The sequence below is a fragment of the Bactrocera neohumeralis genome, chromosome 4, assembly GCF_024586455.1.
Source record: "Bactrocera neohumeralis isolate Rockhampton chromosome 4, APGP_CSIRO_Bneo_wtdbg2-racon-allhic-juicebox.fasta_v2, whole genome shotgun sequence".
NCBI lineage: Eukaryota > Metazoa > Arthropoda > Insecta > Diptera > Tephritidae > Bactrocera > Bactrocera neohumeralis.
In genome coordinates, this window is record NC_065921.1 from 84,571,401 (window position 1) to 84,791,887 (window position 220,487).

General features: G+C 36.3%; 48 protein-coding genes and 1 non-coding gene across 62 annotated transcripts; 12 read left to right on the forward strand and 37 right to left on the reverse strand.

Annotated features, from left to right (window-relative positions):
* Nucleotides 1–19,884: 19,884 nt before the first annotated feature.
* On the forward strand, nucleotides 19,885–21,147 carry LOC126754871 (thioredoxin domain-containing protein 15). The gene is made up of 2 exons (XM_050467070.1): nucleotides 19,885–20,090; nucleotides 20,156–21,147. The coding sequence occupies exons 1-2, from the start codon at nucleotides 20,054–20,056 to the stop codon at nucleotides 21,043–21,045; spliced, it is 927 nt and encodes a 308-aa protein (XP_050323027.1). The 5' UTR covers nucleotides 19,885–20,053; the 3' UTR covers nucleotides 21,046–21,147.
* A 122-nt stretch (nucleotides 21,148–21,269) lies between these two features.
* LOC126754861 (myeloid leukemia factor) lies at nucleotides 21,270–31,736 on the reverse strand. Of its 6 annotated transcripts, XR_007666430.1 has the most exons (6): nucleotides 31,493–31,736; nucleotides 29,669–29,880; nucleotides 29,103–29,586; nucleotides 26,769–27,101; nucleotides 24,256–25,498; nucleotides 23,189–23,266 (listed from the first exon to the last, which is right to left on the reverse strand). XR_007666430.1 is itself a non-coding variant. In XM_050467050.1 (5 exons), the coding sequence occupies exons 1-5, from the start codon at nucleotides 31,543–31,545 to the stop codon at nucleotides 22,987–22,989; spliced, it is 1,362 nt and encodes a 453-aa protein (XP_050323007.1). In that variant the 5' UTR covers nucleotides 31,546–31,732; the 3' UTR covers nucleotides 21,270–22,986. The 6 variants fall into 6 exon arrangements, 5 of the variants coding, with proteins under 5 accessions (XP_050323007.1, XP_050323011.1, XP_050323009.1 ...); XM_050467050.1 differs by lacking the exon at nucleotides 24,256–25,498 and having other exon boundaries at nucleotides 21,270–23,266; nucleotides 31,493–31,732; XM_050467054.1 differs by lacking the exons at nucleotides 24,256–25,498; nucleotides 31,493–31,736 and adding an exon at nucleotides 31,212–31,342 and having other exon boundaries at nucleotides 21,270–23,266.
* A 1,873-nt stretch (nucleotides 31,737–33,609) lies between these two features.
* On the forward strand, nucleotides 33,610–34,507 carry LOC126754879 (trypsin alpha-3-like). The gene has a single exon (XM_050467081.1). The coding sequence runs from the start codon at nucleotides 33,666–33,668 to the stop codon at nucleotides 34,467–34,469; it is 804 nt and encodes a 267-aa protein (XP_050323038.1). The 5' UTR covers nucleotides 33,610–33,665; the 3' UTR covers nucleotides 34,470–34,507.
* A 928-nt stretch (nucleotides 34,508–35,435) lies between these two features.
* Nucleotides 35,436–36,601, reverse strand: LOC126754875 (trypsin). The gene has a single exon (XM_050467076.1). It carries the CDS (start codon nucleotides 36,548–36,550, stop codon nucleotides 35,726–35,728), a length of 825 nt encoding a protein of 274 aa, XP_050323033.1. The 5' UTR covers nucleotides 36,551–36,601; the 3' UTR covers nucleotides 35,436–35,725.
* Nucleotides 36,602–39,712: 3,111 nt separating this feature from the next.
* On the forward strand, nucleotides 39,713–40,861 carry LOC126754876 (trypsin alpha-like). The gene has a single exon (XM_050467077.1). The coding sequence runs from the start codon at nucleotides 39,890–39,892 to the stop codon at nucleotides 40,700–40,702; it is 813 nt and encodes a 270-aa protein (XP_050323034.1). The 5' UTR covers nucleotides 39,713–39,889; the 3' UTR covers nucleotides 40,703–40,861.
* Nucleotides 40,862–41,388: 527 nt separating this feature from the next.
* On the reverse strand, nucleotides 41,389–42,370 carry LOC126754880 (trypsin alpha-3-like). Its single transcript, XM_050467082.1, has one exon. It carries the CDS (start codon nucleotides 42,240–42,242, stop codon nucleotides 41,439–41,441), a length of 804 nt encoding a protein of 267 aa, XP_050323039.1. The 5' UTR covers nucleotides 42,243–42,370; the 3' UTR covers nucleotides 41,389–41,438.
* Nucleotides 42,371–44,554: 2,184 nt separating this feature from the next.
* Nucleotides 44,555–45,520, reverse strand: LOC126754877 (trypsin eta-like). Its single transcript, XM_050467078.1, has one exon. It carries the CDS (start codon nucleotides 45,487–45,489, stop codon nucleotides 44,680–44,682), a length of 810 nt encoding a protein of 269 aa, XP_050323035.1. The 5' UTR covers nucleotides 45,490–45,520; the 3' UTR covers nucleotides 44,555–44,679.
* Nucleotides 45,521–47,974: 2,454 nt separating this feature from the next.
* On the reverse strand, nucleotides 47,975–48,920 carry LOC126754874 (trypsin zeta-like). Its single transcript, XM_050467075.1, has one exon. It carries the CDS (start codon nucleotides 48,870–48,872, stop codon nucleotides 48,033–48,035), a length of 840 nt encoding a protein of 279 aa, XP_050323032.1. The 5' UTR covers nucleotides 48,873–48,920; the 3' UTR covers nucleotides 47,975–48,032.
* Nucleotides 48,921–49,418: 498 nt separating this feature from the next.
* LOC126754873 (trypsin zeta-like) lies at nucleotides 49,419–50,362 on the reverse strand. The gene has a single exon (XM_050467074.1). It carries the CDS (start codon nucleotides 50,353–50,355, stop codon nucleotides 49,513–49,515), a length of 843 nt encoding a protein of 280 aa, XP_050323031.1. The 5' UTR covers nucleotides 50,356–50,362; the 3' UTR covers nucleotides 49,419–49,512.
* A 1,491-nt stretch (nucleotides 50,363–51,853) lies between these two features.
* LOC126754891 (trypsin-like) lies at nucleotides 51,854–52,780 on the reverse strand. Its single transcript, XM_050467094.1, has one exon. It carries the CDS (start codon nucleotides 52,751–52,753, stop codon nucleotides 52,046–52,048), a length of 708 nt encoding a protein of 235 aa, XP_050323051.1. The 5' UTR covers nucleotides 52,754–52,780; the 3' UTR covers nucleotides 51,854–52,045.
* Nucleotides 52,781–54,537: 1,757 nt separating this feature from the next.
* LOC126754890 (trypsin theta-like) lies at nucleotides 54,538–55,408 on the reverse strand. Its single transcript, XM_050467093.1, has one exon. The coding sequence runs from the start codon at nucleotides 55,302–55,304 to the stop codon at nucleotides 54,594–54,596; it is 711 nt and encodes a 236-aa protein (XP_050323050.1). The 5' UTR covers nucleotides 55,305–55,408; the 3' UTR covers nucleotides 54,538–54,593.
* Nucleotides 55,409–55,986: 578 nt separating this feature from the next.
* LOC126754892 (trypsin-like) lies at nucleotides 55,987–56,836 on the reverse strand. The gene has a single exon (XM_050467095.1). The coding sequence runs from the start codon at nucleotides 56,771–56,773 to the stop codon at nucleotides 56,066–56,068; it is 708 nt and encodes a 235-aa protein (XP_050323052.1). The 5' UTR covers nucleotides 56,774–56,836; the 3' UTR covers nucleotides 55,987–56,065.
* A 4,937-nt stretch (nucleotides 56,837–61,773) lies between these two features.
* Nucleotides 61,774–62,614, reverse strand: LOC126754893 (trypsin-like). Its single transcript, XM_050467097.1, has one exon. It carries the CDS (start codon nucleotides 62,558–62,560, stop codon nucleotides 61,853–61,855), a length of 708 nt encoding a protein of 235 aa, XP_050323054.1. The 5' UTR covers nucleotides 62,561–62,614; the 3' UTR covers nucleotides 61,774–61,852.
* Nucleotides 62,615–68,298: 5,684 nt separating this feature from the next.
* Nucleotides 68,299–69,173, reverse strand: LOC126754894 (trypsin-like). The gene has a single exon (XM_050467098.1). It carries the CDS (start codon nucleotides 69,083–69,085, stop codon nucleotides 68,378–68,380), a length of 708 nt encoding a protein of 235 aa, XP_050323055.1. The 5' UTR covers nucleotides 69,086–69,173; the 3' UTR covers nucleotides 68,299–68,377.
* Nucleotides 69,174–74,684: 5,511 nt separating this feature from the next.
* LOC126754897 (trypsin alpha-3-like) lies at nucleotides 74,685–75,392 on the reverse strand. Its single transcript, XM_050467101.1, has one exon. It carries the CDS (start codon nucleotides 75,390–75,392, stop codon nucleotides 74,685–74,687), a length of 708 nt encoding a protein of 235 aa, XP_050323058.1.
* A 3,424-nt stretch (nucleotides 75,393–78,816) lies between these two features.
* LOC126754896 (trypsin alpha-3-like) lies at nucleotides 78,817–79,553 on the reverse strand. The gene has a single exon (XM_050467100.1). The coding sequence runs from the start codon at nucleotides 79,523–79,525 to the stop codon at nucleotides 78,818–78,820; it is 708 nt and encodes a 235-aa protein (XP_050323057.1). The 5' UTR covers nucleotides 79,526–79,553; the 3' UTR covers nucleotide 78,817.
* Nucleotides 79,554–82,478: 2,925 nt separating this feature from the next.
* LOC126754895 (trypsin alpha-3-like) lies at nucleotides 82,479–83,219 on the reverse strand. The gene has a single exon (XM_050467099.1). The coding sequence runs from the start codon at nucleotides 83,185–83,187 to the stop codon at nucleotides 82,480–82,482; it is 708 nt and encodes a 235-aa protein (XP_050323056.1). The 5' UTR covers nucleotides 83,188–83,219; the 3' UTR covers nucleotide 82,479.
* Nucleotides 83,220–85,794: 2,575 nt separating this feature from the next.
* On the reverse strand, nucleotides 85,795–86,532 carry LOC126754889 (trypsin-like). The gene has a single exon (XM_050467092.1). It carries the CDS (start codon nucleotides 86,530–86,532, stop codon nucleotides 85,795–85,797), a length of 738 nt encoding a protein of 245 aa, XP_050323049.1.
* Nucleotides 86,533–88,716: 2,184 nt separating this feature from the next.
* On the reverse strand, nucleotides 88,717–89,584 carry LOC126754878 (trypsin eta-like). Its single transcript, XM_050467079.1, has one exon. It carries the CDS (start codon nucleotides 89,572–89,574, stop codon nucleotides 88,768–88,770), a length of 807 nt encoding a protein of 268 aa, XP_050323036.1. The 5' UTR covers nucleotides 89,575–89,584; the 3' UTR covers nucleotides 88,717–88,767.
* A 1,833-nt stretch (nucleotides 89,585–91,417) lies between these two features.
* On the reverse strand, nucleotides 91,418–92,222 carry LOC126754881 (trypsin-like). Its single transcript, XM_050467083.1, has one exon. The coding sequence runs from the start codon at nucleotides 92,220–92,222 to the stop codon at nucleotides 91,425–91,427; it is 798 nt and encodes a 265-aa protein (XP_050323040.1). The 3' UTR covers nucleotides 91,418–91,424.
* Nucleotides 92,223–92,517: 295 nt separating this feature from the next.
* On the reverse strand, nucleotides 92,518–93,350 carry LOC126754884 (trypsin-like). Its single transcript, XM_050467086.1, has one exon. The coding sequence runs from the start codon at nucleotides 93,330–93,332 to the stop codon at nucleotides 92,568–92,570; it is 765 nt and encodes a 254-aa protein (XP_050323043.1). The 5' UTR covers nucleotides 93,333–93,350; the 3' UTR covers nucleotides 92,518–92,567.
* A 529-nt stretch (nucleotides 93,351–93,879) lies between these two features.
* LOC126754886 (trypsin-like) lies at nucleotides 93,880–94,697 on the reverse strand. Its single transcript, XM_050467089.1, has one exon. The coding sequence runs from the start codon at nucleotides 94,690–94,692 to the stop codon at nucleotides 93,934–93,936; it is 759 nt and encodes a 252-aa protein (XP_050323046.1). The 5' UTR covers nucleotides 94,693–94,697; the 3' UTR covers nucleotides 93,880–93,933.
* A 2,239-nt stretch (nucleotides 94,698–96,936) lies between these two features.
* LOC126754888 (trypsin-like) lies at nucleotides 96,937–97,759 on the reverse strand. The gene has a single exon (XM_050467091.1). It carries the CDS (start codon nucleotides 97,749–97,751, stop codon nucleotides 96,993–96,995), a length of 759 nt encoding a protein of 252 aa, XP_050323048.1. The 5' UTR covers nucleotides 97,752–97,759; the 3' UTR covers nucleotides 96,937–96,992.
* A 2,101-nt stretch (nucleotides 97,760–99,860) lies between these two features.
* Nucleotides 99,861–100,695, reverse strand: LOC126754887 (trypsin-like). The gene has a single exon (XM_050467090.1). It carries the CDS (start codon nucleotides 100,681–100,683, stop codon nucleotides 99,925–99,927), a length of 759 nt encoding a protein of 252 aa, XP_050323047.1. The 5' UTR covers nucleotides 100,684–100,695; the 3' UTR covers nucleotides 99,861–99,924.
* A 2,402-nt stretch (nucleotides 100,696–103,097) lies between these two features.
* LOC126754885 (trypsin-like) lies at nucleotides 103,098–104,016 on the reverse strand. Its single transcript, XM_050467087.1, has one exon. It carries the CDS (start codon nucleotides 104,009–104,011, stop codon nucleotides 103,247–103,249), a length of 765 nt encoding a protein of 254 aa, XP_050323044.1. The 5' UTR covers nucleotides 104,012–104,016; the 3' UTR covers nucleotides 103,098–103,246.
* A 1,538-nt stretch (nucleotides 104,017–105,554) lies between these two features.
* Nucleotides 105,555–106,413, reverse strand: LOC126754883 (trypsin-like). The gene has a single exon (XM_050467085.1). It carries the CDS (start codon nucleotides 106,396–106,398, stop codon nucleotides 105,631–105,633), a length of 768 nt encoding a protein of 255 aa, XP_050323042.1. The 5' UTR covers nucleotides 106,399–106,413; the 3' UTR covers nucleotides 105,555–105,630.
* A 3,638-nt stretch (nucleotides 106,414–110,051) lies between these two features.
* On the forward strand, nucleotides 110,052–111,105 carry LOC126754882 (trypsin alpha-like). Its single transcript, XM_050467084.1, has one exon. It carries the CDS (start codon nucleotides 110,149–110,151, stop codon nucleotides 110,923–110,925), a length of 777 nt encoding a protein of 258 aa, XP_050323041.1. The 5' UTR covers nucleotides 110,052–110,148; the 3' UTR covers nucleotides 110,926–111,105.
* Nucleotides 111,106–114,153: 3,048 nt separating this feature from the next.
* LOC126755876 (transmembrane protease serine 9-like) lies at nucleotides 114,154–122,054 on the forward strand. The gene is given in 4 exon segments (XM_050468592.1): nucleotides 114,154–114,389; nucleotides 114,392–114,940; nucleotides 117,686–118,513; nucleotides 121,170–122,054. Coding segments are annotated over 4 exon segments (2,409 nt in total). The 5' UTR covers nucleotides 114,154–114,187; the 3' UTR covers nucleotides 122,000–122,054.
* Nucleotides 122,055–122,091: 37 nt separating this feature from the next.
* LOC126754919 (coiled-coil domain-containing protein 103) lies at nucleotides 122,092–123,078 on the reverse strand. Of its 3 annotated transcripts, none has more exons than XM_050467125.1 (3): nucleotides 122,507–123,078; nucleotides 122,304–122,444; nucleotides 122,092–122,226 (listed from the first exon to the last, which is right to left on the reverse strand). In XM_050467125.1, exons 1-2 carry the CDS (start codon nucleotides 122,662–122,664, stop codon nucleotides 122,342–122,344), a joined length of 261 nt encoding a protein of 86 aa, XP_050323082.1. In that variant the 5' UTR covers nucleotides 122,665–123,078; the 3' UTR covers nucleotides 122,092–122,226; nucleotides 122,304–122,341. The 3 variants fall into 3 exon arrangements, with proteins under 3 accessions (XP_050323082.1, XP_050323084.1, XP_050323081.1); XM_050467127.1 differs by having other exon boundaries at nucleotides 122,299–122,444; XM_050467124.1 differs by having other exon boundaries at nucleotides 122,093–122,444.
* Trnastop-uca (transfer RNA opal suppressor (anticodon UCA)) lies at nucleotides 122,995–123,081 on the reverse strand. The gene has a single exon. It is a non-coding gene; the product is annotated as a tRNA-Sec (tRNA).
* Nucleotides 123,082–123,834: 753 nt separating this feature from the next.
* Nucleotides 123,835–125,632, reverse strand: LOC126754918 (death-associated protein 1). 2 transcript variants are annotated; one of them, XM_050467123.1, is made up of 4 exons: nucleotides 125,303–125,632; nucleotides 125,138–125,215; nucleotides 124,696–124,784; nucleotides 123,835–124,627 (listed from the first exon to the last, which is right to left on the reverse strand). In XM_050467123.1, exons 2-4 carry the CDS (start codon nucleotides 125,181–125,183, stop codon nucleotides 124,472–124,474), a joined length of 291 nt encoding a protein of 96 aa, XP_050323080.1. In that variant the 5' UTR covers nucleotides 125,184–125,215; nucleotides 125,303–125,632; the 3' UTR covers nucleotides 123,835–124,471. The 2 variants fall into 2 exon arrangements, with proteins under 2 accessions (XP_050323080.1, XP_050323079.1); XM_050467122.1 differs by having other exon boundaries at nucleotides 125,346–125,631.
* A 337-nt stretch (nucleotides 125,633–125,969) lies between these two features.
* LOC126754862 (uroporphyrinogen decarboxylase) lies at nucleotides 125,970–127,743 on the forward strand. 2 transcript variants are annotated; one of them, XM_050467057.1, is made up of 5 exons: nucleotides 125,970–126,156; nucleotides 126,384–126,668; nucleotides 126,723–126,881; nucleotides 126,952–127,251; nucleotides 127,312–127,743. In XM_050467057.1, exons 1-5 carry the CDS (start codon nucleotides 126,142–126,144, stop codon nucleotides 127,621–127,623), a joined length of 1,071 nt encoding a protein of 356 aa, XP_050323014.1. In that variant the 5' UTR covers nucleotides 125,970–126,141; the 3' UTR covers nucleotides 127,624–127,743. The 2 variants fall into 2 exon arrangements, with proteins under 2 accessions (XP_050323014.1, XP_050323013.1); XM_050467056.1 differs by lacking the exon at nucleotides 125,970–126,156 and adding an exon at nucleotides 126,182–126,332.
* LOC126754902 (transmembrane protein 234 homolog) lies at nucleotides 127,641–128,369 on the reverse strand. Its single transcript, XM_050467107.1, has 3 exons — nucleotides 128,281–128,369; nucleotides 127,926–128,228; nucleotides 127,641–127,864 (listed from the first exon to the last, which is right to left on the reverse strand). Exons 1-3 carry the CDS (start codon nucleotides 128,354–128,356, stop codon nucleotides 127,782–127,784), a joined length of 462 nt encoding a protein of 153 aa, XP_050323064.1. The 5' UTR covers nucleotides 128,357–128,369; the 3' UTR covers nucleotides 127,641–127,781.
* Nucleotides 128,370–128,595: 226 nt separating this feature from the next.
* On the forward strand, nucleotides 128,596–129,531 carry LOC126754916 (60S ribosomal protein L31). Its single transcript, XM_050467121.1, has 3 exons — nucleotides 128,596–128,660; nucleotides 128,956–129,216; nucleotides 129,286–129,531. The coding sequence occupies exons 2-3, from the start codon at nucleotides 128,990–128,992 to the stop codon at nucleotides 129,434–129,436; spliced, it is 378 nt and encodes a 125-aa protein (XP_050323078.1). The 5' UTR covers nucleotides 128,596–128,660; nucleotides 128,956–128,989; the 3' UTR covers nucleotides 129,437–129,531.
* A 246-nt stretch (nucleotides 129,532–129,777) lies between these two features.
* On the reverse strand, nucleotides 129,778–144,778 carry LOC126754854 (uncharacterized). 2 transcript variants are annotated; one of them, XM_050467040.1, is made up of 16 exons: nucleotides 144,628–144,778; nucleotides 141,591–141,745; nucleotides 140,806–141,528; nucleotides 140,572–140,746; nucleotides 139,989–140,155; nucleotides 139,820–139,909; nucleotides 138,954–139,742; nucleotides 138,261–138,748; nucleotides 137,560–138,191; nucleotides 137,105–137,505; nucleotides 136,877–137,043; nucleotides 135,131–135,903; nucleotides 134,846–135,043; nucleotides 130,492–130,820; nucleotides 130,222–130,433; nucleotides 129,778–130,163 (listed from the first exon to the last, which is right to left on the reverse strand). In XM_050467040.1, the coding sequence occupies exons 1-16, from the start codon at nucleotides 144,776–144,778 to the stop codon at nucleotides 129,854–129,856; spliced, it is 5,760 nt and encodes a 1,919-aa protein (XP_050322997.1). In that variant the 3' UTR covers nucleotides 129,778–129,853. The 2 variants fall into 2 exon arrangements, with proteins under 2 accessions (XP_050322997.1, XP_050322998.1); XM_050467041.1 differs by having other exon boundaries at nucleotides 138,966–139,742; nucleotides 144,628–144,743.
* Nucleotides 130,968–132,253, reverse strand: LOC126754864 (putative N(4)-(beta-N-acetylglucosaminyl)-L-asparaginase GD10667). Its single transcript, XM_050467061.1, has one exon. The coding sequence runs from the start codon at nucleotides 132,112–132,114 to the stop codon at nucleotides 131,023–131,025; it is 1,092 nt and encodes a 363-aa protein (XP_050323018.1). The 5' UTR covers nucleotides 132,115–132,253; the 3' UTR covers nucleotides 130,968–131,022.
* LOC126754860 (uncharacterized protein DDB_G0286299) lies at nucleotides 132,574–134,768 on the forward strand. The gene is made up of 3 exons (XM_050467049.1): nucleotides 132,574–132,924; nucleotides 132,982–133,123; nucleotides 133,180–134,768. The coding sequence occupies exons 1-3, from the start codon at nucleotides 132,792–132,794 to the stop codon at nucleotides 134,381–134,383; spliced, it is 1,479 nt and encodes a 492-aa protein (XP_050323006.1). The 5' UTR covers nucleotides 132,574–132,791; the 3' UTR covers nucleotides 134,384–134,768.
* LOC126754872 (RWD domain-containing protein 2A) lies at nucleotides 136,321–144,250 on the forward strand. Of its 2 annotated transcripts, none has more exons than XM_050467071.1 (2): nucleotides 136,321–136,419; nucleotides 143,245–144,250. In XM_050467071.1, the coding sequence occupies exon 2, from the start codon at nucleotides 143,264–143,266 to the stop codon at nucleotides 144,182–144,184; it is 921 nt and encodes a 306-aa protein (XP_050323028.1). In that variant the 5' UTR covers nucleotides 136,321–136,419; nucleotides 143,245–143,263; the 3' UTR covers nucleotides 144,185–144,250. The 2 variants fall into 2 exon arrangements, with proteins under 2 accessions (XP_050323028.1, XP_050323029.1); XM_050467072.1 differs by lacking the exon at nucleotides 136,321–136,419 and adding an exon at nucleotides 136,775–136,843.
* Nucleotides 136,321–167,691, forward strand: LOC126754863 (alpha-tocopherol transfer protein-like). 3 transcript variants are annotated; one of them, XM_050467059.1, is made up of 4 exons: nucleotides 136,321–136,419; nucleotides 162,382–162,809; nucleotides 162,884–163,250; nucleotides 164,261–167,043. In XM_050467059.1, the coding sequence occupies exons 2-4, from the start codon at nucleotides 162,511–162,513 to the stop codon at nucleotides 164,561–164,563; spliced, it is 969 nt and encodes a 322-aa protein (XP_050323016.1). In that variant the 5' UTR covers nucleotides 136,321–136,419; nucleotides 162,382–162,510; the 3' UTR covers nucleotides 164,564–167,043. The 3 variants fall into 3 exon arrangements, with proteins under 3 accessions (XP_050323016.1, XP_050323017.1, XP_050323015.1); XM_050467060.1 differs by lacking the exon at nucleotides 136,321–136,419 and adding an exon at nucleotides 161,996–162,165; XM_050467058.1 differs by lacking the exon at nucleotides 136,321–136,419 and adding an exon at nucleotides 167,576–167,691 and having other exon boundaries at nucleotides 164,261–164,518.
* Nucleotides 145,998–147,565, reverse strand: LOC126754920 (neuropeptide FF receptor 2). The gene is made up of 4 exons (XM_050467128.1): nucleotides 147,038–147,565; nucleotides 146,821–146,964; nucleotides 146,418–146,762; nucleotides 145,998–146,349 (listed from the first exon to the last, which is right to left on the reverse strand). Exons 1-4 carry the CDS (start codon nucleotides 147,533–147,535, stop codon nucleotides 146,080–146,082), a joined length of 1,257 nt encoding a protein of 418 aa, XP_050323085.1. The 5' UTR covers nucleotides 147,536–147,565; the 3' UTR covers nucleotides 145,998–146,079.
* LOC126755877 (uncharacterized) lies at nucleotides 154,002–160,453 on the reverse strand. The gene is made up of 6 exons (XM_050468593.1): nucleotides 160,026–160,453; nucleotides 159,588–159,960; nucleotides 159,259–159,507; nucleotides 155,009–155,430; nucleotides 154,573–154,945; nucleotides 154,002–154,313 (listed from the first exon to the last, which is right to left on the reverse strand). Exons 1-6 carry the CDS (start codon nucleotides 160,325–160,327, stop codon nucleotides 154,044–154,046), a joined length of 1,989 nt encoding a protein of 662 aa, XP_050324550.1. The 5' UTR covers nucleotides 160,328–160,453; the 3' UTR covers nucleotides 154,002–154,043.
* A 1,487-nt stretch (nucleotides 167,692–169,178) lies between the features above and the next one.
* On the forward strand, nucleotides 169,179–170,371 carry LOC126754898 (glutathione S-transferase theta-3-like). Its single transcript, XM_050467102.1, has 4 exons — nucleotides 169,179–169,430; nucleotides 169,499–169,601; nucleotides 169,651–169,970; nucleotides 170,034–170,371. The coding sequence occupies exons 1-4, from the start codon at nucleotides 169,316–169,318 to the stop codon at nucleotides 170,171–170,173; spliced, it is 678 nt and encodes a 225-aa protein (XP_050323059.1). The 5' UTR covers nucleotides 169,179–169,315; the 3' UTR covers nucleotides 170,174–170,371.
* Nucleotides 170,372–171,198: 827 nt separating this feature from the next.
* On the reverse strand, nucleotides 171,199–177,783 carry LOC126754870 (retinol-binding protein pinta). The gene is made up of 4 exons (XM_050467069.1): nucleotides 177,666–177,783; nucleotides 173,233–173,543; nucleotides 171,764–172,136; nucleotides 171,199–171,665 (listed from the first exon to the last, which is right to left on the reverse strand). The coding sequence occupies exons 2-4, from the start codon at nucleotides 173,529–173,531 to the stop codon at nucleotides 171,411–171,413; spliced, it is 927 nt and encodes a 308-aa protein (XP_050323026.1). The 5' UTR covers nucleotides 173,532–173,543; nucleotides 177,666–177,783; the 3' UTR covers nucleotides 171,199–171,410.
* A 4,045-nt stretch (nucleotides 177,784–181,828) lies between these two features.
* Nucleotides 181,829–206,192, reverse strand: LOC126755878 (uncharacterized). Its single transcript, XM_050468594.1, has 14 exons — nucleotides 205,838–206,192; nucleotides 205,389–205,761; nucleotides 205,052–205,300; nucleotides 201,499–201,887; nucleotides 200,654–200,849; nucleotides 200,477–200,608; nucleotides 200,183–200,402; nucleotides 197,281–197,626; nucleotides 196,313–196,685; nucleotides 195,996–196,233; nucleotides 191,814–191,881; nucleotides 182,669–183,102; nucleotides 182,232–182,604; nucleotides 181,829–182,089 (listed from the first exon to the last, which is right to left on the reverse strand). The coding sequence occupies exons 1-14, from the start codon at nucleotides 206,143–206,145 to the stop codon at nucleotides 181,835–181,837; spliced, it is 3,954 nt and encodes a 1,317-aa protein (XP_050324551.1). The 5' UTR covers nucleotides 206,146–206,192; the 3' UTR covers nucleotides 181,829–181,834.
* LOC126754859 (aldehyde dehydrogenase, mitochondrial) lies at nucleotides 185,249–195,005 on the forward strand. The gene is made up of 4 exons (XM_050467048.1): nucleotides 185,249–185,581; nucleotides 193,150–193,298; nucleotides 193,364–193,460; nucleotides 193,526–195,005. Exons 1-4 carry the CDS (start codon nucleotides 185,447–185,449, stop codon nucleotides 194,717–194,719), a joined length of 1,575 nt encoding a protein of 524 aa, XP_050323005.1. The 5' UTR covers nucleotides 185,249–185,446; the 3' UTR covers nucleotides 194,720–195,005.
* Nucleotides 195,875–197,697, reverse strand: LOC126754867 (alpha-tocopherol transfer protein-like). The gene is made up of 3 exons (XM_050467066.1): nucleotides 197,281–197,697; nucleotides 196,313–196,685; nucleotides 195,875–196,233 (listed from the first exon to the last, which is right to left on the reverse strand). The coding sequence occupies exons 1-3, from the start codon at nucleotides 197,586–197,588 to the stop codon at nucleotides 195,976–195,978; spliced, it is 939 nt and encodes a 312-aa protein (XP_050323023.1). The 5' UTR covers nucleotides 197,589–197,697; the 3' UTR covers nucleotides 195,875–195,975.
* LOC126754866 (alpha-tocopherol transfer protein-like) lies at nucleotides 199,954–201,934 on the reverse strand. Its single transcript, XM_050467063.1, has 3 exons — nucleotides 201,499–201,934; nucleotides 200,477–200,849; nucleotides 199,954–200,402 (listed from the first exon to the last, which is right to left on the reverse strand). The coding sequence occupies exons 1-3, from the start codon at nucleotides 201,804–201,806 to the stop codon at nucleotides 200,145–200,147; spliced, it is 939 nt and encodes a 312-aa protein (XP_050323020.1). The 5' UTR covers nucleotides 201,807–201,934; the 3' UTR covers nucleotides 199,954–200,144.
* Nucleotides 206,193–207,049: 857 nt separating the features above from the next.
* Nucleotides 207,050–208,998, reverse strand: LOC126754868 (alpha-tocopherol transfer protein-like). The gene is made up of 3 exons (XM_050467067.1): nucleotides 208,321–208,998; nucleotides 207,887–208,259; nucleotides 207,050–207,811 (listed from the first exon to the last, which is right to left on the reverse strand). The coding sequence occupies exons 1-3, from the start codon at nucleotides 208,626–208,628 to the stop codon at nucleotides 207,554–207,556; spliced, it is 939 nt and encodes a 312-aa protein (XP_050323024.1). The 5' UTR covers nucleotides 208,629–208,998; the 3' UTR covers nucleotides 207,050–207,553.
* A 2,296-nt stretch (nucleotides 208,999–211,294) lies between these two features.
* On the reverse strand, nucleotides 211,295–215,429 carry LOC126754865 (retinol-binding protein pinta). The gene is made up of 4 exons (XM_050467062.1): nucleotides 215,401–215,429; nucleotides 212,373–212,729; nucleotides 211,940–212,312; nucleotides 211,295–211,862 (listed from the first exon to the last, which is right to left on the reverse strand). The coding sequence occupies exons 1-4, from the start codon at nucleotides 215,412–215,414 to the stop codon at nucleotides 211,608–211,610; spliced, it is 999 nt and encodes a 332-aa protein (XP_050323019.1). The 5' UTR covers nucleotides 215,415–215,429; the 3' UTR covers nucleotides 211,295–211,607.
* Between the last annotated feature and the right edge of the window lie 5,058 nt (nucleotides 215,430–220,487).

Genomic DNA, 220,487 nt, shown 5'->3' on the forward strand with positions numbered 1-220,487 from the left:
ACAAAGTCCTCGCTGTATTGCTGGGAATCCTACCAGACGCCATCTGCAGAAGCTCTATCAAAGAAGATGAAGAGGAAACAATTCAACACTTTCTCCTGACTGTCCCGCATTTAGGAGGTCAAGACTTAAGCACTTGGGAGTGCATACCTTCAGACATCTCACCGAGCTGGTGGGAATGGAAATTAAACGCCTGTAGAAATTTGTATTGGCTACTAAGCGTTTTGTAAATTTATATTTTGAACACCCGAGTACTTCTTTTCTATGGCCTCACAAAGTACTACTTATAGTAGGCCACCGGCGATCTTTGATCAGCCATCTAACCTAACCTATGGAAGTCCATCTAACTAACCTAAGGAAGTCCAAAATCTAAACTAAAGCTTCTGTTATTCAATATTAAGCTCAGGCTTGAGAAAAAAAAATACTGAATCTGAAAAACATTTTTAAAGCCATGAATGAGATGAAAGAACATTTCTATTTCGAGCAAACTTAACAAATATTAATTTTTCTTACTTTTAAATACCAATAAATTCCCACACACATCTCAGAAATAGATATGAATCAAACAAATCTCAGCATTATTGCGGAAGCAGCATTGCCACATGTTCACAAATGATTCTTAAACATCTCCACAGAAATATTTTTAATAAACCGCTTAGGAGGCGACGTGTACGCGCAAAAGCGCTTAGCGTTTTAGAGTGTAAAAGTGCGAGGAAAAGAGGAACACAGGGCAAGAGGACCGCAGCAAGCAGCTTAGAGGCAGCGAAGTGGAATATGGGAGCGCACGAAGAATTAAAAACACTGCTGCCATACGCGCGGTATCTAAAATTATAAACGCTCTGCTTGGAAGACATTCAAGAAAAGCAACCGCTTGGAAGCGCGAAGGCGGATGGTTGTAAAATCTGCTGTAGCGACACGACAGAAAAACCATGCGCATTTAATGTAATTTAAACGGCAACTGTTGCAACACACGAAATGAATGAATGAATGAATAATTTGCATAAAAAGCGAAACTGAAAAAAATCCATAAAAAAATATTAAAAACTGCCAATTTGAAATGGAGAAAAAAAATGAGAATTTTGATGAAAAAACAACGGCAAAATACATATTAAAAACGTTTTATAAAAGCAAATTCAAATTTTTTATTTTTTTTTTTTTGTAAAAGCGCAAATGAAAAGAAAAATCATGACAAATATTGTATGACAAAGAGAAAAGCAATAACAACAAGACAATCTCTGGCAGCGCTTAACGTTAGCGACTCCATAGAAAACAAATGAACGCCACTAGCTGTGTCTGCCACACGCCGCCTCAAAAACCGCAGCCACCAGCGTCGGTGTGACGCTTTTAGCTTGTATGCAAATCTGTGGCAACACCCGCCGCCGCCGCACGACTGTTTATTAAAAAATGAAAAATGCGCGCTGCCACTGTGTAAAAAATCGCACGCGCAGACAAGCAGGAAGCCTGCAAGGATGTAAGATGTGTGCTAGTAGCTGCTATTTAATTCGAGAAGTGGCAAAATTATGCAGAAAAAACATAGAGATTTGCTACATAGACACAACCAGCTGTGCACGAGTGGCCTGTGCTGTGGCAGAAGATTTATTTTCACGCATATTTCTCGCTTGAGAAAAAAGTCGCGCAGCAGCGCACAGTAGAGGACAATCAAAAATGTAATAACCAGGAGACTGTAAGCAATTTTCTCTGGGAGTGCGTATGTGTGTGTGTGTGTGTGTGTGTGTGTGTGTGTGAAAAATGAATTTTAAATTCGAAGTTCGAAATAAAAATATTGCTGTTTATTTTCCACACCTTTTTGCTGATTTTATTTCAGTTCTTTTTGTTTTAGTTTTTGCATAAATTTCTTTAAGCCATTTTTCGCTTTATGAAAATGCGCTAACACCGAAATTAACGGTATGCAAAAGGAAGCATTCAAACTTATGCAATTATTTATTCAAAAGCTTTGAGCGTATATGCGTGCATAAAGCTTTTACAATGTGAAACACCAGGCGGAGAGTTGTGTATGAAATATATTGGCGTAGATGTAGCGAAAAATATAACTTTGTTTCTAGACACAAAGTTTCGTCGTCCAACCACCGACCAGACAATTAAACCTGTGGGCAATCACATCCAGCTGCATGTTAACAAATATTTAAATGCAGATTTATGGCTTGTAGTTTTTCAGTTAGTGCTGAAAAAATGCAAATGTATACACAGTGGCCTTGTAGGAAATATTTGCAGTCATGAGGTGCTCTATTTTCATTGAGAGTGAGAGAGAGAGAGAGAGAAAGAGAAAGACCGATATACAGATGCTTTAATTTCCTGCTCCTGGTGCTTATTTTGACACACCTATTTCAATGTCAGTATATACTCTCACGTAAAATAGCGCATTATTTCTATTTTCGAGATCGAGCTCAAAAGACTTAGTATCGAACGGCTCGGAGAAGTTCTTCCCGACCCTGACGGTGCCTTTGGTATTGCTCAACGTCAGCTTACACAGCCGTATTAGCTTTACAGGAATATTAAATTCAGACATAGCGGCATAAAGACAGCTCCGTTTTGTGCTGTCAAAAGCAGTTTTCAAATCGTCGAATACGTGGTGTGTGTGTCGATCTTCCTTTCACGGGTCTTTTCCAAGATAGAACCTTATATGCGATATTGATAAACCTCCCCACGATAGTTAGTAGGGTCTCCCTTTTTGTGGACTTGATAGAGCACACTTAAATTCCAATCGTCAGGCATGCTTTCGTCCAACTATGTATATTCAAGAAAGAATCTAATGCATGCTCCTTATCAGTTCGCCGCCGCCGTATTTCAACAGCTCGGCCGCAATCCATCGGCTCTGCCGGTTTGTTGTTCTTCAGACGGGTAATTGCTATTCGAACTTCTGCTTGGTCGGATAATGGAACGTCTGCTACACCGTCATCGATTGGGGAATCGGGTTGACCATCACCTGGTGTTACGCTTTCACTGCCATTCAGCAGGTTAGAGAAGTATTCCCTCCATAATTTCAATCTGTGCAAAATGCAGTTAAGTAGATCACATCAGCGGGTTTTACAAGAATCGCATCTTTTCGTAGAACTTCCGAGCTTTACCCCTATCGGCCAGCTTGTCAAGCTCTTCGTACTTAAGTATTTCGGCCTTTCCCTTTTTGTCTGCAAATGTGTCTCGCTCCCTTATTCAGCTCTCGGAACATATTCCATCCCGCACATGTTTCGTTTTTTCACTCCACTGTGACACGGAACTCCTCATTGTACCAGCTGTTGTTTTGCCTTTTCCGAAAGGCAATGGTTTCGTTTGCAGCTGTAGGTAAGGAGCTTGAAATGCCGTCCCACAATTCCCTTATATCGAGTTGCTGATGAGTGCTCTCAGAGAGCAGGAGTGCAAGTCGTGTAGAAAATCGTACGGCTATCTGTTGTGATTGCAGCTTCTCGACGTCGAACGTTCCTTGTGTTGGTTGACGTGCATTTTTTGCTGCACAGAGGCGGATGCGTATCTTGGGTGCAACTAGATAATGGTCCGAGTCGATTTTAGGACCTCGGAGCGTACGCATATCTACAACACTGGAAGCCTGTCTTTCGCCTATCATAACATGATCGATCTGGTTGATGATTTTCAATCTGGATACAGCCAGGAAGCCTGAGTAATTTTCCTATGCTGTATTCTAGTACCAAAGATAACTACATTTCCGCGTCCGGCGAAGTCGGTCAGTCTCAACCCATTTGGGATGTTTCATCATGGAGGTTGATTTTACTGACCGTTGTGCCAAAGACACCTTCTTTGCACAGCCTGGCGTTAAGGTCGCCAAGCACGATTTTAATATTGAGGCGGGGCCAGCATCTATAGGTGCGCTCCAAGCGCTCATAAAACGCACGTCTTTGGTTACATCGTCGTTCTCTTCCGTCGAGACGTGGGCGCAAATCACCGATATGTTGAAGAACTTTGCCTTAATGCGGACTGTGGCTAGACGTTCATCCGCCGAGGTGAATGTCCGGCCTCGGCGACGGAGTCTTTCTCCCACCACGAGTCTGTAGTAGTAAATGCCGAAAGGATCTACTCGTCTAAGTTCTTGTTCTGTCCAACGCACTTCTACAACTGCGGTGATGACAACCTTTACTCTTACGATGAAATCAACAAGCTGGGCAGCGGCACCTTCCTAATTTAGGGACCGAATATTCCAGGCTCATGCCCTTAAATGGTTACTTGGTCTAAGACCGGAAGTCGTAAGCTGCTTGATTAATATGTAAAATAATCGTTTCCGGTCGCTCCCTTGAATCTAACAACTTCTTATTTTACTCAAGTTCAAATATGCTCCATCAATTCCAACTGGCCAACAAACAATGAGAGAATACGCACAAACTAGCAAATCCATATCAACAGTCTCGCGCGACTACTGGATCCCTCTCACAGCCACTCGTACGCGTAGTATAACCGATGTAAGCGAGCGGCGAATTGAAATGGAAATCTACGCTTAATACCCGCTGAGTCTTTATAAGCATTTATGCTCGTATATGCCGGCGTCCACCCACACTTAACTTATCATAATGCCTAGAGCAATCTTATTGTCTGCCGGTGGATTTATGTATTTGCCTGTCTGAGAAGTGCCGGGACAGCGCTCGCATTGGCTGACTGTGTGTGTGTATGTGTCAAAGTAATTGTGCATGACGCTTTTCTGCGCTGCGAAGTGTTGAAATAGGATTAAAATGCGGGCATTATCAGCTTATGCATATAAATATGAATATATACTCGTATTTTTAGTATTGTGAGGTGTGAAATTATTCATAATCGCAATATGTTGACACTCTTTATTCTCTTGTTGTGGATTGAAGAGGGAAATTTAAATGTCTGTGGTTTTCAGCGGGGGAAAGAGAAGAAGAAAATTTTATGATTGTGCCAAGATTTTATGTGAAGGATTGGGAAGCGATCAAAAAAAAAAAAATAAGTGTAAAATCAGAGCATAAACGGATTCGAAGAATTGAAAACAGCATGTGAGGGTAAATCTGATATGGGTACCGGGAGCGAGTACCTTTTTGTTCAACCTCTATTTTATATAAATGACGAGAAATCATCTCTCTTAATGAAGCTGTCTACAGAACAACTTCAGACAATGGAAATGGTTTGATGTGATATCGATGTGAAAGATGCACCTCACTCTGGTCGACATAGCGTTGAAGAAGTCAATGAAATTATGGAAAAGATTGACCGGGACCGTCACATAAGCAGTCATGACATCGCTAAGGAACTTAACATTCATCATCAAACGGTTTTGGACCATTTCAAAAAGGCTGGCTACAAAAAGAAGCTCGATGTTTGGTTACCACATGAATTGTCTGTGAAAAATTTAACGGACCTAATCAACATCTGCGATTCTTTGCTGAAACGAAGTGAAATTGAACCCATTTCTGTAGCAAATGGTAACAGGAGACGAAAATTAGATCAAATACGACAATAATGTGCGAAAAAGATCATGGTCCAAGCGTGGTGAAACTCAACAAATGGTCGCAAAGCCAGGATTGACGCCAGGAGAGGTTATGCCGAGTGTTTTTCGGGATTGGAACGGAATCAGCCACTATGAGCTGCTCCAGCCTGGTCGAACGATTGATTCTACATTTTACTGATCAGATTGAGCAAGCAATCGAAAAAGACGGCCAGAACTGATCAACAGAAAGGACTTCGTCTTCCATCAGGATTACGCTAGACCACACACATCTTTGATGACTCGGAACCATATGGCGCAGACCTTGCACCATCGGACTACCATTTGTTTCGGTCAATGCAGAACTCCCTTAATGGAGTAAAGTTGCCTTCAAGAGAAGCCTGAGAAAATTACTGGTCGCAGATTTTCGCCGAGGAACCAGAAAAGTTTTACACTGACGGAATAATGTCTCTACTGGAAATAGTTGGTTCAATAAATAAAAAAAAATAAGTTGAAGTTTGATCAAAAATACGAAAAGACTTTTTCGACTAACCAATATAAGAGTTTATTTGCGTAGATAAACACATTAACATAACTATTTAAGAAACCATAGCAGAGAGAAATAGTATATCAGCACATGGATTTAAGGTTAGAAATCAAGCACGTAACATTCACTTTTCCACAAAGTTTACGGCAGTCGAAACTATGTAATGCCACGGATATTAGCTTTATGGCTATTAGTTTTCAGTTTATACCACAGTGATACACCTGAGTTCAAGAGTAACATTAGACAAACCATTTGTGCAACAACCTGCTTTTGTTACAACTACAACAGCGAGACACATATTGACTTGAGTGAAATTTGGCAACAATGTAGCGCGCAAGTTGTGTTAACAAAACAACCAAACATACCGTTATTGAACACTTTCGCTCGAAAATACTAAGCATTGCTTTTGTTAACGGGACGCCAATTGAAATACAGTTTGAAAACTTCAAATACACCATCAGCGTTGGCACAGTTAGGTACTTTACAACACAGCGAAAACTGGCAACAATGCTACAACGCCCACACCGCAAGCACTTTTCGACTGCTGCTGGCGAAATGGCTACTCTAATGCACTGCTGACTGATGCGTGTGCTAATGAGCTACTTACATGCGAATGCCTAACGAAAGTGCGCTTAAGAAATACAACGTCACGTGCATATTTACAGCGGCGCATTGAGTGGCGTAATTTTCACGGTTACACCAAATGCAAAGTTTCGGGCACACAACCGCCAAGCGCCATTATCTACAATGATGAGCATGGTGTTCTACAAATTTCCGGCTTACAACCGCTGATAATGATACTCTTCGCTGAGCGCTACAACGCGACGCTAAATTTCACCGCTGACCTAAATCGCGACTATGACTCTCTACAGTGCATACCGGAAGTGTTGGTTGGCTTATATGACATTTGTGCCGACTACAGTTGCTATCGAGCCTTCAATAAGCTGCAAAGCCAGCCACTATAGCTGGACATTGCCTACTTAGCTATGCGTTTTCAAAAGCCATTGGCGAAGTTTCGTTACTTTTTAGCACCATTTCAAGCGTCCACCTGGTATTTGTTTGTCGTCACCATTGCCAACATCACTTTTCTATGGACAATCAGCGGTAGATTTGTATGTGGCAATTGCAGAGTTAGAGTATAGATTAAGGTTCCAGATGGTTGGGGGTCCTATGCTTCTTTGCAAACACTCCCTCAAGTTTCCGTTTTTGCCCTAAAAACAGTATCGAACTTAAACAAACACTTTCATTTCTATGGATACTAACGGACACCCTAATATATAAGCATATCATGTGACGCTTTTCTTATGTTCAATGAAGTATAAACTTTGATAACAAACATGAGATCTCATTTTTCAAAAAATCATTTCATGCAAATATACGGTTAGCACTTACTAAAATATAAACCACTTATAGAATACATGTACCAAGCCATGTTAGCAACAAAATCTCAAAGTTATATACACAACCAAAGCTAAACTGACTAAACTCCATCAACTGCAGCTCGTTTGATGCGAAGTATATTTAGTCGCTGCCTGCAGATTTCGCCGCTTAATCGATGCGTCCTTGGAGTATCTGTTTTCTTGCGCCAGCACAGCACTCACCCTTTTGCGTCGTCACCTCAAACCCATTACGGAGATTTCAGATAATTTGCCTAACGATGTGTTTGCAACTCGTCGACGGAAAATCTTACCAACAACTGTTGTCAGCGCGTTGATTGGTTGCCAGCTGCCCGAAATCATATATTCAAGCGACACACGCGCACCTTACTTGCGCTCACCACACTTAGACGCTTAGACGGCGCCGAAGTTTGCCTGGCATTTATGCCATTTGCGTGTTGATTACAATTTGATTGCTACAATATTGAACGGTGTGAATGTGTTGGTGCTTACGTGTTGCACACACACACACACTCACACGCTGAGTTGTCTGCGGCAGTGCTCACTTTATCTTGCTAGTGATCTTCATCAATGTGGCAGCTGTTGCTGCTTAATGTTTGTCACACGCACAAACGTGAATGCACACACACACACACAGACAGACGCAAACTGCGAACTTTGTAGTATTAGTTTGTTGACACGCCTGGATGTATGCTAAAATCATGTAAATCATAAACTATTTGCTCTCCCGCTGACACTTGCCCTCTGCTGAGACGATGATGAATTTGTCGCTAGCGATTTGCTCATTAGAAAGTTATCAGCTTATTTGGCACTAAGTGCTATTGAGTGACTAGATAATTTGGCATTTAAAGTAGACGGTGTGTCATAGTTGGGGCATAAGGAGTTTTATGCATAGAACGTTGTATATATACATACGATTCGATTTAGAACTGTTTAGATATATAATATATAGAGATAAGTTTTTAGAAAATTCTTAAAGTAACGTAATATTGGTAGTCGAAAAAGTCTTTTCGTATTTTGTCAATAGTTGTCGTTTCAGTCGCATATCTCCCGTGCTACCCATCACATTGTGTCATACCATATAGTGTTGTAAAGGTGAGATTTTAAGCTTCATTTTACCAAAATTAAAAATTAAATTCGGAGAAGCTGAAAAAAAGCTACAGCTGTTGAAAGATGAGAGAAATTAATGAAAAAATTCGCTATATTTTGAAATTTTTGTATAAAAAAAGGAAGTATACTACGCCAGCCACCAATGAAATTTGTGAAGTTTACGGAGACTATGCTGTATCAGTTCGTGTGGCACAACAATGGTTCGCTCGCGTCTGTTCTGGAAATTTCGATGTGAAAGATGCACCTCGCTCTGATCGACATATCGTTGAAAAAGTCGACGAAATTATGGAAAAGATTGACCAGGACCGTCACATAAGCAGCCATGACATGGAAAGAAACTTATTATAACATTCATATTTAAACGATTTTGAACCATTTACAAGAGCTTGATGTTTGGGTACCACATGAATTGTGTGTAAAAATTTTAATGGACCGAAATAACATCTGCGATTCTTAGCTGTAACGAAATGAAATCGAACCATTTCTGAAGCGAATGGTAACAGGAGACGAAAAGTGGCTCAAATACGACAATAACGTGCGAAAAAGATCATGGTCCAAGCGTGGTGAAGCTCAACAAATGGTCGCATAGTCAGGTTTGACGCCTCGAAAGGTTATGCTGAATGTTTGGTGGGATTGGAAAGGATTCATACCCTATGAGCTGCTCCTGCCTGGTCAAACGATTAATTCTACATTTTACTATCAACAACTGATGAGATTGAAGCAAGCAATCGAAAAAAACTGCCAGAACTGATCAACAGAAAGGGCTTCGTCTTCCATCAGGACAACGCTAGACCACACACATCTTTGAAGACTCGGCAAAAACTGGGAGAGCTTGGCTGGGAAGTTTTGATGCATACACCATTTCGCGCTAAAGCTTGCACCATCAGACTACCATTTGTTTCGGTCAATGCAGAACTCCTTAATGGAGTAAAATTGGCTTCAAGAGAAGCCTGTGAAAATTACTTGTAGATTTTCGCCGAGAAACCAGAAAAGTTTTACACCGATGGAATAATGTCTCTAGCTGAAAAATGGAAAAAATTAGTCGACCAAAAGATACATTATTGTAACAAATAATAAAGTTAATGTTAAATATAAAAAAATAAGTTGAAATTTGATTAGAAATACGAAAAGACTTTTTCGACTGCAGAATATATTTTTTTCTACAATATTGCCTTCTCTTTTATATTGAGAAATAATTTACTTTTTTATACTTGAAGAATGGTGGATTTGGTTTCAACTGTTTTGAACTTAAAACCAAGATTACGACCTTTTTTTTATTGAAATTCAAAAAATGCAAATTATTTTCAAAAATGTAGAAATACATATATGAGTAGACATAACTGAGAATTCTTCAAAAAATTATGAAATATTACACGATAAATAATAAAAAAAAAACTATTTCGAAATTGAATTTCTAGCTTATAAATAATTGAAAATCAATCGGAAAAAATTGATTTGCTTATTTTTATGAATTTTATACTAAAAGTAGCTAAATTTTTAATATTGTAAAATTTTTATCTATCTCCAAGTCTCTTTAATAATTTTAAATAATTATCCATTCTTTAGCATTACTCTTCTAAATGTTTATGTATTATTTCTATACACCTTCGCATGTGAGACAAAAAACTAAAAACAAATTAAGCAAAAATAATTTTTTTTTTTAAATTTTTCTTTCGTTTCAAATCCCTGTGGTATTGCATTGTCACAAAAAATCATTAATTATTTTGAGTGCCAAACCGTGCTTTTATCCTTTTTACTTTACTCTTCCTTTAATAAATCATACCATGCTCACATCTTAACTCGCTGACAAATCACTCACTTAAAGTTAATCAAAAGCTTTCAAAATGATTGCCCTGCCAATGCCATCTTCTTTTATTTGTCGTAGTAGCTGTGAGGAAACTCTTTATATAATTATCTCATTTCTTTTTTGTCAACGCCCAGAATAACAATAAACACTGCCATAATTGGGCACCACAAACAATTCAATTTCCCACCTAAGAGCCAAAAAGGCGAAAAAAGAGTAAAATCAACCAGCCGACCGCATGCTGCCTGCGCAACTGATTACCAAAGTAATAAACGTCAAATTGCCAGAATAAATATTGACAGTGGCGATAAAAACAAAAGGCGCAAAACAATAAAATACAAAATAGAAGAAAAGACGTTGAAGCGCTCCTATAATAAAAAGAGACATTTGTAGTGATAAGCAGACAAAGCGAGGACAGATAAGCGTTGCAAGCGCGCCCACCGCATCGGTCAACAATATACGTATGTATGAGAGTAATGTTTGAGAAGGCTTGAAAGAGCGCAGAATTTGCGATTGATGTGGCCGGTCATATAGTATTTTTTTTGTTGCTTGCTGGCATGAAGAGGAAGGGTTTACAGCTGGATGCCAAGCGCTTTCGTGGACTGGCGGAAACACAAATAAACAGTGCGATAAACTCAACAAACGCTGCTGAGCCGTAGGCAATAATAGCAAGAAGATAAAAATGCGAAAAGCAAAGCAAAATAATGATAATATCACAGGCAAAAACGGCACACTCAGACGCACTAATGAAATAAAATGAAATGCTTGGAAAGTAAACAAAACACACAACGTGACAATATTGATGGGCAAATGTTGAAATAAAGTATAAATAAAGATGTATAGTATGAACACTCTCTATTAATGCAACAAAAGTGCGGGGCACTTACGCTGCCTATAGGCCTGACTGAGCTGTATTTTCGTATTTTCTTCCGTTAAAGCTGCGGGCAGCACAACTTTTGAAAACTTTTGATCTAGAACCACATTTACCGCTTTCGTTGTTTGCTTTTGCTGACCACACTCGCCTCTTTGTTATTGCTATAATAATAATAGACCTAAGGCAACAAGAAAACACTATATCTCAATATTAAAATAAACTAATCGTGCATGCACTCGTACAGATGAGCGGAGTACTGATGCGATTCAGATACTCTTGGCTTTAAAAATCAATAATATTCAATATCCTTAGGTCTTTTATAAAAAAAGAATTTATGGCGAGCAGACAGAACTATGTATCTTCTTTTTCATATATGAAAAAAGTTGAAAAAAGAAAATCAAATACCGACCGCTTTTATCGTTGACTTTGCTTTTGTTACACACTTTTGAAGTCAACATACACTCAAGATCAAATTTGACCCGGACTGAAAAAACTTCATAAAAAAAAATTACAAAAAAAATCCAATAATGACCACTTTTATCGTGGACTTTACCTTTGCTACTCAATACACACATTTCAAGTCAACATAGACTCATGATCAAATTTGACCCGCACTAAAAAAAATTCATGAGAAAATTGCAAAAAAAAATCATATACCGAACGCTTTTATAACTGACTTTGTCTTTGCTGCTCAGTACAAACTTTTGAAGTCAACATACAATCAAGATCAAATTTGACCCGGACTAGAAAAACTTTACAAAAAAATGGCAAAAAAATTCAATAATGAACACTTTTATCGTTGATTTTGTCTTTCCTATTCAATGCACACATTTGTAGTCAACATAAACTCAAGATCAAATTTGACCCGGATTGAAAAAACTTAACAGAGAGTCAAATCTGGCGAATAGAGTGGCTGACTGAATACTCTCTTTTCGTGTTTGACTAAAGACTCATTCACAATCATACTAGAGTGTGACGGATCATTCAGGAATTTTGGTGCTAGTCTAACATTAACTTGCTGCATACCCAAACATTAACTAAAATGTGTTGAGTTGATACATAAGAGACGTTGAGATCCTCTGCTACCTCTCCGATGCTTTCATGACGATTTTCAAGCGCTGTTTCTTTAACTTTTTCGAAGTTATCGTCATGAACGACCGTGTGAGACAAGTTCTCGATGACATCACGAGCTTCACTGAATGCTTTGTTCCACTGAAATACACACATTTCAAGCAGGCTTATTGCTCAATATATTTTTTCCATGATAAAAAACACAAAAAAAAATTTCGCGTCGTAAACAAGCAGATGCCGAACACACTATATTTGACAAATGGAGATCAGACTTCACACGAAACCAAAAACAAAAGATTGTACCAAATACGAGAAAAACTTTATCGATTCGGCATTTACGGCCTTTCAACTCCTGGACTATTTTGACTTTGTAACTGGTTTTTGAGTAGAATTAGCTCTATAGGATTTGATAAAACCCTGTGCTAGTGTCTGCGGCATTCTGGTACTTGAGTATGATGAGGTGACACTCATCAGAAATGGCTGACGGGCGAATGTCGCAACCGACCCCGTCCCGTTAAAATCCTGGGAGGCCTCAGAGTACGTTCCCTCCCGTCGTCGTTAAGTTGGCGTGGTAGGTGTAAGTTGAGATGACCCCTTCTTTACGCCGGTCGACTCTGAACGTACTGCCTCATAAGGACGTCAACCTTGGACCATAAAAGGCAATAACCTTTCCGGGTAGTAGTAACTGCTCTGAGTTGGGATCCCTTTTACATGGACAAGAGTACAAAAACAACAACAAAAACACAAATGTTGACGAAAGGTGACGAAGTGAGGTGAAGGAATGTCGAAACCGACACCTAGATCTCTCCCTAGTGGGACTGCTGCTCCTAGGGCAACAAAACCGGCGCTGGCGAACTGCAGCAACAAGACCAAGACCCCAGTAAGTGTCTCCCCATCAGGCAATAGAATGGGGAAAGCCGGTGAAAACCCGCCGACAGATGAAGTGATGAAGGGTGGAGTCTTCATACGTGGCACAATCGCCTGCACTAGCAGAGGAACTTCCCACAGAGGATCCCAAAAAAGCAATCTAAGCTAAATTTAAACTATGTTAGCGTAAACTATATATATTTAGAAGGTATTAGAGAGGTAGAGCTCTTAGTCAATGAAGTCAGGTTAAATAGAGAGCATTTTTGCAAATTTCATGGTCAGATATGCTCTCTACTCTCCATCTAATCTTCGCACTCAACATAGCTTACCTGATTTGCATTTAAATAGTAAAATATTAACTAAAAATATACAAAATAGTTTCGAAAGCTATCACCCACACAAAATTTCTCAGTCATAAGTACGAAAGTACTTTTTAACTACTTATAATTACAGCCGATTTGAAAAGTAGTCAAAAGCAGCTAATAACAACAACAATTTGGGTGATTTTATTTTAAAATGCATGAAGTGTAAAAGACAAAAACAAAAACAAAAGCAACTTTATTAATTGCTAGCTGGTTGGGCTTTAAATTAGACAAACGGCAGCAAGCAAGACTGCAATGGAGTTGAACACACACGCACACACACGCATAACAAACAACACATAGCTGCATGCAAATGTGCAAATATGCGAGCACATGCTGGCAACAATAGTACTTACTGTTATATACCAACATAAGTATGTATGTGTATATGCTTTTTAATGCAACTGTGTGTGTGCCTTATAATAATTGTTCATCTAGTCGATACCGAAAAGTTTCGAATCTCCTAGGCAGGCGTCTCGGCGTCTCGTCGCACAACACACTGGCAACTAAGCGCTCGAGCAGCTGCTATCTACCTGCTACCTGCCTGTCTAGCTTCCTGGCCCCCCTGCTGTTTGCCCGCCCGCCTGCGCGCTTGCTAAGGTGCTGCTGCCGAGGCAAGCACTCGTAATTGCAAAAGTATAAAATATTGAGGTGTTGCCGACAACTTTTCAATGCCAATAAAACGCCAGTAGGCGGCATGTGTACCAAACACCTGCTACATGCGGTCGCCCCTACAAGACTACCCACAAACACGTGTATACACACACGCATATACATGCATCAGCAGCTGTCGACCGCAAGCATATGAAATCGGCTCACACACACACACAAGCATACGACTCTAAAATAAAGTTGCCATTGGCTTTTGTGTCTGCCGACGAATTGACTAAGCATTAGAAAAGGGACGGACGGACGGGCGAACGCATGCACGACCGGGCATTGTCGTGACAGTGTGGTGGCGTAGTGCGGTGCTGGTGTGGAAAAAGAGGAAAATAAAATGTTAATTAAAGTTTATGGTTGAGAGCGCCGAGCAAGGCAGCGTACAAAGCTTATAATGCAACAACTACAATCATTAAGTAAGCATATGAGGAGAATGTGTGCTTGCGTATGGCAACAAATCGCTTACATACTTACAAATAACTATTTATAGTGCTATGCATGTGTGTGTGTGTATGAAAATTTGTGCATGGCTGCCGACAGCTCTGCCGTGTAAGGAAGCCAGCAAGTAACTGCTAAAATAACTGGCACACATACACTGACATGTGCACATAGTTCGGCTGCTGTACGTGTGTGTGTAGACACGTATTGCATGCGGAAATCGTTAAAGTAATTACAGAAATGTTTTCGTTAAATGTTGTCATATGTTTGTGGTTTTTTTATTATGCTCTGCTGCATACAACTCGACACTTTTGTCAGTATTTTCGGTTATATTTGAAATTTTGTTATTTTAAATTTCTCTGTGTGTGTGTGTGTGTGCATTAAGGAATATTAGGTAAGGTAATTGCTGCGCTGGAACAAATTTGTGGTGCTGCACAAGTCATTATATGTAATTAAATGTGTTGAAGGAAAAATATTCTTAAAACTAATAATGGTGTAGAACAATAGGACAGGTAAAGCAAACAAATGCGAAATTCAACAAATTTGAGTAAGAAATTTGTGCAATTTTTCTTTATTTAGTAACAAATGGTCTGCCTAAACTCGAAATAAAGAACAGCTTCACTAGTCGACTGGTAGAAATGTGTGAAAATTGTTAATGTAATGAATAACTTATTATTTTAACTCAACAATTTTCGACTTTTAATAAATTTTAAAAATAAAATTTTCAACTTTTAATAAAATTGCCTTTATTTGATTAATTAAAAATTTTCGACTTTTAATAAAAAAATATTTAATATAAATAATATTTTATTTAAAAATTTCCGCACTAAAAAGAACTTAAATAATTTCAACATTTACCTAGCTTGGGATATACATGGCGTATACGCTACCAATTTTATCATATGCGAATGCAATGCAAATATCACGCATACGCACAGTCACACGGCATGGTTTTCATTGAAAATCAAGCTTTTCAGTAACAACTATACACAGCTTAGGACCTACATGGCGTATGCGTAACCAAATTTTTTATATACGAATGCAATGCACATATGTATTACTCATACGCACTGGCAACGGCACTGTTTTCAATGAAAATGAAGCTTTTCAGTAGAAACTACAACTAAATTTAAGTATTTTTAGCCTTAAAGATATTTTTTAAAAAATTTCAGATTTTTCAGAATTTCGGAAAGCTTCAGACGCATAGTTTTGGATTTTTTTAAGGGGCACACCTGGTATAACAGCCTAAAAATAGATTATTTTTAATCTTCAGAATATATTCATACATATTTTAAAAATACATAGTAAAATGTATTACGAAAAAAATTTCATATTTTTAGAGTCCTTCACCACTGCAAGGACTCCAGCTTTCTACGTGAATGAAAAAAAAATTCTCTACTGGAAAAATATTGTCCATCTAATGACACACGGTCGAGAAAAAATTTAATTTACGTAAAATTAAAAAAAAATGAATTTACGTAAAAAGATTCTCCATTTTTTGGACTGCCAAAATTCGACTTTTGATCAAATCAGAAACAGGAAAGTCATTGTATGGAGAACTGTAAGCAGAACATGCAGGAAATAGGTAGTGTTTGGATTATTTGTCTTCGTGATAAACTGATAGCGCTGACTAAACTGCGGTTATAAGTTAAAAGGCTGTTAATAAAAAAACTTGACTTTCAATTTTTGTACGTTTTTAATTAAGTATAATCAATTGATACACAAAAAAATCGACTTTTTAACACTAGGTGTGTCTCTTAATTTGCTAAACTTGCTTTCTTATAAAATAAATCAAATTTTAATTAAGAAAAAGTTTCAATACCTTGTACCAATAAATAAATAAAAATATAAAAAAATAAAAAAAATAAAAAATAAAAGAAATAAAAAAATAAAAATATTAAAAAAATAAAATAAAAAATATTTTTTTTGTTTTGACTATTGTTTCTATTTTATTTTTTCAAAAGAAGCTTGCACTTCATAAATTTATGTAAAATAATTTTATTCAGAAAGTAGTAACAATTAAAAAAATATTAAATAAATTAAATTTAAAAACAAAATAAAAGAAATAGTAAATAAAAAAAAATAAAAAAATTATAAATAAAAAATAAAAATTTTTTTTTTTGTTTGGAATATTTTTTTTTTCTTTTGTAAAGTAATTTTATTCGGAAAGTAGTAACAATAAAAATAAATAAATAAATAAAATAAAAAAAAAATTTAAAAAAATATATAAAAAAATTGAAAATATTTTTTTTCTTTTGAATTAAAATTTTTTATTATTTTTTTTTCAAAACAAACTTGCACTTCATAAACTTATGCAAATTAATTTTATTCTGTAAGTCATTACATTGAAATATGCTCACTTTTCATTTCTGTATCTCTATCCAATACAAAAACATTTATATTTACCAAATAAAATTCTTTAGCTATGACCAAAACTTCCGAAAGCATAAAAAATTCAAAATCAATTAAATTTTCTTATCCTCACAACGCTAATTTCAACAAAACTCTTCATTTTGTATGCAATTTTCTACAATTTTCTCTAAACGATTTACCAATTTACAATTATACACCATAAATATTTATTTATTTTTATTCATAGAATTCTTACAACGCAAACTATTGAAGCAAAACAGCATAAAGCTGCAATGCCCGAGGGCTAAGCACATTAAAACACATCAAATTCGTGCAAAATAATAATAATAACAATCAACTGAAAATTAAATTCCAACACTGTTTACTTGTTGCAAAAAGTACAACAAAAACAATAAGCAAATATATTTGAATTAGTTACTTATTTTGAAAACAATGCAAGGACAATAGCCGGCAAATACTATGTAGTGCCATGGCAGCATCATGTCAGCACATACATATGCATGTTCATACATGTTTGGGATTTTCGTAAAGCTCACATTTATATGCGTTTACATGTGTACAAGTGTGCGATAATGTGCCTGTGTGTGCTGTTTGCAACGGTACATTCGCTTAATACTCGTACAAGTATGAATGCATTGCAGTGAGGCATTCATGCAACAAGCGCAACGAGCATGATTCCCTCGCTCAAATAATGCAACAGTGCGTAAATTGTAACACTAACACAACAATAATAGCAAATGCAACATAACATTTTGCAACATTTCCTGCAACAGTAATGAATTAAAATAATAATAACAATAATAATAATAATAATAGTAATGTAGTGCATTGTTACAATAACAATAAGCTCTATTATAGAGGCAAAGCCAAGAGCGTTTACAAGCCAGTTGAAGTGGATGGATTTATGGCAACGTGCTGGGATATATGTACATATGTATATACTATACTATATTAATAAATATGCATTCGTTTATGGAAAGAATTAAGTGAGAAGCAATTTGAATAGCATAAATTCTTCTCTCAACAAGTTTCAAGCCACCCCGCGACCTTCATCGAGTGTAATATCGCAATTCTCCATCCTTTTGTACTGTAAAATGTATTGTTATGCAATAAATAAAGGATTTTACGAGAGATGCTTAGAGATATACACGAAGGACTAATCGATTTTTGTCAGAATTATAAGGGTAAAACGAAATTCGATCCATAACCCTGCAATTGGGACAAACTTAATACTCACCGATCCAAATGGGGTTGTATCGACGAAAAAAACAGCCCTTGGCCGGGTAAAATCCGGGTCAATCCCAGGTACTATTGGTAGTGCGTATGTACATATATGTACATATATGTATGTATATTATATATGTATATCTCTTATGGGGTTATATCTGCTTGAAAATCAGAAAAAATATGTGTTTAATGAAAATGAAATATTTTTAAATCACAATATTTCCTTATTTGCCTTTCTTGAACGCAATGTTTTGCTTACATCATTTAGCTTGCTGCAATGTAAGACAAATCGCATGTCATTCTTGGCATAAACGATATACCCCAACTTTCAACTGTATAAAATGTAAATTAAACTGTTCCGCTTATATTGCTTATGAGCTAACAAACATATCACATGCGCCCGAGTATACAAGATCTCTATCAGCTTGAACTGGTTGCTTGTATATTAACACGCCTCACTGTGTCCATACAAGCGCGCACACGGCATGTCTACAATACGTATTGCATGTGCAACATGCCACATAACTGCATTGGACATTCGTAACACATGTTTACAAGCTATGCTGAGCACACACATACACACACACATCACATTTTCGCCATAAATTGATATGTGAAACGCGTACTGTCTTGGCGCATTCAATTGCAATGGGAGGATTCATATTACAAAGCCGAGACACACCCACTTGGCATTAGAGTCAGAAATGTAGCTCATTGCGCTCGAATAGTAATTGCATTAAGGCTCTTGAGTTCGTAGGTACCTATACATGTGTGCACGTGTATCGTCTTCATATACATACATACATATACATACATATATGTACAAGAGTACCGTCTTCATATATGTAAGTGCATGTGTACCGTCTTCCAAGGTAATATTGCCCTACATTTGCACCATTTGATTCAGCAATAGTTTTAAAACGCTGTTTATGCACTTTCATTTGCGTTTTGTAAATGGGTGTGTGTGGAAGTGCATGAATATGTATCGCTTTCTCAATCGAGTGCATTTACACGGAAATTAACACTTTGCCAAGCACATTTCCTTTTCCGCTACCCGCGGCTTATTTGCTCATTAAAAGCCTTGCTGGGCTATAAATGTCGTTCACGCCTTAGAAATACCAACAACCGTTTGTAGGTGTGCGCTTGTGGGTGTGTATGCGGTAGAAATAGTTTTAGTTTCACTTCATAAATTAATCAGTGTTTTCCATTTGCACCAAGATATTCTTCTACTCATTTGTCAAAGATGACAACCGCAACGCCATTTTGTTATGAAATTGCCACTTACTTGTATTTGAAATTTAGTAAAATATTTTGGGGTTGCTTGTTCAAAAGGTTGCCGAAATGCATTTGGTCTAATTATTTTTGTAATATTTGTTATTGTTGTAGTACTTAGCCGCGAAACTTTTAATTATTCTCATTAGCACACTTTCAGAGAAACCTCACTTCGAACACATAACCTCAGCAACAGAACGCACGGGATTACCTGACCTCTCTTACAAATTTAATTGGTAAAGATCACCAGTTTCCACTATTTTCTAACTTTTTTGAACACGTATGTTCGTTTATAATAAACTTTACATAGTTTCAAAAAACTCAAATAAATAAAATTAATTGTATTTTAAAATTTAACATACATAATTAACTGTTAGCACGCGCTCTATCGACCGTTATGTGTAGTTTTTATCCGCTTCAGAATTGCACAAACAACGGCAACACTTTTATCCGCAATATTTGTTTACGTTTGACAGCTGCGTAACAGCTGTTACTGTTGACAGTTGCTAAAAGTTTGGTCTGTTATAAAGTATTTGATTAATTTGTCTATATTTGTATTTACCTAAAAATTAATTAATTTAAACCAACAAAATAAACTGTTCGAAGCCGAAATTTACAACTCAGTGTTATTGCCTGCAGTCTTAACAATGAGCAGTAGTGTATTCTTCATCGCGCTGATTTCGGGTAAATATAAATGTTTCCGTTGAATTTGTTGAAAACTCAGAGCAATTTTTTTTGCCTCCCAATAGCTGCCTGCTTCAGCACAGCAACTGCAGAAATGCCAGCCTTTAAAACCATATTTAAGTTCTTTTCATATGGCGGCGCGAGCGACTATAACGGCAATGGCACACGCACCAAAGACATCTCACAGATGACACTCGAGGAATTGGGTATTTCACGCGGTCAGTGTCAATACGATTTCTTGCCATACATAACATACAGCGAACGTTTATATTGTGCACCAGACGATCACCACATATTACATCTATTACCAAGCAATATTACGGAAGCTGTGCGCAAACCACCAATAATGATGCGGTGCTTGCAGCCGGAGCGACATGAGAACGCGACACGCAATGACAATACACTATTAATTATGCAAAATCTTAAGGATATAGTGGCGCTACTCAAACCGGTGGGTAATGCCACTAAACGCCATGAGCCGGGCAGTTGTGTTATTGTGCTCTTCTACACCGAATCGAGTCTTGGCTGTGCACATGTGGCACCCTACGCCAACATGTTACCAATACTATTTCCCACATTGCGTTTCGCTGCTATTGATGCTTTCAAATTTCCCAGTTTCAATACAGAATTCGGTATAGTCGGTTTGCCAACGTTGCTGCTATTCCATCAAGGTCGACCGATAGTGAAATTCTATAGTGACATCGGTACGTTTCATGCATTCGTCACACGACATACCGGCATTAAACCTATTGAACCAATACCAAAGGATTTAGAAGTCACCGGACCGCTGCCACTACAGCCAGTACCGCAAGTCGATTACGTGCTCATACTTGCATGGGCCTTCATATTGCTATGTGTGGGCAATTACTTTGCAAAGTCGCAATTGTGCAAGCAAATTGTGGAAATGATCAAACGAAATTGGCGTGAATCGGAGGCGCGCATGGAACGAAATTAAAAATTTACAATTTTAAGTGAGTGATTTGTTGCAAAGCTGTGTCATCAAGATTCTCATCATGGTTTTTTTAATTCGAATAAAAATTAAAATAAAACTAAAAAATCGTGTTCACTTTCTAACAAAGCTTTGGAAAACACTACAAATTTATACTCACCAATATTGATTTATGCACGCAGCTAAAAAACCTGTGCGGTTTGCAAGTGTAAATAAAACAAAGTGACAGCTGTCTTGATGGTAGCATTTTTTTATTTATTTAATTATGCTTGAACTTTTCCATTTTCTATATGCTCCAAAAAAGTTTACATTTTTATCAGTTGAAATTAACTGCAAAATTATACACGATTTGCTTAACTTTAGTAAGAATAGAGATTTTAATTGATGAAAATTTCGCATATTGACAGCTACATACAATAACAAACTGAAATGTCATTACGACTGCTTTTTAAAAGAATATTCAATAACACATACATAACTGTTAAAAATTTAATAAATACCCTATTTCCGCAAATAGAAACCCGATATATAAGAAAAAATTCTAAAATAAAAATAACAAATTAAAATAGTATTTTTTATATTTCAAATTATTTTCTTTTAGTACATATTACTTTTTTAATTTTTGGGCTGTTGTTTCATCTATTCCATTATATGTAGGTTGCTTTTTACTTCAAGACATTGTTTATTTATTTATTATTTTTTGTTTTGATTGAATTTTAGCACATAATTACGCTGCCAGCGCAATTGCCGCTTGAATTTATTGTGAGCTTTTAAAGAAATTCTTTTAATAGATATTTTTCAATGGCAAATTTAAGGAAAATTTATTTTTGATTTACAACAAAAATTGTTTACGTTTTAAAAGCGAATGTACATAGCAAAAGAGGAGCATGAAATAATGCTTAAACGCTGTTATTATATGAAATTGTCGTCACTGCTCGCCAACTTGAGGTTTGGAAACCCGACTAAGTAGCGCTAACATTGACGCCAGCATTTTGAAACTATAATATGCAGTCTACAGTGGTTTGGAAGCTAGCTTTCTGTCATACAATTTGTATACAACATCTCAATTCATATTGCATCAATAGCTAAGATATATTTCATATTTCGTTAAGCAAACATTTTTTTTGTCGTTGTATTGCTAATAAATTCACAAATATACTTCATAATACATAGTTTAAGTTTAGAATTTATAGTATTATTTTTTCGATATATATGTATGCATATGTGTAGGTGGAAATCAAATAAGTTTTGTATATAGTAATTATGTGTTATAATAAAATTGTATTTGAATTAAAAGGTGCAGCAGCTGCGGTACAGCACAGCATAAGACTCATATAAGCATGTATTTATAAAATCAATCATACAAGTAATTTGACGTTTTCTTTGCATAAAACAACTGCTTTAGAATGTTTTTGCTTTTATGGGTTTTTTGTATTTTGTTTTTTGTTTTCGTTATGCGCAGCACAAACATCTCAAAAATTTTGTGTTATTGATGGGCACGCGCAGCATAAAGTGTAGATAATTATTTTTATACAGTACTAATAAATGTTAAGGGTTTATTAAGTGTTATCCTAAGATAGATTTTTTTGTTTGCTTATGTTTTGTTTTGTTTTGTTTATATGCCCCCACTACTTAAAATTCTATAAAATACGCACGAACAGCGTTGCATTTTAATTTACGCGAACTGCCAACGCGCTCCCCAACTCAACTACCAAACGTTTACTTCGACTATTTAACTAAATAATTAATTGGCGCTTGCTGCTGCGCACACCACCACTACATTTGCGCCTCGTCTCATTAATACCTCAACGCCTTGAACATTTCATTATTATCAATGTGGTCAACTACTTAAATTAATGCGTCCGTTCGTTCACTCATCAGCGTTACAACAACACATACTTCCACGCGCAATTAATATATGTATGTATGTAATGGATTTCAATGGTTTTAATGATGAGGTGATTTCTGAGATTTTGAAGCCGTTCTGTTAGCTGCTACTGCTGCGGCGGCAGCGGCTGGATTGATTACTGTTGCGGGTCCTGCATCATCTTCCACCTCTTCTACGATTACCGCACCGCCAGTTGGTTGCACCTCTTCATCATCGTCGTCATCGATTACCTCGGTTATGGTCAGCGTTTGTGGCTGGTGTGGCTGTTGATGTTGTTTGCTATGTTTAGAGCGGTAATTGCGGCGTGCGGCCGAAGCGTTATATGGATGGGGATGTACACTGTAAAAAAAATGTGTAGAAAATATATTTCAATATTAACAAATTTATAACGTAATTAAATTAAGCAAGCTTAAAAACTAAGTAATTGAAATTAAATAAACATAAAAAAATTAATTTGTTCAAACTTAAACTAGAAATTGACACACAAATAGTAATTCATGAATCATAATAACATTTACGAATATGTATGCATAATTGCAGAGCTACATATATGTATAAGGGGCGGCGTGCAGGCAAAACGAGGTTACAGGCAATAGGCAAGCAATGGGTAATGATGAAAATTTATGAGACGTCAAGTTATCACAAAAAAAACATTAAAATTCATGAGACGACTTCAAGTGATATCAATATTTTTCACAGACTAAGATATACCTTCAAAAATATATAGCAAAAAATAAAGCAAATATATTAACGATCGAATAATATATGAAAATTTTGAGGTTATGTAGGCTTTATATTGAAAATATTACACAGGGGAATCTAGTGGTACGTAGAAAAGCATTGGGGGAAATGCCGTATACAGTTGCAAAAATATTTAATTTAGAAAATTTATTATTTTTTAAAGCACGCAACTTATTGTGCATATTATAAAAGTAAATTAAGTATGAAATTCTTCAAAAAAAACAGGTCTACAAACGTACAACACCTTAGGTTACTATGAAAAGTTGTATACAAATCTGGGTCTGTTTCGGTTACACACACCCATGTCATGGCAACATATTTATGTGTGCTTGGACTGTGTTCACACAAGGACTCTTTCGTTGGCCATTTTGTAAACGAGGGGACGACGAGAAAATTTATACATAAATTTCCCTAAACCTTTAAAGCAAGCATTTCAAAAACTATTAACAATAAATGAGCCCGTTTACAAATAAAATATTAAGAGGAAAACGTGAGAGAATACCACCACCAAATATTTAGCGTACGTCCAATACCAAACAGTTTTGTTTAACAAATACCATTAATATTTTAATATTAGTAAGATTTACTCGCAGATTTGACGAAAGCATTCCGAAATTTAACAGAAAATCGTTGCAGGCGATAATCCTTTTTCCGGCTGAAAAAGCACTTGTCATCAGGGCAGTAAGCCAAGTGCGTTGGGTATAACCATTTGTTAAACTATTAATATATGTATTGATAAATATTTTGTAATCCATAGAATGACTTTCATTTGCATGTATATAGCACATTTGCGGTTTAATTAAACGCATTATTACAGCAGCGCGTATTTACATTTTTAAGCAGCAAAGTAAGCACAACAAGGACTTCTTGAAAAGACATGTCGACGATAAAAAGCAAATATTGATTTTTTCTATGCTTAGTTTTTTTTTTCATTTGCAAACATATTTACAGCTTCTGTATACAAATTATTATAGTGAACTGACTTTTGTTAAGAAATCGCCACCAGAGGATATACATTGCTTACACGTAAGACTGCGAGCAGTACATATAACAATTCATTAACCACAATGCTGGAACAGCTGATTTATATATATGACAGTATATATTTAGCGAACAGGGATGATAGGTAGTGAGAAAGTCGCTTTGGTTCTTTGTTTTTAAAAAGATTTGCTTTGAAAGATTGCAAAGCATTGATCGACTCATAACAGCTGCATAAGTGTCTCAAGTCTGCTTACAACGCACTCCAGCCGCATATGAAAAACAAGATTTGAGCTGCACTCAAGTGGAAAGTTGTGCAGCAAGCGTTTCAATGCATCTATATGTCTTCTTTGCTAAGTAGGCTGCATCGTTTGGTTTCAAGATCGTTTCTTTGACGCTTTGTTTGTATGTATGAAAAGTATGCCATTAATATTATTACTTTGTATGCCAATCAATTATGTATGACTGATTGATTAATATTTTTTTATTTTACTTATATTTTCAAAAATCGCTTAGTAGTTTTTCGTTTGTCGTTGTTTTCGTTATTCGTTTTGCTGAATCGTATGTATGTATGTTTACAAATGTTCGTAGTAAATTAATTAAAATTATTGCACATTTTTATTTTGTGTTTTGATTTTAGTTTTAATTATTTGTTGTTGTTGTATCTCCGACGGCTGCTCTCCAAACCAATTTCCATAAATGTGTTTAATTGTTGTTTTGTATTTTATTTACTTAGATAGGAGTATATTTTATTTCATCTTCACGATTTACTGTTGTTTTAATTTTCATTGTTGTTGTACTATTGTTTATTTATTTGTACGATAAAAACGTGGATTATACAAACGCCAATCTCTGTTGAGTGAAAATATTTTAATTGATATTGTGTCATTTTTTTGTTGGGCGGATATTTTAATTTAAGCAAAAGAAGGATAGACGCAAAAAATTTAGCAGAGGGTTATGTAGAATACATGTAGTTAATAATATGCAGTGGAATGAGAGGAAATTTGCTATTTAATAGCATTTTAGAATTTTTGAAATAAAACGTTAATCAACATGGTAAAAAGTAATGAAGAATTTGTTAGCTGAAGCAAATAAACTAATGTCAAATGGAGCTGAACTGTCAACAGTGAATGAACTAATGGCAAATGGAGTTGAGCTGTCAACAGCGATTTTCATTTACGAAAAGCATATGCGAATATGAGCGACTTTTAAGTTTAATGGGTAGAAAGGAATACATGGTATGTAAAGAGGCATAAATGATAAGAATTATTTATTATTAAGATTTCACTGTATTATCCTAATTATATAATTAATTAAATATGACTGGGAAAGATATTTTATCAGTATAATAAGATATTAGTAAACAAATATCTGTAATGTTTGTTATGTTACCGTTAAAACTATGAAATAAAGTTTTTCGAAATATACAATGTAAGGAAAAATGATACACGAAAAGAAAATTGAGAAATATTAACTCTGAAATGGGAATATTCAAAGGTTTTACGGTTGAATTAAAAATTGTTGAAAAAAAAATTATATAAATCAATTTTAAACATTTGAAAATAATAAGATTATGAGAAATGCGCAATTATACATATAGTCTATATATCTAATACTCAATTACATATATATTTTTTTTATCAGAGCTAAAAATTTATATAATTTAAGAAGCTCAGTTTTTAAAAGATTAAAACATATCAATGTTTAAAATTTGGAGAAAAAACAAAAAAAATTGCCTAAAAAATCAATTATCTGTTTCCGCACGGAAAATCGATAATTTGACTAAAATTTCAGAAACAACATAAGTTCAACGAAGAAAATATAATTGAGTTGCGCTGATACGGAGATTTTCCAGAAAAAATTTAAAATTCGCAGCAAAATTATTCAACGAAATATAAAATTGTTAGTGGTAGGGCTGTGACAACTTCCGAACTCATAATTCCTACGAATGTGGGTGGTGCGAGAGGTGGAAATGCTGCTTTGTTTTCCATTTTCGCAAGTTTTTCGTAAATTCGTAATTTGAACGCATTTTCGTGAGTTAATTTTTTTTTTTTTGATTCAGTGTTTCTGATTCTTGGCTTTATATGGTTCATGTTTTGTTTTGGTATTTTGTGACACAAACCTTGTCGTTGGCGCTGTGCTGTGACTGTGATTGGTCGGTGTGGTGGCTAGGGGCGACGACGATGGCGTACGTAATGGACGACGTGCTGCAATGCCGCGATGATAGCCGGCAGCGGTCGGAGAGCGAAGCGTTGTTTGCGATGTCAAGTAGCTATTGTTGTTGTTGGCTTTACTATTGCTGTTTTGTGTTGACGTTGACGTTGTGGTTTTGTTTTTTGTGGTGACGTTTGCATTTGCGCGCTCCGTAGACAAATTGTCGGTGTTGTTGTGGCTTTTGTTGTTCTTAGAGTTGGAGTTCAACGAATCGACCGACGATGAAGGGGACAATGTCGAGCTGTATTTGGAACGTAGTGTGAAAAGCGAAGAAAATTGCGATTATTCACATTTGAAGCGTATTTAATTAATATTTGGTGGTGGTGATTTGTTTGCTATTTTCCCCAATTTGTGAAAATGCAACTGTGAGTTTTAATTTGTTTTTTAATTATTGTTGGGCGAACACACAACAACATGTTAAAATTATTTTACCAACCACAATTTGTTTAGAAAAAGTTGTTAAGTTTTTGGATTTTCAGTAATACATTGAAGCAGATGTTGCTAAAATTCATGTATAATCGATAAATTATTTTAGGAAATAGACAATTTTAATTAAATCAAAATGAACCCTTATTGTTCTATTTATATATTTTTTTTTACTTTTGAGGTTAGTTATTGAATAACTTCGAAAACTAAGAAAACTTTATAATATAAATATTATTAAATCTATATGCATAACCCCAAAAAATGAAAATCGGTCACTTCTTCATGAACAGTTTCGAGCTACTCTACGAAACTTAACAGCACTTTAGAAATAACATATTTTTATTTTCTGTTTCTACTGAAATTGATATACGCGAAAATTGAACTCGAAAAAGTAAATATCTAACAGTTTTTTATATCTTCTTAGTTGTGGATATGAGTGAGTGGTATGAATGAACATTCACAATAGAAATACAATACAGAAAAAAAATCTTCAATATAAATATGCAGAAAATATTTTATGAAAATTAATTCTAAATATATGTTTTAAAACATTAATAGATGTTAAGTAATACAATGAAGTATAAATAAAACATCTAACTATAACACAATCAGTGACAAATAAATATAATTAAAGAACTCTAAAAACAATAAATACTATTTAATTTACAAAATGGCCTACCTCATATTTTTAGGGCGAATTTGTGAGTGTCGAAATATTTTCTTACGGGTCGCTTTGAATTTAGTAGTCTTTACGCTTATACTGTTAGTCATAATAAGTGAAGTGGAGTGGGAAGGTGTGAAATTTCAAACACTCGTAGGCTCTCATTTTCTTTTTTTGTTGTGACTGCTTTTATTAAAGTTAATTTCATTGTTAATGCTCTGTATATATGTATGTAGGCATATCAATCAATGCAATTGTTTTCTTTTTTTGGTTAATTTTTAATACTTTCAGTTTAACTATTAATATGCATTTTTTCGAAAAATCTGTTTGTGATTATTGCTTGCAGTTAAACGCGAATTCGACATTACATTATTATATTATAGTATTTGAATTCTGGGAATGATAGCAGTTGTAGTGGTTCTATATAAGTGATAGATATATGTATGTACATATATATTTTAGTAGTATGTAGTAGCTGTAGTAGTTATGCTAGTCGAAGTTAAATTCAATCCTTAATCAATCAAGTTTCTTTGTTTATATATATTTTTTTTATTTTTTATCATATCTGGAAGTAGATATAAAGCAACAATTTCTTTTCAGTAAACCAGTGAATTTTTGATTACGAAAGCGAAAAAAGTTAATAAACTCAAAATAAAATTACATGTGAATATTGTGAATATTGGAAGCATTAGTAAATAATAAAAGGACAATAAAACATAAATTACGAGGAGACGAATTTTGAAAGAAAAATTAGTTTTTACATAATCCAGCAAAAATAAACCAGGGAAGATAAGAATTGCAAGAATTTATTTGTATTTATTGCCACATTTAACAAATTACTCTTTCACTTAACTTATTTTGTGTTAGCCTTTTGTTAGAAAGCGGTACTTTAAAAAAAAAAAAAAGTACACCTAAAAAATATTTAATCTTCTAACTTAAGCAGTGTGTAAAATGCACTAAAACTTGCACAAATTTCATGTAGGTTTCTACTAAATTTCGCACGAAATTTATGCACCCACGAGCAGTTTAGCATTTAATCCGGAATAAAATTAAATTTATGTATATACAATTTTCCTACAACATACACACACCAATTCAAAATTGAAATGAACAAATTAATATTTGATAACAATAAATTGGTGTTCACGAACTTACCTATTCTGTTGTGGCGGTGCGGGCAAAGCTGGCAATTGTCTGCGATGCTGTCCACCACTACCGTGATGTCTGCTGTAATGACGTGGACGCACATCATCGTCATCATCAGCCGATTCAATGGTGATCATCTCTTGTGGACGCGCACCACGTACACTACCACGTGCCCGGTTGGTAAATTCACGATCGAAGTCCTCTGCATCATCTTCCTCTAAGTTTATAAACTCTTGACGCTCCTCTAACTGACCGGAACGCAAGTCTTGTTCTTTTTCAATAATATGCGCACGCTCCCCAATATGATGACCAATAGCCATTTTCTTCATGCCACGCCTTGAATCCTCAACGGTTTTACGTGTCTCACGTATGCCACCTGGTCCAGTTTTTGTACTAGTTGTTGCCTGATAAATTTGTGGGCGACCATCTGGACCAGACGACATAGTAATCACTGAGCTGGAGCAATATGAAGCGCCGTTTGGTGAGCCAATATCTAGTAAAACAATTAGCATAGTTTGAGTTAAATATACATATAAGTAAAGACTTAATTAAATGTGTAGAGAATGCGAACTCACCTGCACTAAGTAGTCTATTTATATTTGGCATTGCTGGAAAACCGAAAAGTCCACCCATTGGATTAGCGACATGTTGATTGCTACGCTCCATGAGCGCATTCTGTTGGAAGCCGGGGTCGAATGGTGCCAACATATTGAATGGATCGGGCATGAATGAGTTCATCAAACGATTCATCGAACGCATTTGCATGTTCATGGCATTCATGTGATTACTGAAAATGTGCGAAAATTAGCTAATTAAAGGGTTGTTCAAAAAGAAAATAAATAAACGGAAACAGCATACGAATGTGACCGTCGTCGTGCGCCGGCAGGCATTTTCACAAACAAAATTTTTACTTCAAAAAATAAGTAAATTATATAAAACAAAGCGCCCAAAACAAAATTACTTCTGCCAGAAAAAATACTTTTTTGTTTAAGCAAAAAAACAAAGTTACTGAGTTAACGGTAAGGTTTTCAAAGGTTGGTTTTCTAAACAATAATTTTCAATTATACATAAATTAATTAATAAAAATTCCCAGTTTATTGCCTTTGCTATTGTAATATAAAAATCGAATAGGCTTGCAAATTGTGATGATGTCATTAATAATTTTATTTAATTCTTCTTTTTCATTTATTTTTTGGTGGCTACATATATATGCACACATATGTATTATGTACATGTTTTTAAGATAAGCATCATTTTAAATGCAATTACAGTTAGGATTGGCAGAGAAAGATATTGAAAAGCATTACGTGAAATCTGCCCGAAGGAGTGCAAAAATTAAACAGAGTATAATTCATGAGTCAATCAAATTCAACAGATTAGACAAATATTGATAGGATTTCTAAATTGTATAACAAAGTGTTATTAACTATTTTCACATCTACAAACAGTAAAAATTTAAAATGGTAGCCATTTTGAATACTTTTTTTAAATATTGAATATTATCAATAAAATTATTACATTATTGGTCGCCTAAGATGAAATATTTTAAAAACATCTTTAATAACCACTAACCCAAATTCTAGTAATACCTACTTTTTATGCCACTGTGAATAACTCAATATACCGTAACTATCTTAAAAACCTTAATGCTCTCCAAGACTGAAAACGTTACTTTACTAATTCGTAATAAAAATATTGGTGTGTAATTGCTTAGAAATCTCTAGACTATAAAATATGTGAAGCGGGAGTATATACATGAGGAAATACATAAAATGCTACGGAAAGCGACAAGAAAATAATATTTATTGATTTTTCATTTGTAAGATTGTTGTTGCAATTTCACTATGGTTAACGTCACCGTTGACGTACATATACATATGGATACAAATATATAGAGCTTTGCATGGCATATAAAACCGTAATTGATTAAAGGAGAATCCGTTCACCGCAAATAGAAACAATAAAGCAAGTAAAAGGCATGGATAACAACATAAATCCACATTTATACAAACTGAATAAACGACATAAATTTGCAGACCACTTGTTATACATTTCGAAGTTTTAAGTCAATTCCTTAATAATTTTCACTTCAACAAGCTATTTGTATGTATTACATACTCAATCGTGCGCACTAAAATTTTACATTTCGATGTTCATCTCCCGTGACAGCTTGTAGTGAAAAAATTAAGTTTTTCCTAAACATCACATTACTAAAGTCTTTTTATTTATAAAATCTATTTTACACTCCCTAGTCGCGTAATTTTTTCCACAATGCATAACAATCACCTTCAAACATATGGGGTACACATGTTCTTGCAGTGTAGACGAAATACTTTTTTTGTCATCGGCAATAGCGGAGCACCCAGCGCCGAGTTGTTACAGCAGAATCACAAACTTACCCCATGAAAAGGTCATCATCGAAATCTCCCATTAATGAGCCGAATAGCGACATTTTGTTATGATTTTATTATTTGCAATATGTTCCTATGTGTTATTTCAATAAATTAGCTGTTTTTAAGCAATTAAAGGTGTTGGAAATCAATTAAAACACACAATTTTAAGCACTTGATTGTAAAACGCGTATTCACTTTTCAATGCTTCGTTTAAAATTCGACAAATTTCCTTCCCTTTGTGCCGAACACGAATCAGGTGTGTGTTTGTGTGGCGAGCCACAGGGTTGCACTTAAAGTTTTGTTTGGGTTTGCCATTAGCCATTGTCATTGAAATTATCTAAGCGTTCTACTTATATTAAGCATAACTCTTTATTTCATACATATAAAATTAATATAATTGATATTGCAACAAAAATAGTATTATATGTATTATTCAAGAACTTTTTAAAACTCTTTTAATTCACTAAAATTATGATGTTTCAAATAAAAAAAATCAGAAATTTTCTTCTATGAAATTTGAAATTGAACAGCAACCCTGAAAATTGGACTGCGTTTATAATAACTAAAATATACGTCAGTCTGTGGTGTGACAGAGACAACTATTGTATAGGTCAGCTAAAATTGACAGCGCATTCGAATTTTCCCGAAACATTTAGCTTCCACAATTTCGAGAAATGTCGAAATCCATATACGAACAGCAAGTACAGTAAGACACCTTCAATATATGTACTTATACACAGACATATTCGAAAAAAATTTCGCTCATAGCGAGCATTTTAAAAGTGTTACTTATAAGCACGAACCCCGATGATACACTATGATTGGTTAAATTGGGTTAGCCTGGTATGCTAATGAGCACCGTAAAGATCAGTATTATTCCATATAGTGACGTTCCTTCTTCAGGATACCAGCGCTTAAAGCGCTCATTATGGATACACTCTCGCTACGGATACGGCCTCACCATGAATACCTCTTCCAATGTCTCATACCGTGGGTTCTCCAAATGCTTGAAGCTTTACCTTGCTAATGCGAGGGAAATTCAGAAGAGATGCTCTATTGTTTCCTTGATAACTCTCTCTTGATATTTCCAGCAGTCATCTCGATCTGTCAGCCCCATTCTGCAAACGTTAAACTGTGACCAGTGAGTATTCTAACCTTGTTCTTAGAGTCCACTCTATCAGCAAGAATGACTTGCTTTGCACATGACTTTTGCAGTTTCTTATCCGGTTGGATCTTTTAATTGCACTTTGATCTTCTTTCCCATGCTTCTGACCAGATCGTCGCAAAGATAAACCATGTGTCCAAGGTCAGTCAGAATTTTGAATGACAGCCGTACACAACGCTTGCCAATCTCATCTAATATCTCATTATCATCGATGCCTTTGTGTATAGGGATTCACTAGAAGTGAAGTCGCTTGTTCCTAGCGTTCTTTCCACTACTGGCCAGCTTCTCAAGGCATACGAAACAAGGGTGGTGCCCTTATTGCTGCTCGTCTGTCTACATAGACCTTAACTCTGGATTGCTGGTGAAAACCTATGCTTGAAATATACTTTGGATCTGTCCGAGTTCAATTTAGATATAACAAACCCTTACCAAATTTATGCGAACTTCTCCAAAACATCTTCAGCACCACTTTGGAACCAACACTTCCGGAGAACAGGCCATTTGAATTGTACTGACACAATAATGAAATTGACTTTTGTTTTGAAACGTACACACCCTGACCAAACCTTATTCCACTTTTTTTTGGGATTGGGTGTTGCACAAAGTAGATAATTATATAGTACGTATGTATGTATACATATATACATATGATTTCATATCTATATACAGGTGTGTTTTGCTTTAAATAAGTGGTCATTAACATTTTTTTCCAATTATGAAAGTTAAAAACTTGATCTAGATCGTTATCGAGCGCTAAAAGCTTTGACCTCTCGCCTGAAGTGATTGCCTATGACGGGCGCCCCTGCATGAACAGAGATAATACCAACTTTTATTAGGTTTTAATTGCTTGTTGTAATGCAATTGATAACGAAAATTGTAAGTCACACATTTGCTTTGTGCGCCTATTACGATAAATTGGATATAAAAGCCCGATGCAACAACAGTAATGACAGTCGAAATCGTGATAACTCATACCAAAGTATTTGCAGAAATTAGTACGCTTAAACACTTAGCATGTTTCAATATTTTATTTTATTGCTAGGACTCCACGTAGTCATTACGAATGGTGCAACGTCGGTCAATCGGCTGTATCCTTTGGATGGACGCATCGTCGGCGGCACGAATACCAGTATAAAGGAGCACCCATATCAGGTTTCACTCCTCAAATACGGTTCTCATACCTGTGGTGGTTCAATATTGAAAACCGGTAACATTAAAACCGATGGGTTTTTCGTGATCACAGCTGCACATTGTGTTACACCCTACACACCACAAAATTACGCTGTGAAATTCGGCATAACCGCTCTCAATCAACTCAGTCCAATAGCGCTCGTCGATGTGATTGTACGACATGAGAACTACAACCCACTCACCTCAGACTATGACATTGCCTTGATTAAGCTACGAAATCAAATACCGTTCAGTACCTCGTCACAACCGATACGTATGTCCAGCATAAATCCGGCGGATGGCACAGCAGCTGTTGTCACCGGTTGGGGCAGCACCAGTGAGGGCGGATCATTATCCCCCACATTGCAGGCAGTCACTGTGAAGGTGGTGGATCCCATTGTATGTGCAACAGAGTATGCGCCTTATGGTGTCATAACGGAACGCATGCTATGTGCTGGTGTGCCTCAAGGTGGGAAGGACTCGTGTCAGGGTGACTCTGGTGGGCCATTGGTGGCCGATGGGGTACAAATCGGCATTGTTTCTTGGGGTCTTGGTTGTGCCAAACCGGGTTTTCCGGGTGTTTACTCGAGAGTGCCAAGTTTATATTCTTGGATACAAAAAAATGTTAAGATACTAGGAGCCCTATAGTACTATAATAAAATAGAATGTTTACAAAAAAAATAAAACGATTTGTTTGCTTTTTAATCGCTGGAGTTGATAGTAGCTTGATTAAGTAAACTCGGTTATGGTGGTGGATGTGTACGGAGCTCCTTATGTCAATAATTGTGTTATCTTTAACTTTTCATTACTCTTCAGTGTAATTTGGCAGTAAAGTTTCTCCCTTCGCTTGCCCTCCATCAATGATTTCTAGACTTTTGTTTGAACAAGCTGCACACTTATGATATCTGGTAATTAACTACAACAAGCCGAAGTATTAACAATTGCAAAGGGATGATTTTGTTAGTGGAAGATCGTAACTGTTCAAGGAATTGACGAATATGCCAAACGACGACATCGAAGTAATTCAACGCAACCGAAGAGAAAATCTAAAGTGATCATGGAGTATGAGATGAACAGCAAGGCAGAGTGGAATCCTTCCTTCTGGTGTTTTCGAGTTGAATAGTGCTGTCTCTCAGCAGTATATCGAGCGTGGAGTCATTCCACTCTGCCTTGCTGTTCATCTATCGCAATCAGCGTATCGCCATACTTAGAGACAGTCAAGCGGCACTAAAAGCGATCTCAGCGTTTGAGGTGAAATCGCTTCTGGTAGAGAAGTGTATAGGAAGGCTGAACCGCCTATCAGGGTGCAACCGGGTACACCTAATCTGGGTGCCGGGGCATAAAGGGGAAGCCGGCAATGAGCTAGCCGACGAACTAGAACGCTCTGCGGCAGTGTCCAGAACCATGCATCGCAGTTGGGTCCCACACTTTTAAGGAGCTGCTCACCTCCGTCGCGCCCAGCAGGCTCCTGGAACTGATTAGAATGCAGAACCTTGGTGACCATATGTGTAGACCGTTGGTCATAGCGCATTACCTCAATCTTCAATATCTATCTATCTATGAGATGAGTCTTGTATGCTCTAAGAATAACAAACAGATACAAATTTTCGAAAATTTGTATAATGTTGAGCACAATTTATTATTTTTATTTCTAGTAACTCCTTCACCAAAAAACTGGCATAAATAAAATAACTGAATAAAAAAACATATTTATCACAATATAGTAAGGTTAGTAATATACATAGTATCGTTTTGTAAAATATTAAGTAAATATATACATATAAAGTATTTGGAATGTTATTGCGTTTATATATTTGTTCACTGGCTTTTGTTCGCTTATCTTTTGATCGATTGTGCTTAGTTAAGCGTTTCTTTATATAATTCTCCGTCTACGTCTCTTCATCTCACAAGTAATCAGCCGCTTGCTGTTCAATCCATTCAGCATGATAGGATACACTAGCATACACGCCGGGATAGTCCTGAGCACAACCAATACCCCAAGAAACTATACCGGTCAATTTGCCATCCACTACAAGTGGACCGCCCGAGTCGCCTTGGCAAGTGTCCTTGCCACCATCCTCAGCGCCCGCACATATCATTTCCTCGGTGATGACATAACTCTTCGAGGCGTACTGTACACCACATTGCAGCGTATCGACAATTTGCAGTTCGACTGCATGCAATACGTTGGTCATTTGTAGTGCCTCCTCATCGTTCTTACCCCAACCGGTAGCGATGGCGTGGGCGCCCACCTCAGCAGTAGTGCGTGCCAATTGAATCGGTTGTACGTTGGCGTCATATATCAGAGGCTCTTTCAAAATGATTAATCCCACATCATTGGTGTGCGTCTTTTTCACGTAACCGCTGTGATAGATTAGTTTCTGCGCAGCCACACCCTGCTCCGACTGATCGGCGATCGTGGATGAGCCCGCAACGACACGTACTGTCGAAGCGTAGCGTCCTTTCACGCAATGCGCCGCCGTAACAACGACACGTGGTGCCAAAATCGAACCGCCGCAAAAGTGTATGAGCACAGAAGAGTCGAGCCGTATGGATACTTGGTAAGGATACTGCGTTATATCTGCCTGTTGGCCGCCCACAATTCGTCCTTCCGGTTGAAACGACGGCTTGGCTGAAATAGAATTAAGTGCTGGTGCTGGTATAGCGCCGGCTTGTAGGCCTAAAAAGCAAAAGCTGGCCAAAATGAGTAGCGGAAGTGCAAAACTCATGGTTTATACGTAATCCTTTTTGAAATGAAGTCGTAAGCGATGTGTCTTAGACGAAATATATTAACACTTTGATAGCGCCTCTAATGTGTTTATCTGCTTTTATACCAATTATGTTGGCTGACTAAAGTGCGAGCCGAGTGCGGCACTAAAAAGTTCTCTTGCATTCTGGCAAAGCCAAATTGCTGTGTCATAATATTATACTATGTTTACGACCTTAACAGTTAACTTTGTTTGACACCGAATAAAAAAATGGACAGAATTTCAAATAAGTTTAAGGTTAAAAAGGTAGGTGTGTGCATTGTTGATATTAAAGATCCTTGGCTTGAATTTTCCCACAACAGTTGTTTTCTACTTTTCAATGGAGGTGTTTTTTACGTGACGAGTCCCAAACCCAGTACATAACCCTAGGGAGGGACGTTTTGTCTTCTCACTTTAGTTTGCCTTCAAACGGATGCTTTTGGCTATCCAGAGGATACTTAGTCTAAGACCAGAAGTTGTGAGCTGTTTGAGTCATATATATTTCAGAACACTCCCAAGTGGTTGTCGCTCAGAGAGCATTCTTCTCTTGCGTGAACAAGAGATATCACCTACTGGATCCAAAACTTCTTTCCTGCTTAAGTAGCAGCAATTCTTCTTATTCCTCTAGCCTAATACTTTTCTACTAAATATTATCCTACAAGTTTTGGTTCATCAATTTGACTTTCTTTAAACCCATCGACCAACCTCCCATCGAACCGATTGAATTTATAGCGTTTTAAGCAGATAACACTGCAGAAATTATTCTATAATAAAGATATTATAACGGCATTAAAAAGTACTTGAAAATATTTGCAAAGTAATACTGATACCGTCGGTAAAAATGCAATGATAAAATTAGACAGAATTTTTTTTTTAAGAAAATATATGAGTAGGTAGCCACGATAATTTCCATATTTATATCCATCATAAAATTTCGGTAGTCTTTATGGCCAAATTAGCGCTAAATAGGCAATAGCTAATTAGGTATATAGTATAACTAAACATTTCTGTTAGCCGTGGCTAGTTTTTGTTCGAAATGAAGATTAGCATAATACAGGACTTGTCCGGAAAGTAATAGGACTGATTTTCTTCCGCAGCGACTGTACTTCGGAGCGTGCGCGCACCGACGGGATTCGGTAGAGGGCATTCCTAGCTAACGCACGAGCGGCTGGTTAGTTGTTTTTGAGCACCTGGAGCGTCAGGACGAACATTTTCGCGCGAGGTGTTTCTGTGAGTGGTGCAAGCCGAAAATGTTTTACCTGTAAGTCCTCAAGATACTCAAAAGAAGGACTCCGAGAAGACATCGCAGCCGATTGGAAGTTGCACCACGACAACGCCCGGCTCACACCGCCTTTCTTGAGAACAGCTACTTAACCAAGGCCGGCATCTCAACGCTTCCGCAGCCGCCCTACAGCCCAGATGTGGCCACCGGACTTTTTTTGTTTCTTTACCTGAAAGGCCGATGAAAGGGGATCCAAGCAGCATGCTCCTTGGTTCTCAAGACTATTCCAGAGTATGCCTTCCGTGCCGCCTTCAATGCTTGGAAATCGCGCTAGCAGCACTGCATCGACGCAGAAGGAGCCTATTTTGAAAGTTTTTAAAGAATTGTAACGATTGGTTTAATACATGTTTTTAAATCAACTCAGTACGATTACTTTCCGGTCAAACCCTGTACGCCTGCGATCATCTTACACTAACCAAAATCTTTGAGTTAACTTTCCAATCTCTAAATAATATGTGCTTAGCCGTGGTTAAGTTAAAAATAATAAGAGATCACGTGGACGGATTTCATGATAGATTGCGTATAGAATTACATGGCAACTATTAATATCTGTGGTTTGATTGATTACCATAAGTAGATGCCCACAGAAAGAATGGTCACTTATCTTAATTCGATTGTGCTGAAGTGTTTTTAAAGAACATTGGTGTGGGGAATATGCACGATGTCTGTGTGCTATCAGCCTCACGTTTTCAGTTTAGTGTATAATAACTATGACAAACTTTTTACAGTAATTTCACTAATCAACACGATAATGATTCATGATACTTCAAAATAATTATGAAAAAGTACAAATAGATAACGGTATGATGTAGATCGCGTGATTAGTTATTATCGGATTAGAAGTTCAACTTACTTTCTATTCTGTACTCACCAAGTTAGAACGTGTTTTAGTGTAAAATGTTTCAAGGAATTTCGATGAGATCACATGTGATTGAAATGTGTTTGCATGTACTAAGAGTATATCAACCTTAAACTTGAGCTTTGGTGAGACCTAAAACTTTACGGCCAACTTTGTCAGGTGTAAGTGTTATCTTTTAACCAGCCAGTTAACTAGAGTTGATTCTCTATTGGCGTTTTGCGTTCTACCACTTCTTTAACAGACGCTGGTCGCCGACAAGTTCCTCTGCGACTGCGAAGTTTGTCTGGCCTAGAGTGCAACGCAAATGATCTACTGAATTACTTGTCCTGAGCAGAGTTCATCTTGCCGCAATTGTAGGACACTGTCTGGTAAGCATTCATGCGACGCCAGTTGTCAAAGTTGTAAGGAAAATGGTTATGCGAACCAGATCTTTCCTAAACTATCGCTAAAACTCCGGCGAACCTTAAGACATTGTCGAAACCGATATTAGCCGTCTCAATAAACTTATGACACCTTCTTTGTCGATCTGTAGGGTTTTATGATCCGATATTAGGATCGACCTTTTATTCCCCATTCAGTCTCTATTCTATGTGTGAAAAAATATGAATTTTGATCAGGGAAAATAGAACTATTGGGTAATACAACTAAACGCCTCACAACCAAATAAGTGCAATAACCCTCATGCCTCGTTATTCCTTTCGAGTGTTTACTTAATTCATGTTTATAGCACAACTATACAACCCGAGAATGTTAATGAATTTAAGATTCTCTGATATAACGATCACTTCTATTACTACCGCGCCTAAAGGTATGCTTTCTTTCCCATAAATTCTCAATGAGTGGTTTTGGATGGAGAAATTACTCGGAAATTCTATAGAAAATGCTATCTATAAACAAATACACTCTCACCTACAAATATATAGGGGTTTTTCTAGCTAAAATCTAATCAAATACTTAATCATGCTACTTTATTAATCGTTCCTCTGTAATTATTGATAAGACCTCGAAATATTGTGTTAGCCGCTTGTGCACGTACATTTTTCTACAAAGCATTGATTTACTACACCAGCCGATTAGCTTTTGACATTTCTCGTGGTCAGACGGCGCAGCTTATCGCCGAATATAAGTGCTGGATAAGCGTGGTACTGCTTATTCCGCTTTAATCCTGCGCTTAGCGAAAATGTTACGCCACATAACGCTCGTCGCGCTCTTCACCATCGTCAGCTTTAGTGCTCTCGCCAGTGCCGACACCAACGCGTTGCTGAACAATGGACGCATCGTAGGTGGCTCCAATGCTGATATACGTCAATTTCCACATCAGGTGTCGCTGCGCTACAAAGGATCACATTTCTGTGGTGGCAGTATCTACTTGCCGAACATCATCGTGACAGCCACGCATTGTGTGTCTGATGAGGACGCTACGGGTTTAACCATAGTCGCTGGCTCAACAACACTGCTTGAGACCCCCGCCGTCGAAGTGGCGGTTGTGAAAGTCATAATCCACGAAAAATATAATCTACTCAACGATTATGATGTGGCTATTTTAGTATTGGAGAGTAATTTGACATTCAGCGAGTCCATTCAACCCATCGCACTGGCCAAGGAGCGTCCACCGACAGGCACTGAGGTGACCGTCACCGGTTGGGGTACACTCGAAGAAGGCGGCGCCTATTTGAGTAATCAATTGCAGCAGGTGCAGGTTAATTTGGTGGACCAGACAAAATGTCGCAGGAGGTATTTATATCTTGTGACAAGCCGTATGCTGTGCGCTAATGTGGAGGGTGGCGGTAAAGATTCCTGCCAAGGTGATTCGGGTGGCCCATTAATTGTTGGCAATGAATTGTTGGGCATTGTTTCATGGGGTTCTGGCTGTGCGAGCAGCATCTACCCAGGTGTGTACGCATCGGTACCCGATTTATATGCCTGGATAGAGGCGACGGCCAATGAAAATTCGAATTCTGTTGATGAAGTCGAGCGATCTTCATATTTGTAAATATAATGCAACCTTTGGAGTTACTACTTGAGATAAAAGTGTGATTATTTATGATTTCGCTTATTTATAACACGATCGATTATCGGAAATGTTAAATAATCTATAAATATAGCAAAGTCATACGTATAAGATCCAACCGTATACGTAATAAGTACTAAATATTGCCTTTTATTTCATCAGTCAGCCCTCGAATGAAGAAGATGGTGGCTTGTGTTAAGTTTAAAGGGATTTCTAAAAACTATCTTAATTTGAAGTATTCTCTAGTATATACATACTTCCGACCGTAGTTCGGTTAAAGCGAAGGTCTGGAGTATGCAGTTTAGGAAAAGTATCAGAGGATGTTGTATCTGAAGTACCTTAGATGATTTATTACCTCCTAAGCTTCCGTCGGGATCGATTAGGAAAATTTTAAAACCTAGATCTGTTATTATAAAATTCGATTCCAATCAGTAGCTCTTAGGAAATTTAGCACTGAAAGGATCAAAAGCAAGAAGACCTAGGTAGAACATGAGTTCAGACCGAGCGCTATGCAGTCACCATAACTCAATTGGAACTTTTATGTTATTTTTTTGTAGATAGATAGTCTCTGTTATTGCTAGAAAATAATTGGATGCTAATTGTAAGGAATTATATTTTTTATTTTTCAGAATACAAAAAAGTTATATACAAAACTTTGATTAGACAACTTCTATAATAGAATTTAAGTGTCCTATGTTCTTCAATTGCCCGTTTTCCGTTATGACTGCGTCTTCTGCAATTCCTCTACAATCCAAGACTTAAGACTGGCCACATCGGTGTAAACACTGGGATAGCCTGGACGCGCACAACCATAGCCCCACGAGACTAAGCCCACCAATTGTCCTTCATACAGCAGAGGTCCGCCAGTATCGCCTTGGCATACATCCTGACCGCCGGTCTTCACATATCCTGCACAAATCATACGCGCGGTGACCTCACCAGAACCATAGATTGAAACACACTCTGCGCGACTGACTATTGGCACTTTTGTCTCTTCTAAATTATCGGACGATGGACCAAATTCCACACGGTAACCCCAACCGACCACCGTGGCCAAACGGTTTACGGCCGGCCATTGCTCACGTATATTTATTGTACGCAATGACGGGTGGATAGCATTCAACTCAAAAGTCAAATCCACAAATATCAAACCAATGTCGTAATCAGCAGTGCGTGTAGAAAAGTTCGGATGTTCGATCCACTTGGTAGCTGGATATACATTGCCATCACCGCCAGTGCGCTGATTGGCAGCAGCGACGATCATAACGCGATCCGTTTCGATTTCACGAACACACTGTGCGGCGGTAAGCACTGCCTTCTCCGTGATTATAACACCCGCGCATTTGTGCCAATACGCGCCATCGGCCGGCAAGCGGTAGCGTATGGAAACGAGATAGGGATGCTTGATGATGTCCACTTCTTGGCCGCCAATGATGGCGGGTTGTATTTCTAAGGATGTAGTGGCCGCCAAGCAGCAAATGCACAAGAGCCAAAGCTTGATAGAGAAACTTTTACACTGCATGGCGATCTATTTTGAACCTATTTTTCAAAACGCACTGGAAGCGACTAATATTTACTAAGCTACACTGTGTGGTCTAAATTTGCGGATTATCTTATTTTATTGTTGTGTTTTTTGTGATAAGTTAAATGATAAGCTGTTTATTGAGCTTTTCTGATCTTTATTGATTACGTTTAATGGAACTCTAACCATGGTTCCTTTTATTTTTGTTTTAGTAGTTAATCTTTAATCTAAAAAGTAAACATTGAGTTTAACCTTTGTAACAATACCATCAAGCTTTATTCACTGCAAGCCGATAGAAAGCTTTTCACTTCCAATAAAGCTCCCTTAAGTAGCCAGTGTTACCCATTTGCTGTAAAAGTTGCTGTATAATAAGTAGCTTTTTTAAGGGCCAACTTGAGCTGAAATAAACTACTTTGTTAATTAAGAGACCTTTTGATAGATGTTATTGGTCTCAACAAGGTTCGCTTTATAATTGTACATGTTTTTTTTTTTTGCAATTTTGAAGCAACAGAAAATTTAAACAGTTATCAGTTCTAGCCCATGTCTCTGTCTGCATTTCGAAGAGTGATATGTTAAATGGATTGAACAATTTTCCAACAGTTTGATTGACAACTTTAACAAATAGATCTCCTTAGATCGGGATTATCAGATTTCTGCAGTTTCGGACTACTTCCGATTTCTTTGAATCTCTTCCAAGGAAAGTCTTTCTAAGGAAACCTTTACATACTTTCGTTCATTGCTGAGTATCAGAAGAGATTATGTAGCTTTAAGAAATCATTACAGAGTTTTCCAAGGTAGAACTACGATAAGCTTACCATTTACTTATTTAGATCTATAAAGGTGACTATGTTGAATGTGTACTTTGAAGCCATACTACTGTTCATCAACATCAAAAGCTTAGTATTATTGTATATTGGGTAGTCGAGAAAGTATTTTCGTATTTCCAATCAAACTTCAACGTATTTTTTTATATTTATAATGAACTTCAATGAACCAAATATGTACCATTTCGGTAGATCACTTTTTACCATTTTTTCCGCTAGAGACATTATTCCATCAGTGTAAAACTATTCTGGTTTCTCGGCGAAAAACTACGACAAGTAATTTTCATAGGCTTCTCTTGAACCCAACCTCACTCCATTAAGAGAGTTCTGCAATGGTAGTCCGATGGTGCAAGATCAGGGCTATATGGTGGATGCATCGAAACTTCCCCACCAAGCTCTCCCAGTTTTTGCCGAATCATTAAAAATGTGTGTGGTCTAGTGTCGTCCTGAGACAAAGCCCTTTCTGCTGATCAGTTCTAATCAGTTTTTTTCGATTGCTTGCTTCAATTTCATCAGTTGTTGACAGTAAAATGTAGAGTCAATCGTTCGACCAAGCTGGATCAGTTCATAGTGGATGATTCCTTTCCAATCCCACCAAACATTCAGCATAACCTTTCAAGGCGTCAATCCTGGCTTTACAACCATTTGTTGAGCTTCACCCCGCTTGGACTATGATCTTTTTCGCACATTATTGTCGTATTTGATCCACTTTTCATCTCCTGTTAACATTCGCTTCAGAAATGGTTCGATTTCATTTCGCTTCTGCAAAGAATCCCAGATGTTGATTCGGTTCATTAAATTTTTCACAGACAATTCATGTGGTGCCCAAACTCCGAGCTTCTTTCTGTATCCAGCCTTTTTTAAATGGTTCAAAACCGTTTGATGATGAATGTTATGTTCCTTAGCGATGTCATGGCTGCTTATGTGACAGTCCTGGTCGGTCTTTTCCATAATTTCATCAACTTTTTCAACGATAGGTCGACCAGAGCGAGCTGCATCTTTCACATCGAAATTTCCAGAATGGAAGCGATCGAACTATTTTTCATTATTTTCACTTATTTTAAAACAGCTTTAACTTTTTTAACTTCCCCGAACTTAATATTTTTTTTGGTTAAATGAAGCTTAAAATCTCACCTTTCCGACATCATATGGTATGACACAATGTGATTGGTATCACTGGAGATATACGACTGCAACGACATCTATTGACAAAATACGAAAGGACTTTTTCGACTACCCAATATATAGCGACCATACAAGCTAACCATCCAAATCGAATTCTTGTAAGGAACTTCTTGTATTTGTGAACGGTATTTTAGCTTCGACGCAACCTAAGTTAAGGGTTTTTCTTGGTTTTTACTGGATCATAAGTGTATTTGTTAAACACATATTTACGATTGATTTTAAAGTTGCTTATCTCAGACAATTCCATACATATCGTTGTAATATCAAACAGCTTATCTGTAAATTATATGAACACATGCGTAGTTTATTGTAGTTTCTAAGTATTTTATTCCATTGGCAAACTAGTTATTCATTTTCTTTCGCAAAAGTCAAAGTTAACATAATAACAGCGTTGAAATTACATACATATTATTTTTTATTATTTACTATTACAACGGCTCAATCGCTTCGCTGCTAATCCACTCATTGAAATGCACCAAATTTGTATAAACTCCTGGGTAACCCACACGTCCACAACCATTACCCCACGATACCAAGCCTACAGCCGTGCCGTTCGAAACAAGCGCGCTACCCGCGTCACCCAGGCACGCGTCCACGGCAACGCCATTTGCACTTTCACCACCGGCGCACAACATGGCCGCGCTAATGCGTCCGGCGCCATAAGCTTCTTTGCACTGCGCAGTGTCCACTATGCGCACATTGGCCTCTTGCAATTGCTCCTCAAACTCTGCATACTCGGCCGCTGCGCCCCAACCAGCCACTGTTGCCGCGCTGCCAGCTGCGGGCAATTGCTCGGCTAATTTGATTGGGTTAATCACTTTCACGTTTTGGCTGGTGAGCGGAAATTCCAAGCGCAACAAGGCCAAATCGTTATCGATGAACCAAATATCGAAATCCGGATGTATTGCAATTGATTTGACGAGATAAACATAACCGTCACTTTGTGAACGATAACTGCTGCCGGCTACAATAAGCAATTTTTGACGCTCCAAGCCGATGACGCAACGCGCGGTAGTCAACACGATATCCTCCGAATATATTGTGCCGGAACAACGGTGACTGAAGGGTGTCGAAGCATTGCGTTTGTAACGTATGGATACTAAATGCGGTGCGCTAGCAATGTCCACCGTCTCACCGCCAACAATGCGTCCTTGTGGTGTTGCGTACACCGTTAACGTGATTGAGGCACAGAGTGCCAAGAGGAAAATTTGTAGCGCGTTGTTAAGAAGTAATGCCATTGTTTTCTTGTGCGTCCGTAATGCAACAATATCGAACTTGTACTGTTCCCCGTGGCATAAAAAATGTTTAGCTGACTAATTTTATGTCATTTCGATAATATTTAAACTTATCGTATATTTTTGAAAAATCATACATATGTGATAACGCACTTCTTTGCTAGCACTTGAATTTAACTATTTTTCCGTTGTTAGTATTTGTCATATCTGGTCATGTATATGTCGTAAATTATACAATCGCTTGACGTACATATTAGTTTAGACCAATGGGAAAATGCGAGAGATAGTTAAAACGATAATTATAGTCGGAATTATGGAGAACGAGCTCTACGCGCTATAAGTTGTAGGTAAAACTGTGTAAGAGTTTTTGTAGATCTTCTTCTCCCTTTAATGCAGCCTTTCGAAGTCTTTAGCAGGTTATGGAACTCCGTATTGACAGCTATAGCTTTGCGAGATCTTTTGACGAGCTTTATCACCTTAAATATGGTGAATATATAATATTTATTTATATTATTCGACTCATAAGGAATGCTAAAAGGTGTGTGATTAACCTTAAGAGACGGCCGATTTCAGACACTTTTCTTGAACTCATGATGAGCATATACCTAGTATACCATTTCATAAAAAAAATATACATTTATTATTTCAGATAGCTTGATTTGGCACCACAATTCGTCTTCAAAATCAATTACGAGTAAATAGTTCCAATCCCCAATCGATGACGTTGGAGCAGACGTTCCATTGTCCGACCATGAACAAGTTCGAATAGTAATTAATCGTCGGAAGAACAGCAAAGCAGTGGACGATGGATTGCGAGACGAGCTATTCAAATACGGCGGCGAAGAACTGATAAGAAGCATGCATTTTAGAATATTATCGGACGAAACATGCCCGACGATTGGAATTTAAGTGTGCTCTGCCCAATCCACAAAAGGGAAGACGCCACAATCTGCGCCAACCATGGAGGGATAAGCCTCCTCAACATCACATTTAAGGTTCTATCGGGCGTATTATGTTAAAGATCAAAAGCCCACTGTCAACAAACTGATTGGACCTTATCAGTGCGGCTTTTGGTCTGGAAAATCAAGTGTACATCTGCTGGGCGTACACCGATGATATTGGTATACTTCGCCTCAACAACCGCGCCGTTAGCTCTGCTTTTTCCAGAATGGATAAGGAAGCGAAGCAAAGGGTGTGGTAGTGAACGAGGGTAAGACGAAATATCTCTGTCACCAAACAAACAGCGGTAGCACTCGCGGCTTGGATCCCACGTCTCTGTTGATAGTCATAACTTCGAAATCGTAGATAATTTCGTATATCTTGGAACCAGTATTAACACCAATAACAACGTCAGCCTCGAAATCCAACGCAGAATAACTCTTGCCAACAGGTGCAACTTTGAAACTGAGTAGGCAATTGAGAAGTAAAGCCCTCTCCCGACGAACAAAGACCAATCTCAATAAGTCACTCATTATTCCCGTCCTGCCATATGGTGCAGAGGCATGGACGATGGCAACACCTGATGAGTCGACTTTACGAGTTTTCGAGAGAAAAGTTCAGCGGAAGATTTATGGTCCCTTACGCACTGGCAACGTTGAATAATTCATTCGATAAAACGATGAGCTGTACAGGATATACGCCGACATTGAGATAGTTCAGCGCTGTCTAGGTCTAGGTCATGTCGACCGAATGGATGAAAACACTCCAGCTCTGAAAGTATTCGACGCAGTATCCGCCGGGAGAAGCAGAGAAAGACCTTCACTCAGTTGTAAAGACCAGGTGGAGACGGACCTGGCTTCTCCTGGAATGTCCAATTGGCGCCAAGCGGCGAAAAGGAAAACCGACGCGCGTTGTAAACTCGGCTATAATCACGTAAGCGATGTCTACACCAATAAAGAAGAAGAAAAGGTTCAAATATTTAAGTTCCATCATAGACAATTTGAGATTCGAGTAGGAATTTGGAATAACAAACGCATAGAATTTCCTCAAAATTACTGATCCATTTTAATTATATTAACCATTGCACTATATAGTTTAAAATGAGAATAGATTCGATTGATTTACCCTAAAGGGTCTTTCGAAAACTATTTATTATTTTATAGTATAATGGTTGTACAATACGTGCACGCTTCTTATCTACGGTAGCGGCAATAAAGACGCGATCAACTACCATAAACATAAGTACATATGTACTGATATTTATTTCTGATATGAATAATCAGTTATGTACCCTCAATTACATGAATATTAATTTTTTGATAAACCGTGTTGCCATATTGATAAAAAATTTAGTCTAGACATTATAGAATACTTAAGGTTTCGATTAATTTTGCTTCATTTATATTCCCGAAAAAAGCACACACTGTCATTTATTTATTTCAGCCAAGCTATTAGTACCTACGCGCTTAAATGTAGGCAACGAAAGTCATAACAGCATTGTAGCTACAAAAGATGAGAAAACCAATAAACGCACGGAATAAAACCAAAATTGTTACACAAGCCATTGATACGTGAAAGCACTATTTATTAGCATAAAATTTGAAACATTAGTACAACAACGTAGACTCTACTGCAGCAATCTTTTCATCCAACCACGACCGCAAATGCGTTACATTGGCATAAACGCCTGGATAATTTGCCCTTGCACAGCCACTGCCCCATGACACTATACCGGCCAACTTGCCGTCAACCAATAAGGGACCACCGGAATCACCTTGGCACGCATCCTTACCGCCAACGCCACGCACGCCCGCACACAACATAGCATCGGAAATTAGCGAGTTCCTATAATCCTGCTGACATATCTCATTGCTGACAATCGGCACTTTGACTTCTTGTAATAGATCTGGACTGGCACCGCCCTCTGTGAGCGTACCCCAACCGGTAACAACGGAAATAGCGCCATTCGCTGAGGGCTTGTCCGCCAACGGTATTGCTTTAATAGTCACATTATTAATCGGCAACGGTGCACCGAGTACCATTAGCGCAATATCATTGTCATAGGTGCTTGGAGTGTATTGTTCATGCATAATGATCTCCTTGACGGGCACAACTACACCGTTGACACTACGTTTTTCATTGGCACCGGCGACAATTTGATATTGACTTGCCACTTTACCGATCACGCAATGGGCTGCTGTCACGACCAGGTACTCGTTGTAAACGGAGCCGCCACAATTATGTGTATAACTGTTCTGCGATGCTAGTATACTCTTATAACGCATACTAACTTGATGCGGGTGCGCTGTGATGTCGACCGTGTAACCGCCAACGATGCGTCCATCCAACGCGACTTCGGCTGAATCCGTTTCGGCGAGAGTGCGCGCCCAAGCTGAATTCGTAAAGGCTATCGCCAATAGGCTGGCAATGATGATGCAGGCTTTCATTGCGAACACTTTAAAGTAAACTTATGACAAGAGCGAAGACTTGTTGACCAGTCGGTTGGTCAAAGACTGATTATTTCTAAACGCTTGTAATAAGGCCAAGGCATATCCAACGCTACGCTAATCGTGGGCTTATCGGTAATTATTGGTAGATGACGGCGTATGGCTTGATAATATGGCAACAAGGTTGTGCCATAATCTTATTAAAGGCCAATTAAAGGAATATAATTTATGGTGGTGCCCTGATAAAGAGTTTAGTCCATTGTATAATTCATTACGTGATCAAATGATGCGGAATGAATGACAGGAAATTTTAAAGTTGGCGCATTGCAATTATAGATTTAAAAACGTTTGAGGTTTTCGGTGCTTTGGGAATCGGCTTAAAGCAATCAGTTCATTACCCTTAAAGAGTAGACGACTCTTTCAACTGCAGGAATATTTTATATACAAAAAATCGTAGAAAATCTCCATTGTCATTGAAGAAATAATTTATTTTTATGTTTATAAAAGGGTACAAGTCATAAAACCTTCTTTCAGGGGTCTGTATCTATTAACACACAACATTTTATTTAATAAATTACCATTTCCTTATAACAATTCCAACAATGCTTGAAAAATGCACATTCTCATAAATAAGCTTCTTTCAATAATCTTCGTTCAAAAGCGTCGCTTCCACCTCGGCGATAGTCGCCCGCAGCCATGGTAATAAATACCAAACATTCGCGTACACGCCCGGATAGTTAGGTTGTCCACAACCGTTTCCCCATGATACCACACCAGCCAGTTTACCATTAACCAAGAGCGGTCCGCCTGAATCCATTTGGCAGGCATCTTTGCCACCAACATCCAACAAACCCGCACACAGCATAGCGTCTGTGATGCCACCCGCATAACGTTCCTCACATATCTCATTGCTGACGATCGGCACTTGCACTTCGTGCAAGAAGTCGGGAATCTGACCTTCAGCGTCTAGGCCCCAACCGGTTACTGTAGCGATGTCTCCAGCTTGCGGTTGCACTTCAGTTAGTTGAACTGATTTAATGGTGAAATTATTAATTGGCAACGCAGCGGCGAGTACCAACAGAGCAATATCGTTATCCACAAATTCTTCATCATATTCTTCGTGCATCAGTATCTCTTTTACAGGTACAATTACCCCGTCGGCACCATCGCGTTGATTCGTGCCTACAACAACCATAAGTTCGTTGCTCTCCAGATCATCAACGCAATGTGATGCCGTTATGACAATACGATCTGAATATATGCTGCCACCACATGAATGGTCGTAGGGGTCTTCCGGTACAGTGGCATTCCTTTCACGTAGACTGACCTGATGCGGATACTGTATAATATTGACCACTTTGCCGCCAACAATTCGCGAATCCGAGTCTTGATCGTTGACGAGATGAGTCATATCTGCGCTGGTCATGAGCACCAAAAGAAAGGTAAAAGAGGCACACAAAATATTACACGCGTAGTTAGCCATTTTGCAATTCATCCGGGTATTGCCTTCCCGACACGCGAGTGGATACTGCCGCACTGCGAATTTTGTGACAAAATCTGAGTAAAATATTCTTACTAAAGTTAAAATTTATTAAAATGAAATATACCCACTTGAGAATTAGGTAAGTTTCAGTGATAATAATATATGTTTATATTAAAAGCGTAGATAAAGTGATTTACTATTTTTGCGAAACTAATTTATTATCTGTTTCTTCAGTGTTGTCAACAATAATGAGTAGGACGGTAGCACTGACTGTAAACACATACCGTTATATTTGGATGGCCCAGGTATGGACAAGTTCATATCAATTTGGTACCAGATTACAATGCTGTCCGGTTGGTTGGTTGAAAAGGGCCACTCACATCATCATTAAATCCATTGTTCTCCTGGTGGTTACCAATTTAAGCCTTATTCAGCAGCCCAGTGGACTTGGTAAAAACCCTGCGGTGGAAAAGCACCGTAGCTACACAATGTCTCTTCAGTTGGAGTATTGAAAGCCGTGTTGAATGTCCCTTCTCATCCGGCTGAAGGCCGGGCGCTCGCATAGTTAATATTCGAGAATTTCATCATCTTCCGGTCATGTTTCGCATTCCGCCGAATCCACTTTTTCATTTTTTAAGGTATGACCTTAAGGGTAAGTGCCCTGATATGACCCCTACAATGTTACTAAGCTCTCCTCTATTGTTCTTTGCTTCAAACAAGTCAATATGGCAGCTTTGCGGAATTGTGTCTCCAGCTGTCCTCGAGTTACCTACTAAAAGTCCAGTTATTGCCTGCTTGCATAACCTAACGCAGTGAGACTTAGTATTGGCGCAACAAATAGCTTTAATTGCCGCTTAACTATCCACTAAAATGTCTTTGAACTGGCTGGTTAGAGCAGAAGTCCACTTGGCACCTTCTGTTATACCCACAATTTCGACCTGAAAGACTAAGTTGCAGTCGTTAAATTTGAAGCTACCTACGTTGTATGGATTACTACAGGATAAGTTTGATCCTGTTATTGTTTCATCCTTGGATTCGTCAGTGAATATGTAGACTTCGTCGTTGGAACTGTCATCACGGAACCATTGGTTTAATCTTCTCCACATGATATGTTTAGTTGCTCGTGGGTCTCCTTTACACGGTCGCAATGCCAGCTTAAACTGAGTTCATTAACAAGAGCGAGTATGATACCGTTTCCGTGCGATGTTTGGTCTGGCTCCAATGACCTAAAATCCGGGTGGCAGAAAGCATTGCCTCATACTACATTTGTGTATGTATTGGCCGGATGTCAAGCATAGACTTAGTTGACGTAGTTTTCATTGAGCCTGTATACAGTACTGTTTAAAATCAAATACTGTTTCGACTCTTAATAAAAAGTTTCCATGAGAATAACTGTGATTAGTTTGGGAACCATTTGCAAAATATTCTACAAAGTTATCTCAAGTTTCGAATTAAATTATAGTTTACTTTTCATGTTGATAAATTGAATATACATATATTTTCTTATTTCATTATTTGACATATTTCTTTACTGATTAATTAATATTTTAAAATAATCATTGTTGCTATTTTAGCTTTCTTGGTTGACAATAGATAAGATTAAGACTACCTTCAAATACTTTATTAATAAACTTATGAAGGCAACACTTTGCTGTTTTCGTGTAGGTATATCTATACATAGAAGACGATTTTACAATTTCTTAGCAGTTTTTGTAATCCATGATTTTACAGATGGTATATCAGTATAAATAGCTGGATTCCCCTTATTACCACAGCCGTTACCCCAAGAAGCCAAACCGACCAATTCATTGTTTACAACCAAAGGACTACCGCCTAATGCGCCGCAAGCATTGTTACTCTTAGCCAGGCCGCATACCATGCTCGTCAATACATCGTCACTGCTATATCTATACTTTCCAGAAACGCAATCCTTTCGGCTTATGACACTCACAGTCATGTCCACCAAGTTATTTTTTGCATCCCAACCACTGACTACGCCGCTAGTACCTGTCTTCGGCAATTTGCTCGCTACATTAATAGTACCCACGTTCACGGACTCTGCCAACTTCAGAAGAGCCACGTCATACGCATTAGTTTCTGGATCGAATTTTATATCAAAAGTACTGGCGGCAATTTTTACTACTCGACCACCGTTATTGACGGCAACAACCAGTTGGGAACTATCGTAGAAAGTCAAACACTGAGCAGCAGTAACAACAATATTGGAACTGATTAGAGCGCCAACGCAGACGCGTGTGCCATCGGTTCCCTGTATGGAGACGAGATAAGGGTGGGCCTTAATTGTAGTGGCTACGCCACCTTCAATTCCATCAGCGTACGTACTAGTGGCGAACGCTGAAATCACGAGCAACAAACGACAAACTAACGAAGTATACATCTTAACAAACACTGTTTTAACTCCACTCCTGACAATTAATAGCTTTCGAAGCTAAAATGTTTCTCTTTTTTTAGGCACTAACTTTTATAATTTGAAACAGTTAATAGCAATGATTTAGTACTAGTTTCAATAGCGAAAGAGTCACGACAAAAGTCTAAAAAATAAATGCAAGTTAATGAACTGATAAGAAACCAAAAAAATCAATGAACTTTCAACAAAATATCGCCCCTGCGTGGAGGGGGAAGAATATACCCGTGGTAAGGCACGCTTGTCGTAAGAGGCGACTAAAATCCACATGCACTGTGTCCGACATAGCAGGTCTTGTTTTAAATGTCAGCATGGTCTAAGTCAGAAATAGTGCTATAATATTAGCTAGAAATGATATTATTGACTTTATATTAATTCCTAAGATAAAGACATTTGTTGTTCAAGCGACAAATGTCACTAGTCACTGAGTTTGGGATTTTGGGAGCTCAACTGGTAGTAGCAAAAGCTACAAAGTCTCACCAGAGACTATAACCTGGTTTACTCCAATCTGCTCATTGGGTTTGGCCCTTTGTGGAGATTCGTGGTGGCTGTGGTTTGTACCTAAGTGCAGGCAGGGCATTTTGTCCAATGTGGAGTCGCATTGCGGCCGGGTGCCGGACCCAGAGTAAGGCAGAGGTTTTAGGTCGGCCTCGTACCCGACCAAGGCGGCTAGGGTGTCCCTATCCACCCGAACCAATTGGAACCAAGGTATAAGTGCAGAATGCATTCATACTTTGGTTCTCCAAGGTATGAGTGTTGAATGCATTTATGCTTTGGGGCGCTGATCAACGCATTGTATTGATCTACGTGCTTCTAGAAATAGAAAGCACCGTGAGGTTAGGTCTTCGCAGGCAGGTACTCACGTTAATCATAACGAACACACGGGCTTAGTCAGACAGTCAGGCCAACATCGTTCCTAATAATCGAACCGACTCAGAAATGACTGTCATTTAAACCCACCAAAACCTGATATGGTGTAAGGATAATAAGGATTTCCTCCGGATTCGGTAAAGGTAGTTCCTACATAACGAACGAGCGGCTGGTCATTTTGTTCCGTTGGCACCAGGCCTTTTTGGAGGGTCGGGAAAATGTCGCTGATAAATGAGCAAATCCAAAGTGAAAACGATGCTCAAACAAAGGGTCAATCGAGTCCGACAAGACATCGGAGTCGATTGGAAGTTGCATCATAACAACGCCCCGGCTCACACCGCCTTTCTTGTGCACAGCTACCTAACCAAAGCCGACATCACAACGCTTCCGCAGCCGCCCTACAGCCCAGATGTGCCCCCCGGCCTTTTTTTGTTTCCTTGCCTGAAAAAGCCGATGAAGGTAAAGCATTTTGAGACGACAGAGGGTATCCAAGCAACATGCACCTCGGATCTCAAGGATTTTCCGGAGAATGCCTTCGGTGACGCCTTCAATGTTTAGAAAATGCGCTGGCAGCGCTGCATCGACGCAGAAGGAGCTTATTTTGAAGATTTTTAAAGAATTGTAACATTGGTTCAATAAATTTTTTTAAATCGATTCGGTCCTCTTAATTTCCGGACAAACCCCGTACATCCATTTTAGTGATCAAATATAGCGATTGATAAAAACCGGCATATTTGTTCCACAACAGATGTTTAACGATAATGCGAATTGCTTAATAGACTTACTGCAACTGGCTTACAACTCTAGTACAGACCACGGAACAACTCACAAAACAGGCCTAATTTCGATACAATCATTAAGTTTAACTATCACAATAAAATACAGTCTTCTGCTTCAATCATAACTGTAATTTATTAACTAAATGTATAATAATACAATAAATTTAAAGTTGATTAGCGGTTTCAATGATCCACGAGCGCTCGGCTGCAATATTAGTGAAGACAGCCGGATTGCCCTTGTTGCCACAACCGTAACCCCAGGAAACCAAACCGACCAGCTGTTTATCAACCACTAATGGATCACCAGCTTGACCATTACAAGCTTGCAGATTACTAGCAAGGCCACACAACATGGTATTCAACACTTCATCCTCGCTGTACTTATAGTCGCCGGAACCACATTCCTCGGCGTCAATTGTTCTCACTGCAACATCAACGAGACTGTTGTTGGCTGCCCAACCGGTCACCACACCTTTGGCACCGTTTGCCGGCAGTTCGCTGGCTAACTCAATGGAACCACTTTCCACTGATTCGGCTAATTTCAAAACGGCCACATCGTTCTCCATGGTGACAAAATCAAATCGCGGATTGAAACTTTGCGCCGCGATTTCAACAATTTTTTCGCCATTATTTACACCGACAGCCAGTTGGGAAGCATCGTAGAAAGCCAAGCATTGCGCAGCAGTCACAACGGTATTTTCATTAATCAAAGCACCACCACAGATTATTGGTGAACCATCTTTACCTTGTATTGAAACGAGGTAGGGATGCGCTTGTATGGTCGTCGGGACACCACCTTCAATATCGGAGGCGAATGTATTACTAGAGTATGCTAAGATCACTAGCAGGATAGTACAAGCAAATAACTTCGCCATTCTTTTTTTTTTTGACAGATAAACTATTTTAAAGCCACTATAGTTAACTTCGAGGTTTAAGTCTGTTAATTATGGTGTTAAATGTTCAACTATGCCCTACTCGATAATCGTGTGCCTTTATATACCATCAAAAGCGTCCAATATTTATTATGTGTGCTGTATTAACTGTTTACAGAGAATGCAGTTAATTGAGAACAAACCTATTTACTGCAATTCGATGCTTAATTGATTGTTCCAAACAAGAGTCGTAATATAATACATCATCTCTAAGGCACTAGACAATAGTTGTATGGCAACATTGTTGAGTCCAGGTGTTCTATCGCCTATTACGTAGTAGCTAAAGTTGAGTTTACTTGCTTGAAGCCTACGTCAGTTAATTCTAATATAGATTCTAAAGTTGTTGTTTATCATAAAAGCAACGAAAGCACAATTGGGGAAAAATACACTTATGTCAGATACCACAATCCGCATGATCTTAAAGCCGCAAGGTGGAATAGCATGAGCTTATTAAATAATTAGTAGATCGGCTTTCGTGGAATTTGAGTTATAGAAACCATTGTCAGCTTCAAAGCAACATTGTCTACATTAAATTAATTTAATCTGTTATGTGGCCCTTGAGATACTCAGTAGCTCATATTACTGGCAAGCTTTTAGCTGAATGATTTAAGAATCAGGTAACAAATGAATTATAAACAACATTTATTTTAGATATAAACTCATTTTATTTAATTAAATTTTATATGGAGAAAAGTAGCTCCATATTACAAGGACTTTGCCGAGCTGGAGATCCACGATGCTAAAGATGGAATATCAGTGAAGACAGCTGGATTACCCTTGTTGCCACAACCATAACCCCAGGAAACCAAACCAACCAATTTCTTGTTTGCAATCAAAGGACTTCCGGGGAAAGCGCCACAAGCATTTGCGTTAGTCGCAAGTCCGCACAACATTGTGGATAAGATTTCATCTTCACTGTAGCTGTAGTCACCTGAACCACATTCCGAGGTGCCAATGACAGTCTCCGCAATATCTACCAAGTTGTTGCTGGCGTCCCAGGTGGTCACCACACCACTAATTCCATTTGTTGGTTGTTCGCTGGCCACTGCGATGGTACCAACGCTCACTGCTTCAGCCAATTTCACTAGGGCCACATCATTCTCCATGGTGGTGAAATCAAAACCTGAATTGAAGGTGCTGCTGGCAATTTTCACGACTTTAGCGCCATTGCTGACACCGACCACCAGCTGTGATACATCGTAGAAATTCAAACACTGTGCTGCAGTGACAACGGTCTTTGTATCAATTAAGACACCACCACAGACTTTTGAGCCGTCGGTACCCTGTAGCGAGACGACATAGGGGTGTGCTGAAATCGTGGTGGCTACACCACCCTCAGCTCCATCAGCGTTGATGTTAGAGACGCAGGCAGCGATCACGAGCAAAACACTAGAAATGTATAACTTGGCCATCTTTATATGAACTGTAGTTCTCTTAATGGAGCTCAGCGATTAGTTCTTAATTTCTTTGGTGTCGAAATCTCAACTATAAACTATTCATACTTTCATGCCCTTATATACGCTCAAAACCTGCTGCGCGCTTCTAAGCATTGTTTATTTTGTCTGCCGAAGGGAGAGAGGATGGTAGAGTTTGGCTCAATCGGTAAGCAATTATAGCGTTATCTGTTAAATTACTAAAAGATTGTAGAATATAATTGTTTATTTTATTCTAAAAAGAAAAATAAGTTAAATTTCGCAGTAGAATAAGAGGTACATACATTCATACTATGGTAGTCGAAAAAGTGTTTTCGTATTTCTAATCAAACTTTAACTTTTTTTTTATATTCATACTAACAAATAAATAAACAAATAAATATGTTCCATTTTTTGCCATTTTTCCGCTAGAGACATTATTCCATCACTGTAAAACTTTCAACAGTGTAAATCGAAATTTCCAGAACGAAAGCTAGCAAGCTTTTGTTGTGCTACACGAATTGATACAGCATGGCCTCCGAAAACTTCACAAATTTCATTGGTCGCTTACGTGGCATTCCTTCCCTTTTTTATACAAAAATTTCAAATTATAGCGAATTTCTTCATTATTTTCACTCATTTTTGAAAAGCTGTAACTTTTTTTCAACTTCCCTGAATTTAATTTTTTATTTTTTTTGGTTAAATGAAGCTTAAAATCTCACCTTTCCAACACGATATGGTATGATACAATGCGACTGGTAGCACTGGAGATATACGAGTGCAACGACATCTATGGACAAAATGCGAAAAGACTTTTTCGACTACCCAATATATGAGGTTTTAGTCACTTTTCATAATAACGGGTGTCAATTTTGTGTATAATTTTTTTTATCAATAAGTCTGCCTTTTTTCTTCGTCAGGACATACATATGTTTTTTTTATTTTTGACTATTTCCTTTTAATAATAAAAGCAACAAAAGTAATAAAATGAAATAGAAAAACATTAATAATAATAAAACTTCTGATGCCACAAATTAAAAGTCTAGATAAATTTTGTAAAGAAGTTTTAAAATGGGGACTTCCATCATATAATATAATGTAATCGCTCAATCTGGGTATTTTTTTTACTCAATGTTTTTCATTATCCAATCGCATAAAAGTGTTTTCCTGTGCCTGCCGCCGCTTTGCACACCCGAACATATTATTTATTACTGACATTATTAATATAGAACTAGCAGCCGAAACTTATGTTACTAAATTTTAATTATTTTTGTTAAATTTTGTCTGCAAATAACAAGGAGATTTCGTTTCACAAATAACCATAAGCACTTTTCCTTTTACTTACCCCGAACTAACGACATACAACTGTGCAAATAATAACTCAAACCGTAATTTGTGTGTCTATTCAGCCTGAACTAGCTAAGCAATTAATAATCAAATTATTTGAATATCGTTTTGTTTACTGTCTGTTCGCCCGCCCGTGCTAGCGATAACTTGAGTAAAAATTGTGTGTTTCTTGGATAATTGCTACGTGCACAAAATGCCGTTAAGCGGAAATTTTTAAATAGGTACAGTCATACCAAAAATTAAGATGCAAAACTGTATTTTGGTCTACCATAGTGAAGTATGGAGGGGCATTTGTAGATTAAATTTTTTAAAAACTAGGATTGAATCTACCAAATCTACCAAAATCGACTTTTGCACACAAAAAATGATAAAATCGATTGATAACCTGACCCATACTCCATATATCGGTAATCGGACTAAATCCCCTCCTACACACCATACATTACAATTTCAAGCACCAATGAAGTTATCGGAATAAAATTTTACACAAGCAATCCTCCTTAGGTTGTGCTATCTCTCGACTAAAAAATGTCAAATTTGGACCATAACTGTTCAAGCCCCCACATTTCGAATATATGCACCTTAGTATATATACATATATATTTTCACGTAGTTCCTAGGTGGAACATAGGGCCTCAATAAACAACTTATAATTAATTTTATTTACAGCTATAAATTTAATTTCTTTCCAAGACTTCTTCTCTGTGCTTCTGCTTCGACTTCCCGTCTCCAGGTGTTGGCTGGTGTCCCGCGTCTTCAGTAGATTCCAATCTAGCGCTGTTCTGCTAATGTCGTCTTAAGGCTTTCGTATAGTGTGGCCGATCCATTTCCATTTACGATGGCGAATTTCGATACGGACCGGTAGCTGTTTAGTTACGGTCCAGAAATTAATATTGCTAATAACGTTAGGCCAGAATATCCGCAAAATTTTTCGAAGACATCGATTACAAAAGGATTGCAGTGATTGTAAAACATTCGCTGCAATATTCCACGTCTCGCAGCCATATAAATCAACGGATTTCACGCTTGAATCGAATATTTTAAGCTTCGTGCGTATGGATATATGTGTTGATCTCCAGACTTTATCCAACATTCCGAAGGTAGCGCGACCTTTGGATATACGGTTTCGTATATCGGCTGCTGGTCCACCGTTTTTAGATATGCTGCTACCTAAATAGCAGAACTCGTCGACTTCCTCGAGACATGTTCCAGCGATCTGTAGGTTTGGCTTTTCGGTTGTGTTGATGCGCGTGAATTTGGTCTTCGCTATATTAATTTTAAGTCCAGTTTGTGCGGCGAGATCACTAACAGCTTCTAGTTTCAAGGAAATGTGCAAATATTTATGGGACAACAGACAGAGCTACCGCTTAAACCCCAAGATATTCCTCTATTAGTCGCACACTATTGACGCATCACCAAATCCAATACCAAATTGAATAAAAGGGGAGATAGCACGCACCCCTGCCTGACACCAGTCCTGACTTGAATTCCGCTACTTAAAATATTTCCACACCTTACTCGACAACTAGCTCCTGAGTACAGCTGTTTTATTAGGTTAATTAATTTTTCCGGAACTCCTTTGCATACAAGGGCTCTCCAAATCGCATCATGTTTGAGAGTGTCAAACGCTTTCTCAAAATCGATAAAGCAAAGGTAGAGAGGAGTTCGCCACTCTACCGACTGCTCTACAATCACTCGTAAGGTGTTGATGTGATCGACACATGAGCAATGGGGTCTGAAACCAGCTTGTTCTTTACGTAGCCCATGCATCAGCGAATCAGATAACCTTTTGTGAATTATATGCGTTATTATTTTATTCACCATACTTAGTAGTGTTATTCCTCTCCAGGGCTTAGTGCTTATAACTGATTTTTACCGAAAATGTGGTTAAAACTGTGAGATAATATTTTTCCAATAATTTTGTGCTCTTGTGTTAAAAATTGGTTAAATCGAGTTAATACTTCCTATAGTCCCTTACATTTACTTACTCAACATGATAACTTTCGAACTTCTGCTTGACTTTATACCACATATTTTGGTCAATATGTTAAATCTCTTAGCAAAATTAGTTGAACTTGTTAGCATAACGAATAATGCCAAAATTTAATGCAATCAGTTCAGACCATACCATAACCATAGTACAACAGATATAGTGATTTCCAAACTTCCACCTAAATTTTATGATAGCAACCAACAGAGGTAAGGAATATAATTGACCATGTATTATTAAACAAAATATTGTTTCGCTTTGAGTATGCGTGAAATCGGTCTAGACCTTGGTCTAAAGCTCATATTCTTGATAAAATTACTTCCGACTGTCTGGTTGTCTTTTCCTCATATATCCAATATATTAAATTAAGATTTTTACTTTGTGTATATGAAAGAGTATATAACTCTTGCGACATGTTGCAACACAGTATAATACTCGTATAGTTTTGTTCACCTAAGCGAGGTAGATATAGGATTGTATAAATATAAATGATCTGGATGACCAAACGAGTGGAAATGAGTATTACTGTCTGTCTGCCCGTCCGTCCAAGCACAAGCTGTAACTATTGAATAGGTAAAAGGAAATAGGTTTAATGTATACAACTCCTAGAATACCAAGGCTACAATAACCACTAAGAATAAATCCCTTAAGCACCCCTACCGACAATGTAAAAATGGTAGAAATCGGAAGATAACATCCGGGTGACTTTATTCCATATGGTTGGTGATGGCACCACGGTAGTTCCCTGACTTTGAATCTAGTAAGTTGCAAGAGTTTAAATTATTCGTACACCACCTTACTTAGTCCTTCATTACTTGGTAATATAGTGGATCGTTCACTACGTAATTTCGTTTGATGAGAACAGCTGATCTTATTGAATTTTTTCGCAGCCAACTTCACACTTCACCGCCTTATGCTTATAGATTTGAACATCTGATATAATAAGGCTTGTTTGTAAAAAAAAAATCTTAAATTTTTAAGAATAATTTTTATTTGGTGCCCTGTCGATGATGAAAAATCGAGAAAAGCTATTTAATTATATAATGGAAAAAATACAATTCAAACAAGGCGAAAATTATGTGATGTGTGCGGATAAAATGTGTTGACCGAACGCCAATGTAACAATTGATTTGCAAAATTTCGTTCCGGCAATTTCGATCTTGGAAGGACTTTTGAGGCCAATGTGAATAAAATAAAATCATTGGTCGATGTAAATTGGCGAATAACAACTCGAGAGATTTCTGAAAATTTTAATTTGTCTAACGCGACCGTTTACAAACACATGAAGCGTCTAGGATTGATTTCAAAGCTTGACATATGGGATCCTCACGTTCTTACATAATGAAATTTGCTACGTCGCATTAACGACTGTGATTTTCTTATCAAACGTCAAAGAGTGACCCATTTTTGGAGCGCATTGTTACTGGTGACGCACAGTGGTTTGTTTACAAGTATGTACATATGTAAAACACAAAAGATTATTGTCTTAAAAGAATGAACCAGTTCAAACCACTTCCAAGGCCGATAATCACCAAACAAGGTTATCTTGTCTGTTTGGTATGATTTCAAAGGAATCGTTTTTTGAGCTTTTACCCCGTTAAGTGTTGCTCACATTACTTACTGATAAGTTTTCTGCTGAATGAATTAAGAATCAGGTAAGAAATGAATTATAAACAAATTTTATTTTAGATTTAACCTTATTTTATTTAATTAAATTTTATATGGAGAAAAGTAGCTCCATATTACAAAGACTTTGCAGAGCTGGAGATCCACGATGCTAAAGATGGAATATCTGTGAAGACAGCTGGATTACCCTTGTTGCCACAACCATAACCCCAGGAAACCAAACCAACCAATTTCTTGTTTGCAATCAAAGGACTTCCGGGTAAAGCGCCACAAGCATTTGCATTAGTCGCAAGTCCGCACAACATTGTGGATAAGATTTCATCTTCACTGTAGCTGTAGTCACCTGAACCACATTCCGAGGTGCCAATGACAGTCTCCGCAATATCTACCAAGTTGTTGCTGGCGTCCCAGGTGGTCACCACACCACTAATTCCATTTGTTGGTTGTTCGCTGGCCACTGCGATGGTACCAACGATCACTGCTTCAGCCAATTTCACTAGGGCCACATCATTCTCCATGGTGGTGAAATCAAAACCTGAATTGAAGGTGCTGCTGGCAATTTTCACGACTTTAGCGCCATTGCTGACACCGACCACCAGCTGTGATACGTCGTAGAAATTCAAACACTGTGCTGCAGTGAGAACCGTCTTTGTATCAATTAAGACACCACCACAGACTTTTGAGCCGTCGGTACCCTGTAGCGAGACGACATAGGGGTGTGCTGAAATTGTGGTGGCTACACCACCCTCAGCTCCATCAGCGTTGATGTTCGAAACGCAGGCAGCGATCACCAGCAAAACACTAGAAATGTATAACTTGGCCATCTTTATTTTGACTTTAGTCTAACGGAGCTCAGCGATTAGTTCTTAATTTCTTTGGTGTCGAAATCTCAACTATAAACTATTCATACTTTCATGCCCTTATATACGCTCAAAAGCCTGCTGCGCGCTTCTAAGCATTGTTTATTTTGTCTGCCGAAGGGAGAGAGGGTGGTAGAGTTTGGCTCAATCGGTAAGCAATTGTAGCGTTATCTGTTAAATTACTAAAAGATTGTAGAATATAATTGTTTATTTTATTCTAAATAGAAAAATAAGTTAAATTTCGCAGTGGAATAAGAGGTACATACATTCATACTATGGTAGTCGAAAAAGTGTTTTCGTATTTCTAATCAAACTTCAACTTTTTTTTTATATTTATTCTACTAATAAATAAATAAACAAACAAATATGTACCATTTTGGTCGACCACTTTTTGCCATTTTTCCGCTAGAGACATTATTCCATCAGTGTAAAACTTTCAACAGTGTAAATCGAAATTTCCAGAACGAAAGCTAGCGAGCTATTGTTGTGCTACACGAACTGATACAGCATGGTCTCCGCAAACTTCACAAATTTCATTGGTCGCTTACGTGGCATTCCTTCCCTTTTTTATACAAAAATTTCAAATTATAGCGAATTTCTTCATTATTTTCACTCATTTTTGAAAAGCTGTAACTTTTTTTCAACTTCCCTGAATTTTATTTTTTATTTTTTTTGGTTAAATGAAGCTTAAAATCTCACCTTTCCAACACGATATGGTATGATACAATGCGACTGGTAGCACTGGAGATATACGACAGCGAAAAGACTTTTTCGATTACCCAATATATGAGGTTTTAGTCACTTTTCATAATAACGGGTGTCAATTTTGTGTATAATTTTTTTTATCAATAAGTCTGCCTTTTTTCTTCGTCAGGACATACATATGTTTTTTTTATTTTTGACTATTTCCTTTTAATAATAAAAGCAACAAAAGTAATAAAATGAAATAGAAAAACATTAATAATAATAAAACTTCTGATGCCACAAATTAAAAGTCTAGATAAATTTTGTAAAGAAGTTTTAAAATGGGGACTTCCATCATATAATATAATGTAATCGCTCAATCTGGGTATTTTTTTTACTCAATGTTTTTCATTATCCAATCGCATAAAAGTGTTTTCCTGTGCCTGCCGCCGCTTTGCACACCCGAACATATTATTTATTACTGACATTATTAATATAGAACTAGCAGCCGCTACTTATGTTACTAAATTTTAATTATTTTTGTTAAATTTTGTCTGCAAATAACAAGGAGATTTCGTTTCACAAATAACCATAAGCACTTTTCCTTTTACTTACCCCGAACTAACGACATACAACTGTGCAAATAATAACTCAAACCGTAATTTGTGTGTCTATTCAGCCTGAACTAGCTAAGCAATTAATAATCAAATTATTTGAATATCGTTTTGTTTACTGTCTGTTCGCCCGCCCGTGCTAGCGATAACTTGAGTAAAAATTGTGTGTTTCTTGGATAATTGCTACGTGCACAAAATGCCGTTAAGCGGAAATTTTTAAATAGGTACAGTCATATCAAAAATTAAGTTATTAAACTGTATTTTAGTCTAGTGAAGTATGGAGAGGCATTTGTAGATGAAACTTTTTAAAAACTAGGATTGAATCTACCAAATCTACCAAAATCGACTTTTGCACACAAAAAAGGATAAAATCGATTGATAACCTGACCCATACTCCATATATCGGTAATCGGACTAAGTCTCCTCCTACACACCATATATCACAATTTCAAGCACCAATGAAGTTATCGGAATAAAATTTTACACAAACAATCCCCCTTAGGTGTGCTATCTCTCGACTAAAAAATTCAAATTTGGACCATAACTGTTCAAACCCCCAAATTTCGAATATATGAACGTTAGTATATATACATACATATATATTTTCACGTAGTTTCTAGGTGGAACATAGGGCCTCAATAAACAACTTATAATTAATTTTATTTGGAGCTATAAATTTAATTTCTTTCCAAGAATAACCACTTCTCTGTGCTTCTGCTCCGACTTCCCGTCTCCAGGTGTTGGCTGGTCTCCCGCGTCTTCGGTAGATTCCAATCTAGCGCTGTTCTGCTAATGTCGTCTTAAGGCTTTCGTATAGTGTGGCCGATCCATTTCCATTTACGACGTCGAATTTCGATACGGACCGGTAGCTGTTTAGTTACGGTCCAGAAATTAATATTGCTAATAACGTTAGGCCAGAATATCCGCAAAATTTTTCGAAGACATCGATTACAAAAGGATTGCAGTGATTGTAAAACATTCGCTGCAATATTCCACGTCTCGCAGCCATATAATACAACGGATTTCACGCTTGAATCGAATATTTTAAGCTTCGTGCGTACGGATCAGAGAACTGCAACGAGTAATAAATTTTTGTGTATACTTAAGTACTGATCCGTTACTCTGTCTGATTCTGTCAGTTCAGTTCATGTACACGAAGCGAACTGTTTGTCTTCAAATCAGCGATAGAGAACAACTTTGTATCACTAGCGATCGGCTTATACCTGATTTGTTTATGAACATTCGTATCAGCAGAAAATACCCAAAGTGATGCAAACTCATGCTTCAATGATTGAAATGATCGACAGCGTTCGGTTTGTATATCATCCCCTAAACACTGATTTTCTCTAGTGCACTTCTGTTCTATTTCAACTACATATGTATGTTTGTATACACATGTATGTATGAATGTATATATGTTATATGTAAAATGGAAATTCCATCGAGTACATACATACATACAACAAATGTATGTATATATGTATGTACATACATATGTACGTATTCGATGCAATTTCCATTGTTTACGCTTCGAAAATTTGTAACACGCGAACATTTTCAAAGCTGATACATTTTTTGCCACACATGATTCAAATCAGTGACACATGATTCAAATCAGTATCATATGATACGATTGCAACCGAAGCCAGCCATACGTTTACACGATCGTGATTGCCGAAGAACAGATTGTTTGTGTTGCATCAGGTCAGTTGACGCTGGCAGATACACGAATTGATTAACAATGTTGTCTATGCTGAACTGAATTGATTTGATTGTGTTTTTGGCACGACTGTTTGTTCTGATTTTATCATACTCGTTGCAGCTCTCTGGTACGGATATATGTGTTGATCTCCAGACTTTATCCAACATTCCGAAGGTAGCGCGACCTTTGGATATACGGTTTCGTATATCGGCTGCTGGTCCACCGTTTTTAGATATGATGCTACCTAAATAGCAGAACTCCTCGACTTCTTCGAGACATGTTCCAGCGATCTGTATTTTTGGCTTTTCGGTTGTGTTGATGCGCGTGAATTTTGTCTTCGCTATATTAATTTTAAGTCCAGTTTATGCGGCGAGATCACTAACAGCTTCTAGTTTCAAGGAAATGTGCGAATATTTATGGGAAAACAGACAGAGCTACCGCTTAAACCCCAAGATATTCCTCTATTAGTCGCACACTATTGACGCATCACCAAATCCAATATCAAATTGAATAAAAGGGGAGATACATAGCACGCACCCCTGCCTGACACCAGTCCTGACTTGAATTCCGCTACTTAAAATATTTCCACACCTTACTCGACAACTAGCTCCTGAGTACAGCTGTTTTATTAGGTTAATTAATTTTTCCGGAACTCCTTTGCATACAAGGGCTCTCCAAATTGCATCATGTTTGAGAGTGTCAAACGCTTTCTCAAAATCGATAAAGCAAAGGTATAGAGGAGTTCGCCACTCTACCGACTGCTCTACAATCATTCGTAAGGTGTTGATGTGATCGACACATGAGCAATGGGGTCTGAAACCAGCTTGTTCTTTACGTAGCCCATGCATCAGCGAATCAGATAACCTTTTGTGAATTATATGCGTTATTATTTTATTCACCATACTTAGTAGTGTTATTCCTCTCCAGGGCTTAGTGCTTATAACTGATTTTTACCGAAAATGTGGTTAAAACTGTGAGATAATATTTTTCCAATAATTTTGTGCTCTTCTGTTAAAAATGGGTTAAATCGAGTTAATACTTCCTATAGTCCCTTACATTTACTTACTCAACATGATAACTTTCGAACTTCTGCTTGACTTTGTACCACATATTTTGGTCAATATGTTATCTCTTAGCAAAATTTGTTAAACTTGTTAGCATAACGAATAATGCCAAAATTTAATGCAATCAGTTCAGACCATACCATAACCATAGTACAACAGATATAGTGATTTCCAAACTTCCACCTAAATTTTATGATAGCAACCAACAGAGGTAAGGAATATAATTGACCATGTATTATTAAACAAAATATTGTTTCGCTTTGAGTATGCGTGAAATCGGTCTAGACCTTGGTCTAAAGCTCATATTTTTGATAAAATTACTTCCGACTGTCTGGTTGTCTTTTTCCTCATATATCCAATATATTAAATTAAGATTTTTTCTTTGTGTATATGAAAGAGTATATAACTCTTGCGACATGTTGCTACAGAGTATAATACTCGTATAGTTTTGTTCACCTAAGCGAGATAGATATAGGATTGTATAAATATAAATGATCTGGATGACCAAACGAGTGGAAATCCGTATTACTGTCTGTCTGTCCGTCCGTCCAAGCACAAGCTGTAACTATTGAATAGGTAAAAGGAAATAAGTTTAATGTATACAACTCCTAGAATACTAAGGCTACAATAACCATTAAGAATAAATCCCTTAAGCACCCCTACCGACAATGTAAGAATGGTAGAAATCGGAAGATAACATCCGGGTGACTTTATTCCATATGGTTGGTGATGGCATCACGGTAGTTCCCTGGCTAGTAAGTTGCAAGAGTTTAAATTATTCGTACACCACCTTACTTAGTCCTTCATTACTTGGTAATATAGTGGATCGTTCACTACGTAATTTCGTTTGATGAGAACAGCTGATCTTATTGAATTTTTTCGCAGCCAACTTCACACTTCACCGCCTTATGCTTATAGATTGAACATCTGATATAATAAGGCTTGTTTGTAAAAAAAAATTCTTAAATTTTTAGAAATAATTTTTATTTGGTGCCCTGCCGATGATGAAAAATCGAGAAAAGCTATTTAATTATATAATGGAAAAAATACAATTCAAACAAGGCGAAAATTATGTGATGTGTGCGGATAAAATGTGTTGACCGAACGCCAATGTAACAATTGATTTGCAAAATTTCGTTCCGGAAGGACTTTTGAGGCCAATGTGAATAAAATAAAGTCATTGGTCGATGTAAATTGGCGAATAACAACTCGAGAGATTTCTGAAAATTTTAATTTGTCTAACGCGACCGTTTACAAACACATGAAGCGTCTAGGATTGATTTCAAAGCTTGACATATGGAATCCTCACGTTCTTACACAATGAAATTTGCTACGTCGCATTAACGACTGTGATTTTCTTATCAAACGTCAAAGAGTGACCCATTTTTGGAGCGCATTGTTACTGGTGACGCACAGTGGTTTGTTTACAAGTATGTATGTAGAACACAAAAGATTATTGTCTAAAAAGAATGAACCAGTTCAAACCACTTCCAAGGCCGATAATCACCAAACAAGATTATCTTGTCTGTTTGGTATGATTTCAAACGAATCGTTTTTTGAGCTTTTACCCCGTTAAGTGTTGCTCATATTACTTACTGATAAGTTTTCTGCTGAATGAATTAAGAATCAGGTAAGAAATGAATTATAAACAAATTTTATTTTAGATTTAACCTTATTTTATTTAATTAAATTTTATATGGAGAAAAGTAGCTCCATATTACAAGGACTTTGCAGAGCTGGAGATCCACGATGCTAAAGATGGAATATCTGTGAAGACAGCTGGATTACCCTTGTTGCCACAACCATATCCCCAGGAAACCAAACCAACCAATTGACTGTTTGCAATCAAAGGACTTCCGGGTAAAGCGCCACAAGCATTTGCATTAGTCGCAAGTCCGCACAACATTGTGGATAAGATTTCATCTTCACTGTAGCTGTAGTCACCTGAACCACATTCCGAGGTGCCAATGACAGTCTCCGCAATATCTACCAAGTTGTTGCTGGCGTCCCAGGTGGTCACTACACCACTAATTCCATTTGTTGGTTGTTCGCTGGCCACTGCGATGGTACCAACGCTCACTGCTTCAGCCAATTTCACTAAGGCCACATCATTCTCCATGGTGGTGAAATCAAAACCTGAATTGAAGGTGCTGCTGGCAATTTTCACGACTTTAGCGCCATTGCTGACACCGACCACCAGCTGTGATACGTCGTAGAAATTCAAACACTGTGCTGCAGTGACAACCGTCTTTGTATCAATTAAGACACCACCACAGACTTTTGAGCCGTCGGTACCCTGTAGCGAGACGACATAGGGGTGTGCTGAAATCGTGGTGGCTACACCACCCTCAGCTCCATCAGCGTTGATGTTCGAAACGCAGGCAGCAATCACAAGCAAAACACTAGAAATGTATAACTTGGCCATCTTTATATGAACTGTAGTTCTCTTAATGGAGCTCAGCGATTAGTTCTTAATTTCTTTGGTGTCGAAATCTCAACTATGAATTATTCATACTTTCATGCCCTTATATACGTTCAAAAACCTGCTGCGCGCTTCCAAGCATTGTTTATTTTGTCTGAGGAAGGGAGAGAGGGAGGTAGAGTTTGGCTCAATCGGTAAGCAATTATAGCGTTATCTGTCAAATTACTAAAAGATTGTAGAATATAATTGTTTATTTTATTCTAAAAAGAAAAATAAGTTAAATTTCGCAGTGGAATAAGAGGTACATACATTCATACTATGGTAGTCGAAAAAGTGTTTTCGTATTTCTAATCAAACTTCAACTTTTTTTTTTATATTTATACTACTAACAAATAAATATGTACCATTTTGGTCGACCACTTTTTGCCATTTTTCCGCTAGAGACATTATTTCATCAATGTAAAACTTTCAACAGTGTAAATCTAAATTTCGAAATATCCAGAACGAAAGCTAGCGAGCTTTTGTTGTGCTACACGAACTGATACAGCATGGTCTCCGCAAACTTCACAAATTTCATTGGTCGCTTACGTGGCATTCTTCCCTTTTTAATACACTTTTATTAGCTTTACTTGTATGTATGTATGTTTGTTTGTAACTTTTTTAAGTGGTACTGAAACCTGGAATATTTGAGCGACACTGTAGGAAGGCGATAGTAAGTTTAAGCAGCTCACCAAAAAGATGCGCTTAAAAGTATGCAACATCTATATAAAACTAGTTTTGGTGATATTTGAATAGCATACTGAGTTGGGCGTCGACCATTCATTAGATTCAAGGTTGTACCAGAGAACGTATATTTATAAATATACGATATATATATATTTATATATTTATATAATATCAGAGAATAAATATACGTTCTCTGATAATATTTATAAATATACGTTCGCTGGTTGTACAGTATATCATGCAGTAATTTATCTGGGCTCTCGACCGTTTGCTGCTGGACAAGCTTATGTAGCACTTAGTCGTTGTAGTTCTTTGGACGGTATTCGAATTGAAGAACTAGACTGTTCAAAGTTGACACGTAAAACCCCATGTAACAGTGAAGCTTTAGAAGAAATGATTCGATTAAGAAGTAATAATTCGTAAAGTCGTCAATAGAACTTGGTAGCAAATAATATAACAATTAGTCAATATATCGAGCATTCCACGCTTTTCTCAAAATAATGCAGGAATTATTTTTCACTTTTTAGTTTGATATGTTTTAAAAGCGTGTTTTTTTAATTTTATAAACTATATTTATTTATACAAAAATTTCAAATTATAGCGAATTTCTTTATTATTTTCACTCATTTTTGAAAAGCTGTAACTTTTTTTCAACTTCCCTGAAATTAACTTTTAATTTTTTTAACTTTTTTTTAATTTTTTTTGGTTAAATGAAGCTTAAAATCTCACCTTTCCAACACGATATGGTATGATACAATGCAACTGGTAGCACTGGAGATATTCGAGTGCAACGACATCTATTGAGAAAATGCGAAAAGACTTTTTCGACTATCCAACATATGAGGTTTTAGTCACTTTTCATAATAACGGGTGTCAATTTTGTGTCTAATTTTTTTATCAATAAGTCTGCCTTTTTTCTTCGTCTGGACATATAGTTTTTTTTGGACTATTTCCTTATAATAATAAAAGCAACAAAAGTAATAAAATGAAAAGGAAAAACATCAATAATAAAACTTCTGTTGCCACAAATTAAAAGTCTATATCGTCACCTGAAATGCAAAATAACGTAACAACATTTTCGGAAATTTACAGTGGCATGAATGAAACACGAAATAAAATGGAACATGAGTGAAACAAAATTTTAATATTGGTTAAAACTAGTTTATATTTGATCGGAGAACCAGAAAATGTTGAACATATGTAATATTATGTAAGTAATTTGAAGTAGTGAAGCGTAATCTATAAGACATTCAATTTCGAATTTTTTGATGATACGTTATTTTGCATTTCAGGTGACGATATAAATTTTGTAAAGAAATTTTAAAATGGAGACTTCCATCATATAATATAATGTATATCGCTCAATCTGGGTATTTTTTACTCATTGTTTTTCATTATCCAATCGCATAAAAGTGTTTTCCTGTGCCTGCCGCCGCTTTGCACACCCGAACATATTATTTATTACTGACATTATTGATATGTATGTATGTATATGTGTATTATGTTACTAAATTTGAATTATTTTTGTAAAATTTTGCCTGCAAATAACAAAGAGATTTACTTACTCCGAACTAACGACATACAACTGTGCAAATAATAACTCAAACCGTAAATTGTGTGTCTATTCAACCTGAACTAGCTGTGCAATTAATAATGAAATAAATTGAATAGCGTTTTGTTTACTGTCTGTTCGCCCGCCCGTGCTAGCGATAACTTGAGTAAAAATTGTGTGTTTCTTGGATAATTGCCACGCGCACAAAATGCCGTTAAGCGAAAATTTTTAAATGGGTACAGTCATACCAAAAATTAAGTTATAAAACTGTATTTTGCTCTAGTGAAGCGTGGAGGGGCATTTGTAGATGAAACTTTTTGAAAAGTGGTTGATCCAACTACCACCACTCACCTAAATCTACCAAAATCGTCTTTTGTACCAACTGTGTGAAAATTAATGAAATCGTTTGAGAACCGGATCCATAACCCAAATAACCGTTTTGAAAATTTTGCGATTACTAATTATATAAATACATGTATGTGCGAAAACCAATTTCACAAATCTATATGGTGCTTATGAGAAATCGGTATAAAAATTGAACAATGAGCGTGGCCCGCCCACCTTTGGTTGAAGTCCCATATCTGATGTACATACTACTTGAATTTACTGTATAGCAATATCCTATTATTATTACAAGTATACATATTACTTACTTCTCCAAAACTTGCACACACCGTACCATTCACAGTAAGCAATGACTCAAATAAAGTTGAACCGCGTACAATAATCAATAGCTTTCTTTGGTGATGAACTTGCAAACGTATTTGATCGATTTCATCAAACTGCAATATTAAACATTGATATAAGTTTTGAATGTGAATTAGACAATAAGGGTGAATATAGTACGATCCATGTGTTGTCAACTTCGATATTCACTCTTCTAAGTTGAATGCTGAATGTTCTGTTATCTGGCGAGCGACGCCGATAGAGTTGATATCCATCATTTCCAGTTTGTGTTTTCGAAAAAAAAACACGTGGATAGTGTTTCGTGCATTTATTGTCAGACATACAAACCAAAGAGATGAACCATATTGGTTTCCACAACTTCGTATAATACTGGATTTTTCTCTACATGTGGAATTTCCGCAGAAATGATTTCATCAATTTGATCTGGTGTAACCATCATCCTAAAAGGAATGTTTGCGTGTTGCATACCTCTCTTTTGCCACTCAACAAAGTACATCTAGCATCCAACAGCACCACATATACGTTGCTTCAAGATAAAGTCAATCAAACATCGTAACTGTTGTTTGAAAAGTCGTGCTGTGACATCGTGACGATCGCTTGGTGATTGGCCGCGATTCATAATTCCGCACATACATACATATGTATGGGAGTACTCGGTTATGTGCCTTGGGCTGCCAATGTACATATGTATGTTGACGCCAAAAAGAACGCCGAGCGATATTAGCGCGACCTCTTCGTGGCATCGTAACATATTTCAATCTGTAATTGAGCACTTTGTGTGAAGCACAAATAACGTTTTCACTGAATAAATTTCAATAATTTTTTTTTTTTGAATAACCGGAATAAAGAAAGCAAACGACAGATTTGACAATTGAAAAACAAAAAAAAAAAAATTGAGAAAAAAAATGTTGTATGTAAAGTTACTTTTTTGGAATTGTCCAATTTTCCGACTTTTCCTAACGAAAAGCATACGGTTTTTTTATTTCTAAACTTTCCCCGATCCACAGCGAACAACCTCTGAAAATTTAATCAAGATTGGTTCAGTCGTTCTCGAGCATTAGCTTTACTGACAAACAAACATTCACTCGTTTGTATGGAAAAAAGAAAAAGGCTCTTTTTAGGGGCTTTCCGGAAATTATTCGAAAAAAAACCTTCTTTGAACCTCAATGAACATTAAAAAAAAAGAATTGGCCAAATTGGTCCAGGCGTTGTTGAGTTATGCGCTTAGCAACACATTTTGCGATTCATTCTTATATATCTATAAGATACATATCGTCACCTGAAATGCAAAATAACGTAACAACATTTTCGGAAATGTACAATGGCATGAATGAAACATGTAATAAAATGGAACATGAGTGAAACAAAATTTTAATATTGGTTAAAACTGGTTTATATCTGACCGCAGAACCTGAAAATGTTGAACATATGTAATATACGTATTATGTACGTAATGTGATTACGCTTCACTAATCAATAAGACACTCAATTTCGAATTTTTTGATGATACGTTATTTTGCATTTCAGGTGATGATATATATGTTATGTGTGAATGACCAGGATGAGGAGACGAGTTGAAATCCAGGTAACTGTCTGTTTGTCGGTTCATCCGTATAAGCTGCAACTTTTAAAAAGGTGGCATGGCCCCGCCCTCCAATAGGTTTAGTGTATATAATTCCTAGACCATTAAATCTACAATTGCCAAATTCACTCAAGATAAGTCCCTTAATTGCTCCTGCCGAAAATGTACAAACGGTACTGTTAAAAACTATTAGAAGGGTGATAAATCATTAACTAAATACGGCAGAGGCTTTCAATAAAGTTACATATCTTAGGACCTGATAGACCGGTTTCAACCAAATTTGCTACAAACATTCCTCTAACATTCTTACGTTACAATACTAAAATTACAACCACGCCTCCTTCCATATAACATAATTTTAAATTCCATCTGACTCTTTCCTTTCCAGTGTACAAATCAAAAAGCAATTAATACAACGCGATAAAACTTTACATGAATAATGCCTGTGCAAGACCCTAGGTACCCATTACCTATAGTTGACTTTTTACCGCAATTATCAGTCAACGCGTGAGATATACTATAATTGAAATACAGGGATAAACTTCTTCTGATAATAGCATGTCTCTGTGTCAAAATTGGTTTGAATCGTATCAATACTTCCCTTCGAACTTCCAACTCGAAGCTTGACTTATGGAATCCTCACGTTCTTACACAATGAAATTTGCTTCGTCTCATTAACGATTGAGATTTGATTTTCTTATCAAACGTCAAAGAAGTGACCCATATTATGAAGCGCATTGTTACTGGTGGCGCACAGTGGTTTGTTTACAAGAATGTGAAGTACCAAAAATCGTTGTCTAAAAAGGATGAACCATTTCTATCCACTTCGAATACCGATAGTCACCAAAAAAAGATTATGTTGTCTGTTTGGTATAATTTCAAAGGAATCGTTTTTTGAGCTTTTTCCCCGTAAAGTGTAGCTCACATTACTAACTGATAAGTTTTTTGCTGAATGAATTAAGAATCAGGTAACAAATGAATTATAAACAAATTTTATTTTTGGTATAAACTCATTTTATTTAATTAAATTTTATATGGACAAAAGTAACTCCATATTACAAGGAGTTTGCAGTTGACACTACCCACGATTCTAAAGATGCAATATCAGTGAAAACAGCTGGATTACCCTTGTTGCCACAACCATAGCCCCAGGAAACCAAACCGACCAATTTATTCTTTGAAACCAAAGGACTTCCGGGTAAAGCGCCACAAGCATTTGCGTTAGTCGCAAGTCCGCACAACATTGTGGATAATATGTCATCTTCACTGTAGCTGTATTCACCTGAACCACATTGCGCGGTGTCAATGACAGTCACAGGGATATCTACCAAGTCGCTGCTTGAGTCCCAGGTGGTCACCACACCGCTAACACCGTTCGTTGGTTCTTCCGTGGCCAGTTCAATGGTTCCAACACTCACGGCTTCAGCCAATTTCACGACGGCTACATCATTTTGCATGGTGGTGAAGTCAAAACCGATATCGAAGGTACTATTGGCAATTTTTACGACTTTAGCACCATTGCTAACACCGACCACCAGTTGTGATACATCGTAGAAGTTCAAACACTGTGCTCCAGTGACAACGGTCTTTGAATCAATTAAGACACCACCACAGACTTTTGAGCCGTCGGTACCTTGTAGTGAGACGATATACGGATGTGCTGAAATTGTGGTGGCTACACCACCCTCAGCTCCATCAGCGTTGGTGTTATAAACGCAGGCTGCGATCACCAGCAAGAAACTAGAAATGTATAACTTGGCCATTGTTATATGAACTGTAGTTCTCTTAATGGAGCTCAGCGGTTAGTTCTTAATTTCTTGGATGTTGAAATTTCAACTATAAACTATTCATTTTTTCTTGCCCTTATATACTCTCATAAACCTGCTGCGCGTGTCTGCCGAAGAGCGAAAGAGAAACAGATGTTTGCCTACAATGGATTATATAATTGTTTATTTTAATCTAATTGCAAAAAAGAATGCCAATTGCACAATAACATATTAACCATAAGAGGCGTTAACCAATTTTCATAGTAACGGGTGTACAATTTTGTCTCAAATTTTATGTTTCAATAAGTTTGCCTCGACTTTACGGTAGGAAGTATTGTTGGCTTAAAGCTTGCACCTGTCCCGGCATGGCACCCCTTAAATATGGTCTTTATTTTTATACTCTTGCAATATGTGGCTACAGGGGATAATGGTTTTGTTCACCTAACGGTTGCATGTATCACTTAAAATTAATCGAGATAGATATACACATGGTTATTTATATAGATGATCAGGATAACGAGACGAGTGACTGTCTGTCTGTCCGTCCGTCCGTGGATGAAATCGGAAGATAATTCCGTCCACTCCCCATATAACAGTACTGTTAAAAACTACTTAAAGTGCGATAAATAAATGACTAAATATGCCAGAGACATTAAATTTCCACCCCAGTTGGTATGAGAGTACTCTGTGGGAGCCTATGAAAAAATTAACTATGGGCCTGGCACCGCCCACTTTTACATAGATGAAATCATATATATCGAGACCCACACAACCGATATCGGCTGAATTTAGTCCGTAGCATTCCTTTACATTGCTTTATTGCAGTGTAAAAATAGTCGAAATCGGACTACAGTCACGCCTACTTCCCATATAAAATAATATTATATTCCATTTGAAGCTTTCACTTTCAAGTATACAAATCAGGAAGCAATTGATATAACAGAATAAAACTTTGCACTAATATTTCCTTTAAGGTTGACACCTTATGACCAAAAATTGTTCTAATCCAACCAAAACTGTTCAAGCCCCTCGGTGACGAATATATGGACTCCAGTATCAGAAAATGACTTTTGACCAAAAAATCGACAAATTCAGAGAGAACTTTTCCTAATAATAGTATTTCTGCATCAAAAGTCATCTGAATTGTGTTAATACTTCCCTGAACCCCCATATACATATGTTATATAAAGATTTTCGAACTTCTGGGTTACTTTATAACGCATATATCGGCCACAATGTGATTAATCTCAATGAAAATGAAAGAGCATGAAAATTTTGGTTTTTCTGGTTACTTCGGAACTTAGCCTTTCCTTACTTGTTATACCTATAATCAGCTATCGCTCATGTTCTTTATAACAATTATTTTATTTACAGTTTGTCTGCATTGTGTCCAAAAATAAATTTTTGTTTTATTAGTAAATTAATAGTAAGAAATAGGAATTAGTATTTTGTTTATTTTTCTACACTTCTTAGTTTTCCGGTTGACTTTATACCATATACACATCAGGAGCTGATCCAGAGGAGAATTTTAGGGGGGGGAACTATACAAATTTTTACTTGAAACTCAAAATTTTTTTCTTCGCAGATTATCTCATATGTTGGAAATAATGTATAATTTTGAACTTTTGGGGGAGGAACTCTCCGCCCCCTGGATCCGCGCCTGATACACATTCTATTATTGATCTATTTATAAGCCTAGCCGTCCTAGCAAAATTAAAAGAACTTATTCGTATAACAAGTAATATCGAAAGTTAATACCATCAGTGCAGACGATGCTCTAACCATAATATATATGGTTATATAGTGACTTCCGAATTTCCACCTAACTTTAAGCCTTTTGTATTGGTTACTATGAGTGGTCTGGTGGAGAAGTATTTTGTGGTTTAACTTTGAATATGAGTGAAATCGGGCTAGACCGTGCTCTAAACCTCATATTATTTATAAATGTCTTTATTTTCTCTCTCCTCATATACCCAATATAATAAATTCAGCTTCATTGCTTGATTTGAATATAAATATTTAGAAACGAAGCAAAATATAGTAATGAAAGAAAGTGAGCCTCTGATCTATAATTATTAATCTTATTGATTTTAAACAATTTACAGTAAATTTAAAATTTATTAATCTTAATTTTTTGTTTTTTATACTCTTGGAACGAGCTACTACAAAGTATAATAGTTTTTCGAGATAGATATAGATTTATGTCCGTCCTGGATCAGTCTGCCCTGTGTCTGTCTGTACAAGCTGTAGCTTGAGTAAAAATTTATAATCGTAATGAAACTTAGTACTGAATACGATACAGGACTTCATAGGAGTCGAGATAAAAACTGGACGATGGGACGATTTCATCAAAATTTGGCACGTGACATACTTCTCACATACCAACAATCACGCCTACTTCCCATATAACCCAATTTTAAACCATATTTTATTCTTCAAATAAAGCAAATAAAGCACCAATTAGTGTAACGTGGTTAAACGTTGCCCGAATATTGCTTTCAAAATATGCCACCTAATGACTAAAAATTGTCCATATCCAAACAAAACTCTTCAAGCCCCGTACCGAATATATGAACCCGAGTACCTGTAATTGAATCTTTACTGCAAATATCGCTCAATAAGTGAGACATGTATATAATTGAAATTCAGTGAGAATCCTTTCCTTATAACAGTATATCTGTGTGTCAAAAGTGAGCTGAATCGCGTGAATACTTTCCTTTGTTTCCATGTACCACATAAAGATTTTCGAACTTCTTGTTGACTTTACACCGCCTATATCGACCAACATGCGAGTTATCTCAATTAAAATGAAAAAGCGATTTTACTCATAATAATCTAACGTTGTGCCTAAAATGTAAGAAATTAGGGGAAAACTTAACCTACTAATATCAGGATTTTCGAACATCCAGTTGACTTTACACCTGATATGATTGGTGATGGTACATAAGGTACCTTGATGTTCCCAGGGTACATTTTATTAGTATGTGGTATGTTAATAGTATGTAGTATTGGCAAAAATAGGTAAAATCGGGTCGATACTACTAGCAACTCACATACACCACATACCATATGTATAATATACATACCGATTATGTCGGTCAGTGTATGAGTTACTATATACGTATATATTTTTTTTTCAAAGAATATTTTTCTGAAACAGGATTTGAAAACTTTCAAATTGGACAAAGTTCAACCTTCCAACTGTTGGCAGACTATACGTTCTGAAATAATCAGTCGGTCTCAAACTCCTCTTTTATGGTTAATAAGGGAAAGGTATTTGTTGCTAGGAGACCACTCCTGAATTCAAGAAATTCCTATAATTTGAATGACATGAGCTATTCAAGGAATAATAAAACATTTTTATTTTAGTTATAAGCTCAATTTATTTAATTAAATTTTAAAATGCAAAAAATTGCACCATTTTACAAAGCCTTTGCAGTTGACTTTACCCACGATTCTAGAGATGCAATATCAGTGAAAACAGCTGGATTACCCTTGTTGCCACAACCATAGCCCCAGGAAACCAAACCGACCAATTTCTTCTTTGAAACCAAAGGACTTCCGGGTAAAGCGCCACAAGCATTTGCGTTAGTCGCAAGTCCGCACAACATTGTGGATAATATGTCATCTTCACTGTAGCTGTATTTACCTGAACCACATTGCGCGGTGTCAATGACAGTCACAGGGATATCTACCAAGTTGCTGCTTGAGTCCCAGGTGGTCACCACACCACTAACACCGTTCGTTGGTTCTTTCGAGGCCAGTTCGATGGTTCCAACAGTCACCTCTTCGGCCAATTTCACGACTGCTACATCATTTTGCATGGTGGTGAAGTCAAAACCGATATCGAAGGTACTACTAGCAATTTTTACGACTTTAGCACCATTGCTAACACCGACCACCAGCTGTGATACATCGTAGAAGTTCAAACACTGTGCTCCAGTGACAACGGTCTTTGAATCAATTAAGACACCACCACAGACTTTTGAGCCGTCGGTACCTTGTAGTGAGACGATATACGGATGTGCTGAAATTGTGGTGGCTACACCACCCTCAGCTCCATCAGCGTTGGTGTTATAAACGCAGGCTGCGATCACCAGCAAGAAACTAGAAATGTATAACTTGGCCATCTTTATTTTGACTGTAGTCTAATGGAGCTCAGCGGTTAGTTCTTAATTTCTTGGATGTCGAAATTTCAACTATAAACTATTCGTTTTTTCATGCCCTTATATACTCTCACAAACCTGCTGCGCGCTTCTAAGTATTGTATATTTTGTCTGCCGAAAAGCGTAAGAGAAACAGATGTTTGCCTACAACGGATTATATAATTGTTTATTTTAATTTAATTGCAAAAAGAAGGCCAATTGCACAATCACATATTAACCATATGCAGTTTTAACCAGTTTTCATAACAACGGATGTACAATTTTGTCTCGAATTTTATGTATCAATAAGTCTGCCTCGACTTTTCGGCAGGAAGTATGGTTGGCTTAAAGCTTGCACCTGTCCCGGCATGGCACCCCTCAAATATGGTCTTTATTTTTATACTCTTGCAATATGTGGCTACAGGGGATAATGGTTTTGTTCACCTAACGGTTGCATGTATCACTTAAAATTAATCGAGAAAGATATACACATGGTTATTTATATAGATGATCAGGATAACGAGACGAGTGACTGTCTGTCTGTCCGTCCGTCCGTGGATGAAATCGGAAGATAATTCCGTCCACTTCCCATATAACAGTACTGTTAGAAACTACTTAAAGTGCGATAAATAAATGACTAAATATACCAGAGACATTAAATTTTTCACCCCAGTTGGTATGAGAGTACTCTGTGGGAGCCTATGAAAAAATTAACTATGGGCCTGGCACCGCCCACTTTTAGATGAAATCACATATATCGGGACCCACACAAAATATTTCGACTAAATTTAGTCCGTAGCATTCCTTTACATTGCTTTATTGCAGTGTAAAAATAGTCGAAATCGGACTACAGTCACGCCTACTTCCCATATAAAATAATATTATATTCCATTTGAAGCTTTCACTTTCAAGTATACAAATCAGGAAGCAATTGATATAACAGAATAAAACTTTGCACTAATATTTCCTTTAAGGTTGACACCTTATGACCAAAAATTGTTCTAATCCAATCAAAACTGTTCAAGCCCCTCGGTGACGAATATATGGACTCCAGTATCAGAAAATGACTTTTGACCAAAAAATCGACAAATTCAGAGAGAACTTTTCCTAATAATAGTATGTCTGCATCAAAAGTCAGCTGAATTGTGTTAATTCTTCCCTGAATCCCCATATATGTTATATAAAGATTTTCGAATTTCCGGGTTACTTTATACCACATACAAGTATATCGGCCACAATGGGATAAATCTCAATGAAAATGAAAGAGCATGATGATTTTGGTTTTTCTAACAAATCTTATCCCGAATATGTCGGTTAGTGTATATATCGCAGTTACATACATATATATCGTATACGTATGTATAAAAAATATACATATGTATAAAAAAATCTCTAGTTAAAGGTATAAAATGTTCGGTTACTCCCAAACTTAGCCCTTCCTTACTTGTTTCTATTATATTAACCGTTATTATTGATATACCTATAATCGGCTGTCACAATTATTTTATTTACATTTTGTCTGCATTGTGTCTAAAAATAAGTTTTGGTTTTATTAGTAAACATTAATAATTTTTGCCATAGAATTTTCTATACAACTGAATTAGCGAAGTAATTAATAGTAAGATATAGGAATTAGCGTTTTGTTTACTTTTCTATACTTTTCAGTTTTCTGGTTGACTTTTTACCATATACACATGGGCCAATATGTCAAAAGTTAATGCCTTCAGTTCAGACAAATCCCTAACCCTAATATACCGGTTATAGTGATTTCCGAATTTCCACCTAACTTTAAGCTTTTTATGTTGATTGCGATGAGTGATCTCGTGGAAAAGTAGTTTTACTAAAGTGGTTTAATTGTGGTTTAGCTTTGAATATGAGTAAAATCGGTCTAAACCGTGCTTTAAGCCTCATATTATTAATAAATATCTTTCTATTATTTCTCTTTATTTCTTTTTCCTTGTATATATACATATTGAAAGTCTGACCTATCTGTATATATAAAAATTATGTGTCACGTTGTTTGTCCGCGATGTACTCCTAAACTATTGAACCGATTTTAGAAGATAGGATAGTAAAAACAATCTATAAATAAAAAATACAGTGAAAGCTCTATTGAATGGGCGCTCTATTAAGCGGATATCTCCATTAACCATGCACATTGGCCGGTCCCACAATTTGTTGATGTTTATTAAGTACAATCTATTAAGTTGACAACTCTATTAACTGGACAGAAAGGCTGGTAACCAGACATTGAGAAAGCAACTTTAAATTCGTTATTTTTTCCAATGAAATTTATTTGTACGGATATACATTTTCAAAATTAAACCTCAAGTGCAATCCCTTGGATTCTTATACCGACAATAGAACTAATATCAGGATTTTCCAACATCCGATTGACTTTACACCATAAGCTTGGTGATGATGATACCCAGGGTACGTTTTATTGGTATGTGGTATGTTAATAGTATGTGGTATTGGCAAAAATAGATAAATCTGATCCATACTACCCCCAACTCACATACACCACATACCTTGTGTATAATATACATACCGATTATGTCGGTCAGTGTATGAGTTACTATATACTCATATATTTCTTTTCAAAGAATATTTTTCTGAAACAGGATTTGATAAGTCTCAAATTGGACAAAGTTCAACCTTCCAACTGTCAGCAGACTGAACCTATACGTTCTGAAATAATCAGTCGGCTTCAAACCCCTCTTTTATGGGTAATAAGCGAAAGGTATTTGCTGTTAGGAGACCACTCCTAAACTCGACGACACCTAACTATAGTTTTTTGAAAAGTAAAAATTGATGATTCGACAAATTCATGTCAATTTGAATGATATGATCTAACCAAGAAATAATAAAACATTTTTATTTTAGTTATAAGCTCAATTTATTTAATAAAATTTTAAAATGCAAAAAAACGCACAATTTTACAAGGACTTTGCAGTTGACTTTACCCACGATTCTAAAGATGCAATATCAGTGAAAACAGCTGGATTGCCCTTGTTGCCACAGCCATAACCCCAGGAAACCAAACCGACCAATTTCTTCTTTGAAACCAAAGGACTTCCGGGTAAAGCGCCACAAGCATTTGCGTTAGTCGCAAGTCCGCACAACATTGTGGATAATATGTCATCTTCACTGTAGCTGTATTTACCTGAACCACATTGCGCGGTGTCAATGACAGTCACAGGGATATCTACCAAGTTGCTGCTTGAGTCCCAGGTGGTCACCACACCACTAACACCGTTCGTTGGTTCTTTCGTGGCCAGTTCGATGGTTCCAACAGTCACTGCTTCGGCCAATTTCACGACTGCTACATCATTTTGCATGGTGGTGAAGTCAAAACCGATATCGAAGGTACTACTGGCAATTTTTACGACTTTAGCACCATTGCTAACACCGACCACCAGTTGTGATACATCGTAGAAGTTCAAACACTGTGCTCCAGTGACAACGGTCTTTGAATCAATTAAGACACCACCACAGACTTTTGAGCCGTCGGTACCTTGTAGTGAGACGATATACGGATGTGCTGAAATTGTGGTGGCTACACCACCCTCAGCTCCATCAGCGTTGGTGTTATAAACGCAGGCTGCGATCACCAGCAAGAAACTAGAAATGTATAACTTGGCCATCTTTATTTTGACTGTAGTCTAATGGAGCTCAGCGGTTAGTTCTTAATTTCTTGGATGTCGAAATTTCAACTATAAACTATTCGTTTTTTCATGCCCTTATATACTCTCAGAAACCTGCTGCGCGCTTCTAAGTATTGTATATTTTGTCTGCCGAAGAGCGTAAGAGAAACAGATGTTTGTCTACAACGGATTATATAATTGTTTATTTTAATCTAAATGTAAAAATAAGTTCAATTTAACTATAACAAATTAACCAAATGAGGTTTTAACCGGTTTTCATAATAACGAGTTCTATATATCAATATGTCTTTCTTGACTTTTCGCCAGGAAGTATATTAACCGTTATTATTGACATATGTACCTGAAATCAGCTGTCGCACATGTTCTTTAACAGTTATTTTATTTACATTTTGTCTGCATAATTTCTAAAAATAAATTTTCTTTTCATGAGTAAACATTAGCAATTTTAGCCAAAGCAATTTGAGTACATTTGTACGTAACTGTAATAACTCAAAGCGTTAGTTATGTCGCTATTCAACCTGAATTGGCAAAGTAATTATGAGTAAAAAATAAAAACTAGTCTAATGGAGACCCTTTAAAATATATTTGTATGTATATAAAGAATCAGCATGGCAAGCTGAGTCGATTAAGCCATGTCCGTGTGTTCGTCTGTATACGCATATGCGTACTATTCCCACATTTTTTGAGATATTGTAATTTTGCGAAACGCTGAAAAGGACGAAATTGTTCAGACCGGATTTCTATAGCGTATAGCTGCCATATACAATAAACTGAACGATCGAAAAAAATGCTTGTATGGAAAACTTTTTCATTTGACGAGATATCTTCAAGAAATTTGGCTTGGAATATTGACTAAGGCAAGGATGTTCAAATCGAGCCACTATCTACCTACCATTCAAAATAATCGATAAAATCAAGTACTTGTGAGAAGTTATCGTATTTGTAATGAGTATATATGTACATATGTAGGTTCGGTGCAACCGAAATTGGTGCCGTCATAATAACTAATCAAAATATATAACATTAAGTTAATCAAAAGTGTAGAAATCCGAATATTCGCTAAATGACAATGACGGCCATAGTATTGCTTGCCGATGTTTCATACTACTGTCATTAAAATAAGGGACGGGGCGTATGAGTGACTTTTTACGTAAATAGATTTTAAATAAACTGGGAGAATTTAAGCAGAGAACGTAAAAGAATAGAGAAGGTTCACGGCGCGGAGAGCGTAAAAAATATTTTTGGCTAACAAAATGCGATGAGCGTGTTTCACCACAGCAAGATCAGAAGGAGAAATCTTAACAGTGGCGCGTGAACAGAGCTGAGCATTCAATGAAAATTATGCTCAGAAATATACATTGCTATTACAGACGTATGTTGGCCTTTTGCTTATATTTTTATACATATGTACGTTTGCATGCCATCATATTAATTGATATGATTATCATTTGATAACATTATGATAATATACGTTCTCTGATTTAAGTAATATTGTTCAATGTCACATCTTTTTTCCTGAATGATTCCAGTGCTAACTATTGATATTCAAACAATTTCTAATTATTGCGATTTTAATAATGAGTGATTCATTGTGTCTGCCAGGTAATATGTATAGTAGACAATAAATTGATTTAAGAAACTTCCTAAAAGTATGCTTAGCAAATTGTTGAATATCAATATTATATTTTAAAATATAGATACATAACACTGGCCTACACTCATTTTGGTGCCTAAGATTTTATACCTAATTTTGGATGTATTTTGTGAGTTGATACGAGAAAACAAGTCACATTTTCCATATCAGCTCTTGTTCATAAGAAAGAAGAAAAAAACATCTAGTAGCGAGAATGTAGTTCATCCTACCTACTATACCGACTACTGATGTGCACAGAGCTGCACCAAGCCAAAAAATTTTTTTTGTAGGCCGGTGTAATTGTAAGCCATCTAAGAAGAAACGAGTTAGTTTCTACTAGAACACTTTGTTGTATTAGCGGGTACTACTAACTCTCATTTACATATTTATAGTACATATTGACATGCAGCGGCATTACAAATTATAATAAATATACATAAATACATGTATGTAAGGAGTTCGCTATTGTTTGAGAGTCCGCAAACGAAACATGACTTAAATTTGATATTCGGTACAGGTGCTAAATAATAAAAGTTTTAATAAAACTCAAACATTGATTTATGGAAAAAATAAACGAAATAAGTTTTTACGGTCCAAATTAGGTACAAATACGATACAAATCAGGTAACAAATTATAAAAGTTTTCAATAACTCGTCCATGGACTTATGGAAAAATAAACGCAATAAATTTTTACGGTACAAATCATGTATCAAAAAATTTTGCAATAGCTCGATCGGAGTTTTTCGGAGAAAATAAACGCAATAAATTTTTATGTTTTTATTATTTTTATTATTTTTGAATGTAAAACTATGTAATATATAACTAAGTTTTTTTATTATCGACAATATTACTTTTAAATTATATATACATACATACATACATAGTATATTTTCGCATTTATTGGGATTTTTAATGATTTATTTAATCCACTGCATTCAAGAGAAATCGCAGTCTACAGCTTTTTTATCGTCTTTTTGATCCATTTTCGTAGCTTATTTACATTTGTGTATACGGCTGGATTGCCTACATTGCCACAACCATAACCCCATGATACCAAACCGATCAACTTCTTCTTATACACCAAAGGACTACCCGGTTCACCACCGCAAACGTACCTATTATAGGCCTGAGCGCAAAACATGTTATCCGTTATATCGTCTTCATTGTAAACATATTCCCCGGATCTGCATTTCTTTGCATTAATTATGCGCACAGTCACATCTTCCAATTGTCGACTTTGACTCCAACCGGTGACCACGCCACTTCTGTCGGTCTTCGGTTTTTCTCCAGCCACCTTTATCTCACGCTTCGCTGATGATTTTGCCACATTTTTCACCAACTTCAATACGGCCACATCACTGTCCATGGTGGTAAAATCGAAATTCTCATTGATTATATAAGAACTAATTGATATGAGTTCGCCATCAGTAGCATAATTGCCAGTGCCAAGACGTACATAAAGCTGGCTGGGATCCTGAAAAACGAAGCATTGTGCAGCTGTGACGGCAATATTCTTCTTAATTAGAGCACCACCACAAACATGTGTGCCGTTGGCCAATTGCAGAGAAACCACATATGGATGATCCGTAATAGTTGTCTTTACACCGCCAATAACTCCAATGGCATGTGATAAGTTGATTTGGTACACGACCAAAAGCATTAAAATGCGACAGCTGAAGGTTTTAAACATTTTTAATATAGAGAAATTAGACCCTTTTCGTCGAACCGTTATATGGAAAATGTGCTCAAAACTGTTGGTGCTGTTATAATATTTATAGAAAAGCTCTTTGAAATATTATTTACTTATCCTAACAGCGGATATTATTCATAAGTTAAACAGGTGGCAAAGTGTTTACTAACCAAATAAATAAATGTACCCTTCGTATTCGCTGACGCTTTTTAGTTCCATAACGTCAAGCTGTAGGCGATGGTTCAACTACTAGCTCTGAAAGCTAACGGTAGATCCAGGTGTTTTTATGAAGATCAATGAAACGTTACAGGAAATCTGAGCTTCCACAAGCAGCGCCAGTCAGCGGTAGAACTGTTTTACGTTTTTATGGCTGAAAGCCCGGCTAAAATATAGTTTCAAAATATGGTTTAGACTTCAAACAATATCTGATAATCTCTTTTTATGTCATTTTGTTAAAATTTGCTTAAAACCTTTCGCTTTTCATTTCGTCTGTTGCAGAACATGCTTTTCAATTATCTTCCATAACACAGTGCGTTATGGATCGCCTTTCAGTTAGATGAATATCAGTAGAATCCAATATCCAACGAGCGTCGTTGTTCTCAAAATATAAACCAGTTCGACGCGATCTCAAAAATTGCTGTGAAGTTCCCTTTTCTAATCCTATTACTGCTACCTTATTTGAATACATACCGCTTACATACCGGTTTTGTGGAAATTATGAAAACTAATAAATACTCAAACTATATTTAAGGGAAAGTCGGCCTAAACGAATTGTGCTTATTATACTGAAACGTCAAAGTTAATTTTTAATTTGGTTGCCAAAAACAAGCGGTTAGGTTAACGTGACGATATTCTATGTTTCGATTAGATACTTTATTTGAACAGTTGTCAAGAACAATATTATGTTGACGCATAAAATATTCCGTTGACTTCAATTGAGAACTTGTTTTATGGCATATAGCGTTAGTAAAAAAATAGAACGCACTTTTGTTTGAAACTTTCCTATATTTATGACGATCTTGAATGAATTGCATCACATTCATATCAAATTGAATGCTAAGATGGAAGAGAGGAAGGATTCTGAATGTGAATAACAAAGAAATTAACATGCATATAAAGATCCGAACAATTTGGTCCAAAACACTGCCATATGTATCTCGATTTCTTTTTCATGGCCATCACGGGCGCGCTGTTGAAACCACATATTACCCAAGTCCATATCATCCCATTCGGACCAAAAATATTCAGTTGTCATTAAGCGGTAGCGATTCTCATTCATAATAACGTGCCGGCCTTGATTATCCCGGAAGAAGTACGGCCCAATGACACCGCCGGCCCAAAAACCGCATCACACCGTAATTTTTTCTGGATGCAATGGTGACTCATGGTGTACGTGTGGCTTGCGGTCTTACTAATAACGCATACTTTGCTTATTGACGAAGCCATTCAGCCAGAAATGAGCCTCATCGCTGAAGATAAATTTTCGATGAAAATCCGGATCGTTTTCAAATTGTTGCTCAGCACAATTCACGAAAGTACAACGATTCAGGTGGTCAAGCGCTTCAGTTTTTGCGTTAATTTGATCTTGTAAGGATGTAGGCCAAGATCTTTTCGCGAAATTCGCCATAACGACGTCAAAGCGATGCCCAACTGATGCAATAGCGGCAGCAATATTTCGACACTATGAGCAGTTCTTCGTCTCACTGATACGGGAACTTTTTGAACTGTGCCTGTGGATTCAAATTTTTCCACTAGACGCTCAATTGTGGATGTGATAAAATGGACGTAGCGCTCTTAAAGTTGAGGCCACTGACTCCGAATTTCGGTAGTAAATTTTAATAATTTCGGCTCGTTGTTGGATTGTATGTACATCTTTCCATGATGAAATGGCAAACCTTACTGATGGGAAATGACAAAAGAGCGCGAAAAAATATGGCGTCGTTTGCTGTCCCTTTCGATCTACATTTGTAAAGCCGTTTTGAAAAAACTCTTTATATACATATCACAAACCTTTCTAATATCGGACGCCCTACGCCAAACAACGTTAAACTGTCACATATAATTTTGATGCACAAAATGTATCGTATTCAAAGACGGTTGCGTTTTGAGCAAGTTCTATCTATATTTTCTACTAGACATGCTGAACAATTTTCATTTTATTAAATGCAAAATAAAAATGGCAACAAAAACTGTATTAAAAATTGTTTTATAACTTTAACACTACACCGACACACATTAAAACTTATACAACGAGTTAGCTGCCACAGTTAACTCGATCCACTGACGCACATGCGACACATTCACGTAAACTCCTGGGCTTTCGGGCCGTGCACAGCCTATGGCCCACGAAATTATGCCGGCCAACTGATTCTCCACCAATAATGGGCCACCCGCATCCATTTGGCAAGCATCCTTTCCACTGTCCTTCGCAGCGGCGCACAGCATAGCAGCTGTAAAACGATCGCCATACGCCGCGCTGCATTGCGCACGCACGAACACATTGGCAGCCTGCAATTGCAGCGCAGCCACACCACCTTCAGACAGCGTACCCCAACCGGTGATGGTGGCCTTTGCACCAATCTCTGGCGTGCTCTGCACCAATTGTATCATTGTCGTAAATACCCCATCCAATGTCAACGGTGTGGCAAGGAAAAGTAAAGCAACATCATAATCCGTTATGGAGGCATTGTAACGTTCGTGTGTGACAATTTTTTCTATTAGCATAACAGTGCCATCACCACCGGTGCGTTGGCCGGTACCAGCGACCACGGTGAAGTTACGAATATCACGATCGATCACACAATGCGCAGCTGTCAGTATAGTGTCCTCGTTGAGTATGTTGCCGCCACACAGGTGCAAATAAGCGCATTCCTGGCAGGTCTTACGGCGCAGCGAGACCTGATGCGCATAATGTACAATCGATACATCATCGCCGCCTATGATGCGGTTTTGATTTAGCTGTAGACGTGTGTTGTCATATGCTGCGCCAAAATCCACGATCATGAAAGCGATGAAAATTAGTGATATACTCGTATGTGACATTGCTGGTCCAAAGTTTTAAATATGTGTGCTATCCGCTATGCCTGCAACGAGCACTTAATGAAGACTAAACTGTGGCTCACGTGCTGGTAATTTGTGGAATTCTGGTTTATTTTTGCAAAGTAATATATGGCTTTTAGCAAAGTGTATTTGTATGTGGTTCATGGCACTATACAGGGTTTGTCGGGAAAGTAATAAGACTGAGTCTATTTAAAAAAAAAAAAAATATTGAACCAGTCGTTACAATTGTTTAAAAACTTTGAAAATAAGCTCCTTCTGCGTCGAAGCAGCGCTTCCAGCGCGATTTCCAAGCATTGAAGACGTCGCGGAAGGCTTTCTCCGGAATAGAGCCGAGGTGCATACTGCTTGGGTCCCCTCTGTCAAAATGCTTGCCTATCATCGGCCTTTTCAGGCAAGGAACCAAAAAAAAGTCCGGGGGGGCCACATGTGGGCTGTAGGGCGACTGCGGAAGCGTTGGGATGCTGGCTTTGGTTAGGTAACTTTTCACAAGAAAGGCGATGTGAGCCAGGGCGTTGTCGTGGTGCAATTTCCAATTGGCTGCGATGTCTTGTCGGACCCGATTGATCCTTCGTTCGAATCTCTTGAGGACTTCCACGTAAAACTTGGCGTTGACGGTTTGTCCAGGAGTAACAAATTCATGGTGGATGATGCCTTTGATGTCAAAAAAGACAATGAGCATCGGTTTCACTTTGGATTTGCTCATTCATCAGTGACCTCTTTCCGGCTCTCCAAAAAGGCCTGGTGCCACCGAAACACACCACATTTGGGTAAGTCTGCTTGATCATATCAAACGTCTCTGTCGCAGATTTACCGAGTTTTACACAGAATTTAATCGCGTAGCTCTGCTCTAACGAACGCTACATTTCGGCTTGCACCACTCACAGAAACATGTCGCGCGAAAATGTTTGTCCTGACTCTCGAGATGCTCGGAGACAACTGACCAGCCGCTCATTCGTTAGCTAGGAACGCCTTCTACCGAATCCAGTCGGTGCGCGTCTGAAGTACAGTCGCGTCGGAAGAAAATCAGTTCTATAACTTTCCATACAAACCCTGTACATAGTAGTCATAAGTTCGAGACATAAGACCTATTTGGAGTATAAAATATATTCTTGTGTTAGGTAATTCGCTAGAATTTGATAATATCGGCCATAGCTCATCGTCCGCTCCGCATTATTATGATTATGGTATATGACCGACTTTAAGTGGCTGCTTAATCGGTAAGCAAAATTGTTTATAAAACAACATTGCAGTCGAAAATTTTATATAAACACGTGCCTCAAATACAATGCATAATTCTCTGAGTAAATAAGTAATCGATAGTTAATTGGGTATACAAATGCTCTCTCCTTATACTATTTGTAGCATATTTTTTGCTTATTTAGGTAGCTATGCCAATTCATTGTAAAGGCGGTTGATTACCCTTCGATCGATTAACGCAATAAATTTGAGTCCAAAATAAAATAATAAACAGTAGTATACCGTGTACACATTTATCAAGCAATAAAATGTCTTGGAGGTGGAGATAAAGCTATACATATGTATATAGAGAGCATGAATAGGGTGGCGCATTTCATTTGAACCCTAAAAAATTATTAGCAATAGCTTATTATTCCTTACTCCTAAAATATATGTGTATCGGTTTTGGCTTCAGTGCTGTTCTTAGACCTTATCGACTTGGAGGGACCTACCGGTCATTGTAGCAACACATACTGAACCCTCTCATCGCGAAAAGACAACAATTCTAGAAACATTTCTTTGAAATAATAGGCCTTATACTTTTTTTTAGTTTTCTCACGCCGTTTTAATGTGATTTTTAACTCTCTTAACAAAAATTACAAATAAGAAACTTTATATGCCTCCTCACTCGATAACTCCGCTATAGCGCTAGATATCCACTGACGTAATTCTGGTACACTGGCATAAACACCAGGATAATCCTTTTTGGCACAGCCTTCCGACCACGAAACAACACCAACCAACTTGCCTTCAGCCACCAACGGACCACCCGAATCACCAGAGCAGGCATCCTTCTTCAATGCATAAGCACAAACCATAGATTCTCGAATTTGGTCGCCATATTTATAAGTACTTGAGGCACAATCTTCACGTTGTACAATATTGACATCTACAGCTTGTAAGATAACTGGCGTTCTAAAGCACAAGCTACACTTGACACCCCAACCGGAGACGACAGCAGGTGTGCCGGTGGCTGGTACCGTATCGGCGAGATCGATATAGCGAATGCTATTCGTCTGAGCCACCGGTTTTGCCAACTTCAACAAACCAATATCATTCATTGCGGTAATACCGCTAAAACCAGTGTGTGTCTTTATAGCGGCTACTTCGACTAAGAGACCGCCATTAGTTGAGTTCGTCGAACCTAAGCGTACACGCAGTTCGTATGGTTCAAAGCCGAGTAGACAGTGAGTAGCTGAGAGCACAAAGTTCTCACTGATAATACTGCCACCGCAGAAGTGCGCTTGTTCTTCAACCAGCCATATTGAAATCTGGTATGGATGTTGCTCTATAGTAGTGTCCACACCACCGACAATACGTCCACTGAATTTATCAGAAATGAAAGAGCACAAGCCCGTGCTAAGTAGAGCCCCAAACACTAAAAACCGTTGCATGACGAAGAAGGCTATCAAGTAAACTGTTTGACAATGAGTATATGAAACATTTTTATAACGATGAATTGTGAGAAAGAAAAAAATACCGAAAAATTTAATCACTCGAGTACATTTATAAACAAATCTATGACGTTAATCACAGTCTACTTATGTAACCATAAATTATAATAAAACCGCGCACGGCACAAAGAAATACATATATAAACAGTTACTCCCAAAAGTACTGATAGCAAATATATGACAAAGAATAAAACATCAACAATAAAAACATTCAATCAATAAAATCAACACCAGATGTTATTCAAAAAGTATTTTATTCCGCATCATCGCTTCCTTAAAATGTTCTTAAATTTCCGTTATTGCATTCAATATCCAACTGCGAAGTGTGGCAACGTCGCTATAAACACCCGGATAACCTTTCTTAGCGCACGCATAACCCCAGGATACGATACCAACAAGTTTGCCATCCGCCACTAAGGGACCACCCGAATCGCCCTGACATGAGTCTTTTTTCAATGCATAGGCACACACCATACTCTCCTTGATCAGATCACCATACTTGTAGGCGCTGGAAGCGCAATCTTCACGCTGTACAATATCCAGCTCGACGGCCTGCAAAATGGTGGGCGGTATCAAGCACCAACTATAACATTTGGTACCCCAACCCGTTACCACAGCTGGCGTGCCAGTAGGCGGGGTCGTCTCAGCCAACTCTATAAAACCAACACTCTCGGATTCTTGGATTGGCGTCGCTAGTTTCAGTATGCCCACATCATTTTCAATTGTACTGGGATTGTAAGCTGGATGATATTTAGCAGCCGCAACATTTATAACTTGGCCACCTCGTCTATTGTTGGTCGCACCGGCACGTATACGTATACTGGTGGCTTTGAAGCTCTGCAAGCAATGTGCGGCAGTGACGACGATATCGGCCGCTATTAAGCTGCCGCCACAAAAATGGCCGCCCAACTTCGTAGAGAGTGAAACTTGATAAGGATGCTCTTCGATGGTAGTGGCGACTCCACCAACAATACGTCCAGCTAGTTCGGTTGACATGTACGCACCGAATGCAGTGCTGAGCAATGCACAAAGAATCGTAAGGCGTAACATGCTTTTGCTTTACTAAACTCAGGTTACTTGTGAGGATCAATATTTATAGTGTCGGATTTTGATGGCACAATAGATAATGTTCTACATTGTAAAGTCTAAACTTATCTGTATTATCAGTACGTTCGTGCGATGGATAGAAGTTGTAAATAAACAGAGTTAATACAGGCCAGAAATCAAATCTAATTCAATAAGGTATGTTCATATACAAAATATGCATTCTGGTATCATGCTTATGGTCTCTTTGATTCGAACAATTACAAATATTTTCGATACAAACAATCTACTTCATACAAAACAAGCCGGAATATGTATATACAGAAATGCACAAATTATACAGACCTACAAAAGAATTCTCGTACAATCAAAGAAACTTTATGAAATCCTAAAGCAAACAATATAAACGGATTTAATTAGTTTGGAAATTGATCAAAATGTAATGTACATGTGTATGTACGAATAAAGCTTTACATATACTCGAAAACTGCAGATAGACCTACCATAATATCACCATAAATCGTGAACAATCGTAAACAAAACTTAGACAAACTTTATGACGGTAGTTCTTTTTTATTTGTTGTTATTTCATTCCAAATATTTAAAGTTAAGCAGTAGCTGCCACAATCCATGAGTAGAGTGAAGCCACATCAGAATATACACCAGGATAACCCGATTTGGCACAACCATTGCCCCAAGACACCACACCGACCAATTGGTTGTTAGCGACCAGTGGACCACCGGAGTCACCTTGGCAAGCGTCCTTGTTCAAAGCATAAGCACAGACCATGGTGTCCAAAATTGATGTACCATATTTGTACTGGCTAGAAGCGCAATCCAGTTGATCCACAATATCCACGGAGACCTCTTGCAATGTTGTCGGCAAAGTCAAGCAGGTAAGGTAGCATTTAGTGCCCCAACCAGTGACCACAGCGGAGGTTCCAGTTGCTGGTGTGGTCTGCGCCAATTTAATGTAACGAATGTTCGCCGATTCAGCGACTGGTGTAGCCAAACGCACAATACCGACATCATTGACCATAGTTTTGCTGTTGTATCCTGGATGGTAGGTGAATGAGCTTACAGCAACCAGTTCACCGCCGGTCTTGTAATTGGTTGAGCCCAAACGTACGCGTATTTGGCTAGCTGAGTAGGATTGCAAGCAATGAGCGGCGGTGACGATGGTGTTCTCATTGATAATGCTACCACCGCAGAAGTGTGAACCGCTAGCAGTTTGCAACGACACCTGATAAGGGTGCTGAGCAATGGTGGTGTCTACACCGTTAACAATGCGCCCATCTAAGTCATCGGGCATAGCGGCACCACAGGCCAGGCTAACGAGTGCGAATAAGGCTACTAGACGAAACATTTTCAAAACTTGACTGATGTCGGTGAAGAATTGGCAAACGCTTTATATAGTCTAACATGAGCCATGTCAGTAAGGAATGCAGCACTATCTCTGAAGTAAGCGCAGACGTATGGACTTTTGACATTTTAATACTTGACGTTCGATAGCATTGCAAATGCGATGATTTTATCGGAGACATGATGAATTTATGCTTTATAGATACTAAGTATAAATAGAGATTTTTATAGTTTACTAAATACATAAGAAATCGGTTAGTTTACAGTAAAAAACTAGCATTTGTTCATAAAGTTGCTTGAAACTGTTTCAATGTCGTATTAATTCTGTTCAAATTCTTCTTTTTCTTTACTGACGTAGACACCGCTTACGCGGCTATTACTGAGTTTACAAAAGCGGGTTATTCGTTCTTCCTTTTCGATGTTTCACACCAATTGGAGATTCCAAGTGTTGCCAGGTCCTTCTTCGGCTGGTCTTTCCAAAGGAGTTAAGGACTTCCTCTGCTTCGGGTTAATACTGGTTCCAAGATAGATGAAATTATCTACGACTTCGAAGTTATGACTATCAGCAGTGGCGTGGGAGCCAAGTTGTGAAAGCGGCGACTGTCTGTTTGATGACAACTGATATTTCGTCTTGCCCTCGTTCACTATCAGACCCATTTTCTTCGCTCCCTCATTCAGTCTGGAGAAAGAACGGATGTCAAGGATCATATGATATGAATATCGATCGGTACGAAGAGGTCCTTCCTGATGCTGACGGAGCTTCTGGTATTGTTCAACATCTGTTTACACAGCCGCATTATTTTTACGGAAATAATTCTGTTCTGTGGTTCCACGAAATACGTTTCTTGGCAATATGTTAAAACGATTTTTGCAAAAACAAAAAATTGTGCTGTCAGCAATCTAGAAAATTACAATTTTCGCAGCAAAAAATCGTTCAAATATTTTGGAATTAAATATAGTTTCACTGGATGTATGCATATATAGTATTATACTTCTTTCTACTAATTAGCAGCTCAAGTGAAACTAGGCTCTTCTCCCATCGCCTTTACGAAGCTGAGTGAGTATCTAGCTTATTCAGCACACTGAATACCTCAGAGATAGAGACAACCATGGCAAACATTTACCCTATGATCCTTAAACATCCATTAACACTTCATGAGGAAATCTTATTTTGTATTTATTATTTACAAACGTCTTTAGTCTATTTTTGAACCCATTTATATAGATATTTCTTTTGTCGCCTGAAATTATAATTGATCTAAATAAATTTTATTTGTTTTATAGCTTATAACCTGATTGAATAGGTCAATCCAAACCTGATCCTCCTTTGATAGCGAAGCACGTCAGTTGACTGTGATACCTTAATACTGCAAAGTATTGATTGAGAAGGCCCCTAAAATTTACAAATTTTATCTTGCCACAAATATGTTAGGTGGCTAACATCAGTTCCGACTATTTCGCCATGTTCACCGAATATACGGGTGTCGTGATGTTTCAACCTCAGTCCTACAAAAGCTAGACATTTGAGGAGAAAGTTCCTGGATGTTTTCACCTCACTCTCCGCCAGGTAACTTTTTCAAATATTGTCCAACAGGAATTTTAGTTTTACATTTGAACGCCTTTGGAGAAATATCCAATATCCCACGATTGCGTCAAAATGATCTTGCTTAGGGTAAGAAGTTCAGTGGATCTCCTGAAATCTACTCTAGAACAGAATGACCTCGCAGTCGCACAAGAGCTAGTTCTTGACCAGCGCATGCTAAGTTCGCGTGAAGTACAATAGTTCGTTCCCAATCTGATATAATAGGAACAAAAGTGACCTTCTTGCAAGCACATTCACATCATCATAGTGATTGCACTATGACCAAGCCTCCAAATGATTCTGATAATGCAGTAGCGTGATGCTATCAATAGTGAGTACAGGAACTCCTTGACTAACTTTGAGCGCAGTCTGTGATTGCGAAGCTACATAGTATTGCCGCACTGCTGTGGGAGTAAATGCTATCCTCCCTACTAGAGGCTGAACTTCAGAGCCCCACCACTACTGCTGCCTTAGTGAAAGACACCTCTGCTTGAAAACCGCTACAATGATCCGTGGTCTAAAACTATACTTGACGGAAAGTATCTTTCAAAAACCTCCTGCTCCAACTTTCCTTCTAAGCCTCGACTCAAGAATGAAATGGCTCACTGTAACTCTCTCAAGCAACTTCGCCCATATTACCATAATTCATAGGGATAATAACACAACTTTTATTAATTTGAAATTCTCTTTATTTCATGTTATTTTATTGAAAATATTTAAAGTTAAGCAGTAGCTGCCACAATCCATGAGTAGAGTGAAGCCACATCAGAATATACACCAGGATAACCAGATTTGGCACAGCCATTGCCCCAAGACACCACACCGACCAATTCATTGTTAGCGACCAGTGGACCACCGGAGTCACCTTGGCAAGCGTCCTTGTTCAAAGCATAAGCACAGACCATGGTGTCCAAAATTGATGTACCATATTTGTACTGGCTGGAAGCGCAATCAAGTTGATCCACAATATCCACGGAGACCTCTTGCAATGTTGTCGGCAAAGTCAAGCAGGTAAGGTAGCATTTAGTGCCCCAACCAGTGACCACAGCTGAGGTTCCGGTGGCTGGTGTGGTCTGCGCCAATTTAATGTATCGAATGTTCGCCGATTCAGCCACTGGTGTAGCCAAACGCACAATACCGACATCATTGACCATAGTTTTGCTGTTGTATCCTGGATGGTAGGTGAATGAGCTTACAGCAACCAGTTCACCGCCGGTCTTGTAATTGGTTGAGCCCAAACGTACGCGTATTTGGCTAGCTGAGTAGGATTGCAAGCAATGAGCGGCGGTGACGATGGTGTTCTCATTGATAATGCTACCACCGCAGAAGTGTGAACCGCTAGCAGTTTGCAACGACACCTGATAAGGGTGCTGAGCAATGGTGGTGTCTACACCGTTAACAATGCGCCCATCTAAGTCATCGGGCATAGCGGCACCACAGGCCAGGCTAACGAGTGCGAATAAGGCTACTAGACGAAACATTTTCAAAACTTGACTGATGTCGGTGAAGAATTGGCAAACGCTTTATATAGTCTAACATGAGCCATGTCAGTAAGGAATGCAGCACTATCTTTGAAGTAAGCGCAGACGTATGGACTTTTGACATTTTAATACTTGACGTTCGATAGCATTGCAAATGCGCTGATTTTATCGGAGACATGATGAATTTATGCTTTATAGATACTAAGTATAAATAGAGATTTTTATAGTTTACTAAATACATAAGAAATCGGTTAGTTTACAGTAAAAAACTGGCATTTGTTCATAAAGTTGCTTGAAACTGTTTCAATGTCGCATTAATTCTGTTCAAACTCTTCTCTTTCTTTACTGACGTAGACACCGCTTACGCAGTTATTACTGAGTTTACAAAAGCTGGTCATTCGTTCTTCCTTTTCGCTGTTTTACAACAATTGGAGATTCCAAGTGTTGCCAGGTCCTTTTTCGGCTGGTCTTTCCAAAGGAGTTAAGGACTTCCTCTGCTTCCACCGGCGGGTACATCGTCGAGTACTTACAGAGCTGGAGTGTTTTCATCCATTCGGACAACATGACGGAGCCAGCTTAGCCGCTATCTCTTAATTCACTGAACTCTGTCAATGGCGTCGTATATCTCGAACAGCTCATCCTGCCATCGAATGCGATATTCGGAGTTGCCAATACGCAAAGGACCATGAATCTTTCGCAGAACATTTCTCTCAAAATCTTGTAACCCCAACTTATAGAGTGTGGTCTTTGTTAGTCGGGAGAGGGCTTTACTTCTCAATTGCCTACTCAGTCCAAAGTTGCACCTGTTGGCGTTGGATTTCGAGGGTGACGTTGCTGTCTACAACATCGAAGTTATGTCTATCAGCAGTGACGTGGGAGCCAAGTCGTGAGTGCGACGACTGTTTCTTTGATGGCAGGAGAAATTTCGTCTTGCCCTCGTTCACTACCAGGATCAGTTGCTCCCTCATCCGGTCTGGAGAAAGAACGGATGTTGAGACCAATGATATCAATACCGAATGACTTGGAGAGGTCCTTCCCAATCCTGCCGCGGCTTTTGGCGTATTAGTTTTGTGGGGATAATTCTGTTCAAGTTGGTCCCTCGAAATACACACGTTTCTTGGCGATATGTAAAAACGTTTTTAGCAAAAATAAAATTGTGCTGTCAGCAATCTAGAAAGTTAGAATTTTCGCAACGAATGCAACAAGGAATCTTTTAAATATTTCGAAATTAAACATAGTTTTATGGGATGTATGTGTATACAGTATTATACTTCTGTCTACTAATTAGCACCTCAACTGAAACTAGGCTCTTCTCCCACTTCCTGTACAAAGTTGAGAGGGCAACTAGCTTATTCTGTTGTCAACAGCACACACAATTTTATTTGTTATATAGCTTCAATTTAGTCAGGTTAAAAAGGTCGATTCAATCCGATCTTCGACAGCGGAGCACGTCAGTTCACTGTGATACCTTAATACTGCAAAGTATTGACCTCAGTCTTAGAAAATATGGACAATTGAGGAGAAAGTTCCTGGATGTTTTCACCTCACTTTCCGCCAGACAACTTTGACTAAAATCGTTCGACAGAAGATTTAGCCTTACCCCTTGAACGCCTATGGAGAAATATAATAGATGAAAATTGCTAAGAGGAAGAAGTTCATTGGATCTCCTAAGTTTTACTCGAGACAAAATGATGTCGCAGTCGCACAAGAACGAGTGATTGACCAGCGCCTGCTCAGCAATAGCTCATTCCCAATCTGATATAATAGGAACAAAAGTGACCTTCTTGTAAGCATATCGGCTTTGAAATTTCCAGTGATTTCGCTATGACCACGCTTCTAAATGATTCTGATAATTAAGTAATATGATGCTATCCTCTCTACTAGAGGCTGCAATTCAGAGCAATACCGCAACTGCTACCTAATGACAGCCACCTCTACTTGAAAAATGCTACAGTGGTCCATGAGCTAAAACTATACTTGACGGAAACTATCTTTCAAAAAATTCCTGCTCAAACCTTCCTTTGACCCAAGAATAAAAAGGCTCACTGTCACTTTTCTCAAGCAACTTACCTCATATTACCATAAATCATGAGCATTAGTAAACAAAACTTTTATAAATTTTATGATAATAGTTCTCGTTTATTTGCTGTTATTTCATTCCAAATATTTAAAGTTAAGCAGTAGCTGCCACAATCCATGAGTAGAGTGAAGCCACATCAGAATATACACCAGGATAACCCGATTTGGCACAGCCATTACCCCAAGACACCACACCGACCAATTCATTGTTAGCGACCAGTGGACCACCGGAGTCACCTTGACAAGCGTCCTTGTTCAAAGCATAAGCACAGACCATGGTGTCCAAAATTGATGTACCATATTTGTACTGGCTAGAAGCGCAATCCAGTTGATCCACAATATCCACGGAGACCTCTTGCAATGTTGTCGGCAAAGTCAAGCAGGTAAGGTAGCATTTAGTGCCCCAACCAGTGACCACAGCTGAGGTTCCAGTTGCTGGTGTGGTCTGCGCCAATTTTATGTAGCGAATGTTCGCCGATTCAGCGACTGGTGTAGCCAAACGCACAATACCGACATCATTGACCATAGTTTTGCTGTTGTATCCTGGATGGTAGGTGAATGAGCTTACAGCAACCAGTTCACCGCCGGTCTTGTAATTGGTTGAGCCCAAACGTACGCGTATTTGGCTAGCTGAGTAGGATTGCAAGCAATGAGCGGCGGTGACGATGGTGTTCTCATTGATAATGCTACCACCGCAGAAGTGTGAACCGCTAGCAGTTTGCAACGACACCTGATAAGGGTGCTGAGCAATGGTGGTGTCTACACCGTTAACAATGCGCCCATCTAAGTCATCGGGCATAGCGGCACCACAGGCCAGGCTAACGAGTGCGAATAAGGCTACTAGACGAAACATTTTCAAAACTTGACTGATGTCGGTGAAGAATTGGCAAACGCTTTATATAGTCTAAAATGAGCCAACGCAGTACGGTAGGTCTCAACATTTTTAGAGTAAGTGTAGTGTACTTAGGTCAGAGCTTTTGTTTTGACTGAGTTTTGACATTTTAATTCTCATCGGTCGATAACTTTATCAGCTATGCGATGAATTCGCTTTTTAAAGATATTTGGTATTTCCAGTACAAGAGGAATGTATACAATTTTGAATTATGACAAAAGATAATTTGAACATAACTGTCTGGAAAAAGATTGTTGAATGACGCAACCCTCAATTGGTATTTGAATATTAGTTGTACGAGGGAGTAAGTTAAAGTTTGCAGAATGCGTGCTTTTGAACTGTAATAAAAACATATATATTTTTATAATTCAATAATAAATCGTATAGTTTACTTTAAAAACAGCTAACAAAGCGTAGCTGTTGTTTGATCTATTAATCCTTATTCTATTCAAAATGGTCCCAGAAAGATAGTTTCTTGGGGTAGTCGAAAAAGTCTTTTCGTATTTCTAAGCAAACTTCGACTTATTTATTATAATAATAAATAAATAAACAAATATGTACCATTTTGGTCGAACACTTTTTGCCAGTTTTTCGCTAGAGACGTTATTCCATCAGTGTAGAAATTTCATCAGTGTAAATCGAAATTTCCAGAACGGAATAAAGCGACCCATTGTTGTGCTACACCAGTTGATACAGCATCGTCTCCGTAAACTTCACAAGTTTCATAGATGGCTTGGATGGCATTCTTCCCTTTTTATACAAAAATTTCAAAATATAGCGAGTTTCTTCATTTTTTTCACACATTTTTGAACAGCTGTCACTTTTTTCATCTTCCCCGAATTTAATTTTTTTAAATGTTTAAATGCAGCTTAAAACCTCACCTTTCCAGCAATATATGGTATGACAAATGATTGGTAGCATTGGAGATATACGACTTCAACGACATCTATTGACAAAATACGAAAAGACTTTTTCTACGACTACCCAATATGAAAACGTTTTTCAACTGCAAAAAGCTGTGGCGTCTGCAATCTTAGAAATCAAATTACACCTTTCGCCGAGCAGCGAATGCAACAAAAATTCTAACGAAATTTTCAGAATTAAATATAGTTTAACTAACTGCATATAATATACTGCTTTTTACTGATTAGCACTGAAGCTAAGGCCATCTCTCGTTTGCATTTACAAAGCTGAAATATGCTGTTACTTATTCTGCTGTCAACGGCGCATTCAATGCCTCCGAGTAAGGGAGTTGGTATTCACGATTATACGCTTTAGCCAAGACAAACACCTATTTGTATAACCCTCAAACATTAAAGACCTTTACCTTTCTACGAGGAAAGCTTTTTTGTACTTATAATTAGAAAACGACCTTTATCGATCTATTTACCAATCTAGATGGAAACTTCTTTTAGCGCCCAAAATTATACTTCACCTATGTAAATAAATCTTAATAATTATACAAGTACTACTTATTTACATTTTCATAATTATGTTGCTCTCTTATTGGTTGTGTCGTAGGTAAGTCAATTGGCAGTTAGTGTTCAAAAATCAACTTATGATAAGAGCAGTAGGTAAGCTAATTGAGATCAACAAAAATATGAAACGAAAACAATACTTGGTACTTGCTACTCATATAACCACGCATTAAAAAACTAAACAAGCAAGCCCAGCACATATTCCCGCCGAACAGAAGTATTTGGTATTTATTTCACAGATATTAGCTAAATGGCAACTGGTATAAAGTGTAACTAGACTACCAAAGTCAGACATAAACCGGCTGAGAGATGCACACATTTGGGGGCGTCGCAAAAACATATGTTTGAAATGTATTCATAGAGTTAGAAGAGGTTACTCAAAACTATTCTTCAACTGAACGAATAAATGTGAACTAATGTCAGGCAGGATTGAATGAGTCACAATCACCCCACTTTATGAAATCTTCTGCGTTTATCAATGATAATTTGAAAAAAATATTACCAAAATCGTGCCCATGTCTGGTAAATGGAAAGTATTCATATCCGGTTATAGGAATCAGATTTTTATGGAAATATTATTGAAAACGTTGTGTTCATCAAATTTGCTCGGTAATGGGAAGTGTTCGGTTATAAGAATTGTCCATAATGGGAAAATTCACGTTCCATTTAACGACCATGAAGAAGTGCGAATAGCACTTACCTGTCTGAAGAACAACAAACAAAGGACCATGCATCAGCTTTTTTGTAGAATATGATCAGACAAAAGCATGCCCGACGATTGGGATTTAAGTGTACTCTGCCCAATCCACAAAAATGGACCCCACAATCTGCGCCAACTACCGTGGAATAAGCCCCCTCAACATCGCGTATAAGGTTCTATCAAGCGTACTCAGTATATTTATTGATACTTTTTATTTTATTTTGGAAGCTGTGAACAAAACCTGAAACAATTTTTACTTTTAACAATGCAATAAAGTGACAAACTGATTTAGTAAAGAGTAAATAGTGGCGAATTTCACGTTTACATATTTCACTCCTTGCATAGTTTATAAACTGGCAGCAATTTCCAAAATCCAAGAACGTAGCTCAGCCACATCAGCATAAACGCCTGGATAGCCTTCCTTCGCGCAACCATTACCCCAGGATACAATACCGACCAGTTTGCCTTCTGCCGCCAATGGACCACCAGAATCGCCCTGACACGCATCACTCTTGGCTTCATAAGCGCATACCATTGTTGGTAAAATTTTTGAGGAACCATATTTGTAATCCTTAGAGGCACAGTCTGCCCGAGATACAATGTTGACGTCGACCTTTAGCAATGAAGTGGGTAGTGAAACGCACCAAAAGTAGCATTTGACGCCCCAACCACTAACAACCGCAGTCGTACCAGATACCGGAGTTTCTTCAGCCAATTCAATGTAACGTATGCTTGCCGACTGAGCTACGGGTTCGGCCAATTTCACAATGGCAACATCGTTTTGTCGTTGATTCTTGTTGTAACCAGGATGTGCGTAAAAAGCACGAACATTCACCAATTTACCACCACTCTTGTGACTGGTGGAACCCAAGCGAACTTGCAACTGATCGGCCGTAGTAGTTTGCAGACAATGTGCTGCAGTCACAACAGTGTCCTCGTTGATAATGCTGCCACCGCAAAAATGTCCACTCTTGCTTTGCAATGAGATCTGGTAGGGATGCAAATCAATAGTGGTTTCCTCGCCGCTGACAATGCGCCCATTGAAATCGTTTATTAGGATTTCGCCAAAGGCGACGTTGAAGAGCAGAAAAATTGCTACGAAGCGAAACATGTCTGTTAATTCGTTGATTGTGTTTCTGAAAGATTTTGCTAAAGCTTTTATAGTCATATATGAACCCGCTAACACCCATGGATAAGCAGCGTCATTGGTAATTTCTGTGTTAATATTTCCCCAAGTTGTAAATTATGAAATGAGAATATCCCTAGGTAATAGGTCAATTTGGTAAAACCATCAAAATAACAATATTTCATAAGGGAATTTACGTTTAATATTGTACTTAACTTAAACCTTTTAATGATTTATTGATGGTGCACGCGATATGATATTGATTATATGTTTTATGAACTTCTTACGAGTTCATATGAAATCACAGCAGTTATATCAGATTACGGATACTACATTTAACGAGGTGTTAGGTAAATACCGATTTAAAAAAATAGTCAAATAATACCATCCTATGACCAGATTGGTATATCATAAAGACGATACGTTCAGCTTTCCCCCACGACTTATCGAAAGGTTTGGATTGAACTTTGCTTTTATAAAGTTTTCTCTCTAAAGTTAACCCTCCTAAAATAAACAGAATTTTTCCATCTACACAGCAATACTCGAAACTCCATCAGTGCTTTCCCTCTTTACATAAATTCAAACAGATTGAGCGGCATCTCGTCCCAGATGTGCTTATGTTATGTAGCAGGACATGCACCTTACAGACGGATGTAGTAGTTGAAGCCACTTGAATTTGACCAACTCTATCTATAGGTCAAAATAATCAACAATTGCGATTCAACTGCTACCGGAAGGCAATCTTTCGAGTTCATGTGAAGGCACCTGGCGCACCTGAAGCAGCATGTGCTGTTTATCAGTCAATTGATAGATAAGTTATAAAATAATGCGCACCAAGCACGTTGGACGATAAGTGCGCCCGAAAAGAGTTTAATTATTAAAAAGATATAAAATATATAATCATGATTACCAAACATTTTTATATTCTTGTAGGGCAAAAGTTCCCCTTTTTTACAGAACAAAAAAAATTAAAGAAACTCAAGTACCTTAAAATAGATGCTCCTTGGTTTTTTTGTAACCAAATCAAATCAAAGCAACTTCAAGAACAAAAAAATCCATTAATAAAGAGGGATAGACTTTTCTTCGACTACGAGGTAGACCTCGTGACTGCGAAAGCATACTCGTACTATAAGTTTACTTGTGTCACAACTATCCGTCAAAAAACGGGAACTCACATTCACTCTTAGCTCGGTGAAAACTTTCTATACGAGTAGAATGGTCTTCCTTGCTAGCTCAATAGCTACAGAATTTTCAGCGCTTCTAATATGACCCGTAAGACACCGCTTTTTCTTGCTAATTTTTTATGTCTTTATCCTCCGAAAAGAGGAAAGTACCACAGTGCATTTTTCTGTCTAATAAGCACAAGTGTTTTATGAAAACTGTTGGCTGTAATTTGAAAAGACTTGCGTCAATGGGTTGCGAGATTATGACAGTGGCTTAGTGATTGGGAGAGGTACTGTGAATGTGATTGAACCCTAACCGAATAACTCCATAAAACACATTTGTATGTAATTTTATAAACTCAATATCATTAATTTATTCATTAGGTAATAAATTAAAATATATATTGCACATCGAATTTCTATAAGAGAACTAAAAACGCCTTACAGAGAGCGAGCGGTTTCCTCGATCCAAGAACGTTCATCGGCAACATCACTGTAGACACCTGGGTAACCAGCTGAACCGCAACCTCTGCCCCAAGACACAACACCGACCAATTCGTTCTCAGCAACCAATGGGCCGCCGGAATCGCCTTGACATGCATCCTTGCCGAGATCATAGGCACATACCATGGTATCGCCGATTTCAGAGCCGTATTTGTATTCCTTGGATGCACAAGCGTTCCTGTCAACAATGCCGACCTCAACTTCTTGCAAAATTTCCGGAGACTTGGTGCACCACAGTGAGCACTTAACACCCCAACCGGTGACAACAGCACGAGTACCAGTGGCTGGAGTACGTTCGGCCAAACGAATATAACGGATGCGAGAAGTTTCAGCGACCGACTCAGACAATTTGATTACAGCAACATCATTAACGTGAGTCTTGCTATTATAGCCAGGATGATTTCTGAAAGCACGAGTGCGCACGGTACGACCGTCCTTGTTATAGTAGGTGGAGCCAAGACGCACCTGAATTTCATCAGCTGTGATTGATTGCAAACAATGAGCTGCTGTTACAATGGTGGTATCATCGATGATACTGCCACCGCAAAAGTGGAAGCCATTCAGTTTTTGCAGAGACACTTGGTAGGGATGCGCCTCGATGGATGTAGCCACACCTTTTACGATACGACCATAAAAGTCGTTACTGGGTACGGTGCCGGCAAAAGCCGCGCTCACTAGAGCAAACAATGTAATGAAACGGAACATGTCGCCGAAACCTTTTTAAATTTTGAACTGTGCGAAAACTTGTCACGACATTTCATTTATATAGCCCACTAAAGTCCGTTGTCCTATGACTACGAGAGATTTAGACAATAAATTGATACATTCGTAAAGTTATCTTGTGTGTACTTATGTAGAGAGATACATGTGAAAAACCCGATTCTGTACAAGTAAAAGAACAATCTACACAAGCTTCTGAAATGGTGATTTTCAAAATCTCTTATCAATTTTAAGAAAGTATCGATCCATCATTAGATAGGCCGTAAAATAATTAACTACATGAGTGGTAAATTATCGGAAATATGAACATACATATCTACATATATATGTATATACATATGCATATAAGGTGGTATATATATATATATATATATTTGTTTAATCAATATAAAAATGTGATATGTCATTAACACTGGCAAGTTGGAAAAACCCAAAATTTATACGCCTGTCATACTTGAGTGGTCAGTTAAAATAAAATGTGTATTAATCAAAAATAATTCAATAAGACTTATAGTACTCGTATATGCTTGTATTTTATTGTTTTGAAAGAAGACCCTCAGCGCTTCTGTTTCTGTCAGATGGTACATAAGTATTGTGTAGAGGAATGTGATTACTCAGGGCTAAAAAAAAGGATTTAAGATTATTTAACATATTGTTAGGATATAAATAAAAACTGATTCAATTTCAAAAATATTTATTTTATTGGCATATCATTTTTCCTTACATCCTAAACATATTAAATCCGAAGGGGCCTTTACGATAGGAATTAAGCGTAAACCGCTTCTGCCACGTTTCACGATTGTCGACGATTCATGAATCCATTCGTAGACATGAAGCCTATTCTATAGGCAGAAAGTTGACCATCTTCAGGAATTCACAACTACTGTGACATCCTGGATAAGATTAAAACGATCACCAGGCTCTACTGTTTCCGAATCATTGGGTCGATTTAACGACGAGTTCTAGAAAAAACGTATACTTTTCAGACCTTCAAAAATCGATATTTTTCAGACGAGTTAAATGAATTGTGACAACGCTAAGTCAAATGCATCAAGTTAAAGCAGACTATGTTGAAAAATAAATCGAAATTTTACAAACGCTAAGAACTTAACTGACCATCCTCCTACTTACATATATTTATTCAATACGAAATTTAAACAAATTAAACTCAAGGGTGTGTGGTAATACCTTCCTAATTATGAAAATGTTTTATTTTAAAAATATAGTATACTAAATAATAAAAAATAACACCAGTTTACAGTTTTGTGACTATGATGTTAGAGACTATTTGTAGTCAAGGCGTGTAGGAGTCAAACAACCACCGTTTACTAATATGATAAAAATAGCTGTATAGGGTTTTTTCCGGAAAGTAATAAGACTGATTTTCCTCCGCCGCAACTGTATTTCGGGGCATTCGCGCACCGACTGGATTCGATAGAGGGCGTTCGTAGCTAACGAACGAGCGGCTGTCTCTGAGCAACTGGAGAGTCAGGACAAACAGTTTCGCGCGGCATGTTTCTGTGAGTGGTGCAAGCCGAAAATGCAGCGTTCATTAGAGCAGAAGTACGCGATCAAATTCTGTGTGAAACTCAGTAAATCTGCGACAGAGACGTTTGATATGATCAAACAGGCTTTTCCAGATGTTGCTTTAGCAGGAAGTGGCAACAGGCCTTTTTGGAGGGCCGGAAAGACGTCGCTGATGAAGATCGTGCTGGGAGACCTGCGACCAAAAAAATTTGAACATGTGTGAAAGCGACATCCAATTTTTGAATAATGTAATCGCAGGTGACGAGTCATGAATCTTTAAGTATTGTCCCTGAAAAGGCCGATTAAAAGCAAGCATTTTGAGACGACAGAGGGGACCCAAGCTGCATGCACCTCGGCTCTCAAGGCTATTCCGGAGAATGCCTTCCCTGACGCCTTCAATGCTTGGAAATCGCGCTGGCATTTCTGCATCGGCGCAGAAGGAGGCTATTTTGAAAGTTTTTAAAGAATTGTAACGATTGGTTCACGAAGTTTGTAACACCCAGAAGGAAGCGTCGGAGACCCTATAAAGTGTATATATAAATGATCAGTATGTTGAGCTGAGTCGATTTAGTCATGTCCGTCTGTCTGTCTGTCCGTCTGTCCGTCTGTCTGTCTGTATATATACGAACTAGTCCCTAAGTTTTTAAGATATCCTTTTGAAATTTTGCAAACGTCATTTTCTCTTCAAGAAGCTGCTCATTTGTCGGAACGGCCGATATCGGACCACTATAACATATAGCTGCCATATAAACTGAACGAACGGAATCAAGTTCTTGTATGGAAAACTTTCACATTTAACAATGTATCTTCACCAAATTTGGTATAGATTATTTTCTAAGGCAACAATGTAATATCCGAAGAAATTGGTCAGATCGGTTAACTATAGCATATAGCTACCATACAAACTGAACGATCAGAATCAAGTTCTTGTATGGAAAACTTTCACATTTGACAATGTATCTTCACGAAATTTGTTATGAGTTATTATTTGTAAAAATAATGTAATCTCCGAAAAAATTGTTCAGATCGGCTTAGTATAGCATATAGCTGCCATACAAACTGAATGATCGGAATCAAGTTCTTGTATGGAAAACTTTTGCATTTGACAAGATATATTTACGAAATTTGGTATAAATTATTTTCTAAGGCACCAATGTAATCTGTGAAGGGTATATTGGCTTCGGTGCAGCCTAACGTTAACGTTTTTTCTTGTTTTAAATCAACTCAGTCCTTTTACTTTTTGGACAAGCCCTGTACATGATGCAAAATGTTGTAACTCAGATTCGTAGTTAGAACGTTTCAAATACCCTACAGGCCCTTAGTACATTAGTCGCAAATTTTTCCTTCAGATTTGTTGAGTATATAATTGATGGAAAAGTCAGCTGAAAACCTTCAAATGACAATATTTAAAAGATATTCCAAAATAATATATCTTTATAACCTTTAGAACCTCAGCTATGTTTCTAAAGTCTTAGAAACCAGAAAAATAATAAACTATATTAAATAAATTCCTTAAATAAATTAAAAAAAAACTGATTATTACTCACAGCTATTGTTTTTGTTTTAATATATGCATTAATTCTACTGGTAAATGCCTACTGTAACCAATTATTTCCGTCAAGATAATGCTATCATTTTCATAATTAAAAATTAAACAAGCTTTCTTGGTAAGGCTACAAAAAGCTCTCGTAAGCTGTACCTACAAGTGAGTATTAGGCAATGGCGGTTGTGTGCGATTATATGATGGGTGTAAGAAATTTCATACGGACAACGATACTGTCTCTCGTTCTTTGCAACTTTTCGTTCGACTTTTTGCACAATGAGAACACCCTAGCCGACTTTAACAGGGACTAACTGCTACCATTATCAGTCGCGCGAAGCATTCAAAATTTTAGAAACCGCTTTTTCTGATAGCGTGGATTTCCAACAGAAAACCCAAACTATCTAAAACTTAACAAGAAACGCTAGCCGCAAAAAGTGATATCAAACTAGTTGAGTTGGGTGATAACATATTGTATGTATATTTTATTTGCCATCGCTCCAATAAATCTCTCATATACAAATTTGCTGATAATTGCTTTGGTTACATTTCACAATCAGAAAACTCTTGACACGGCGATCGTCTAAAATCAGTCCTCTTTCGTACGTTGTTAAAGGTGGAGCGCTATAAAAAGTCCATCTACTTATATTCATCACACACATTCCAAAATGTTGAAAATCGTTATCGTATTATCGATATTTGGCTGCGCGCTAGCCGCACCCAAACCTGAAGGCCTGCAACCACTTTTGGATGGACGTATTGTCGGCGGTGCTGCGACTACAATCAGCTCTTTCCCATGGCAAATATCTTTACAGCGCTCCGGCTCACATTCATGTGGTGGCTCTGTTTACAGCGAAAATATCATTGTGACTGCTGCACATTGTCTTTCTGATAATCCATCACTTACTACACTAAGGGTACGCGCCGGTTCCTCTTACTGGAATTCTGGCGGTAAACTTTCTGAGATTTCCGCATTCAAGGTACACGAACTGTACGGATCGAATGGCATGGCCTACGATATTGCTTTAATACGTTTAGCCAGTCCACTTACGTTTAGCTCGACCATAAAACCAATTGCTTTGGCTGTGACAGCGCCAGCTGATGATGTTGTAGCGGTTGTATCCGGTTGGGGTACTAAACTTTCTGGTTCACAGACGTTACCCACGCAATTACAGTATGTGAATTTGGAAGTTGTCAGTTTGGAAAAGTGTGCCTCGAATATTTATGGCTATGGTAGTCAAAATATTTTAGAAACTATGATCTGTGCCTATACCGTGGGTAAAGATGCATGTCAAGGAGATTCTGGTGGTCCAATGGTTGCGGGTGGCCTCCTGGTCGGAGTTGTATCGTGGGGTTTGGGTTGCGCTTATCCCAACTATCCGGGTGTATACTCAGATGTGGCTTCCCTGCGCGTATGGATAGAAAGCACTGCTGAAACTATTTAAGTTCTCTAAAGTAAATATTTGTATCTTTGCTGTTAAGTAATGCCTCACTGTTTAATAACACAATAAAATATTAAATAAAAGAGAATTTATAACAATAGGAGCGATCCCGAATTTAGTACAATATTAAAAATCGAAGTGTTGTTTTGCATTTTGTACACAAATAAAAATATATTATTGTTAGCGACTTTTTATTTATTCATATAATATAGGATAGAATATTGCTGTTGCTTATTGTGTAAGATAGTTGGCGGCCAGTTAAGTAAAGCAAGCACGGTGCTGGGCCAGTGCTTAGGTGACGCTAGCACCGCATTGTGATGTGATTTAACAGTCACAATGTAATCTCGCGGGAAGCTGACTGTTAGCTGACTCTATAAAAGAAAAGCAGGCACCATAGCTAGCCAGTGCTTAGGTGACGCTAGCACCGCATTGTGATGTGATTTAACAGTCACAATGTAATCTCGCGGGAAGCTGGCTGTTAACTGACTGTATAAAAGAAAAGCAGATACCATAGCTAGCCAGTGCTTAGGTGACGCCAGCAGCGCGATGTGATGTGAGTAAGCAGGCACCATAGCTAGCTAGTGCTTAGGTGACGCTCGCACCGCGATGTGATGTGAGTTAACAGGCATAATGTAATCTCGCGGGAAGCTGGCTGTTAACTGGCTCTATAAAAGAGAAGCAGGCACCATAGCTAGCCAGTGTTTAGTTGACGCTAGCACCACGATATAATGTGAGTTAACGGTCATAATGTATTCTCGCGGGAAACTCTCTGTTAACTGACTATATAAAAGAAAAGCAGGTACCATAGCTAGCCAGTGCTTGGGTGACGCTAGCACAGCGATGTGATGTGAGTTAACAGGCATAATGTAATCTCACGGGAAGCTGGCTGTTAACTGACTCTATGAAAGAAAAGCAGGCACGATAGCTAGCCAGTGTTTGGGTGACGCTAGCAGCGCGATGTGATGTGAGTTAACAGGCATAATGTAATCTCGCGGGAAGCTGGCTGTTAACTTACTCTATAAAAGAAAAGCAGGCACCAAAGCTAGCCAGTGCTTAGGTGACGCCAGCAGCGTGATGTGGTGTGATGTGAGTTAACAGGCATAATGTAATCTCGCAGGAAGCTGGCTGTTAGCTGACTCTATAATAGAAAAGCAAGTACCATAGCTAGCCAGTGCTTAGGTTACGCTCGCACAGCGATGTGATGTGAGTTAACAGTCATAATGTAATCTCGCTGTAAATTTATATCAGCAATACTAAAATTTTTCCATATCCTTTGCTTATCTAGTAAAATCAATGTACCAAGATCCACCAAAGGTGTATAACTTTTGACTTTCGAAAACATTTCCAAATACTTCTAAAACTTGTATCTATTTCGGAGAGTATGTAATGCCCGGTTCTGGCAAAACTCATAACTTCCTTACTTCTTTAAACTCTCAAACTTATTCAGTTCTGTCAAGACTTCTCCAAAGATAATCAAATAAATATTAAAACTCATGGTCTTGGTATATATTTTTCTTTAATTAATCACATTTTGTTATGATGCAGTCTTTCACTGTTGATTGAAAGTAATTTCTGCCTTAAATAGATGAATGATATAGGAAGTTCTGGCTCGAGCTGGTTTCGTTGATAAAAATATAAGATAGCATTTATTTGTATGCATAAAGGTACTTTAATATGTGCATATTTATGTACCCAGCAGTAAAACAACGAAACAGTCGAAAAAAAAAGTCTAGTAAAGTCTTAAATTTTCTCGCTTAAATTAATCACCTCGAAAAGATGTTAACTTTTGCCAATTAAAGAGAAATTTATTATATACCATGACAATATTTTTTATATATGTATTTATGTTAGTTTTGTGTATAAAGCTATTCAAATTCACAAACATTTTTACAAGTTCATTTATTGTTTCCTTAATATATCTTTCTTACATGAATATATCCATATATGAGTTCAATTTCTGACTGAAGTCTGACTATTGGCATCGCCTATGGCATCAACTAATAAAAAATAACAATGACGGACTAGTGGTGCTTCTGATTTATACTAGTTGCAAAGTAAATAATGAATGGTTGGTTTCATTGGAGGGTTCATCATCAATATTTATATTTAATATAGTTAATTCATGTCTGCAAATCTTCAATATACGCAAAAGTGTGAATGAAGGCCAGATAAGAAATGATTCGCAAAATTTTAAATTAAATTACCATATATGTATGTATGTATACACTCGTTTTTGCGATTTCAGCTTATTGATTGAGAAATGTAGGGTCTCGAGTTACGGTCTCAATCATCTATTTTGCGGTCTCTACTCGACGTCGTTTTTGTCAAAGTTTCAGGTCTCTTAATGGGAGTACAGCATTGGCATGCTGCATAACCAAAACACTAACATTTGTTGAGTCGGTCCATAAGAGCTATTGACATCCTCTGCTTTCTTTCTGATACCAACGACGATTTTCAAGTACTGTTTTTCGTTTCAAACTATTTCGATGTTATCATCATTAACAGAGATGAATGGACAACAGGCAACTTTTCGATGACTTCACAATCTTCACTATTAAAGGTTTAATAAAACTCAGAGTCAAGAGTTTGTCTAAACCTGATCACCAGGAAAATTCTATGTCCATGAGGATTTCCTATGTTCCGTGATAGCTAAGCTTGTTCACTGCTTCCGATCAACAAAGCCTAGACATTGTCAACAATTAATAGATTTTTATTTAAAATGGAATTTCATCCTTGCTGGCAAGCTACGTAAAACATTTAAGGAATGACCAAAGGGCAACTTCTTCACCATTCTAATGTGTATGCTAATGTTATATGTAAAATATAGACAGATTTTCTTACTTTATTTGGCCCAAAATAAGCCTAACGAAAAATTGAAATTTATGTCATGGGTTTTACTAAGCTTGCCAACTTAATCAGTAAATGCTATTTAAGCAATATATAAACAATTTTAAATATTTAAAGATATTACAAAATTAAGAGTCCAAATAACGACATTTAATAGTGCTGACTGCCTATCAAGTCAACTAACTTATCTAACTACTATCTAACGATACAAATTCTACTCGTAAGTGCCAGTCAATATCTTTTAAATCATCTGCACACGGATGCGCACACTCGAAAACGACATATTTTGGTAAAAATGGACGTCACACGCCAATGATCTTTGCTTACTGATTATATGGCTTATACTCTTGTGCTAGGTATAAAATAAGCTAACCATTTCGGTCAGCAGCAGTTGTTTGCAACTATCTGTAAAGGAGCAATGTTGAAATTCGTGGTAGTCTTGTCTTTTGTGGCTTGCGCCTTGGCTGGCACCATACCCGAAGGTATGGTCGGTCTTAGCGACGATTTGAGTGGACGTATTGTAGGCGGTACTCCAACCACCATCAGCTCATTCCCATGGCAGGTATCGCTCCAACGTTCCGGTTCCCACTCATGCGGTGGCTCCATCTATAGCAGCAACATTATAGCATTAGCGCTTCGGTTTTGAGAATCCGTGCCGGTTCTAGCTACTGGAACTCTGGTGGTGTTACCATCTCGGTCTCTGCTTTCAAAAATCACGAAGGCTACTCCTCATCAACTTACTCCAACGATATTGCGATCATCAAGCTAGCCTCATCTCTGTCCTTTAGCTCTACCACTAAATCAATTGGCTTGGCTACCAGCACACCCGCAACTGGCGCCTCCGCAGCAGTATCTGGTTGGGGTACACTGACATCTGGATCCAGCAGCATTCCCAGTCAATTGCAATACGTCAACGTAGACATCATCGATCGTAGCAAATGTGCTTCCAGCACATACAAATATGGTTCTTCCATCAAATCCGGCATGGTCTGTGCTGCTTCCAGTGGTAAGGATGCCTGCCAAGGCGATTCCGGTGGCCCATTGGTATCCGGTGGTGAACTTGTTGGTGTTGTTTCATGGGGTTACGGTTGTGCTGTTGCTAACTATCCCGGTGTTTATACCGATGTCCCCTCTTACCGCTCCTGGATTGTTGAGAAAGCAAACTCCATCTAAGGTACTCGATATTATGGAAATAAAAATAATAAATCTTGCGATTTGAAAATATAAATTTATCTTTATTTTGATTTGTCGAATTTGAAATCATCGATTGGTTGGCATAGAGAAGGCGACTTCCTCTTACTACATCCTGAGAAATGATTTGAGTTCGTGACTCAAATTTCTCAAATCTACAGTGTGTTCATAAAATTCCGTTTTCGTTTTCCAAAGTGTACAAGTACAGCGTTTGTTTGTTGTTTTGTTAAAGCTGACTTCTTTCAAAACTTCCTCCAATCTCTCGCCTTGCCTGACAAATTTTATGGCAACTTGCAGTATATTTTACAGGTATGTTGGAACATTCTCTATTGGATTGGCGTACGCTGACTAAGGTGACTGAAGTAACAATATGGTATTCTTATTTCCATTGAGTATATAGTCTGCTCTTAGGTGTATTCTTGCAGTATCGAATCCTGATTATTTTCACCGCAAAGCATTTCAACTGCATTCAGCAAACATCAAAACCTCAAATCCATGAACAGAAAGAATCCATAAACATGCACCTTTTGGGGTTGTTAAGCATGCCTTTTAATAAATATATGGTCTTTTCAAAAGGTACAAAAGTTGACTCATCAGCAAATATTATATGGCTCCAGTCACGGTTGATGTTTTCCTGCTTATGTAATATTTTTTAATGTGTGTTTTTAAATGTCGGGTTTAGATTACAGTATGCTCCATTTGATCGCAGATTTCCGAAGTCTATCCCATATTGTATTTAAAAATATATCTAATCCCAAAATTTCTTAAGCTTCCCTTATACTGAACAGTGGTTTGTTTTCAAAAAGGAGAACAATATAGCTTCGTCCTAACTTTTAGAAATGGCTAAGAACGGCCTGAATTGTGTTTAAATTTGTATTTTAGAGACAAGAGACAAAAACACACCAAAATATCAGTTTAAAGTAAATATTTAAAGGATTTTAATAAAGATGGAAAAAGGTACGAAAAAGTATCACGCGTTTTTATTATCGGTTCATTTACAGGTTTGCACTGATTTGAAGCCTTACCGCGAGATTGTCTCTTGGACAATGTCCAGTAAGGACTCCTACAATTGCAAGATGGACTTTGCTCAGGGTATGCAGTTCAGTAGATCTTCTGCGTTCTACTCTAAGCCAAAAGGATCTCGTAGTCGCACAGGATCCAGTGCTTAGGGCACGCTAGCACCGCGATGTGATGTGAGTTAACAGTCATAATGTAATCCCGCGGGAAGCTGGCTGTTAACTTACTCTATAAAAGAAAAGCAGGCACCATAGCTAGCCAGTGCTTAGGTGACGCTCGCACCGCGATGTGATTTGATGGAAAAGTCACGAATTGACTACGAATTAATATTGTGTAACTAAAATTTTTCTATATGTTTTGCTTATCTAGTAAAATCAATGTACCAAGATCCACCAATGGTGTATAACTTTTGACTTTCGAAAACATTTCAAAATACTTCTAAAACTTGTATCAATTTCGGAGAGTATGTAATACCCGGTTCCGGCTGAACTCATCACTTCCTTACTTCTTTAAACTCTCAAACTTATTCAGTTCTCTCAAGACTTCTCCAAAGATAATCAAATATATATTAAAACTCATGGTCTTGGTATATATTTTTCTTTAATTAATCACATTTTATTATGATGAAGCCTTTCACTGTTGATCAAAAGAAATTTCAGTTAATGAATGGTTGGTTTCATTGAAGGGTTTATCATTCATATCTGTAAATCTTCAATATACGCAAAAGTATGAATGAAGGCCTGATAAGAAATGATTTGCAAAATTTTAAATTAAATTACATTATGAAGTTTTTGGTTTTATCATTCATATCTGTTTTGCGGTCTCTACTCTCGTTTTTGTCAAAGTTTCAGGTCTTCTTAATATACAGCATTGGCATGCTGCAAGTATCGATCCATGAAGAGCCTGATAAGAAATGATTTGCAAAATTTTAAATTAAATTTTCACCATATATGGAACTATTTCGATGTTATCATCATTAACAGAGACGAATGGACAACAGGCAACTTTTCGATGACTTCACAATCTTCACTACCAAAGGTTTAATAAGACTCAGAGTCAAAAGTTTGTCTAAACCTGACCACCAGAAAAAAGTCTATGTCCATCAGGATTTCCTATGTGTTCCGTGATAGCTAAGCTTGTTCACTGCTTCCGATCAACAAAGCCTAGACATGAAAATACTCAACAGTCAACAATTAATAGATTTTTATTTAAAAGGGAATTTCATCCTTGCTGGCAAGCTACGTAAAACATTTAAGGAATGACCAAAGGACAACTTCTTCACCATTCTAATGTGTATGCTAATGTTATATGTAAAATATAGACAGATTTTCTTAGTTTATTAGGCCCAAAGAAGGTCTAACGAAAAATTGAAATTTATGTCATGGGTTTTACTAAGCTTGCCAACTTAATTAGTAAATGCCATTTAAGCAATATATAAACAATTTTAAATATTTAAAGATTTTACAAAATTAAGAGTCCAAATAACGACATTTAATAGTGCTGACTGCCTATCAAGTCAACTAACTTATCTAACTACTATCTAACGATACAAATTCTACTCGTAAGTACCAGTCAATATCTTTTAAATCATCTGCACACGGATGAACACACTTGAAAAACGACATTTTTGTTAAAAATGGACGTAATACAACAATGATCTTTGCTTACTGATTATATGGCTTATAGTCTTGTGCTAGGTATAAATAAGCTAACCATTTCGGTCAGCAGCAGTTGTTTGCAACTATCTGTAAAGGAGCAATGTTGAAATTCGTGGTAGTCTTGTCTTTTGTGGCTTGCGCCTTGGCTGGCACCATACCCGAAGGTATGGTCGGTCTTAGCGACGATTTGAGTGGACGTATTGTAGGCGGTACACCAACCACCATCAGTTCATTCCCATGGCAGGTATCGCTCCAACGTTCCGGTTCTCACTCATGCGGTGGCTCCATCTATAGCAGCAACATTATTGTGACCGCCGCTCATTGCTTGCAATCGGTTAGCGCTTCGGTTTTGAGAATCCGTGCCGGTTCTAGCTACTGGAACTCTGGTGGTGTTACCATCTCGGTCTCTGCTTTCAAAAATCACGAAGGCTACTCCTCATCAACTTACTCCAACGATATTGCGATCATCAAGCTAGCCTCATCTCTGTCCTTCAGCTCTACCACTAAATCAATTGGCTTGGCTACCAGCACACCCGCAACTGGCGCCTCCGCAGCAGTATCTGGTTGGGGTACACTGACATCTGGATCCAGCAGCATTCCCAGTCAATTGCAATACGTCAACGTAGACATCATCGATCGTAGCAAATGTGCTTCCAGCACATACAAATATGGTTCTTCCATCAAATCCGGCATGGTCTGTGCTGCTTCCAGCGGTAAGGATGCCTGCCAAGGCGATTCCGGTGGCCCATTGGTATCCGGTGGTGAACTTGTTGGTGTTGTTTCATGGGGTTACGGTTGTGCTGTTGCTAACTATCCCGGTGTTTATACCGATGTCCCCTCTTACCGCTCCTGGATTGTTGAGAAAGCAAACTCCATCTAAGGTACTCGATATTATGGAAATAAAAATAATAAATCTTGCGATTTGAAAATATAAATTTATCTTTATTTTGATTTGTCGAATTTGAAATCATCGATTGGTTGGCATAGACAAGTCGGCTTCTTCTTACTACATTACTAAGCGACAACAACGGCCTGAAAAATAATCATGAACTCAACTTTCAAATCCACAGTGTGTTCAAAAAATAATGTTTTCGTTTTCCAAAGAGTAGAAAGCGTTTAATGGGAATAATTTTGTTTTTATAGAAAATAAATTGTTTTGTTAAAGCTGACTTGCTCCAATCTCCCGTCTTATCTGTTACAGCCTGACAGCTTTTATGGCAACTTGCAGTTGAATTTTCCGCTTATTCTACAGGTATGTTGGAACATTCTCTATTGTATTGGCGTCTGGTGACTGTGATGGCCAATATGAAGTACCAGTATGGTTTTCTTATTTCTTTTGAGTACATAGTCTGTACCTAGGTGTCTTCTTGTAGTATCGAATCCTGATTATTTTTACCGTAAAGCATTTCAGCTGCCTTCAGTAAATCTTTTTATATAATTTTATCATTTTAACGGTGTTCAGGTTTTCTGTGAAACCTTTGAAGAAAGTATGGCCTTTTCCTAACCAAACACATTTCAAAAGGTAGAACGATACAAAAATTGTTTCCTTGCTTACGTAATCTTTTTTAATGTGTGTTTTTAAAAGTCGGGTTTGGATTACAGTATGCTACGTTTGAAGTGTGTCCCGTATTGTATTGGGAGCGCAACTAAATTCTTACTGTTTGTCAATAGACTGCTCCAATAATTAGTGGTGATCGATCGAAGCATGAAGACGGTGAATTAGAGTAACGTACTCGATGAGGATCCGTATCAAACGCAAGAAGAGCTTGCTTCCGCATTGGAAGTCCACCACCAAGCCATTTCAAAGCAAAAACATACGCTGGGATTCAGAACAAGGAACTTGGGTTCTTCATCACTTCAATACCAGGAGAGGCACTTAATTGCACACCCAATATTTAATGATATATCTAATACGCAAAATTCGTTTTTAGCTTTTTCTTCACGTTTCGATGTCACGTGATGCCTCATTCTTCCTGGTCTGTCATCTACGTTTCTAGTTTGTCCATAATGGTCAGATCACCTCTTCATAAATGTACAACTAGTATTTAAATACTTCCCAATTTTTTTATAGTTCATTTGTTTCCAAAACGTTTTTTACATTGAGCAATAACATCTGATAAGTCGACATTGCGAGTTTTTGAGAGAAAAGTCCTGCGAAAGATTTATGGTCGTTTGCGCGTTGGCCACGGCGAATATCGCATTCGATGGAACGATGAGCTGTATGAGATATACGACGACATTGACTTAGTTCAGCGAATTAAAAGACAGCGGCTACGCTGGCTGGGTCATGTCATCCGAATGGACGAAACAGGACCTGGCTTCGCTTGGAATCTCATCTTTCTTATTTCAGGACTTGTCGTTACACATTAAAAATATCGAAAAACTAGCTGTAAACTGTCCGAACTCGGTCGATTTCGTTCTCTAGTCCTGCGACCCGTGTAAGTTGATGCTTTTTCCTTCGGCAGCTTGAGATATCGATCCGAAATGTGTTGCACATTTATCAGAACCGTCAATATTGGACCACTCAGCATTTATCTGCCATACAGATCAAACTTTTATATGTTTTTATTTTTATTTTTGAATGCTATTATAGTTTCGGTGTAACCAAAGCTAACGGGTTTACCTGTTGAAGCTTAAATTTTAGCAATCATTTAGAATCAGCTTTGTAAAACCACAACACACAATACCGAAGCAAAGCAAACATCAAGATATGTAAAAAAAGATTTCGTAAACAAGAAAAACCGTTAACTTCGGCTGCACCGAAGCTAATATACCCTTCACAGGTGCATTTCTTTTAGTAACTATGTGTCCAGTTTGTATGGAAGCTACATATATGCTATAGTAATCCGATCTGAACAATTTTTTTCGGAGATTATATTATAACCTTAAGCAGTAATCCATGTCAAATTTCGTGAAGATACTACCTCAAGTGCGAAAGTTTTCCATACTAGCCCTAGATTCCGATCGTTCGGTTTGTATGGCAGCTGTATGTTATAGTGGTCCGATATCTGCAGTTCCGACAAATAAGTATCTTCTTGAAGGGAAAATGACGTTTGCAAAATTTCAACACGATATCTTAAAAACTGAGGGACTAGTTTGAATATATACAGACAGACGGACAGACAAACGGACGGACAGACAGACAGACGGACATGGCTAAATCGACTCAGCTGAACATACTGATCATTCATATATATACTTTATAGGGTCTCCGACGCTTCCTTCTGGGTGTTACAAACTTCGTGTCAAACTTAATATACCCTATTCAGGGTATAAAAATGCAAAATCAGATTCCATTTGCTGAAATAAAAATAATGAAAACGCTGACTGCCTATCAAATCAACTAACTAAATTATCTAACGATACAAATTCTACTCGTACGTGCCAGTCAATATCTTTTCAATCGTCTACACACGGATGAGCACACTTGAAAACGACAAATTTTGGTAAAAAAAGACGTCATACACCAATAATCTTTGCTTACTGATTATATGACCTATACTCCCAGTAAATATTGTGCTAGGTATAAATAAGCTAACCATTTCGGTCAGCAGCAGTTGTTTGCAACTATCTGTAAAGGAGCAATGTTGAAATTCGTGGTAGTCTTGTCTTTTGTGGCTTGTGCCTTGGCTGGCCCCATACCCGAAGGTATGGTCAGTCTTAGCGACGATTTGAGTGGACGTATTGTAGGCGGTACACCAACCACCATCAGTTCATTCCCATGGCAGGTATCGCTCCAACGTTCCGGTTCCCACTCATGCGGTGGCTCCATCTATAGCAGCAACATTATTGTGACCGCCGCTCATTGCTTGCAATCGGTTAGCGCTTCGGTTTTGAGAATCCGTGCCGGTTCTAGCTACTGGAACTCTGGTGGTGTTACCATCTCGGTCTCTGCTTTCAAAAATCACGAAGGCTACTCCTCATCAACTTACTCCAACGATATTGCGATCATCAAGCTAGCCTCATCTCTGTCCTTCAGCTCTACCACTAAATCAATTGGCTTGGCTACCAGCACACCCGCAACTGGCGCGTCCGCAGCAGTATCTGGTTGGGGTACACTGACATCTGGCTCCAGCAGCATTCCCAGTCAATTGCAATACGTCAACGTAGACATCATCGATCGTAGCAATTGTGCTTCCAGCACATACAAATATGGTTCTTCCATTAAATCCGGCATGGTCTGTGCTGCTTCAAGCGGTAAGGATGCCTGCCAAGGCGATTCCGGTGGCCCATTGGTATCCGGTGGTGAACTTGTTGGTGTTGTTTCATGGGGTTACGGTTGTGCTGTTGCTAACTATCCCGGTGTTTATACCGATGTCCCCTCTTACCGCTCCTGGATTGTTGAGAAAGCAAACTCCATTTAAGGTACTCGATATTATGAACAGAAATATAATAAAGCTTGCGTTTTGAAAATATAAATTTGGTTTTATTTAAGAATTGATTTGCTTATTTTTTACTAAACGGTAAACTAAGATTTGCTATTTTATTATTGTTTATTGTCCAAGGTAACGGTACAATCCTCGAACAAATTATTTACATATGTATATCGGACCACTATAACATCCAGCATCTAGAAGTTTAAGCAGCAATTCTAAAAATTTTAAATCAAATTCTATTTTTTTGTAATTGTCGTAGAAATGTTGAATTTATTTTCTTCTCGGACCTTACTTCAAATGTTCTACATCTGTATGCTATGACATTATATATTAGTTTTCCCGTGCAGCTGAATTCCACAAACGACTCTTCGTCTTCGCGTTCATTTTGTCCTGTTTACTAATCGGTAGTAAATGAGCCGCATCCACGATGTCCCTATTAATAAGTGCGCACATTTTGTCTATCTCCATGTTTTAATAATAAATATCGGCACTTACTTGAATTCATCATAGGTTTGAGTTGTATTCACTGCCCGCAGCTTGGCATCGTTTCGCAATTCATAGAGTTTGGCCTCTCGTAAGCGCTCCATACATTCTGTACGTAATTTCATTAACTCTTCTGGTGTTATTTTATCTATTTGTGGTGATGTTGACATTTTTATTCGGGATTTTGGTTCGAAAAAATTTTTATTAATTTGAAATTGTTTATTTATTTTTCTTTCCTTTCAAATGCTAATCACCTTATAAACAAATGTTTGATCGATGCAACTTGTTTAGAAACTATATTGGCTGTCAAACTGTGAAACAATACTGTTATACATACATATATGGTAGGTATGTATAAGCGTTTTACTTATACCGGAAAATATGGACGAATATCAGTTTTCATTACCATTTTTGAATATTCGAAAATACCATTTGTGTGTGTTTTCCTGTCAGTTGAAAAAATATTTAAGAGATAGGGTGTGATTTGTTACAGCAAATTTCGCCCCTCAGGTGGAATCGAACCACTTCGACGTTAATCGACTACAGATTTGAAGTCTGCACCCCGGACCACCGAAGCTCAGAGAGGCAAATAATTAGGTATACTTACATCAACTTAAGCTGACATTTTAACGAAAATGCATCTGCGAATTGCATATTCTTTAGTAAGGAATGAATTGTACTGAATTCTCACGATGTCACAAACTAAGATAAATGACATTGTAATGAACTATGATCTAATAAATCAAGCTCTGTGGCGTTTTCCGCTTGCAAATGCAAAGATAATGATGTGATAACCGAATAAGATAAGTTCGCTCGAAATATATTTACATATATGCATGTATGTACATATATTTGAGTTTGCCGTTGACGTCAGCTTATGGCTTACTGGGTATATTTTTTCATAACATAATCTCACAAGTGACCTTGACTCATTTACAATATATAAGGTTGTGTCGATAGGGCAAAAACAACAATTAGTCAAATGTCAAAATCAGCCGTTTTCTTTTGTATAATTTTATTTTTATGATTCAAAAATAAATTTTCAAATATTTCAACCAATGAAAATACGTTTATTGTGTGATAACTCAATACGAATGGATTGTAAAATTCACATAATCATCATAAGATAAGCAGAAAATTCATGAGGAAGAAAAATAACAACTAATTTTGACAACTTCTTTCTTAAGAGGAAGCACGTTCCATATGGACACAACCTTCTCTAATTTAATCATGCAAGTGACTCACTCTACAAAACTCTTCGAATTTGAAAGTAATTAATGCTGAGCAAAATAAGAAAGTACTTAATAAAATTTTCCTATATAACAAAAATTTTGTGACAATATTTTTTATAAAATCACATTTTATTTGTTTTTAATTATTGTACAAAGATATGTATTCAAAGAAATAAGTGCAAATAATTCAGCTTGGAATGAAATTGATTCAAAAAGCTTTAGTTACAATAAATATGCCACTATTAGATAGTGTTTACAATTCTAAGCATTGAAGTGCAAGCAAAGATAATTTTTTCCCTGGTACAACATATTATGACACTTATAGTGCTACATTTAAATAGTGCATATTTGGAGGCAAAGTGCGTGAAATAATACATATGTATGAGCATAAATTCGTGGCAATTTGAAGTTACGATTTTAAATTGCAATAATATTATAAGCTTTATATATATTTTAACGAATGTTATAAAAATTTCATATGGATGAGTACATATTTTACAAGTGTTTTAAACTTTTAAGCATATGTATGTTTGTGTTGGTTTCACAAAGATATATAATAATAAATTTACGACTCCTTATGTTTCATATATCCTTTTTCTACTCGTATCTTCTGTTGGCTATTTAAAATGGAATGTTTTTTTATATTATTGCAATGGGTGAATCTGTTATTTTGCTGCTGATTATGTTATTGTTGTTGTTGTTGTCGTTGCTGTAGGTTTGAACGGCTGGAGCGTGTGGCGTACACTCATTTACGGGGTTGTTGAATGTTGATTTGAGGTTTTTGTGCAACAAACGCCGGTGGCTTGGGCGAGTGTGCGACCTGTGCTGCCTGTGGCGTATAATCTATATTTCCTTTAACTGGAGCACCACTCACTACGCCACTATTAACAGCAACTGGTTGCTGCAATAATAGAAGAATGTTTTTATGGTAGGCAAAAAAATATGCATATGTTATTAATGTATGTTTACCGTCAATCCGGTACAATCTTCTGCATCCTTAGCTGGACGCTCAGCTGCAGGAGCTTTGTGTTGTACAATGCGCATGCCACCCGCTTTAACTACAAATAAATTCAAACATATGTTGGTTACATTTAAATGCGTAACTTATAAGAAAAAAAACTACGCTGCAAGCTATTCGGTTTTTCTTATCAGTGTACTGAAATACATATATATTGGGCATACATATGTGTGTGTATTTGTAATGCAGCGGCAGTCGGCGCACCCATTCGCTTACAGGTGCCACAAACAACGTAATTCAGGGACATTTTCGTCACATGTTTTCAATATTTAATATTTCTAATTCGTTTATAAAGAAATATACATATGCATGTATACCCGGTGTCCCTTAACCATAGCTTGTAAATACAACATATATCTATACAGTAATTATCTTAAAAATAACTGTACGTACCTGCTGGTGGGTGTCCAGCAACAAGATTTGGTTGTTCGTCAGCCATTTTTCGTCTTCTAAATATCTTTAAGTTTCCTCCTTACAATTTATAAATACGTATTAGGTTATTATGTATGCATATGTAAAAATTATAGCAATTAATACTTCAAAACAAGTTATTCACACCTATTTAGCTTTTGTAAATTACGCACTGGACTTTTGGTCTTACCTTTCCTACTGTTGATCTCTTTATGGTTATTTTTCGATTTTTTCTATTCACAGCGAGTTTTCTGTGGAGTTGTTTTTGGAGACCATATGTATATATATAAATATGCGCTCTCTGGTTTAGTGTACACAATTGTTTGTTGTTTTTTACAACGTGTTCAGCTTTTTAAGTGACACGAATGCACTTTTTCTTTCGTGATTTTAATCACACCGCTTTCGTATTCTTTCTCAAAAATAAAAATATAAAGATAAATATGAATTTGTACTTTTTGTTTTTGTCTTCCTACGTGTTCGGCTATTATGTTATGTTTCCATTCTTTTATGCGTAGTATTCGTTACAAAAACAAAGTCTGTTTCTTTACTTTTTAATAATTTGAATCGAGCTTGATAATAAAAGTTTAAAACTTGTTATTCTTGCAAATTTTTAAGTATATGTAAATATCACTTTGTAATCCACATTTTATTAATTTTCTGCTATAATCGAAATGTTTACAACCTATGTAAAGAAGGTTAAATATGTCACATCTAAATGAAAGTTGTTTCTCAGTCTGTGTACATTCGCCAATATTTTCCTATTCGAATGCAACCCTACACTTCTCATTAAAAAAACTGCTGATAAGCAAAGTCGTGTTTTCAAGTGTTTTCAATTTCATGTATGCTATTTACCGGTGAGCGTTCGGCAATCCAAATTAAATATATTATATTAAAGTTAAATAAAGCGAAATTGCGAATTGAAGTAGTTGAAGCAATCAAACTCGTTTCTAAATCATACAGGATAACCAAACAGCTCTCAAACGAAAATGAAAGACACAAAGGCAAGTGGTGACAGAAAGGTTAATGAGACCAATTTCAAAGGTTTATAGAATGACTTACATCATTTAATTATTAAAATCGATTGATTCCTCCAAAAATCTACTTTAAAGAAATGTATTGTTTTAGCAACGAAATAATATGTTTATTGATAATTGTGAAATTGTCTGTTGCAGAACACGTATGTTAATCAAATAAATCAGTACAATGAATAATTATAAATACTCTACAGAATTTCCCAATTTTAAAAAATGACAATCTTCTGCGTGCTGCGCGAGGGGAAGCTGTAGACCGTGTACCTGTTTGGGTGATGCGTCAAGCGGGACGTTATTTACCTGAATTCCAAGAAGTGCGGAAGCAACATGATTTCTTCACGATTTGTCGTACACCCGAATTGGCATGTGAGGTGACAATGCAGCCATTGAGGCGTTTTGATTTGGATGCATCAATCATATTTTCTGATATTCTCGTAATACCGCAAGCCTTAGGAATGACAGTTGAAATGCACCCGGGAGTGGTAAGTTACGCAGTTTATAAACCTTTACTTAATTAATTTCCTGCTTAACCCTAGGGTCCTGTTTTCCCCGAACCGTTACAAAGCCCTGCAGACTTAGCTAAGCTCACGCCAGAAGGAGCAGTGGGACGTTTGACATATGTTGGTGATGCTATTACTATGATGCGCCACATGTTGGATGGACGTGTGCCACTTATTGGTTTCACGGGTGCGCCGGTTAGTGTTTTAAACCTTATATGTGTAATTGTTAAAGTGTTAACGATATACCTCTGAATTTGTCTCTTAGTGGACTTTAATGGGATATATGATTGAAGGTGGCGGCAGTAAAACAATGGCCAAATCTAAAGCTTGGCTGTGTGATTACCCAGATGATTCTAAGAAATTACTAAGCATGTTAACAGAGTCTATCGTTGACTACCTAGAAATGCAGGTGAAAGCAGGCGCACAGTTATTACAAATATTTGAATCTTCGGCGGAACATTTACCGAAGGAAGATTTTCTAAAATGGTCTGTGCCTTATATTAAGGAAATTCGTGACAAATTAACACAGCGACTGAAACAGCAATCGATACCAGTAGTGCCTATGGTAAATACTGTCACGTGTGTATATATTTTTAATCTAATACATTTTTCCCCTCCTTCCTAGACAATTTTTGCAAAAGGCGCGGGTCATTCGCTGAAGGAGCAGGCTGCTTTGGGGTATGATGTTATAGGGTTGGATTGGACTGTGGATCCAATTGAAGCAAGAAAGGAGGTAGGACCTAATATTACCCTTCAAGGAAATCTCGATCCCCAGGATATGTATAAAACGCCCGAGGAAATACACGCATTAACTACTGAAATGGTGCAAAAATTCGGAAAGGAACGTTATATTGCAAATCTTGGTCATGGCATTACCCCTCAAACTCCTATAGTAAGCATGGAAACATTGGTCGAATCTGTGCATAAAGCACTATAAAGATATGTACATACATATTTACATGAGAACAAACTAATCGTATTGTTTATTTTTATAAAGTGGCTTATTGTTTCGCTAGAATAAAATGGTTGGTTGTTAAACTGCTACAGTATAAACAAATGCTTTTATTAATATGTCTATCAGTAACAATATGATCTTTAAGCTTTTCCTTCACTACGCACTTTGTCATACAACATCAATGTAGTTCCAAAACACACCATTAACGTGCCAATTAGAACCGCTGCAAAATGAAGAAATAAGCATTAGAATTGTATTTCAAACACATATGGTTGTTTACATACATTTTCCGGGTAATCTTTCTCCTAAGCAATAACCTGTCACAGCAGTAAACGCGAAGCTTAGCGAATTTGCAATTGGCACAGCTAGAGTTATATTAGTACGTTGCAGTGTCCACACATAAAGCACACTGCCTAATTGATTTAATATAAAAGGAATCCAGTAATTCAGTCTTGATCCTATCATACAAAGCTCCGCCCAAAGATTGTGCCATCTTGAACCGGTATCGATTGTGTCAATACCTGCGCTACCACGACGTATGAAAGGATTAGTTGCGCCCCAAAGCAATCCAACTCCTAACAGAGAAACTGCTCAAAAATGTGTAAAAAATACAACAAATAATAAGTAAATAATGCTTACAAATAATGTTTATCATTCTACTGATTTCCACAAAAACACATTTGCATTGTTTACATCTATCAACTGTAAGCTTCATATTTGACCACAAGATGGTGCTGCGCTTTGATTTTCATAAATTTCTAATGATCAAAGTATATGATAAACATACATTTATTCAATAATTATAATGGAACACAATATAAATATACTGAAAAGATTTACATTTCAATAAAATTTTTCTGAAAACTTTACATGTTTATATTTCTCAATAATCTCATCCCTTGATGTCGCGCTGCACATTATGCGTTTAGGGTTAAAATGTCAACAAAATGCAAATTGGTATTGACGTTTCTTTCTGACGGCTGTCATATTCTTTTACGTCAGGCTTTCATTTCCGATAGGTTGGTTTTACCTAAATTTCTTTTTAAAAATCGTAAAACATCGAGAAATTCTGCAAATTCTAATTCAAAATATGTGTGAAATTCCTTGTGCGAATCACTTTTGTGTCAAAACATGCACAAATTTTTACATTTCATGTTGCCTTAGTAGGCGAAAATTAAAATATTGGAAAAGTGCAGAATGATCGGTGAAGAAAGTGTCCAAACAACTAATGGTGGCGCTTTAGTCTTTAAAAAATCTAATAATTGCAAAAGTTGTGCAATAATTTTTATAAAAATTCTGTTTTTGAATTTTCAGGAGTTTGTTAGCAAGCAAGAAATTCCAATAAAAAATGGCGAAAACAAAAAAGGTTGAAAAGCGCAACAAATCTGCCATCAATGAGGTAGTAACTCGCGAATGCACCATTCACTTGTCGAAACGTGTGCACAATATTGGTTTCAAGAAGCGTGCTCCACGCGCCATTAAGGAAATCCGCAAATTCGCCGAGAAGGAAATGGGCACCAATGATGTTAGAATTGATACCCGTTTGAACAAGCATATCTGGTCCAAGGGTATTCGGTGAGTTGTATACACAAATCTAATACTATGAAATATGTGTTTAACTGTTTACTATTTGATTTTTTACAGTTCCACTCCAGTCCGTGTGCGTGTGCGTCTTGCTCGCAGGAGAAACGACGATGAGGACTCACCTAACAAACTATACACATTGGTGACATACGTGCCAGTTTCCACATTCAAGAACTTGCAAACAGAAAATGTAGAATCCAGCGATGATTAAACATAAAATTAATGAAATGTTGCATGTTTGAATGCAATTAATTAATTACATCGTCCGGGTTTAGAAGTTTATTAAAAATACATAACGTTAATAAATTCATTTTTTATTTGCAAAAACGTGAACTGAACCAAAATGAAAATGGAATTATCAAAAATAGATTTAAACGTTGAAGGCGCTGTATAAATCCAGATTGCTCGCAAGCTCTAACTTTGTTACATAGACCTGGTTTTTGGGAAACATAGGTGAGCACCTAAGCACGAAATCTCATTTTCTTTTGTCTAGGGATAGTGTATATCGGTGGTCGAATAGCAATTTTTATGATCAAATGAAATGAAGGTATATTCAAGTAATTGATATACATCAATTGTATTTACCTGTAAACTAAACACATGCAAAAAATCTAATTTGACAATTGTTTCAAAATTTTCTTAACACTATTTCCACAAATAACAATCCTTCGCTGGTTATTAGTGCAATTATCTGTTTATCTGCATTTTCTAAATGCAACAACTGATATGCGCGTATTGCTGGTAAAGTGGTTGCACCTACAATTTGTTGGAAGCCCAATACGCCTTTGTACTGATATATTGTTAATGGTGCATCAATATTTCGTCTCAAAGTAAATAATAGTAAATCTCCAGTTCGCACAATTTTTCCGAATGATATCTGTATAACATCCGAGCAGTCCAAAGTTTGCAGATGCCCAAAATTTGTGGAATTTATAGAACTAAGGAATACAATTTATATTGGTTATTAACAGAGGTAATTGTATACAAAGTTTTTACCTATAAATTTCTAATGTTCCACCATGCAAGCTGTTGGCTTGTTTTTCGCACTGAATAGCTAGAAATGTGTTGTTATTGAACACCGTACTTGCCATTTTCATAGCTTTTGAAATAAACAAACTTTGTTTAAGGTTTAAACTTGGATGTGTTGTCCATATTTCAACGGAATCGGTTAGCAAAATTGCTAATGTATCCTTGCCTACTTGTAGGAGCTGAAAGTATTTAAATTTCACATGTAAATACAGATAGTACAATTTTATAACTTATTACCTCTTGAATACCATTCCCAGGAATCACAAACTTTTCGTAGATGTGAAATTGGGGACCAATTTCCTCCTTGATACAATATATCTTAGTTAAATCATTGTTTGTTATTGCTTGAGTGGCCAAACAGTGTTCTCCTTCTATTGTAAGCCGTTTTAAGTTTGGAAAAAATTGCTTTCCATCTAGCATATTTTCTAAATTTAATTTTAGATTTGATAATAAATAACTTGAATTATGCTTATTTAAAACTGCGACATTATATTCATCATCAGCCTGGCTAAATAAAATCGGTGCTATGTCAATTAGCTTAGCCTGTTTTGGAAGCCAAGAGTAACCTGAAATTTATTAATTGTTTAAGTACTTATGTTCAAAATATTTATAACAATTATTTGATCATATTTTAAAATATTTTTTTTTCTTTTAATATAACTTTAATTTGCGTTGTAAAAACCTGCTAATTCTTGCGTTGATATACAAAAACATTTTACAAGTGGAATAGTAATTTTATTAGTTTTGTTTACACAATTTTTTCTTCAGTCACAAAAATGTTGGACCAGTTTTACAATACTTATATTCTACTCTTGTCTTTTGCGTCGCATCACCACTCACAATTGAGTATGGGAATTTTAACATCCCTACGCAAGCAGCACCATAGTTTCCAAACCGGTCAACTACAACCAAACCTCCACTGAAATCTGGATAGTAACGTTTGATTCGTTGCATTGCAGTTTCTGCTGCTGCTGTGGGCGTCCTACCCGCACGTAATCCTTCTACCGCCACCAACGCTGGCAAAAACCGCATCATTATATCACCATCACCTGTAGCTACAGCTGCACCGATTTCATTATCTGCATAAGCACCTGCACCGGGTATGGGAGAGTCTCCAACACGTCCAGGTATTTTATGTTTGGCACCATTAGTAGATGTTCCTGCATATATTTGACCACTTTTATCAATGACAATCATGCCAATTGTGTCATGATTCCAGCGTCCAATTTGGTATTCATAGCGATAAACGTCTTCATTGGTCAAAACATCGAAAGAGATTGGTTTGTATGGACCACAATTTTTGGTAGGGTCCGGATATACGTTTAACCAGTAGTTGGGTTGACAACTATTTTGACGCCATGTTTTCCATATATCGATTGAATTGTTCGTGGCAAGTGTTTCTCGTCGAAAACCCATTTTCTCAGCAAAGTTACTTGCTGCATCACCAACCAACAAAGTGTGCTTTGTATGCTCCAGTACATGCCGTGCTACACTTATAGCATCCTTTATTTGTTTTAGGCCAGCAACTGCTCCAATGTTCATATTGCTGCCATCCATAACCATAGCATCCAGTGTAGTTTCTCCATTTTCATCCGGCGAGCCACCATAGCCGACAGTGCCGTCACATTGTAGGCGTTCACAAGTGGCACAGCCTTCGATAAGCGCATCTAAAGCATTACCACCTGGTTCTTGATTCAGTATGAACCAAGCTGCTGTATTAGCTTGGGTGAACTCCCATGTATTGATAACAAGCGGTAAAGACCTGTTTTTAGTTATCGGGGTTGGACTTTCAGAAGCTGCAGTTATAAGTGCAAGAAAGCTCAAAAGTATACCAGGGTATAAAATGTTATTGCTTTGCATTTGGAACAAACATTAAACATAAAACTGGAAAAATTGATTGTCAATTTCTATAATTGTTGAACTGAACTTTGCTTTTTTCAGATTTTTGTTTATCACTACAGTTGCTAACAAACTGTCGACATTTCCGTTTGCAGATTTCATTATAGATATTTTCACAATTACTCCACTATAGTTACTATTATTAAAAGCAGTTATTATTATAAAAATTAAATAAATTGTTTAGATTTAACTTATTGATTCATGTTTTTTTTTTTGTTTTCTATTATCATATTTTAATTATTGTCTTTCAATACAACCCGTCAATTTACATACTTTCCAAACATTTCCTTTTGTAACGGCCTTGAGTTCGATATATTGCGCGTCAGTTCGCACCATACGCCCTTTAAGTCATTAATAAAGAAAAGAGATAGTTATACCGCCAGAGTAGTTTGCAAAATATATACATTGCGCGCCGTTTCATTTCGTTGCTCGGTCGCCGCTTTGTTTTGCAAGAAGCGCGTTACTGCATTCATAAAATTACACACACATAAAACAAAGCAAAGCAGTGTAGAAAGCAGATGAAAAAGTAGCAAAATTGGCATACAAAAATTTCTTGACAAATATTTTGTTTAAAACTGCAAATACAAATAACTAATTAATAAAAGTGTGTGGTAATCTCTTAGAAATATCGCTATATAATGCCCATTCAGCTCGATAAAATATTGGCAGATATAGCCGAGGAAAAAGTATTACATCCCAATTATCCGCCAGCAGGCAAAAAAGAAATAGACGATGCTTGGGCGCGCGTAGGCAAAAATAATAAATTGTCCGGTAAATATGTTCCGAATTATTATATTTCGCCTTTTTAATTTTGTTAAATGGTTACAGTGCATGAGGCTCGATCGATATTTAAAGTACTCCAAAAGAAATACGAGCAAGAGAAAACCAAACGCACTCCATCATGGAAACTATTTGATCTAATGGAGCAAATTCATCAGCCTATTCAAGAAGAAGACCCAAAGCAGGACGAGTAAGTGGTATATCCATTTTTACATTATATTTTTAAAGTTGAATATATATTTTAAGTGATGGTATGGTGTCTATGGAGGAAGATGAAGAATATGAGATGTTAGAAGTACAGGAAGAAGAAGAAACAGCCGCACAAGGAAAAAATACAGCAGCTACATCAGATGGTGAAAGTCCATCGAAATCTATAAAATCTAGTGGATCTACTGAATCAACCCCCGAAAAGGAGGAAAAGCCTTTGCTTAAACTACAAACAAAATTAACCGCCGCTAACCAGAGCAAATCCTCATCACCAGCAGCAGAGGAAAAGAAGGTGTTGAATTCCCTAGCCCACTCATCGCGTCCAGCTTCTAATACAACATCTAATTCCACGCCTACATCCAACGCATCGGCCGCTGCTACTGCCGCTGCATTGCATAAGAAGGGAATAACCATGAAGAAAACATCATCAAGTGCAGCAGCTGGAAATACTTACAGTGGTACGCCCCGGGTAGGTCAGTCATCAAGTAACAGCGGTCAGCAGAAAAATTCGACTATACGAGTAGCGGGTCAAGTATTGGGTGTCGGCGAGAGTATACCATTGCCTGAATCAATTAAACGTAAATTAGTGGAAACACAGCCAGGATCCCAACCTGCTAAAAAACCAAATAACAATCACTCAATTGCGACAGCTTCAACAGTCCAGACAACAACAAATGCTCGAAGTACATCGACTGCTAACAGTGCTAATCCTAGCGCATCTCTTCAAGAGAGCTCTCTTTCTTTAAATAATGATTCAACCATTAATATCAAACAGGAGCCAAATGATGACGTTAATCAACCAACGGGTATAAATTTAATTACAATAACAGGGAATCCTCGAGTTGAGTTAACGAACGGTGGTGGTGGTGGTCCATCTTCTTCAACAGCCGCTACAGTAGCTTCCACATCAACGAATGGATATTCACCACGACTTGAAGAGATAGACTTTCGTAATGACATTATATTCGACTCTGGCAATGGTGCCATTAATGGCGCTGTGGCTGGAGCAGTTAATCATCCAAATCATACAAACGCGACAGGTGGTATCATTAATTTAGGAAATTTTGACAATTCACTGCCGCCGACTTTCTTCAAAAATCTTTGTAATTCATCACGACATGAAGCATTAGGTCTTTACGTTGCAAACGTTATGAATCGTTTACGACCGCGATCGGCTCAAAAATTAGAGTTGGGCATACTACGCGCAATAATTGATGTCCAAAGCGATGAATTGGAACAATAAGTGAATAACTTTTGGTTTTAAGACAAAAGAGTAAGCAACACTCTAATTTCGTTTCTTAAAAGTATTTTAAACTATATTTTGTACGCTGATTACGTATTTAACTAAATTTGTTAATATTGAAAATTACGTCAACGACGTACAATTTAATACACATTTTATACGTTTTTCGATTAAACAAAGCACGGACAGTAGTAATGTTGGAAAATGTTTAAACCTACTTTGTACGCGAATAATACATATGTACATATGTATGTATGTATTTAAAGCCTTTACTTTAATTTTTGACATTTTTTGTAATTATTCGAATACTATTGGACAAAATATGCCCACGCAATTTGAATGCTATTTAAAATAAAGTAATTATATCTAGTATATAAATATATAACGGTGTTTGTGATTTAATTCTTTTCAAAACCATTTTATAATGTTTCTAACAAAAACAAAAATACATCTTTTACGTACCTTTTAAGGGTTGAAATTGTTCTTCTGTTAATGACCATTTGTAGTACATTATGGGGGAATGCTCATTATTTTCATTCACTATTCCAATAACATCAATGGAGTTTTTGTCTTCTTCCTTCAATTTGAAATGTACCATTTTAGTAGTATTAACGGGTATTCTTTGGCGAATTTTAAAAGTGTTCAAGATATAGTAGGAAGCTGTTAGGAGTTACAGATGTATTCTTTTATATCTTATATTTATTAAAAATGATTTAAAGGTTTATATATGTATTTGCTATGACTTACCATCTGCGAACCCTTTTAACTGTTGCACGCTTGTAAGAATATTCTTCCAGCTGGGCATCTCAGTCATTTCATTGCCCACAACTTGGTTTACTGCAGATATATTACGTTTCCATTTGCTTCCACTTGTATCGCGATTATGGTATTCTTGTACTACCAACGGCTGCAGAAAGACCAAATTCCCGTCAACGCTTACTACTTTAGAAATATTTGCGATTTGCGCATAGAAATCGCCTAGTTGTTGTCCATTGATGTTATTAACGGACAAATTTTCAAAACTATTTACTAATATACCACGGTTCTTGGATAACAAACTATTTATGTATATATCTCCGTGTAGTATTTGTTTTCCAATGTTACGTAACAATAAAGTATGTTCGCCGAAATTGGATATGCCATTGACGGTGCCTAATACACTCAGATCTTTGTACATGTTAACGGTGTTAAGAGTGATGTTACCATTAATAGTCTGATTGCCTTGCACATAAACCGCCGTTTGCATCCAATCATTTATTGGTATACCATTTATGGAACTGCTTGTTGTGGTATATAGTTTTCGAATATTAGTTGACTTTAAGTGTTTTGGTGCCGTTACAGGAGCACAAGGTGTGTCCAGGCGCAATACATCATGTGCCAAATTCAAATTGTTTATTTGTACATTCTCCAAATTTTCTTGTATTAGTGCGCTTACTAAGCTCCAGCTAGCGCGTACTTCATGAGGTCCATCTGTTTTCAGTGTATTTGCGACGAATTCGTCGAAATTCATAGCTGAATTTCTGAAAACGTGTGAAATTTTAATAAAGGTACATTTCTTAGCAAAATTAGTCTTTATGAAAAAAAGAATAGTAATATTTAAAGAATTGGCGTTTTTTTATATGTATAGCTATCTCAAATAGTTTAGAAGCTTCTGTAATAATACTTGTCTCTCGGAACTAGCAGTGTTACCATGGTCGTATATTATTACTACTTATTTCTGCTACATTACACATTCAAACTAATATAATAGTATACTTATAAAATATTTTATGAATATAAAAAATTTAGAGTTAATATAACCTGAACATATATTTTCTTAATCATATAATTTTTGAGGAATTCTATCTCCCTTTGACGTTAAATTTTTTTATTTATATAAGTAGATAACAGAGAGTGGCCACATTGGTAATTCTCTGACAGTTTTCATGTTTTGTTGAAGTAAATAGTGAAGTGTGTCTCGCGTGTGGCCTTCGATTTTACTTTTTGTGTAGAAAATTTGCAAAATTAAATGTGCAAAATATATAAATAACTAAAAGGTAATGTACACAACATGAAATTTGTAAAATAAATTGTGAAATGTACGCAATCATTATAGTTGTTGGTTGGTTATCGTCTGCGCATTGATTTGTGAATCATCTGTTTTTGTTTCTCCCCGTTTTCGTCGCTTTGTTCAAGTGACTAATTACAGTGGTTTTCAAATTACGCAGTGAATTGATTTTCTCTTTATCGTTTTCTATATGATACAAGCAATGTGCAAGGTAAACGACGGTTATATTGCGCTGAACTTTTTGTTCGTGTATAAATATTAGAAAAAAAATATTAAAATTAATGCTAAAATAAATGAGTAAACTAACAAATATCTATATGTAGATATATGATTTTTTACTTTACTCACTTACATTAAACTCGTTAAATTATCAAGTGTAGGAATATGCAAAATATAATTGATTATTGTTTATGGTTAGTATTCTGAACACCTGATACATTTCATACCTGTTATTTTCCACTAGTAATCCAGCCAATCGTATGTTGTTGGCAGACAATTCACCTTCGAACTTTGCCTCACTGGCCAGAATCAATTCGGTGCGCATATCTTGTGGTCGAGATAAACTCAAATAATTTTCTTTTAAATATTGCAAATTTATATTATTCACTAAACCCTATGAATGTGTGTAATTATTTTTCTTTTTTTTTTACCATTACCAATGTGTATTAAATTACCTCAAATTCCAACAGTCCCTCAAAAGTAGCATTTGCCAATTCGATATGTTGACTTAGGCGTACGTTTTCATTGGCCAGCCAAACTTTGTCTAGCAACATTGACAATTCGTATCGGTTTAAAGTGTGATAAAGTGGCGTCTGAGCAAAGCTCGCATGTTCCACATGAAAAGTATCATCTCCAACACCACTCAGAAATCTTTCCAATTCCCGCAAGTTTATGCCATTCAGGGTGGATACATTGTAAATACCAACAGAACCTAATACATTAAGCTGGCCGAGAATGGATGTGCTGGCATAAAACCTTTGGGGTGCAGTAGAGTTGGCAATAATAATATCCAGAGGTACATGTATACCATTTAACGTGGTTGTGCTAAGCATCGCCTCCATTTGAATAGGGTTTTCTAAATTAAGATGCAAATCCATATAATTCGTTTATTATTTAGAGTTATACTTACGAAAGTCCATAGTGTCAATATACTCATTCCGGTTTATCCAGTAGGTGTTTGTAAAGAAATCGTCTATTCGGTGACTATTAAGTGTGCCATCAAGCTGCATTTCTTTTAAACAGTTTACTTCCGACAAGCTTTGTGGGGAAGTAAAGACTTGTCTGCCACTTTTCTGCAACCAACTCTGCCCAAATTCCATTGCAGGTATGTCATTAAATTTACCTTGAAATGTTAAATGACTTATATTCATATTGTAATTGAATTTGTAGCTCCCCTCAAAATGTATATCTGCATTTAGATGCTGTAGCTGTTTTTCTATTGCCTGAATTTTGCGTCCATTAATAATACCATCACTCAAGCGTAAATTGCCCACAAATATAGTGTGCGGGAATTTTTGCCTTGGAGTTAGCAAATCAATGCCTTTTGTCATGTTAGACAATAACTGCGCCATAAGTGGTTGTTCGTAGGTAGAGTTCACCGGCTTGCCGAAAATATGTCCATTAGTATGCAATCGTTCGATGTTCAAAGATCGTGCACTTAACTCTGCCACTGTTAGTGTGACAGGCAAATGCTGGTGTCCGTTGTTGGTGACATATGCTTCAATTGGCCTATCCTTTAGCTTTAAATTATGTGCAGTAACACTACATAAATATAAAAGAATGCAATATAAATATGCTATTTGCTTTATTATTGTGTTATCATTCACATACCTGGACGTTTGTATGCTACCCAAATGCATTGGTGCGCTGATAGTTTGGTTTGCAGACTTAAATAAAAAACGTTCGGACAATTTTTCAATATCCACACCATTTACACTTTTCACTTCACTGAAACCTCTGCGTATTTCGAGTGTCTGCTTGAAATGTTTCTCGCCCTCAATTAGCTGTAGGCTTTTAAAATTTGTTTTAATTAGTTGCTGCAAGTCCACTGTATTGATGAATGTTAATAATGTATTATTTGCTTCCACTGGTTGTTCAAATTTAATATTAACATTCGCCAGCGTCTGCGTTATATCGATACTATTTTCCAACGTCTTTTTCGTACTAATTTTGGTTTTTTGATCTAATAAATCGCCTACGCTCAGTCGATTGGATATAATTGCATCGCCTTTTATCGTAAAATCTCCATTGAGTACAAGGTCATCGTGTATGATTTGTTGCGAGGACAAGGACTGTAAACTTGAACCCAACGTCCTACCCTAGAGTGGAAGTATGAAATAATTGCAATTAGCAGTATAATCATATTTATATTGTTATTTCAAATTACTTTATTTTTTTATGAAATTTATCAAAAAATTCAAAAAGCGTTGTATTTATATAATTTATTATTCTTCTTTACTGGCGGTGTCGCTTACGCGATTATAGCCGAGTAATTATTCGATCTAATAGAAGTGCACTACTCACCCCCACACTTACCGCCATTGTAACCGGCTGCAAAATGCGCACATTCTCAAAAGCCTTCACACCCTCTATCAGCTGTGTTACATTCGCCATTGGCTTCAGCAGCACATCAAGTTTATTCTGTTGCACATTGATATGATTTAAACGCTCATGTATAATCAACTCCTTAGCTTTTACAGGTGCTTCAAACAGTATCGATTGATTAACCATATATGTATGATCGTCAACCGTTCCATCGCCGCCATCGATTGGTATGAGATAATTCAAATTATTGCCATCAATATCAGCGCTTAACACACGCACTGATTCCGCCACTAAATTACCTATATGTGCCGACTGTTCAAGAAATTGCATACCCTCACGCTTCAATGTATAATTTAGCAAATCGTTCCATATATAATCATTCAAATGTCCATTGATTTGCAAGTTGTTGACTGCCAATGTGGGCGCCACAACTGTTGCTGTCGTCGCAGTGGAATCGTGCTCCTGCAATGTACGTTCCGTTGCTTGATACCTACCCGTTACACGCACTTTTTTAGCTTTGATACGTTGAAATGTGGGTCGTGTTGCCTTAACACCGTTCACTTGTTGCGCCTCGAGTTTGTGCTTAACAATAAGTGAGTCGACTCTAATGTTGGCATATTCTTTGATAGCATCAGTTGTGGGCGTGGCACGTTTAAGACGCGCTTTAGTCGCTGATTTGAGCTCAGCCTCTATGCCATTCACTGCTTGTGTGGCGAAATTCAACGCCTGCCAATAATGACTGGTAAAATGACGTTTCGGATAAACGAACTGCGTGCATTAAGATAGCGAAACGCGATTTAACAGTTAGGATTTGCTATTATTTTGCACTTGTATGCGCTACTTACAGTATTGGTGTGTACAGTTTGTATGTCGGCCTGAGGAATAATTGGCACATGCGTGTTGATGTTCGGCCGTTGGCCTTGTGACAATTTTTGCTGAAAGTGTTACAGTATGATTGTTGTTGCCAATTTGTCTTATGATAGACTAAATGTTATTGCTTTTCTCAAATATTACCTGTACGTCCTGTTGCAGTTTACTAATATCGATTTGCGCTAAACGCTCTATCTGCGTTTTAGTCCAATCGATAATCTGTTGGCGTAATGCATTGGCGTGTTCGTCTTGCTTGAAGATCGGTAGAAAAATGTTCGTATCATTTTCGGTCATTTTCTCATTTGCGATGACTGGAATTACATTATACGAGCACAATTAAAAAAAGCAATTTTTCTGATTAACTGTCGATCTTTAAATGATAAGCAATCAGAAATTGAGTTTTTTCAATGTCGTAGATACTGTGTTGAGCTCAGCATACAACTTTACATTTTCGATATTTTCGATGATACATGAAACTTCGAAATGGAGTAATAAACAAAAGAGTTATGAAAGGAACTCGTTTTTGACGCGGCAAGGGCGAATGAGTTATGACGCATTAAAATCAGTTTTTGGCAGATTTTTTGAAGTGTAGGAACTAATTTGATTTTTTCCCCCTTCTGAAATATTTGCTTTTAATATGTAAAAAATATTGAATGGGAAAACAATACCCGAAACTCGCCTTTTATTTACTTCTGGTAAATATTATAGTCTCAACTGCAAAACTTACCTAAAAAGCTTTTTTCGTTCTCTTGATGAATTCTCATCTTCGATACGCCCCGCCCCAAAGCGCCTTCGGTAAATTGCACATTTGACGGTTCGAATTTCCAATCGTTCAGATTGTAAATTTTTGTATCCTGATCCTTGCAAGCCACGAGCAGTAAAAACTTCTCCGCATCAACATTCTTTGTTTTTTTCGACATAAAATGAATTATTGCAAAAATTTACAGACTAAACAACTTACCTGCACTGGAAGGAATTGTTCCACCGCATACAGCGATAAACTCTGATACGGCACGAATTGTCCCTTATCGAAGACGTAAAAGACTGAATCCGCCTCATTGGTGTCCTCACCGCGCACAGCACTCTTACTTCTGCTCACCGAATTGCCATAGACCAGAAAGTGGCGGCGCTTCACCTCATCCAACGGTGCACTAAAGTAACGCACATCCACCGCACCATAGGTGCGTATCTTCTGGAAGAGCTGAAAACGTTTCTTTTCGCGTATGAATTTATAAATTTCCGAATATGTTGTGGTGCGTCCCTTCTGATCGGCATAGTTCGCCAAAGCCACATAATTCTCATAGTTAATGGCGAACGGTTCGACATGACGCGCATTACTACACGGTATACGCGCGAGCAGCGTAAACGAAGTGCCCGACCACTTGTAATAGGGACAGTGTGGGTTCGGTGCATCATCGCTGCTGCGCAATGTTTGCAACATAAACAGATCATTCGCCGTGGTGCGCAAATAAATCGAATACAAATTTTTAGTGCCAAAGAACTGTACAGCGCGTAGGCGATCATCGGCGGTGAGCACGTAAATCGGCGAGCCATCTCGTGCATTCTCAATCGTTTGTGTGAGATTAAAGGCCAACGCAATGTAGCCCTTTGAAGCGAGCGCTTTGCAATCCATGGCAATTGCATTGGGCATTGCAATCTTGTGCAGCTCATTATAGTTATTGTTCTGCAAAACACCGACGTTAACGCATAAATCGGTTGTGGAACGTATTTTACCAGAATACATACCACATTTTTGTAAACTGTTAAGTGCCGCACACCATTTTTGTTTCTATGCAAGGAGGCTGCATATTTTACACCTTCCAATGCGAGTATACAAATATCAGTCGGGAAAGAAACCGGCACCGACTCGATTTTACTGAGTCCATTGAAGGAATAGGCAGCTACAAGCGTATATATATTAATGTGTTTAAATATCAGTTTTATCTTAACAAATGTTTTATAATATAATTAAAATTTCAATAAAAATTTTTCATAATTAAATAAGAAGTTGTTAAGCAAACAAGCCATATGATCAAATTTGATCCGGACTATCTAACTATTTTCACATACGCGTATTTTATTACAAAAATTTATTAACGCCTTCAAAATAGCCAATCGCATCCGATTTTTCAAATTTTCCATATACTTGTTATAATATAAGCCTCGGCTAGGATGGCCTTCGGCGAATTTGGAGTTTTCGGTTTCCGCTCATTTTTGACAGTTTTAATGTATGGGGGGTCCACAGCTACATTGTAAAACAACTTTTTTGCGATTTCTACTCGACGTCGTTTTATCATAAAGTTGAGGTATTTTGATACCAGTCTACCATTGACACGCTTCATACCCAAAACTTTAACCAAAATGTATTGGGTGATCCATAATGTTGAGAACCTCTGCCAATCTGATCCAAGACAATGATTTTCAAGCACTGTCTCTATAACTTAACCGATGTTATCGTCATTAACAGAGGTGAATGGATGATAGACGATGCTCAAATAGTTGTGTTTCCCAAAACACTTTGCAACATTTTCAACAACTCCGTAGCCGTGATTCCATTGGAAACGTAACATTTCAAGTAAACTCATTGTTCATCTTTTTTCCATATCAATTTCGCATCATGAACAAATAGCTGTCCAACACAAACTAATTGAATTATGGAGATCAAGATTCATACGTACAAAAGAAAGAAGAAAATAGACCAGTCCGTGTCAAATTTGATCAGATGGTAAGCCATTTTATAACCAACTATGACGATTTCTATCTGTATATAACCGAATTGGTACCGAAGTTTTTGAGATATCGCTCTGAAAATTTGCGTAGATCCTTTTTTTTCCCAAAAAAGCTGTTAATTTGTCGATATTGGAGCACTTTAGTATATAATTGACATATAAACTGACCGATCGTAATCAAACCCTTGTCTGGGAAACTTACAAAGTAACTATCTTCACGAAATTTGGCATGGATTTTGCCCAGTGCTATGCTACACTCTCCGAATAAATTGTCGCTCAGATCGGACCACTTATAGCATATAGCTGTCATACCAACTGACCGATAAAAATCTTTTTATAGCCTGTTATGCTATAAGAAATGTATTTCAAAGGGCTTCATAGTTTCGGTGAAACCGAAGTTAACCTTTTTTTTCTTGTTTTTGTTCTGCTTATACCATTTAGTAACGTATGTCTCTCACCAAAGTCTTAAATCTTCATACACAAGCTTATCAGATGCTCACATACTTATACATAACTGTTACCTGCTTACAAATGTAAATCGTTAGTCAAAGTGAAGCACAGAAATATTTACTTATCTATCGGTATATAATGTATTTGGGCATAATACATTTGTAATGTTTATGTGCCCATTTATTGTATACCGATCTGATTGAAAATTTCTGCTCTTACAGCGAAAAATAAACATAAAACATGGACGCCGATCAGCCAACATTACAACTCGACCAATTGAACGAACGCGAGCTATATGTACAATGTATTACGAAGCAACTGGAGGAGGTCGACTTGCTCTCATCGATCTACTGTACGCCCGGCGAAATGCATATACTCGATGCGAGCGTCATCAGCGACTTCAATGATTTTCTCAAGACGCCCACTGTCGTGCCCACCAACGTGTTAAAGGCACATTTGGATTATATAATTACTGTGAGCGTACTGCATGGCAAGTCCAAGGAGAAAGTGGATATACGCATTGAATTGCCGAATCTCTATCCGCTGCTGGAGAATGCGATTGTAACGATATTTAGCACGCTTTTGGGCAAAGCTAAAGAACAGCATTTAAAGCGTGAAATTGAAAAGTACATAAACACAATGGATAAGAGTGAATGCTATGTATTTCAGGTGGTATCCTGGTTACAGGATGAACTGAATGACCTAATCACGCGTGATGCTGGCGAATTCGAGTTGAAAAAGCAGGTGGCGGCCGATGAAAATGAGAGCGCATTGGAATGTGAGCGCCTATGGATTTACTCGCATCACATTAAATCGAAGAAAAAGCGGCAAGAGATTCAAAGAGTGGCACGCAATATGGACTTGAGTGGATTTTCGCGTCCCGGCAAGCCGGGCATTATATGCGTCGAGGGCTTGCGTGCGCACACCCAGGAGTTTTGGCGCATAATTAAAGCTATGCACTGGCAGCACATCACTATTTGCAAGAGCGAACTGTGGCAGGGTAAATTGGAGCAGCGGCGGCGTTTCGATGGTTTCAAAGAGCAACTCTTCTGCGACGATCTGGATAATGAGGAGGGTGTAATGAATATGGCGCTATTTATAAAGTATTTGGAAACGCACAAATCGGGTTATATGAAGAAAGAGCTCTTCGGTTTGGAGTAGATACGTGTGTGCGTTGAAGGAAAAAAGCAAAGAGGCTGACAAAGCACACCTAAAAAGTAGGAGAAACGATAGCGAAAACTAAAACTGCCAACGTGGGAGCGAAAACTTTATTTTTGTTTCAATATGTCCGTCTTGTAATTGAAGTTTTATGCATATATTTTTAATATGTATATATTTTTTAGCAAACTTAAATTTCTTTAATTAAAATTCGAAAGAGTAAAGCTTAGAAAATACGAAAAGAATATTTGTTTTTGTTAAAAAAAATATTCCATTATAGTCATAGGCACCTTTTTTTGATTCACACGTTTCCAATTGCATTATTCTAAATTATGCTAAATTATTAATTTTCCTTGAACAAGCCACCATTGTTTTGTTGTTGTTTCAAAATATAATTAGTTTTCTACCTAAATTTCCAATTTCTCTACTTTTCTATTTTAACATACCTTTATCGAAAAACTGCGCCATTTCACGTTTTTGCATTTGCGTATTAAACGGTTCGAGTTGTGCGCCATAAAATGCATTAAAATTCACATGAAAACACAAGCATTTACTTACACAATTCATAAAAATCAATATAAATATATGAACAAACATTTTATATATGTATGTATATATTTTTTTTGTTTCTAAATATTTTATAATTTTTTTGTTTCTAAATATTTTAAATGTTTTTTGTTTCAAAATATTTTATATATAAATTTTATTTTATTTTATTTTTTTTTAAGGTTTTTAAATTATTTTAGTTACTTCGCAGAAAATTATTATAATTTTTTATGTTCTAAACACACGCTTGAACGGCTAATTACTATTACTCCCAAATAATTATATTTAAAAGCCTTATATACCTTTCTATGTATTTAGTATATGCACGATATATGCTCGTATTATTGTAAAATCGCCTCGCCTAGTTAGGTAATACAATCGATTTTGTAACTGTTAATTGGTGATCAGATGAATATAGTTACCAATATACAAACAAGAGATATTCGCAAGAGAGAAAAATGTAACTTAACCCGTTAAGCGAGCCAGTTGAGAACATAATGTATTGAAGGACCATAAAATAGCATGAAAAAAGAGGCTTCATAATTTTTCTTGCCTTATATATGAGAACATATGATTTATTAACCCTTTATGGCATTTGGTTGACAATTTAATACTTAAACATTTATTTTTATTGAAGACATATTGGTAGTCGAAAAAGTCTTTTCGTATTTCTAATCAAACTTCAAATTATTTTTTTATATTAATATTGTACTAATAAATATATAAACAAATATGTACCATTTTGGTCCACCACTTTTTGTTATTTTTCCGCTAGAGACTTTATTCCATCAGTGTAAAACTTTCATCAATGTAAATTGAAATTTTGAAATTTCCAGAACGGACGCGAGCGAACCATTGTTGTGCTACACAAAGTGATACAGCATCGTCTTCGTAAACAAATTTCATTTGTGGCTTGCGTGGCATTCTTCCGTTTTTTATACAAAAATTTTTATAAAACAATTTTCACTAATTTTTAAACAGCTGTAACTTTTTTTTCAACTTCCCCGAATTTAATTCTTTTTTCGTTAAATGAAGCTTAATATCTCACATTTCCAGCACCATAAATTATGACACAATGTGATTGGTAGCACTGAAGATATATGTATGTACGTTTTCAACGACATCTATTGACAAAATACGAAAAGACTTTTTCGACTACGCAATATAACGCAATGGCCCTCCTCATTAACTCCCATCTTTACTATTTTGCGTATATTTTTCATGAAATATTAAAATTTTAGGTTATTTTATACAACAGCATCAAGAAAAAACAACAACAAAAACGAAAAGTATTAAATATACTAAATTCAACATATTTGATAATCATAGTTTCTTACATAAAATACAGTAAATCATATAAACCCTTCGTCTATAACGTTATTATGGTAACCCTCATTGTCGAAACGATTATACGTTGTTTGTACATCGTTCACATTCGTCTCTTTCGACAGCGCTGGCGTCACCACTATTGACGCTCTTGCACTACGTGCCACCTCCGTATTCTGCACCTGTTGATCACCAGTAAAAGAGAAAGTTTTTTTCGCTCTTAAACTGAAACAGCCACAGATCAGTTTAAACCATTTGAACATAGAGCACATGCAGCCGCTGCAGCAGGAAGATTTCTAGCAACAAAGAAAAATATAAAATCTAGTAATTGATATTTAAATAAGTGCGGCCTAATTATACTCACATTGGACTGTATTTTGTTGGTATTACGTTTAAAGCAGTTACACAGTGGTGTCTGATCGTAAGCGCGTCTAAAGTTGTCATTGTTAAAACCATAGATCAGTGGATTCACAGCAGCATTCAGGAACATTAGATATTGTGATATATACCAGAAGGTGCGAAAACTAACATTTACGGAACTATCATTTGTGGCTATGTATTGGTCACGTAAAATGACCAAAATTGTGAATGGCAAACGCAGCGCAATGAAAACGATCACCACAATGAAGAGCGTTTTGGCCACAGTTCTCTTATAGGATACACTCAGTGGATGTTCACGATTAAGCACACGCTTCTCGTAACGATCGAGCTGTGTGTGAAATGTAGAATTTGACAAAGAATTTTTTTTAATGGAACAGAATGCTTACCTTGAAGAAAATCGCTGAATAACAAATTAGCATTACGCTCAGCGGCAACCATACCATAACCGTAATTAAAAAATACCAATATTTGGGTAATATTTGGGTATTCTCTTTGCAATACATCTCTTTGAAGTTCTTCCATACACGTACCTTAAAAAGTTATAAGAAAGTTGTCGTCTCAAAGAAATTATTGATTTTTTTAATTAAAAATTTTCAAGCTTACCTTGTACGTTCTATATATAGCCAACGGCAAAGCTATTAAAAATCCACCCAACCATGTGAAGGCAATCGCAAATCTCACGCCCCACATAGTTAAGCGTGTTTCCGTCGGCAGTACGATAGCTGTTAGCCGATCGTAACTAACAGCCGATAAATTTAAAACGGCTGTTATAAGAAAAGCCACATCCAAGAAACCCTCCATTTTGCAACCTATCGAACCCAGTTGATAGTTCTGATAAAAATCGTTGATCATGAACATAGCAGGACATATTAAAAGTGTCAACATATCGGCTACCGCCATATTGCACACTAGCATATTCGTTGCCGTTCGTAGCGGACGATTCATTACGATCAGCTGTAGTATGACAAAATTACCGTATAAGCCGAAAATTATAACCGGCACAAATGTGGAGATCTTAAGCGTTATCTCCCAATTGGGAAGATGTGTCCATATGCGATCTTCGGGAAAATTGATTTGACTGTAGTTGAGCTGTAAAAGCATAATACATACATACTGTGTGCGTCAAAAATAAGTAAACAGCAGTTCTATCAATATTAAAGTGTTTATAACAACGCAGTCTTTAATGCAACAATAAAAAGTTGTATTACAGAATTCAAGGCTTATATAAGAGTTTAACTTAGTATAAATAATAAACAAAAATTAAAAACAGCCAAAAATAATTCACTTAAAGTAAAAATACTCTCGTTTTTTCGCGTCAAAAAAAAGTAAACAGTAGCAACGACCGTTGCTTGTTTTTAATACTTATTTCGGGGAAGCACCAAATATCCTTTGGAAACAGTTATTATTCAAGTCAGATAGTAAAATTATGTAAAAGCATAATATATGGAAACTGTTTTCATTTCGTAAAATTATAATATTTGGAACCTGTTTTTTTTTACTTAACGGCAGTAATTTTTGTGAGTTTTTGATAAGCTTTCGAAAACTTAACATATTTTTCGGCATAACGATTTCTTTGTTTAAGAATTTTTTAAAAAAAATATATATCTTAAAAAATATTTTTATATAAAAAAATTTAAAATTTTTTTTAAGAAAAAAATTCATGGTTCAATATTTTTTATTGAGATACAATTTGTTATTGTTTATCTTATTATTTTTTTGTGCTTTTGGTTTTATATTTTTAATTATCATAATTTTTTTAATTTTTTATGTTTTTTTAATTTTTGCTTAATATTTTTGGTAATAACAACATTGTTTTGTGCCTGCTGTCGAGTTAAAATTGTTTGGTTATTTATTTCTAGTTATATATTTATTTATTATTTTTTTATACATACATATTTTATTTATTTTTATTGTATTATGTTTTTTATTTTTTTCTTTTTATTTTAGTTTTTTATATTTTATTTTTAATTTTTTTGTTTTTTAATTCTTTTTGTATATTTTTTGTTTTAATGTTTTTTTTATTTTTGTTTTAATTTTATTAGTAACATTGCTAAATTTTTTTGACTATTTATAATATTTCTAGTTATTATATATTATTTATTTATTTTTTATTATTTATTTATATTTTTATTATATATTTTTGTTAATATTTAATTTTTATTTTTTTAATGTTTTTTAATTCTTTTAGATTTTTTTTTGAATATAAAATTTTTTTTTTAATATTTTTTATTTTTGTTTAATTTTTTTTAAATATTATTACTATATTATTGCATTGTGTTTTCGCCTGCTGTTGGAACTTAAACATTTCTTTCGGTAAAAATCACTTTTATGAAAAGCACCTCAATGTCTTTTTTATCCTCACCATATTTGCATCCTCTTCCGAAGACATTTGTACATTATTTAACTTAAAATTTTTTGTTAAAAATATATTAACAATATTTCATTGTTTTTAGAAATTTTGTTTTGAAAACTCCATGAATGCCAATAGTGTTCACTTAGTACAATTTAATATATTTTGAATATTTGTTCAACACCCTCAATAGCGGAGGTTTTATTAGTGGCAGGTATTTAGCGCCACTTGCTACTCTCTTGATTGTTCTGATACAACTGTTCGCCAAATTAATTTGATTAAAACCCAAATAGTGCAGCTACCAATACTCTTTCAACGGTTTGTTTTGCGTATTAAAGGCATTTACGTTGGTTCCGGAAAGTGTCACACTTACATTAGGAGCGCGGTTGAACCAGTGCTGTGAGTGTGAGTACTGCAACCATGCGCAAGAGGGTCGACACATACGAGTTAATAAGGCCGTCCAGCCGTCCATTTGTCTCGTTTGATAAAACTTAGTATGGTTTTAAAAATACCTCAACAGGTATGGTTCATTAACTGAATATTTTTGTATGCTTGTGAGTGGGCTAATACAGGGCTTGAAACATTTTAAAATTGAATTAATATGGATCTGACAAAAAACATATATTTTTTGGCTTTTGCTCCTTCACAGGTAAGTTCAAATCAACTAATGCATTTCCGAAGTGGCAACACTCAAAATCATCAGTCGTAAGTTCAAAGTCCACTGGAAACTGTAGTATCCTATATTTCTGAGTTAATATTTACCTCAGTTATAAACTGTGCGTGCGAAAATTCAATTTTTTAGGCGACAGTATTAAAGTTCTGACTTAATAATTGAAAAATGGCGAATACTTACATATATTTAAATTATTATTGCCATAATTCTCGACACAACCCTGTAGTTATGTACATTTTTAGGGATGTACTATACAAGCATGTATATAGATAAGGTCTATTGACGCCACCAACATCATTTTTAAGTATCCATTTAATGTCAACAGTACGTATTTAACAGCATGTTACACTCATATACATTTATGCACTTGTACATATGTAAATTACTAAAAAAGTATTTTAGATATAACAGTACAAATTGGTTATCAGCCATTGTGATTTGGTTTTTATCTGAAATATAACCATTCTTTTTAATCGTAGCTTCAGTTTCAGTTAAACATGCATTTTTGTTGTTGCTGCCATTGCTATTGCTCATTGTGTCAATTGTCTGTCTGTCAAATTTGGTTAAAAGCATTATATTTTGTTTGCATTAGCAATCTCGATAAATATAATTGTGATGTGTGGTATGGTATGGTTAAGTATATGTTTTATTCGGGTATTACGTTTATTGTAATATTTAACGTACGAAAGCAGTTATTTACGTCTGACGCCTGGAACTCCCCATAAAATAAGTAAAAAACATTTATTAATTTATCTGTTTAACAGATGTTTTTATGTTTTCTTTTGATAAACATCACAATAATAGTTTTGCAACGCATTTAACCTTCAGTTGAGCTATTTTATCTATATTTGATAGGATCCTTAATGGGAGAATCCACAATTTTAGGTCTTTAAGAGTGATTGTGAGCATATGGAGAAGCCATGAATCAGAGTTATTTGGAAATATAAAACGTCAGATTCTCCAGAGTAACTTACACATCTCAATCTTCATTTTTGTAACTCCACAAGGTCGGGTTATGGCAGCGTTTATTTTTTTAGGTTAATTTAAAGGTCACCGGCCTGACACGTAGATGGCGCTAATAAAATGAAATCCATATGATCTTTAGTTAGCCCTACCATAACCCTAACTCGAAAGGCGCGAGCATAATTTGAACAGTCGGATCATTAGTTTGTGAATTATGTCATTTTGAGTGAAGGTACTTTTATTATCGTGAAAAAAATTGCTTAAAAGGAATGTCGTGTGTTGATAAAATATTCCTTTTTGAAGGGAAAAATACAGTTGATGCAAAAACTTGGCTTGATGACTAGTTTCCGAACACTACGCCTGGAAAGTAAACCATCAAGGATTGGTCTGCTAAGTTTAGACGTGATGAAATGAGTACCGAAGACTGTGGACGCCCAAAAGAGGTTTTTACCAACGACAACATCAAAAAGTCCACAACATAATATTGGTTGATCTTAAAGTGAAGTTGTTCGAGATTGCAGTTACTGTAAAGATATCAACTGAAGGTCTACGTCATGCCATTCATCAATATTTGGATAAGAGAAAGGTCTGTGGAAATTGGTTGCCGTCTGAGCTTACTTTTGACCAAAAACAACGAAGAGTTGATGATTCGGAAGAGTGTTTGGAGATCTTTAAGCGTAGTAAACCCAAGTTTTTGCGTCGATATGTGACAATGGATGAAACATGGTTCCATCATTTCACTCCGAAGTCCAATCGACTGTCATTCGAGTGGACTGTATACGATGAACCCGTTCCAAAGCGTGGAAAAAGGCAACAGTCGGCTGACAAGGTTGAGACGTCTTTATTTTGGAATGCGCATGGAAACATTTTTATTGACTAACACATCATTATTGGGCCGTTTAAGTGAAAGCCAGTGAAACGATGTCAAAAATCCATGAATTGGGCTTCGTATTGCTTCCAAATCCTTCGTATTCTCCAGATCTATCCCGCAGCGACTATTTTCTGTTGTCATTTTCATCCAATGAAGAGGAGATCGCCAACACAGGCCTATTTTGAAGCAAAGGACAAATATTACTACAAAAATAATTCCGAAAAGTTGGAGAGTCGCTGGAATCAGCTTAACACCCTTTAAGGGAATTGTGTTGAATAAAAAAGATCAAATTTTGCCAAAAAAATATGTTTCACTATGATAGGCCGAGGACTTTTCAATTGCCCCGTTGAAATTTACATATATAAAAAATTTAAAAATAATTATACATCGTAACATTTCAATACTTAAAATTTTAGTTGCAATAGGAACAGAATCCATTCATCGTAATATTTCGTAAAGTGATTAATAATGTGCTTGTTATATCCTTTATGGTAGTATTTATTCAACCACAATTTCTAATTTCTATTTTGCCCCTCTTTAAACTCAAATGCTTTTATCTACAAGTATATTACCACTTCTTTACAAGGCAGTTGTTTTTCTTAAATTTGCCAAATATTAATGTAGTATATATTTATAAAAAGAAACAATTTCAGGTTATTGTATTAGCGCGGCAAATTAATTATATTGTATTTATTTGACTAAAATGGGTATACTAATGCAACATATCAAGTTGAGTTATAAATTTCAAGTACAAAAATTTGCCACCCACATTTTACTTTGTTGTGTAGTACATATGTACTCGTACCTCTTAGCAATGCCAACTGAGCAATGGCTAGAACTCGCACTGTATTCTCCTTGTCCAGGCATAACGAAATATTCTGGAAGCGGTAAGCAGCAAGTGGACGGCATTTGTTGCCAAGCACAGTTTCGACGCTAATACACAAGCGTGTACACCACTTTTCTTATAATATTGCACCCTTACAATCGACCTTATCGACTAGCCTTCGATTATGCCACAAACAGGCATCTTGTTATTATTGGAAGTAAGTCAGTCAACAACTTTGTTATATAGTATGTCGTCGAATAATGAAGAAATTCGCTATATTTTGAAATTTTTGTATAAAAAAAAGAAGAATGCCACGCAAGCCACCAATGAAATTTGTGAAGTTTACGGAGAGGAAACTGGTACAGCGTTCGTCTAGCACAACAATGGTTCGCTCGCTTCCGTTCTGGAAATTTCGAAGTGAAAGATACATCTCACTCTGGTCGACCTATCGTTGAAAAAGTCGATGAAATTATGGAAAAAATTGATCTGGACCTTCACATAAGCAGCCATGACATCGCTAAGGAACTTAACATTTATCACCAAAGAGTTTTGAACCATTTACGAGAAGAAAAGGCTGGCTACAAAAAGACGCTCGTTGTTTGGGTACCACATGAATTGTCTGTGAAAATTTTAATGGACCGAATTAACATCTGCGATTCCTTGCTGAAACGAAATAAAATCGAATCATTTCTGAAGCGAAGTGGTAACAGGAAACGAAAAGTGGATCAAATAAAGGATTGACGCTTCGAAAGGTTATGCTGAGTGTTTCGTGGGATTGGAAAAAAATCATCCACTATGAGCTTCTCCAGCCTGGTCAGATCATTGATTCTACATTTTACTGTCAATAACTGATGAGATTGAAGCAATTAATCGAAAAACTGATGAACACAAAGGGCTTCGTCTTCCATCAGGACAACGCTAGACCACACACATATTTGATGACTCGGCAAAAACTGGGAGAGCTTTGCTGGAAATGTATCCACCATATAGCAATGTAGAACTCCCTTAATGGAGTAAAGTTGACTTCAAGAGAAGACTGTGAAGATTACTTGTCGCAGTTTTTCGCCGAGAAACCAGAAAAGTTTTACACTAATGAAATAATGTCTCTAGCGGAATAATGGCAAAAAGTGGTCGACCAAAATGCCACATAATTGGTTCATTAAAGTTCATTATAAATACTATAAAATATAAGTTCAAGTTTGATTAGAAATAGACTTTTTCGCTACCCAATAGGCAGTCACGTTGATATGTTATATGTATACATATAATACTTTATAGGGTTTCAAACGTTTTCCTGTTCAGGGTATAGTAATCTACTAATTAAGACAGAAAAATAAATAATATACTTACATATATGCATATGTATTTTATTATAATACAACCAAGAAAAAAATCTCATCAAAGATTGCGTTATAATTTCTTAACCGAAAAGAAGCTGCTTAAAAAGTCGATCAAGATAGAAACTGAGTGCTGCTTATACAAGAGTTTTTCTTCATATACAAGTAGTATCTATGTACATATGCATATATGTATGGGCGTTTAACTAAATTTGCCAATGTACAGAGAAAAACAAAAAACTCTGTAGCTGGCATTAAGTTTTTGCCAATATAAAGATGTGTCTGTGTGGCCACCAACTTCGACATCAAATTACAAAAGTGCAAATGCTGTGAGGTGGTTAATTACCGCGGATACGCGGTAGCAGTGAACAAAAAAATATATTACCGAAATTTTGTTGATTTTTATACTACATACATATACATTTTACTGCTAACTGTAAAAAATGCACACAATTTTTTTAATATTGTATTTTTTTATTGCTAACATTCATTCAAATGGTTTTAAATAAGTAAAATTATGAAAAAATAAATTTATTATTATGCTAATTGCTTTGGTTGACCGTCTTGCGTTTAGTGAGCCGTAGAGTCTTTAATCGAATTCCAATTGGCGGAACGAACCTTCGGTGCCTTGCAGTACACTGGTATCTTCGATCAGTTGTTTCACTTGCTTCAGCTTTTCGTAACCCTCAGTCACGCCATATTGCTCCTCATCGTCAAAGAATTTTTTATAATCATTCAATTTTTGCCACCATTCATCAGCCAGACTTTTTAGATCACAATCACCGCCATATTCCTTGGGTAGCACATGTTTGGGTACGTGCTTGTAGAGATCCTCGAAATTGTTGCCGTGCACATAGAACTGTGTGAAGAAATGCAAAAGTAATAGATGATAAAAATTAGTAAAAAAAAACTCGAAGTTTTAAGAATTTTTCATTATACTGGAGATATACGACTGCAACGACATCTATTAACTGAATACGAAAAGACTTTTTCGACTACGCGATAGTTGAATTTCAAGTTATATTTAAATTTTAACGGTTATTTCAAGAACCAAAATTTCTATTATAATATTTTTCAAAATATTGTGTGCATGGCAAATAACAAATCTTTCAACTCACCCTATCTTTCAACTTGGCACTTATCACACTCTTCACCATGCCGAATAATTTTTCGAAAATCGGCAGCACATTGATGAAATGGAAACCCTTCATGCGTGTGGGCGCCGCTTTATTGACCAGTATGGTTAACTTGCGCACGAATTCCGGTTCGAAATTCATAAGCACAGCTTTTGAAATGTTACCCAGATCAATGATGAACGTGTAGCCAGCAATGAAAACGCGATCGTTCTCCTGCATTAGTATATCAATGATCATTGAGCCGACTTTCAGCACATCATTGATCGAATGTTGTTCCATATTGAACTCGCTGGGTCGCATCAGCACCACCAATGGGCCACCCTCACAAACGGGTTCAGGCAAAAAAGATACAGCACTATAAGAAATTATTCAAATTGAACAGATATTCGAACAAATTCAGTTAACTTAAAGAACGTACCCGGCTTTAGCGATCGCCTCAAATTTTGGTTCACTCAGATTGCGATTACGAAAGATTTCCGGCATGGCGGCGCGTAGTATATAGAAGTTTTCCAATTTCTGTTTCGCCTTTTCCAGACTGAACTTGGAACCGCGCAGAAAGGCCATCAGGAATTGATCGTCGGTGCGCGCGCGCAGATGTGGCTGCTTTTCGGCCCATTCGCGCAAAGTATTCACAAAGTAGTCATTGTCGTCGGGCTTCTCATTCAACTCTTCGATGGCTGTCTTCGCCAAATCATCGGGTAGTGGGCGTAATATCACCATGCTGCTATATATTGGTTGTAATGAGGTGTGTGGATTTGTTGTTAAGCTGTTGCGGCTGCTTGGCGGCAAATGTGTGATGTGCTGTCTGCGAAGCAACTGAAATCGTTCGACACTGGTGAGCTGCTATTTATTTATTACGGCGGTTATGAAGAAACCTTCCTCTGTTTTATTTTCGGTTTGCTGCACTGTTCGTGTCTAAGCGCTCATCACTCACTGTATACATTTGTGCGTACGCCGCCTTTAAGTGTTGCCTGTGCTGCAAATTGCAAGTTTTTGACCATTTGAAGATGCCGTTAGTAGGGTTTTTATGTACACGCATGCGCATAAAGCGCTCGAAGAAGTGCATATGAAATATAAAACTTATGCGGTACATACATACACACATACATAAACTTAGTTCAATGTAAAACTTGCGTTTATTAAACTTTTCTGTCTGCTATTTTTTAAGTAAAATAGAAATAAAAATAATAATTTGCATCGTTCAAGTGCTGAAATTGAAAATTTCTCTAAAAAAACAAAAGATAATCTTTCGTGCATTACGGCTAGTCATTCATAATTGTAACACTTTCATTGAAGCGTTGAGTTTTTAGTATTTCACTCTTCTGACTTTTATTGCTACTGTTTCGCATGCTTTACTGTTGGTTTTCAGTGTCATAAAACTTAACAGAAATCACAATAAATGTAGTTTAATTGTTGCGCTGTGGTTTCACAAACATATAACACACAAAGATGAATGCTTACATACGAGGGTGACCATGTAGGACTCGAAAGTGAAAATGAAAACGTTAAAAATTCATATTATATTGGGTAAAAAAAAGAAAAGAAAAAGTCTTTTCGTATTTCTAATCAAACTTCAACTTTTTTTTATATTTAAAACAATAAGTACCATTTGGTCGACCACTGTTTGCTATTTTCCGCTAGAAACATTATTCCATCAGTGTAAATCGAAATTTCGAAATTTCCAGAACGAAAGCGAGCGTGTGCTGCACGAACTGAACGTCTCCGTAAACTTCACAAATTTCATTAGTGGCTTGCGTGGCTTGCATTCTTTCCTTTTTTATTCAAAAATTTCAAATTATAACGAATTTTTTCATTACTTTCACTCATCTTTCAACAGCTGTAGCTTTTTTTCAACTTCCCTGAATTTAATTTTTATTTTTGGTTAAATGAAGCTTAAAATCTCACCTTTCCAAAACTATATGATATGACACAATGTGATTGGTAGCACTGGAGATATGCGACTGACACTACATCTATTGACAAAATACGAAAATATTTTTTCGACTACCCAATATAATGTATTATTTATAAATTTATAAAAATATTCCAACAATATTCGGTGACCTCGAAAGTGTCTCAGAACTAGTTTTAAAATTAAAAAAAAATAATAATTTTCGAAATTAAAATCTGCTGAATATTTCATCGCATAAAAGAAAATCAAATTTTAAACCATTAATTTCCCTAGTTTTTTTTTCTTTATTTTTGTGCAATTATTTCACCCATTTTGTGCCTATCCCACTTTCTCTTGTGGAATTTTTTCTGCTATAGCACATACTTTATAGACTTATACTTTGATAAGCGTATTGCAAGTTGCCTCCCATATTGATTTGTGTTGGGCCATGTACTTTTTAGGCCACCCTAGTATACCATCTGCAAATACGTAACTAACCGGTTCTCTGTGTTCATAATTTTGCCCATTTGCATGTAAAAATATATATGCATATGCATAATAGCCAAAATGATTAACTACCCCCGTTTTAGAGTAGTGTGGCGGTTAGTTTGCAGACATACATACATATCTACATACATATTTATAGTATATATAGTACATGCTTATTTGTGGTTAAACCTTTTTTTTGTTATTTATTCAAGCGTTGTTAATGTGCTCAAAAATGTGGCGCATCTTTCAATATTTTTTTTTTCTATTTGATACCCTCAACAGCGTATACCAAGATTGCCATGAAGTTTGTAGCACCAGAAGGACTCCAAAGACTCAAATTAGAGCGGATTGATTAACAGAGAGCCAAAAAAATGGAAAAGTGTGTATGCGGGAAATGTTCCACGGGTCATTCTGAACAACTTTGCCTAAGAAACTATAGTTCTAAAACGCGTTTCGAGCCAGAGATTTTTAAGGCGAAGTTGTTTAGGGATAATAAAAATTTGTTCGTTAGTTTTTGAGACTTGTGAAGGGTATTATAGCTTCGGTATAGCCGAAGTTACCATTTTTTCCTGTTTTATAATAATTAAATTTGTTATTTTCGCGCACAAATTGAGTGTCTAACGGTTTCTTCCATAATGACCTATGACAACACATCCGCCCATGCTTGCTTTTCAGCCTTTTATGCTTACAAACAATTTTATACTCTTGCCATTTTAGCGTTAGCGGTTATCTTAAAATGGCAGCCGCACTTATAAAGCAAATAAAACAAATAAAGCGACACAGTATTTAGTCATTGCTTTCATTTAAATAAAACATACACACATGCCTAAAGAAATCTACAAAAAAAAGCTTAAAAAGCAGAGCAAAAATGTAAACAAGCCGAGAAGAAATTTTAAATAAACTTAAATAAATAATTATTTTCATAATAATAAAATAAAAAAAAATTGGAAACGGGATGATTCACTTTCCTTGCTTCTTTGCCTCGACGCTTTATCACTCTTCAACGTAAAGATGTGTAATTCAATTAACTACGCTTTGGTCGAGCGAAGTGCTTTTGCACTAGATCAAAGATTAGATAAGCGATTCCCGCAGATAGCACCAATAATTGCTGACATATACATACTTTATATAAATAGTATAAATGTATATTTAAAATTGTATATATTTCTGAAGTTCTTATCAAATTGCCCAACTTAAGGGTAAATATAATATTATAACAACCCATCGTCAACTTCAAACAATAGATCAAATATTTTTCGAATCTACTTGTCAAAAATGATGTAGAGTTATTTTTTAGAGGAAAATTATTTTCTTATCAAGTGAATTTTTCAATCTAAGCCGTTCTTGTGACGTCACTTTAGGCGAACATACAAAAGGTATAGGCCGAGTTGCCGCAATTCTATTATAGATTCATATCGTCACCTAAAAAGCAAAACAACATATCATAAAAATAATTGAAATTGAGTTTTTTATTGCTTACGATTCACTACATTTTATTATATATGTATATATATATAATAAGATTTTCAGCTTCCGCTGTCAGATATAACAAATGTATAACTTCTATATAACCATTTTATAACCAAAACTCAAATTTTGTTTCAATGTAAGTGGTTTCTATTATATCGGTTTTCCTTCGCCTATGAGCTTATGTTGCTTTATTTTGCATTTTAGGTGACAATATACTAATATATTGGGCAGTCGAAAAGTCTTTTCGTATTTCTAAACAGGGCTATTTGGTGGATGCATCAAAACTTCCCAGCCAAGCTCTCCCAGTTTTTGTCGTGTCATCAAAGATGTGTGTGATCTAGCGTTGTCCCGATGGAAGACGAAGCTCTTTCTGCTGATCAATTCTGGCCGTGTTTTTCGATTGCTTGGTTCAATCTCATCAGTTGTTGACAGCAAAATGTAGAATCAATCGTTCGACAAGGCTGGAGCTGCCCATGATCATCACATTATTGTCGTATTTTCACTCATTTTTGAACAGCTGTAACTTTTTTCAACTTGCCCGAATTTAATTTGTTTTTAATTAAATGAAGCTTAAAATCTCACCTTTCAATCACTATATGGTATGACACAATGTGATTGGTAGCACTGGAGATATACGACTGCAACGACATCTATAGACAAAATACCAAAAGACTTTTTCGACTAACCATACAATGTAGTTCTACCAAGAAAAAATTACACTACATCCGTTAGCTGTTTTTTATTTTTCGAAAAAAAAATACCGAAGAATATTTTGCTAACATAAATAATAATAATTTTACATGCTTGTCCATCTAATCAATATCAAGCTTTCGGAATGTGCCCTCTAAACCGAATATTGAGTTCATATCCATACTTTGGCCTTGCCTTAGCTTCTCGTCAACGCCATATTTATCGTTCTCTTTAAAATAGTAATTAAAGTCCTGCAAATCGCCTACAAGTTTATTAGTCAAATCGGTTAATGAGCCATTAGAGCCACCATATTCGATTGGCAAATACTGCTTAGGCACATATTTATACAATTCCGCCATGTTGCGGTGTATAAAGTACTGTAATAAGAAAGTAAGAGCAGTGGTAAATGAAAAACGTGTAATACTAGACTAGTTTAGACTAGACTTCAATGGCATACCCTCTCTTTTATGTTGGCCGGAAAGAGATTGCGTATAATATTGAGTGCGGTGTAGGCCTCTTTGGGCGCATTTATAATATGTATACCCTTAATGCGTATAGCAGAGCCCTTCATGCAATATGTGCTGAATTGTTTGCCTGTGACCGGATCGAATTTCGACATTGCACTCATGCCGACTTTGTCGACATCAACAATTTCCATGTAACCGCCTATAACGTAAGCATCGGCGCCGACTATAGTCTTGTCCGTTACCATAGCAATGTATCTGCAGTAATCCTTAACGGTAATTGGTAAATCATCGATTATTTTATAACGCGAGAAGCCAATAACTGGACCACCGACACCTAATGTTTTTGGCAATGCAACAATGCCGCTGCAAGAGAAATAAATTCGCAAATAAACACGACAAAATTAAATGCGTAAAATGTGTGAACTCACCCTGATCGTGCAATAAGCAAGTTCTTCGGATCTGCCAGTGTATTATTCACGAAAATATGTGGCAACATTGTGCGTATTGTGTAGAAGTAATCTATTTTCGATTTGGCCTTCTCCAAACTGTACTTGCAGCCGCGCAAAAAGCTGACCAAAAATTGATCGTCGGTGCGTGCACGCAAATGCGACTGCTTTTCGATCCATTCGCGTAATGCCGCTATATCCTGTGGCACACGTTCGGGCACCTCGTTCAGCTCTTCAATGGCGATTTTCTGCAATTCAGCGCTTAAAGGACGTATGGCTGCCATTTTATTTTAAATTGTTTTGTATTAGTGCTTTTTTTTCGAATTTTTCCGACGGAATGCACGTGTTGTGTGAGCAAGTGAAGTCCCGCTCGGACTGTCCACTATAGAGATTTAAATGCTACTGACTGTTTTATGCGTTAGTCAAGCATTTCATTGCGTTGTTCAACGAAAAAAAATTATATCGATTTATAATAACAATAATACTGATTTAAATAGATATGTTAACGTTTTTTAATTGTGATAAAATGGTGCACAAAAAGTATTTCTACACAATTTCAGCAATTCCATGTAATTTGCATCGATTAAATATCTAAAAAAGATAGTCTATATGTATATTTGGTGCTTGTTTTTGTTGTTGCTGTTCGCAAAAACGGATATACAATATATCACGCTTGGCAAAGTCTTAAATACATTTTGTCATTTACGGAGAAAATCCGTTCATTGATACTTCCGCAGCCGGCTTTTAACTAGAGATAATGTTATCATCGGAATTTTAAAAGCAGAGATGTTTTTTTATTCTGAATCTTTGCTCACATGGTATCCTGCTTCTTTACCGTTTTTTAAGATCTTAGGTTAGATAATTAGGCTGATTTCTCGAGAAGCAATGAACAATCAAGAGGTCAGTCCTCAACTACGTCGACGACATCAAACAATACGCCGACCAGACTTCGGACGCAAGCACTGACCGCCATTCACAGTAGAGCCATCAACACCTTCACCTCTCCGTCTCCGCATGACACTGGCCACTCTTTGCATGCCTCACTAACCCTACTCATCTGACACCGCTCTCCCTTTTGTCCGACCCCGTCAAAACAGCACGTTTCGAGGGCCTACTGTTGGCTTTACAATTTTCGACGATTCTACTGTGCCCTGACACCTAGAAAAGTTTAATGTGGAAGTAGCTTGCCACTCCTTGGCTAGCTTTGCGCTCATTTTCAAAAAATCTAAATCATCTGACCATTTGGCATCACCGAAAAAACCGACAATAACACGACTATAAAAATGAGGGTACCAAAAGTTGAACAATCTAATGTTTTCGTTTTTTGTGTAAAAAAATAAAAAGCTCCATAGCGTACACTGGTTTTAAGCCCACAGAATTCGCATAAAAGTGGACCAAACTTAATCTCAAATGTCCTTCGAGATGCATTCGATATTCAATGAAATCATGTGGGGTTTTTCAACGCTGTTCTCATCACACTATAGATATTAACCATTCGGAGGCAGCCTAAAGGTTTTAAAGCCTTAATTTTACGAATAACATCAAGGCGCCTGCCTAAATGAAAAAAAGTTCTACGTGCGAATGTGCTATTTTCCTAGATAAAGTCTTAAATGAACAAATAAAAGGGTTTATTTCAACTGAAGTTTCTATTTTTATATTACAAAAGCGGCTTAACAAGACAAATTTATTTCATGATTTTATATTACAAATGTATTATATGTACTTACATACATTTGCATTTATTATAACGCCATAAATTTGTGTTCGTATATGTAGACAACATGTATTTACATATCTTATCAGTAGAGAAATATATCTACGAACCATTAATCGACAATAAAGTATAAAGAAAAATCCATGTTTTGCTGGCACGGGGGAATGTATTAGTTTCTAATCAGGAAAAGGGTAGTGACGAGTGTGCGGTACATTTTATTAGCGCATTTTGCGAATGCGTTTTGCAGTTAGTTTGCATTTACGTTTCGAACATAATGTTGGCATTATTTAAGAAAACACAAACATCAGGGAGAAAAAACCACAGTTAAGACTTTAGAAAAACAAAAAACAGGCAAGATTTAAAAGAGAGGGAATTTTTTTAAAGTATTTGCAAAAGAACCCCTTTGAAGTAAGTGTAGTGAATGAAAGTATTTGAGGCATATGAGAAGCTGGTGATAACTCTACATATCGGTTGTTGATTAACAATTGTTATACATACAACTGTGTCATTTGTCTGAAAATCTGTAAAAATTTTGATTGAATAAAAAAAATAAAACGAAATAAAAACACTTTTCATTTCTATTTATTCAAAATTCTAAATATACTCAAAAATGTCTCATTGCAGTTAAATAACATTTTAAATCACCGTCAATCAGAAAATCCAGAGCAAAAACATTTGAAAATTTCTTTTGGCCCAGCAAAATTGTGTACTTACGAACATTTCCGGCACGCGTACAAATTCTCCATACATATAATGTCACAAATTCGCCCACTGGCACCCGAGCTGGCTGCGGTCGCGCGCACCGAACTCAATGAAGTCGAAACAGATATTGCCAGCAAAATTATAGAGCTGCGCCGGTGGATTGAAGAACAGCCATATTTGACGGCGCGGACCGATGATCAATTCCTTGTGGGCTTCCTGCGTTTCTGCAAATACAATATGGATGACGCGAAGAAACGTATCGACTACTATTATACATACAAAACAACAGCTGGCGATTTACTTAAATCTCGACGCATTGACGATAAAGTATTTGGCATTTGTCGTGCGGGGTTAGTTTCTTATTAATCCCAAATTTATTGTATATATTATAAATTAATCTTCTGTGTTTTCGTCTATTCCATAGCATATTCGCCACACTACCCAAACCAGTGGGTCCAGGCGGTCCGCGCATACATTTCACACGTATGGGTCAAATTGATACCTCCCTATATACGGCCAAAGATATCTTCCGTTTCATAATGTTTCGTTCTGAAATTGAGGCCAACACCGATGATAATTGGATTATTAGTGGTGTGCTTGAAATAATCGATTTTTCGAAAATTCCATATGCATTGTTGCGTCAATTCGAAGCGAATTTATTCAAAAAGATGGCCGCATTCTTAGAATATGGCGTACCCACCAATCTGGTGGGCACACACATCGTAAATGCTTCCATGGATGCCCAAATCATATTGAATTTGGTGCGTCTGGTTATGAAACAAAGAGAATTGGTGAGTTGAGATACATACACACTAAAGTGTAGCAGTTTGAAATATTTATTGACATAAAAAGTTAAGACTACCAGAACAAAGGTGTTTAATACATTTCCACTTTTTTTACATTAATAAGCTTTTTAGATAGATACAACTTAAACTTTACTTTTAAATTTCGAGAGTATATGCAAATTATATGCAAAGTTAGAGCTTTCAAATTACGTGAGAATAAGCACAGACATGAAAATAGTTTAAGGGGGTTTCTGGGATAAAAAAACAGCCTTTTTATACAATCTTTTTTCTCATATAAAAAATGAAATATTTTATTAGAATTTTTATTGTTACAAACATACACTATTAACAAAGAAATTCTGAAATTTTTGAAAAAATATATTGTTAAATTGCCTCGCCATTTCCGGTGACCTTTCAGAAAAAGATGCGCCCGCGTTGGCAGTATAACTATTTACAGCATCATCTAAAGGGAAAAAATATGTGTTCTAGTTAAAACCTTAACTTATAACTTGGATGAAAGAGAAAAAAACTGAAAATTGAATTTTTGGCAAACATTTTTACAAAAAATTAAAATTTCGCGACATTTTTTTTTTCAAATAGTTGTAATCGAAAAAAATCCTTCGTCCAAATTTTTAAGAATTATAACTCAAAGATCTGTTTCATGAAGATCGGTTGAGTAGTTCTCGATAAATCTTGCCAATCGACTTCAAAAACACAGTTTCGACAAAAACGCGTTTAAAGACGGCGCACTTAGCCTAGCTAGCCTTGAGCGCACAAGTTCTCAAGACTGTATCTCCGAAACTATTTCTCGGATCAACTTAGGAATTTAGGGCACTATACTAGAGGTGTTGTAGAATTTAATAAGAAAATAAAACAAATCGTTTTTTTTTGAAACCCGTAAACCCACTGTAACCCCTTAATCCCTTAATTTACAGCAGAGCTCTTTTTCACCTTTATACGGGTTTACATAATGATTCAATTGAATTTCTAATACTTATCATATATCATTTGCACAGCTCCACATACACTCTACGCTGGAGTCACTGCAGAAGGCCATTGGCAAGGAGTATCTGCCCGTCGAATATGGTGGTAATAATGGCACCTACGAAGAAGCCATGACAAATTTCGAACAACAGCTCAACGATTTTAGCGATTATTTCGATGAGGATGAAAAGTATGGCGTCGATGAGACATTGCGACAAATTGAGCCAACAGTTGGTCCGGCTGCTAATAAGACGCCGCCCACACCAGTCTCGCCGCCATCGCCTAAATGTGTGAGTGTACCTGAAGAGTCTTTTCGTAAATTAAATATTGATTAAATTAAAGCAAAAGTTATAAAACGGAATAAACTAACTAATACAAGAAAAGAACATTATAAAATTAAAAAAAAATAAATAAAATAAAATAAAAAGCTAAAGTATAAATATAAAAGATAATGTGAAATAATCCAGAACCAAATTATTACAGCTGCATGAACAGCAACGAAAATAACTTTGCAGCATTTTGCGTTTTTTGTGCGTTAGTTAAAAAGTGCAAAAAATAAAAACAAAAGTATAAACTAAAATTGAACAAACTAAAAAGCAACAGTTCGTAAATAATTTACTGCGTAAATATTAAAAAACAAAATGTTTTAAACGAGAATATGCAATTTATTTAGCGACTTGTTATATTTATAACAAAGTTTTCATGCACGAAGGCAACAAACAACATAACGGCACAGCCAACACGAGCGATAAGTTAACAGTAAAAATCTGAAAGTAACGGTATATAGAGCTAAAAGCAACGGAACAAATGCAACTATTGCAATTATTTTCTCGAATGTTGGCGTCGTAATCACATAACAGTTGTATGTAGTAGTATATGGTATATGTATATATAAAGAAATATGTATACTATATATACCTACATAATACATAGAGAGAAGCTATATATTATATACTGCATATATGAAAATATAAACTAATTTTTAAAAGCTTCATTTATATTAAACAAAGTTATTTTTGGGAAAGATTTTTCATGGATGTATGTATATATTTAAAAGTGAAGCTATTTATGTATATGGTGTATGTTTTTGGAAATGGTAAATAACGAGAGAAATTAAAAATTTTGAACAAAACGAAACTATATTAATACAAATGCAGACAACATACACATATTATATACACAAAAAAAAATTGAGAAAAGAAATGTGAAAGTGTACATTGTAAATCACTCATTTTAGATATATAGTTATTATATACATATATATATTGTGGTGTGTTTATCATTACCATTTTAAGTAAAACTAAAAAACTAATTAACAGTTTAAATATTAATTGTATGCAAATACGCGAATTCCATTTTTTGTGTGAAAATTGTCTTAAACCACTAGGCATTTAATTGTTAAACGTGTTCGAAATATTGCCTATATATATAAACTTACAAAACCGTTGAGATTTTTAACTAAGTTAAATATTTTTCCCTCTGAACCTTGGGTACAATTGTGCGTGTTTTTTTTGGTTTTTATTTGGACCAAATTGGTTTTGATTTTCATTTATTTCGTATAAACAAAATCATTTAATGTGCATAGCATCCACATACATACATACATATATGTGATTTTTGATATTCTGTGAACGAAATTAAAGAAATAAAAATTTAATTTAAATTTTTTTGGTAAGCAAAAATATGCAATTTACGAGTAAACAGAAAATTAATAAGTATTAAATACTTTAAAAATTAAAGAAATAAAAATTTAATTTAATTTAAAAAAATTTAATGGGAAAAATTTAATTTAATTTTCTTTTGCAAGCAAAAATATGCAATTTACGAGTAAAATAGTTTTAATTTTTTTTTGCAAGCAAAAATATGCAATTTACGAGTAAAAAGAAAATTAATAAGTACAAAATACCTTAACACTTTTGATGTATTTAAAAATGTGTTTTCTTAAAATTTATTTGTGGCTTCTTTGCGATTTTTTGACTGTCAAATATCTTCAATTTTTCCAAAATAATTTCTAAGAACGCTTTCGATGTATGTATTTAACAATTTTTTTGATTATAGCATAATATTGAACTTTTGCAATATTTATAATCGTGGATTAAAAAACTTTAACCACAAATAATTTTTTAATATATGTACTATATACATATATTTTTTATTTCATATATTTGACATATTAACAGATTTAAAATATTTACATTACAAATATACTTACATACATAACATGTATATTAATAGTTAATTTCATTAAGAGTGGTATTCGTAATTGCAATTTTAGTACGGTTTACGGGCCTGAACCATATTCGACCATATATACATACATACATATGTACAATTGTATTTTTTGTACGCCTTATACTATGAATCACACCTTATCATTATTATAATAGCTTCTGGAAATAATGTAGCTCTTTTGTTTTAATCTGTGTATACACGACATACTAAAAATACGTACGGTACATACATACATACATACAAACATATATATACAAGTATATAATAAAAACAAACGTATTTTGAGGCCTTTCGATTAATTGCCGTTGAAAATAATTCGCGTTAAACTTTAGTTCGCTAATCGCATTCTCGAACCAAGCAAACACTAACAAGTGAGACACTTAAAATTTCAATCGATAAGCATGAATTGCTTTCCTAGGTAACAAAAAAAAATATTTGAATTATTATTGTTTAAATACATAAATGACGAGCAGTCTGGCGCGGGGACTACTTTCTTATCTTTTTTGCTTGTAAGATTTAACAGTGCTATAAAAATATTAAACTGAGACTTAGATTAAATGAAGGTGAATATTTTATGCCAAAATCGGCGACATAAGAAACCCTACAATAGTTCCAAATAGCAATTGCTTATTTTATATATTATACTGAATGCAAATTCAAAACAACAAAGAAAAGTTTGGTAAAAATGACACTCGAAACATTCAATTTCATATTATTATACAAAATCGAAAATATATTTTTCATTATTTAAAGTCACTTATGGTTCAGGCAACTCCATACTATTCAACGCTCTTCCGTCATTTTTCGCACACATCAATTGTCAAATTACTTAATTTTAGTATTGAAAGCAATACATGTATTATGCATTTCGAATTCATTTTTTTTACTGTTGAATTTTATTTTACTTTTAATATTTGTGCACACGTTATCTTAATTTTTGGTTAAATATATTTAAAAAGCATACTTTTAAGTTATGTTATGTTCATTATTTTTCATATATAACCGTTATTTTTTTATATTATATTTTTTCAAAATTATTTAATTTTAAATAGCAACACATCCGCTCATTACCCTGCCATCATTTTTAATTACAAATTTACATTATTTATTTTCAGAAATCTTCCTTCAATATATGGAATTTATTAAGTTCATAAAAATTGTCATTCAATCACTATAAATACCTTACATAAGTAATAAAAGAAAAAATTGGAAAATATATTACAATTTGAAAGCAATGAGTTTTTACTTTAAGAAATGTACTGCGATGCAATTTGGAAAGGCAAGCATAAAATGGGTGGCAAGTAAGTATTTTTATTTTACAAAGTTTTTAAGGATTGTTCTTTAACGGGCACCCCTAGTGTGACAGCCTATAAAAGGCGATTTTTGGGGAAAAACAATTCTTTATCCAATTGCTTAAAAAATTTAGGGGTATATTTATAGTTATTTTAAGAACACACAGTAAATTTTTCGAGTGCTGCAGTGATTGAATGAAATCTGAAAAAACTTAAGGTTCAGATTGGTTGTCATACTAAGGCTTACCGATCTAAACGGTGTTAGAACTCCGAAATAAATCCGGGTCAATTCCGGTGCGTAAAACCGGCTGTTGTGGGAATTGATTGGTTGCAATCGAAGTCATCTAACGGCAGGCCTAGGAAATGTGCTGTTGACGCATAAGGGCTTCGCTGTGTAAGTATTTGATGGGAGAGATCAATAGGTCTGGAATGCAGTGTTCTGACAGGTGTAAAGCTTCTTCGTCTGCGTTTCGCTGCATCCAGGCGATCATATTGGTGCGACGTAGTTTAAAACCCACCGGCCCATGAGTTTGTATATGACCAATAACATTTCTTTGGCTTTTCCCCATGAGCTGCCGGAAAGCGACTTGCCGATTTTGTTGCGGCTCTGCACTTTGGCAGTTATCGCGGTCGTATGAGGAGTAAAGTGACACAGACTGACGAATGGTACACCTCAAATTTTAGGATTACTAACCATCCATCAGTTTGTGAATATGATCGCTTTGAGAGTGCTAGGCTCCGTTCTGAGAAATCATTTACCAAAACAGCCGGTTCTACGTTACCGGAATTGACCCGGATTTCATCAAAAATTTCAAAATGGCGGCTTTGAAAATATAAAGTTGAATTTTATCCAAAATTTTGATAGTTTTCAGCCTGTCAAAGTCGATTTCTGATCAGTTTAAAAAGGTAGTTCGTGTGGAGGTGTATTAAAAAGAATATACAGAAAAAAAATTATTGGGATTGGATTCTTTGTTTTCGAGTAATCACTCAAGTAAATTGGAAAAATGTTTTTAAATTGTCAAAAAAATACTATTTAAATATAAAATTATAGAGCTAATTGAACAGAGCGGCTATAATTTCGAAGGCTGTAACTCAAAAACTGTTTGAGATATCGATTTAAAATTTTAGAAAATATTTTTGAAGGTGTTAAACTGTCGAAATATTATAAAACTAATTTTGTTTTTAATTCCACAATATGTGTGCGCTTAAAAATGAACTTTTTTTTTCAAAATTAAAGAGATTTTAAAACCTATTCTATCGATCAGGCAGCACGTTTCGTAACGAAACTATTCCCATCCACTAAGCTTTTATTTAGCAAAAGCTTTCTACACGCAATTATCACTTGATTTAGTTATGCACTAATTCGTAACACAAGCGCAAAATAAATAACAAATTGTTATCGCAAAGCAAACATGATAAAACAAAACAACAAAACGGAGTTGGTGGATTGCATGGAAAGAGGCTGCATTAAAAAGCTTTGAAACCTGCGAACTTTAGACTCTACTATCTGGAGGTGCGAAAACTGACATCTAGGAAAATAAATTATTTAAAAAAAATACTACAATGGCGAAGTTCAAATATTACTATGATTTAATGTCGCAACCCTCACGCGCCTTGTGGATTGCATTGCGATTGGGTAAGATACCATTTGAAGACTGTCCTGTTTCATTGAGGAAGTGTAAGTATATATGGTGTAATATTGCAAGAAATGTAAACATAATACAACTATTTTTTTAATGAACCCAGCTGAACAACTGAAACCGGAGTACAAACAAATAAATCGCTTCCAAAAAGTGCCGGCGCTCGTAGATGGAGACTTTCATCTTGGCGAGAGTGTAGCGATGGTTAGGTAAGCTGTTAGCTCCATTGGGAATAAAAAGTTATAATTATTGTTTTAGATACCTCGCCGATAAGGGTCAATTCAGTGAGCTGCTCTATCCCAAAGCATTAGAACAGCGTGCGCGCGTTGATGAATTTCTCGAATGGCAGCATTTGGGTGTGCGTTTGGGCTGTACAACATATTTTCTTGATATGTGGCTACTTCCCATTAACGGGATAAAACCGAAACCTACCGCTGAAAAAGCGGCTACCTTAAGTAGAAACATGGAGTCACAATTAAAAATTTTAGAGGAAATTTGGTTGAAGGACACACAGTTTGTGGTGGACAATGAACTAACTGTGGCAGATTTATTTGGTGCTTGTGAAGTGGAGCAAACGAGTGAGTAAAGCATTTAATATAAATATATTAAAAAATGAATGGTATATGCTTTTATTCTTGTAGAATTAGCACACTATGATGTTGGTAAGAAGTTTCCGAAAATCACCGAGTGGATGCAACGTGTTCGAGAGCAAGCAAGTCCACATTATGATGCCGCACATGAATTTATATATAAAAAGTCTGGCATGAAACCTTCTAATTAAAAATCGTGATGTTAGGTATTGAATATTTATCATTTAATTTTTTTTTTTGTATAAAAGAAAAGGTAGCTTTTCTTGTTCCCAACCTTGTTCATCAATATACGGTGACATTTTATTTTAATCATTATCAAATGCCTCGTAGTGCCTTGTAGTCTAATTGAATAAAATTTATGCCGATGATACTAATATCTTTGCCTTCAACACCCGTGCCGTTAGTTTTGCTTTCTCCAGACTGGATAAGGAAGCAAAGCACCTAGCAGTGAACGAAAGCAAGACGAAATATCTCTTATCATGAAACAAACAGTCTTCGCACTTGCGACTAGGCTCTTATGCCACTGTTGACAGTCATAACTTCGAAGTCGTAGATAATTTCGTCAACAGGTGCTACTTCGGACTGAGTAGGCAATTGAGAAGTAAAGTCCTCTCTCGACGAACAAAAACCAAACTCTATAAGTCACTTATTATTCCCGTCCTGCTATATGGTGCAGAGGCATCTGATTAGTCGACGTTACGGGTTTTCGAGAGAAAGGTTCTGTGAAAGATTTATGGTCCTTTGCGCGTTGGCCATTGCGAATATCGCATTCGATGGAACGATGAGCTGTATGAGATGCACGACGACATTGGCATAGTTCAGCGAATTAAGAGACAGCGGCTGCGCTGGCCAGGTCATGTCGTACGTATGGACGAAAATACTCCAGCTTTGAAAGTATTAGACGCAGTACCCGCCGGGGGAAGCAGAGGAAGAGGAAGACCTCCACTCCGTTGGAAAGACAGGTGGAGAAGGACCTGAATCTCCAATTGGCACCACGTTGCGAAAAGAAGAAACGACTGACGTGCTGTTGTTAAGTTGGCTATAATCGCGTAAGCAATGTCGAACGCCAGTAAAGAAGAAGAAAAAGAGTTGTTGCTGTTATTGTTTTGCATTTTTAGTGGCCGAAAAATGTTGATGTCCGTTCGTGTTACATAGACCCGACTTTCGTGGTTGTTAAGAAAGCTAATGCTTCTAAAGCGCAATGTTGTTATAGTAATTCTCAATTGTTTTAAAAATTTATATTTAAATATTTTACTATTTTTTGTTTTGTACATTCCTTATATGTAAGTATGTATTCTTCGGCAAATATTGCGAATTTCACAAACTGTTGGAATTATCTTAATTGTACATATAACATGTGCTATATATACATACAATAATGACAAGTAAAAATCTCATTTTATTTAATTATAAGATAACAGAAAAACACTAGTCAATATCTAATTTTCTAAATGAGCCTTCAATACCGCCAAGCGATTCGATGTCAATTGGACGGCCACGTCTTAATTTTTCATTCGTGCCATATTTGACCTCCTCTTCAAAATATTCCTTATAGCTAAGTAATTTCTTTTCCCACTCTTTGATGCCATCATCCAGTGTTCCATTGCTGCCGCCATATTCGGCCGGTAGACACTCTTTGGGTATATGCTTGTAGAGGGATTCGAAATTTGAATGCACGTGGAACTGTTAATGCAGATAAATAATAACAATTATTTAAGAGAAAAATATATACATATGTACAATATGTGTGTAGAGATGACTTGCAACAAGTTTACACTTACACGCTTCTTAATCTTATCACTCATCAAACTCCTTGCGATGTTCAAAAATTTCTCGCAACTCGAATTGACGTTGACAAAATGGAAACCTTTGGGACGATAAGGCCATGCTTTGTCGCCAAGAACGGCAAGTTTTTTCACCAATGCAGCATTGAAGTGGAAAATATGTCCCGGGCCGACACCTTTAAAGTCTAACACCTCCAAAAAGCCCATAACGATTGCATTATCATCTTCGCGAAATTGTATATCGCCCAGCATTGAGCGCACCTTCACTACATTAGCCAAAGAATATTTACTACTATCGAAAAGGCCATAACGCGAGATATGAATACGTGGGCCATCGGGTGCTATGGGTTTTGGTAGGGGTAGAAAAACGCTGTAAAGACATAGAATGTTTTATTTAGTGAAACAATTTATAAATAATTTCTATTATATTTGATCGATAATAAGAGAAATTCCACCAAATACGTTCGGAAAGTAATAGGACTGAGTCGATTTAAAAAACATGTATGTATTGAACCAATCGTTACAATTCTTTAAAAACTTTCAAAATATACTCCTTCTGAGTCGATGCAGCCTTGCCAGCACGATTTCCAAGCATTGAAGGCGTCACGGAAGGCATTCTCCGGAACAACCTTGAGAGCCGAGGTGCATGCTGCTCTCTGAGTGTCTTCAGGCAAGTCCGCGGCCACATCTGGGCTGTAGGGCGGCTGCGGAAGCGTTGAGATGCCGGCTTTGGTTAGGTAGCTGTTCACAAGAAAGGCGGTGTGACCCGGGACGTTGTCGTGGTGCAACTTACAATCGATTGCGATGTCTTGTCGGACCCGATTGACCCTTCGTTTGAGTCTCTTGAGGACTTCCACGTAAAACCTAGCATTGACGATTTGTCCAGGAGGAACAAATTCATAGTGGACGATGCATTTGATGTCAAAAAAGACAATGAGCATCGTTTTCCCTTTGGATTTGCTCATTCTTCTGGCCTTCATCAGCGACCTCTTCCCGGGCCTCCAAAGAGGCCTGGTGCCACTAGATGTGGTGTGTATCTTGCTAAAGCAACATCTAAGTAAGCCTGCTTAATCATATCAACCGTCTCTGTCGCAAATTTACCGAGTTTTCCACAGAATTTAATCGTGTACCTCTGCTCTAACGAAACTGCATTTTCGGCTTACACCACTCACAGAAACACGTCGCACGAAAATCTTTGTTCTGACTCTCCAGGTGCTCGGAGACAACTGACCAGCCGCTCGTTGGTTAGCTAGGAACGTTCTCTACCGAATCCAGTCAGTGCGCGCACGCTCCGAAGTACAGTCGCGACGGAAGAAAAATCAGTCCTACTACTTTGCGGACAAGCCCTGTAGTTCTGAGAAATACTAAGTCGCACTGACTTCTGAAGACTTTCTGACTTCTGTTATTTTAGAGCCCTTTGGATGAATATCTTAGCTTCCCTTTGAAAAAACTTTTTATCTACTCACCCAGAATGTAGAATGTCAATAGCCGCGTCGTTAACAAAGCGATCTTTATACAATTCTGTCACTACATTACGCATTGCATAGTAGTTGTCCAGTTTTTGCTTCGCCTTCTCTATGCTATATTTGCAGCCGCGCAGGAATGCTACCAGAAACTGATCGTCTGTGCGTGCTGTGAGATGTGGCTGCTTCAGTATCCACTCGCGCAGTTGTTCTATATCGGCATCGATGCGGTCGGGCACTTCGCCCAATTCCTCCTGCGCCCGTTTGGCCAACTCTGGTGTTAAGGGACGTATATTAGACATGCTTTAGCGATACTGAAACAAAAAAGAAAAAAAAAAAGAAAAAAGAAAAAAAAAAAATTAATTGTAAATTTTTATTGACTTTACATGTCTTTTGTTTGTTGTTTATCTCATTTTCGTTGTTGTTATTGTCGCTTCTGCCGCCAGCTATTTGCCATAAGCGTTTTCGTAAGATCTTCATTTTTTTCGTAAACAATTGGCTTAAATGAATCGTTTTATTGCGCTAATGAACACCTGTTTGTCGTTCGTGTACTGATTTGCAAGACTCATTGCCTGATCTGATTAGATTATTGATTTCAGTACGCACTAGCAATTTCTATAGATTTCGATTAGTGGGTCTTGTTTTTATACATTTACTGCTGTTAAGTATTAACTTTTTTTAATTTTTAACATTTCACTGTTATGCGTTTTAACGCCTTGCTACCTCTTTATCAGTTAATCCGTTGATAGCTTAAATTTTTACGTTCAGCCCATATAAATTCCTCAAAAAAGAGCTTGTGGCGCACAATGACAACGTTCTAATCTACCGTTATAACATATAATGTTAATTATACAGTTAATACTCAAATTTGTACATTTTTTTAAACCTTAACGGCACTTTAAGTAGATATTGTAAATTTATATAATTTATGCAAGTTACTTTTATTGAAAAAATCCTCAATATAATTATATATTGGTTGGGTAGTCGAAAAAGTCTTTTCGTATTTCTAAGCAAACTTCAACTTATTTTTTATATTTATCGGCCACTTTTTGCCATTTTTTCGCTAGAGACATTATTCCATCAGTGTAAATCGAAATTTCGAAATTTCCAGAACGGAAGCGAGCGAACCATTGTTGTGCTACACGAACAGATACGAGCATCGTCTCCGTAAACTTCACAAATTTGCGTAGCATTCTTCCCTTCTTTATACAAAAATTTCAAATAATAGCGAATTTCATCATTATTTTCACTCATTTTTGAACGGCTGTAACTTTTTTTTTTGCAATTTCCCCGAATTAATTTTTTTTGGTTAAATGAAGCTTAAAATCTCACCTTTCTAACACTAGATGGTATAACACAATATGGTTGGTAACACTAGAGATATACGACTGCAACGACACCTATTGACAAAATACGAAAATATTTTTTCGACTACCCAATATATGTTTGAGTTGCGAGATTATCTAATATTTGGTGATGCCCGAACTTAGCACTTCCTTACATATTTTTTATTTAGCAAAATTCACATAATACTCATTATACTACAATTTAAAGCAATTAAAAGCAGCACGAAATTGTAGCAAGTTCAAGGTCCCATGAATTGACTGCCTGCCATAAAAGTTCAATTTGAATAACTTAATTCAATTACATGCCGTTCAGGGCTGTGTGAAATCGTGATATTTAATAAACGTGTATGCAAAGAGTTTGTCGATAAAATATATATGTATACTTATGTTATCTAAAGCAAATAATGAACATACTTGAAGTGCAGTGAGCCTTTCCTTTTTAGTGCCTAAAATATTCATTATTATATAAATAATTGGAATATCCGTAGTTAATTTAAAAATTGTTATATCTTAGTTTATATATGTATACATACATATGTATACCCTGTTCAGGTATACTAAGTTTACTATGAAATTTGTAATACACAGAAAAAAATGTCAGAGACCCTATAATAAATGTATATTGGGTAGTCGAAAAAGTATTTTCGTATTTTAATTTTCATCAGTGTAAATCGACATTTTGAAATTTCCAGAACGGAAATAACCAAAGCAGTGCTGTGCTACACGTCTCCGTAAACTTCAAAAATTTCATTGATGGCATTTGTCCGTTTTTTTATACAAAAATTTCAAAATAAAGCGAATTTCTTTATTATTTTTACTTATATTTGAACAGCTGTAACTTTTTTTTCAACTTCCCCGAATTTAATTTTTTTTTGTTAAAAGAAGCTTAAAATTTCAACTTTCCATCACTATATGGTTGACACAATGTGATTGGTAGCACTGGAGATATACGACTGAAACGACATCTATTGTCAAAATACGAAAAAACTTTTTTGACTACCCAATATAAATTAACGGCGAGATCAACTAAGTCGATTTATCCGTGTTTGTCTGTCTGTTCGTCTGTATATATGCGAATTGGTACATAACTGACCAAGCGAACTGAAGCCTCGTTTATTTGATATTATCCAAGGCATCGCTATGAAAAAAGCTTTAAAGCGTTTTTTTTTTTTATTTTCAGTTGTTATTTTATATAGATCAGGAGATCTCTGGCTTTCACAAACGAAAAAACTCATTTTACTATATTAGAATTAAGTTGGTCGTTTGATTTGTAAGCAATTATGGGATTTTGCAAGCCAAGTGCACGTTGTTATTTTTTATCCCATAAAATTTGTATGCCTTGCCTATTAAGCTGTTGTCATGTTCTACACATAAACAAGATAAGCAATTGCTTTATCTGTTAAAGTGTTAAAAATTATATTTACTCACAGTTACAAAAAACTGCTTTATATTGTTGACCTAAAAAAAGTTGTAAAAAAGCTATGTATTGTGCATTTTAAGTATATACACATATGTTTATATACTAATTATATATGTACGTTTTTTTATGTAAAAGATATTTGTACATTGAACCACTCATCATAAATTTTTCAATTATTTATTAAAAATTATTAAAAAACAAATTGAATGAGTTTGCTTATTTTTGTGCATACACCTTTGTATGTGCATATACATATGTACATGTATACATAAGCGTAACATACAGTTGTGTCAAATGCGTCAGCTCGAAGATATCAAAAAATGATAATGAAAATGAATAATAGCAGTGATAAGCTGCACAGACATACATATGTGAACATGTGGGCGGTAACACATAGCTGTGTTTGAGCTATAAAGAAATATATATAGTATACATACATACAAACATACATACATAAATGCAGTTGAACTTTTATAACTCGAAGTTCTCCATAACTCCAATTCCAATTCAAGAGAATTGGTTATAGAAGTCTAATTTCATACAAATTTGCTTCCATGACTCAAAGTCTCTTCAACTGGAAGTTTTTTCTGTGTATTATAGTGAATCGAGTTAGAGAAGATCAACTGTATATACATATATACATGCATATAATACAATACATATTTAGGTTTATATACAATATAAAAAAATATATTGAAGTTTGATTAGAAATACGAAAAGACTTTTTCGACTACCCGATATTTTTGCTACTTTAGTGTGACAGTTAAGTGCATAGAACTTTAGGCGCAAGGTTCAGCTGCTTTTTTTAACAGCAACAAGTACATACTGTACAAAGATAACACATATATGTATGTACATATGAGCAGATTACTCATACGCCCTGTGCGTTCGTGGAAGCAGTTAACATGCCTAACCGAACTTTAAGCAGATTTTTCTTCGATCATATCAACTAACGCTGACATTTAGCATACCACCATGAGTTATAGTTTATTAATATCAACTTTTCCACTTAATTGAATTGAGTTTAAGCATTTACACTTAATTAATTTGTCATAGGGACCACAAGCACACGCACGTTTCTTTGATATAACAACGATAAGCCAACACACACTCATATTTCGGTTTATTATCAGTTGCACTATTAAGTTTAGCTGCTGTTATACGCGATAACAATAATTATAATTATAATAATTAAGTAATTAAGTAATTATTTTTGTTGCATATCCGTAGGAAGGATGAACTTATTAAGCTTTAAACTCACATCCATACGAACGTTGAATTCAAGAAAAAGATATTTTCATATTTTATGCACTTTTTACATTAAAATATGTTAGCTTATATAGGTTGTACCCAATATATATTCATATATATTGTTAGCTGCTTTAATTAATTAACTTTTTGAATAATAATTTTTTATTTCATTTAAAACAGATTTTAATAAGTAATTACTTATGCGTTGATTGACTTTTTTCTTTTTACAGCTGCATTTATATACACACATACATACATATATGCCTATGTATAACACGCAGACAATGAATTGAGTTTTTATTAATTAAATTTTTTTTAATTTAAAATGGTTTTTTAAATTATTTTTTCAATTAAAAATTGTTTTTTATTTATTTATTTTCCACTATAGCTAAAATATATAATCGTTAAGGCAAACTTACACTACAACCGTTCTTTTTTCTACCGCACTGAGTTGCCCTTAAACTGACACTTGTACTTGAAACAGTTAGGCTTATTGAAGTTGTGCTCAACTGCCAGCGACTGTAGTAGGTTGGCAACTGAGCGATATTAATAAAGTAATTCTGCCGGTATCATACAAATTGAGTGATAGATAAAACAAGGTGCTACAAACAGTGACACACAAATGTATGTATGTGTACCCGATAGGAAATTCGTTGCGAAGATTAGGCGGCTCAATAGTATACATATATACATATATACGTATACATATGCAGTTTTAAACTCGGCTATAACTTTTTTTCTCTTCTTTTATGTGCTCTGCATTGACAAATAATTGCATGCGTACCCAATAGGAACTCAATAGGAAATTCGATGCGAAGATTTGACGGCTCAATAATTTATATTCATGTATGTATGTATGTTAGGCTGGCCCCAAAAAAACACCATTTTTTTAGCTTAATACTCTCAAAAATGGGTTCTTAGACACCTCTAAAAAATATCTCTCCAAGTAAGGGTAACGGGAAGGTCCTCTGTCTGACAGTTTACTATTTTGATAATAAATCAGATAGAAAAATGCATATATCGCTTCCAACTACTTGAAAAATTATCTTGTTTCAAGGATTTTGTAGGTAGTTGAATGCTCTACAAAATGGTCTCTCACGATTTTTTCCTAAAATTCCTAAACCTAACCATTTAAAATTCATATATATTAAGGATTTACATGGGTTTACAGATTTAAAAAAATCGATTTTTTTTATTGTCTTATTAAATGCTACAAAACCACGAGTGTATTGTCCTAAATTTTCAAGTTGATTCGAGTAATAGTTTCGGAGATACAGTTTTGAGAACTTGTGCGCTCGAGGCTAGCTAGCCTAAGTGCGCCGTATTTAAATGCGTTTTTCTTTAAACTATGTTTTTGAAGTCGGTTGGCAAGATTTCTCGAGAACTACTCAAACGATCTTTATGAAATTTTATACAGATATTCGAGAAACAATTCTTAAAGACTTGGATGAACGATTTTTTTTCGATTAAAACTATTTGAAAAAAAAAAAATGTCGCGAAATTTTCATTGTTTTGTAAAAATGTCTGCCAAAATTCCAATTTTCAGTTTTATTTCCTTCGTCCAAGTTCTAAGTTAAGGTTTAAAATAAACACTTATTTTTTTCAATTTAGATGATCCTGTATGGAGTTACCCTCCCATTGCGGGCGCATCTTTTTTCCGAGGAGTCACAGGAAACGGCGTCGCAATGGCAGAGCTTAAAATATTTTTTTTTCAAAAATTTCAGAATTTCTTTGTTAATAGTGTATATTTGTAACAATAAAAAATTATAATAAAATATTTCATTTTTTTTTATGTGAAAAAAATTGTTGAAAATAGTTGTCATACCAGTTTTTAACAATTTTTATGATATTTTAAAATTTTTAATATACTTATTTGCTAGCCACCTGTATTTATACGTACACACATACATATGTTTCGATATTCTCTTGGCTAACTAGCAGTTCTTATAACTGGGTGTTTCTCTCTACGTAAGCAGTTGTTATCAACATACCAATGGAACACCAAAAAAGCACCGAATATTCCATCTGGGTTCATATATTCATTGATAACAGATGCAAATACTTGTATAAGGTGCATATATACTTACTTGCATAGGTTTGGTACATTTAATACAGAGCTTCCCCTCTGACTAGATTTATGCCTAAATGTTTTATTCCTCATTGTGCTATTTTTGTTTTCGATTATAAATTGTTATCAAGAAACCAGAAAACAAAATTAACGTCATAGAACGTGTTAATCGCAAATCTAAGCTAATATCGAGGATTTTAGAATTCCAGATAAGAGAACTAGTATTTTAATTATTATTTTTAAATAGCAGTAGCTAACATATTGGTAGTGTTGCGAGCATAACTGTTGTTTATCCTCCCACATTGTTCGTACTTTAAAATTATAAAATTTTTATTAATTATTGTCAGTTTTAACTACTTTATTATTCGCTTCATAAATGTATATTAAATTAAGGGTTGCCAAAGGAAGTGTAAAATTTTATAGATAGTAGATTTTATTACAAAAAATTCCATTGCCAAAAAAATTCACACTGTTGTGGTAAAATTTTATACGCGGTTCGCTTACTTCATAAATTAAAAAAAAAATACTATTTCCCAAATTATTTTTTCCCGTTTACTAATAAGTACCGTCATTAAGTGAGTCATTGTTAAACCAAAGTTCTTATCAGAAATTTCTACTTCAGTCTAACACTAAATTAACAGATTTCTCATAACGGCACTATCGTGAATTACCATTTTTACGAGCCCATAATAACTAAGAGAGTTGCTGATGTTGGTAATTATTCTGACATTGAGACATTTATCAGTGCAAAATATGATTGGCTCAAATATGAGTAGATAGTAAAGAATAAGCAATATAGAATGGAAAAATGCGAAATCATTTATCTACTGTCTGACAGATAAGCACATTGTACATATGTACATATACATATATGTACATTAAATATACATAATTTGTCGTTGACACTGACTAGCCTACTATTGGTTTTTGTATGTGATTAATACTCGCATCCCACTTGATAATGCTTAAGGGGTTGCATGGGTTTCATTGAGCAAAAAACTGCCTATTTTTAATAATTCTTTTTTTTATATACTATATAAAAAATTAAATATTAATTATTGTTCCAAAGATACATATTTTGCAAAATTGCGGCAGTCTCTTGGAGAAAATGTGCCTCCGATCAGGATCAACAAAAGTAAAATGAAAAAAGTACGTGTTTCAACTAAGATCATAAACTAGGTACTGGACGTAGGAAAAATCCAAATTTTTGGTAAAAATGGCTCCACCAAAACCGTGGAGAGTCGAACTGCTTGGCGCATTTTACGTCCAGGTCTTAAATTGAAAACGTACAAAATACGGCTTGTGCAAGAACTGAAGTTGCTCGACCATCCTAAGCGACACTCTATGTGGTCTTGAAAGGTTCCAAGAAGATCCGGCGTTTTCGAGCCAAATTTTGTTCAGCGATGGGCCTCATTTCTGGCTCAATGGATATGTAAACGAGCAAACTTGCCGCATTTGGGACGAAGAGCAACCTGAAGAGATTCAAGAGCTACCATTTCATTCAGAAAAAACATTGGTTTGATGTGGTTTGTAAGCCAATGGAATCATCGGTCCGTATTTCTTCAAAATATATGCCGGTGAGAACGTATCCGTCAATGGTGACCGTTATGGCGCCTTGATGACCAACTACTTGATGCCTGAAATTAAAGCTCGCGATCTCGACGACATTTGGTTCCAACAAGACGGCGCCACTTTCTATCCTTCGCTTCAATCAATGGATTTCTTGAGAGAACAAGAAGGTAAGCAGATAATTTCACTTTTTGGGCCAGTCGATTGGCCAAGAAGATCATTTGATATCACACCGTTAGACTTTTTCCTGTAGGGATATATAATGTTTAAAGTATGTGCGGACAATCGAGCTTCGATTCAGGCCTTGGAGCAATCCATCACGCGTGTCATTCGCCAATTACCAGTGGAAATGACACCGCTTACACGATTATAGCCGAGTTAACAACAGCGCGCCAGGTGTTTCTTCTTTTCACAATGTGGCACCAATTGGAGATTCCAAGCGAAGCCAGGTCCTTCTCCACCTGGTCTTTCCAATGGCGAATATCGCATTCGAAGGAATGATGAGCTGTATGAGATATACATATAGTATTACGACATTCACATAGTTCAGCGAATTAAGAGACAGCGGCTGTGCTGGCTAGGTCATGTCGTACGTATGGACGAAAACACTCCCCAACTCTCGAACTGGATTATGACTTGGTAAAGTGTTATAGGAAATACAGAAAAAAACACACTCAAGTTGGCGTATTTCTTCTTTTATGGGTAAGGTTAGGTGATATGGGCGATCCCTGTGACTGAACTCATTTTATGCGTGTATAATGTTTATTTTAAAAATATGTTGGTTTTTCTTAAATTTTTTTGAAACATTTTGTATAAGGTTTCTCTCGAAGAAATGTTGATTTTTGTTAAAGTTTTTTGAAAAATTATCTTAACTTTATTTCTAATAAAAAATATTAAGTTTAAAATAATATTTATACTAATTCGATGAGTATTGTATTTCCTCTATTTTATTTAATCCACATTTAGCTTTCTAAACGAGCCATCAATACCGAATACCGCCCCCAAATTAGAGTCATCGTCAATGCGTAACTTTTCATCAACACCATAGTTCTGTTCATCCAGTAAATATTCACGGTAGTCTAAGACTAACTGCTCAGTTTTTGCCGCAACTTCCTCAATGCTACCATTTTCACCACCATAATCCTTTGGTAGATACTTGATGGGCACAGCTTCGCAAAGGGACTCGAATGTGCCGTGCACTTGAACCTGCAATAGAGAGAGACAGGTAAGTACATACATATAGAATATTTTATTATTGTATTTTATTGCATATCCTGCGAGTCCCCTAGGGACAGAGCTGTTAGGGTTGTATTACTATTCTTTTAAGTTTTCAATATTAACAACTCACCCTTTCGATCATCTTTGCTGGCAGCACTAACTTGATTGTGGCAAACAACTTCTCAAAGATCACACCTGTATTAAAGAAATGTGAATTTTTTATGCGCATCGGCATACCCTCTTCGACGTAGAAGCCGAAACGTTTCATTAGTGCTGGACTCAACTGTAACAAATGCGCCATGCTGAAATCCTCAAAATCGCCGATTTGCATGAAACCACCAATAATCATATTGTCATTACTGATAAGACTAATATCCTGTAGCAGGAAGCTTACGCGCAATAAATCCGTTAGATTGAATTCGTGTGGATTGCATTTACCGGGACGTATTAGCATTATGCATGGACCGTCCTCCATTAACGGCAGCGGTAAGTAGAGCGTAACACTTGAAGAATTTTTATTTTGTTTTATTATTTATTCATTTGGCAAAAAGCCGGTGGCTAGCTTACCCCAAACGTATAATGGCGCGCATACGTTGATCATCGACGAAATTGTGTTGATTCAGTTCTGGCAATGTTGCACGCAGTGTGTAGTACTGATCCAGTTTGCGTTTCGCCTTCTCCAAACTAAATTTGCAGCCGCGCAGAAAGTTGACTAGAAATTGATCACTTTGACGCGTCTTCAAGTGTGGCTGTTTGAGCAACCAAGCTCGGAGCGCTGCGATATCCGCCGCTAGATTTTCGGCCTTCTCATTCAACTCATTTAACGCCTTCTGCTGCAACGCTGGTGTTAGCGGGCGTATATCTAGTGACCTTTCAGACATATTCCAAATATTTATGATACTTTTTTGTTGTCTATACGTTAAAATGCTTCTGAGTTCTACGAGTATTGTCAGTATAACATTTAAACAGCTCCAATACGAATGAGATAGTGAAATTTTGTGCTGATTAGATAATTAATGTACACTTTAAACGTATTTAGCCTGCTTATAGATAAACTATGATATATAATATACAATTTTGTAATTAAATATATACATATGTATATATATGATGTGTATATAAGGAATTATACTTGTCTATAATCATATCAATTACCACCTGTTATTTGGGTATAGTAAAAAAATAATAATAATTAAACACGAATACATGTTTCTGAAGTAAAAGTGTTAGGCTTTATAAATCTCTCATTATTTTACTCTCTGAATTATTCATATGACTACTATGAAGTATGTACATACATATGTACATCGATAAATATTAAAGTACACATTGAGAATATTTATTGCTACCCACATTGATGTTGGGCGTGTTAATACAACTGTATCAATTAATTTATTATACTCTTGCAACATGTTGCTACAGAGTATAAGAGTTTTTTAAGAGAGCGAGATAGATATCTTCCTCTTTACTGGCGTAGCCAACGCTTACGCGGTTAGAACGAGATAGATAAAGGGTTATGTATATATATGTAAATGATTAGAATGAAGAGGCGAGAGGCCAGGTGACTTTCTGTCTGTTCCGTCCGTCCGTCCGTGCAAGCTGTAACTTGAGTAAAAATTGAGATATTTTGATGAAACTTGGTAAGCGCGTTTCTTGGCTAAAAAAATATTGAGTTTGTAGAAGGGTGTAATCGGACCACTACCACGCCCACAAAACGCCATTAACCGAAAACGTATAAAGTACCATAACTAAGCACTAAATTAGGATATACATACATATGTAGAACTCTAAGTGGGAACAAGTGATGGCTGTTGCAAGGGGCCCCTTTGGGCAGAAAATTTTGAAAAAGTAAGCGTGGTCCGCGCTCTAATAAGTTTAATGTACATACTTATGTCTTAGACCGCTTAAGCTACAACGACCAAAATCACCCTGTACAAATAGTATAAGAACCCTTACTGACAGTGTGAAAATGGATGAAATCAAAAGATAATACCGCTCACTCCCCTTATAACGGTACTGTTAAAAACTACTAAGAGCTCGATAAATCAATAACTAATTACGCCAGAGATATTAAATTGTGAAAATTGGACGATAGGCGTGTCACCGCCCACTTTGTGGTGAAATCACATATCTCGGGACTCGACCAACCGATTTCGACTAAATTTGGTAAGTAGCATTTTACTCATAATGCTATACCACAATGATAAAATGCGCAAAATCAGGCTACAACTACGCCTACTTTCCATATAACACAATTCTAAATTCCATTTGAAGCTTTCACTTTCAAGTATACGAATCAGGAAGCAATTAATATAACAGGACACAACTTTGCACTCATTTTTTATGACACCTTATGAACAAATCCAACCAAAACTGTTCAATCCCCGTGGTACCACATATGTGGACCCCAGTATCTACAGTTGCATCAGCATTAACAGCAACAACAATGTCAGCTTCGAAATCCAACGCAGAATAACTCTTGCCAACAAGTGTTGCATTCGATGGAACGATGAGCTGAATGAGATATACGACGCCAGTGACAAAGTTCTGCGAATTAGAAGAAGGAGAAGAATCACTGCAGCAAATAGGAAAAGTGTTGTTTCAACAAAAACGCATTTAAAGGTAAACTGATTGATCCGATTGAACTGAGCGGCTATACTTTAGAAGCCTATAACTGAAAAACTAATGAAAAAATTAAAAAAAAATTTTATGGTATTTTCAAAGATATGTATATGTATACATATGTACATACTTATGTATGTAGTGTATAAATGTACTTTTATAACTATTTAATTTGTATTTTGGTTAATTATTTAGCAGCAAGTAATTTCTAATTTAAAAATTTAAAGTATTTATTTAATCAATTCTAATTAATTTATATTTTCCGAACTTTTTAAATAGCAAATCAGCTGTAAAAGCGCTTTTAAGCTGCCATAAAAGCTTTTAACAAAAACTTTAAATAGTAACGGTTCGCATAAGCGTTCTCATTCACAAAAAAATGGAAAACCCGAACGCAAAGCTTCCGCTACAACTGTCCCCAGCTAACAGCTGTCGCCATTAGCTATCGTATCGTATAGAAATTTTTGCCTATCATCCTTCATTTACCCACCTCGTTGCGCGCAACCGGCCACAATAAACATAAAACATAAAGTACGAAACAGCTACACGACCAGCAGTTGGCAAAAGACATTCGAAGCAAACATACATAAGTGTGCTATCTCGTCAGAACGAAAGCGAACACACGAATAACCACTATAAATAATTGCAGTGTCACATAATAAAAATTAGTTTTGCTATATAGTTTTATTCATTTCAATCTCTAAAAGCGCAAAGTAACGATCAAGCATGTTACGTTTGTTGAGAAGTAATGCGCTGGTCTCTTCCGGTAAATCTTTAGTTGCCTCTTTGAATGGCAGCGCAGCCAAGTACTCCAGCCAAGTGCCAGATCCGCATTATAATCCAGAGATCCTCTATACGGGTGTAAGTACAGCTTAAGTATATTACTATTTTCTATAAATGTATACTTACATACATACATACAAATTTATAATGATGTGACGTATTTTGTTCCAATCATATTTATTTGTATATATACATACATATGTACATTGTTCGTTTATATTCGAGTGTTTAATTTATCTTATCCGCAAAATTTCCTGCCTCGCGTCTGTTATGAACATTTGAACATTGATTTATTTATTCTTTTTGTCACACGCGCCTCTGTTTGAAATATCATATAATTTTATTTTGCTCAAGGCGAATTGGCGCTAATAAAATTTTCTCAATTCCTCAATTCTTGTTAGTGTTCTTCGCAGGTTTTGCTGTTTTGCATTTTTTTATACATTCATCTCACTTACAGCTAGTGTATTTGTGTATGTGCTTTTATATAAACTAGAAATTCATACATACATATGTACATTGTATATGCCGGCAAGTAGGTAGTGTATGGGAGCCGGTCTCACAATTTTTTTTATATTTATTTTTGGTTGTTGTAGTTGTAGTTTATAATGTTTGCACTTTTGCGTTTTGAGTTTTTGCCAGTCACGTCAATTGTTAAATACACACGAGTGGGTTTTTGATCTATTCTGCGCTGTACATGCATGAAATCGAAACTAGCATTTTCTTTTCGAAAATTATATGGTAAGGAGTTTGAATTTCGTTTGTAGAGTAAGTAACGTTGTGTGTTATAGTACATAACTGTGATTAATATAAATGTTATATAATAAAAAATTAAAAGTTTGGCTCTATTAGTATTCAACAATAAAAAGCAGGAGCTAGTTCAAGTATTTAGAATGCAAATTCCAACAACAATTCAAGATTCAAAAAAATCTAAAGAATAATGAGATTTTCCAATAAAATTGCCAGTTTTTTGCTTCGATTATTAATTTTAGTTAATATTTTTTGAAATATATTTTTAAAAAGCAAAGCTTACATTATAATTTATATAAAAAATATGCATAAAAAAACACAATTAAAATTTTTTTTGTAAAATAAATGTTACCTATGTGTACTGCAACTAAATTTTTCCTACGGGGTTTTGTAGGATTTTTTTTTTTTTTAAATAGATGCAAACTTATGTACATATCGGCGTAAATGTCTAATTTTGCATATTAACCGACATTCAGGTAGTTTAGTAAACAAGTTTTCTAGACAAAGTGATACTTTGTATATTTGTACACAACAACCATACATACAAATTATATTATTGGAAAGAAATGCATGATAATATTACGATTTCTGCTCTCATCTAATTGCATACATAAGTATACATATTGGTAGTCGAAAAAGTCTTTTCGTATTGCTTATCAAACTTCTTCTTCTTCAACTTATTTTTTTATATTTATATTAATAAATAAATAAACAAATATGTACCATTTTGGTCGACCACTTTTTCCGATTATTCCGCTAGAGCCTTTTTTCCATCAGTGTAAAACTTTCATTAGTGGAAGTCAAAATTTCGAAATTCCCAGAACAGAAGCGAGCCAACCATTGTTGTACTACACGAACTAATACAGCATCGTCTTCGTAAGCTTCACATACTTCATTGGTGGCTTGCGTGGCATTCTCCCCTTTCTTAATACAAAAATTTCAAAATATAGCGAATTTCTTCATTATTTTCACTCATTTTTGAACAGCTGTAACTTTTTTACAACTGCCTCGAATTTAATTTTTTTTTTTTTTGATTAAATGAAGCTTAAAATTTCCAACTTTCCAACTTCATATGGTAGGACACATTGTGATTGGTAGCACTAGAGATATACGACTGCAACGACATCTATTGACAAAATACGAAAATACTTTTTCGACTACCAAATAAGTATATTCCACACAGAAGAGTCATGTTTATTGTTATTTAAAAATTTAATTGATTTGACTAATCATCTTGTCTTTTGTTGTTGCCTTAATTTAAATTATGTACGCATTTTTGCACATTCACAGTAGCTATTTATGTGAATATTGATTAATGCAACAACAAAAGTCGAGATGATTAGTCAAATCAATTTAAATTGCTAATAATCGCAGAAAAATCTATTGTTGTTAAATTATAAGCAAAAAAAATATTATTGGTGAGTTGCAAAACTTTGCTTATTACATGCGGTGCACACATAAATAAATACATACGGACATCCAAATAATAAAAAAAAAACATTAAAAAAATTAGCGTTATAAATAAAATGTGTTGCATTGTGACAATGAATTTTCGAAAATATGTGCCTGCTGATAAGTTTTTGTCTTCTTAGTAATCATTTAGTTATGAAAAGCAAAAACAAAAAACAAAACGAATAAGTCATGCTTAGCTGATAATGCTAAGCTTCAAGTTGGCGCTCAGCTTACAAAAGCTTAGACGGCAAACAGCGACTTAGCAGCAATTAAGTGATTGATGACTTTTAAAACAGCTGAGCGGTCGCAATAAAATTGAAATCAGTATGCAAATTTCTCTTGAAAACAAAAGCTAGCTTAATGTGTTGCACAATTGTTAATATTTTTTTTTTTTACATTCACTAGGTAAACTGGAGCAAAAGGAGTATTATTAAAAATGTTTGTTAAATAATTTTATTGAGTAGTTAAATAATTATGCTGCACTATTTCAAATGCGATTTGATTCTTTGCACTAATAATTCTATTAAAGTATGCCACCTTATGACTAAAAATTGCTTTAGTGCAACTAAAACTGTTCAAGCCACTGGGTACCGAATTTGCGGACCCCAGTATCTATAGTTGATTTTTGACCGAAAATATCGGGATATTCATATAGAATCCTTTCCTGACAACAGTAACTCTGTGTATCAAAAATGGTTTGAATCGGACTAATACTTCCCTGAGCACCCATATACGAGTACCTAATGTAAAGATTTTCGAACTTCCGTTGGTTTTTATACCGCATATATTGGCCAATATATGAGTTATGTAAATGAAAAGGAGAGAGCGTTTTTTACTCATAACAGTGCATCTTTGTGCCTCAAATAGCTAGAATTGGGCAAAAACTTGATCTAGTCCCCAATCCTATATAATTTATATCAAGATTTTTGAACATCCGGCTGACTTTACTCCATATGATTGGTGATTGTTTGCCCTAAAGAAACCCAGGGAACATTTTTTAGTATATGGCATGATAATAATTAATATTAGGTTCATACTACCCCAACTGCCATATTTGGTACTACATATTGGTAGTCGAAAAAGTCTTTTCGTAGCATCAGTGTAAATCGAAATTTCGAAATTTCCACAACGAAAGCGAGCGAACCGTTGTTGTGCTACACGAACTCCGTAAACTTCACAATTTTCATTGGTGGCTTGAGTGACATTCTTCCCTTTTTTATACAAACAGTAGTAGAACAGCTGCAACTTTTATTCAACTTCCCGAATTTAATTTTTCCAACACTATATGGTGTGACACAATTTTCCGACTTCCTTTTTTGTATTACATGCCATCTCTGAAAATTCTATAAAGCCTTACTTAAAAAGCCGAATATCTCGAGAAGTATTAATGATAGCGATTTTGACCTCGGACCTTTTTTCTAGCAAATAAAATTTCCTACAAGTTTGGCATGAACATTTTTTATATAGCTCTTGTCATTTACGAGATATATACAAGAAAATTAAAATTTCGTGGAAAAATCAGGTTTGGAGCCCCGTACTACCTCGCAGGTGTGAGTTTCGACTTTGTCGCAAGGGGCACTTTTGTAGAGTGTTCAATTCTGAGGAATATGTGTCTAAAGTCAAAGCGATGCCATAAAATGCTTGCGAGCTATAGAAATTTAAAGATAAAAAATCACGATTGTCGTGTATTTTCAATGGAAAATTTTTACATGCCGTGGTCCAGTCCTTTATGTTAATATTAAGGGCTCAAATTTTCAGGGAATTTTTTTAGGGTATTTCCAAGGAAATTTCATGATGGGAATGAAAAATATTAATAGTTAAAAAAACCCTAATGTATATATGTATGTATATATAAAATTGCTTAGAATCCCATCCTCTGTTTGACGTTTTACCCCTTAAGGTATTTCACTGGCGTTGATTCCTGCAAGTTGCTAGAGTGTAATATGTTCGGTTGCACCCCAACATAGGCCTTCCTTACGTGATTATTTATATTTTATTTTTTTTATAAGCTCATATTTTTTAATAACATAATTTCACTTTTTGTCAGTCGATACTTTCGATTTCGCCTTGTGACCAGCTGTTTAGCGCCGCGTCAAATGATTATATTTCTACTAAGAAATAAGTATTATTTTTCTTTTATTCAAAGGCTAAGTTACCGCAAAATCAAAATCAAAACAAAATTAGCTTTTAAATATGTGTATGTATGTATGTATGTACTAATGTAGATGCATAAATAGCATTTATAAAATCAGAAAATTTATCTAGATATTTTAAGCTTGTAGTGTCTTAGCACATATTTCCTGCGGAATTATCTTTTTTTTAGATTAGATTAGACATTTTCACATGTGCATAAAACTAATAACTAAATGTGATAATATTTGGCCAAAAAAGTTAGTTTCTATGTTTATTATTGGGAATTTCTTTCTAGTTTCCACCATAATTTATTATCGCCGGAAAGAATAAACGAATAAAATGAATTATACAGTTTAATTGATATGCTTATCTTTTAATGTATACTGATAAATTACATTATATAAATTCAATTACATACACCAAATAATATTGAATAATTGCTAACTACAACTGCTTTACATACATGTAAATGAATATCGGCAACAAATTCCTCGCTTAAGTAGATTATTAAAACTTTTAAACAACTAAATAAATAGAATTTTAACATAATACATATGTATGTATAAGCAAATGTGACAAAAATATTGTTAGGCATACATATGTGCTGCTGGTGCTTTGATAAGATTATAATATGTTTTCGCGATAAAATCTTAACAATGCTAATAAAAGTGTGGAAATTTTATGAATCTCATTTAGTAAATATAAAAATAAATCTTGCTACTTGAGTTCATTACCTGATAATATAAAATACATACATACATATGTTTAATTATAATGAATACATAGAACGCTAGGATTGTATTCTATCATTCACGATTTGCATTGACTATACTGTGATGGTTTCTCACGTCACAAGCAAAAGCTTTGTAGCGACTATATTTTTTGCAACCTATTGGCAAGGCTCTGTTAAACAAGTTCCACAATGTATGATCAGTTGTGGAAAAGCTACATATTTCGGAAGAGTAAAGCATTTGAACGAAAAAATACAATTTTAATTCTTCATCATTTGACTAAGATAGTTTTTTTTCGAAAAAGTCCATTGGTTATTTTGAATAAATAAATATGTCTTCCGGTCCCATATTATTACCAATCAGTACGCGATCAGTTGGTTTTACCATTCGTATTTTAATTCACAGAATTCGGTGTTTGTTAGGGAGTAAATACAAAGATTTCGATTGGTATGACCTGACAAATGCGTTGTACCGTGTTACGTTATTGAGATTGCATGTGAAAATAAATGAAGGTTTTAGACATTCGTTTATAAATCGCAATATTTCCGATCAGCCATATTTTCCTCCTTTTGAATTAATTCAATCAATTACATATTTTGGCGCAGACTTTGCTGTTATACATCGAATATTATCTGCCATTGGTTACGTGAAATATGGACCCGATTGCTTTGTGCCATTTTTGCCGCTTTTAAAAGATGAACAAAGGTGCGATCCTATCAATGTACGTTTCACTAACTTACGTGAAATTGTCACTACACTCGCTGATCCGGAAACTTCAGTAGAAATACGCAAGCATTTTTGGCAGCACAATCCAATACCAGGTGCTAAATGGAGCACGGCTGAGGTAGATGGAAAAGATGAATTCGTTGCCACTACTATTCTTTCTAATCCTAATGACATAATGCCAGACAAATACGTGCCAGATAAATACGACGTGACAGACAAAAACGACTTGGATAATTTGCGTGATGATATTTCTACAATACAAGGTATCATAGGTGAAATGGGGAGAAAGTACCCAAAGGAAATTGTGAAGGAAAGAGCTGATTATGAGTCATATGGATCAAGGGCTCAATTTGTATCGAGTGTAGCTAAACCCATGCGTTGTCCCTCTTACAATGCTAATATAAAAATACCTAAGGGCGAGCTTGATACATTTTGGTCACCAAGATGGTTAAAACAAAATGAAATTGATTTGGGCGTTTCTTGCTTGCTTGGTGAACATTCAGAAGCAATAAAGAACGAACGTTTAATGGCGATACGTTTTGAAGAGGTCGCAACTCAACATTTTCATCAATCTTATTGGCCTTTTCACCTATCGAATTTTTAAATACCGCAGAAGCATATTATTTATAAAAAATTCAGTTTTTATTTAATAAAAATATTTTGAATTCCACTATTTAAGTTTAAATAACCTGAATTTATTTAATTCATTTCATGTTTTTATATGTATATGTAGTTGCTTATATCTTCAATAAATAGTTTTGTATTCAAAAATATATTTGTGATTATTCATTACGAAAAATGTTTTTTTTTTTTGTATAAATTGACGGCCCCGCGAGACAGGTGGTAAAGTTCTCACTCCTTAAGTATTTGGCACGGTCAAGTTGGAATTAACGCCTTTGTTGTTATTGTTGCTGTAACGGCAGAATTCTGGCGAGTTGACTGACCGTCCCTGTCCCTGTCCCTGACCGGATAAAAAATACCGGACTGATCCGTTTACGAAAACCCCATTGTCGGGGGAACGGAATTAACGACCTACAAAATATTGTAGCTGAGCGTTTAGGTCCAAGGATCGTCCAATTTTTCTGAACATAGGATTAAAGACGGCACTCGACGAGATAATTTTCGGAGAATGCTCAATCAGTTCATATATCAATCAGTTTATGAGAACATAATTACATTATATAGAGTCCACAACATATTGTTTTTTTATAAATATACATAGTTCAACCTATAAATATCAGTAATAGAATATACATACAAACATACTATATGTTGTCTGGAATCAAACTTCTCCTCGCGTTGGTCAGCATAAAAGACGAAGAATTAATCTAAAATCAAAAAATCAAATTTAATCCTTCGATTAATCATGAACTCAGCCTATTTAGAAGAACTGTAAAAAGTTTCAATAAGATCGCTTTACAAGTTTCTGAGAAATAGTGACTCGACTTTGAAAACTATGTTTCGAGAAAAACACGATCAAAGATTGAATTCAATTCTATCTTCTACTTTTTTATTGCGATTGCCTTGAAACTTTCAAAACAAACAAAAACAAAAAAAAAACGATTTTTTGAAATTTCAAAACCTATGTAATCCGTTAGGTATATAATGAATAATAAAATAATAATAAAAAAAGGCAGTTTAATTATAAAAACCAGTAGCTCATATTTTGTATAAAGAATAACAACTGAGTTTTTTAAGCATATATTGACACCAGAGTTCGCTCATCTAAATCTCTTATAGCCAAGAGCTTTTGTAAAAACTCGCTTACTGCACTCGATTCGAATACATAATTAATTTGGCTTTAATCTTTTATTTAACATTCTTATTTTATCGTCTCTGCTAATTTACTCTTTCTAGCTTTTTATCAACAACGAATGGCATAAGAGCAAAAGTGGTAAAACATTCGGCTCCATAAATCCCACCACCGAACAGAATGTTGCTGAAATTCAGTGCGCCGGCAAGGAAGACGTTGACATCGCTGTACAGGCCGCTCGCACCGCTTTCAAGTTAGTTGAGCCAGCATACGTACACACATAAAATTTGAACTTTATAAAATCATTCATCATTGCAGAGTTGGTTCACCATGGCGGCACATGGATGCCTCCGAGCGTGGTGTACATTTGTATAAGTTAGCTGATTTAATGGAGCGCGATCGTGTGTATTTAGCGGTAAGTCCTATGGCGCAATTATAATTTTCTGATATAAGTACAAACAGCGCTTTTCTAACTCACAGAGTTTGGAAACATTGGACAATGGCAAGCCTTATGCTGTCGCCTATAATGTTGATGTGCCGGCGGCTATTAAGAACTTGCGCTATTTCGCCGGTTGGGCTGATAAGAATCACGGAAAGACCATACCTGTAGATGGTGATTACTTTGCTTACACACGTCACGAACCCGTTGGCGTGTGTGCACAAATTATACCATGGAATTTCCCCATTCTCATGATGGCTTGGAAATTGGGACCAGCACTTGCTACTGGCAATACCATTGTGTTAAAACCGGCAGAACAGACAAGTTTGTCTGCGCTCTATATTGCGCAATTGATCAAGGAAGCTGGTTTCCCAGAAGGTGTAGTGAATGTATTGCCAGGTTTTGGCGATGCTGGTGCTGCTCTAGCCAATCATCATGATGTCGATAAGGTTGCGTTCACCGGTTCCACTGAAGTTGGCAAACTGATACAGCAAGCTTCGGGTCGTAGCAATTTGAAACGTGTCACTTTGGAGTTGGGCGGCAAGAGTCCAAACATTGTTTTAGCTGATACCGATATGGACTATGCCGTAGAGACCTCACACTTTGGTCTTTTCTTCAATATGGGACAAACTTGTTGTGCTGGTTCGCGTACCTTTGTTGAAGATAAAATCTACGATGAGTTTGTTGAACGCAGCGCTGAACGTGCTAAAAAACGTACCGTTGGCAATCCATTTGAATTGCATGTCGAACAAGGACCACAAATCGATCAAGATCAACTGCATCGTATACTCGGCTTAATTGAACAGGGTAAAAACGAAGGCGCCAAATTGGTTGCTGGCGGAAGTCGCGCCTCTCACTTGCCTGGCTACTTTGTTGAGCCGACTGTATTCGCCGATGTGCACGATCACATGACAATTGCACGCGATGAAATCTTCGGACCCGTACAACAGCTCATTCGTTTCAAGTCTTTGGATGAGGTAATTGAACGTGCCAATAAATCTGATTATGGTTTGGCGGCGGCTGTCTTCACACGTGATATCGATAAGGCTAACTACATCGTGCAGGGCCTGCGCGCCGGTACCGTCTGGGTAAACACATACAACGCATTGATGGCACAAGCGCCCTTCGGTGGCTACAAGATGTCCGGTCATGGTCGTGAAAACGGTGAATATGCGTTACAAAACTATACCGAAGTGAAGAGTGTGATTATGAAGATCTCGCAAAAGAGCTCTTAAATGGTGATATAGAGAAAGTAAATTTCAACATTATCTTCTATGCTAATGCTGTCTGCTTATGTTATGTTATTTGTAATATTAGTGGAACACAACCGAAGTTTAATTAAAAGCGCACAGTTTTCTTACATTGTCATAGATTTCATAAATTCAATTTGCTTGCATATATTTAAGAAAAACAATATTATCTATGAGTTTTGGTAAATCTCTAAGCTGTTTCAGCATTACCTCACTACATACATACTACGTACATAATATGTTTCATATAAATAAAAAAAATGAAAATGTATCGTATATTTTATTGACGGAAAACTACTTTCATGATAAGATCGTAATGTGGTTCTGCCGTAAAACTCATTTTCGGTAACCCCTCGGAAAAAAGATGCTCCCTCGTTGGCAGGATAACTTCCTGCAGAATCATCTAAAGTGAAGGAAATATGTGTTTTAGTTAAAACCTTAACTTAGAGCTTGGACGAAGGAAAAAAAACTGAAAATTGGATTTTCATGGAGATCGGTTGAGTAGTTCTCGAGAAATCTCGCCAACCGACTTCAGTTTCGTGTAAAAAGCGTTTAAAGCCGGCGCCCTAGTTGTTTTTGTTGCTGTTGTAGCGGCAGAATTCTGCCGAATTGTTAGTCCTTGGCCAAGTAAAAATCCGGGTCCGTTCCGATTACGTAGACCCGACTGTCGTGGGAACGGCGCACTTACCTAGCTAACCTCGAGCACACAAGTTCTCAAGGCCGGATAAACTTGAAAATTTAGCACAATAAATATAGAGGTGTTGTGGAATTTTGATAAGACAGTAAAAATATAGATTTTTTGAAACCCGTAAACCCATGTAACCCCTTAAATAACCAACAGCATAGATTTTTCGTTAGGCTGAATTTCAAAAAGATTATTAATCTGTAGGAAAGTCGCTATCGCACAGTGGAAGCCTTTTTTAGAAATCTGACAAAATGGCGGAATTTTGACCAAAAGTATCGAATTTGGCCCTTTTTTCGAAAATTTTTCGTAGAAAAAATAGGAAGATTTCAAAATTTGAGAGAATGTTTATTACAGTGTATACTCACCGATGATACAAAAAAAAAAAACATTTTTTGAAAATTTCACGCTGACACGATCCCTTAAGGTATGTACCATACATTCTTTATCACCAACTATTTCCAAAATTAAAATAAAAATATTTTACTTTTATTAAGGTTTTTTATGATTTCCTAGCTTTAAGAGACTGAAGGGTAATCCTTATTTGCTTAGTAAAAGACTAGTCCAAATCTATTTTACGAAATGAACCTTCCATTCCAAATAAACTTTCATAATCCGGTTGCTTGCCAAGACGTAGATGCTCATTATTTCGATACTTGAGATCCTCTTTGAAATAATCACGGTGATCAAGAAATTGTTGGAATGTAGACTTCTCTAGTTCAACAAGACAACCATTTTCACCACCATATTGTTTGGGCATATATTTTTGTGGTATATGAGCATAGAGTGTCTCCAAATTGTTGCTATGCAGAAAAACCTGTTTTATTTATTGCAGAGTATATAAAAGCATTACATGTATAATTGTTATAATTTATAAAGATCTTTTGCATACTCACGCGTTCCCTCTGTTTGGATGAAATCATCGGCTTTATCATATTGTAGGGTTTCTCGAAACCCGCTGGTACATTAAAGAAATGTGCTGAGCTTTGACGCAATGGTAAGGCTTTCTCGGCAAAATCTATGACGCTCTTTACAATAGGCGGTGTATATTGTACAAAATGTGCAGCGTCTAGTTGGGCAACGTCTATCAGATTAATAAAACCATTCACCACTATAGTGTCATCACCGCGCATAACTAGCTCCTGTTGTGCATACGTTATGGGCGTTATATCTTTGAGTTTATATTTGTCAACTGGATAAATACCAAAACGGCCGAATACAATGCGTGGTCCAGTCTCATTTAGTGGTATGGGCAATATTAATCCCGCACTGTATGAAAAAAATATACATATATAGTTTCAAATTAACCATAGGTTTAAGAAATGGGCTGTTGTTTTGTTAATGGACTTGTGGGATAGTTGTGGTTGATATAGGGAGGGTTTGAGGAGCGATACAAAGGTATGGTTAGTGTCATGCTTCAATTTTGTATATATTGCAGTGATTACTAGATAATTTCCTCTTATCTCAAACACGTATCGAAGAATCGTATACAAAATCGAGCTCTTCAACTGATCGAGCTGTCGTTGTCGGAAATCTCTCTTTCTGTTTCTGGAATACTAGCTTCAAACAGACGCTTTTGAGTGTATATCCGACGAAAATTAATCGAAATATTTTATTTGTTTTCAAAGGGCATGTTGACATTTTTTATGCTTTTTACGATGCATTCAATGGAACGCGGTAATCATTTATATCTTTAATTTTATTGAATCCCACTTATATGAACTTTGACGAAAGTAATTACGAGCGTCATATTTATTTATTACTGACGACTTCATTTCCACATATCTGTGTCGTATGTATTTTATAAATTTTAATTTAAATCGGCTATTATTAAGCCGAGAAAAATAACAAGTCTAATATTTACCCATATTTTACAAGATCTTGTAAATGCGGCACATCTGGATTTTGTATTGTATAGTATTCCGGATATTTAGTTTTTAATGTATAGAACCAATCCAATTTCGACTTTGCCTTCTCTAAACTGAATTTGCAGCCGCGTAGAAATGCCACCAGCAATTGATCATCGAGTCGCACATTTAAATGTGGCTCCTTTATGGCCCAATCCTTTAAGGCCTCCAGATCTTCTGCCAACCGCTCAGGCCTCTCATTCAACTCTTTGATAGCCACCTCTTGTAGGTGTTCTGGTAACGGACGTATATTTGGTGGTGCCATTATTGAAGATATGCCAGTGGTTAGTGTTGTGTCAATTACTTCCGTTGATTGTAGGATACTGTTGTGCGCTTTTTGCGACAACTAAACTGTACTGACATGCAAAAGCCCTCAATATACTCTAATCTATAAAGCATTTCCTATTTATTTATAAAGAAAAGCTTAACTTTGAACCTACAGCATTCAAAGATCATCGTTTGACTACTCAATATACATATATTAGACGATTATTATACTTAAAAAAAAGTGTATGCGAGTATAAAAAAGTAGCTATTTTTCATACTCGGGCATATTAGTGCCACTATGGTATTATATCTTTGTTCATGTATATTGTACATTATTGGATTGGTTTATTTTCAATAAATTATAGGCCATTCATTAAAATTTATTTGATGACAGACTTATAAGTCACATAGAACGTGACGCTGAAAATATGAAATGAATAAACCCTTTACTGCAGTTAGCGTTCTACTAGATCAGAGATCAAATAACTAAAAACTAAATAATGCCGTAGAGACCTCACACTTCGTTTTTTTCTTCAGTAAGGGACAAACTTCTTATGCTGGTTCGCGTACCTTTGTTGAAGATGATATCTATGATGAGTTTGTTGAACGCAGTGTTTAGCGTTTTAAGAAGCGTATCGTCAGTAAACCCTTTAAATTGCATGTCGAACACGTACCACAAATCGATCAAGATCAACTACATCGTATACTCGGCTGGATACTCCTGGCTTCTTTGTTGAGCCGACTGTATTCGCATTAATGACACAAGCGCCTTTCGGTAGCTACAAGATGTCTGCTCAAAGTCGTGAAAATGGTGAATATGCGTTACAAAACTACACCGAGTGATTATCAAGATTTTTGCGATAACTTAAGTGGTAAAATAAGAAAAAAACATTAAATTTCGTGAAGGGTCCCTTACGAATAAAGAAGTTTATCACTTCTGTATTTGATTTTGATCGATCAGCTATGTCCCACAGTGGTCCGATATCCGCGTTTCCGATAAATAAGCAGCTTTTTGGGGAAAAAGTGCAAACTTTCAGATTGATATTTCAAACACGGAAGGACTAGTTCATGTATACCTGTTTACAAACGGGCAGACAGATGGTTATGGCAGTTATGTACTTATATTTTCTGACTTTTCTATCTGGGTGTTGTTTACAGTAACTTTAAATATACATCTTGGTTAAAAAAAATGAAATTAAATCGTGAGATGATGATCGATGAGAATCGCCTCAGCAATAGTGCATTTTTGGCGCTGAAGCTCCATCAAGTACCAGTGATTATCGATGGTATGATGAATTCAATCGTGGTCGTAGATTGTAGACAAATTTCATAAAGGTCTAAATCAGTTATTGTTTTGGGAATCGACTGAAAACTGCATTTTAGAGCACTCAAAATATCGATTCGATGAGTCATCCCTTGACCAAATGATTTCTTTTTATACCTGTACGTAAAAAATAAGCTAAGAACTCAACATTTTTCGACACCAGAAAAGATGGTTGATGATTTTACAAGCATCTGTTTTAGAGATATCACAATCAGAGTGGCAAAAGTGCTTCGACCATTGTTCCAACGCATACAAAAGTGTATGGATCTTAGGGGTTACATGGATTTCCTCGAATAAAAAGCAGTATTTTTCAAGAATTTTTTCTTAAATAAAAAAATAAATATTTTATACGAATTTTTTATTGTTACGAACATACACTTAAAAAAAAAAAAATTTTGACATTTTTGGAAAAAAAATTTCAACCATTTCCGGTGACCTCTCGGAAAAAAGAGAGCCAGCGTTGGCAGGATAACTCCTTGCAGGATCATTTTAAGTGAAAAAATATGTGTTTTAGTTAAGAGCTTAACTTAGAACTTGGACGAAGAAAAAATTGAAAATTGGATTTTTGGCAGATATTAAAAAAAAAAAAATGAAAATTTCAGTGAAAATTTCGCGACATCTTTTTTCAAATAGTAGTAATCGAAAAAACGAACTATGTCCAAGTCTTTAAGAATTGTATCTTAAAGACCTGTGTAAAATTTCATGAAGATCGGTTGAATAGTTCTCGATAAATCTTGCCAACCGACTGCAAAAACACAGTTTCGAGAAAAAACTTTTAAAGACGGCGCACTTAGCCTAGCTAGCCTCGAGCGCACAAGTTCTCAAAGCTGTATCTCCGAAACTATTACTCGAATCAATTTCAAAATTTAGGACAATATTCCAGAGGTATTGTAGAATTTAATAAGATAATAAAAAAATTTTCAAAGCCGTAAACCCATATAACCACTTAAAGGAGAATATTTTTAAAAACTTTAAAGCGATTTGCGAAAATCAATAGTTTTTGTTTTCTAATCTTGTTCAGAGTATTAATATTAAAAGATTTAGTGTTGTTGTACATAATGTTCCACCTTATTGTTTAAAAGCATATATATACATATGTACATTATTTATTATTATCTCTTCCCAATTTAAAATCGAACAAACCCTTTTGTTATTATTAATGTTTTCTTTTTTTTTTTTAATTTGTAAGCCTAAAAAATACCCTTCGGTCCTTATTAGTTTAGTAAAAGACTAGTCCACATCGATTTTACGAAATGAACCTTCCATACCAAATAAACTTTCATAGTCCGGTTGCTGACCAACACGTAGCTCCTCATTATTACGATATTTGACATCCTCTTTGAAATAATCACGGTGATCAAGAAATAGTTGGAATGTGGACTTCTCTAGTTCATCGATGCAACCATTTTCACCACCAAAATCTTTGGGCAGATATTTTTGTGGTATAAGAGCATAGATTGTTTCCAAATTGTTGCCATGCAGAAAAATCTGTTTTATTTTTGGTGGGGTAAGAAAAAGCAATTGTACATGTTGTTCATTGCAATGATATTTTGCATACTCACGCGATTCCGCTGTTTTTCTGTCAACGTAGGCTTTATCATATTGTAGAGCTTTTCGAAACTCGCTGGTACATTAATGAAATGTGTTGCGTTTAGACGGATTGGAGCGGCATTCGCGAGAAAGGCTACCATTTTCTTTAACAAATGCGGTGTAAATTGAGCAAAATGTGCAGCGTTTACCTTGCCAACGTCGATCAGATTAAGAAAACCATTCACCACTGCAGTGTCATCTAAGCGTATTTCTAGCTCAAAGTTTGCAAATGCGGTAGCCAATAAGTCTTTAAGTTTATATTTGTCAATCGGATAAATACCAAAACGGCTGAATACAATGCGTGGTCCAGTCTCATTTAATGGTATAGGCAATGCTAATCCCACGCTGTAAGAGCAAAAATATATATGTACATTTGAAAATAACCGTAGGCTTAAAAAATGTACTGTTATCATGTCTATGGACTTGAGTGATAGTTGTGATTGATACAGGGAGGGTTTGATGAGCGGTACAAAGAGACGGTTGATCTGGTGATCAATAGATTTGAGGGCGTTTATAAACACGAGTCGAAGATGTTGATAATGTTGTCTTCACATGCATACGATGTATCTACATATATGCATATGTGGTCGGAACTATAATGTTAAAAATCCCTCTTGCTGTTTCTGGAAGTCACAGTCACAGTAGCTTCAAACAGACATCTTCGAGAATATTTCCGACGGAAATCAATTGGCATATATTATTTGTTTTGATTTGGTATTCTGAGACTTTTTTACGCTTCTTTCGCAGTGCGAAGCGCGTTAATTATACTTATTTTTCATTGTTTTTGAATTCCATTCAAAAGCGCTTTGAAGTAAGGAATTACGAAGGTCAACACGAGTGATCACTTAAGCTTAAGAAGTTTAAGTGCAAGTAAAAACAAATGCATATATTACTAACGACTTCATTTGCACATATCTATGTCGTAAGTTTTTTATGAATTCTAATTTAAATTCGCTATTATTAATTCATGAAAATTTATAAGTCTAACATTTACCCATATTTTACAAGATCTTGTATATGCGGCACATCCGGATCTTGTAATGTGTAGTAATCCGGATATTTAGTTTTTAATGTATAGTACCAATCCAATTTCGACTTTGCCTTCTCTAAACTGAACTTGCAGCCGCGTAGAAATGCCACCAGCAATTGATCATCGAGTCGCACATTTAAATGTGGCTGCTTTATAGCCCAATCCTTTAACGCCTCCAGATCTTCTGCCAACCGCTCAGGCCTCTCATTCAACTCTTTGATAGCCACCTCTTGTAGGTGTTCTGGTAACGGACGTATATTTGGTGGTGCCATTATTGAAGATATGCCAGTGGTTAGTGTTGTGTCAATTATGTCCGTTGATTGTAGGATACTGTTGTGCGCTTTTTGCGACAACTAAACTGTACTGACATGCAAAAGCCCTCAATATACTCAAATCTAGAATGCATTTCGTATTTATTTATAAAGAAAAGCTTAACTTTGAACCTGCCACATTCAATGATCATCGTTTGACAACTCAATATACTTTAGAAGATTATTACACTTTCAAAAAAAAGTGCATGTGTGTGTAAAAAATAGCTATTTTTAATACTCGAGTATATTAGTGCCACTTTGGTATTCTTACTTTGTTCACAAATAGCGCACATTAGAATCATCTTGCTTATTTTAGAGATTTTTAGGTATATAAAGTTTATAAATAATATAAAGTTTATAATAAAGTATATAAATAAGCAATACAGCGTGATTAATAAAAAATATCTTAAATAAAATAGATTGCTAAGGACGCGTATTTTATGGCCATTCCAAGCTCTTTGATTTGCTTTAAGCTCAAGACGTCAATCTCAGAGTTTTTTAAAATGCTTCCGTACCAAATTTCCGTTATAGATGAATTCGGGCCGTTTATCACTTAAACCCTTGGTGTTTTCAACACACTCAATAGGCGAGCAACGGAGCTTGCTATCTGCTATTCGTGAAAGGAAATGAGTGTAATTATTTTACAAATAGCATATACAAAATTATGCATACGTGCACTTTGTTTGCTGATTTGTAAGGTTTTCTGCGAATTCCTTTATAAAACAAACTAAGAAATAAAGTAAATGCAAATCTGGTTCACATATATTATATATAAATGATCAGCAAATTAAGAGGCAAAGCTTCTACTTATTTTTATACGAGCGCGTTCCGATAGGTATTTAGCCTCACCGTCCAATGGCGCTACAAAATAAATATACAATCGATTAGTACATTCACGTTGAAGGCTATTGACGAAACTTGTAGACACTATTGGACAATAACGATCAAGGAATAGTGAAAATAGGACGTAGCACCCATTCCGACCCATAGTAACGGGTTTTTCCAGTAAGAGCGATACAAAATTATTTATTCCTGTGAAAGTACATTCGATGTGATTATGTGTGGAACTCGATTTCTTTTGCATGGCCACCACTGACGCTGAACCCAATTTTCGACGGTTTTTAAGCATAAATCAGTCGATACCGTTGCAATTTCACGGCTCATCAATCGTCGCTGGCTTGTTGGCATAGACAATAGACTTGACATAGCCCCACAGGAAATAGTATGACGGCGTCAATTAGCATGACCGAGGCGGTCGTGAGATAACACGTTCACCAAATTTTTTTTTTCAATAAATCAATTGTGACATTCGCTATGTGGCTTGTAGCCCGTCCTGTTGAAATAACATATTATCTGAGTCCATATTATCAAATACCGGCCAAAAATATTCGGTTATCATTGAGTGGTAGCGATTCCCATTCACACTAACGTGTCGGTCTTGATCATCACGGAAGAAGTACAGAACAATTACGCCGCCGGCCCATAAACCGCACTAAATCGTAATTTTTTCGGGATGCAATGATGACTTATGGAGCACGTACTTCACTTGTTGTCTGACCAATAACGCATACTTTATTTATTGACGAAGCCATTCAGCCACAAATAAGCCCCATCGCTGAAGATAATTTTTTCGATGAAAATCCGGTTCATTTTCAAGTTACTGCTCAGCCCAATTTACGAACATACGACAATTCTGGTGGTCAAACGGCTTCAATTCTTGAATTAGGCCACGATCTTTTCGCAAAATTCGCCACAACGACGTCATAGAGATGCCCAACACTTGAGAACGATGTGTGAGAGACTTTGTGTTTTCCTCAATTGATGCGCTACCGACAGCAATATTCTCGACACTACGGGTATTTCTTTGTCTCACGGGCACGGGAACATTTTGTATTGTGAATGTGGATTCAATTTTTTTCACTAGACGCTCAATTCTTGATCTGACTGGACGATTATGACGATTAGTCGTAGCTCTCTTAAAGTCGAGGCAACTGACTCCGAAGTTCGGAAGTAAAATTTAAAAATTTCGACTCGTTGTTGGATCGTATATCTTTCTATGATGTAATTGCAAACCTTACTGAAGAGAAATTTCAAAAGAGCGGGAAAAATATGGCGACGTTTGGTGTCGCAAAAAAAAAAAAAAAACCGTTATATACATATTACAGATGGTTTAAAGAAATCGGGACTGCGTAAATTGTATTGAATTAATTATTTTCAAAATAAGTAATTATCGTACTGTCCTCGTAAGAAGTTTAGCAACATTTGTGTTTCGTTTACATTAAAAAAATCCGCAATACACTTTTCATTTCAACGTTAATAATGAAACACACAATGCAAAAACAAAATAAATATTTGCTTGTAATGAAAAAGTGTGGTAATATGGATTCTTAAGTATGTAACTCTCTAATTTTAATAACATCCTGAGCAGAAGTGCCATGAATATATTTCACACGCTATAAAATTAAAATTTTATAGTGGTTTTGAAAAGCTGCATGTAAAGTAAAACTTTAGTGCGCATATTACAGTTTCGATTACTATATTTTTGTGAATTTGTTACTCCAAAGTATTTGGTTATGGGTAGTCGAAAAAGTCTTTTCGTATTTCTAAACAAACTTAAACTTATTTTTTTATATTTATGCTAATATATAAATCAGCAAAAATGTGCCATTTTGGTCGAACACTTTTTGTCATTTTTCCGCTAGAGACACTGTAAAACTTTCATCAGTGTAAATTGAAATTTCGAAATTTCCCGAACGAAAGCCAACGAACCATTGCTGTGCTACACGAACTGATACAGCAAAGTCTCTGTAAACTTTACAAATTTCATTAGTGGCTTGCGTGGCATTCTTCCCTTTTTTCTACAAGAATTTCAAAAGTTCAAATTCTCAAATTTTCACTCATATTTGAACAGCTGTAACTTTTCAACTTCTCCCAAATTTTATTATTTTTTTAAATTAAATTAAGCTTAAAATTTCAGCTTTCCAACACTATATGGCATGACACAATATTGGTAGCACTGGAGATCTACGACTGCAACGACATCTATTGACAAAATACGAAAAGACTTTTTCGACTACCCAATATTTTCCTTTATTTTATAAAAAAAAAACAAAAAATATGTCGTCTAAAACAGATTTTGAATGTTATATAATTTACATATTTGCGTTTAATAGTGAAAAAGGTTCGTGCAATAAAATCTAGTCCACCTCAAGTTTTCTGAACGAACCCTCCACACCGAACAAACTTTCAAAATCGATGGGTTTGCCCGAGCGCAAGCTTTCATCAGTGCCGTAATTCTTATTTTCCTTAAAATATGCGCGATAGTCATCCAACTGTTTATTCGTGTAGTTGATAATCTCTGCTATCGTGCCATTATTGCCGCCATATTCCACGGGTAGATAAGACAGTGGCACATGTTCGTAAAATCTATCCAACTTTTCGGCATGCACTGAAATCTATAAGACACATATGTATGTATATTCTTTTTATTGCTTGACATTAATAAAAAACAATGCTGCGCCTTCGATGATTTTAAAAACTTACTCTATTCTGTTGTTTTTTGCTCATGAAGGGACGCATTGCATTGAAAACGGTTTCAAAGCCACTGGGTATATGTATGAAATGCTGTTGCTGCGGTCGTAAAGGCACCGCCTCCTCGGCGTGTACGGACATTTTCTTCATATTGCTTGGCGTCATCTGCATAACATGTCCAGTCGTACAATCTTCTATATCAACAATCGATATCATACCCGATATAATGGCGTGGTCATCCTCGCGTATTATGATTTCTTGCAAATGACTTGCGGCGCGTATGAAATGTTCAATCGTGTATTTGTCGGCTGGCAGTGCACCCTGACGTATGAGTATAATGCGTGCGCCATGCTCGTGCAATGGTTTAGGCAACAACAATATTATGCTAGTAAGCATAGAAATTCACGTAAATGTATTTAATTTTCTTCACAGAAATGCAATTGATTCGTTTAATTTCTCACCCAGCATTAATAATTGTACGAACCATTGCGTCATCAGCATCGTAGGCGCCGAAGAAATCCGGATATTTGGTGCGCAACGTATAGTATTTATCAATTTTACCCTTCGCCTTTTCCAAACTGAATTTGCAGCCACGCAGAAAAGAGAGCAAAAATTGATCATCGTCACGCGCGCGCAAATGTGGCTGCTGCTTGATCCAGGTGCGTAGCGCTGCAATATCGTCGCCAATATGTGCGGGCACCTCATTCAGCTGCTCGTTGGCGATTTTCTGCAATTCTGCACTAATTCTGCGTATATTAAGTTCTGCCATTGTGAGAGCAGAGTATGTAAAATCTTTAAACTGTTCTATAATGCACTCGAAAGCCAACTAGTATGGAAATCTTGTCGTACACAAGCAAAATCGTTTAGATATTTTATCAATAACAACTCGGTATAATATCGGTTTATTGATTAGATCCCGAAATGATAAGAATTCGCGATAGATTGTTCATTTTATAATATTTATAGCTTTGTACATACATATGTATGTATATTTACTGCAATATACCTGTACAATATATTGAAAGCTTGAGATTATCAATTTCTTCTACTCAGCATATACAGGGTTTGTCCGGAAAGTAGTAGAACTGAGTCGATTTAAAAGAAAATTTTGAACCAATCGTTACAATTCTTGAAAAACTTTCAAAATAGGCTCCTACTGCGTAGATGCAGCGCTGCCAGCCCGATTTCCAAGTATTGAAGGCGTGACGAAAGGCATTCTCCGGAATAGCCTTGAGAGCCGAGCCCTCCGTCGTCTCGAAATGCTTGCCTTTCATCGGCCATTTCAGGCAAGGAAACCAAAAATGCGTGCTGTAGGACGGCTGCGGAAGCCTTGGGATGTCGGCCTTGGTTGTCGTGGTGCAACTTCCTATCGGCTGCGATGTCCTGTCGGACCCGAGAACTTCTACGTAAAACTTGGCATTGACGGTTTGTCCAGGAGGAACAAATTCAAGGTGGACGATGCTTTTGATATCAAAAAAGACAATGAGCATCGTTTTCACTTTGGATTTGCTCATTCACTTTGGTGCCACCTGAAACACAGTACTAAAGCAACATCTGGGAAAACCTGTTTGATCATGTCAAACGTCTCTGTCGCAGATTTACAAAGTTTTACACAGAATTTAATCGAGTACCTCTGCATTTCGAGAATGCTGCATTTTCGGCTTGCACCACACACAGAAACACGTCGCGCGAAAATGTTTGTCCTGACTCTCCAGGTGCCGGAGACGACTGACCAGCCGCTCGTTCGTTAGCTAGGAACATTCTCTACCGAATCCAGTCGGTGCCGCGCACGCTCCAAAGTACAGTCGCGGCGGAAGAAAATCAGTCCTATTACTTTCCGGACAAACCCTGTATGTTGTACTTTTATTAGCACTGAAGATATCTGCTGTCTAAAAACAGAAAATTTTAGCTTTATGGACATTTTTGAGATGTGAATTGAAGTTTCAAAATAGAGACATTCGAAATTGAGACACATTTCTTAAACTACAAACTTAAAAAATAAATTCCATAGCCGTGTAATTAGCTTCGCCGATAGAAATGACGACAGTTTAATAAACTGTCAAGCCAACATTAAACAAGATATTAAAAACCAACAAACTTACTTGTTACATACAATTTCAGTACATACAAACATATTTTTTGGAAGAAAAAATGTAGTGTTTTCATTATATATTTGATTAGTCTACTTCCAGCTTTCTAAAAGAACCCTGCACACCAAAAATTTGATCGAAATCGAGTGGTTTGCCAGGACGAAGCTTTTCGTCCGTTCCATATTGCGTATTCGCCTTAAAGTATTCCCGGTACGCATCGAGTTTCTGATTGAGCTCGGCGATGCCCTCCGCAATGGAACCGTTCTCACCGCCATATTCTTTGGGCAAATATTTCAAAGGGATGTGCTCGTAAAGTTTATCCAATTTATTGCCATGCAGAGAAAGCTGTAATTGCAGTGAGAAAGTTTTGGTTTAAGAGCGCAAAGTCGCAAAATTTGGAGCTTCTAGTTATGTACTCACTCGCTTTTGCTGTTTCTTCGACAGCATAGGTTTGAGCACATTAAAGAATGCTTCGAAACCGCTTGGTATATTTATAAAATGTGTAGCCTTGGTGCGAAATGGCAAGGCCTCTTCCGAGAAAACAGTCATTTTTTTCATACTCGATGGTGTCATTTGCATTAGATGCGCCGTCGAACCCTTTTTCACATCAATTATTGTTGTTATGCCATAGACAACGGCATAGTCATCTTCGAGCATAAATATCTCCTGTATGCCATCCATAGTTCGCGCCACATCTTCTATAGAATATTTGTCAGCTGAATAAGTGCCCAGGGTTACCACAGCAATACGTGGTCCATTTTCATTTAACGGCGTCGGCAAATATACTAGTATGCTGTGCAATTACAAAGAAGTTCTAAAAATGTCAGAGCACATGCCAGTATTCAAACATTTACCCGGTATTTATGAGTTCGCGCACCTTTTTTTCGTCTACATCGTTGATGGTGAAGAATTCCGGATATTTGGTGCGCAACGTATAGAATTTGTCAATTTTGCTTTTGGCCTTCTCCAAACTAAATTTGCAACCACGCAGGAAGGAGAGCAAAAATTGATCATCGTCACGTGCGCGCAAATGCGGCTGTTGTTGGATCCAGGTGCGCAGCGCCTCGATGTCGGCCGCCACACGTTCGGGCACCTCATTCAATTCTTTAATTGCGGCAGCTTGAAGTTGTGCGCTTAGTGGTCTCACAGCGAGTTGTGACATTGTTTGCTCTTTTTTTGTGATTACAAAGCGACCTTTCGTCTAAACAGGTCCTCGTAGACTATTTTAATGCTTTGCTAGTTTGTGGTGACTCAAAAATTTTGATGTTGTTGTTAGCTGCTCTTATTACCAGACATATAGTATTTCTTTTAAATTCATCGATAACAGCCTAATCAATTGGTACGGATAAGAAAGCTTAAATGGTGCTATTGCTAGAAGAGAAGTGCGCGGAGCGATGTCCAGGAAAGGAGATGCCATTACAATCTAAAAGTCATTTTATATAATCTTACCAACTCTTATTTGCAAGCAGAACTTTTTTGGGAATTGTTATTAATTAATTAAGTTCAGTGACATGACTTAGCGCTAAATACATAGTGCAGCAACGAACATTTCAACATTTTCGCGTGAGCTGAAGGTGAGAGTGAGGAATGAAGCCGCAAAAGCCGTATTACCATAGCACCATGGATTATAGATTTAAAATTTTTCAAATAGCAAGTTAAGGCAAAGGTCTTGCCTTAAACTTTTATACGATTTTTAATAGGTATAATAAAATTGATTGCTTTTTCATTGCTTACCTCATTCTGCAGTTCTTCGCTCTCACAATGTGCTTAGCCTAAAGCATTTATTTCGTACTTCATCACTAATGTTATATATGTATATATATGTTTGTATGCCGATATAAAACCAATAAAATTTTGAGATTAGGTAAACGCTTATCTAATCGCTATAGATTTTCGTGTGCAATTAATAGTAGCATAATCCAATTCAAACGCCATAATGATTAGAAGAGCTAAGAACACATACATATATATTTCTAAGTGGATTACAAATATCGAACGAAGTAATATTATATTCAATCAATAATATAAATACAAATATACATGTATATCTTTATATATAAAAATTATATGTCACGTTTGTCCGCGATGGACTCATAGACTACTGAGCCGATTTTAACAAAATTTAGCACACTGTGTCCAGTTCGAACCAACTTAGAAGATAGGATAGTAAAAACAATCCATAAATAAACAACTCGTTGTAAGCGTATAAAAATACAGTGACAGCTCTATTAAATGGACGCTCTATTAAGCGGACATCTCCATTAACCATGCACATTCGCCGGTCGCATATATACATATATGTATATACATATATAGTCAATTGAAAAGTTTGCGGCCTAACATATATGTAGATGACCCCACCAGAATTAAAACCATATGAGGCTTAGTTAGCGCTAACCTTCAAAAGGCGCGTGTATAATTTTGACAGCTGTCGGATCATTATTTTGTGAATTTTATCATTTTGAGTGAAGCGACTTTTGTTATTGTAAAAAAACGGATAAAAAGGGATGTCACATGCTAAAATAATGTATTTGGGGGGGAAAGATACTGTTGAAGCAAAAATTTGGATTAATCAACATTATTGACTATTATCTGGAAAATCTTTATATGGGAAGTCAACCGTTGAAAACTGGTTAGCTAAATGTGATCGAGTCAAAATGAGCACCGAAAACGGTGAACGCAGTGGACGCCCCAAAGAGGTTGTTACCGACGAAAATATCAAAAAATTCCACAAAATAAATTTGGAAGACCGTAAAGTGAAGTTGTTCGAGATAGCAGACAATCTAAAAATATCAGCTGAACGTGTACATCATATCATTCCCGATTATATTGGGTATGAGAAAGCTCTGTACAAAGTGGCTGCCGAGCGAGCTCACTTTTGACCAAAAACAACGAAGAGTTGATGATTCGGAAAAGTGTTTGGAGAGGTTGATGTTAGAATGAACTCGAGATTTTGCAACAATATGTGACGAAGGATAAACTAGAGCTCCATCATTTCACTCCGAACTCCAATCGACTGTCATCTGAGTGGACTCCTAACGATGAACCATCATAAAAGCGTTGAAAAAGACAATAGTCGTTTGATAAGTTTAGGACGTCTGTATTTTGGGATGCTATGGGACGTTTTGAATAATTTTTTTTGGCTACCTTAAAAATGGATCATCATCAACATCAACTATTACATGGCGTTATTGGAACTTTTAAAGGATGAAATCGTTGAAAAAAGGCCGCATTTGAAGAAAAAGAACGTGCTGTTTAACCAAGATAATTCACCGTGTCACAAGTCAGTGAAAGCGATGGCAAAAATCCACGAATTGGGCTTCGAATTGCTTCTGCATCCACCGCATTCTTCAGATCTGGCTCTCAGCGACTATTTTCTGTTCTCAGGCCTCGAAAGAATGCTCGCATTCATTTTCGTCTAATAAAGAGCTGGTCGCCGAAACTCAGACCTATTTGGAAGGACAAATCTACTATAAAAATGGTATCGAAAAGTTGGAGTGACGCTAAAATCAGTGTATCACCCTTGAAGGGAACTATGTTGAAGAAAAAACGAATTTTGCTAAAAAATGTGTTTTATTATGATCTGCCGGGGACTTTTGCTTTGACCTGTTATACTATATACTTACGGATGTAGTCTTTCAAAATACTTCTTATTAGTTGGTGGTTTAACGATTATGCTGAGTCTAGAGAAAATGTTTCAAATTGTTAACATATCTTTTCTTTAATTAAAATTTGTTTTTCTTATACAGAAATATGAGCATAAATTTAGTATAAACATTTTCAAGTTAGAAAATTTTCCACCCGATAAGACAACGACCTATTGGAAAATTGTTTCTTATAATTTATATTGTTTAGTAATTTTCAAAACTATGAAAACATTTCATAATTTTTTTAAGCTAATACATACATTTTTTATAATTTCGCTAATTTTTTTTATTAAATTTTTCGATCAATTCTGCTCTACATTTTTTTATCTTGATACGATTGTTACTTTAATTCACTTAAATATCAATAACTTATACAGACAATCACTGTAAATATCCATCATAAACGCTACTAAATATAAATTTATATTTTTTAAGTATGTAAAAACAGCAAATATCAAAGAAAAGCTACAAAAAAGAATAAAAGTAGCTTGTGGCTAATCGACTTCTAATTTACGGAATGAACCCTCCAGCCCGAAAATGTTCTCATAATTATAGAGCGCGCCCTCGCGCAACTTCTCATTAGTGCCGAATTCCGGTTCCAGCAAAAAGTAGTCGCGATAACGCAACAATTTCGCTTCCATGCGCTCCACAATATCGGCTATGGTGCCATTCTCACCGCCATACTCCTGCGGCAAATGTTCGCGTGGCACGAAGTCGAACAACGCTTCGGGATTGGAGTTGACTGAAATCTGTGTGCAGAAATAAGTAAGAAAATGTATTTTAAAATAATTTAAAAAACAAAATAATGCGCTTTAAGCACACGCACCCGACTGAGCATTTTCTCCGGAAAGAAAGTGCTTAGTGTCCGGAAGCCCTTCTCGAACGCCGACGGTACATTAATAAAATGTGTGCCCCGTTGACGCATTGGCATTGCCTCCTCAGCGAACGTGGAGAACTTGCGCAGCAAATCCGGTTTCAATTGTAGAAAATGCTGACCACTCACATTACACATATCCATAATCTCAATATAGCCGCTAACTGTGGAATTGTCATCCTCGATTGTCATAATTTCGCCAAACATCGAACCGACGCGTATAATATCGGCGAATTTATATTTGGTGGTGTCGTACGAGCATGCGCGTATGATCGTTATGCAGGGGCCATGGTAGTCTGCGGGCAGCGGTATCTGTAAGATGATGCTATAAATGGAAAGTTTGTAGTGTTCATATATCATTATGAGAATCATCTTTAATACTTACCCTAGGCGTACAATTTCCATCACTAGCGGATCGTCCACCTGTCGTCGCTCATTGAACACCTCCGGCAAGGCCGCCTTCAATGTGTAGTAACGATCGATTTTCTGCTTCGCCTTCTCCAAACTATTCTTGGAGCCGCGCAGAAAGCCGACGAGAAACTGATCATTGGTGCGCGCACACAAATGCGGTTGTTTGTGTATCCATTGACGCAGCGCCAGCACATCGTCCGCCACACGATTGGGCACCTCATTCAGCTCTTCGCAGGCGATTTTCTGTAAAGTGGGCGCAAGCGGTCGTAGAATTGGCGCTGCATCGTCGCTTATGGGATTCATTTGTGGATGATGTTGCGGTAGTGTGCGCCTAAAAGTAGATGCCTTTTTGAGTGAGCAGCGTTTAAGTGAATTTAATAAATAATTTTGCAGCAACTTTGGTAGTTGTTGGTAAACCGAAGCTACTTTCTGCACTGACTTCTGGGTGAACTATTTGGCTTTGCTAATGTTATCTAAATACACCACCGTTAATTGTCTAAAGGCGATTTAGATAATAGTACATTTTTATGCGAAAGGATTATAAATAATAAAATGAGTATGTGTTGTGCTCCCAGACTTTATGCGATTTCTTTTACAATCGCTATTGAGTAGGGTTTAATCGTTTTATGCATGCATTCGGCAATCTTATATATAAAATGCATATGTATATATACATATATATATAAATAGTATGTATATAAGTAGATTAATTCAGCCCGAGTGTCGAATGATTTATGGCTTTTTTGATATCTGATATCAGCGCTTGTATTGTCTTAAAGAAAGTCAACAGGTTGGCCTATGCTTCATGTGCTTCATTTATAATTTATTATTATGTTATTTAAATCAAAGTTTTTTCTTATAATTTAAACACAATTATCAGTTGCATACAAGGAAGAAGATATGAAACATGCAAATCATTGAACTTGTAAGCAAAGAAGCGTGAAAGATGGACTGAAATTTTTAATGAATTTAAAGTAAAAGGATATTTTAACGGGTTTTTCAATAGGGACAATACAAAAGTAGACCAATAGGGACAGCAAAGGATGACATATTATTCCCAGCTCTTTTGAAATTTCTCTTCAGTAAGGTTCGCCATTTCATCATGGAAAGATATATGATTCAACAACGAGTCGAAATTATAAAAATTAATTAAGAGCGGCGTTTTCAGCAGGCAAAATAAAACAAAAACGGTTTATGGAACTTGATTTCTTTTGCAAATTTAAAATTTTGAATATATTACTAAAAGGTAATCCAATGCGAGGTTCCCTACTTAAGAAAAAAACACACAGAAACTTCTAATTTAATGTGGAATGTTTATTATCAATCGAATAATCTTTATTCGAATATTCTTTGACATTTATTGTATGAAGATTATCTCTTTCAAATATTGGCCCCGGCTACGTCTTACATGATCCATCCGTTGAGTCTCATTATCGATGACTCATTCGAGCAATTCCACTGGTAACAGGCGAATGACACGTTTTGTTTCAAGGCCTGAATCGAAGCGGGATTGCCGGTATAGACTTTTTTTTTATGTCTTTAAAGTTACTTCACCGCTTGAGATACAATTTTACAAGAGATGAAGATTTAGACTTTAACTCATATATCTCCACATGAAAAAGTCAAACGGTGTGATATCACAGGGTCGTGGTTCCAATCGACCGGTCCAAAGCGTAGAATTATCTGCTCACCGAAGTGTTCTCTCCATAAATCCATTGATTGATGCGAAGTGTGCGAAGTGGCGCCGTCTTGTTGAAACCAAATGTCGCCGAGATTACGAGCTTCAATTTCAGTTATCAAATGGTCGGTTATCATGGCGCGATAGCGGTCGCCATTGATGGTTACGTACTAACCGGCATCATTTTTGAAGAAATATAGATCGATGATTCCACAAACTACACCCAAACATTGTTTTTTATCAATGAAATGACAGCTCTTGAATCTCTTCAGGTTGCCTTTCACCCTAAATGTGGCAAGTTTGCTTTTTTACATACCCAGTGAGCCAGAAATGGGCCTCAGCGCTGAACCAAATTTGGCAACGTAGAAAACGTTGGATCTTCTTGGAACTTTTCAAGAGCCTACACAGCGAAGCGTTGTCACTTGGGAAGGTCAGCGGCTGCAGTTCTAGCACAAGCTGTATGTTGTACACTTTCAATTTAAAATCTCGACGTAAAATGTGTCAAGTTGTTCCATATGCCAGTCTGAGTTGCTGCGAACGGCGCCGAATCGCCTCCACACTTTCAGCTACAGTTGCTATATTTGCTTCACTGCGTGCTGGATGTGACCTATTCGGTCGAATATTATCCATTAAAGAATGCTGGATCTCAAAATGTGTGATGGTGTTGCGAATAGTCGGCTCATCAAGCCGATTTTGTTGACCATAAGTTGAGCGAAGCTCAGACAGAACGTGAATTTTCGCAATAAAGTTGAACGATTTTTAGTTATGTATGTTTATAGGCTGGTTTTTATATTATAATTTTTTTGTTTATATCATACTCGGTGGACATGACTTCTAGTTTCCTCTGTGTATTTAATTCATGTGCTTAAGGGAACTACTCAACCGATTTTCATGAAATTTTACACAGGTCTTTGAGATACAACTCTTAAAGACTACAACGAAGGATTTTTTTTTCGATTACAACTATTTGAAAAAGAATGTCGGAATATTTTCACTGAAATTTTCCTTTTTTAGTAAAAATGTCTGCCAAAAATCCAATTTTTAGTTTTTTTTACTTCATCCAAGTTCTAAGTTAAAGTTTTAACTTAAACACGTATTTTTTCACTTTAGATGTTCCTGTAAGAAATTATACTGTCAACGCGGGCGCATTTTTTGGTCCTCGGGTTCACCGGAAATGGCGTCGCAATGACCGAGTTAAAAACTGTTTTTCAAAAAATTTCAGGATATCTTTGTTAATAGTCTACGTTTGTAACAATAAAATCTTCTAATAAAATATTTAATTTTTTATATGAGAAAAAAATTTTTGAAAAAAGGCTGTTTTTACACGAAGAAACCCATGTAGTCCCTTAAAGCATAGGTTCGATTTTAAGGCACATGAAAAAGTCATACGGTCGATTTTCGAAAACCCTTTTTTTACTCCAAGTCTGACAATATTGTTGAAGATTGAAGGTTGGCGAAGTCGCTTTGCCTATCCGCGCGGCGATTCCATGCCATACATGTGAATAATCGATAAGCAAATCAATACGTCATTAAATTACAATTTCGTTGCACTTTTCAGCAGTTTATTTAGTTGAAATTCACATTATTTCCAATCAAAGACTAATAATTTTTACACTCCATAATCCAATTTAGCACTTTTGATTTGATTTCTCGTTTTTAATTTTGTTTCATGCTTGAATAGTTTCAACTTGCTTTAAGGTGTATGCACTTTTTCGACTTTTTGCGTTTCTCCTTATTGATTTACTTGCTCATTTCCCGCCACCACTTTTTAATTAAGGAGTTGCATTTTATACAAATATGTAGGCAAGTAAACGTGTTTGGAAATGAAAGAAAAATATTTTCACTTATACATATATGTAGCATTGTATCAGGAAAATAAACTTTTTATTTAAAAAGGATTATACCGTTACAATCATCATTCTTAGTAATGAAAGCTACGTGACTAATTTTTACGTTCCAACTCTCGCTATGCCCTGGGTCGGAGATAAAGGAAATAATGAATACTTGTAAATCTCATAAATTCTAATTAACATTAGTACCTACAACAACAACAACACTACTACGAGGTGGAAAATTTGTTTAATGGTTCTACATAATTGCAGCTAGAAGAAACAATTTCTTAGAATAAATTTTTGGAATAATATAAAACAACTTTTTTGGAGGACTGCGCAAAACTCAATGGTTTTTCGTAGATCTAAAACCCGAAAGTTATAAAAATCGGTATAATTTAAATACAAGTTTCCTACAATTTTTCGACTTTTTGAGATTTTTTTTTTCAATTTGGCAACTGAAAATTTGAAAAATGCAAACGTTATTTGGCGACTTACCAAAAAAATTCAAGTGTTAGAACGATAAGTATATTTGACAAGCTAATTGTTGTCCCCGCGGCGGTTTCTCTTTCTCTTTATTACTCAGCTCACCGTCCAAGGCAATTATCGGCTCAATTTCTTTCGTAAATTTCTTATCACGTTGCTAGCGCAATATTTTGCACTTTTGGATTTTGATAAAAATAATAATATTTTGTAGTATTAGAAACCACGTCGCAACGCGTGAAACAATAAAAGGCAAGCAATCAAATAAACACAAGACAATCCGCACACATGCACTCTCGCACTTCCACTCTCTGCTTCCGCTCGAATACTGGTTGCAAAAGCACAAAAACAAAAAACGCTTGCCACTAACAGGTGAAGTTGAATGGGAAGAAATCGCCGGTTTTTGTATCGCACCGTCTGAGGCGCCACGAGCAACTGTCACAGCGCTATTGCCGCGAATGCCGCCAAACAGTAGCGCAATCTGTCAATGCAATGAAATCGAGTGCGAAAGCAAAAACAACAAATCTAAATAATGCAAGGCAAAAATGAAAAAAAAAAAATAAAAAAAAAATGAAAAAAATAAAAGAAAAAAATTAAAAAAATAAAATAAAAAATATATAAAAAGTAAAATATAAAAAACAAAAAATACCAATAAAAAGTCAGAAAAAATTACAAACTGCAAAGTGCTAAAGCAATAAAAGTAAAAAAAACAGCAAACAATTAAGTATATAAAAAACGTAAGCTAACAACCGTAAGTTGCAATAAAACACGCTAGAAAAGCAGTCACTGCTACGCTGCAAACACTACAAATTATAAGAAAAGTAAAAAACGCAACCACACAAATTAACAAATATAACAAAAACATACGTTTCCATGTACATATGCATGTATGTATGTATGTAAGTGTGTACACATATCGAACAAAATTAGTTAATGCCATGAACAAAAAAGCCTGTAATCCACCACCCTCCAAAACGTCTGTGGCAATAAACTAAAAATAAAACATATTAGCAACAACAACAATAACAACTATGCAGAGCAATAAAATAAAGCCAAACAAATAGACGATGGTTTGCGTTTATTGATCCTAAGTAGATTATCGGCAAGCAATTCGTATGGCCACTCGCATTAATATGACTTGTATGCAAGTGCCTGCAGGCACAGTGACCTCAACATCACATTTTACGGAATAAAAAAAGAAAAATAAAATATGCCTTTATAACAACAAATATGCATAAAAATGTAGGAATTAAGTTGCATTGTTGGAAATTAAGTTAACTGGTTAACTGTCGAATAAAGCATTAATGTAAGGTGATAAGGGAGATTCCAACAAATCAGCAAACAATTTTCTACAATTATTTAAATATTATCTCAGAACTTGGACGAAGGAAAAAACTGAAAATTTGATTTTTGGCCAAAAAAAAATCCTTCGTCCAAGTCTTGAAGAATTGTATCTCAAAGACCTGTGTGGAATTTCATGGAGATCGGTTCAGTAGTTCTCGAGAAATCTTGCCAACCGACTTCAAACACACAGTTTCGAGAAAAAAGCGTTTAAAGACGCACTTAGCCAGCTCGCCACGAGCGCACAAGTTCTCAAGGCTGTATCGCCGAAACTATTACTCGGATATATTTGAAAATGTAGAACCATAGTCTAGGGATATTGTAGAATTTAATAAGAATATAAAAAAAATCGAGTTTTTGAAACCCGTAAACCCATGTAACCCCTTAATACACAGTTGCATTTCTTATAACACAAAGGGGTATAACAAGATATTTATCTCAATTTTGATTGGTCAGTTTGAATGTAGCTACGGCTAGAAGAAGTTCGATCTCAACCATTTCTTCGATTATTGTAGGGTTACCTTGGACAGTAATCTATGTCAAATTTCATGAAAATATATGACTTGAGTTCTATTAATTAGTTTGTATAGTAGTTATGTCTTACAATGGTCTTATATCGACGATTCCAAGAAATGAACAAATTCTTGGGGAGAAAAGCACGCGTGTTAAATTTCAGACCGATATCTCAAAATCTCAATGCTTAATTCGCGTATATAAAAACATGCAGATAGACGGATGTGACTACATAGACTCAGCTCATCATGCTGATCATTTAAATTTGTATATACATATATATATTCTAGGGTCTCCAATGAAACAATCATTATTACATCGTTTCCAACATACTGTAGCTTTCTCTAATCTTAAAATAGTTTCAGTAACTTTGTAAAATGACATATGGCGCTAAATTACTTTAGGGTAGTATTGATGGATCATCACTTTAGACCAAAAAGCACATACTCCTAGACAAAAGGCAGCTTGGCAACATTGTGGAGGTCATCACAGGGTACCTACTTTAAGATTCCACCTTCAGAAAATGGGAAAAGTGGATTCGGCATATTGCATTACCTATGAGAAAGCCAATGCCTTCAGCCGGAGGAAAAGAGAAATATTTTACGGATCCCAATACTACAACTAAGGGGCATTGGGCAGCTGGTGTGAAATAGAATAAGGTTATTCATCAAATCCTCTGAGTTGTTGAATAAGACATAAATCAGTTACCAACCGGGAGTACAATGCGATTAAGTGCGGCCGTTGCGTTCCGGTCTCCCTTTTGAACCAACCAACCAAACATGGCGTTATATTCGCGTTGCTTTAGTCGGAATTCGTCGGGACAATTTTCCTACCAAGAAGTTAGTTATAATATATACACTGTAAGGTGTACTCTTCAATAAATTTTTAAGTAAATCATTGTGTTTTTAAAAATTTTCAACTCTAAAAGCAAAGTAAACAAAAGTAACATGAAAATAAGTTTATGCATATAGTAATTTATAGATCAATCTGTTTATCTATTATCCCTAAATGTTAACACAATTTTCCTCTTAAACTCGTATGTATTGCAACAACACGAAAGAGGATATATTCATAAATTCAATGTGAATAGTGAAACAATCGTGACGAATACAAAATGTGTCTTCACGTTTCAGCCAACAATATTCATATTGTCAATAAATCATTTGACAAGTTCTTACACTTAAGAAATTTGAGAAACAAAATAGAACGCAAAATGCAAATGAGGTCATTCGCTACTTATGTATAATTTGTCGCATTTCTACATAGAAACCTTATCGACTTGGAAAAAGCAGCTTTTAGTGACACCCTCTAGCAGCAGGCGCCCGCAAATAACTGGCATTCTACAATGGAAATATGTATATCCTCAAATGTTTAATGCATTGCCCCTGAAGTTATGCTACGTTTCACACAGGTTCATAAGGGAGAAGTAAGGGGCGGAAGAATGGTGCCTCGAATGTATTCCAAGCGAGAGTCCCAATTTACGAACACTTTTTGTAGCAATTTGGGAATGTATGACAGGAATAACGCCGTCATATTCTCTCCAATTCGTCAATCGTCTCGAGCCTATCTGCGTAGACAAGCATCTTCACATACCTCCACAAGGCCTAGTTGCCAGCAGTGTTCAATCGCACGATCTTGGTGACCGTGCCACAGGCTCACGACCTGAGATATTGCTCTCACCAAAAACTATCCTTCAATAAATCGATTGTTTCGTTACCTGCATGGCAGTCAAAGAAAAGAACACTCGTCACTGGTCTGTCATAAAGGCCAAATAATCTGCACTGGAAATATTATTTTTTCATTAGAAGATATTCACTGAAGATATTCCATATTTCTTCGCCAGATTGTTCACTTCCGTCAGACAGGTGCTAAGAAGCTTAGAAAGTATATGTACAGACACTCAGACATCGACATATGCAAGTAAAAATAAATTTGCGACGACTGAAGGCGCAAAAACGATGTCGCTAGTGGATAATGGTTTAGTAAACCGTATTTTAAACGGTTTTAAGATTAAAAGCAACTGTTACGCTACCTTGCACTTTAGGCAGCAGAGAAGATTTTCGTAGTTCCAAATCCAATTGTCGACATGTGATTAATTAGATACTTGTGTAGTCCACCAATCTTTAGCATTTTTTTATGCTTTTTTCAATTTGCTGTAAAGTCAATTGCTTGTTTCTATTCAAATGCTATTTGCTTTTGCTTGAGTAAACACTGTGCGACGTAATCGACCCTCATTTTTGGCTTA

Excerpts from the sequence above, each read along its gene's own strand:
- LOC126754876 (XM_050467077.1), top strand. The coding sequence starts at position 39,890 with ATGTTACGCCACATAACGCTCGTCGCGCTCTTCACCATCGTCAGCTTT.
- LOC126754864 (XM_050467061.1), bottom strand. The coding sequence starts at position 132,114 with ATGCAAAGCAATAACATTTTATACCCTGGTATACTTTTGAGCTTTCTT.
- LOC126754895 (XM_050467099.1), bottom strand. The coding sequence starts at position 83,187 with ATGGCCAAGTTATACATTTCTAGTTTCTTGCTGGTGATCGCAGCCTGC.
- LOC126754891 (XM_050467094.1), bottom strand. The coding sequence starts at position 52,753 with ATGTATACTTCGTTAGTTTGTCGTTTGTTGCTCGTGATTTCAGCGTTC.
- LOC126754920 (XM_050467128.1), bottom strand. The coding sequence starts at position 147,535 with ATGCTTTTACAGCTCAACTACAGTCAAATCAATTTTCCCGAAGATCGC. Across the intron at positions 146,965-147,037 it reads CTATATATAGAACGTACAAG|GTACGTGTATGGAAGAACTT; the intron begins GTAAGCTTGAAA and ends TAACTTTTTAAG. Across the intron at positions 146,763-146,820 it reads ATTCAGCGATTTTCTTCAAG|CTCGATCGTTACGAGAAGCG; the intron begins GTAAGCATTCTG and ends TTTCACACACAG.
- LOC126754886 (XM_050467089.1), bottom strand. The coding sequence starts at position 94,692 with ATGTTTCGTCTAGTAGCCTTATTCGCACTCGTTAGCCTGGCCTGTGGT.
- LOC126754894 (XM_050467098.1), bottom strand. The coding sequence starts at position 69,085 with ATGGCCAAGTTATACATTTCTAGTGTTTTGCTTGTGATTGCTGCCTGC.
- LOC126754872 (XM_050467071.1), top strand. The coding sequence starts at position 143,264 with ATGGACGCCGATCAGCCAACATTACAACTCGACCAATTGAACGAACGC.
- LOC126754889 (XM_050467092.1), bottom strand. The coding sequence starts at position 86,532 with ATGTTTAAAACCTTCAGCTGTCGCATTTTAATGCTTTTGGTCGTGTAC.
- LOC126754861 (XM_050467050.1), bottom strand. The coding sequence starts at position 31,545 with ATGTCGCTATTCGGCTCATTAATGGGAGATTTCGATGATGACCTTTTC. Across the intron at positions 29,881-31,492 it reads GATGATGACCTTTTCATGGG|TAATCACATGAATGCCATGA; the intron begins GTAAGTTTGTGA and ends GCACATTTTCAG. Across the intron at positions 27,102-29,102 it reads GCACCGCCACAACAGAATAG|CTCGACATTGTCCCCTTCAT; the intron begins GTAAGTTCGTGA and ends TTCCAAATACAG.
- LOC126754884 (XM_050467086.1), bottom strand. The coding sequence starts at position 93,332 with ATGTTACGCCTTACGATTCTTTGTGCATTGCTCAGCACTGCATTCGGT.
- LOC126754868 (XM_050467067.1), bottom strand. The coding sequence starts at position 208,628 with ATGTCACAACTCGCTGTGAGACCACTAAGCGCACAACTTCAAGCTGCC. Across the intron at positions 208,260-208,320 it reads CGCGAACTCATAAATACCGG|CATACTAGTATATTTGCCGA; the intron begins GTAAATGTTTGA and ends GTAATTGCACAG. Across the intron at positions 207,812-207,886 it reads CGAAGAAACAGCAAAAGCGA|CTTTCTCTGCATGGCAATAA; the intron begins GTGAGTACATAA and ends CTGCAATTACAG.
- LOC126754881 (XM_050467083.1), bottom strand. The coding sequence starts at position 92,222 with ATGCAACGGTTTTTAGTGTTTGGGGCTCTACTTAGCACGGGCTTGTGC.
- LOC126754862 (XM_050467056.1), top strand. The coding sequence starts at position 126,267 with ATGTATTGTTTTAGCAACGAAATAATATGTTTATTGATAATTGTGAAA. Across the intron at positions 126,669-126,722 it reads TTGAAATGCACCCGGGAGTG|GGTCCTGTTTTCCCCGAACC; the intron begins GTAAGTTACGCA and ends GCTTAACCCTAG. Across the intron at positions 126,882-126,951 it reads TTGGTTTCACGGGTGCGCCG|TGGACTTTAATGGGATATAT; the intron begins GTTAGTGTTTTA and ends TTTGTCTCTTAG.
- LOC126755877 (XM_050468593.1), bottom strand. The coding sequence starts at position 160,327 with ATGGCAGCCATACGTCCTTTAAGCGCTGAATTGCAGAAAATCGCCATT. Across the intron at positions 159,961-160,025 it reads TTGCTTATTGCACGATCAGG|CGGCATTGTTGCATTGCCAA; the intron begins GTGAGTTCACAC and ends TTTCTCTTGCAG. Across the intron at positions 154,314-154,572 it reads GTGCCAAGTTGAAAGATAGG|TTCTATGTGCACGGCAACAA; the intron begins GTGAGTTGAAAG and ends TTCTTCACACAG.
- LOC126754873 (XM_050467074.1), bottom strand. The coding sequence starts at position 50,355 with ATGGCTAACTACGCGTGTAATATTTTGTGTGCCTCTTTTACCTTTCTT.
- LOC126754879 (XM_050467081.1), top strand. The coding sequence starts at position 33,666 with ATGTTTCAATATTTTATTTTATTGCTAGGACTCCACGTAGTCATTACG.
- LOC126754897 (XM_050467101.1), bottom strand. The coding sequence starts at position 75,392 with ATGGCCAAGTTATACATTTCTAGTTTCTTGCTGGTGATCGCAGCCTGC.
- LOC126754882 (XM_050467084.1), top strand. The coding sequence starts at position 110,149 with ATGTTGAAAATCGTTATCGTATTATCGATATTTGGCTGCGCGCTAGCC.
- LOC126754871 (XM_050467070.1), top strand. The coding sequence starts at position 20,054 with ATGAGCAGTAGTGTATTCTTCATCGCGCTGATTTCGG. Across the intron at positions 20,091-20,155 it reads CTTCATCGCGCTGATTTCGG|CTGCCTGCTTCAGCACAGCA; the intron begins GTAAATATAAAT and ends GCCTCCCAATAG.
- LOC126754892 (XM_050467095.1), bottom strand. The coding sequence starts at position 56,773 with ATGGCCAAGTTATACATTTCTAGTGTTTTGCTCGTGATCGCTGCCTGC.
- LOC126754860 (XM_050467049.1), top strand. The coding sequence starts at position 132,792 with ATGCCCATTCAGCTCGATAAAATATTGGCAGATATAGCCGAGGAAAAA. Across the intron at positions 132,925-132,981 it reads CAAAAATAATAAATTGTCCG|TGCATGAGGCTCGATCGATA; the intron begins GTAAATATGTTC and ends AAATGGTTACAG. Across the intron at positions 133,124-133,179 it reads GAAGACCCAAAGCAGGACGA|TGATGGTATGGTGTCTATGG; the intron begins GTAAGTGGTATA and ends ATATATTTTAAG.
- LOC126754859 (XM_050467048.1), top strand. The coding sequence starts at position 185,447 with ATGTTACGTTTGTTGAGAAGTAATGCGCTGGTCTCTTCCGGTAAATCT. Across the intron at positions 185,582-193,149 it reads CAGAGATCCTCTATACGGGT|CTTTTTATCAACAACGAATG; the intron begins GTAAGTACAGCT and ends TACTCTTTCTAG. Across the intron at positions 193,299-193,363 it reads GCCGCTCGCACCGCTTTCAA|AGTTGGTTCACCATGGCGGC; the intron begins GTTAGTTGAGCC and ends TCATCATTGCAG.
- LOC126754863 (XM_050467059.1), top strand. The coding sequence starts at position 162,511 with ATGTCACAAATTCGCCCACTGGCACCCGAGCTGGCTGCGGTCGCGCGC. Across the intron at positions 162,810-162,883 it reads TTTGGCATTTGTCGTGCGGG|CATATTCGCCACACTACCCA; the intron begins GTTAGTTTCTTA and ends TCTATTCCATAG. Across the intron at positions 163,251-164,260 it reads TTATGAAACAAAGAGAATTG|CTCCACATACACTCTACGCT; the intron begins GTGAGTTGAGAT and ends TCATTTGCACAG.
- LOC126754898 (XM_050467102.1), top strand. The coding sequence starts at position 169,316 with ATGGCGAAGTTCAAATATTACTATGATTTAATGTCGCAACCCTCACGC. Across the intron at positions 169,431-169,498 it reads TCCTGTTTCATTGAGGAAGT|CTGAACAACTGAAACCGGAG; the intron begins GTAAGTATATAT and ends TAATGAACCCAG. Across the intron at positions 169,602-169,650 it reads GAGAGTGTAGCGATGGTTAG|ATACCTCGCCGATAAGGGTC; the intron begins GTAAGCTGTTAG and ends TTATTGTTTTAG.
- LOC126754883 (XM_050467085.1), bottom strand. The coding sequence starts at position 106,398 with ATGTTCCGTTTCATTACATTGTTTGCTCTAGTGAGCGCGGCTTTTGCC.
- LOC126754878 (XM_050467079.1), bottom strand. The coding sequence starts at position 89,574 with ATGTCACATACGAGTATATCACTAATTTTCATCGCTTTCATGATCGTG.
- LOC126754867 (XM_050467066.1), bottom strand. The coding sequence starts at position 197,588 with ATGGCACCACCAAATATACGTCCGTTACCAGAACACCTACAAGAGGTG. Across the intron at positions 196,686-197,280 it reads CAAGATCTTGTAAAATATGG|TGCGGGATTAATATTGCCCA; the intron begins GTAAATATTAGA and ends TTTTTCATACAG. Across the intron at positions 196,234-196,312 it reads CATCCAAACAGAGGGAACGC|GTTTTTCTGCATAGCAACAA; the intron begins GTGAGTATGCAA and ends TAAATAAAACAG.
- LOC126754870 (XM_050467069.1), bottom strand. The coding sequence starts at position 173,531 with ATGTCTAATATACGTCCCTTAACACCAGAGTTGGCCAAACGGGCGCAG. Across the intron at positions 172,137-173,232 it reads ATTGACATTCTACATTCTGG|CGTTTTTCTACCCCTACCAA; the intron begins GTGAGTAGATAA and ends ATGTCTTTACAG. Across the intron at positions 171,666-171,763 it reads GTGATAAGATTAAGAAGCGT|TTCCACGTGCATTCAAATTT; the intron begins GTAAGTGTAAAC and ends CTGCATTAACAG.
- LOC126755878 (XM_050468594.1), bottom strand. The coding sequence starts at position 206,145 with ATGGCAGAACTTAATATACGCAGAATTAGTGCAGAATTGCAGAAAATC. Across the intron at positions 197,627-200,182 it reads GGACTATGAAAGTTTATTTG|TAATTGACACAACACTAACC; the intron begins GTATGGAAGGTT and ends AATCAACGGAAG. Across the intron at positions 196,234-196,312 it reads CATCCAAACAGAGGGAACGC|GTTTTTCTGCATAGCAACAA; the intron begins GTGAGTATGCAA and ends TAAATAAAACAG.
- LOC126754896 (XM_050467100.1), bottom strand. The coding sequence starts at position 79,525 with ATGGCCAAGTTATACATTTCTAGTTTCTTGCTGGTGATCGCAGCCTGC.
- LOC126754874 (XM_050467075.1), bottom strand. The coding sequence starts at position 48,872 with ATGAAAGCCTGCATCATCATTGCCAGCCTATTGGCGATAGCCTTTACG.
- LOC126754916 (XM_050467121.1), top strand. The coding sequence starts at position 128,990 with ATGGCGAAAACAAAAAAGGTTGAAAAGCGCAACAAATCTGCCATCAAT. Across the intron at positions 129,217-129,285 it reads ATCTGGTCCAAGGGTATTCG|TTCCACTCCAGTCCGTGTGC; the intron begins GTGAGTTGTATA and ends GATTTTTTACAG.
- LOC126754880 (XM_050467082.1), bottom strand. The coding sequence starts at position 42,242 with ATGCAGTGTAAAAGTTTCTCTATCAAGCTTTGGCTCTTGTGCATTTGC.
- LOC126754877 (XM_050467078.1), bottom strand. The coding sequence starts at position 45,489 with ATGGCATTACTTCTTAACAACGCGCTACAAATTTTCCTCTTGGCACTC.
- LOC126754854 (XM_050467040.1), bottom strand. The coding sequence starts at position 144,778 with ATGTTTGTTCATATATTTATATTGATTTTTATGAATTGTGTAAGTAAA. Across the intron at positions 141,746-144,627 it reads GGCGCAGTTTTTCGATAAAG|CTGCCTATTCCTTCAATGGA; the intron begins GTATGTTAAAAT and ends ATACGCTTGTAG. Across the intron at positions 130,164-130,221 it reads GGAACATTAGAAATTTATAG|TTCTATAAATTCCACAAATT; the intron begins GTAAAAACTTTG and ends TGTATTCCTTAG.
- LOC126754893 (XM_050467097.1), bottom strand. The coding sequence starts at position 62,560 with ATGGCCAAGTTATACATTTCTAGTGTTTTGCTGGTGATCGCTGCCTGC.
- LOC126754887 (XM_050467090.1), bottom strand. The coding sequence starts at position 100,683 with ATGTTTCGTCTAGTAGCCTTATTCGCACTCGTTAGCCTGGCCTGTGGT.
- LOC126754902 (XM_050467107.1), bottom strand. The coding sequence starts at position 128,356 with ATGAAGCTTACAGTTGATAGATGTAAACAATGCAAATGTGTTTTTGTG. Across the intron at positions 128,229-128,280 it reads TAGAATGATAAACATTATTT|TTTCTCTGTTAGGAGTTGGA; the intron begins GTAAGCATTATT and ends ATTTTTGAGCAG. Across the intron at positions 127,865-127,925 it reads AGAAAGATTACCCGGAAAAT|CGGTTCTAATTGGCACGTTA; the intron begins GTATGTAAACAA and ends TTCATTTTGCAG.
- LOC126754866 (XM_050467063.1), bottom strand. The coding sequence starts at position 201,806 with ATGGCACCACCAAATATACGTCCGTTACCAGAACACCTACAAGAGGTG. Across the intron at positions 200,850-201,498 it reads CAAGATCTTGTAAAATATGG|CGTGGGATTAGCATTGCCTA; the intron begins GTAAATGTTAGA and ends TTGCTCTTACAG. Across the intron at positions 200,403-200,476 it reads CAGAAAAACAGCGGAATCGC|ATTTTTCTGCATGGCAACAA; the intron begins GTGAGTATGCAA and ends AAAATAAAACAG.
- LOC126754919 (XM_050467125.1), bottom strand. The coding sequence starts at position 122,664 with ATGTCAACATCACCACAAATAGATAAAATAACACCAGAAGAGTTAATG. Across the intron at positions 122,445-122,506 it reads CAAACCTATGATGAATTCAA|GGACATCGTGGATGCGGCTC; the intron begins GTAAGTGCCGAT and ends ACTTATTAATAG.
- LOC126754888 (XM_050467091.1), bottom strand. The coding sequence starts at position 97,751 with ATGTTTCGTCTAGTAGCCTTATTCGCACTCGTTAGCCTGGCCTGTGGT.
- LOC126754875 (XM_050467076.1), bottom strand. The coding sequence starts at position 36,550 with ATGAGTTTTGCACTTCCGCTACTCATTTTGGCCAGCTTTTGCTTTTTA.
- LOC126754890 (XM_050467093.1), bottom strand. The coding sequence starts at position 55,304 with ATGGCGAAGTTATTTGCTTGTACTATCCTGCTAGTGATCTTAGCATAC.
- LOC126754885 (XM_050467087.1), bottom strand. The coding sequence starts at position 104,011 with ATGTTTCGCTTCGTAGCAATTTTTCTGCTCTTCAACGTCGCCTTTGGC.
- LOC126754865 (XM_050467062.1), bottom strand. Across the intron at positions 212,313-212,372 it reads ATGGAAATTGTACGCCTAGG|CATCATCTTACAGATACCGC; the intron begins GTAAGTATTAAA and ends TTCCATTTATAG. Across the intron at positions 211,863-211,939 it reads CGGAGAAAATGCTCAGTCGG|ATTTCAGTCAACTCCAATCC; the intron begins GTGCGTGTGCTT and ends TTCTGCACACAG.
- LOC126754918 (XM_050467123.1), bottom strand. The coding sequence starts at position 125,183 with ATGGCTGACGAACAACCAAATCTTGTTGCTGGACACCCACCAGCAG. Across the intron at positions 124,785-125,137 it reads TGCTGGACACCCACCAGCAG|TTAAAGCGGGTGGCATGCGC; the intron begins GTACGTACAGTT and ends ATTTATTTGTAG. Across the intron at positions 124,628-124,695 it reads AAGATTGTACCGGATTGACG|CAACCAGTTGCTGTTAATAG; the intron begins GTAAACATACAT and ends CTATTATTGCAG.